General features: G+C 41.4%; 1 protein-coding gene across 1 annotated transcript; it reads right to left on the bottom strand.

The window, feature by feature from the left end:
• Window positions 1–8,611: 8,611 nt before the first annotated feature.
• HERC1 (HECT and RLD domain containing E3 ubiquitin protein ligase family member 1) lies at window positions 8,612–169,708 on the bottom strand (the record flags this gene model as incomplete). The annotated part of the gene is made up of 77 exons (XM_080690546.1): window positions 8,612–8,797; window positions 12,352–12,657; window positions 15,540–15,692; window positions 16,113–16,365; window positions 17,441–17,517; window positions 18,587–18,752; window positions 19,443–19,612; window positions 21,993–22,162; window positions 24,748–24,886; window positions 27,153–27,322; window positions 29,177–29,279; window positions 30,585–30,707; window positions 31,848–32,003; window positions 33,581–33,762; window positions 34,987–35,125; window positions 35,945–36,070; window positions 36,241–36,306; window positions 37,834–38,127; window positions 40,665–40,838; window positions 42,840–42,941; window positions 43,912–44,058; window positions 45,312–45,417; window positions 45,614–45,813; window positions 47,031–47,161; window positions 49,358–49,558; window positions 50,352–50,479; window positions 51,693–51,820; window positions 52,743–52,948; window positions 54,593–54,806; window positions 54,939–55,209; window positions 58,895–59,069; window positions 59,822–60,022; window positions 60,732–60,784; window positions 61,485–61,753; window positions 62,704–62,924; window positions 64,487–64,611; window positions 67,028–67,259; window positions 67,684–67,800; window positions 70,629–70,789; window positions 71,272–71,470; window positions 77,111–77,886; window positions 82,184–82,704; window positions 85,392–85,475; window positions 86,313–86,552; window positions 86,832–87,008; window positions 91,218–91,328; window positions 92,340–92,446; window positions 93,164–93,319; window positions 100,074–100,270; window positions 100,630–100,867; window positions 101,134–101,254; window positions 101,954–102,169; window positions 104,704–104,972; window positions 115,715–115,766; window positions 122,836–122,956; window positions 123,389–123,701; window positions 127,399–127,570; window positions 129,560–129,673; window positions 129,765–129,883; window positions 132,052–132,225; window positions 134,350–134,571; window positions 135,786–135,977; window positions 136,563–136,695; window positions 136,823–136,975; window positions 138,459–138,680; window positions 140,033–140,158; window positions 147,417–147,582; window positions 148,101–148,235; window positions 150,902–151,073; window positions 151,175–151,319; window positions 155,178–155,305; window positions 158,228–158,371; window positions 159,110–159,206; window positions 161,299–161,610; window positions 162,585–162,779; window positions 164,888–164,983; window positions 168,779–169,708. The coding sequence occupies 77 exons, from the start codon at window positions 169,706–169,708 to the stop codon at window positions 8,612–8,614; spliced, it is 14,586 nt and encodes a 4,861-aa protein (XP_080546672.1).
• Window positions 169,709–288,196: the final 118,488 nt, after the last annotated feature.

The following is a 288,196-nucleotide window of genomic DNA, read 5'->3' on the forward strand; positions in this document are numbered from 1 at the left end:
TTTGATCAGCTACATGCTGTAGATGGTATCTGGTGATAAAAATCACAGCTTCTGTTTTACCTTTCTGAACCACGTCTTACTCATCCCTTTAATTGTAGCACTGGGTATAACTCATGTCTGCTTGAGACATTCTTCTTGCCCACCTAAGGTTGAGGAGTGAACATCCAGAGTCTTCTGTGACCATCACCTACACTTCAGGTTTCACTGTGGGGTCTGCTTTCACAGAAGGAAGTTGGCGTCACCACTACTCTGGGTTTTCACAACTTTCCGTGGCCTTTCCCAAGAGCAGAGCAGAGTGGAGTGGGTTGAAAATATTCTCACCTTGAAAAAGAATTTGTATTCTTAAACTCAGCAGTCTTCGTTTTAAAATTGTCAATAAAAGCCGGGCGTGGTGGCGCACGCTTGTAATCCCTGCGCTTGGGAGGCTGAGACGGGAGGATCGCGCTGGTTCAAAGCCAGCCTCAGCTACTTAGTGAGGCTCTCAGCAACTTAGTGAGACCCTGTTTCCAAATAAAATATAAAATAGGTCTGGGAGTGTAGCCCGGAGGTAGAAAGCCTCTGGGTTCCACCTCCAGTACCACCAAAAAAAATAAAAAATAAAAAATAAAATTGTCAATAAAAATAGGTAAAAGCACTTAGATTGGACTCAAATTGAAATTTGGCCCCAGAGTCTCATTTAGAGAAGGCAGTTGTGATGGCAGCTGGTTGCAGGGTGGCTGTGGCATCACTTGCAGGTTATTTAGAGAGAGTAGGAACTGAGTGTGGGCCTTAGGTGTAGAGTCCTGCATGGTTCTCATGCTCGTGTCTTGTCCCATTTCTTCCTTTTCCAACTCTCTTCGAGGGACAAATTCATTTCATGTTAAGCCAGCCAAACAAACTTTTTGATCTTGTTTTTTCTATTAAAAGGAAAAAATTGTGAAGACTTAAGTATATGAACACAAAGTCTGATGACTTTCTGCCCAGGTAAGTTGTTTACGTGCAGGATAGAGGTGTCTTCATTTCCATTTCATTGTAGCTGGGTTAACCCATGTTCTCTCAAAACAGAATGCATTTGCTGGATAAACGTTCTAAAATGGCGAGGAGCAAACTGCATTATGTCTAAGCTTGTGTCCCCAGCACAGTGGCATCATGCTGCCACTTAAATTAACTCAGCTTCTCAGTCACTGTCTCCATCTCAGAGCCCGCCATGGCAGGGCACTGCAGGTCTGGGTATGCCACAGGAGGAGCGTTCTCCTGGAAACACTGGTCTGTCTTCACTCCAAAGAATAAAGCTGTGCCATCATATTTAGGTCTTACAGCTTCAAATGAGAAGTTAAAATACCTTAGAAGATAGTTAAAATAGTTGACAGTGCTAAATTCTATTAGGTTGAACTATATAAAAATGTGATATTTGATTGATCTTGATCTACAGAAAATTTCACATGATTTGATTTAACTGTATCAATTAGTATTGCCACATCTAACTGAACCTGAAATGTGAGTTTCTTCTGACTTCGCTCAGTGTCTCTTCGGCGTAGGAGGTAGACAGCTGTTTCTCCTAACATCACACGAGGACTTAAACAGGAGGCTTTGGCAGAGTTGATGCTGTTGAAGAAAAGTTCCATTTCATACCAGATGGAACTTAGCAGCAGACTTGACTTCACTGGGAAAAGTCGTCCTCAGACAGGGAGCGCTGTTGGCCTTTGAGAGAAACGTGGTTCCTCTTTGAATTTTTGTAGTGTTTTTTATTGCTGGTTTTACTTAAGCAGAAATGATGAGTGCTATCATGAAGACCCTTTGAAAGAAGCAGTTGGATTCATTTGAATGGTGCATCTGAACACCATGATGTAAGTGAGCCTGTGTGTTTTCAGTCTGTAACTGTATACCTTATCACACCTTTGCTAGAGCTCTTTCTGTACCCTTCAGGGCATCTCCGTGCCACACTGTCTCTAGCCCACATGTGGCTTCGTGCTCAGAGCTAAGTCTGAGGCAGGGCCTCATACCGTGCCACGTGGCCCCATGGAATAGGAAGCTCGAAGTCCTCCACACGGTGGGGATAGAGATAGTTTGTGGCAACACAGATTTTTCTCCATGGTGGAGAAACCTTTGCTTAGCACTGTATTCTACTCAGTGTATAGTGATGAAAATGGAATAGAATTAAACTGGTCGATCGCGCTGGCCTGGTCAGGTGTTGACTGTGTATCTTGCCTGTGGAACCTACTTGGCAGCATGGTTTCTGGGGTGGGGCCTGTTTCTTAAAGCCAGATCTCCACTGATTTAGTGCACATACGTTTATTTGGACATACTTGCCCATTATAACCTCCACCGCCCCCTCAGCGCTCTCATGCACCTCTGGGAAGGCCATGCAAGGCCTGTTGCTGCAGCCAGGGCCCGGGAACAATGGCCGTAGCACAGGCAGGGTGTTGAGCAGTGTCCGTGGCCCAGGCCCCTGCAGCTTGTCACTGGTGTGGGACCTTCCTGCGTGCAAGGGGTGAGGCCTACATTAATGTCGGTTGTGTGGGGACATCAGTTTGCCATTAGAACCTAGTTTGTATGATGCCAAGAAGATTAATTGTGCAGGTGACCAGTTCGTCCAAGTTGTAATCACATCCCTTTTCTGCTTCACCAGCCTGAACTGTGGGAAGTATCATTAAAGATCATTCTCTTTCTTCCGACTGTTCTTTCTGAACCAGTGGAGCCGGTGAGTGACTGACTGCTGACTCCAGCTCTGGGCCTTGTCAGCAGCAGCAGCAGCAGCAGCAACAGCAGCAGCAGCAGCAGTTCTCAGAGGAGCCTCAGGACCTCGGGCTGCTGCTGTGCATGTTGGGATGAAGCCCGGGCCGTGAGGAGCCCCCGCAGTGGCTGCAGTTAGACGCCAGGCCACTCGCTGGCCTAATGAAATCCTACCAGTGTCCTTGCGACTACTGATGTTACAGAAATGAGGCCCTTTCAGCCAGCCGTGGTGGTGCACGCTTGCATCACAGGACTTGGGAGGCTGAGATGGGAGGATTGTGATTCACAGCCAGACTCAGCTACTTAGTGAGGCCCTCCGCAACTTAGACCCTGTTTCAAAATAAAGAATAAAAAATAGGTCTAGGGGTGCAGCTTGGAGGTAGGAATATCTGTGGGTTTCATCCCCAAAACTGCAAAAAAGAAAAGGCTCTTTCCCTTCCTTGGAGCCAGCTGCTAGCATGAGGAACCAGTTTGAGGGTTCTGAGCAAAGCTTACTGATTAGCTTTTAAAGTAGGCAAATAAATGCTGTTGGTAAAATATTCTGCTTGACCCCCACACTGACTCTACCCACGCCTCTTGCAAACAGGAACCACCCTGTTTCAACACCCACAGCTTTTCTGCTGTATTTGTTTGTCTGTCTTTAAATCTGAGGTGCCTACAGCTCAGACTGTCCTCCTGCTCGTGCGTCTGGTGAGACAGTCCCTTTGGAGGCTGTGCCACTGCTGGCGCTAAGAAACCACCAGACAAGCCCGTGGGGCAGAGCTGCACTTGCTGCCCTCTGCCACCCCTGGGCGCGGCACTGAAGGTTCAAGACTGCGCACCCCAACCTGCTGGCAGAGCCATGAAGAACCACAAGGCCATACGCGATTCTGCCTGCGAAGGGAGCTGGTGTGAGGAGGGCGGGGGGGGGGGGAGGCGCTCATGCTGCTTCCCAGTGCCCCGCCTGTGACAGCCCAACAGCTCAGATGTCTGCAGAAAAGCCCATGTGTGCTGGGGTGATGAAGGCTCAGGAGAACCCGCAAGACTGGCCTCTTGAGGGAAAGGTGCTGGTTTCCTCCGTTGCTTCTGCTTGGACAGGCAGAGGCTGCCAGGCCTGGGCCAGCCCTAGGTCCAGGAAGGTCCCGCAGAGCCACCCCCTTGTGTGTCCCTCAGCTCCAGTTCACTGGGGAGCGTGAACCAAGGTGTTCCTGGGCAGCAGAGGGGAGCCCCCGGATAACTCGGCAGCTGCACTGCCTCTGTCCAGAGCCAGCCATCCACAGCGCCGGTGGCCGGCTTACTGGAGGTGGAGGCCTCGGGCGCTTTGAGATGGGCAAACTCAAGGGTGCTGCCTCTGGGCCGCTGGCCTGGAAGTGTGTGGGTGACAGGGCTGGGGGACGCCCTCTGAGGGAACCAAGGGCACTCACCAGAGTTGCTGTGGCTGCCTTAAACAGCAAAGCCGGGCATGGTGCACGCTTGTAATCCCAACATCCAGGAGGCTGAGACCAGAGGATCATAGTTCACGGACATCCTCAGCTACTTAGTGAGGACCTCTGCAACTTAGACCCTGTTTCAAAATAGGGCAGGGTTGTAGCTCAGAGGTCGAATGCCCCTGGGTTCCATCCCCAGATCCACAAAAAATAGTTTCACCCAGTGTTGAGCTACCTCATCTGTCCTGTTCTATTTTTGGAAATAGAAGCTAGAAGTAGGAAATATATGAAAAAAATATATAAAGCTAAGTAAACTTAGCTTATAGTATAGATGCATGCACTCACAAAGGCCTTAGATAAAACTACTTCAGTTTTTTTTTTTTTTTTTTTTTTTTTGCTTAGTGGTACCAGGGATTGAACCCAGTGGCGTCTACCTCCAAGCTTCACCCTACACCCTAGCTCTTTTTATTTTGAAACAGGATCTTACTAGATTGCTGAGAGTCTTGCTAAATCGCTATGCTTGTCCTCAAACCTGTGATTCTTAACCTCCTAAGTACTGAGATTACAGGTGTGGGCTAGTTAAATCTTATGAATCAACTCAGGGTAATGATGGAGCCATTTGGCAGGCCAGGGAAGTCCTGTTGATGGAGGGCGGCAGGATCAGAAGGTCGCTCAGCTGCGTCTGTAAACCATCAGTCTACAGAGCAAAACAACAGCATGACCTCAGGGTTCTGCTCACAGCTCTGAATGCACCGCGGCTCCTAATAAGGATGGAGCAAGCGGCCCGCACTGTTGTCCTACAAAGCCAGTTAACACAGTCCCCACCACGGAGTAGAGACTGCAGGCCCAGCAGAGCCGGTGTGGCCAGCCATCTCCACGAAAACGCCTCGGGAAGAGCTGAAAGGGCTCTCAGCTAAGAGGAGACCCCTTCTAAGGGAACCATTTAACTTCAACAGGCTGCTTTTCTGCCAGGTTTTTCAATCCTTCTGAACATCGGCTGAACGTGGACTGCTGCATGTATGCCTAGATCCTGGCTTTTCTTACGCCACCCTCAGGGCTTCAGCACCAGTTGTTAGCCAGAAATAAATACCATTCCTCAACCGTCTATGTCCACTGGTGCTGAGCTGGGAGGAGTTGCAGGAGGCAGGTCAGTCCCTGGCTGGGCACACTCGTGTGGCGCTCACCATGCACATGACCCTCGGCCAGGGGTGCCCGCGGCCTCTTCTCCTTCCTGTACTAGGACAGCAGGAAGAGCTCGGCCAGACCGCTCCCAGCTGCTCCCAGCTTCCAGATGTGATGAGGACCCTGCACTCTGGCCCCTGGTGCACTTCCATTCCCTGCAGGGCTCAGGAAGGGCGACTTCCCGCTGGGGCCGGCCGGCGCAGGTGTGCAGCGCTGAGGACTGGCTCGAGCGCGCCCCGCACAGGAGCGTCTGCAGGCGGCAGGACAGCCTGGTCAGTGACCTCCTCCAGGTGTGCAGCAGCTAGGCCAGCTTGCCCCTGAGCCGAGCTGGCTCCAGGACACAGGGATGCACTACCAGGATCAAGATGACCCCGCTTTGAGGCAGCTACCCGGGCCCTGACCGGCGTAGATAACCCTCCTGCCCCCGCTGCTGCGGAGGCCCCGGGGTAGGGCTGACCCCGCTCTGGGCGCAGCCGCCCAACTAGTGCCAGATCCAGCTGGGCAGAACTGCTCCCAGCCGTAGCCTCGGGCGCGCCCCGTGCCTGCCCTGGCGAGCAGCTCCACTGAGCGCCGGGCAGCGACAAATGACACCTCCTCCTCCTCCGAGGAGCAGGATCTGAGAACCCCGCGGAGCGCCCCGGGGGACGAGTTCAGCTTCGCCTTACCGAGGACTAAGGTGGTGTGATCTGCCCAGTCTAGGTTGCCAGATTTTAGCAAATATAGGCCACTCAACCAAATCCGAGTCTCAGATAAATAGTAGTTTCTGGCATGCTCCCCCAATCCTGCGTGGGGTCGTTCGCCCCGTCCACCTGAGCCGAGCCGCCATGCCGGGCCTCGCTCTCACGCCGGGGTCAGGGCTCCCACAGGCACGCAGGGCTCGAGCGGCCGCCCCGGGGCCACCCGGCCCTCCCCAGCCGGCGGCTGCTCACGGGGGCTGGGCTGAGCGCAGGCGAGGAGCCCGGGCGGAGGCCGGAGGGCCGGGGACCAGGGCGCCAGCCGCGGGGTCCCACCAACCTAGCGAGACCTGGCTTCGAAATTAAAAATAACGGGGCCCGGGGGCGTGGCTCGGAGGCAGACCGCCCGGGTTCAAGGCCCTGTTCTGAAAGCCCCGAGAAGACCCCGGGCTCTCGCTGCCCGGCCCCGGCCACGCCCCCGACGGCTGCCCGGCGCGCGTGCGCGATGCGCCGGGCGCGCGCGTCCCCGCCGCACGCAGAGCCGCAGGGCGCGCGCAGAGGAACGTCACTTCCGCCGCCCGCCCCGCGCAGCCCGCCTGGTCCTTCCTGCTGCAGTGACCGGTGTTTTCCACCCTCCTCACATCATCAGGGGAAAATGTGTCGTTTGAGGAAAAAGCAAAGCTAAAGATCTTAAGTAAAAGCAGTAGCCCTGGCTAAGAATTGTAACGTAACCATTATAAGCAGATACAGAACTAGGTGTTTGTTTTTCTGGTACTGGGGATTGAACTCGGCCATTCTGCCTCTGAGCCACATCCAGCCCTATTTTATTTTTTACTTTGAAACAGGGTCTGGCCAAGTTGCTGAGGCTGGCCTCAAACGTGCGGTCCTCCTGTCTTAGCCTCCCAAGTACTGCGGTTACCGGCTTGCACCACCATGCACGACGCCACACGCACACGGGGCCTCCCCCCCCCCCCCCCCCCCGGCTAGATTTAGCCGCGGGTACAGCCTGGACCGCCAGTTTCAGCTTTTAGTCGCTGCTGTCCCGCCTTAGCGAGGGCTCTCAGCCACCAGCAGCCTCCGTTCCGAGCACGGGGGACAGGCAGTCTCCGGAGAGCGAGCTGCGCGCTGCCCGCCCGGTGGCCAGGCGCTTCGTCCATCAGAGCCCGTTTCTTCTCTGCCGCACGGTGGGCTGACCCCGTTCAGCGGGTCCCGTGGTGGTCACCTGCGGGCCACAGCAAGCAGAGGCCGCTCTGTTCTCAGAGCTTCATGCCAGTGCTCAGCTGTGAGTGGGCGGGAGCCCTGGGGGCCGCAGGCGAGGCAGTGGGGGCTCCCAGGGGGGCCGGGAGGCACGAGGAGACCCGAGGCACCCAGCCGGCCCCGTGGAAGATACTCCAGGCGAGAAAGGCCGGTCCGTGTGGCTGGAGCCAGTGGGGAGAAACCAGAGAAGGAGGGAGAGCCAGGAGCCCGGCCCACGGGGGCAGTGGGCTGAGCTCCTACCCCGAGGGGCCGGGGCTCCAAGCACAAATGCTACTCACACGAAGCCCCAGAAATCCAGGCACGTGTGGGCAGAAAGCAGCTCCCGCCCCCCACACTGCGGGTGTCTCCTGCTGCCCCTGGCTGGGCCAGCTGCTCACCCCAGAAGCAGGGCCGCACACCAGCCTTGGCCTGGCACGATCCCCTCGTGTGTGGGCACAGCCAGCCATGTGGCGGGCTAAGCAGGAGACCCTGCCTCCCCTGCGGTTCCCAGCCCCCCACTGCTGGGCTCAGGGTCTCGCAGGGACCCGTGCCACCGTAGTGACGACGTGAGAGCGTGTGGAGTGTAGAACAGCCACAGAAACCCAGGGCTTTGCTTCCATCATCCCAATAAGCCTCAAGTCCACACTGAGTGCCTCTGCCACTGCCACTGGCCGCTCGCTCTGGTGAAGCAGTGGGTGGGGGCTGTGCTGCTCTCTAGCCCCCGTGCTCATTCTGTCTTCTCCAGCTCTTCACAGGCAGGGCCAGCAGCTGCTGTCCTCCTGGCATCCAATGCGCTGGGCTGTCCTAGGCGAGCAACAGAACGAGTGAAATGCCAGGATGACACCGAGGCCTCCTGCGGGGCCTCCCTGGGAGCCGCCTCATGTGAGGGAGGCTCAGAGCCAACACAGACGCCCAGCGCCAACGCTCCAGGCCACCCTGCGCTGCTGGGCTGCAGCTCCGCCAGAAGCAAGACAGCCAGGCCCATTCCTGAATCTGCTTTATTTCTCTGCATAAGGAACCCTGCACAGGCAATTCAAATTAAAACAAAATAAATATATGAATATTCATGTAAAACTGTCCTTTCTAATGAACAATTATACACAATGTACAATTTCATGTTCACTGGGTGGGTTTACAAAAATGTATCATTCCCAACTAAAAATGCACCAAAATGGTTCCATGCAAACTTATCAAAAGTGACCAAAAATATGGAGGGGAAACCTGACTGAGAGCACTTTGCTTTTTTGTTTTTGTACAATCACAGAAAAATAAAAACATCTAGTTTGTTACATTTAGAGTAACTAAACGTGGCCACGCTTTATAACGCTGACTTCATTCCTAAACATCTATGTAGTTACCAGGAGAGTGGTCAACAGTGAGCTGCGGGGCGGCAGCACCGGGTCAGTAGTCGGTGTCGGAGCCCTCGGTGTTGTCCACGTTCCTCGAGAGCATGTAGTTGTCCATGTCGATGGAGCGGCAGTTGTTGATGGCGTAGCGCAGGCGCTCGGCCATGACCAGCTGGCTGGAGTAGGGCGGCAGCCGCAGCTGGAAGAAGCAGGTCTGTGAGGTGGGCAGACTGTCGTAAGGCTGTGGAGAGAGACCAGAGCGGTGAGCGCGGGCAGCACGGCCAGGAAAGCGCGGGAAAGCTCGACTCGGGATGGCCGCCTGGAGGGGCGGCAGAGCACAGCCTTGGTGACAAGGCGCCCTTCCTCTTCTCACCCCCTGGCCTGGACTGCGGGGAGGACACGCTTCACAGGGCCCGGCACAGCCGAGTACTGTGCAGTGACTGTCACGGACAGTGAGCGGACTTGAGCCAGCCGCGGCCCCACCGTGCATAGGACACGGCACAGCCCCGCACAGCCCAGAGGAGGAAGGCAATCCCAGGACAAGACGCTGACCACAGGTGGCACATCCCTGTCATCCCAGTACTGGGGAGGCTGAGACAGGAGGATCACAGGTCCTTGGCCGGCCACGGCAACCTATGAGGCCCTCCACAACTTAGTGAGACTCCGTAAATGAACAATGAGTAGGAAGAATTACACAGAGCTGAAAATGGCTAGCTACATGGAATTATGTATGTTCTCTGCCTTCCCTGCAAACAACCATTTTGCAAACTATTTGTCATGATAGGAATGATGCTATACTGTTTTTAATATATATATATATATATATATATATTTTTTTTTTTTTCCCAGTACCGGGGCATTTTTTTTTTTCCAGTACCCAGGGGCATTCTAGCTCTAAGCCACACCCCCAGCCCTATTTTTTGTTCTTTATTTTGAAACAGGGTCTCACTGGATGAGGGCCTAAGTAGCTGAGGTTGTCCATAAACCGGAATCCTCCTGTCTCGACCTTTCAAAGGCTGGGATTACAAGTATGTGCCGCCATGCCTGGCTGTTTTTAATATTTCTAAAGCATGATTAAGAAAAATGCTCAACATCACTGGCAATCAGAGAGATGCAAATCAAAACTACCCTGAGATTTCACCTAACTCCAACTAGAATGGCAATCATTCAAAACACAAACAACAACAGATGCTGGCGAGAATGTGGAGGTGGGAACTCTAAGACATTGTTGGTGGGATTGCAAATTAGTGCAACCACTTTGGAAAACAGTATGGAGAATCCTCAGAAGAATGGGAACAAATCTATCATTTGATCCAGCAATACCACTTCTGGGTATCTACCAAAAAGATAGGAAGCCAAACTACCAAACTAATGCATGTGTATCTATGCTCATAGCTGCACAATTCACCAGAGCCTAACTATGGAACCAGCCAAGATGTCCATCAACAGATGAATGGATTACAAACTGTGGGATAGGTACACAATGGAATTTTACTCAGCCATTAAAAAAAAAATATGCTAAGTGAATTATGCTAAGTGAATTCAGTCAGTCACAAAAAATAAGAAATCAGATGCTTTCCCTAATATGTGAGTTAGGGAGGAACTCTAGATGAAAAAGGAAATCCTATAGAGGAGCAAACAAGACAACCTAAAGGAGGAGAAAGAAGTGGGGAAGAGGAAAATCTCTAAAACACTCAATGTACTTAAACATATCAAAGTCAACCACTAAGCTGAGCAAGGGAGGGAGGGACAGGGAGGGAATGGGGTGGGAATTGGGTAGGGGTTAAATCAGTGATGTGTGCATGTCTGTACACACGTTTTTTACCCCAATATGATGTATGAATATAATGCACCAATAAAAAATTAAAAAAAAAGAAAGAGCCTGCCTTTCTTCCTGCTGGGCTCCTGTTGATACAGGTCCTCAGAGCCCTGCCACACGGGTTGCATCTCAACATGGTGGGGTCTGGGGGCGTCTAAGTGCAGCAGGACAGAGATGACAGAGCTTGAGCACAGAACTGAAAGCAGCAAGGGAGGGAACACCACCAGATGGCTCTGGCTACACAAGTGTGGATACTGCAGGCTGACCTAAACCACAAAGGCAACGCCGCCAGGAGCCAGCTTTCTGAGGCCAACAGCCCCAGGCAAGGATTAGTGATGGACAGCGATGGACCAGCTCCTGCCCTGGCAGGGGCTAACCCATCAGGTGGGGTTGTTTCCAGAGCTGAACAGAAGGGAGCCGTTTCCTCCTCCCAGCCTTGCTCTAAGCAACAAAACAGATCCACAACTTATAGTTTCTGGTTAGTCATGCAGAAAATGTATGGAAAGGCTCTTTTCATAACCCTCCCTGCGCATGGCTGTGGCCTCTCCAGGGAGCCCAGCCCAGGAGGGGGCACAGGCCTGCAGCCTCTGCAGCAGCAGGGAGAGGGAGGGCTTTGACTTACAGCGACCGCCAGGAACAGCCGTGGGAAACACCAGAAAGGTGGATGCCGAGACTGAGGCGATCCGGCCTCCTACCCCTGCTGACCAAATGCCACAGGCCCTGCTCAGAGGGCTGCCCGTTCCTATGGGAGAGGCTGCTTGAGAAGAGTGGTGCAGATGGAGGGCCACTGCCAGCTTAGGGCAGTGCTGGGCTCCAGGAGGAGCGGTAGCCAGGCGTTTACCTTCAGGCATGGGCAGGGGCACAGGAAAGCACCCAGAAGGGCTTCCTGGAAGAGAAGTACTGGCACTGTGCTTAAATAAGAGCATGCCTGGCCCAAATGAGAGGGACGCGAAGGAGAGCTTACTAAAGCAGAGAGAGCAGCCTGCACAAGGGCAAGAAGTTTCACAACAGCTCGGCCTGCTGGGGAGAAAGGCCCATTATGCCAGACAGTGCGAGTGGAGAGGTGACGGCAGGAGGTGGGGCAGAGCCAGGCGTGGAAGGAAGGCAGCCAAGGCTGCTCCACGCACCCTGGACTTCACGGGAGCTGACAGGTCTGAGAGGAGGAGCGCGACATGGCTATTTGGGAGCCTGAGAAAGATGACTGACAGCAGCACTTCAGAGTCTAAGCCGTTTTATTCCTGAGCCATGGGTCAGAACTGTAGCCCGGCGGGGCCTTGCGCCAGGCCTCAGAGCAGCAGCAGGGTGGGCCCCACACCATACACGGAGGCGTGGGGCCCGAGGGCGCTGTGCCCCTCATGCTCAGGGACCTTCTGGGGCACATGTACCAGCTGATGGTCAACATCTTCAGAACAAACACGGTGTATCCTGGTATACATCAGATGACGAAAAGCACAGGACACACAGGGCAGAGGCAGCGGGGGACCCTTCTGCCAAAATCACTCTAACTTGGAAGACGCTGGGAGGGCCAGGCGAGCTGTAGGATCCAGTGCACTCCACATCCACTCACAACTTCCTTCACTAAGCTAAGTGATAGTTCTGAACAAGTTTTACTACTTGATTTTATTTATTTATTTATTTATTTTTTGGTGGTACTGGGGTTCCTGGAAACCCTCTATCCGGGCTGCACTCCCAGACCTATTTATATATTTTCTTTATTTGGAAACAGGGTCTCTTAAGCCAGCGAGGCTGGCTTCGAACCTGCGCGATCCTCCTGTCTCCGCCTCCCAAGCGCGGGGGTTACAAGCGTGCGCCACCACGCCCGGCAAGTTTTACTACTTGATTTTTAAAGAATCTAGGTATTCCTAGGACTAAAGCCTGGATGAGTAGGCCTAATCGAGGGTCACAGTTTGGTTTGCACAGTGACCAGAAAGAAATAAAGACAGACACTGCCAAGGAAGCAAAGACGACCCACTCACCCTGTCAACCTTCATGATTTGAAACCTTTGAGAAATGTCGGCGGTGTTGGCCGGGAGCCGGGAGCGACCGGACACGAAGCGCATGAACAGCACCCGCTCCTCGTTGGAGAACTCCTCCAGCGTGCGCCAGAACCACTGCACCAGCTGCTGCTGCTCATCCACCTCCCGATAGCGCACCACCTTCTTCAGGACCTCCACCGAGATCTCCGGCATCCCGCACACCATCTGCTCCAGCTGCTTGGCCGTGAGGAGGGACAGCAGCGGCACAGGGACGATCCAGGACATTCCTTCTCGGACCGCAGCCACCTGCTCGGGAGAGGTGGTTCATTTTAACACGTGCGTGGGTAAGTAGCTGGGTGCACACGCTGCCCACCTGGGCTGGGCTCCTGTGGCTGCCTGCGCGTCTGTCCCGTACCTGCCCTGGGGCTCTCAGGCTCCTGGCCCTAGTGCAAGTCCAGTTTAGGGCCATCTCTCTCCACAAAATCCTCGCCCCTGGAGCACTTCCCAGTGGACACCCACTTACTCAGCTTCTTAGCCACACACAGCCACTACGCTGTGTCTGCACCGCATCGCACCAGTGGAAGAAGCTCTCGGAGAACTCATGTAGCCGTCTACTATTTGTTTTATATATATTTTAAAAGCTCCTCCACTCCCCCACCTGAGTACTGAAGTTTGAACCCAGAGCCTTGCGCATACTAGGCAAGTGCTCTACCACTGGGCCACGTCTCTGGCTGTGTGTGTGTGTGTGTGTGTGTGTGTGTGTGTGTGTGTGTGTGATACTGGGAGTAGAACCCAAGGTCTTTTCTACCTCCGAAGTATACTCCCAGCCTTATTTTTTATTTTATTTGGAAACAGGGTCTCACTAAGTTGCTGAGAGCATAAGTAGCTGAGGCTGGCTTCGAGCCTGTGTGATCCTCCTGTTTCAGCCTCCCAAGCACAGGGATTACAAGTGTGTGCCACCACGCCCGGCTCGTCTCTGGCTTTTTAAATTTTATTTTGGGACAGAGGCTTGCTAAGATGCCCAAGCTGGCCTCAACTTTTCCCACCACACCCAGCTATATTTGGAAATATAGTTATATTCTTGCAAAAAATATATTTTTTTTAAAAACTGAAAAGCACAAAAAGAAAGTAAAAATAAGTCAGTAAATACAAAGAATTTAGTCAGGAGTACTGACTAATTCTTTTTTTTTTTTTTTTTTTTTTTTGGTGGTACTGGGGGCGGAACTCAAAGGCTTTCTACCTCCGGGCTATACTCCCAGACCTATTTTTTTATATTTTATTTGGAAACAGGGTCTAAGTAGCTGAGGCTGGCTTCGAACCTGTAGGATCCTCCTGTCTCAGCCTCCCAAGCACGGGGATTACAAGTGTGCGCCACCACACCTGGCAGGTGTATTGAATTCTAAAACCAGATTCAGCACTATTATTAGCTCTGTCGCTTTAATTCTGTCATCTGAAAAGTGAGGCAAACACTGCTGCCGCGTGGCTCTGAGGGTTTCACGTAGTCACGTGGAGTCTTGTGGTCTGCACGGCTGCTCATATAGCCACAGTTCTGCTCTCAGCAGTGCTGAGCCTCAGCGGGCTGATGCAGGGCAGGGGAGGGGCCTGTTTTCTTCCACGTCTCCTGGAAGGCTGTACAGTAGTGGGCTCTGCACAGACACGTCACTGTTCAAGATCTGTTTCATAAATGCTTCTCTTGGCCACCTCAAAGCCATCCCTCATAAGCAACAAATCAAGTCTGAGAATGGGAACAGCAGCCGTCTGGGGAGGGCCTGGGGTTATGACTGGCAGTAAGGCGGTCGCTCCCACAGCAACTGGCAGTGAGGGACTCCACAGGCAGTAACAGAGCTAAAGTCCACCAAAACCAAGCAGTCACTCCTAGTATAATACAAAATGGAGGCTGTCTGGAAAAAAGTCATACTGAGGAATGGGGCTGGCTGTTTGGAGATAGCAGGGGGCAATTGGGACAGTTATGGGAAAACAGTCAGTTCTAAGAGATGAAGAGGAAACGAAAGAAGAAGAGTCCTCGTCCCTTGGCGGGGGAGAGAGCGGCCATCTGACACTCAGGACACAGACACTGGTGAGGTGGTCAGTGAGCCTGGCTCTGCTGTGGACACTCGGTCCTTTCATCTGGAGGCAGTGCTTCTTTCTGTGAAACGATGACTACATCCTTACCTCACAGAGTGACCAAGGGAAGGACTGCACGTGCATCTCTGGCACCAGCCCTCACATGCAGAAGATGACAGGATACATTTCTAGTCTCTGAGGCTTAAAACTACTCACGAGCTGGAGGTACACCCTGAACCGTGGCTGTGTAAATACTGTCACCTTCGCTAAGCCAAGAGAAACAGTTTTATGACTAGACTTGGCCAAAGTCAAAGAAAGACTCAGGAATGGAGGGTGTGGATTATGTACACTTCATATTACTAAACTTCCACAGCCCCAGAGTTTGGGTCTAGTTCCCAAGAAGACCCCAACATATTCTGAAAATAAAGTGTTATTGAAATGGCTATTAATGATTATATTACTGAAAGAACCATTTTGAGTTCTTTTTTTTTTCCCTGTTCACTCAAATTCCCATCATTTATTAGATGCTTGTGTAGCACAGAAAAAAAGATAAGCCAAATGAAAAAGAAAATACGTTCTTCCTTCAAGCTCTTATTGGTTAACCAAAAAATAAGACCCAAATACTAGGGTACACTATATAGAATTACATGATATGTCTTAAGGAATTTTAAAGTAAGGAACAAAGGTCTCTAAGGTTAGGGACCTAGGGGAAAGTTCGTCTGTGAAGGAGAGACATTCCTAGCTGGGGCTTGAAGGACTTCAGCAGGGAAGGAAAAGACACTAGTAACAGCATTTCAGGGCTGGCTGACCAGCTGGAATGGGAACTCTGGATTGGGAAGACATGTTGGCAAGCAGGACTGAGGAGGAGTGAAAAGACAGGGCCTGAAGGCCAAGGACAGAGCCGGGCCTCAGTCCAGCCAATGACCAATTCAGAGCTGACTTATGGCCCTGAGTAAGGAGACAGGAGATGCCAAGATGTGACCTGAGAAGTCTCTGAGTAGGGTCTGAAGTAATGATACAAGAGAGTCAACACAATAAATACCTAAGTCAGGATGTGGTAGTAATCAGTCAGCTCTGGAGGGAGACAAGACATACATGCAGTGTACCCGCTCCAGTTATCTCACCTGCCGGTCCATCTCATGAAGTCGATACTCAATGGCCCTCTCCACATACTCCTTCCGATTGGAAAACGTGAGTGGGATACTATTTCCACCAGGGATTATGGGAACCATTTTGCCATCAGCACTCTGGCCAACAAAGGAGTCAAGAGGAATCATCTAAAGCAGAAAGATAAAAAGAACTTTATTACATGGCAGAAATAACAACAAAAATATGTCACATACACCCGATAGCATGACAGTAACAAAGTCAAGATTTTTAGGATACAAATAAGGCAAATAAGAAAGGTATAACTGGCCAGGTTACTTGATCAGCAACAACACAGGTAATCTGGCTGGAGGTAAAAAAAAAAAAAAAAAAAGGGGGGGGGGCAAATCTGCCTGTGCGCAAGCCAGGCTAGCCGAGAGCGGAAGGAGCAGAAAGCAGCGCTGGCGCCAGCTCCACTCAAGGCCGCTTGGCGCTGGGTCCGGCTGCCGAGCAGCTGTGGCACAGATGGGCACGGGCGGCCTGGGAACAGGGCTAAATGGTCTGTGCACACAAGAGGTCAGCACCAGCAGAGAGAGGACAGAAGGATGTACCTCATGGAAACTCTCCTCGGTAATGCCACTGTCTTCAATGTGAAGAATGCTGTTGAGGGTCTGCACATAGAGCAGGTCCACCTCCTCCAGGTCCTCCAGTGTGAGCGGCACGCAGCACAGCTGCTTCCACACCAGAGGGGCCAAGTGGAGGTCCAGAGGCTTCTTTGTACGAATAGCAACTCCCATTAAAATTCCCAAGAACTTGAACTGCATTAAGTGTTCATCAAGGCAGGCAGAGGGGTTAAAAAGGAACCTACAGGAGAAAAGAAACATTTCAAACAAAATTTTCATTTCTATTCAAAATTGGTTATCCAGCGGCCACAGCATTAGGTTAGACCTATGCTGTTGAAAACAGTAGCCATTAACTACATGTGGCTAAATGAATTAAATAAAATTTAAATTCCAGTTCTTTAGCTACCCTAACCACATTCTCAGTGTTCAACAGCTACGCATGACCTACAAGCCACTGTTTTGGACAGTACAGGGACCATATTTTATTTTCTATTTTTATTTTTTCAGTAGTGGGGATGGAACCCAGGGGCATTCTACCTCCGAGCTACATCTCCAGCCCTATTTTTTATTCTTTATTTTGAAACAGGGTCTTGCTGAGTTGCAAAGGGCCTCACTAAGTAGCTGAGGCTGGCCTTGAACCGCGATCTTCCTGTCTCAGCCTCCCAAATGCTAGGATGACAAGCGTGCACCACCATGCAAAGCTAATTGGAGCTGTGTGTGTGTGTGGGGGGGGGGGAATGGGGACGGAATCCAGGGGCATGTGACCTCCGAGCTACATCCCCAGCCCTATTTTTTATTCTTTATTTTAAAATAGGGTGTCACTAAGTTGCAGAGGGCCTAAGTAGCTGAGGCTGTCCACAAACTGCAATCCTCCTACTTCAGCCTTTTGAATGCTAGGATTACAAGTGTGCGCCATCATAGCCAGCTCTTCTAAAATTATTTTTAGGAGAAACATAAAAGGGCAAGGAGATAGTCTATTTAAAAGCTTTTTAACAAATTATGGTGCAGAGAATTCCCTACAGGGAGCCCATGTGGGCCTCCAGAAACACAAAGTAAGTCAGGCCCCATAATCCCAGCTGAGTGTCCTCTCCCCTCTATCACCACTGAGTTAGTCCCATCAACAATCCTGAGTAACAGTGGAAGTGCCTGCTCCTCATCCGAGATGAGGGGACAACGACAGCATCTGCTCCTAGGACCCTCAGAGGGCTGGTCCACATGAAACAGAACAGCGCCTGGTACACAGGAAGCTCTCAGTAAATGTGAGCTCCTGCTCTATTACTGCTACTAAAGATGCTGATAAACACTTGCGGCCTTACCTGTCTCTATTGTAACCCACTTCTGCAGTGGCATTAGGAGAGGGTATAAGAAGGTCAACTACACCAGTTTCAAGTTCCTATAGAAGAAAGAAAAATACTTTGCTGAGAAATTACAATCAATGTGCATCAAGAGAACAAACCAATTACATTAAAGATTATACTGAAAACAAAATATTCTGAGGAATTTATAGTTCTATGTGATAGCTAGCCATCTCTATGTTTTAATTATTTTTGTAGTTTTTATTTAAAATTGAAATAAGGAAGTCTTCCATGTGGAAAATATCCTGCAGTATGGAGAACCAGCATGAGAAAGTCCATTTGGTGACAGGTTGGGCATCTGTGAATAGGGCATGGTGAAATTTTAAACACAATAAATAATGGCCAAGCCTTATTCTAGTCACAGTGTCTGTCAGAAACATCCCAATATTAGGCAAAATTGGATGGGACAAAGCTGACCTGGAATAATCAAAGCTGTTAATGTGGCTCTTCAAATTAAAACTGGCAGAGAGAGAGAGAGAGAGAGAGAGAGAGAGAGAGAGAGTGTGTGTGTGTGTGTGTGTGTGTGTGTGTGTGTGTATTTTATACTGGGGATTGAACCCAGAGGTATTCTACCTCCAAGCTACACCCCAGATTGGTTTTACTTCTTATTTAGAGACAGGACCTCACTAGTTTGCTGAATCCTCACTAAATTGCTGAGGCTGGACTCAAAACCTTGTGATCCTCCTGTCTCAGCCTCCCAAGTACTGGAATTACCTACTTAGGCCACCACACCCAGCTATACTGAAACTCTTTCACTTATTTTTCCTAAGTCCCCTGGAGCCTCTGGAAGTCCCACCTTGTTTTAAAAGCACCAAAATAAATCAGAGAGCACATGGATGGTACCTGATTTTTCAGCTCCTGAATGTGCCATTACTGTTTCCTTGCCACTGTTATAGTGTAACAGTGAGTCAGGAGTAGGTGGCGAAACGCTGACATTTATGTAGTGAATATCTTCACAAAGCATTCCCACTCACTCTAATTCACTCACACAGCACTGACAGCACTCCTTGCTACATTTAATAAGATGTGCCTGACAGAGTTGTCACTGCAGAGTAACAGGAGCACTAACTGAATGGACACTCAGCAGGGACACCTGCAAGGCTGTACCTGGCACATCTCTGTAATGGTGTCATCAAACACTCCTCCAGCATCATCAGCCCCTTCTCCCACCAACTTCACCTTCCAGGCCCGGGAGGGCAGGCGGAGGTCTGACGCATTCAGCTTGACCACTTGCCTCGCTATCTGAACGAAGATGGGCTTACATTTCCGTCCTCTTAAAAAAAAAAAGGCAGAAGGGAATGAAAAACAACTCACCAACCTCCCCAAATCACCACAAAGATCTCTGATATTATCTCCCCATTAATGAATTAACACACCAGCTTGATACCAGTGGAACACTGTGTTGTGACACCTGGGTACTAATGTAAATACTATTACTATCCTTTTTTTGTGTGTGTATATGGTGAAGATTGAACTCAAGGCATTCGACCTCTAAGCTACACCCCAACTATATTTTATTTTTTAATTTTGAAACAAGGTCTAAGTTGCTGTGGGCCTTGCTAAGTTGCTGAGGCTGGCTACGAACCTGCGATCCTCCTGGCTCAGCTTTCCAAATACTGGGATTACAGGCATGCACCGCCACAGCCAGTTATTACTATCCTTTATAAGTAAGCAAAAATAAATCTCACAGAGATGAATTAGTAGGCCGGGTGTGGTGGCATACACTTGTAATCCCAGTTCGTGGCCAACCTCAGCTGCTTAGTGAGGTCCTCTGCAACTTAGTGAGACCTTGTTTCAAAAATAAAGAACTAGGGCTGGGGGTGTAGCTTGGAGGTAGAATGGCCCTGGGTTCAATCCTCGGTGCCACAAAAAAAAAAAGAAAAAAATAGAGATGAGTTAGTAGTAATATTCACCTAAAAAAAATTCTAGCTAGTTAGTGAAACACACACACACATATGCCAACCTGGTTGATATTCTCTTCACAGTAATTTGAGGTCCATAGTTTTTGCCTTGAACCATGGTTTTTCCTATGGAGCGCACCATCGGGAGAGTGTAGACTCTTGGGGCCAACAAGGGCCGCAGCTGTCCCTGCACAATTCCCCAGGTTCCAGCATTATAATGAGATGTGCTGTTCTGTAACAGAAAGTAAGATTATCAGTAATGGTAAAATATAACGATTAAATGACACTTCTCACTTTTAGAATAAAAATTCTTTTTGGAATGCAGTTCAAAAGTGTAAATCTGAGCCAGGTATGATGGTGCACACTTGTAATTCCAGTATCTGGGAGGCTAAGACAGGACGATCACAGGTTCAAGACAAACCTCAGCAACTTGTGAGCCGTTCTGCAATTTATTGAGATTCTGTTTCAAAATAAATAAAATAGGACTGGAGGTAGAATGCCCCTGGGTTGAATTCCTAGTACTACATACAAAAAAAGTATAAATCTGGGTATCAGTAACTGTCAATAACTGTGTGTGTGTGTGTGTGTGTGTGTGTGTGTGTGTGTGTGTGTTTTGCTAGGGACTGAACCTAAGGCATTCTACCGCCAAGCAACACCCCCGCCCTATTCTGTTTTTTATTTGGAAATGGAGTCTCACTAAGTTGCTGAAAGCCTTGTTAAACTGTTGAGGTTGGCTTCGGACCTGCAATCTTCCTGTCTTATCCACCCAACTACTGGGATTATAGGACTATACCTGGCCTATTAGTACCTTTAAAAAATATGTATTTTTTGAAGATTTAAAAAAGTTTATTAAAAAGATAGAAATAGCCAGGCGTGGTGGCGCACACTTGTAATCCCCGCGCTTGGGAGGCAGAGACAGGAGGATCGTGCAGGTTCGAAGTCAGCCACGCTGGCTTAAGAGACCCTGTTTCCAAATAAAAATGTAAAAATAGGTCTGGGAGTGTAGCCCGGAGGTAGAAGGGCTTCCAGGAACCCCAGTACCACACACACACACACACACACACACACACACACACACACACACACACACACACACACAGATAGAAATACAGAAAATAGAAATACAGCCCCATGCCAAAATGGCACGGGGGGGGGTGACTCGAAATGAATACACCCTAAAAAATATTTTTCTGATAAATTATATGATTACTCAGCCGAGCATGGTAGTGCACGCTTGTAATCCCAGTACTTGGGAGGCTGAGACAAGAGGATCTCGGTTCATAGGCAGCCTCAGCTACTTAGTGAAGACATCTGCAACGTAGTGAGACCTTGTTTCAAAATAAGAAATAAGAAAATAGGGCTGGGGGTGTTAACTCTGAGGTAGGATGCCCCTGGGTTTCACCCTTAGTACCACACAAAAAATTTTACTATTTTTGAAAACTTTGAAAATACAGAAAAGCACACATACATATATGTGTATGAAATCATAAGGCTACCATACAGAGACAGTCTACTGACAGGCTCTCTTTCCAGTGATTTTCCATGTATGCATACATCCACTTTCCACGTTGTTGAGGTCTCCTGGCTCATATAATCTTGGCAGCTTTCCTCACTCTGTACCAAGCAGCAGCGTACCCTGCTATGCGGCTGACCATCTACTTCCAACAGTGGTTTGTCAAAGGTCTCACGTGCTTGGACACTGGTGACACAAGGCTTTTGACTGGTATTTTTACAAACCGATACACATTTTGGCAAATATGCTTACATATTAATCAGCTGGCTTTCTTTCTAAATTACTGGATGGACAAAATCAGCCAAATTTATTTTATTTCCCCATTTGCCCTTCACAAGATCCAGAATGCTTATTTGTAAGGAAGAAAAGGAAAACTCTAGTTGATAATGGTGGTTTACACCTATAATCCCAGTACTTTGGAGGCTGCAACAGGAGGGTTGCAGATTCAGAGCCAGCCTCAGCAAATTAGCAAGACCGTATTTAAAAATAAAAAATAAAAAGGGCTGAGAGTTAGAGCTCAGAGGTAGAATGCCCCTGTGTTTAACCCCCAGTACCGAGAGAGAATTTCTAAATTTCTCAGATTGATTTATATAACAACCTTGACTATGGTCCTAGTAGCTTTGTGTGTTCTATTTGTGGAAAATATGTAACATTCTTTTTTTAACTTTTTTTCCCCCTGGTACTGGTGATGGAATCTAGGGGCATTCTACCTCCAAGCTACACCCCCTAACCCTACATATATATTTTTAAACAGGGTCTCACTGAGTTGTAAAGGGCCTCACTAAGTAGCTGAGGCTGTCTGCGAACCACGATCCTCCTGTCTCAGCCTCCCAAATGCTGGGATTATAAATGTGCGCCACCACGCCTGGCCATAACATTCTTAACTATTTACTCTTCCTCAAGTTTTGGACAAACCAAAACATAGAAGGCAGGCTACTTTGTAACCAATAACACAATCACCAATATCTGAACTGTCCCTAAGCCAGCAATAAAACTGTCATCTTTTCTGCTTCTTTGGAGTCAAAGAGTAAAAACGTTTCCAAAGGCCGAGGGGCCTCGCAAGCATGTTGTGGCACTGCTTACCGATCCGGCACGTTACCTGGTTGTTTGGGCTGAGGTTCAGCAGCCTCCACGATGAGTACATGAGGTCGGAGAAGTGGTACAGCAGCCGGAGTCTGGCCCGCACGGTGTGAACGCTCACCTCTCTCAGCGCTCCATACTGCGGGGGCACAGCATCAGGCAGGCCCAGCTGCAGCGGGACCGACACGCCTGCGTGGAAGCCACAGGCGCACTTGTGAAGGAGCACGAATGCTTTAATTTTCAGCATTTTGAAAAAATTCAAACACACTGAGAACTTGCAATAACTATACCATGGACGCCCATTTCCATCACCTGAATTCTGTAATTAATATTTTGCTACATTGATCTTTCACACATGTATCTACTCCTCTATCTATCAACTCATCTTTTTGTCCATTTGTGAAAGGCTTTTAAATTTAGTATTATGGAAACCTGGTCTTTTCTGTTTTTTTTTGTTTTGTTTTGTGTTTGTTTTTCAGAACTGGGGATTAAACCCAGGGGCATTCTACCTCTGAACTACACTCTGAGCCCTATTTTTTATACTTTTTTTTTTTTTTCCAAACAGATCTCACTAAGCTGCAGGGGGCTACGCTAAGTAGCAGAGGCTGGCTGCGAACCTGTGATCCTTCTGTCTCAGCCTCCCAAGTTTCCAAAGGCTGTGGGACCTGGCAAGCATGTTGTGGCACTGCTTACCGCGGCATGAACCACCATGTTCCGTTCTTTTCTCTTTTATTTTCCCATTGAACAATGGTACTTTACATAGCTCCAAAAAAGAAAGGAAGAATGAAAAGAGAGGAGGGAAAGGAGAAAAAAAGCCCAATTCTTCATCTCCAGTAACTGTCATCTTCATAATGCAAGGTACAAGTAAGGACCATAGAGGCAGTTCTATGAAATGAAAATGGGCAACTTAGCAGAGCCACCTTTCATGGTCACTAGAAGTCTGACAGAGCAGCTCTGACAGAATGAAAGACAAGTTCATTATTCACAAAGGCTTTTTATTGCAAGAAGTAGACTGTCCTAGATATTAAGATCTATACAACTCAATTCCCAGAAGTATTATTACACCTCTTAATAAAAACTAATGTTGCCAAGCATGGTGGTACAATATTGTAATCCCAGTAATTGGGAAACTGAGTCAGGAGGATCGCAGGTTCGAGGACAGCCTCCACAAGTAGTGAGACTTGCATCAACCTAGCGAGACCGTTTCCAAATAAGAAATAAAATCAGGCTGGGGGTGTACCTTGGAGGTAGAATGCCTCAGGGGTCCATCCCTAGTAACACATACACACACACACACACACACACACACACACACACACACACACACACACACAATAACAAAAAACAAGACAAAACAAAACACTAATGTTTACTGAGTACTTTGTACGTGCCTGGCAATATTCTCAGAACTTAACATGAATTGGATTATTTAATCCTGAGCTCTTTGCTATTATTACTCTCATTTTTTGGACAAGAAAACAGTATTAAGATCACTGGCATAGCCGGGCATGGTGGCGCATGCTTGTAATCCCAACATTTGGGAGGCTGAGACCTGGAGGATAGCAGTTCATGGACAGCGTCAGCTACATAGTGAGGCCCTCTGCAACTCAGTGAGACCCGGTTTCAAAATAAATAATAAAAAAATAGGGCAGGGGGTGTAGCTCAGAGGTCAAATACCCCTGGGTTCCATCCCCAGACCCGCAAAAAAAAAAAAAAAAAAAAAAAAAATCATTGGCATAACATGTGGAAGAGCAGGATTTGTCCCTGCCGTGTGGGCAGAGTCTGAAGATTTAACTACCACACTGTGTAGCCTCAGTCCTGAAGGAGGAGAGGAGGAGTTAAAGCTCTGGACACAGAAGCCACCGCGGCCCCGAAACCATCGACACACAGGCAGCAAAGCTCACCGTGGAGGCCAGCACTCAGACCGCCTCCTGCTTGCCTGGAATCTATCTCACCCTCCTTCTCTGAAGGCATTTAAGGGAAAGCAATCTTTACGGGGAGCCTTCCCAGGACGTGTGGTTGAGAAGTAGAGAGGCTGGCGAGAAGGGGAGGTTGTTTTAGGATTCCAGTGCCTTAGACATCTGAAGCCGAGAGAAACGAAGGCTCGAGGGTCTGAGAAGCAGCAGCCCGAATGCAAAGAGCTGCTTAAGAACGACAGATGCCACTTCAGGAGTGGCTGTCTTCATGGGGCTGGTGCGATGAGCAAGTCCACAGCTGGTTAAGTATACAAGTACGCACGTACCTTTTAAGCCCTTTTGTACATTTATAAAGATTTCACAATAAGCTAAAGTAAAATAAATAACCCCAAACTAGAAGCAGCTCACTAGTCCTACCATGCAGGCTGGAGTTGAATGGCCGCAAGTGGATTTGCTATGCCAACCCCCAGACATCAGGCTTCAAACAGTTAACTGGGGTGCGGAATATGACAAATGTTATTCCTAATGGTGAGCTTTAGGAAGCTATCTGTCACTCGTTTTATATATAAAAAAAGTTCTTAGCTGCTGTTCTGAAACCAGAACTCTTTGCTGGCCTATGTGATGTATTTTCCTCTTCTAGGGCTGCAGAGAGGACTGCTTCATCCTGTAGTCAGCAGGAGGAACACCTCCTGTGAAGCACACTGCATGGTGCCGAGGGCGTGAGAATACCCTGGGTGCGTGGGGAAGGCAGGGCGGTTTCAGACAGAAGCTGGCTGTAGCCTGGAACGGGCAAGCAGACAGTACAGTGGGGCACTTCTGAAAAGGCACTTTCAGAAGCTCGGGCATGCCGTCCTTCACCTGGTGCTCTTGGTGGGACAGGCGGTGCTGTCCATGCAGCACTGTGACAACGGCCCGCCGAGATCTGCCGAATGTTTTTCCCTTGTAGAACTGTAACCAGGGTTGGTTCTCGAACATGGTTGGTGTGGCCTAGGCCAAGCTGAGAATAAATAATACACAGACATTCAATTAGAAAGGGGGAGAGTAGAAGTCAAGATAATGAAATGTTACTATCTGTGCCAAGCACTGACATCAATAATGAAATAAATTCTTTTTTTTTTTTTTTTTTTTTGGTGGTACTGGGGTTCCTGGAAGCCCTTCTAACCTCCAGGCTACACTCCCAGACCTACTTTTACATTTTTTATTTGGAAACAGGATATCCTAAGCCAGCGCACACGGCTGGCTTCGAACCTACGTGATCGTCCTGTCTCTGCCTCCCAAGCACGGGGATTACAAGCATGCGCCACCATGCCTGGCTTAATAATGAAATAAATTCTGATTTCTTTTGATCACAATGGTCTTCACAGCTCAGAATGCCTACGAAAAATTAAGGTACAACAAAGCCATCCCAAATCTTGCAGGTGTGTGTGTGTGTGTGTGTGTGTGTGTTACTGGGGATGGAACACAGGGTCATTCTACCTCTAAGCAACACCCCCAGCCTGACTTTTTAATTCTTTATTTTGAAACGGTCTCACTGAGTTGCAGAGTGCCTCGCTAAGTAGTTGAGGCTGTCCACGAACCACGATCCTCCTGTCTCAGCCTCCCAAATGCTGAGATTACAAGTGTGCACCACCACGCCTGGCTGCAGACTAGTTTAAATGACTGAATACATTCTTGGATTCCACTTCTGGAAAGGGAATAACTCTGGATTTCTGTTTTTAGGAGAATACTGAGACATCAGTGTCACTGCAGCTAAAAAACTCAGTATCATAGGAAGGATCATGTCAAGGCCTGGCTGGGGAATTCCCAAAGGCATCTTCAACATTAACTCTCTTCTCAGGAAGACAGTCTGCAAGCACAGTGATGGGCGGCTTCCTTATCTGCTAGAGATGAGGAGACCATAGGAGCCTAATTAAGGTGACTAGGAAGAACACATGATCTTGAACCTCAAGTCCCTGGCTCTAAGGACAACCAGATCCAAGGAGAATTTATGCACAGAAATGGCTCTGTACACTGGGTGAAAACCACTGTTGTAGCAGGCACCTGACATCTCCCACCAAGATCTCTTTCTATCCATATACAAAGGGCACTGAGCGTATCAATTTCGAGTCTTTTCTCAATCTCTGAGAGCTTCAGTTTACTTCTGTGAATAATAATGGGGTTGGATAAGACTCTTGTCCAAATGAAAATATACTTTATATACTGTTATTTCATTCTTTCCTTTTTCTGGTGGTGGTAGTGACAGTAGCAAACACTTATATACTGCTGTACACTACATGGCAGACACCTAATGCATACACAGTTAATTCCCATCACTTACTCCATAATACTGCCAATTTTTTTTTTCTTGTGGTGAGGGTGGAACCGAGGGGCTTTTCTACCTCCAGGCTATACTCCCAGACCTATTTTAATCTTTTATTTGGAAAGAGAATCTCAGTAAGTTGCTGAGAGCCTCACTAAGTAGCTGAAGCTGGCTTTTTTTTTTTTTTTTTTGGTGGTGTTGGGGTTCCTGGAAACCCTTCTACCTCCGGGCTACACTTCAGACCTGTTTTATATTTTTTAAATAAAAAATGGAAACAGGGTCTGTTAAGCCAGTGGAGGCTGGCTTCAAACCTGCATCATCCTCCTGTCTCTGTCTCCCAAGCGCAGGGATTACAAGCATGTGCCACCACGCCCGGCTTGAAGCTGGCTTTGAACCTGAGCTATCCTCCTGTCTCAGCCTCCCAAGCACTGGTATTACAAGTGTGCGCCACCACGTCTGGCTGCCAATTTCTTTTTAAACTATGATATAACACTTTCATTGCCACAATCAAGATAGAAAAGGCCAGGCATGGTGGCGCATGCTTGTAATCCCAGCATCTGGGAGGCTGAGACAGGAGGATCACAGTTCTCAGACAGCCTCAACTACTTAGTGAGACTCTTCGCAAATCAGTGAGACCATGTTTTCAAATAATAAAAAATAGAGCTGGGGATGTAAGCTCGGAGGTAGAATGTCCCCAGGCTCCATCCCCAATACCATGAGAGAGAGACAGAGATAGAGATAGAGATAGAGGTAGAGATAGAGGTAGAGATAGAGAGACAGAGAGAGAGAGATAGAGAGAGAGATAGAGAGAGATGCAAAATTAGACTCATAAAATGATCAGTTCCATGACACACATGTGCATGGACACTGAGGCAGAGATTATGAATTTTTACCTTATCCTTTTCTCAAATGAAGAACACTGTCAGATTTCTAGACTACAAAGACCAAGAAGCAAGATATTTACCTGCCCTTCTGAATTGCTCCCCCAGGCATATACATCTCCGGTCGATGTTAGAGCAAGTGTGTGTTCAGCCCCAACTGCCACATCTTCGATGACCACTCCAGCCAGGACAGGGATTTGCTGTGGCCGGTTGTGATTGCGAGCACGCCCCTCAGGCAAGCCTATCAAGCGATCTGCAAAACCAGCGAGAGGCAAAGCTATGGAGGCCACTGGGGCCCTTCCCCGCTCCATTCAGTCACTGTCTGTGGCAGAATGGCAATGACATGTGACTCAATGGGGCAGCAGCTGCTGGTATGACAAGTACAGCAGCTTTTAGTGAATCAAGTCTTTTTTGGTACTGAAGATGGAACCCAGGAACATTCTACCTCTGAGCTGTACTCCAGCCCTATTTTTATTCTTAATTTTGAAACAGGGTCTCACTGAGTTGCAGAGGGCCTCACTGAGTTGCTGCGGCTGGCCGTGAACTGCGATCCTCCATCTCAGCCTCCCTAGAGTTGGGATTTCAAGCGTGCCCACCACGCCTGCTCTCACTCTTCTTTTCAAAGCCAACTTTCCATGCCCTCAGCCTGTCCTCACCTGCCTTTCACTCACACTCCCCCATTCCACTCTTATTTTTCATTCTACACTCTCTCCCTGCATTTCCTAGATCCTATTAATATGGCTTTAATTACTTTATTTACTTTAATTTAATTACTTTAATTACTACTATGTAATTAACACCCCCAACCTACAACTCTATAATCTCTCTGGAGTTCTAGATCTAAATTCTCAATAGCCTGATGGACATTTCCATACATATACCTAAGACTCCATTTGACATTATTAAAATCGATCTCCCTACAAACCTCCTCATCCCTCAGTCAGTAAAAGCAATGTTCTCCCAGGACTAGAAATTTAAGTTGCAGTTCATTTTTTCCTCTTCCTCACAACTGCCTTGCATACCCTTCAGTCTCTACAACTTAACAAACAAGTTCCATTTAAGAAAGTGAGCTTAGAGCCAACGAGTCCCTCTGTGAATGCTTGGGTTAGGAATCTAGGCAAGATTTTAAGCCTATCTGTCTATGAGTTCCCCCAGTACATCACATCTGTAGCCCGAATTTCTGGAAGGGATGGAATGAGATAGGACATCGAGAGGCCCTGGTGGTCTGGACATTACCACTGAGGTACACCTTTAGTCCTATTTCATATTTATTTTGAAACAGGGTCTTGCTATGTTGATGAGAGTCTCACTATTTCCTGAGGCTGTCCTCAAATTTTCAACCCTCTGTCCCAGCCTCCCAAGTACTGAGATTACAGGCATGCTCCACCATACCCAGCTGGATACTATTTATGGCAGCAGGGCAGAAACAGTAGAAAGGAGGAGAGGAGAGGAGAGACTAGAGCAGGACTCTTCTAGTAAGAGTAAAGGCTCTGGCTTGAGGAACTTACATGGGAGAGGAGTTTGTTCTTAAAGAAAAAGTTAAAACAGGAACAGAAAATAGTCAGTGAATGAGGAACATGATGACTACTCACCTCCCAGAACAAAAATGTTTCTATAATACACATGTATACAAAACAAGTAATATAAGCTATGTGTCTGTGCATGTGTGTGTGTTTTATTGAACCCAGGGGCATTCTGTCTCTGAGCTATACCCTCAACCCTATTTTATTTATTTATTTATTTATTTATTTATTTATTTATTTATTTATTTATTTATTTATTTTGTGGTTCTGGGGGTGGAACCCAGGGGCTTTTCTACCTTCAGGCTATACTCCCAGACTTATTTTATACTTTCTTTGGAAACAGGGTCTCACTAAGTTGCTGAGAGCCTCACTAAGTAGCTGAGGCTGGCTTCCAACCTGTGCAATTCTCCTGTCTCAGCCTCCCAAGTGCTGGGATTACAAGCGTGTGCCACCATGCCTGGCTATTTCTTATTTTTTAAGTAGGATTTCACTAAGTTGCAGGAGAACTGCTAAGCTGCTGCGTCAGCCTCAAACCTACAATCCTTCTGTCTCAGCCTTCTGGCATGGCTTGGAAAACATCTTACCTTGACCAAAGGTATACACATGACCATCCTTGGTCAAAGCAACAGAAAACTGAGTTCCACAAGCAACTTTTTTTATTCCAATTCCACAAAGGACATCAACTTTCTGCAAAACAAAAGTACAGGACACACATTTTAGGAAGAGAAGAAACATTCTTGAACATGTCTGCTGGCACATGCAACGTCCAGGACTGCCTTCCAGTGAAGTTACTCCCGTCAGCTGCCTTTCCACCCAGTCCACACTCCTAAGTGCTATTTTCTCCCACTGCTTTATGAACTAACTGAATTGTTTTGGGGGGAGTGCAGGGGCAGGTATAGTTTGTCTAAAATCTCCAGGATCTCATGTGAAGCATTCTTCTGAGCAACAGAAACCAAAAAGAATGCCATGACCTTCTAACAAACACTGCAGGATAAGTAGGGCCGCAGGCTTCTCCCTGTTGGTTTGACTTTTTTAGCTTTCAGAGGTGACAACAGTTGCCTTCTATGTTCCCCAGTGAGGGTTTTCGGCCTCTCTGCACCTAGAGATGACTATTCACTAATCTAGCTATTGTGAAGTCACACACTACATGTGATGGTAAATCTGAAGCTAAACATAAACTGAGTATTTGGAAATTGCATTGCTTGTTAAATGTGTCAACCCACATAAAATAACTGCATAGAAAGTCTTCTGCAATGCCATGAAACCTTCTAAAATGTGAATAATAGCTCCTAATTTATTTCTGTGTGCATGCAGATATATATATATTTATATATATTATTTATTTATTTATTTATTTATTTATTTATTTATTTATTTATTGGTGGTACTGGGGTTCCTGGAAACCCGTCTACCTTTGGGCTACACTTCCAGACCTATTTTATATTTTTTTCAAAATTTGGAAACATGGTCTCTTAAGCCAGCGTGGCTGGCTTCGAACCTGCATGATCCTCCCGTCTCTGCCTCCCAAGCGCGGGGATTACAAGCATGCGCCACCATGCCCGGCTTATTTATATTGTTTTTTAAAAAGGAGATGCACACATATATATTTCATATTTCAGTGGTAATGAGCTGAAATAGCACTTATAAGCAGAGAGCTATAAAAATTGCCCATGGTTCTCTCCAAAAGAGAACTTGGAAATATGTTTCTAACTATTTCTTCTCTGTATGAGACAGCCCTATAGTGTTCAGCTTATCTATAGAGACAGAGGTTTATCCTTGAAGAATATTTACATTTAGTTTACCTACTAATGGCTTATTTAAAAATCAAGATCTAGAATGCTGAACATTCAAGAATAATCAACAGAAACTTCTAATCTTCATTATGAATTACCAAAAATGTGAAAAGTAAATTACTTCCAACTAAAAAGAGGTACTGACAGATAAAAACTAATCTTTGTTGTCTGAAACTTTTGATTAAAGGCAACAACTGACCTGAGGTGAAGATTTTGCAGTGGAATTTCCTAGGCCTAGTTTCCCATAGTCTCCATCTCCAAAAGCCCACACCATGGAGCCGTCTGTTGACACTGCCAACGTGTGGTTTAACCCACAGGCCACCTGAAGAAATCACAGGGTATTTAGTAAGGCAAATCATAAGACTCAGACACATAATCATGTTTCTGGGACCCCTTTTCTCTACTTCATTGGAAAAGCTGGATATACTTCTACAGATTTTTATTAACTTTAGCACCTACTGTAAATGTGAACCAAAATGGACCACCTAGAAAAAAATCCTAATGTCCACAAACATAACTTTCCTCTTCAAAGTGAAATCTTTCAAATATCTGTAGCTAAAAATAAAAAAGTACAAAAGATAGGGGGCAATATATATAACTCAAAAATACTCATGCACAACAGTTTGTCTAAGAATGATACAGAAAAAAGAAAATTTAAGCTAGGTGTGGTGGCTACTTAGCGAGGACCTTGTAATTCAGTAAGACCCTGTTTCAAAATAAAGAATAAAAAATAGGGCTGGGAGGGTCACTTGGAGGTAGAATGCCCCTGGATTCCATCCTCAGTACCACAAAAAAAAAAAAAGAAAAGAAAAGAAAAAGAAAATTTATATCTCATTGTTGAGAGATACTCTCAATGTATACAGCAGAGAGAAATACTGCTTAAGAGCAGCAGCTACCAATAATACTGCAATTTAGCCGTGAAATGCAAGGCTATCAGGACACAAAAATCTGGACCATTCAAAGGTTTTATAGCAAGTTGTATTAGCACTTTATGAGATTTTTAAACTATTCACACATTGGCCGGGTGAGGTGGCGCATGCTTGTAATCCCAGCATTTGGGAGGCTAAGACAGGAGGATCACAGTATGTGGACAGCCTCAGCTACTACTTAGTGAGGCCCTTTGCAACTCAGTGAGACTCTGTTTCAAAAATAAAGAATAAAAAAATAGGGCTGGTGAGGTAGCTCAGAGGTAGAAAGCCCCTGAGTTCCATCCCAGTACTATCCTCCCCCTAAAAAAAATTCACACATTGAAATAAGGGCATCATTTATTTGTCACGTAAAAAAATTGGTCTAAAATTTTCACCCTGGGAAAGTCATGAAAAATCATCAGCTATATCAAACAAAATGTACAGAGTTTAAGTATCTGGTGAAACTGGTCCTCCCGAAAGGAGAAAGCCTAAGTGCATATGGAAGAGACAAGATATTACTATCAGCTAAAACACTGTATTGGCTTATTCCATGCCTGTCCAATCTGGTATCCCTCCAATGCAGTAACTCTCTCTGGAAGTTTTTTGTTAGAGGTGTTTCCAAGACCCAGACGACCGTAGTCACCGTTACCAAAGGTAAACAGTTTGCCATCTGAAGTTACCACTGCTGAGTGTTTGAAGCCACAAGACATCTAGAATAGAATTAAGAAGAAAAAAAAAAAGATTTTAAGAGGAGACAGTAATAAATAAATAAATCAGATCTTTTGGTTATTTATTTTTATTTTTTGTGGTACCAAGGATGGAACCCAGGGGCCTTCTACTTCCGGGCTATACCTCCAGACCTATTTTATATTTTTATTTGGAAACAGGGTCTCACAAAGTTGTTGAGAGCCTCACTAAGCTGCTGAAACAGGGTCTCACAAGGTTGTTGAGAGCCTCACTAAGCTGCTGAGGCTAACTCTGAACTTGTGATTCTCCTGTCTCAGCCTCCCAAACACTGGGATTACAAGTCTGTGCCACCACACCCAGCTCTGTTCAAACTTCTAACAAACTCAAGAATGAATCTGTATGTTCAGTGTGGTGGCAAATGACTATAATCTAAATACTTGGGGGCAGAGACAGAAAAATTGTGGGTTTCAGGCCAGCCTCCACAATTTAATGAGGCCCTCACCAACTTAGTGAGATCCCATTTCAAAATTAAAAACAAGTCAGCCAGGTATGGTGGCGCACGCTTGTAATCCCAGCATTCGGGAGGCTGAGACGGGAGGAAGACAGTTTACGAACAGCCTCGGCTACATAGTGAGGCCCTCTACAACTTAATGAGACCCTGTTTCAAAATAAAAAATAAGGCAGGGGATGTAGCTCAAAGATCAAAAGCCTCTGGGTTCCATCCCCAGACCCGCAATAAACAAACAAACAAACAAACAAATAAATAAAATAATAAAAACAAATCAAGGCTGAGCCTGGTGGCACATACATGTAATCCCAGCATTTGGGAGGCTGAGACAAGAGGATCTGGGTTTGCGGACAGCTTCAGCTACTTAGGCCCTTTACAACTTAAGTGAGACCCTGTTTCAAAATAAAGAATTAAAAAAAAAATAAGGCTGGGGGTGTAGCTCAGAGGTAGAATGCCCCTGGGTTCCATTCCAGTACTACAAAATAAAAACGAAAACAAAAAATAGGGCTGAGGTAGATGTCCCTGGGTTCAATACCTAGTACCACACATACACAAAAATCTACACAATCTACAAAATTCTTGTTACCTAAATTTAAGAATGCTTTCAATGTTATTCAACCAGTATATTTACTTTTTTTTTTTTTTTGGTACTAGGGATTGAAACCAGGGGCATTCTACCACTGAGCTTCAGACACAGCCCCCTTTTCTTTTTGGTGGTACTGGGGTTCCTGGAAACCTTTCTACCTCCTGGGTTACACTCCCAGACCTATTTTATACTTTTTTTTATTTGTAAACAGGATCTCTTAAGCCAGCGTGGCTGGCTTTGAACCAGCGCAATCCTCCTGTCTCTGCCTCCCAAGTGCAGGGATTACAAGACTGCGCGACCACTCCCGGCAGCCCCATTTTTTTTTTATTCTTTATTTTGAAACAGGGTCTCACTAAGTAGCAGAGGGCCTCACTAAGTAGTTGAGGCTGGCTGCAAACCTGCGATCCTCCTGTCTCAGCTTCCCAAGTACTGGGAGTACAAGTGTGAGCCACTACACCCGGCTTATATTTACATTTAATGGCCAACTTATCTATGTCTTTCCTGACCTGCACCACTTCTTCTCCTTGTAAGGCCTCGATCTGCCTTGGCCGTCGCTGCCTGTCACTGTTCCCATGGCCAAGTTTACCATAGTCACCATCTCCCCAGCTAAAGACTTCACCACTTTCCGTCAGGGCCATTGAGTGCCCATCAGAACCACAGGAAGTCACCAGCTGCGTCACCACAAAGCCTGGAACGGAGCACAAACCCAACAGGCATCACTGGATGTTAAGACACCTGTCTTTACTTGCAGAAGCTACAAAATGCCCTTAGAATTGAAAAACTCCAAAACAGTATTAGGAAAACAAAAATAATTTGATTTTAAATCAAATTTGTAGCCATAACCTGGCAAAGCTGAAAGTAGTCACATAAAACGAGGATGGCAGCAACATCCAGCCACTCCTACAAATGCTTTCCGTGGACTATCTCATTTCCTATTTTCACACAGAACCTAAGAGGCAGGTAGTAACACCCCCATTTTTACAACTGTGGAAACGGAGTCACAAAGAGATCTAGTAAGTCTGTGAAAGGTCCAAAAGCTAGGGACAAAAGGACCAGACAGAAACAAAGCCCATGTAAGCTTCAGAGGTATTCTTTCTCCAAGTCCCATAGAACTCTGCCAGAGAAGCCCTCTAAAGTCTTTAGTACACTTGCATATTTCCATATAAACTGATTTTTTTTTTGGCGGCAGTGGGGATAGAACCCCGGGACATTCTACCTTCAAGCTATACCCCCCAGCCCTATTTCTTATTTTTTATTTTGAAACAGGGTCTGAGTTGCAAAGGGCCTCATTAAGTAGCTGAGGCTGTCCTTGAACCACGATCCTCCTGTCTTAGTCTCCCAAATGCTGGGATTACAAGCATGTGCCACTACGTCCAGCTTAAACTGGTTTTTTGTTGTTGTTGTTGTTGTTTTTTTGTGGTACTGGGGTTTCTGGAAACCCTTTTACCTCCGGGCTACACTCCCAGACCTATTTTTATACTTTAAATTTGGAAACAGGGTCTCTTAAGCCAGCATGGCTGGCTTCGAACCTGCGTGATCCTCCTGTCTCTGCCTCCCCAAGCACGAGGATTACAAGCGTGCGTTACCACGCCCTGCTTAAACTGATTTTTAATTTATTTAATGAATCACATAAATGCTTATTACTATTATCAATAGTTTCTTAATTATACTTTTGTGGAATCTATAATCTTTAATGATTTCAAAAAATTATTTACAAATCACTGAATTCTAGCCTTGCTATTATAAATAACTGAAAAAATAATATAGCTTAAAATATGTATATTAAAGCTGTACACACCTAGACAAGAATTCAAATATAAACGGAACCCTGTGATTTCATTTAACAAAGGATAAGAGATCTAACACAAGCAAGCATAGTTTCTGGCCCCTTTTAAACTGAGGACAGTTTTACCTTGTAAGGCTGAAATAACCGTGAGCACATGGAGGTCATCTGAGTTTCCTTGTCCTAATCGGCCGTAACTTCCTTCCCCACAAGCCAGCACCGTGCCATTGGCCTGTATGACAAAGGTGCAATTCTGACCACATATGACCTAGGACAGAAACACATAACTGAAAATACTATCCTTTATTACTTAGCTTCAACATGTAAACATCTGAATAGTTAAGTGCATTCCAAGACCTTTACCAGTTATTCTGTCATTGTAACTAAAGGGGATAGGTTGACATTAAGTATGATTTTCCTGTTTTGTCTTGATTACTATAAAACTAATTACTCAAACAAAAAAAGTCTGAGGCCCATCTAAGATAGTTTAGAACCATGCTATTTACAGGAATTTTAGCAAATTATATGGTTAAAATGGTAAACATTAATCAAAAAAAAAAAAAGAGAGAGAAAGAAAGGAAGGAAGGAAGAAGGAAAGAGGAGAGTATGGAAGGTATGTATTATACAGGGAATAGCAGTACACTCTGGAATAGCTGTGGTAGAAAAAAAACAAGAGAAAGCAGTGGCCTCCAGAAAGGTGTGGAAATAGAGTACCACCATTATTACAAGAGAGGAGTGGTATTACTGAAATCTGACTCAGGATCCTAGGAAAATTTATGGATCTCAAACCAGAACCACTTATAAGTACTCTCTCAATTTCCATAAATACACAAGGCGCAGGCTTAATGCATCATGCTGTTAATTCATTATACTTGGAAACAAGAAAAATTTAGAAACTTTTAAACAAAATATCTTTTGTGTCTATTAAAAACTTAGCAAATGTTTATTGGGAGACAATTCATCATGATTTTCCTTAATGACTAAATGACTAAATAGAAAAGCTTTATCCCACAATAAGCTACCAAGAGCAAAGGAACTGGAATTGCCAATTCCCAAGGTTTTTTCCCATATTTACCCTGTTGTTTACCTGCTGGGCCTGTGAGAATGAGGGAGCCGAGGCAGGTACCATTACATTTCTTCCAGCTTCTGCCAGCTGTCCATGCCTGCCGGCACCCCACAGGTACACGTCACACTTGCCTCCCAGGTGCCAGTCCTAGAAAACCACAATCACCTAAAAATTAGATTGATCTGTTTGTTCAAACAAGCATGTACTGAGTGCCAAGCAAGTGCCAGCCTCTCTGAGAGATGCCAGGACACAAAGCACATACATTTAGAATCAAAAGATTGACTAAGAACTACCATATGGTTTTTATCTTTACTGACCTCAGGTCTAGAAGTTGCCCAAGACATAATTTGTTCATCCATGCCATTGATCCATTTACTATTATCCTGCAAGACAGTGACCACATCATGATCAATCTTGGTTAATCATAATTTATCTGTTCTCTCTCTTTTTTTTTTTTTTTTTTGTGGGTCTGGGGATGGAACCCAGGGGCATCTGACCTCTGAGCTACACCACCTGCCCTATGTTTTTATTCTTTATTTTGAAACAGGGTCTCACTAAGTTGCAGAGGGCCTCACTAAGTAGTAGCTGAGGTTGTCCGTGAACCGCAATTCTCCGGTCTCAGCCTCCCGAATGCTGGGATTACAAGCATGCACCAACACGCCTGGCTAATATATCTGTTCTTAACTAACAAATCTTCTAAGCCAGGCGTGGTGGTGCATACTTATAATCCCAGAGCTTGGAAGGCTGAGAGAGGAGGATCGCACAGGTTCAAAGCCAGCCTCAGCTACTTAGTGAGGCTCTCAGCAACTTAGTAAGATCCTGTTTCCAAATAAAATATAAAAATAGGTCTAGGGGTATAGTCTGGAGGTAGAAAGCCCCTGGGTTCCATCCCCAGTACTACAAAATAAATAAATAAATAATAAAAAGCACCTATGGAAAAACAGGGCGTAGTGGCGCACGCTTGTAATCCCAACATTTGGGAGGCTGAGACAAGAGGATCGCAGTTCTTGGACAGCCTCAGCTACTTAGTGAGGCCCTTTACAACTCAGTGAGACCCTGTTTCCAAATAAAGAATAAGCTGGCTGTGGTGGCGCACGCTTGTAATCCCCACACTTGGGAGGAGGAGACAGGAGGATCACGCAGGTTTGAAGCCAGCCGCGCTGGAGTAAGAGATCCTGTTTCCAAATAAAAATATAAAATAGGAAAAAAAACACCTAAAGATTTTCTTCATAAAATTAAACATTCCACATGCTGTAAACATGTGTAAAATTATGAATAAGACATGGTTAACCTGGACAACCATTGGTGGGAGGGGGGAAGGGAAAATGGGGGTGGGAGGTAGAGGGCACCAAATATAGTTTAAATGTATACTATTTATGTTCAATAAAAAAATTGTTAAAAATATTTTCAATCTGACATAATAAAAATAATAAAATACAAAATTTAAAATATGAAAATATATATATATATATAAAATAGGTCTGGGAATTTAGCCCAGAGGTAAAAGGGTTTCCAGGAACCCCAGTACCACACACACACACAAAAAGAATAAAAAATAGGGCTGGGGGTGTCGCTCGGAGGTAGAATGCTCCTGGGTTCCATTCTCAGTACCGCAAAAATTAAAAAAGAAAAAAAAGCACCTATGGAAAAAGAAAATGAAAAAAATATGGGACATGTCATTGAGAGCCAGCAGGTTTACACAAACTCCACAGCTCTCATATAATCAGTTTCTGTTACCACAGAGGCCTGATATCATGCAGAAAATGACCATCTGAAAGAAGTATTTATCAAAGGGTGTATTTGTAGCTATTGCTATTCATGCTAGCAAAAACATATCATGGGTCTGCTCCATACCAAACACCTATGATATAATCTCAACTACAAATAATAGCAGCTCGTGTTACATTTACCATTAGGAAGACAAGCTCATCTTCTGGAACAGGCTCTAGATCTGGAACGGTAAAAGACTCTGGAAATTGTGCTCCATTGGTCAGGGCTTCAGCAGCTTTAATGGTGGTTGAGAAACATTCTAGCCAGGCCCACTCGTTAGGATTCCAGGATGCAGGGTCAGGGAGGCAGTTCTGGTGGTGTGGTGGCACTGGAGGGCTACACAACAGCTGATCCAGATGAAGTCCCACAGCAAGAGAAGCCAGACATTGCATATAGGGGCTATGAACAAGCTGGTCACCACAGACCACATGAGGCTAAAAGAAAACACAAGGATATCATGTTGAGGATATGCCAAATATTTCAAATTAACTTACTATATTCTGAAAGCCCATAATCATATTTTTACTTTTGTTTTTTTGAGCTTTTTCTTTTTCTTTCTTTTTTTTTTTTTTTAGTACTGGGAATGGAACCCAGAGACATTCTACCTCTAAGCTACATTCCCAGCCCTATTTTTTTTTTTAAATTTATTTTGAAACAGGAACTCGCTGAGTTTCAGAGGGCCTCACTAAGTAGCTGAGGCTGTCTATGAACTGCGATCCTCCTGTCTCAGTGTCCCAAATGCTGGGATTATAAGCGTGCACCACCGCACCCAACTGAGCTTATTATTTCTGAGCTTTTTACTTTCAAATAATTTTAATAGAACTACAGAGATAATACACAGAATTCCAATATGTTCTTCACTTAAATTTCTTTAATGCTTCGGGGCGTGGTGGTGCAGTCTTATAATCCCAGCATTCAGGGGGCTGAGCCCTAAGTATCATGGTTTGCAGCCAGCCTCAGCTACTTAGTGAGGTCCTCTGCAACTTAGTGTGACCCTGTTTCAAAATAAAGAATAAAAAGTAGGGCAGGGGGTGTAGCTCAGAGGTTGAATGCCCGAGTTCCAACTCCAGACTCTCAAAAAAAAAAAAAAATATTTAATGTTAACATCTTACATAACCATGGTACTTTCAAACCATGGTACTTTCAAAACTAAGAAACTAATGTTGGTTCAATACTAACAAAACCACAGAACTTTATTCAGTTTTCCTATTAATTTCCCTTTTCTTTATCCTGCTCCAAGATCCAATCTAAGATATCACATTAACATTTACTATGTTTTCATTATGTGTTTTTTCCTGAGTAAAAAAAAAGGAAAACAGATAATTAAATCACAGAGACCTAGTCCCTCTCACATTTCTTCCTTTAAAAAGAGTACCTTGGTAATTATCAAAAGAAAACCCCTCCCTCTATGGTACCTCCTAGTAATAGCAGAGCAACTGTTTGAGAAACCAAGGGGTTCAGAAAAGAAAACTTGGGCAAATACCTCAGTGAATTAACTGGGCGCATTTGTAGCAGCTGATTATATCAATATAGCTTGGCAAAAAAAAAAAAAAAAAAAAAGGAGGGGCAACACACTGTGGCTACTTGAGGATCACTGCCCATACTAAATTAGACCACTGTCATCTATTCCACAGCTCCTCATTTTAGCATTTGATGATCTTACTCGGCTGAGCTTTAGCTGTTCTAAACGTTCCACAAAGATTCAACTGGTACGTGGAGAGGGTGAGCACTCTGACAGCCACACCCATTCCTACTCCCCAATTCAGGAATGCAAAGCCACACAAAAATAGATATATGGATCAGAAAAGGGAAGATCAGCCAGGCATGGTGGTGCACACTTGTGTGCACTCCCAGTACTTGGGAGGCTGAGACAGGAGGATCACAAGTTCAAAGCCAGCCTTGGCAACTTAGATTAGAGAGGCCCTTAGCAACCTAGTGAGACCGTTTCCAAATAAGAAATAAAAAGCCAGGCGTGGTGGTGCACACTTGTTATCCCAGCATTCAGGAGGCTGAGACCAGAGGATAATAGTTCGCGGACAGCCCCAGCTACTTAGTGAAGTCCTCTGCAAATCAGTTGATACCTGGTTTTAAAATAAAGAAAAAAAAAAATAGAGCAGGGGGTATAGCTTGGAGGTCGAATGCCCCTGGGTTCCATCCCCAGACCTGCAGCAAAAAAAAAAAAAAAAAAAAAGAAACAAACAAACAAACCAGGCTGGGGGTGTAGCTTGTAGCTTGGAGGCAGAATGTTTCTGGGTTCCATCCCTAGTGATACAAAAAAAAAAAAAAAAAAAAGGAAGATCACCTGGGCATGGTGACACATTTATAATCCCAGTACTTGGGAGATAGAGACAGGAGGATGACAGGTTCACAGCCAGCCTCAGCAATATTGTGAGGCCCTCCACAATTTGGTGAGACTCTGCTTCAAAATTAAGAATAAAAAGCTGGGTGTGGCAGTGCACGCTTGTAATCCCAGAGTTTTGAAGGCTGAGATAAGAGAATATGGTTCTTGAACAGCCTAAACTACTTAGTGATGCCCTTTACAACTCAGTGAGACCCTGTTCCGAAATTAAAAAAAAACAAACAACAACAAAAAAAAAAAACTAGGGCTGAGAGTGTAGCTTGGTGGTAGAATGCCCCTGGGTTCAATCCTCAGCACTGCAAAAAATAAAAAATATAAAAATTAAAAACAAATAAAAAATATAAAACAGACATTTTAAGAAGCTTTGGAGTGAATATGAGTCATGTGCAAGAAAATGACAAAAAACCTACATATCTGGGAGTATGTTTTATTTTACTCGGGGAAATAAAGAACAGATGTAGGAACACTGTTTTCAGCACAACTGATTTAATTTGATGCTGCCCAAACAGCCACAAACTTTCCTCAAACTTCATGCTCTTAAAGAGTTAAATTCAAAGTTGTAATTAAAGCACCAAGGATCTATGAATCTACTGAAGTGAGTGCATGAGGTACCTTTTCATACGCATACTGCTCCTGAAGCATCATGGGTAGCCGCTCCAGAAATGCTCTCATGCAGGGAGCCGTGTTTAATCCCAGAACGCCCTGTTGTTTCAGTGCTGTCCTACAGGTTGCTAAAACGTGATTGGCAGCAGCCCATTCTGCTGTACAATTCACAACCAAAACATCCTGGTTGAAAATAAATGATGCCACATGATGAAAATTTTAATATAAAGGATAATGTTATCACCATTCAAAAGTAAAAAACTATCTTCTAGTAATTCTATTAAATACTTTTGCTTTTCAGACATTTTATACCCCAAAAGGCTTTACTTTTAATATCTATGAATCATTAAAACATCCTAAATTTTGTCTAAGTAAAAACAAGAAATAATCATAAATTTTATTTACTTATTTATTTTGTAGGTCTGGGGATGGAACCCAGGGGCATTTGACCTCCGAGCTACACCCCCTGTCCTTTTTTTTTTTTTAACTCTTTTAATTTGAAACAGGGTCTCACTAAGTTGCAGAAGGCCTCACTAAGTAGCTGAGGCTGTCTACAAACTGGGATCCTCCCATCCTCCCAAATGCTGGAATAACAAGCGTGAGCCACCATGCCCAATTAATCATACAATTTATAAACAACCATAGCTTAGCTGATTCTCTAGGGAAACAATGTCAGTTTTTTGCTATTTCACAGGAGTTCTAGAATAGGGCATATAGTATATTTCAGAAGTCTGACATAAACACTGGGATACTAGAGGAAATAATTCTTTGTCTACCAAGAAACACATCTTAAAAAGCAGAAGAACTGCTCTACTCTGACTCTATGGTTTATTTACATAGGCCACTGCTGCCTAGGTATACATAAAATATTCCATATATTATAAATTACTACACAAAAAGTATTCCTAGAATTGGTTAATTTTCTTATTTTACTTCTTTTGTGTGTGTGGTCCTGGGGAATGAGCCCAGGGCATTCTACCTCTGAGCGACACCCCCAGCCTTTTTATTTTGAAATAGGATCTTGCTAGGTTGCTGAAAGTCTCACTAAACTGCTGAGGCTGGCCTTGAACCTTTGATACTCTTGTCTCAGCCTCCCAAGTACTGAATTACAAGGGTGTGCCATCAAGCCCCGCTTCATATTTTACTTTTTTATTGTTTGTTTGTTTGTTTTGCGGTACTAGATGGAACCCAAGGCAGTCTATCTCCAAGCTACACCCTCAGCCCTATTTTTTATTCTTTATTTTGAAACAGGGTCTCACTGAGTTGCAAAGGGTCTCACTAAGTAGCTGAGGCTGTCCACAAACTATGATCCTCCAGTCTTAGCCTCCCAAATGCTAGGATTACAAGCACACACCACCACGCCTGGCTTATGTTTTACTTGTAATGGGACTATTCATGAAGGTTTATAGCTTATTTTAATATAATTCAATCACATGGAATGTAAATCGAAGCAGTGCAATTAGCTTTTTAAAAGTATGAAAAACAGCTGGGCATGGTGGCCCACAAATTTGTAATCCCAGCATTTGGGAGGCTGAGACAAGAGGATCACAGGTTCAAAGCTATTCTTGGCAACTTAGCAAGGCTCTCAGCAACTTAGCAAGACCCTGTTCCCAAATTAAAAAAAAAAAAAAAAAAAGGCTGGGAGTGTAGTGCAAAGGTAGAACCCCTGGGCTCCATCCCCAGCACCACACACACACAAAAAAGTATGAGAAACAATTACTGTAGGGAATATTGTATCACAGAACTACTCCAACAGCAGGGCAACTAGCATTTTTACTAGAACCTAAAATTTGAAAGCCAAGATATATTTTGCATAGTTGAGTTCAATGTCTTCAAAATGGTTCTTTTCAGAGAAAGTTCTTTAGAGAGAGTTTATCACTATCTTTAAATATCTCTAAATTGCTCAATACCTCTGTCAAAAATTATGGCAGAAAGTAAAAATCCACTTTCTATTTCTCAGAGGTCATGAAATCAATCCTGAGGAATAGAAGAAACAGTACTAGATAATAATCAGAAGACATGGGTTTAATTCTCCTTCTACCACAAAATCATTGCCTTATCTTGGGTAAGTAAAGATCCCTCTGGATATCAGGTTTCTCCTCCATCAAGTGAGGTTCTTGGCCTCAGATTTCTAAAAACCCTTATAGGCTAATATCTTATGACTTGATGTAACTACAGTATTACCTTTGATCTATTTGAGCAAGCAGCCACTCCAACTTCTGGAATCCATACTGTGGTCTGAATAGCTCCAGAGCCTATCACTACAGTTTGCAAGACAGACCCATCCTAAAATGAGAAAAACATCAATATTCATTACTTAACTTAGGTATTATTGATATTTAAACTCCATATTTAGGCCAGGTGTGGTGGCACATGCTTTTAATACCAGCATTTGGGAGGTGGAGACAGGAGGTTCACAGACAGCCTCAACTACTTAGTGAGACACTTTGCAACTCAGTGAGACCCTGTTTCAAAATGAAGAATAAAAAAATAGGGCTGGGGAGTATAGCTTGGAGGTAGAATGCCCCTGGGTTTCACCCCCAGTACTGCAGGGGGTGAAAAAAATCTGTATTTTGCATTTATAAAAGCATATTCTTTTTTATTTAGTAGTACTGGGTAAACCAGGGGGGATTCTACCTCCAAGCTACAACACAAGCCCTACTTTTTATTCTTTATTTTAAACAGGGTCTCACTAAGTTGCAGAGGGCCTAAGTAGCTGAACCTGGCCACAAACCTGCATACCTCCTGTCTCAACCTCCCAAGTACTAGGATGACAAGCGTGCACCACCACACACTGCTCTATAAAAATATATTCTAAAATCTGTACTTTAGCTGAGTTCAATAATGTGCAATTGCTTACCTATTACCCAATTTTCTTTTGCATGCATGTGAGTGCATGTGTGTGTGTTTGTGTTACTAGGGATTGTACCCAGGGGGCTTCTCCCTCCAAGCTACACCCTGAGCCCTTTATTATTTTTTATTTTGAAACAAGGTCTTGCTAGGTTGCTGCGAGTCTCACTAAAATGCCAAGTCTGGTCTCGAACCTGCACCCTCCTGTCTCAACCTCCCAAATACTAGAATTATAAGTGTGTATCACCACACCCAGCTACTACCCAATTTTCCAGTACTTAGATGACTTTAAAGAGCAAAATTTTAGATATTATTATAGAAAATATGCCTAGGACTGGGTAATTTTTATCATACATTTAAGTTAATGAAAAAATATTCAACATAAAAATAAAATCTGTGCTCTTACCCTTAACGACCAAATGTTCATGAGCCCACCAAGTCCACCAGACACCAGGGCCAGGCCATCAGAACTAAAGGCGACAGTCCGGACAGGAGTGATGTGTCCCCGCAACTGGTAAACACACCTGGCTCCTGCTGACTTCCTGTATCCATCCTGCAAGTCATTATTTTTTAACATATATTCAAATTAAAACAATTTATGGGTTCAAGACTTGCAATTCATTCTTGGAAATTTAACACTTCAGTATAAAACTGGGGTTTGGCAGGGACAGACATCTTCGCTCTCAAAGGCTAACCTGACTGAATAAATAATAAAATATCAACCTGGTTTTCCTTTGCTGAAGTTGAATTTCACCTCTCTGCTACATTTCTAAGCTTGTTTTCTACTTTAAAAATTTTTTATTATTTTGGTGCTGAGGATTGAACCCAGGGCATATATCACCTCCAAGCTATACCCCAGCCCCATTTTTTATTCTTTATTTTGAAATAGGGTCTCACTAAGTTGTGAAGGGCCTCATTAAGTAGCTGAGGCTGTCCGCGAACCACAATCCTCCTGTCTCAGCCTCCCGAAGGCTGAGGTTACAAGTGTGCGCCACCATGCCCGGCTTGAGAAAGAATTACTTTGATGACATATACTATGTATATGTCATCAGCCTCCCAAGTAATGGGATTACAAGCATCCGCCAACATACCTGGTTTTTACTCTTTAAATTAGCAGAAATGGCTACATTTCAAACTTGAATTATCCTCCAGACCTAAAAAAATTATAACCTCTACTTCTTAGCCAGTGGTTCAACTTTTAAATTTTATATTAATGAGGTTTTTATTTTTATGAATGATATTCTGGATGGGGTTGTTCTTAAAGTGTTCCTACTTCACTGTACAAAGATTTAACTTTGGATCTATCTGAAGAATCAATTCTATTCATCACCATTATAATGTCACTACTCAATATGTGTTAAATATGTCACCTTAACACAATTATGGTGTCTTTCATAAAATATTAAGCAAATTACAAGAGCAAACAAAGTATGACAATTATTTACATTTCCTTAATGGGTCGTACCTTTATGGTATCATGCTAAGTACCTTACCGAGGAAGAATTATTATTATTATTTTTTTATTTTTTTATTTTTTGCGGGTCTGGGGATGAAACCCAGGGGAATTATTCCTCTGAGCTATACCCCCTGCCCTGATTTTTATTCTTTATTTTGAAGCAGGGTCTCACTGACTTGCAGAGGGCCTATTAGCTGAGGTTGTCCACGAACAGCAATCCTCCTGTCTCAGCCTCCCGAATGCTGGGATTACAAGTGTGCGCCACCATGCCCGGCTTGAGGAAAAATTACTTTGATGACATATATTATGTATGATTTCAAATAAGGTCTTCCAAAACACTAGAACATTACCTGGCAATTTGATTCCTGGTCCCACCATCCTTCTGAACTAGTCACACTTGTCTGTGTGTGATCTTGTGGAATACACCAAACACATACCAAACCATTCTGACAGCCACTTAAAAAAAAAATTGATGACATAAGAAAATTACTAAGTTTCACACTGGAAAACTTATTCCTTTGAGCTTAAGGCATTAAACATGATATCTATAGTAACTGGCAAAAAAGGTTTTAAACTAGAGAAGTCACATTTAGCGCAAACAACAGTCTGTATTAATATAAAAATTAAGACACCACACAAGTTTGTAACATACGTAGCCATTAGTAACTGCAACTTGGATCCTTTCCCTGGAAGGCTGCACCAGGCAATGCCATTTACAATAGACGGATGGCAAATTGAATGCAGACAGCACCAGCATCCAGAAATAGGTCCCCAGAGCTTCACGTTTTCTTCTTTGGCACATGTCATAAGAATATGGCCTGTTGGGTCCCATTTCATACTAACAAGAGTCTCCTTAAAATGGCAGGGAGAAAAAAATAGAGAATGCTTTTTCCACAAACATTCAAATTCAATAATTTCTGACCTATATTTTTATAAGGCAATTATTCTGAAGTAAACATTTTATGCACACCAGACACTGCTACATCATTCCCGATCACTAACTCAACTCACTCTTGAATATAGCCATGTCACGTGTACTTGTTGCAGTCAGAGCTCAACAGATGTTAAGCAGAATGAAAGGGTATATTACATTTCATTTGCATGTGCATTTACTGAGTGATAATCATTACAATGTGAAACTGAAAAAAATTTAAAAAATAAGCACCCCTCACATGAAATAAGAAAAACACTTATGAAAATCTGGGACATGCTTCGTGTCTATATGGTTGTGATTATTGTTCTCTTCTGATGTTTTTTAACTCTCCTTCCATATCTTTCAACTTCTGGTTTGTTACTTGCCTAGCTGGCCCTGTAAATGTCGAAATTGACAACTTCTGCCTAAGGTAAAGGAATCTTCTTCGTGAAGGGAACTTCTGGCATTAATGGGAGGCACTTTGTTTTTTTTTTTTTTTTTTTGGTGGTACTGGGGTTCCTGGAAGCCCTTCTACCTCCAGGCTACACTCCCAGACCTATTTTTATATTTTTATTTGGAAACAGGGTCTCCTAAGCCAGTGCGGCTGGCTTTTGAACCTGTGCGGTCCTCCTGTCTCCGCCTCCCAAGCGTGGGGATTACAAGCGTGCGCCACCATGCCCGGCAATGGGAGGCACTTTGAACAGGGGCATTCCCAGGAGAGTCCAATTTCACTGTTTTGGTTTTACTTTTTTCATGGCTTGATAATTTTTTGTTGTTGCTGTTGCAGTACTGGAGATGGAACCCAGGGGCATTCTACCTCTGAGCTGCACCTCCAGCCCTATTTTTTATTCTTTATTTTGAAACCGGGTCTCACTGAGTTGCAAAGGGCCTCACTAAGTAGCTGAGGCTGTCCGTGAACCGTGATCCTCTAGTCTCAGCCTCCCGAATGCTGGGATTACAAGCGTGTGCCACCACGCCCGGCTGATAATTTTTCTTACATAGACTTTTCCATGTATATATATATGAACAGAAGGCTTCATGTAACAATTGAATATTAAATCTTAAGTGATGTAAAAAAAAGTTAAAAGCAGCTAGTATCAACCAATTTTGTAATAAAAAGCAAGAGTGAAGACTCTTCTGATAAAGACTCATTTACCTTGTGTGCATCAATTACAACAATGCCTCCTTTCTCAAGTGGCTCCTTTGTTCCCAGTAACAATTTTCCATCAAAATATCCCACTGCAAATGGTCTATCTTCACTGAACCAAGCAATGCAAGTAACAGACACTAACATAAAAACAACAGAAAATGAAAGAGAATAAGAGACTTGTCATTATCTGATTTAAAAGACAGAGACTGTGAAGGCTGAGTGTGGTGGCGCACGCTTGTAATTCCAGCATTCGGGAGGCTGAGACAGGAGGATCATAGTTTGCAGACAGCCTCAACTACTTAGCGAGGCCCTTTGCAACCCAGACCTTGCTTCAAAATAAAGAATAAAAAATAGGGCTGAGGGTGTGGCTCAGATGTAGAATGCCCTTGGGTTTCATCCCCAGTACCGGGGGAAAAAACAAACAAAATAAAAGACAGAGACTTTGAAAGAAATATATACTACTGCAACCTCCGTATGTTTACAAACAGCTTTTTAATGCATTAGACAAAATGTAAGCCTTACAAGAGAGATTTCTTTATTTTTGTTTGTTACTTATGGTACTGGGGATTGAACCCAGGGGCATTCTACCTCTGAGCTACACCTCAGCCCTATTTTTTATTTTTGAAACGGTATATTGCTAAGGGCCTCTTGAAGTTTCTGAGGTTGACCTCAAACCTGCAATCTTTTGGTCTCAGCCTCCCAAGTACCAAGATTACAGGTATGTACCACCACACCTGGCTCATGTAACCTACTATTTATCTGTGTATATGTTTATATATTTGTTTCTTCTTAATTCTTTGGTACTGGGGATGGAACCCAGGGACATTCTACCTCTAACCTACATCCCCCTGGCCCTATTTTTTATTCTTTATTTTGAAACAGGGTCTCACTGAGTTGCAAAGGACTTAAGTAGCTGAGGTTGTCCAACGAACCATGATCCTCTTGTCTCAGCCTCCCAAATGCAGGGATTACAAGCATGTACCACCACACCCAGCTCCCTATGTTTTATTCTTTATTTTTGAAGCAGGGTCTCACTACGTTGTGAAGAGTCTCACTAAGTAGCTGAGGCTGGCCATGAACCTTCAATCCTCCTGTCTCAGCCTCCCAAGTACTAGGATTACAAGGGTGTGCCACCAAAACCCACTAAAACTTTTTAATTTTTGGAATCTGTAAAGGTCAAAAGATCACTATCTATTTTTAACCCCCTCACAATTTCTTCAATTCTGTTAATAGAGTGCCATGTAAGCAGGTACTATGACTAAAAAAACTACTAAGATACAGAGCCAGGCATGGTGGCGCATACTTATAATCTCCTCAGTACTTGAGAGGCTGAGACAAGAGGATCATGTAAGTTTGAAGCCAGCCTCAGCTACTTAGTGAGGCTCTCAGCAACTTAGTGAGAACCTGTTTCCAAATAAAATATAAAATAGGTCTGGGAATATAGCCCAAAGGTAGAAAGCCCCTGGGTTCCATCCCCAGTACCATACACACACACAAAAAAAAAAACCCTACAAAGATACATACCTATTCACATAATTTCAATTTCAACGATTTGTCAAAAATTTTATTTTTACCAATGACTATTATCTTTCTTGGACAGTATTAACATTCAAGAGAGATTTGGAACCTACTATAAATGTTAAGGCCCTTACACAAAGTATGAATAAGTAATATTTTGTAATACTACTAAATCACATTTTGGTACAGAGGTTGGGAGAGAAAGATCTTTCAATTCAGTAACTATAATGAAACATCAAGTGGATAAATTTTTTGGGGGGGTGGGTCTGGGGATGGAACTCAAGGGTATTAGACCTCCGAGCTACACCCCCTGCCCTATTTTGTATTCTTTATTTTGAAACAGGGTCTCACTAAGTTGCAGAGGGCCTAAGTTGCTGAAGCTATCCACGTACTGTGATCCTCCAGTCTCAGCCTCCTGAATGCTGGGATTATAAGCATGCGCCACCACGCATGGCTCCAAGTGGATAATTTAGAAAACAAAGCTCAAAGTAATATTCACTCAGCTTGCTTGCTTTATTTATTTATTTATTTATTTATTTATTTTGGTGGTACTGGGGTTCCTGGAAACCCTTCTACCTCCGGGCTACACTCCCAGACCTATCTTTACATTTTTATTTGGAAACAAGGTCTCCTAAGCCAGCGTGTGTGGCTGGCTTCAAATCTGCGCGATCTTCCTGTCTCTACCTCCCAAGCGCGGGGATTACAAGTGTGCGCCACCACGCCCGGCTCACTCAGCATTTTTAAAAGCAACAATCAAAAAACTAAGTCTAATTGGTTTTGGGAAAAACTTTTCAACTAGACACAAGTGCATTTACCATCCTTTCGATAGCAATGCTCCAGTTCTCGACGGTGCATGGTGGACACATCAACAACTTCGATAAGTCCTAGAGATCCATCCATCCGTCCCACCAACAGTAATTCCGGAGACTCTCCTGACCATGCTGTAGCTGGACCTTCTTCTGGCCAAGCCAGAGCAGATACCCAATGAGGCTGAATATCTACTAACCCTTTTCCTCCTATTGAGGGAAAAATTGTTAACAAGTTGTTATTTAATTCCTTTTAAAAACAAGAACAGAAAATGCTATTTATTAATATGCTCACTGGAGTCACAAATTTCATAATAGCCCACAAAAATAAATCTGTGAAAACAAGACTATTTGTTTACATACTTATATCATTATCAAATTAATAGGCTTTTCTGTAACTATTAACAGGACAAAAATGGTAGCTTTACAGAAGAGAGAAGGAAGAAAAATACTTAGTGGTAAATATCAAAGTCTTTCCCTAATAATTACTAAAAACAAATCATCATAAGTAATTTACCTAGAGTTAGTGCTAGTTATTCCATAACTGAAAAAGAACAGCCATTCCTCAAATGTATAAAAGTGGAGAAAAATACTAATAAGCCTGAAATTTTAAGAAATTTCTATTTTTCACAGGGGTATAAAAAATCAATAAGTTTGTATCTGTGAAACAAATATAAACAACAGAAATATTTCAAGTGATTCAAATGATTATACAGTTTAAAATCCAGAGACCACTACTTCTCAAATCCTCCATAATGACACAGTAAAAGATACAGTTTATAACTACTAGGTTAGTTGAAACTCCCAGAAAGAAAAGTCAGAAAATGAGCATTTCCTCTCTAATTTAAATCACACCGAGCATTTTCACAGTTGTTGAAATTTTGTGAATTTCCAGGTAAAGAGAGGCCACTATGTGGACTCGGATGGCTAAGAGAAACAGAAGGCTAAGAGAAAGGCATAAAGAGTACCTTAGGTAGTTTACTAGTATTTTCATGACTCTTACCATTAACTTGCCAAATATTCACCATCTTTTCCAAAGCCCCAGCTAGGTATTTGCCACTGATACTCCAAGAAACAGGTGAGAAGCTTGGATCACTTGGTGACCCAAGGCTTTCGTCAGCATCCCCTTCCCTAGAATATAAGAGACTATATGGAATTCGAATCCACATTATCCAAAAGTAAATGAAATCCCAAACCTTCAGAGTTTCATACAGACTAAAATACATCATAGCAGAATGAAGCCTATCCTATTCCTCATCTAATTAGTACATAATTTATCAGCAAAGAAATAAAGATTCTGTATGGGTTACACACACAGTTATTATACAGAATACAATGATTTTTGTTTGCCTAATCTCTAGGGAAAATAATATAGAAAAGAAATATCTACAGCTGGTAGTAGCATTGTAAAAAAAATGCTACATTCCAATACATACTCTAATTATTTTATTTATTTATCTATCTATTTGTTTATTTATTTTTTGTGATACTGGGAATTGAACCCAGGGGCATCCTATCTCTGAGCTCCATTCCCAGATGTACTTTGTATTCTTTTCTTTTTTGTGAGGTACTGGGTAAAGCCCAAGGGCATTCTACCTCTAAGAATGCATCACAACGCCTGGCTATTCTTTATTTTTGAAATAGAGTCTCACTAAGTTGTGGAGGGCCTACGTAGCTGAGGCTGGCTATGAATCTGGATTTCTCCTGTCTCAGCCTCCCAAACACTGGGATTACAAGCCAGTGCTACCATGCCTGGCCTAATTCTTATATAATACCAGAAGACTAAGGAAAAATTAAATCAGGGTCCATCAGCAAATAAATGTTCAGCATAAGTTGGGTGTGGTGGCGCATGCTTTTATCCCAGTACTTGGGAGGCTGAGACAGAAGGATCACACAGGTTCGAAGCCAGCCTCAGCTACTTAGTGAGGCTCTCAGCAGCTTAGTGAGACCCTGTTTGAAAATAAAATATAAAAGAGGTCTGGGAGTATAGCCTGGAGGTAGAAAGCCCCTGGTTTCATTCCCAGTACCACACACAAAAAATAAATAAATAAAAAATAAATATTCAACAAAAATAAGTATATCAATATATCTACATTGAAATTAATAAATAAATGATGTTCAATATTTACGTGCTAATGGACTGTGATTTAATTTTGATTAAGTCCAAATACAAATTTTTATTTTCTGAATTATTACCCTGAAAAGTTAAAAAATAATATTGGAGATTTAATAATACTATTATAAAAGATTATAAAAGTATAGTGACAGTTTGATTAGATTAACAGCCTATATGAAGAATGTTTAGGATTTTCTTAAATGTTACACAAGTCATGTTAGCACTCACAATCTGTTAAACACACAAGTCTGTTGCAGTGAATATTGCTTCTTAGTAACATTCCACACCCGAATGGTACCATCATTGCCACTTGTAGCCAAGAGACCTTTTTTATTACACCAAACACATGTCATTACCTAGAAAAGTTGAAAAAGATAAGTCTAGCAATATTCAAGCAACTTTTGATTCAAATAATTTTATAATTTGAAACCTATCAAATTAAAACAATGTATCATGAAGCCATAACAGAAAAGTGTCCGTGCTATAATTCAATATGCATGATATCATTTTTTCGAAATGGCTTACAAATATATATGTACTGAACTATAATTTTAAAGTACTATACTCAAACTCACTTGGACTGTCTGAGAACTATTAAAAACTTGACTAAATGCATATTTAATTCAATAAAAACTAAATGTTTTAATATATACATATACATATATATGTAGTATTGGGGGTTGAACTCAGGTGATTCTACCTCTGACCTACATCCCCAGACCTTTCTGTTATTTGTTATTTTTAAACAAGGTCTTGCTAAATTGCAGAGGTTGGCCTCAACCTTGCTATCTTCCTGTCTCAGCCTCCCAAGTACCAGGGATTTGAGGCATGCACCACTCTGCCCAGCATATTTTAACATACTTATATTTATTTGTTATATAAAATAAAAACACAGATTAAGAAGTGGTTTTAAAATTGTTTAAGAAATGCAGTTGAGTCTTCATTTCCTAAACACACTGGTCACTGTTCAGAACCCACTGGGTTAAATAAAAATAGGCCAGTTTCTTTTCTTCTTATAATTAAGCCTTCATCTTCTTTTGTGAATCTATTTCTTTCTTTTTTCTTCCTCATCTCCCATCTAATTTTCCCTTTTGTATACTATTATACCAACCTAACATAGAGAGAAAGTTGGTAACTATCAGGCAAATTTTGGTAATTATGTGTCTGCATATGTATGAGAGAGACAGAGACATGAGAAACTGAGACCCAAACTGAGCTGATCAGCGATACTTTATCTTACATAGGTGATTGACACATTTTATAGCTAAAAATACATACTCTGTTCTGATGAGCCTCCAACTTGATAAAGGAGCACTTTCTAAGATCTCCTCCCATATCGGCAAGTGTCTGTGGAGTGGTCTGGTTGTCACGGTCATGTGCAGCCAGAGTACAAACGAGCTGCTGGGCAGCCCATTGCCTGTGCTGTGAGGACAGCCTGGAGGAGAGGCAGCAGGCCGCCAGGGCGTTAGCCAGCTCCAGAGGGCCTACAGCAGAAGGATCATAGGAAGGATGGGCATACAATTGGGCACATAAACCTGCTTAGACAAAACAACGAAATGATGCCTGGGTGAGAGCTGGTGGTGATGAACAAATAAAAATGGGCTAACCCATTTCTTTTAACAATTAGCATTTTTGAAAAAAATTATTTCACTAAGATATACATACAAGATATAAAACATTTATCTCAATCAAATTCTATAATAAATCTGATTTATTACATACAAATATTTTACTATACATCAATAAACAGTCCTTGTTCTAAGGTCTAAGTATACTGGGAATGCATATGAAATCTTTTTTTTTTTTTTTTTTTTTTTTGGTGGTACTGGAGTTCCTGGAAGCCCTTCTACCTCCAGGCTACACTCCCAGACCTATTTTTACATTTTTATTTGGAAACAGGGTCTCCTAAGCCAGCGCGCGCGGCTGGCTTTGAACCTGCGCGATCCTCCTGTCTCTGCCTCCCAAGCGCGGGGATTACAAGCGTGCGCCACCATGCCCGACTAGAAGAAATCATTTTAAGGCCCAGGCAGAGGTAGCTTGTCTTTATGAATATGGTTTTAACTACTCAGAGACAATCTTAGGTTTGAAAGTGTAACAATGGTAGAGCACGTGCTTAGCATGCACAAGCCCTGGGTTCAATCCTCAGCACCAAAAAAAGATTAAGAAGAGGATGTAAGTAGCAAGTCAGAGCCAGGCATGGTGGCACACGCTTATAATCCCAGCATTTGGGAGGCTGAGACTGGGAATCGTGGTTCGTGGACGGCCTCAGCTACTTAGGCCCTCTGCAACTCAGTGAGACCCTGTTTCAAAATAAAGACTAAAATATCGGGCAGGGGCTGTAGCTCAGAGGTCAAATGCCTCTGGGTTCCATCCCCAGACCTGCAAAAATAAAATTAGCAAGTCAGTTAAAAATACCATAACTGGACTGATGGATCCAGGAGCTCATACTTTGGCTAAATGGTGCTGATAAAGAAGGGTAGGTAGCAGTGATTAAGCGGTCCTTTCAAAATGTTATCATTTTACAAGATTGCCTTTACCTAAATTTTATTAAAGAAACCTACTAGGATTTTTATCTAAGGTGACACAAATCATAATCTTTTACTATTCAGAGCTCAGTGTGTTAGATTAAAACAGGCCAATCTCTTTTCCTCTTATATAGATAAGCCTTCATCTTTTTGTGATCCTATTTCTTTCTTTTTCTTTTTCTTTTTCTTTTTTATTTAATTATTTATTTATTTTTTTGGTGGTACTGGGGTTCCTCGAAACCCTTCTAACTCTGGGCAACACACCCAGACCTATTTTATATTTTTATTTGGAAACAGAGTGTCATGAGACTGGCTTCAAACCTGTGCGATCCTCCTGTCTCCACCTCCCAAGCGCTTTTCCCTCATCTGTTTTCCCCCTTGTATACTATTGTATCCACTGACATACAGAGAATGTATGAAATAATATATTTTCTAATATTTTGTTTCCATACACAGTGAAAAATACCTGTGTACTATTTTATGAGCTACACCTTAAGAAACTCATATTACGTAATTTACCACATACAACAATGCAAAAACACATCTTTTAAACATGATTCAAGTTGACTAAAAGATTGGATATTTAAATAACATAAAACCTACCTTTCTTTTCAATTTCTGACTTATCATAGTTAGGTCTCAGTTTGGCCCCTTTGTCGGCTAGTAATGCCACAAGGGCCTGAGTTACAACAAAGTTTGGGGAGGTTACAAGCTTATTCTCTTCAGCAATTCCTCGGAGAAAGCTGGGTAGAAACTTTCTCTGAATTGGATCATCGACTGTGGTTAAATTTACACCTGTTGCAGCAGAAATCAAGTTCTGCAGAGGCAATTGGAACAAACAAGATTTAATTTTTATGTACAATTTTGGAACAAAAAGACTTCATTTCAAACCATTCTTCAAGAATCAGTGGAAAGTAATCAATGCAGAACAGCACCGAGGCTAACTTACCTGTGTGCACAGCTGCACAAGCAGTTTTGCAGCACTAGGAGTGTTTGATGCCAGACATCCCACTGCTGTGCTCAAATAGGCCAGGCAAGAGATGGGCTTGTTGGCCTTGCTGTGACTGCCTCGTGAGCGTTCTGAGGTGCTCGCCGTGGCAGAAGGGCTGGTAGAGAGGCCAGCTCTTCCTGCGGCAGCCAAGCACATTAATCGAACCAGTGTTCGGATATCTGTTAGCCCCAGAGACTCAAGACCAGCAGCCAGGCTACAACTGGAACCACTGTCAGGAAAGGAGAACACTTCAGATAGATAAAATAGATTCCTTAAGGGACATACCATCCACTGAAATAACAACCAGAATAAAATGGAAGCTGCTATATGACTAGTCGTACACATCTTAATAGATGTCAAAAATATTATGTAGGCTGGAAACTTATCTAAATTTTCTCTCATTTTAATAAATGCTAGAGTACACACAAATTACCAGAGTATAACATAGGAATGTTCACAGAGCATAAATTTTCATAATCTAAATAACCCCATGTTACTGCCCTCCAGATCAAGAAACACAACACTAGTGACACCTCAGAAGCTAGCTTTGGGCTCTTACTCAAGTAACCACACTCTTACTTCTAAAGTCATAAATTAGTTTTTTTTTTGTGTGTGTGTGTGTGTGTTACTGAGGATTGAACCCAAAGGTATTCTACCTCCAAGCTATACTCCCAGCCCTGTTTTTTATTCTATTTATCTATCTATCTATCTATCTATCTATCTATCTATTTATTTATTTATTTTGGTGGTACTAGGGTTCCTGGAAACCCTTCTACCTCCAGGCTACACTCCCAGACGTATTTTTATACTTTTTTATTTGGAAACAGGGTCTCTTAAGCCAGCGCACGTGGCTGGCTTCGAACCTGCGCGATCCTCCTGTCTCTGCTTCCCAAGCACGGGGATTACAAGCGTGCGCCACCACGCCCGACTTATTCTTTATTTTTAAACAGAGTTTCACTAAGTTGCAGAGGGCCTAAGTAGCTGAGGCTGTCCACAGACCTTAATCCTCCTGTCTCAGCCTCCAAAGTACAGGGATTACAAGTTTTGTTTGTTTTTGAACTTTAAGGTAAAGTATGTATTCTTTTGTGCCTTTTTTTTTTTTTTTGTGTGTGTGTAGTACTGGAGATGGAACCCAGGAGCATTCTATCTCCAAGCTACACCCCCAGCCCTATTTTCTTTTTTATTCTTTATTTTGAAACAGGGTCTCACTGAGTTGCAAAGGGCCTCACTAAGTAGCTGAGGCTGTCCACAAACCTTAATCCTCCTGTCTCAGCCTCTCAAATGCTGGGATTAGAAGTGTGTGCCACCACATCTGGCTGTGCCCGACTTCTTTGTTCAACATTATGTTTGTAAGATTCATCCATGTGGTTGAATTATTGCAGTTTATTATTTTCTGTTAACATATAAATTAGCTCTACCACAGTCCCTTTACCTACACAGGTAATGATCAGGTGATTTCCATTATGAGGCTGCTGTGTCACGAATGTTCTTATATATGTCCTTGGTACACCTATATAAGCATTTCTGTATGGTATATACCAAGAAATCGGTTTCTGATCATAAAGTGTGTTCATGTTCAGCTTTAGTTGGGATACTGAACATCTTCCAAAGTAGTTGTATCAATTTCTTTTGTCAACAGCAGTGTATGATTTTTTAGGTGTTTCAGAGACTTAAGTCTGCCCCTAACCCCGCCAATCTTAAATTTTAGCCCTCTTGGTGGATATATAGTAGTATATCATTGAGTTATTTTGTTTTTGTGGTACTGGGGGTGGAACCCATGGGCCTTATACCCCCAGGTTACACACCCAGACCTATTTTTTTATTTGGAAACAGGGTCTCACTAAGTTGCTGAGGGCCTCACTAAGTAGCTGAGGCTGGCTTCAAACCTGCAATCCTGTCTCATTGTCTCAAGCACTGGGATTACAAGCATGTGCCACCACACCTAGCATAATTCATTGTGTTTAATGTTCATTTAAGACTAATGAGGCTGAACACCTTTTCATGTTTACTGGCCATTTGGAGATCGTCTTGTGAAGCACTCCTTAAAATATATTTTGCCCATTTTTCTCTCAGTTGTCCTTATTTCAACAGAGAGCCAACAGAATGGAAAAAGATTTTTGCCAGCTACTCCTCTGATAGAGGAATCCTTCATATATTACTAAGTTATATGCACTGCTAATATCTTGTCCCATTCTGTGGCTTGCTTCTTTACTTTCTTAATGACTTTACTAAAAAAAGCAGTTTTCTATTTAGTGCAATTTATCAATATTTTTCTTTATAGTGGATGCATTTTGTGACTTAAGAAATCTCTGCCTGCCCCAAGATCCAGAATAAATTCTTCTATGCTACTTCTAGAAACTTTATTGACATATCTTCCATATTTAGATCTAGGAGCAACTTTGGAGTTGTTTTATACTGTGAGTTTGGGGCCAAGATTCTTTTTCCTCTTCCTATAAACCACCAGACCTGGTTACTAAAATGACCAACTTTTAACCACTGCTTTACAGTGTAAAGCACTGGCACAAATCAAAGTATAAACCAAGCATTTATCTATATGTGTGGCATGTGTGGGTTTGTTTCTGAATTCTGGTCTTCTCTACTAACTTGTCTGTTATCCTGAAGCTAATACCACACACTCCTACCTAAGTTTTGAGTATTTTTTTTCCAGGATTCTTCTGCCTCCACTGACTTTTGGTATTAAATACTTCTACTTAATTATTTTATTTATTTATTTATTTACTTATTTATTTTTGTTGTGGAGCTGAGGATGGAACCCAGGGGTATTCTACCTCTGAGCTACACCCCCAGCCCTATTTTTTTATTTTGAAACAGGGTCTCACTACGTTACGGAGAGCCTCATTAAGTAGCTGAGGCTGGCTGCGAATGTGTGATCCTCCTGTCTCAGCCTCCCAAGTACTGGGACTACAAGCATGTGTCACCACACAGCTTTACTTAATTTTTTTTTTTTTTTTTTTGGTGGTACTGGGAGTGGCTTCAAACCTGTGCGATCCTCCTGTCTCAGCCTCCCAAGTGGAGATGGGGCAGGAGGGGGGGGCAAGGGAGGGGCAGGGGGGATTACAAGCATGCGCCATCACACCCGGTGTACTTAATTATTTCTTAAATGGATATCCTTTATGTATTCTTGTTTCTCTTTCTTTTTTGTATTTTACTTCACAGTATGAATCTGGCAAGAGTTTCCATGGTAGAATTTGCCAGCAATTTAACTATACAGTTGGTCAATTCTACAGAAACATACATTCAATTATAATTTTTTTTTGTGGGTGTGGTACTGAGGGTGGAACTCAGGGGCTTTTCTACCTCCGGGCTATACTCCAAGACCTACTTTTATGCTTTATTTCGAAACAGTCTCACTAAGTTGCTGAGAGCCTCACTCAGTAGCTGAGGCTGGCTTTGAACCTATGTGAACCTATGTGATCCTCCTGTCTCAGCCTCCCAAGCACGGGGATTACAAGTGTGCGCCACCACGCCTGGCTCTATTCAGTTACTTATAATGGCATTATTTTCTATGTAAGAAGAGCTAAGTATTAAATGAATAACATTGAATTAATAAATGATAATAATTAGAATATCTATCATTTTTCAAATATCAGTATGTATTCAAGTTTCAAAAATTCTGAGCCGGAGTATAGCTCAGTTGTAGAGCACTCAGCACACAGCAGGCCCTGAGTTCAGACCTCCAGTATTAAGAAGCAGAAAAGAAAGTAAGCACACCATGCTATGACTCACGCCTATAATCCCGGTTACTTGGGAGGCGGAGGCAGAGTTCCAAGACAGGCTAGGCCACATAGTGAGACCATATCTCAAATAAAAAAATATTTTCTATTTCATCCTCCCAAATAACATGAGATTCCTATTTAATACACACCAGAGCTAACACACTAAGTAATACTTACCTGACTGAGAGAAGAGACAGAGCTCTCATCACCATGGTTCTAGCCAGAAGCACCTGAGCAGCAGCGGTCACCCTCCTTAAGGCCACTACCCGGTCATGAGGGCTTGCAAGGGCTGCTGCCTGCTCGCCTAATGTTATTCTCCCAGAGGAACTCTTTTCTACAGAGCCATGGCAACCTGAAAAACCAGATTTTGTTTAGTTCCTAATGAGGTTAAAAAAAAAAAGGTATATGGACTGCTTGAATACTGTTTCTATGTTCCCTGGTATCAAAAAGAAAAGAAAAAAATCCTTAAGAAAAATTTAGATATTTCTAGGTTAACAATCTACTATAGGAGAATTTTTAAATTAATACAATTCTGTCTTAATTTATTTCGTTTTATGTAGCACTTCTCATATTAACAAATATAGAAAAGAGAGAGAGAGAGAGAGAGAGAGAGAGAGAGAGAGAGAGTGTGTGTGTGTGTGTGTGTGTGTGTGTGTGTGTGTGTTACTGGGTATTGAAGCCAGGGGGCATTTTACCTCTGAACTACACCACCAGCCACTAAGTTGCAGAGGACCTCACTAGGTAGCTGAGGCTGGTCGCAAACTTGCAAGTCTCCAGTCTCAGCCTCCCAAGTACTGGGATTACAAGCATACGCCACCATGCCCAGCTTGGAAGGATAGTTTTAAACATATGCTTGGAGTACACATCAAGAATTATGTCACCAATACTGTTTTGATTCTTTATTTTGTATCCCCTATAATAAAAACTTACAATATTTTCTCTTTCTTTCTCATTCACACACACAAAATAAAAACAAAAATCCTGCACAAAAACTTTTAGTCAATTAAAGAATTCTCTTATTACAAAAACCATATTCTTACTATTTACCTAAGAAACAAATTAAAATAGGCAAGACAATTAATGCAAACCAGTCCTTCAGTTTACCTATTTGCATCAGAGTCTCCTCCATACTATTGGTCGCTGTGACCATTGCCACCGATGCTCCCAGGGGGTCACTGTCAGGGAACTGAACTGGCTCTGGTACAATCCGCCGGTCATTTAAACCAAGTGGTCCAGCAAGCAATTCAAATTCTTCCTCACCGGTTAACTTTTCATCCTCATCAACATCTAACATGTCCCAGTCTTCTGGAATGTAAGTAAAAAAATGTATGGTATCTAGATATAAACCATGACAGAGCTCCTCTGGCAATGATTACTGTAGGTAATATATGTATGTAGCTGCATCTAAAATGCAGCTGGATCAAAAGTCTACTGCCCATTAAATGAACTATGGCACCATTTCCCGACGACCTGACCAAACTACACTACTGAGGTTCAGAGTGAGACTAGACTAAGGGAAAAAGACCTAGTGTAGTGGAATCCACAAAAAGCAATTGTAAATGTTTCAGCTACTCATGGAGGTTTCAATTAATAAAAAAAAGCATTGTTGGTGCAAACATAAAGTCCTTAATTCTGTCCATAATTATGAGGAAAGAGTTACTTCAAGTAAATGAGTGCTCCAGAAAAACTGATAATCATCTTGATTTTTTATTTTTTACTTTCCACAACTAGGATAGAAATTCAAATAAACTACATCTTTTTACAACTTTGAAAAAATACATGCCAAACAGAAATTTACATTCTGTGATAAAGCTAATATTAGAAATTAGGTCCTTTTTCCTTTCACTTTCATACTAGTATTGCTGCTATTAAACTAGCCTGAGATTTTAGGGAAAGCTCAAGTTAATGTGTACATAAAAACAAACATAGTCCACGATATTTTAGTAACATGTTAAGCAAGGAGAATATATAAAAATATATGTAAAATAAAAAAGCTCTCAAAACAAACGACTACCTTCATACACACTGTCCTGCTTGCCAATTAGATCTGGAGCTTGTCCCTTGTACCTGCACCAAACATGAAGAACATTGTGTTTTTATATAAAATAGTTAGTACTCAAATATGCAAATTAATCATTAGAATATTTTAAGAGGTCATTAATAAAGCAGCACAAAATTAAAAAGTATTTTATGTTATGGTATAATGTATTAAAAACTGCTGGGATATGTGTTCACATGTGCTTATAAATCAATGGCTGTTTTACTAAACAACTGAAGAGATTTCTGGTCACCTACAACAATCCTTTTAATCAAAGCCTTCCAGAAAACCTTAAAGACTTAAGGGTAAAACCCTATACTAGAAAGTAAGGATATAAAGAGATAATGTTTTTATGGAAGCTCATTTAAAGAGAATAATCTATTTTTTTCATCAAGATCTTAAGATGCTAGAAATAAGGTAGAAAAACTACTGAAAGAGTTGACTACATGGCTTCTGAGGGCTAAGAGAGGTACTGATCACAACTTGCCAAAAAGTCTAAGATCGACAGAGTTAAACTCCCATAAAGGACCTGCTGTCATGCTACTATTTCTGGACTTCCAGGAGAATCTCTGGATCTCCTAAGCAACTGAACTCTTCAATCTTTTCTATGTTTTCTTCCCCCAATTCAGTCATCATGGGAATTCAAGGAAGGTCACAAATAATTCCTCACATGAAAAATCTACAATTCCTATCTCAAAGGGTCTGGATATCTATGCAATTTCAGGGTACCTCTCAGAACTTGTTGTCTTGGATTTGGTCTTCAGGGCTAGGTACTTCTCCCTGCAGCTGCCACACAGCAGGTAGTATGGGTTTCCACTCCCACATTCACCACCAAACCAGCCATCCACGTAAGAGCCATTGCTGCGATAGCCCTGGCGGTTTGCACTGCGCCCACAGCCTGGGTGGTTCCTCTTCATGTGCTGATTGAAGCTGACAACGCTGCATTCACACAGTTCACACACCACCACTTCTTCCCTGTCTTCAGACTCACAAACATGCTGCACAAAATGATTTCATACCAAATTATTAGAGTCAATTTAACATAAAACTAAGAAGCAGATTATGGCATTAACTACATTATCTAGATACTTCAGAATACTTACAAGATGTTTAATAATGCTACACAAAACATTTCTTTCGAATCAGGACTCAGACCATACAATCTGGAGATGTTCTCTGTTCTCTCCTCCCTCGCTATAAATTATGATATGAGTAACTGATTATCTGACTAAGAGTTAAGAACATGAAAATCTGCCCTACCTCAAAATGTTTTTTTAAACTCTCTTTTGAAAATAATAATTTTTTAAAATCTGGCTATAAAATGCATACCTATTTTCTGAATTTCTGAGAAAAGCCGTTAAACTCATATATCTTACTGAATTAACATGGTATATTCTCTTTCCTGTAAGACTTGAATCTATGAACTTTTAAGTCCCCTCACTATTCATATATAATCCTAAACAATGTATACATACAAACCCACATGTACCCTGTCCCTGGATGGAGATGTTTACAAGATATGGATGGGCACTGGTTCCCAGAATGAGGTATTATGGTGATTAAATGGAACCCATGAAGGAGAAGAGCATGCATTCATATACAAATGTGAGCGCAGCAGCCATGTTATATAAGTCAGCAGCATTCACTGAGCCTGGTGTCTGTTTTGTAATTCATCTTTGATATCATAATCAAATATTACTATAATAAGGCTCTACTCATCTAGTCTGGGGAGAGGAGCAATAAAATCAGACAGAAAAAGCAAAAGAGAAACATTTTCATTATATTAGTTTGTAGGTATGGAAGCAATCTCACGCATTCAATCCCCAAACCTCAGGAAAAGACGTAAGGCTTTTTAGAGATCTCAACTCTAGGCAAGGCTGCTATTAGTAAGCTGTATGAACAGGACAGGAAAGTAAGTCAGAGCAGCCCCCGCTGCAGTCACACACACCCAGGTAGGCCAGTCCAGTACCTCTGGGATCCACATTCCCAGAATATCATTGTCACTGGTCAGGTCTTGTCCAAACATAGCTTCCATTGCTTCATCATCAAGATCAATTTCCAACTCCTCATCTAAATTAAAGTCATACAATGCTCCTGGATCTTGCTGCAAAGATATTCCTTCTCTTCGACTTTGGTTCCTGTGGGCCTGCACAGAGCGGTATAACCCCGCTCAGAAAAAAACAAAAAAGGCATTTTATTTGAATGAATAAAATAATGCCAAATATATTGTCAGTTATTAACTGTCACACGTGCAGGTGAGAGCCTACCACAGCTGGCTTATTAGAACCCAAACCACAAAGCTCAAATTATGTGTAGTTCTCTCCTGTAAAATGGGGAGAATAATAGCTCTCATACTTCACAGGGGTGTTGACAAGTTTAAATAAGATAACTCATGAAAAATTCTTTATAGAATTAGTTACATAGAAAAATACTCAGTAAGTGTTAGCTGTTATTATTCTTTCAGGTTTATTTTTTTAAAAACCAGTCCCTTGTTATTTTATAGTAAATATATATACTGTATTTTTTAGAATAGTCTAATTTCTCTCACTACTCCCCAAAATAATTGTACTAATTCTTTATGTTCTAATACTTCAATGATCAAATTCTGTTTTTCTTTTTTCTTTTTCTTTCTTTTTTTTTTTTTTTGGGTACTGGGGATTGAACGCAGGGGTATTCTACCTCTGAGCTACACCCCTAGCCCTATTTTTTATTCTTTATTTTGAAACAAGGTCTCACTAAGTTGTAAAAACCCCTCACTAAGTATCTGAGGCTGGCCTTGAACCTGTGATTCTTTTGTCTCAGTCTCCCCAAGTACTGGGATTACACACATGTGCCATCATGCCCAGCTCTAATTCTGTTTTGATAAATCCTATATTTGGTTTGGAAAATATATTCCCTATAATGTATACTTTACATGCCCCAAATATAATCCTAGAATAATTTACTAATGTATTGAGGAAAATCGTGTCTGCTTATCTAAGGACTCATCAGTAGATAAATCTCTAAGTTTCACAGAGTATATTAGAAAAGCCAGTGCCTGCTTTTGTTGGCCAATTATCTTTCTAGCTCCTTCTCACCGGTGATGTTAAACATTAAATATGTATCATCACTTCTTTCTTTTTGGTACTAGGGATTGTATGGGGACATTCTACCTCCAAGCTACACTTCCTTTTTATTTTTTATTTAGAAGCAGGGTCTTGCTAAGTTGGTGAGGCTGCCCCCTTGAACCTGCAATTCTCCTGTCTTCACCTTCCAAATACTGGGATTATAGCACATCTGGACTACTGAGAGTAGGGGGAGTATTTTTCAAAATCTACAAACTGTCAACATAGACTTATACACCCAGAGGGAACTTCAAAATAAATATATGAATATATGCTGTGATTTCAATTAAGCAAAATCATGTAAATGTGCAGAAAACACTATGCAAATAGTTCTGTTAACAAGAAGAAATGAAACACTTGGGATCATCAGGTTACATCTTCTTTGGTTTTTTTTGGGGGGTTTTTTTTTTTTGGTACTGGGACTAGAACTCAAGGACATTCTACCTTCAAGCCGCATTCCCAGTTGTATTTTATTTTTTATTTTAAAACAAGGTCTCAGCCTCCTCAGTACTGGGATTATAGGCATATGCCACCAGGCCCAGCTATCATACATCTTTTTTAATGTTGCTTTTATATTGATTTTACAGTAAGATCTTTCACCAAAAGAAGGATGTAAAACATAAATACCTGCTCTTGCTAGCAACGTGCGAGCTGCTAAGTCAAACTTATGCCTTCTTGTCACTGCTGAACGACCTCTAGCTGGTGGTCCACTTCCAGAAGCTGCATTCTCTGTATGATCTAGAGTATCAGGGCTACAAGTACAAGTTTGAAAGCAACACAAACTTTTAAAAGCCATCATGAAAAGAAAGCAAAGATACAAGATTGCTTTGGTACTATAATTTTCTCCAAATAACATTGAGAATAAAATTCATTGTTAAGAAGATGGTTTTGAGCCAGGTGTGGTGGCACATGCTTGTAATCCCAGCATTTGGGAGGCTGAGACTGGAGGATCGTGGTTCGCGGACAGCCTCAGCTACTTAGTGAGGGCCTTTGCATCTCAGTGAGACTCTATTTCAGAATAAAAAATAAAAAATAGGGCTGGGAGTGTAGCTCAGAGGTAAAATGCCCCCTGGGTTCAATCCCCAGTACCGGGGGGGGGGGGAGCTTTTTTGTTTGGTACTGGAGACAAACCCAGGGGGCATTCTACCTCCACTATGGACCCCATCCAACCCCCAGCTCTTTTTATTTTGTTTTGAAATAGGATCTTGCTAAGTTGAGGTTGGCATCAAACTTGAAATCCTCCTGTCTCAGCTTCCCAAGAACTCAGATTACAGGCATGTGCCACCATGCACAGCTGTTTTGTTTTGTTCTATTGGTGCTGGGGATTGAACCTTGACCCTTGTGCAGAGCCCTTTCTCTGCCACTGAGCTCTGAGCCTACCTATAATGAAACTTTGAAGCATATGTTTTGTCCTTTGCAAAGCTCCTAAGTTATAATGTAATATACTGTGCAATAGTTTTATCTAATTTAAATTCCAACAACAGTTACTTAATTCATCTTCAAATTCCAGCAGGATCAGAACTGGGGATATGGCTCAGTGATAGTGTGCTTGCCTTAGGTCTATTCCCTATCACTAAAGGAAAAAAAAAGAAGGAAAAATTTAAAAATGGCCTTTGCTGGGCATGGATGGTGGTGCATGTGGATCACAGGTTTGTGGCCAACCTCAGCTGCTTAGTGAGGCCCCTGCAACTTAGTAAGACCCTGTTTCAAAATAAAGAATAAAAAATAGGACTGGGGGTGTAGCTCAGAGATAGAATGCCCCTGGGTTCAATGCCCAGCACCACTTGGTGGCATATGCCTCAGCTACTTAGTGAGGCCCTTTGCAACTCAGTGAGACCCTGTTTCAAAATAAAGAATAAAAAATAGAGCTGTAGAATGCCCCTGGGTTTCATCCCCAGTACCACAAAAAAGAAAAAGAAAAAATAAAGAAAAAGCAAAAAAAACTGTTGAAGGAGAAAAGATTTTAGAAGAAATCTAGAATATATTATTATACCTCATTTTAGGATAGATATTATCACAGAATTGTTATCTCTCTCTTTCTTTCACAGCACTGGGGCTAGAACCCAGGGACATTCTACCTCCAAGCTATACCCCCAGCCCTATTTTTTATTCTTTATTTTTGAAACAGGGTCTCATTAAGTTGAGGAGAGCCTCACTACTTAAGTAGCTAAGGCTGGCCACAAACCTGCGATCCTCCTGTCTCAGCCTCCCAAGTACTAAGATTTCAAGCGTGTGCCAACACACTCCGCTACAGAATTCTTTTTATAACACAAAAGAGAAACATATACTGGATACTAAAAGCCTAAAAAAAAAATTAAATCAAATTCCTAAGCCGGGTATACTGGCACACATTTGTAATCCTAGTACTTGGGGTGCTGAGATAAGAGGATAGTAGGTTCACGGCCAGGCACAGCACTTAGTGAGGCCCTCTACAACTTAGTGAGACTCTATTTCATAGTAAATCAAAGAATAAAAAATATAGAGCTGAGGGCATAGCTTAGAGGTAGACTGTCCCTGGATTTCATCCCCAGCACTAAAAAAAAAAAAAATCTATCAAATGCATTAATTAAATCAATTTGATAGTAAAATGAACAGTTTTTTTTTTTTAATATATTCTTTCCTGTGGTACTGAAACCCAGGGGCTTTTCTACCTCCGGGCTATACTCCCAGACCTATTTTATATTTTATTTGGAAACAGGGTCTCACTTAGTTGCTGAGAGCCTCACTAAGTAGCTGAGGCTGGCTTCGAACCTGTGTGATCCTCCTGTCTCAGCCTCCCAAGCGCGGGGATTACAAGCGTGCGCCACCACGCCCAGCTTTGAACATTGTTTTATTATTATAGAATAAAATCCCCAGACCTGCAAAAAAAAGTTTATCAGTATGTTTATTTTACATCAAAATAAACTTGTTTTAATTTTTAGTTTCTTGTTTTCAGCTAATTTTTACATAAAAACTTATAAATGTTCTTCCCATGAAAATCCATTCAAATAAAAATTTGTCATTTTTACTCATCATAGAAACAAAGGCTTATAATTATAATGCCCAAAATTGATATGCCCACTATCATATGGGCAAAGTTAGTAATAGTTATCAACTTTACTGAGGGAAATAAATGGGATTTTGGCTATACCATATAACACATGGAACAGAAATGAACTGGAATTTCACCTTTCACTAAAGCCTTCCTCCATTTCGGCAGCATCAGCTGATGGTATGTCTCCGGGTGACTGCAAGTAACAGGGATCATTTGACTTCCCACCACTGCCTAGGACTGCTGTTCCATGCCTGGGGTCAGCTGTGCTGCCTGGCTGGGGCTCTTCTCCATCCTCATGCCCGGGGTGCTCTATCATCCACATGGCAAGGACAGTGATATTTTGGGCATCAGCTTCTCCTCGGGCACCTGTACAGGTGGAAAAGCATGATTCTGAATTTGAAAAAATTAGTTTTTCAATCATTTTTAAAGTATTTGCTCATGTAACTGATCTGATAGTAAAAATCCTACCAGAATTATGATCTCTTAAGAAATTTGTTGTTTCATTAAGAGAGAACTTCTCATATATACAATCACTGATATATAAAAACTTATCCTAGCCAGGAGTGGTAATGTATGCCTATAATCCCAGTACTCGAGAGGCTGAGACAAGAGGCGCGCAGATTCAAAGTCAGCCTCAGCAAATTGGTGAGGCTCTAGCAATTTAGTGAGACCCTATTTACAAATGATAAATAAAATAGGGTTGGGGGTGTAGTTTAGAGACAGAATGCCCCTGGGTTCAATTCCCAGCACCACAAAAAAAGAAAAAGAAAAAGAAAACAACTTATCCTACCTGTAGCTTCCATGGCTTTGGCAATCTGTCGGAGAGAGAACCCCATTTCTAGCAAGGGGACTGCAATTGCTGGAGGAGGAGGAGATGTTGAAAGTCTACTGCTTGGGTCTGACAGGGCTAAGGCAAAAGAAAGAGAAGGCCTTTATGTCACTATATACCATGAACAAAATGTTTTATCATGGGAACAGTAAGTCTCCAATTTCTTGGTACTGTACAAATTTAGTAATATCTTACTCTACTAAGTGAGTAAGTTCTCACTTATGCAAATTTCAAACATAGAAATTTTCAAGAATAGTACAAAGAACTCTTCTCTTGTGGATCATTGCAGAATAGGTAGCAGACTTGATGCTCCATCTCCCCTGAGTATGTAACTCCTAGGGCATTCACCGGCATAACCAGAACACAGCCATTAGAATTAGGGAATTAACAGTTAGTGTCATCAGCTAATACTGTCCTTTACAGAAAAGGACCCTCATGATTCTCTTTGCATTTTATTCAGTTGTCAAGTTTCTTTGGTCTATTTTAACCACTTTGATACTCTGAAGATTATAGGCCAGTTATTTTGTATAATGTGCCCCAATTTGGATTTGTCTGATGTTCCCTATGTTTAGATTCAGGTTATGCTTTTTGGTAGGAGTAGTACAAAAGTGATGCTGCTGTCTTATATCTATTTATGTTTAATGGTTGAATTAATTGTAGTGATGATGGTTCACAAATGATGGTTTTCTAATTTCATCATTCTTTTCAGATGCTTAAGTCTTCTACTCTAAGGCAAGGCTTCTCCTTTCATAGTAGGAGAGAAGAAATATGGACTTACAAATTGTATTTATGGGATATGATCTGTTATAATGATTACTTATCCTGATACCTCAAATATCTCAGATTTGGCGGCGGAAGCCCCTTCATTCCAGTTCTATATACTTTTAGGCATGTGCCTATCATTCTCTGAGAACTTATTAGTTATAAAGTACACAAGTCTAAGTTCATCTCATACTCAGCCCTGAAATCAGTCATTTCTCCCACAATGTCTGGGCTCCTATTCATAGAGAATAGTATTTAGACAAGATCTAAGCACTAAGTGTGCCTTTTGCAAATGAAGCATCACTGCTCCCATACCTTCTAACTGCACAGTGCTAGTGGATAACTCTTAACGCTCCTTGTCTTTGGCACTTGGTACTAGGGTCATATCTCACATACAAGAAGCCCGCCTTGTTCCAATCTGGCTTTGACACTCATATTAGGCTACTCTTAGGGTTTGAATAAAATGTCCCCTGGAAAAGTTCATGTGTTAACAATACAAAATGTTCAGAGGTGAAATAATTTTAAAATGGGGGTTCTAATATCATCAGTAGATGAATCTATTGATGGGTTAATGGACTTATTGGGTGGTAAGGCAGGCAGGTAGGGTGTAGCTAGAGGAGGGAGGTCACTAGGGGTGTGGCTCTGAGGACTATATGTATGCCTTGTCCCCCAACACTTCTCACAGCCATGCCCTGAGTTCCACAAACATGACCTAGCCTAACACTGACTGAAGACTCTGAAGTCTCCAGAATTGTGAGCAAATAGTTCTTCTTTCTTCTCTGTCATGGCCATCACATATTTAGGGTCAGAGTAGTGAGAATGCTGACTGAAAGAGCCATCATGTCACTCATCAAACCTTGCTGACAAGAATATCTACCTACCTTGGCCACAACTAACAGTGAAGAGGGAAAAGGAAGCAAGGTCAGAGAGGGTTCTCATTCTTTATTTAAAAATATCACTACCAGCCAGGTATAGTAGTACATCTGTAAACTCAGAGACTGGGGAGGCTGAGGCAGGAGAATAATGAGTTCGAGATCAGCCTCAGCAACTTAGCAAGACCCCACGTCAAATTGAAAAATAAAAAGGGCTAGTTGGGTGTGGTGGCACACGCTTGTAATCTCAGTACCTGGGAGCCTGAGGAGCATCACAGGTTCGTGGCCAGCCTTAGCTACTTAGGCCCTCTGCAACTTAGTGAGACCCTGTTTCAAAATAAAGAATAAAAAATAGGGTTGGGATATGTAGCTCAGAGGTAGAATGCCCCTAGGTTAAATCCCCAGTACTGCATAAATAAATAAATAAATAAAGGCTGAGGATGTGGTTCACTGGTAGAGTATGTCTGAGTTCAATCTTCAGTAGCAAAATAATCACCACATTAAAAAAATAATAATAACATGGAGCCAGGAATGGTGGCACACGCTTGTAATCCAACATTTGGGAACTGAGACAGGAGGATTGCGGTTCAAGGACAGCCTCATCTACTTAGTGAGGTTCTGCAACTCAGTGAGACCCTGTTTCAAAATAAAGAATAAAGAATACAGCCAGGGGAGGGATAGCTCAAAGGTAAAATGCCTTTGGGTTTCATCCCCAGTACTGCAAAAAAAAAAAAAAATCACTATTGCTATGTGATGATTCTGATATAACTGATGGACTTCTACTTCTGGTTATAATGGGGGAGAAAAACAGAGAAAATATGTTAAACAATAATCTTCAGACAATGTACCACAGGCAGTGTAAAATAAAAGTCCCTAACATACTTAAAACCCAAACATACTTCTAAATAACTCAGAAGTGAAGAAAAGCTCTCAAAGGTATATTAGAAAGTACTTTAACCTAAATGAAAATGGAAACATAGCATTTCTAAATGTGTTAAGTTGCAGGTAAAGCCATAGAGGGAAATTGATAATAAAAGTGGCCTGTATTAGGAGTAAAGAAAGGACGATGCTACTGGTATGCTACTTCTCTTCCAAACAGCCATGATTCAGTCTACAGTCTCAAGTGGAAGACACCCAGTTTGATGGATGCATCCCCTTCATTAAAATCATTACTTCCCCTTCGGTGAAGACAAAACATGATACTGACAGCAGATTCCATCCCTCTGGAGTGCCAGGAGGTTTGGGGGTCACAGTACCTGACAGCACACGCACCTGTGCGGTTAGCTGGCCTTGCTGACTGGGAGTCAGGAGAAGTTAAACTCTGCCTCCTTCCTACTTCATCAGAAGGAGAGGTCGGTAATGATGATATTGGAGGAGTCTGTGCACGACGTGTGGGAAGTACAGTGGTGGTTGGGTAACTAGAGAACATTTGCCTTTAAGAAAATAACAATGGTTAGCATAAAATCTAATTAGAAGATAATACATCTTTTTTGGTGCTGGGAATTAAACCCAAGGCATTCTACCTCTGAGCTACATAAGCCCTTTTTATTTTATTTTACTATATTTTTCTGAAACAGAGTCTCACTAAAGTTGCAAGGGGCCTCACAAGGTAGCTAATGCTGGTGGCGAACCTACAACCCTCCTGTCTCAGCCTCCCAAGTACTGGGATTATAAGCATGTGCTACCACGCCCGGTTGGGCTACCACTTCACTAACTAGCTGTGAGACTCTGGGATAAATTAGTAAGCTCTGAGGGACATTTGCAATTTCAGTTAAATGGCTTTTACTACATGATCTCAGGTTCCTCTACCTCTAGAACACCAGGATTCAGTTAGGCCTACCAGTCATAAAAGAATAACCATGCCTTCAGAACCAAAGACAGCAGCACAAAAGACACTGAAGGTCAATTTTTCTACCTGAGAAGACTAAGTGGCATCACTCCTGGGGATTCAGACGCAGGCACTGTTTCTGTGTCGGTGACGGGAGTAGTGGCAGTTGTGGTGTCCTCAAGGGAGCTGCTCATAAAGGAAGTGGTGCTTGAGGCTGACGGGCTAGTGGTAACTGGCGTCTGTGCCTGTTGAGCTTGGTCAGTTTCTTCAGCTTGTTGATCAATTTCTATGAATCAAGATAAAGTTTAAGAAAGCAGTAAGGATTTATTTTACAAAAGTAACAGTGGAAATGGAAAACTTTAAATTTTAAGTTTTTAAATATGTTTTCTGACTTATAGGAAAAGTTCTTACATATGTATAACCTTGTTTTCACTATTGTACTCATTATTCTAGACTCTACAGACAGTACTATAAAAATGGTCTTGTAATTCTTCATTTCTGTTTTTTGAGATCATTTTAAAAACAAAAAAGGTCTCACTTTTGGTTTTAAGATTTGATAAGAGGTTCTATAAAGATATCCAAATATTAAACTGTTTCCTTAATGTTATGTGAAATACAAATGTATCACTATAAGGATCTCACTATCATATATAATTACAGTGCATCAATAAAAAATTATTTTAAAAAAATTATGCTTGCCGGGCGTGGTGCTGCACACTTATAATTTCTGGATTTGGGAGGCTGAGACAGGAGGATCTGGGTTCATGGACAGCCTCAGCTACTTAGCGAGGCCCTTTGCAACTCAATGAGACCCTGTTTCAAAATAAAGAATAAAAACTAGGGCTGGAGATATCACTCGGAGGTATGCCTCTGAGTTCCATCCCCAGAACCACACACACACACACACACAAAAATTATGTTTCTCATTTAGGTCTTGTTTCAAAATAAAAAAATAAAATAGTGCTGGGGGTGTAGCTCAGAGATAGAACACCCTTATATTCAATCCCAAATACCACCACACACACATTGGATTTCCTTACCATTTTTATTTTGATGCCTATCTTCAGTCTATATATAGGCAAAGATAAAGCCATGCTTAAAAAAAAAAAAAAAAAAAAAAACTAGACAGAAACTCCATGCTTTAAAAAAGGCAATGATTAGCTGGGCATGGTGGCACACACAATCCCAGTACTTGGGAGGTTGAGACAGAAGACCTAAGTTTGCAGCAAGCCTCAGCTACTTAGTGAGGCCCTCCACAACTTAGTAAGATGCTATTTTTAATGGAAAAAAAATTAAAAACAGGGCTGGGGGTATAGCATAGAATGTCCTTGGGTTCAATCCCCAGCACTGCAAAATAAAATAACTAAAATAAGTAGCAATTAAAATAAAATAAAAAAGATAGCAATTACAATAAAAAAGATTCCAAATACTTGGGAAACTGAGACAGGAGGATCGCAGGGTTGAGGACAGCCTCAGCAAGTAGTGAAATTCTCATCAACCTAGTGAGACCATGTTTACAAATACGAAATAAAATAATCAGTCTGGGAGTATAGCTCAGAGCTAGAATGACTCTGGGTTCAATTCTCAGTGCCAAAAAAAAAAAAAAAGCCGGGCATGGTGGCACATGCAGGATTCAGCTACTTAGGGCTGTGGGGAGGTAGCTCGGAGATAGAATGCGCCTGGGTTCAATCCCCAGCACCACACACACAAAAAAGGAAATGATTATAAGAGTGTGTGTGTGTGTGTGTGTGTGTGTGTGTGTGTGTGTGTGTTTAAAGGGTATGAATTGGAGGTGGTAGCACATGCTTGAAATCCCAGCATTTGGGAGCTGAGACGGGAGAACTGGAGTTCTCAGACAGCCTCACCTACTTAGTGAGGGCGTTTGCAATTCAGTGAGACCCTGTTTCAAAATAAAGAATAAAAAATAGGTCTGGAACTGTAGCTCAGAGGTAGAGTGGCCCCTGGGTTCTATTCCCAATACCACACACACACAAAAATGTATAAAAATGTATAAAAATGTATAAAAATTTACAGTATTTATTTATTTATATGTTTTTTCCTTTATCTTGTAAGGGGGCCTACAAATAAACATAATCAAAACAGAAGTTGCTAAAAGACAGCTTATTCTATAACAGCATTCTTATTTTATGGACAGCCTATTCTTGGTTTGCTAGATGGCCACTTTCTTTCATAATCAGCATGACCTTAACACTTCTACTTATATGTACCATACATTCTCTATTTACTGTCTAAGCTAAGACAGGAAGGAGTAAGGGCAAAGGAAAGGAAGGGAACGGGAGGTGAGGTGAGGAGAGGAGAGGAGAGAAGGAAAGAACCTATGTTTCATAAAGCCAAGAGACATTGTTTTGTCCACTGCTGCATTCCCAGAACTAGAAAATACCTGGTATGTAGCAGTTACCGAATAAACATTTCCTGATAAACCTCCTTTTTGTTTCAGAATTTGTAGTATTTCCAAAGGTAAAGATATAAATGAGTTTGGTGGGGTTTTTTAGCACACATACTATATAATCTATAAAAGTAATAGGCTTTAAAATGTCTTTGAAATATCTCTAAAAATTATTAGAATATTATATATTTTGAATCAGAGCAATAAATATTTAAGTACCTTTCGCAGCATTAAATTTCAGTTTTAAGACTTCCGGGAAGATGGCGACCGAGAAAAGCGGGGCTTAAGAGCCCCGCTAACAACCAATCTCCATTACCACAAAATCAGCGCCTTTCATAGCCAGAAAACACCATCACCAGTGAAACAAAAAATCACCAGGCTCCAGAGAGAAAGCGGACTGAGAACAGAGCCACAGAGGAGATAACCGGCCTCACGCCCGAGGACGCGGCAGACGCGGCAGCAGCGCCATACTGCCGGCGGCACCGGCGAATTCACGGGACGGCTACAGCAAGCCGAGGTGAGCCACTGCGGAACAGCCAGGCGGGATTTCTCCACGCAGAGAGCATCTAAAGCTCCCAGTGGCCGAGCTCAGCACACGCTGCAGGGATTCAGAGTGGAAATCAAAACCAAGAAGAAAAACACCAGCCCCACAGCCGAGGGCGTAGCAGCGGCGCCATATTGCCACCGGTGGCAGCAGCACTGAATTCAGCGAGGCCAGTACAGCTACATCTGCGTGCTCAAGAACAGTGAGTCAAATTGCGGGCCACAGAGGAGAAATCCCAGTACTGTACTCCCTGGGACTTGACCCAGTGGGGGAGGGGCGGTGGCAGAGATATCACATCATAGGAGAACGTGCAACCTGGCACCCCCCACAGTCTAAAGCAGCCTCTATCGACTCTCTGGGTCGGAGACTCTGTGATACAACACAGTAAAGGAGTAGTGGGGTCTGAGATACTACTGACTCGAGATCCAGAACACCTTAAGTGAAGTCATAGTGACCCAAGGGAAGAACCCAGAGAAGGCACAAACATCCGAAATCATGGGAAAGAGGAATAATACTGGAGTAATAAATGCCCACAACCACACAACATCAGAACCCGATAAAACTGAAAATCAGAGATTTCTAGAAGATCAAATCAGGAAAATAACTATAGAAATAATAGAGGTGCTTCGAAAAGAACTCAGAGAGAGCCAAAAAGAGATAAAGGATGCAATTAATGAAGTAAAGGCCTCAATTCAAAGCACAAACAACCGATTAGAACACATGGAGAACAGAATCTCGCTCTTAGAAGATGATCATTCCAAAAATGAACGCATAGTTTCTAGAAAAAAATATCCGACAGCAGGAATCTGATATTGAAGAAATATGGGTCCATTTTAAGAGAGCTAACCTAAGAATAATTGGAATAGAGGAGGGAAAAGAAAGTGAAACCAAAGGGATCAACAATCTCTTCAAGGAAGTAATAGCAGAAAATTTTCCAGACATAGAGCAAGAGGTCGATACACAGGTCCAGGAAACTTATAGAACTCCCTTCAGACAGGATCGGAGAAGAGGATCCCCACGCCACATAACTGTCAAAATGACCAATGTGGAAGCCAAGCAGAGAATCTTAAAGGCAACAAAAGCAAAGGGCCAAGTGACATTCAGAGGCAAACCAATTAGAATCAGTCCAGACTTCCCAAACCAAGTCATGAGAGGCAGAAGGGCTTGGAGTAACATATCCCAAACTCTGAAAGAAAACAACTTCCAGCCAAAAATTTCCTACCCAGCAAAACTTTCTATCAAATTAGATGGAGAAATAAGAAGCTTCCATGACAAACAGAAACTGAAGGAATTTATGTCTTCAAAACCAGCGCTAGAGAAAATACTCAAAGAGATTAACTACAAAGAAGAAATAGGTAACACACTCCAGAACTAGAGAAACAAGATTTTCCATCCAACAGACAACTAAGATTGGTTATCTGTGGAGATTCATTATTTATGTTAGTCTTTTACCTATCTCTAAAGGGTATTGTTTGTCTTTATTGTTGTTAATTTTAGGATTTCTAGTTGGAATATTAATATACCTTCAGATATAGCATTTGGAAATATTTTATCCCATTCTATTAGTAACTGTTAACTCTGTTTACATTGTCTTTGGATATACAATTTTTTTTTATTTTTTAGGGAGTTTGTATACTCCTCTGTTGCCTGTGCCATTGAAATCATAACCAAGAAACCACTGCCAATTTCAATGTTGTGAGGTTTAATGACCCAGATTTTCTCCTAAAAGTTTATAGTCTTAAGATTTATATTTAGGTCTATTATCTATTTTGAGTTAATATTTGTATATGGGATTAGGTAAGGGTCCAATTTTATTCTTTTCCATGTAATTATTATTTTTTAACAATATTTAGTTAAAAGATTAATATTTCCACCACCAAATGTTCGTGGAATCCTTGTCAAAAATAACTTGACAATATAGGGAAGAATTTAGCTCTAGGCTTTTATTTAACTCCAATGGTTTATATATCTGCCTTTAGAATAGTACTACACTATTTCAATTATTGTAGCTTTATATGGTTTGAAATCAGAAAATATATATCCTCTAGCTTTGTTCTTTTTCAAGATCATTTTGGGTACCTAGAGTCCATATTCCATATTAGGATAGATTTTTTTCTGAAAAATAAATATATAAATATATGATAGTTTCACCTAAAAAATAGAAAAAAAATATTCTCTGGTAAGAAAGAAAGCAAAAAGAAATATTGAAATGTTATCTTTAAGTCATCAAAAGCTTGGTATCAGACAAATGAAACTGTTATGTGAGATTATCATTTTTAATTTTAGATAAATTGCCATAATACTAGATGTCAACTACTAAGCCAAGCATGGGAGGGAGGGATAGGGAGAGAATGGGGTGGGGATTGGGTGGGGGCTGACTGGGAAAAGTGTGCATGTATGTCTACAAAAGTATGTATCCTACTATGATGTATGAATACAGTGCACCAATAAAAATAAATAAATAAATTTAAAGAAAAAGAAGTCAAAAAACAACAACAAAAAAAATTTTTCAGTTTTACAGAAATGAATAATAATTATCAAGTTCTAATGCTTATAATTAAGTAGGTTTTAAATAAAAAACTATAGGTAGAATAATATAAGAGTAAAAAATAACTGCATTTTTTTCTTTCTTTTTTGGTGGTACTGGGGGTAGAACCCAGAGGTTTTCTACCTCTGGGCTATACTCCCAGACCTTTTATTTTTTATATTTTATTTGGAAACAGGGTCTCACTGAGTTGCTGAGAGCCTCACTAGGTAGCTGAGGTTGGCTTCGAACCTGTGTGATCCTCCTGTCTTGGCCTTCCAAGCACAGGGATTACAAGCGTGTGCTACCACGCCCGGCTTAGGACTGCATTTCTTACAAAGGAAAAAAATTAAAATTACTCTGGCAAAATACAACAGCACGTATCACTTCACAGTAATTAATATAATTTAAGTAGTACAATGGCAAAAAAAAAAAAGATCAGATAACATACCTTGCTTAATTTTGCCCCCAAACTGGTCTTCCAAAAGTCCATGGACCACTAGTTTATAAATCATGGCTTGAGCTCGCTCCAAATCAGCTAGTCCCAAGGCTCGCTTTATGGGCGACCGCATGACTGCCCGCTTCACCATGTGCCGCATCAGGAACTGCAGGGCTGCACGCATCTCCACGTCTTCGTGAACAACTGGAGAGCTTGCACAGTCTGAGTTGTGGCCATTTTCAGCCAGAACTTTTGGTATCAGCAAGAGCTCAGCATATTTACTACAGCCAAGAAGAGCACTAAGTGATTTCATAGCACCGAGGTAGAGATAGGACAGCTGTACTGCTCTGATTTCTGACTGGGCTATGTCATGGTTTTTGGACATGTGGTCATGATTTTTTCTTTTTCCTTCTGTTAATTGATGCTGAGATTCCACACCTGGCAGTGCTGGATCTAAAGAAAATGAAGCTACTTCATTTTCTGATTTGGAGATTATGGTACCCTGACTTTTTACATCATCAGATGATAAGCCAGTTCGCACATCTAAAGCAGATTCGTTCTCAAGTTTCTGTTCCACCTCCCCTTTTTCCTCAGACTCATGTCGGTGTTTCTTCTCATGTCGCTTGGTGCTCTGTTTCCCCGTATCTTCATGAATGCCTGTTAGATACGTTAGGTCCAGCAGCACCGAAGCTGTCAGGCCTCGGAATCGCGCCACGTCAAACGGAAGTGGTTCACAGGGTTCCAGATTATACAGTGGAGTATCACTAGGCGACCAAAAAGTTGGGAAGCTTTAATAAAGATCAGAATGACACAGGAAAAAGCAAGTGAGGGAAAGACAAGAGGAAAGTACAGAAAATAATGTAGACAAAACAAGAAGCATCATGTATACAATACAGAGAATAATTTACACAAACTGGGGACGTCATTAAAAGAGAAAAACGAGTCAATTATGAGAAAATGGAGAGATGTGATGCTACATGCAAATGCAATGAGATGTATATATGCTTTCATATGAGAATACTATAATGTAAGCCAGAATTTGGCAGACTTTCCATAAAGAGCCAGCCCCTAAATATTTTAGACCTTGTAAGGCACACAGTTTCTATCGCCACCACTCAACTGTGCCATCACAATGCAAAAGCAGCCACTGACACATCTAAACATATGAGTGTGGCTATGTAACAGTACTTACAAAAACATGAAGGGGCCAGGTGAAATGGGATGCAAGCTATGTGAAAATCTTGTATAATAAATCTAGTTTATTGGGTGAGTAATGACTCTTTAAAACCCACTTAATGGAAGACTTTATTTCAATAAAAAATTAACTTTGTAGTCTTCAATTACTGTTTCTAATTAATTGTTTAGACAAAAGTATGGTTATATATTTCATAATATTTAAGAAGAAATTCCTCATTAAGAGTGTTATAGCTGGGCATGGTGGCGTACGTTTGTAATCCCAGCATTTGGGAAGCTGAGACTGAAGGATCACGGTTCACAGCCAGCCTCAGCTACTTAGTGAGGCCCTTCACAACTCAGTGAGACCCTGTTTCAAAAATAAAAAGACTTAAAAATAGGGCTGGGGGTGTAGCTTGGAGGTATAATGCCCCTGGGTTCCATCCCCAGTACTGCAAAAAAAAAAAAAAAACTATTATAATTAGATAAACTGTAATAAAAAGTCTTAGCAAGTATATAAGGTTTTGTTGTACTGATCTAAGTTTTGGTTCTATATTATCTTCCTTATTTTCCATTCACCTAATTTTTATTTGTGTGTGTGTGTGTGTGTGTGTGTGTGTGTGTGTGTGTGACAAAGAATTTAATCTAGAGGCATTCTACTTCTAAGGTACCACCAGTCCAATTTTTTATTTATTTTGAAACAGGGTCTCACTAAGTGCTGAGGCTGGCCATGAACCTGCAATCCTCCTGTCTGAGCTTCCCAAGTACTAAAATTACAAGTGTGTGTCACCATACCCAGCTTATTTTATTTTTGCGGCACTGGGGATCGAACCCAGAGGAATTCTACCTCTGAGCTGCACCTTTAGCCCTTTTTATATTTTTGAAACAGAATCTTGCAATGGCTTCAAATCTGCAATTTTCCTGTCCTATAATCACAAGTATTGGAATTATAGGCATACGCTCCTGCATCTAGCTTATTCATTTAATTTATTAATTTACTTATTTTACTATTACTGTGTGCATATTGGCAAAGCATCATAAATCCTTTCTGAAGCAAGGCAAGAATAAAAGAAAATGTAGACACTTTCATGTGACTTTTAAAACTATCATCAGTATCTGAGCTTAGTAAAGTGGGAAAAAGTACAGTCTACTGACTCCTGAAATTGTGTAAAATTTATATATGTATATTTTTTAAGTAACATTTACTAGGTTCTAAAATCCTAAAATGAAGCTGAGTGTGGTGTACACACTTGTAATCACAGTACTTGGGAAGCTGAGACAGAAGAATCGCATGTTCAAAGCCAGCCTTGGCAATGTAGCAAAGCTCTCAGACCCTGTTTCCAAATAAAGAAATAAAATCGGGCTGGGGGCATAGCTTGGAGGTTGAGTACCTCTAGGTCCAATCCCCAGTACCAAAATAAATACATACATACATACATACATACATACATACATCCCTAAAATGAAACACTAAAAAATCATTGTTTTACATACTGTTTTATGTCATTTTAACATATAACTTTATAGAAATCACATTAGACAGCATAATAGTCAATAGTATAAATAAATCCATTCTTTTCACATGATCTAATTATGTAGACTCATCAGATAAGTGAGTTCCCTTTCATATAAAGATACCTTAAAAAAATATATGTGAGAGCAGGGCATGGTGTCGCACAACTGTAATCTCAATATTTAGAAGCCTGAGACAGGAGGATCACAGGTTCAAGGTCAAGCTCAGAAAGCAGTGAGATTTATATATCAACCTAATGAAACCCTGTTTGTTTCTTCCTTCCTTTTCTTTTCTTTCTTTTTTTTTTTTTTTTTGCAGTACTGAGAATGAAACCCAGGGATATTCTACCTCAGAACTACACCCCCAAGACCCTGTTTCTAAATAAAATAGGGCTGGAAGCCGGGCGTAGCGGCACAAGTTTGTAATCCCAGTACTTGGGAGGCTGAGACAGAAGGATCATAGGTTTGCAGCCAGCCTCAGCTACATAATGAAGTCCTCTGCAACTTAGTAAGATCTGTTTGAAAAAAAAAAAAAAAAAGAATTAAAAAATTGGGCTGGGGGTGTAGCTCGAAGGTAGAATGCATAGCTCAAAGGTAGCATGCCTCTAGATTTAATCCCCAGTACCACAAAGTGTGTGTGTGTGTGTGTGTGTGTGTGTGCGTGCGTGCACGCTCGAAATTTCTATTTTAAATCTTATAAATCTTATGTAAATGCAAACACATCTAAATGATGTAAAATAATGTAATTTTTATATCTATTCAAAATATACACATTGAAAAAATAAAACATATCCTTTTTAAAAAAGAACATTAATCACAGATAATCCAAAACCTAATTTTGTCACGCAAATGTTCCAATCCTAATAAAATATAATCAATAAGCCAGGCGTGGTGGTGCACGCTTGTAATTCCAGTACTCAGGAGGCTGAAATAAGAGGAGCGCAGTTCGCGGACAGCCTCAGCTACTTAAGGAGGTCCTCTACAACTTAGTGAGATCGTGTTTCAAAATAAAGAATAAAAAATGGGCAGGGGGTGTAGCTCAGAGGTAGAATGTCCCTGGATTCCATCCCCACACCCACAAAATAAATAACTAAATTAAATAAATAAATAAATAAAATAAAGAATTGAGAAGGTGTAGCTCGGTGATACAATGCCCCTGGGTTCAATTCCCAAAAAGTACACACACACACACATACACACACACACACACAGAGAGAAATAATCAATATAATCAATCCTAACACAATATAATCAATAGATTAGGTAGCTGGCTTTTTTATCATCCTGGTATATAATGGAAATGATCTCAAAGAGGAAAACTGATTTTAAAAAAAGCAGCTACAAAGTCGGGCATGCTAGCGCATGCTTATAATCCCAACATTTGGGAGTCTGAGACAGAAGGATCGTGGTTCATGAACAGCCTCAGCTACTTGGTGAGGCCCTTTGCAACTCAGTGAGACCCTGTTTCAAAATAAAGAATTAAAAAAAAAAAAAACCACAGAAATGGGGGTATAGCTCAGAGGTAGAATACTCCTGGGATCCATCCCCAAGACTTTAGAAGAAAAAAAAAGCAGCTACAAACCAGGTATGGTAGTGCACACCCATAATCCCAGTACATGGGAGGCTGTGACAGAAGGATCATAGGTTTAAGACTTGCTCCAAACTGAGCGTTGTGGCTCATGCTTGTAATCCCAGCACTTGGGAGTCTGAGACAGGAGGATCACACAGGTTTAAAGCCAGCCTCAGATACTTAGTAAGGCTCTCAGCAACTTAGTGAGACCCTGTTTCCAAATAAAGAATAAAATAGATATGGAAGTAGAGCCTGGAGGTAGAAAAGCCCCTGGGTTCCACCCCCAGTACCAAAAAAAAAAAAAAAAAAGAAACTTGCCCCAGAAATGTATCGAAACTCTCAGCCCTCCCTATTTCAAAACAAAAAAATACAAAAAGTTGGTGTGTAGCTTAGAGGTAGAATGCCCCTGGGTTCAAACCGCAGTGTCATAAAAAAACAAACAAAAAAACAGAACACCAGAATGCAGCTCAACATAAGGCTCCAAGTTTCATTCCTAACACTCTGTCCACCCTTTCCCCCCAAAAGCAGGATACCAACTGAAAAATGGAAGGTATTCCTGTTAAACCTAAACTAGGGAGTTTACCATTTTACTACCACACAAAACAAAAAACTATGTATTTTACAAATTACTAGTATTTCAAGAAACATGGGTTTGGGAAATACTCCTGTATAAAATTATAGTACCAAAACCTAGCTATCTGAAGAAAAAATTATTTAAGAAAGTTTAATCGCAGCTCACCTAAATTACACAACTACTCACTGTCCATGGGCCATGGCCCATTTCATCATTAAATACTCATTTGCTAAAAGTGAAACTCAACAGATCATACCTGATGGTAATTTCTGCTTCATCCCATTGGACCTTGGCAGACGTGCTGCCCTCTTTGACCACTCCCAGCAGCGTGGCATGGCGCCCAGTTTGCTTGTGAACACACCGACCTCCAACTCTAAGACCAGCATCAACTCCTCCTATCACTGCCAGAACCGGCCACACCTCTATGCAAAGAGTCCTGAGCTGTGGCTCTGAGAGGTCAGCAAGGCCATGCCTATTATGTTTACCTTTCTCTTCCTCTTTGCTCTCCTTCTCCTCTCTCATTTCATTTTCCTCTCGGCTCTGAACCGAGCGGCTTTTCTTTAGCTTCTGACCTGACTCTTTAATACATATCTTAATTTTATGTAGTCTTTCCATCATTTTTTTGTTAATGCAGTAAGTCCAACGGTCTGTTCGGTGAAGGATACGGATTAGCTGGATAGTGGCCTCTGCTAGCACTGCTGCAACTGGACTACAAATGGGATCTCCTGGAAGTAAGTCCCGTGGTGTGCCTCGCATCTGCATATCACAAATTTTCACCTATAAAAAAGAAAAGAATGGAACATGTTTGATATCAATAAGTCATCTTTACTACTAATCACTATATATTCTAGCATATGGACTCCCATGATGAACTACTGTTTAGTCTAATACATGTGTATCATATCATCTGGCCCCCTAAAGGACTGAGGAAATGTTAGAGACCTATTGAAGTTACTAGCAATATGTTCCTTTGGAATAAGCTGCCCTGTCGTGTAAACCTTTTATAGCCTATGAGAGCTGTTAGGACCTCTCAATAGATGGACAAACACACACACACACACACACACACACACACACACCAAGGTAGATGAGGCTGGCTTACTTTAGTCCAAAAAGGAATATTCTCAAAACAAATAATAATGTGTCCTGAAACCATCTTATATCATTCAAGGGGAACAAAAGTAAAATTATAAATCTACAAAATTAGCACAGTTCCAATCTGGACATACTCTGCAAATTGGGCATAGAAGTTAGGAGAGGTAGCCAGGAGTGGTGGCACAGGCTTGTAATCCTAGTACCTGGGAAGATAAGACAGAGGATCGTGGGTTCATGGCCAGTCTCTGCAACTTAGTGAGACCCTGTTTCAAAATAAAGAACTGGAGGTATAGCTTGGAGGTAGAATACCCCTGAGTTAATCCCCAGTACTCAAAAAAAAAAAAAAAAAAAAGTACAAGAGAGAAGCAAGACTTGGGTTCAAACCTTATCTCTACATAATCTTAAGTAATTATGTAATCTCGTTAAGCCTTAAACTTTTCAACTAAAAAATGGTGCTATTAATACTATTGAACTCCTACAGTTATTTTAAAACTTAAATGTGCTTATTAGTATAGTGCCAGGTAAACTATAAATGATAAAAAAGGCAAACTATTTTTCTCTGAGATTCTGTTTTTCTCAGAGATTCTGAAGTTTATTAGAAAAGCCTTCCAGATAGAATAAATTGTTACATAATCAAAAGCTGGATGAATTTCTTCATGGTTCATAGGTGTTGGAAATCACCATGCCACTACTCTTTCCAGAACATTCCAGAACCTATTTTAGGTTACAATAATATTACCAGGGCAAAGGATAGTATTAGGCACTGGGACAGCCTCTTTATCTTCAGTTCAGTTTTTATCACCTAGCTGTTCAAGATGTAGTTCCCACTGGGAGGCTAAGACACGAGGATCACAGGTTCATAACCAGCCTTAGCAATTTAGCTAGGCTCTCAACAACTTAGGAGACCATTTCCAAACCAAAAAAAAAAAAAAAAAAAAATAGGGCTGGGAGTATAACTCAAGAGTTCCTGTTTCATGAACAGCATAAAAAAAATTCTGTTAAGATTTACTAAGTCTAATACTTTTATACTTTTACTATGTGAAAATTATATATGATCTAATGTGAAAACTTCTGCTATAAAATAAGTAGAAGCTTTTTGGTTTGTTTGTTTGTTTGTGCCGTACTGGGAATGGAACCAGGGGCATTCTACCTCCAAGCTACACCCCCAGCCCTATTTTTTTTCTTTATTTTGCAACTCACTGAGTTGCAAAGGGCCTCACTAAGTAGTAGCTGAGGCTGTCCTCCTGTCTCAGCCTCCCAGATGCTGGGATTACAAGCCTGTGCTACCACCTAGCAGGCTAATTCTTGAGAGTAGTTCTATGCCATACTATATTCTACAGTGAAAATATGGCATGAGAAAAAAATATAAAAATAAAATCTACCCACCAGCAAAGGGAGACCAAAGAGAAGTTCGTCTCTGCCTGGGTTTTTGTTTTTATTTTTTCTTAAATATGCTTTTATTGGTGCATTATAGTTCTACATCATAATGTAAATCATGTTAACAGTGATATACATGCACACAGAACGTGGTGACCTCCTCAATCCCTCATTTCCACCCTTCCTTCCCCATATAAGGTACTAGGATTGACATAGGTATTTTCACAGATTTACACAAAGCCATTGATAGTAATTCCTTCACTGATCCTAACTTTACCCCTTTTCTTTCCCCTAAAACACCTCCCTGGCTCCCCTGAGGTTTCTCCTCCATTATCTGGAGTCCCTCTGATATTCCAATTGCTCCCTAGCTTCTGAATATTAAACAAAACATATGACCTTCCATATTCTGTGACTGGCTAATCTCACTTAACATGATGTTCTCTAGGTCCTTCCATTTTCCTGCAAATGACATAATTTTGTTCTTTATTGTTGAGTAGAATTCCACTGTGTAGATATCCCATAATTAATTATCCCCTTAATATTGTTCTCATGTGGTTCAAATTTATACCATCTCCAAGTTCTGAGAACTTCCCCAACTGAATGAATGGAAGTTAGTTTCACCATCATAACTGGAACTACCATTACTCAGCTAATGGCATCTATTTATATTTAAGATTATTTCCAGATGTCTCTCTAATGACCACAATTACCAATGTATCACAGTATTCCTAATCTAGTTCCTGTAATTCCCATCACTGTACATTTCTGAAAGTTGATTCACTTATTTAAATTACCAGAATATCAGTAGTGCCTAATGTAGAAAAGATAATTGCTGAAAGTATTTAACCTTGGAGAAGAATAAATTACATGGGCTATATGCTTTTAATGGTGAAAATAGTTTATTATAGTTATAAATTCTATCTGATGTTAAATATTAGTGATAGTATTAAATATTCTTTGTGCTTAAGTATAAAGGGTTGAGGCTTTATTACCTTTTCACCTGGGTTGCTACTATAGAACATTACACATGGGTATAACTCAGCTGCATCCACATCTTCAAAAGCTAATTTGGGTTCCTAGAATGTGCAAGAGGTAAGGAAAAGGAAAACAAAACAGTATTTTTTTTAATAGATCTCTAACCACATTAAATTTTTAAAAATTAATATTTACCCACATTAAAATTCAAAGCCCTTATGAGAAAAAACAAAAGTTACTAAAGCAAATCTCAACCCTGTTAACCAAGAAAATTCCACATGTAAAAAGTGATTCTAGCTGGGCATGGTGGCATATGCTTGTAATCCCAGCACTTGGGAGGCTGAGACAGGAGGACTGCACAGGTTCGAAGCCAGCCTCAGCTACTTAGTGAGGTTCTCAGCAATTTAGTGAGACCCTGTTTCCAAATAAAATATAAAATAGGTCTAGAAGTATAGCCCAGAGGTAGAAAAGCCCCTGGGTTCCACCCCCAGTACCACAAAAAAAAAAAAAAAAAAAAAAGATTCTAACACCAGGCGTGATGGTGCACACTTGTAATCCCAGCATCCGGGAGGCAGAGACAAGAGGATCCCTGTTCAAGGACAGCCCTCAGCTACTTAGCGAGGCCTTCTGCAACTCAGTGAGACCCTATTTCAATAAATAAAAAAGACTAAAATAATAGAACTGGGTGTGTGGCTCGGAGGTAGAATGCCCCTGGGTTCCATCCCCAGTCCCACCAAAAAAAAAAAAAAAAGATTCTAATCTGTGCACTTGTTTTAAAAATCTCACTAGGACTTTATCATCTTTCTGATAAATATTATAAGAGCCAGCAAACATTAAAGAAAAGGAGAAGGACAAGAGATTATCAATAGACTGCATAACTCTTAACTTGAATAACTGTAACTTTGGGGGAAAAAATATTTATGCACGGGTTTCAGTACCTCTCCATTCTTCCCAAAGGAAATGGTCCTGGCTTCCATGTCTAATACACAGGTAATGAAATCTCCTTGAGTAAAGCTGGACAGTGTCAGAGTTTGTTCGCCATTATGGTAGAGGTTACCACTGTAAGCTCTATAAAGCCACATATCCGAGGTGGTGCGGTGGTTAAAGTCATGTACCGGCCATCGAGAAACTCCAACACACGTGCCTTCATTACCTCTGTTTTCCTTCACGATGTAAAACTAAAATAAATGCCATAGTGTTCAATGTTATTAACTGCATTGACTATTACAAGGGAATGTGTTTATAAATATTTATGCACTTATGGCATTACAAAAATAGTACAGACTTAATGTAAATCCTTCACCCAATTTCCATTTATAATAATGTCTTACATAATTATAGAACATCATTTATATATAATAATTTAAGAGTATTTCTTTCCGCAGATATTTTTTTTTAATCCCAGAGAAAAGGAAATAAAAGTAAAAATGGTAAAAACTACTTAGAATTCTACGCACCTTCCACTGATAACACCCAGAAGTTACCCCAGTTGACGCCAATCCATATCCTTTTCCTCCACTGCCATGAGTTAAAATCTGTCCATTTTCAACAAGACAACACTGAGCTTTCTCTGGATCAAAAGATACTTCTTGAATAGGAAGATTCTCATCTTCTTCCTCCAATTCTCCTTGCTTCTACCAAAAAAGAAGCTGGGTCATTATTCTGGAGTAAACAAGACCTCGAATATATTCTGAGGCTCTTTGATTTCCTCTAATTAGAGGACAGAGATATAAATGATATTATAGTAAGAAAATACTAGCTGTGCATGGTGGCGCATGCTTGTAATCCCAGCATTTGGGAGGCTGAGACAGGAGGATCGTAGTTTGCAGACAGCCTCAGCTACTACCTAGTAAGGCCCTTTGCAACTCAGTGAGACCCTGTTTCAAATAAAGAATAAAGTCAGGTATGGTGGCTCACACTTGTAATCCCTGTGCTTGGGAGGCTGAGACAGGAGGGTTGCACAGGTTCGAAGCCAGCCTCAGCTACTTAGTGAGGCTCTCAGCAACTCAGTGAGACCCTGTTTCCAAATAAAATATAAAACAGGTCTGGGAGTATAGCCCAGATGTAGAAAGCCCCTGGGTTCCACCCCCATAGCCACCAAAAATAAATAAATTTAAAATAATTTTAAAATAAAGAATAAAATCGGGCGTGGTGGCGCACGCTTGTAATCCCCGCACTTGGGAGGCTGAGACAGGAAGATTGCATGGGTTCGAAGCCAGCCTCAGCTACTTAGTGAGGTTTTCAGTAACCTAGTGAGACCCTGTTTCAAAAAAATATATAAAAAAAAGGTCTGGGAGTATAGACCGGAGGTAGAAAGCCTCTGGGTTCTACCCCCAGTACCACCAAAAAAATAAAAAAAATAAAAAATAAAAAATAAAAATAAAGAATAAAAAAACAGGGTGGGGGGGTATGTGGCTCGGAGGTAGAGTGCCCCTGGGTTCCATCCCCAGTACCTCAAAAAAGAAAAAGAAAAAGAAAAACCTAAAAGTTATATGATCTGTACAGGAGAAACAAAAAAGATGTATAATCATGCTTGAGAAGGACAAAGTAAGCATTCAAAAGAGAGTAGCTGCTAAATCGGCCCTGAATGATGAAAAGGCACTAAACAAGACTTAAAGCAGTGTGTGCATGTGCCAAGTCAGGGAGGGATGAAAAAAAAAAGTTGATGTGACAAAGGTATGTAACAACTAATCTGGAATGAGTAGGCAGGATTCTCTAAAGAAGTACTAATCACAGTTGAGACCTGATTAATAAGGAGTTTCTGAAACAATATAGAGGGAATATCTGATTTAAAGAGTCGGGTGTGAAGCTGGGCGTGGTGGCGCATGCTTGTAATCCCCGCGCTTGGGAGGATGACACAGGAGGATCACACAGGTTCGAAGCCAGCCTCAGCTACTTAGTGAGGCTCTCAGCAACTTAGTGAGACCCTGTTTCCAAATAAAATATAAAATAGGTCTGGGAGTATAGCCCAGAGGTAGAAAGCCTCTGGGTTCCACCCCTAGTACCACAAAAAAAAAAAAAAAAAAAAAAAAAGAGTCGGGTGTGGTGGAGCACACAATGTAATCCCAGGACTTAGAAGGCTAAGACAAGAGAATTTCAGGTTCCAGCCCAACCTCAGCAACTTAGTGGGTCTCTCAGCAAACTAGTGAGACTTTGTTTCAAAACATAAAATAAAAACGGGGCTAAGAATGAATCTTGGAGGTAGAAAACCCCTGGGTTTAATACCTGGAACCACAAAGAAGAAGAAAAAAGAAAAACAAAATCCTCAAGGAAGGAAGAAGGTTAGTGTGTTCATAATAAAGGAAGAAGGAAAGTTATTCACTGAGTAAAGGGAAAGGTCTAGATTTTATCCCAAGAATGATTAGCACTGGTACATTTTAAGAAGGGGAGTAATATGTTCTGATTTACAGTTTTAAAAGATAATTCCAGCTTGGTGTAGTGGCCCATGCCTGGAATCCCTGTACTTGGGAGGCTAAGTCAGGAGGGTCACAAGTTCAAGGACAGCATAAGCAAGTAGTGAGACTCTTATCAACCTAGCAAGACTCTGTTTCCAAATAATAAAATCAGGCTGGTAGTGTAGTTTGAAGGTAGAGCCTCTGGGTTCAACCCCCCGTATCCAAAAAAAAAAAAAAAAAAAAAAATCATTCTAGATCCTGTATAAAGAACACACTATATAAAGAAACAATGGAAGCAGACCAGTTAGGAAGCTATTGCACAGTCCAGGCTACAGGTGCCATTGCCTTGAAACAGGGTAATTACAGGAAATGAGGAGGTGGTCAAGTTCAAATTATATTTTAAAGTGGAACCAAGAGAAGAGCCTGAAGATTGTATGGATACAGGGAAGTTGGAAAGAAAAGTAACAGGAGTCAAGAATGACCCTACAATTTTTTTTTTTTTTTTTTTTTTTTTTTGGTGGTTCTGGGGTTCCTAGAAGCCCTTCTACCTCTGGGCTACACTCCCAGACCTATTTTTTATATTTTTATTTCGAAACAGGGTCTCTTAAGCCAGCACAGCTGGCTTCAAACCTGCACGATCCTCTTGTCTCTCCCTCCCAAATGCGGGGATTACAAGTGTGCACCACCACGCCCGGCCAGACCCTACATTTTTTAATTGAGTCATTAACTAGGAGGCTGGAGGAACCCAAGAAAACAGGATGTGCTGGAACTAAGGGTGCTAATTGTGACATACTGAGCATGTCAAATCTTATTAGATTATCATTCAAGTGGTATTATCATTCAAGTAGAAGATGGGTATATAAGTTTAGAAGGCAGGAAAAACGCCAAAACTGGAATTAAAAATGTATCATATGTGTCTGAATACAGAAAAAGGAATAAGTATGATGGTTGAGAAAAGAAAGGGTCACAACCAATAGGCCTTGGGATACTACATTTAGATTAAACAGAAGAAGAAAAACAAATAAAGGAGAGTAAGAGGCCATTGTATTGAGGTAAAAGGAACAGCAGAAAATTTGTAGAATCATCAAAACTAAGAACTTAGATGTCAGGATTCCATAGCTATTTAGAAGGTAATATCAGTGGAGCATAGGGGCTTTATGGATAAGGACATCAGAAGCATCTAGAACTTCCAGGAATTGAGATTCTGAAAGCTAGGGGAATAATGCCACTACCACTCAAAACTGTCAGGGAAGAGATCTCAGGGGAGATGCTGGGCGAACACTTCAGTTTGGAGGGTACTACATGTAGGTAATGGTCGTGCATATCGGTGAGACTGCTGCTAAAGCTAAGGACAGAATTCTGAGGACACCAACACTGACATGGAGACAAGATGAAAGTGACACCAAAGAAGACTTGCTTCCAGAGGGAACCAAGGACTGGCAGAAGGGATATGGAGATAGAGGGAAAACAGTGCTTGGAAAACAAAAGGGCTTGGAAAGAAGGTGAAGTGAGATGTGTATAAAAGAGCAAATGGCAGGCCCTCTATATCCCAGGTTTTAATTACTTATTTTTCTGTTGTACTGGGGGTGGAACCCAGGGGCTTTTTACCTCTGGGCTATGCGCCCAGACCTATTTTATACTTTATTTGGAAACAGGGTCTCACTAAGTTGCTGAGAGCCTCACTAAGTAGCTGAGGCTGGCTTCGAACCTGTGTGATCCTCCTGTCTCAGCCTCCCAAGTGCAGGGATTAAAAGTGTGCACCACCACACCCCGCTTATCCCAGGTTTTATATCTGGAAATTCAACCAGCCACAGATTGAAAATATTTTTGAAGAGAAATTGCATCTGTACTGAATACAGACAGGCTTCTTTACTTGTCTTTCCAAATATTTACATAGCATTTACACTGTATTAGGTATTCTAACTATTAGAAAGGTAATTTAGAGTACATAGGAGGACACAGGCTATATTCAAATACTACATTATTTGAAATAAGTATGAGAGCATCTACTGATTTTGGCATCATTGAGAGGGACCTAGAACCAATTATATGTGGATACTGAGAAAGAACTTTATACTAAGAAACAACTTTACACTGCATATAGCAACTAACTTTGCCTTTGTCATTTAATTTCTATACCTAGATGGAAGATAAACATTAGGGATGAGATGAGAAATTAGGAAATGACAGACATGTATAGACTACTTTTCTGACAGCTTAGTACTAAAAATAAGAGACAAGATAAAAAAGATTTCATGAATAAAAATGTGATTTGGGAGAGTGGGAATGAGAGACAGTATGGTTATGAACTGAAGAAGGAAGCAGCAGAGACACAGAATGCAGAAAGAGGAAATGGGGTACCCTGATAGAGCAAGGACCCTGCATGCAGAGAGAGGTGACAGGACACTCACATGTGGTCTAACAACACCTTCTGAAAGAACCGATTACCTGTAATTTTATTTCTTGTTCTTTTTCCTTTATCTGAATAGCATGTTTGGCCTGAGCAATGGGAGTTTCCCACATACAATCCGATAGAAGGGAAAATAAGCGTTCAACAACCTGTTTACAGAAGGAAAAAAGATGATGAATTTTATTTATAAAGAGTATTTAAATATTTTTAGAAAATAAACATCACATAACTATGATATTAAGTTATATGTGAATTTTGACTATACCAACATCTATCAGCTATCTTTGGTAGTTTTATTTATTTATTTATTTATTTATTTATTTAGATTGTGTGTGTGTGTGTGTGTGTGTGTGTGTGTGTGTGTGTGTGTGTGATACCCAGGGGCTTTCAACCTCCAGGCTATACTCCCAGACCTATTTTATACTTTATTTGAAAACAGGGTCTCACTAAGTTGCTGAGAGCCTCACTAAGTAGCTGAGGCTGGCTTCGAACCTGTGCTATCCTCCTGTCTCGGCCTCCCAAGCGCTGAGCTTACAAGTGTGTGCCACCATTCCCAGCCCTTACTGGTGGTTTAAAAAAATTTTTTTTGAAAAATCATTCACCCTTGCCAGGCGTGGTGGCGCACGCTTGTAATCCCCGCGCTTGGGAGGCAGAGATAGGAGGATCATGCTGGTTCGAAGCCAGCAGCTCTGGCTTAAGAGACCCTGTTTCCAAATAAAAATACAAAAATAGGTCTGGGAGTGTAGCCCGGAGGTAGAAGGACTTCCAGGAACCCCAGTACCACCAAAAAAACAAAACAACAACAACAACAAAAATCATTCACCCAGTAGGAAGTGGGTTCCATTGCTCTTATGGTATCTTAGTGTATATGAACCTCTAATTAGATTGTACAACTTTGCAATTTACTTTCTTTAGAGGCCCAAACCTAGTAAACTCCACAAGCTATCCTTTCCTTTTGGACTTGTAAGTACTCTCTATCCCTCTGCTTCTCGCACCCCATAATTTAATTCCTCTTTCTGCTTCTTTGAAAAGAAATCTTAGAAATTACGCAATGAATAAAACACACATTTACATCTGAAAAAACTGCATATACGTTTAGATTTTGGGTAAGTGACATTACAGATATAGAAATATCTTCCAGTAACTTTAAAAATAGGAACCTGGGCCATTTGATCATCTTCTACACCAGATTCACAAGCTGGCAGCACAGCTTCAAGGACGTGAAGTGCAAGGAGCCTTGTTCTTAAGTTACCAACTAGAGGAATACCTAGGGGGGAAAGACATTTCCTTGTTATCAATGTGACTTAAATTCAAAATTAAAATGAACTTCTTGAAAAAAAATCCCCAAGGCTTCTAGGTACTTATAAAGGGAATGAACTTCATTCATTTCATCTCTTTATCTCTCTCTCCATATATATGTATGTGTGTGTACAGTCAAAAAAGTAAATTTTGTGTTGTGTACATTTTATCATAATTTTAAAAAGTCTAGGAAAATACTACCAGAAATCCATGTAGATAGATAAGACTTTAAGGCTAAGAATCAGGAATTCACTTATTGTCTAGGACTGTTAAAGATATCATACAATCAGAAGTCAGTCACAATCAAGGCAAATGAAATCATCTCATGATAGGAAAAAATGAATAAATATGCATCTTGACAGTCCAAGAAGTTCAGAACCTGTACCAAATTATCATATTGAGCAGATGTTCTCCTCTCATTTTTAGTATGTATTATAATTTAAACAAATAGAAACAAGTTTTCTAGATTAAATCCACATTGACCTCCAGTATCACTCTATTATTTATAAATTTTTACACTTGAAACTCCAGTTTTTTTGGGGTTTTTTTGTTTTTTACTAAATAGTTAGAAAATAAGAAAGAAAAGCTTTGAACTCAAAATCACTGTTGTTAAAGTCTGGCATTACCTTAATAAAATATGTGTGATATATCAAAATACTGTAGAACAGAATCAAAGGGCAGATACCTGCAGAACACTTCTGGGATGCTATATTTAGAAGCACCTCTGTCCACTTTGGAGAAGCCATTTTTGATTGAATTGCTTTTGAAGACACAACTCTGCGAAGAAACACTAAAAAATCCCCTAGATGGAGTTCAGCTGCATGTTGTTTCCGAAGAGCAGCTAAGGAGTGAAGGGACAAGTTTACACTCTGACCAAAAGCCAACAGGAAATAATATTTACAAATCTAATTGACAATTTAGATTTTCTGTAAGTCACTGGCTTTTGAAAATGTACAGAACAGAATGGGAAAAGGAAAGAGGCGGAGGCAGGAGGATTCAGGTTTGCAGCCATCCTTAGCCACTTGGTGAGACCCTGATTTGAAAAAAATAATAGGGCCAGGCCTGGTGGCGCACACTTGTAATCCGCGCGTTGGGAGGCTGAGACAGGAGGATCACGCAGGTTCGAAGCCAGCCTCAGCTACTTAGTGAGGCTCTCCGCAACTTAGTGAGACCCTATTTCCAAATAAAATATAAAATAGGTCTGGGAGTGTAGCCCGGAGGTAGAAAGCCTCTGGGTTCCACCCCCAGTACCACCAATAAATAAATAAATAAATAAATAAATAAATAAATAATAGGACTGGGGTATAACTCGGAAGTAGAATGTTCCTGGGTTCAATTCCCAGTAAAACACACACACACACACACACACACACACACACACACACACACACGGGAGAGGGGCAAATGAAATATTTTTATATCAGCACACAAAAAGAGCATATTAGAATGTATATATACTTGTTTGCTCCTCCCCTTTTTGTGGTACTGGGGACTGAACCCAGGGTGCAGTAGACCTCTAAAGCTATACCCCCAAACATATTTTATTTATTTTGAAATAGGGCCTCACTAAGTTGCTGAGGCTGGCCTTGACCCTGTGATCCTCCTGTCTCAGCCTCCCAAGTATCAGGATTACAGGCAGGTGCCACCACACCCAGTTGTCCATTTTTTTAAAAACTGCTATTCTAAAAAGCAATGCTTCCCTACCAAAGTCCAGTTATAGCAGACAGAATTTCGAGGATGGTCTGTGAACTCCTATAAAAAAGTCTACATGTGTGCATATTTGATTAGGAAGAAAATTTATGCTTTTTACACTTTCAAAAGAAAAGTTCCTAATACCTTCCTCTGACCAAATTAGGTATCACATATCCAAAAAAGATTTTGTGTTCTCAGATTCTACAAAGAAACACATTTCTAGACCCAAGTCTGGTTTGTCTGCGGGCGCACAATCTTGCCCTGACAACTCCTCTTCTTGGTTTCCCATCAGCATCAGCCCGAGCCTCTCCCTCATCATCCTCTCACTGTTTCTCCACCTTAAGCCCCACACAGAACTACCTGTTCTTCCTATAACATCCACCTTCCCTTATCACACATCTCTTTTCACTTCCTTAGCCTGGCAAAGTTCCATGCAGAGCCAGGACCAGAAGTCTGTCAGTGATGCATCTCCCTAGCATGTCAATCCCCAGAAAGAAATGTAATAAAACATAGAAAATTAAGCCAGGCATGGTGGTACACAGCTATAGTTCCAGTACGTGGGAGTCTGAGACAGGAGAATTACAGGTTCTAGAACAGCCTCAACAACATAGTGAGATTCTCAGCAACCTAGCAAGATCCTGTTTGAAAACAAAATATAAAAAGGGGCTAGGGATGTAGCTTGGAGGTAGAATGCCCTGGGATGCAAAAAAAAAAAAAAAAAAAAAAAGTGGGGGGGAGAATTGGAAGGAAAAATTAATTGTAATAAGAAGATAAGTACAGACTTCCGGGAAGATGGCGACCGAGAAAAGCGGGGCTTAAGAGCCCCGCTAACAACAAACCTCCATTACCACAAAATCAGCGCCTTTCATAGCCAGAAAACACCATCACCAGTGAAACAAAAAATCACCAGGCTCCAGAGAGAAAGCGGACTGAGAACAGAGCCACAGAGGAGATACACCGGCCTCGCGCCCGAGGACGCGGCAGACGCGGCAGCAGCGCCATACTGCTGGAGGAACCGGCGAATTCACAGGACGGCTACAGCAAGCCGAGGTGAGCCACTGCGGAACAGCTAGGCGGGATTTCTCCGCGCAGAGAGCATCTAAAGCTCCCAGTGGCCGAGCTCAGCACACGCTGCAGGGATTCAGAGTAGAAATCAAAATCAAGAAGAAAAACGCCAGCCCCATAGCCGAGGGCGTAGCAGCGGCGCCATATTGCTACCGGCGGCAGCAGCAGCGAATTCAGCGAGGCCAGTACAGCTACATCTGCGTACTCAAGAACAGTGAGTCAAATTGCGGGCCCCAGACGAGAAGTCCCAGTACTGTACTCCCTGGGACTTGACCCAGTGGGGGAGGGGCGGTGGCAGAGATATCACACCATAGGAGAACGTGCAACCTGGCACCCCCCACAGTCTAAAGCAGCCTCTATCGACTCTCTGGGTCGAAGACTCTGTGATAAAACCCAGTAAAGGAGTAGTGGGGTCCGAGATACTACTGACTCGAGATCCAGAACACCTTAAGGGAAGTCATAGTGACCCAAGGGAAGAACCCAGAGAAGGCACAAACTTCCGAAATCATGGGAAAGAGGAATAATACTGGAGCAATGAATGCCCACAACCCCACAACATCAGAACCCGATAAAACAGAAAATCAGAGATTTCTAGAAGATCAAATCAGGAAAATAACTGTAGAAATAATAGAGGTGCTTCGAAAAGAACTCAGAGAGAGCCAAAAAGAGATAAAGGATGCAATTAATGAAGTAAAGGCCTCAATTCAAAGCACAAACAACCGATTAGAACACATGGAGAACAGAATCTCACTCTTAGAAGATGAGCAATCCAAAAATGAACTCATAGTTTCTAATCTAGAAAAAAATATCCAACAGCAGGAATCTGATATTGAAGAAATATGGGCCCATTTTAAGAGAGCTAACCTAAGAATAATTGGAATAGAGGAGGGAAAAGAAAGTGAAACCAAAGGGATCAACAATCTCTTCAAAGAAGTAATAGCAGAAAATTTTCCAGACATAGAGCAAGAGGTTGATACAAAGGTCCAGGAAACTTATAGAACTCCCTTTAGACAGGATCGGAGAAGAGGATTCCCACGCCACATAATTGTCAAAATGACCAATGTGGAAGCCAAGCAGAGAATCTTAAAGGCAACAAAAACAAAGGGCCAAGTGACATTCAGAGGCAAACCAATTAGAATCAGTCCAGACTTCCCAAACCAAGTCATGAGAGCCAGAAGGGCTTGGAGTAACATATTCCCAATTTTGAAAGAAAACAACTTCCAGCCAAAAATTTCCTACCCAGCAAAACTTTCTATCAAATTAGATGGAAAAATAAGAAGCTTCCATGACAAACAGAAACTGAAGGAATTTATGTCTTCAAAACCAGCGCTACAGAAAATACTCAAAGAGATTAACTACAAAGAAGAAATAGGTAACACACACCAGAACCAGAGAAACAAGAGTTTCCATCCAACAGACAATTAAGATTGGTTATCTGTGGAGATTCATTATTTATGTTAGTCTGTTACCTATCTCTAAATGGTATTGTTTGCCTTTATTGTTGTTAATTTTTAGGATTTCTAGTTGGAATATTAATATACCTTCAGATATAGCAATTGGAAATATTTTATCCCATTCTATTAGTAACTGTTAACTCTGTTTACATTGTCTTTGGATATACAATTTTTTTTATTTTTTTATTTTTTAGGGAGTCTGTATACTCCTCTGTTGCCTGTGTCATTGAAATCATAACCAAGAAATCACTGTCAATTTCAATGTCGTGAGGTTTTATGACCCAGATTTTCTCCTAAAAGTTTATAGTCTTAAGATTTGTATTTAGGTCTATTATCTATTTTGAGTTAATATTTGTATATGGGATTAGGTAAGGGTCCAATTTTATTCTTTTCCATGTAATTATTATTTTAACAATATTTAGTTAAAAGATTATCATTTCCACCACCAAATGTTCGTGGAAACCTTGTCAAAAATAACTTGACAATATAGGGAAGAATTTAGCTCTAGGCTTTTATTTAACTCCAAGGGTTTATATATCTGCCTTTAGAATAGTACTACACTGTTTCAATTATTGTAGCTTTATATGGTTTGAAATCAGAAAATATATATCTTCTAGCTTTGTTCTTTTTCAAGATCATTTTTGGTACCTAGAGTCTATATTCCATATTAGGATAGATTTTTTTCTGAAAAATAAATATATAAATATATGATATTTTCACCTAAAAAATAGAAAAAAATATTCTCTGGTAAGAAAGAAAGCAAAAAGAAATATTGAAATGTTACATTGTCTTTGGATATACAATATTTTTTATTTTTTTAGGGAGTTTGTATACTCTTCTGTTGCCTGTGCCATTGAAATCATATCCAAGAAATCACTGCCAATTTCAATGTTGTGAGGTTTTATGACCCAGATTTTCTTCTAAAAGTGTATAGTCTTAACATTTATATTTAGGTCTTTTATCTATTTTGAGTTAATATTTGTATATGGGATTAGGTAAGGGTCCAATTTTATTCTTTTCCATGTAATTATTATTTTTCAACAATATTTAGTTAAAAGATTATTATTTCCACCACCAAATGTTAATGGAAACCTTGTCAAAAATAACTTGACAATATAGGGAAGAATTTAGCTCTAGGCTTTTATTTAACTCCAATGGTTTATATATCTGCCTTTAGAACAGTACTACACTGTTTCAATTATTGTAGCTTTATATGGTTTGAAATCAGAAAATATATATCTTCTAGCTTTGTTCTTTTTCAAGATCGTTTTGGGTATCTAGAGTCCATATTCCATATTAGGATAGATTTTTTTCTGAAAATTAAATATATAAATATAGGATAGTTTCACCTAAAAAAAATAGAAAAGAAATATTCTCTGGTAAGAAAGAAAGCAAAAAGAAATATTGAAATGTTATCTTTAAGTCATCAAAAGCTTGGTATCAGACAAATGAAACTGTTATGTGAAATTATCATTTTTAATTTTGGATAAATTGCTATAATACTAGATGTCAACCACTAAGCCAAGCATGGGAAGGAGGGATGGGGAGGGAACGGGGTGGGGATCAGGTGGGGGCTGACTGGGCGATGTGTGCATGTATGTCTACAAAAGTTTGTATCCCACTGTGATATATGAATACAGTGCACCAATAAAAATAAATAAATAAATTTAAAAAATAAAAAAAAAAAAATAAAAAAAAAAAAAAAGAAGATAAGTACATACAATGCTAACTTTCAAGGAGATTCTGGCATGCAGAATTAAGAAATACAGAGACAAGTCACTTGTGATAAATGGGAGACCCCTGCCAAAGAATAAGCTGTGGTGACAATATAAAGAACCACCTTCATAGGAAAGTGTATCCAGCTAACAGGAGAACTTTATTTCACTGAGATGGGTATGAAAGTTAGTAACAAAACTAAATTACAAGCTGGTAAGGTGGCACAGGCTTGTAATCCCAGTACTTGGGAGGCTAAACAGAAGGCACTGGGTTCACAGCCAGCCTCAGTTACTTAGTGAGACCCTGTTTCAAAAATAAAGAAACTGAAAAATAGCGCTGAGTCTGTAGCTCAGAGGTACACAATGCCCCTTGTTTCCATCCCCAGTACCCCCCACAAACACACAAAAAATTGGGGTCAGAGTTATGTAAGCTCGGAGGTAGAATGCCCCTGATTCAATCCCAGTAAAACACACACAGGCACACACACATACACACAGTAATGAGACTCTGAACCTAACAAGATCCTGTTTCAAAAAAAAAAAACATTAAATTACTGGGGGCAAATAAAGGACAATGAAACTAGAAATCCCTCCATATTTTCTTCACAGAACATCCTGCCTCTGCCTCTTCTTTATTTAATGCTTAGCAAGTATTTTTATGACATTAATTCGAAGAATACAAAAAGTACTAGCTGGGCCTGGGTACCCAACTATCTTACTTCGAACTTATCCCTACAACTATATCTCTTTTGAGATTCAGTTCAAAAGCCAGCCCTTCTATGCAACCTTCTCTCTTGATAGAGGTCCCTGGGGAAATCCCTCCTTCACCCTCCGCAACTTAATGAGACCAGGTTTCAAAAATAAAGAATAAAAAACAGGGCTGGGGGTGTAGCTTGGAGGCAGAATGCCCCTGGGTTCCACCCCCCCCACAATAATAATAATAAAAAAAAGAATAAAAGAATAAAAAACAGGGCTGGGGTTGTAGCTCAGAGGTAGAATGCCCCTGGGGTCTATCCCCAGTACCGCAAAATAAACAAACAAATGAATAAATAAAAATAAATAATGCATATTTGGAAAGAAAAGGGGTTTTAAAATGAACAAATAAAAATCCTTTGAGCCTCACAATGGAAAGAAGCCTACATTCTTTTTTCAGTACTGGGGACGGAACCCAGGGGCATTCTTCCTCCAAGCTACACCCTCAGCCCTATTTTTTATTATTTATTTTGACACAGGGTCTCACTAGGTTACGGAGAGGCTCACAAATTGCTGAGGTTGGCCGCAAATCTGCAATCCTTCTGTCTCATCCTTCAAAGTACACGGATTATAGTTGTGCACCATCCTTCCTGGCTCAAATAGTGGTTTTTTTTTTTTTTTTTTTTTTTTTTTCCCAGTACTGGGAATAGAACCCAGGGGCAGATTTCCCCCCAAGCTATATCCCCAGCCCTATTTTTTTTATTCTTTATTTTGAAACAAGGTCTCACTGAGTTGCAAAGGACCTCACTAAGTAGTAGCTGCAAACCGTGATCCTCCTGTCTCAGCCTCCCAAATGCTGGGATTACAAACATGTGCTACCACGCCCAGCTAGAAGTCTACATTCTTATCACACACACATATAAAGAGGATTCAACAGCTGTTTATAAGTAATGATAGGGAAAAGGGCTTATGATACCTCTGAAATCTTTCTTCTCAGTTTCTCCACTGGAGTCAACTTTTTTTCCTTCTTCTTCGTCACCTTCTTCTCTTTCTCCTTCTCCAAAAGAGGCCATAAGTAGCACACCAGTTTGGGACAATAAATTCTTCAACTGACTACAAAGTAGATCCAACAAGGATTGAACTACTTTGGGGCTCAGTTTATCAGCGTAGGTTCTATGTGAAAGAAAAGGAAGAAAAATAAGTGGTAAGAACAGAGACAAGAGCTGGGTATGGTGGCACATGCCTATAATTCCAGTACTTGGTTTGGTGAGACAGGAGGAGGATGGCAGGTTCAAAGCCAGTTTCAGAAACGTAGCAAGGCCCTCAGTAACATAGTGAGAATTTGTTTCAAGATAAAAAATAAAAATGGGCTGGAGTATAGATCAGAGTTAGAATGTTCCTAGGTTCAACCTCCAGTACAAAACAAAACACACAGCACAACACACACACGCACGCACACACGAATGAACACTATGGAAAATGTGTAAAGACCAGGCCCCAGAGAGTTCTATCAAAACATATATGACACTTACCCTGTAGTGATAGCTAGAATCTGGAGCAACCTCGTACTGGCCACTTTCAAAGCTGTACTCAGCTGGGAAACACCTGTCTTTGGCAACAACTGCAGGGGCTGTCCTAACATGGTGTCTGTGCCACATAACTGTGACAATACATTTAGCAGACCAGTGGAAATTGCCAAAGAAACATCCACTGGTTGATAATGAACACTCAGGGCAAAAACTGTAACCAAAAGGAGACGCTGCTGGGCTTCTAAAAAAAAAGAGAGAGAGAGAAAGAGAGAGAGAGGAGGAGAGAGGGAGAGAAGAATTGAGAATCTTCCTTGAAGTAAACAAACAAAACATTTAATAAATGAGTTTTTCTAAGACATAAATAGTAGGATGAAATATTATTACATTTTCAAGTACTGATTTTAATGTCACTCTATAATGTTAAATATAAAATATAAAACATAACTACCTACAATAATCTCAGGCCAAAATATCCTGCATCTTGTATTTGCAGAAACAGTTACTCACCAATGTGATGCTTATTTGCTTGCAAGGCTCTTTCCAGTGTAGCAGACAACTGTTGATAAATCTTATGTACAGCAACCTGGATTTCAATCTGAATATTTCTCTTAGCTGCTCTGATCCCATCCTGAATTATAGACCAAGATTTACTTTTTTATACTTGCAACAATATTTCTTTACAACAACAAGTTAACACTTTAACCCTATTTTATACTAGAACCCTGAAGTAGTTTTATTTGCTCTATTTCAGTATATAAAAGATTTGTAATAAATCTAATTTTAAATGCTTGATTCCGCGCATGTGCGTGTGTGTGTGCGTGTGTGTGTGTGAGAGAGAGAGAGAGAAAGAGAACTGAACACAGGGACACTCTACCAATGAGCTGTATTCCTACCACCACACCTGGCTTTATAATTCTTTATTCTGTATATTCCTCTCCTTTCTCACAAAACAATGTTTCCCTTCTAAATACGGACACAAAAGATAATACTCTTAATAAATTATTAAAGAAATGAGAGAAACTAGGTAATATAATTCAATCTAGGATGAAAACTTTTAAAACCCGTCTTCCCAAACTCCAATCTCTATCTCAACTTAGATCTAGCTTTACTGGATCCGGATAAGAATTTTTAAAAACTGAGTACTTTTTGAAGAATCCAAAAGTACTATAGTATTTATTATGTGTCATTTAATCCCAACTATACTACTTAGAAAACTTAACCAATGAGATATTTAAATCTCAACCATAAATACCACAAAGTTTCACATGACTAAATTGGCTTCGTGAGAAGAGAGTTAAAATCTGATGTAGTACAAGATGTCACCTACCTGATAGTGGTGCAATCGGCCACTCTCTCCTTTGGCTCCTGTGTGTCCAACAGTGCCCAAACCAAAACACCCTGCTAAAAACTGCAATCTCACAGACGTGAGCAGTGTGGAAGACTGAAAACTCGAGCTCGATCTGCTTCCTACCAGGGAGACGCTGCTTTTTTCCTCCATCCCAGACAACAGAACGAGGATCTGGTGAAGTGCCTCCAAACGAAGCTTGGGGAGAGAGACATACTTCAGAGACCTTCACTGACTCAGACATAACAGAATTCTGTTTGCAACAGACGACATGTTATCTAGCACAAAGAAAATTCTGACATTTCCTAGGTATCTATTATGTTAAACATTTGTTTAATTATTCTTACTCGTTTTTAATCAGGATATTGCTAAAGAAAAAAAAAAACTTTAAGCATCCTTCACCGTATAAAAGAGGCTACACAGTACAGTACGAAGAATAAGAGATTTGGGGTTTTTCTTATTGTTTGTGTTTTGGTCCTTGGGAGTTAGACACAGGGGTTTGCCCAAGCCTGTGCCCTACCTCTGAGCTACACCACCAACCCCTAAAGTAGTAGAGTTCAATGTAGGAGACACGGTATTAAGGCCCCTCTCTTCTGTGTAGAGAAGATTTGGGGAAGTCACTTCATTTTTTGAGTCCTAGCTTCTTCAAGTGTAAAATGAGACTAACAAGAACCCTATTTAATCTACTCGCAGAGTTACTGTGAAGCTCATATGGAGACGTGAAGAGTTCAAATTTATCAGGCAGTATTATTTTAAGTACAGAAAGTAATGACAAGGTTATACAGACTGTATATTCTTTACCTCAATACTCAGAAGTACTTCTGAATGGTTTCTCTGTGGTCCTCTTGAACTTCTGCCTTTACCTTCCCTACCCACAACTGCATAACAATCATAGCAGTTGACCAGACTATCCCTTCTTCTTTAAAAAAGAAAAAGTTCTATTTTAAGATAATTTTAGGTTTTCTGAAGAGTTATAAGGGTGGTAAGGACAGTTCCTGGATACCCTTCTCCTTGCCTCCCCTAATTCTAACACCCTATATAACCACTGTACATTTATCAAAACTAAAAAATTAATATTGGCACAAATATATTAGCTAAGCCACAGTCTTTATTTAGATTTCAGTTTCCCCATAAAGTCCCCTTTCTGTTCCAGAATATCACATTGCACTTAAGTTTTTGCATCATCTTATGACTCCATTAGTCTGTGACCCCCATTAGTCAGTCTTATTTTCATGAATATGACACTTTGGAAGTGCTGTTCATGTGTCTTACAGAATGGCCCTTAGCTGGGTGTGGTGGCATATACTTGTAATCCCAGTATTTGGGAGGCTGAGAAAGGAGGATAACCGGTTCACAGCCAGCCTCAGCTACTTATGAGGCCCTCCACAACTTAGTGAGAACCTGTTTCAAAACAGAGAAAAAAAATAGGGCTAGGGGTATAGCTTGGAGGTAGAATGCCCCTGAGTTCAATCCCCAGTTCTGGGAAAAAAAAAAAGGCCCTAAAATTAGGTTTCTCAGATTTTTTTTTCCGTCGTTATTAGAATGGAGTTAGGGGTTTGGGGATTAAAGTGTTCTTATATTATATTAAAAGTATATGATATCAGCATGACTTATTAATAGCTATATTAATTTTGATTACTTAGTTGATAGCTGTCAGGTTTCTACAATATAAAATTACTTTTTTCTTCCTTCACCATACTCTTTTAGAAGAAAGGCACTAAATCAAGCCCACCCTCAAAGCAGTAGAGGGAGGACAGAATTAATCTCTATCTACTTGATGGAGAAATATCAAAGAATTTGTAGATAAGTTAAAACCACAATATTAATAAATATTTGGGGGATTCTTTATGGCTATGCAAACATTCTATGTCTCAAAATTTTGCTCACTAATTTTACCACCTATCAGTGGGTCATGACTGTAGCAATTATTACTATGAGGTTATAAATCTAAATATCTAGTTTTTTTTTTTTTTTAATTCACAGTACTGGGGATGAAACCCAGGGGCATTCTACCTCCCCAGCCCTATTTTTTATTCTTTATTTTGAAACAGGGTCTCACTAAGTTGCATTCACATGAGTTGCAGAGGGCCTCACTAAGTAGCTGAGGCTGTCTGCAAACCCGCAATCCTGCCGTCTCAGCCTCCCGAATGCTGGGATTACAAGCGTGCGCCACCATACCTGGCTTAAATATTTGGTTTCAATTGAAACAAGTAAAAAATGGAGGCTTTGAGTAGTAGATTCTTAAGGCCACTAGCCAAGTTAACCCTAGTTTCTAAGAGACCAAGGAAGACTTATGATTAGAGTATCTTGCTGTATAAGAAAACAATTAAAAATATACCTTTGTCCTATTCAAACAAAATACTGGCTATTTTAGTTAAGAAAAGAATGTCTGCCGGGCGTGGTGGCGCACGCTTGTAATCCCCGCGCTTGGGAGGCAGAGACAGGAGGATCGCGCAGGTTCGAAGCTAGCCGCGCGCGCTGGCTTAGGAGACCCTATTTCCAAATAAAAATGTAAAAATAGGTCTGGGAGTGTAGCCCGGAGATAGAAGGGCTTCCAGGAACCCCAGTACCACCAAAAAAAAAAAAAAAAAAAAAAGAAAAGAATGTCTAAAAGCTCAGGTGAATGAATGAGACAGGCAAGAAATAGAAGGAAAAATTTCCTAGAAATATACATTCAGAGGTTCAGTTTAAGTTTCTAGACTCTCTCTGAAGAATAAGTATCAAAGACTTACTTCTGCCCTTAACTGCTGCTGTTCCATTGCAATGATGGACGCCTGGGGACTTGTAGACATACTTTCCTCTGGCTCTTTAAAACCCGGGGCATTCCCCACATCTCCACTCACAAAGCTTACAACATTTTCAATCAATGTGTGAACTCCCAAAGATTTGGTAAGGTCAAAATCAGACTCAAAGGAGTAAGAGGAGTTGTGTAACCAGTCTCTGCTATGCTTCAGGCGAGCCCAAGAATCACTCAGCAATTCCAATTGACTATGCACAGGACCTATAAACAAACAGAACAAATAGGCATAAATGGCAGTTAAGTAGAACATACATTCTGAAACTAAATGAGGGCTGAACACTGCTACCATACCAACTGGTGAGAAATGCATACTCATGTTTGAATACATGCATGCATTAAGTGAATCTGAGCAAAATGCTTTGATAAAAAATAAACAAAAATGAGAGCAATGTAAGAAAATAAAGAGAAAGCCCTGTTGATGGACCAGTGTCTCTGAAAGCCATTTAGCAACACACTGCCACAAGAAAAAGAAAGGCAGAAACTGCTCTCAAAATGCTGAACTTAAAAGCTCTGCAGTATTAAACCACATCATTATTTATGAACAAAAAGGAACTAGGCACTGCTGATGAGGTCTATTCAAAACAGGGTTTTGTCTAATTAACATTGTCATTGCAAAAGGTAAGTTAAGACTGCATAAAAGTCTACATATCTGCAATGGAACACTGAATATAGAAGGGCAAGTAAACTTACACAAAAAGGAAACATAAACATCACCCTTTGGATTTTTAAGGAACTCTCTCACTGACTGTTCATGTGCCTATCTACTACGGACTGTGAAACTCCTCTGCAGGAAGCAAAGTTTCACAAACAAGAATATGCGAGATTTACTATAAAATTACCAAGTGGCATCATAGTTGCTAAATATAATAATATCATGAGCTTTGCCAATGAGTATTTTGTGTGTGTGAGGCTGGGGATTGAACCCAGGGATATTCTATCTCAGAGATAAATCCTCAACCCTTTTTATTTATTTATTTTTTATTTGAAACAGGATCTCCCTTGGTCATGAGAATCTTGCTACATTACTGGGACTGACTTTGAACCTGCGATCCTCCCGACTCAGCATCTGAAGCAATGAGATGATAGGCATGCCCACCATTCCCAGAGCCAGGATCTTTACATTAGACATTAGAATGCTAACATGTTTGAATACAAGAGAAACTGCCCAAGTCATATGACAAGATTAGCTTTAAGAAAACTAGTAAGCAAATAAATGTGTGTATGCATACCCAATTATTGCCACTTGTGTCTTTAATCAATCTCAGATACATAAATTTAATTAATAATAATCCTTGGTTAATGATATACTCTCATCGTGTCCATGCATGATCCACGTGTGTGTGTGTGTGTGTGTGTGTGTGTGTGTGTGTGTGTGTGAAGAATATAAACTAGAAAACTAATGTGTATCTGATTTTCTTCTAATCCATCTCTTCCCATCTCCTTCTACCTAAGGTTTTATTATTTAAAGCCTAGATTTATCATTCTCTTGAGTTTATTGTTGTTGAGTTTTATTCTATATGTACTCCTAAGGCGGATAATGCTTAATTTCAGTTGCCTTTTACTTTATATTGAGACAATCATGTTATGTAAATCTTTTGGAGGTATACTTTTTCATTAAATATAATGTTGCTAACAGTCCTCTAAATTACTATAGTCATCTTTCATTTATTTAACTGCTAATATAATACCCTCTCATGCATATACTAAATTTCTCCATTAGGAATGCATTTTAAGCACAGAGCAAAATATGCATGACAAAAATTGTATTTGTTACCACAGAAATGCTAGGAAAGGTGACTACTTAAACACTAATGCCCACAGGGGAAAAAAAACCTAACAAAATATTTAACATTTAATCTTATTTTTAAATTATTCTATTGTATCAGTTAAATTTTAAGACTTTGAAAAAAAGGCACAAAACTTCCTAGCAGGAAGCTAATATTTACAAGGTAACTATTAAAGCTGGGTATGGTGGCAAACACTTGTAATCCCAGCATTTGGGAGGCTGAAACAGGAAGATCACAGACAGCCTCAGCTACTTAGTGAGGCTCTTGGCAACTCAATGAGACCATTTCAAAATAAAGAATAAAAAATAAGGCTGGGGGTATAGCTCAGAGGTAGAATACCCTTGGGTTCCATCCCAGTACTGCAAAAAAAAAAAAAAGTAAATATATATATATATTTATATAATAATTTAGAATGGCAAAGAACATTTGGTTAACTGCCTTCCATGTTTTAGCAAAAATTCTTATATTAAACTGTTTAATTTTCAGTTTTACTAAACATAAAAAATAACAACCAATCTGAAATTTTTCTCAAATTATATGTACAGGTAAGTAATCTTTTGCATAACATAGAAAATAAAATCCAAAATTAATGTCACAGATGAATATATTAAATTAAAAACTAGTTTAAAAAGCCAGAGTTAGTAAAAAAAAATAGAATATTCATTTTTCATTTCCTTAAGCATCCCAAATTCAGAAGATATATTTAGCCTTAATTTACAAATGACAGTTTTTGGCTCTTTACATTGAACTTGCTTTGTTCAATAAGAAACTGCAGAATAAAAGGTTATTTTGTTTTCTGGTATTTATAAGTTACTTTATAAAATAAAGTGCAATGAGCTAGTATTAGAAACACAAAAGGAAAAGAAACCTTAAAGATTATCTAATCCAATTTCATCAGTTAAAGAAACTCAGGCTCAGACAAACTTATCTGTCAAATTAATAACACCAGAGAGTGTGAGTGAGTGAGTGAGTGAGTGAGTGTATGTGTGTGTGTTTTGTACTGGTTGAACACAGGGGAATCTTACCTCAGAGGTACACACTCAGCCCTATTTTATTTTTTATTTTGAAAAAGGGTTTTGCTTAGGCTGGCTGCAAACCTGTGATCCTCATCTCTCAGCCTCCCAAGTACTAGGGTTACAGGCACATACTACCATGCCCAGCTTAATTTCTTAATTTTACAGAAGATAGTTTAATATACTTTTGATATTGATCAACTCACAAATAAATGATCCATGAAATTTCAATTGATTGGATACATAGTTTCAATAAATCAACCAACCAATAGTGAATTGCCTTCCTGTACACCAAACTATTTTATGTAAGAGCTGGCCGTACCCAAAGCTAAATACCCTCTGAAATTTAAAGCAGGGCTCAGCAAACTTCTTCTTTAAAGGGTCAAATAGTAAATATTTTAGGCTTTGTGGGCCATAAAATCTCTGCCATAACCATTCAACTCTCCTGCTGGTGTGTGAAAGCAGTCACAGATTTAAATAAACACATGAGTATGGTGGCTCTGTTCCTGTTTTGCAAAAATAAATGGAAGGCCAGACCTGGCCTACTAGATGCCTCTTGCCAACCCTTAATTCAGTGGATAAATTGATCTAATGTATGACTCTAGTAAAATTTCTATGAATAAAATAGAAGAAACAACAGGAAAGACACCATAGAAAAACAGAAGGATAACAAAAATAATTTTCACTAAAATATGTCTCACATAAATACTCTGAAATACAAAAACTTAAAAGTATAAAAATGGGAAATAATTTTAATTTAAAAATTGTAACAATATGGTAACTTTGCTTTATTCTGTATTGTTTTTTTCTGAATATAAGAAACATTACATCTGGAAAGCATATCAAAAGCATCTCTACAGTAATCTAGACTAGGCCAAATTCTTACTTAATATTAATTCACATAATATATGAAGAAAACATGAATTCCAACAAGAATTTTTTAATTGTTTACTTGTCCTTTTACTTTGACTCTAAAATGGAATTTTCAAAATGAACATGGCAGAGCTACAATACATACTTTATAAACCATAAAATATGTAGGCAAGCTAAAAGGGGAAAAAAATTAAACATGCCATCATGTACTTGCTTGAAGCTCTTCTTTTTTCTGGGGCTCAACTGGCCAAAAAGGAGTAAATACACTACCACACGGAAATCAGAAGACAAAAGGAGAAATTTCATACAGGAGACAACATTTACATTTGCTCTTCTTTATATATTCTGATTTGAAATGCCTAAATAAAAATAGCACTTCACCTATAAATGTTAAAACTTTGAAACACATGTTGACAAATGTTCAAAATATCATTTAGAAATAAAACTTTACTATTAAGGAAGGGGATTCAGCCCTTAGTCCCCTTAATCTAAGATTAAGTACTTAGGGCTTCCTGAGAGTGCTTCTTACACTGTTACTTTAGTAGCCCACCATTTCTCACTTCACAGCTTCAGCTTAACTATGAAAACTAAAACTGCATACAATTGTTGTCTTTCTGTGAAGATACTTTCTGCACTACAGGAAACGTTTCAAGTATTTATTAAAGTATCAAGATACCACCATATTTTGTCAAGAATTTTCATAGGCTTTTATGAAAAATAAGTACATTTTTCACTGTGTGTGGGGGGTAGTGGTGGAGATCGAACTCAGGGCTTTCTACCACCGAGCTAAACTCCCAGCCCTTTTTATTCTGAAACAGGGTCTCACTAATTTACTGAGGCTGGCCTCAAACCTGTAATTCTTCTGTCTCGGCCTCCCAAGTACTAGGATTCCAGGCATTCACTGCCTTGTCGGTTGAGTTCATACTTTTTTGGGGTGGAAGGGTACTGAAGATTGAACCCAGGTGCATTCTACTTTAGTGCTACATCCCAACCCTTTTTTATTTTGAAACAGGGTCTGAGTTGCTGAGACTGCTCTCAAACCTGCACTCCTCCTGTCTCAGCCTCTCAAGTCCTGGGATTACAGGTATATGCAACAATGCCTGGCTGAGTTCATACTTTTGTTATAACAACACCTGACATATAAGAAGTAATTTTCACAGCCGGGAGTGTGGTGCACGCTTGCAATCCCAACATTCTGGAGGCTGAGACAGGAAGAGTGCGGTTCACGGACAGCCTTGGCTATTTCTTAGTGAGGCCCTTTGCAACTCAGCAAGACCCTTTTGCAAAATAAAGAATAAAAAATAGAGCTGGGGGTGTAGCTCAAGAGGTAAGAATGCCTCTGGGTTCCATCCCCAGTACCGTAAAATAAATTTAAAAAAAGTAATTTTCACCTTAAATTTGAAATTTAAAGATTGCCTTTGAGATGTAAAGTAACACTTGTTTAATCTTTTTTTTTTTTTTTTTTTTTTTTGTGGTGCTGAGGATGGAACCCAGGAGCATTCTACCTCCAACCTATACCCCCCCCCCAGCCCTGTTTTTCTTTTATTCTTTATTTTGAAACTCTCACTGAGTTGCAAAGGACCTCACTAAATAGTAGCTGAGGCTGTCATCGAACTGCAATCCTGTCTCAGCCTCCCAAATGCTGGGATTACAAGTGTGCGCCACCACGCTCGACAATCTGTTTTTAACATAATTTATGGCATATATTTAGATTTGCCCCCCCCCCCCGCCATGGTTCTTGCTACATTGCCATGCTGGCCTGGAATTCCTGAGCTCAAATCACCCTCCTGTCTCAACCAGGAGGATGATTCCTGTCCCTCTGTAACTGGGACTATAGGTCCCCGTCCTAGAATTTAACGTTGAAGCCAGTGTGGTGGTACACACCTGTATTTCCAGTCCTTGGGCGGCTGAGACAGGAGAATCATAGTTCAGGCCAGGCCTCAACAACTTAATGAGAGCCTCTGCAACTTAGCAAGACTTCATTTCAAAATAAAATATAAAACAAAACTGAGGTATAGCTCTGAGATAGAATTCCCCTGGGTTCAATCCCCAGTACAAAAAATATGTATATAAATATGTAATAAATATGTATAAAAATATGTATATTTTTTGTATTGATGCCCCTAAAAAGTTGAACAAGGCAATCAAGCTAAAAGCACTTGTTTGTAGTGCTCTGCCCTTTGCTACCATATTTTACGTTCTTAGACAAAGGACTTGGACCAACTCACACAGTAGCTGAAGTGAGAGGAAAAAAATTAGCAATCATAGTTTAATAGCAGGAATCTTAGTGTCCTGATGCAAAGACCAAGATTAAAAGAAAAAAGTCCTTTTAAGGAGTCTTTAGAGGCATGATAAGAGCTGTTGAAACATGTAATCAAGTATTAATTATAATTTATATACCCATTTAATTTCAATAAACAAGATATAACTAAATCTTGTTATCTTTCTCTTGTTCTTTCAGTAAATCAGAATCACAGATTAATAAATACAAAAAGGTAGATGAGGGGAAAAACTTAAGATCTCCTCCTTCTGGAGCAGAATTCTCTCTTGGTCAGACACTTGTTTGTTCTTCATGGCTCAAGAAAGAATCAAAACATCTAAACAGTTTGGCCCCAAACAGTTCATCAACTTGGCTGGTTCATCCTCCAATATGGAGCATATGGTGTATGCTCCATATTGACAATAAATAATATTAGGGTGGCTTATTTTACCATCAGTTATGAAAAAAAAAACCCACAATGGCCAAAAGGGTAATCACCATATACACAAAGATTTTCAAATATTCCTTTTAAAATATAATTTTCTAAATGTATTTTATTTATTTGTTTGTTTGTTTATTACTGGGGATTGAATTCATTCTACCTCCAAGCTACACCTCCAGCCCGATTTTTTATTTCTCATTTAGAAACAGGGTCTCTCTAGGTTGCTGAGGCTAGCTTTGAACCTGCAACCTTCCGATCTCAGCCTCCCGAGTAAAGGAATCACAGGCATGTGCCACATGCCTTACTTAAACATATTTTCAGTGCTAATTTTTAAAAAGACATCCATTATAAGAAAATGAAAGTTATAAAGTGTGCATTTTCATTGTTCAATCTATAAACTCTAGAATCCTGTAAAATGAGAAGTAACTATTGCTACTAACCTTCCAAAATTTTTCTGTGGGGAGATCAAACTTAGGTTAATATAATAAATTGGTACCACATTAAGTAATACAGTGAAAAGTTACATAACTAGCTTATTTCCCTATTATAACTTCCTAAAGGGGTAATTAAAAAATAAATGTTTTGCATGAGCTCTTTTATCTGCTTTCCTGTTTTCAATAAAATAAAATTAAATTCCAACAAGCTATTTTCTTTTCCTTTTGCAGTATTAGGGATCAAATCCAGGGGCATTCTACCACTGAGCTATATCCTAAGCCTTCTTTAGTTTTTATTTTGAGACAGGGTCTCACTAAGTCACCCAGGTGATCCTCCCACCTCAACCTCCCTAGTCACTGGCATTATAGGCATGCACCATCGTACCTACTACCTATTAACCTAAAATAAGTTAACAGGTATAACAGGTACAGGCACATCCTTGAGCCTTTTTTTTTTTTTTTTTTTTTTTTGGTGGTACTGGGGATGGAACCCAGGGGCCTTCTATCTCCGGGCTACACTCCCAGACATATTTTATATTTTTTATTTAGAAACAGGGACTCTTAAGGCAGCTGAGGCTGGCTTCAAACCCGCACGATCCTCCTGTCTCAGCCTCCCAAGCACAGATATTACAAGCGTGCACCACCATGCCCAGCTAAGCTTGTTTTTTGTTTTTGTTTTTTTTGGTGGTACTGGGGTTCCTGGAAGTCCTTCTACCTCCGGGCTACACTCCCAGACCTATTTTATATTTTTGAAACAGGGTCTCTTACGCCAGCGCAGCTGGCTTCAAACCCTCCCAAGCGCAGGGATTACAAGCGTGCGCCACCACGCCTGGCTAAGCTTGTTCTTTTTTGTTGTTTTTTATGTTTTGCCTTACTGAGGACGGAACCCTAAGGCATTCTATCTCCAAGCCACACCCCCAGCCCTATTTTTTATTCTTTATTTTGAAATAAGAGTCTCATTAAATTGCAGAGGACCTCACTTAAACAGTTGAGGCTGGCAGCGAACCTGTGATCCTCCTGTCTCAGCCTTCCCAGTACTGGGATCTCAAGAGTGTGCCACCATGCCCGGCTCCAACCTTGAGCTTTCTAAGGAGAGTTTGTCCAAGCTGAGCATGGTAGCACAAGCTTGTAATCCCAGTATTTGGGAGGCTGAGACAGGAGGATCATGGTTTTTGAGGACAGCCTCAGCTACTTAGTGAGGCCCTTTGCAACTCAGTGAGAACCTGTTTCAAAATAAAGAATACAAAATAGGGCTGGGGGTGTAGCTTGGAGGTAGAATGCCCCTGGGTTCCATCCCCAGTACCGGAAAAAAAAAGTTTATCCATAAACAAATATTTAAAACTAAACATATAGAAAATTTATATCTAGTATTAGGATAATTATTTGAAAGAATGAATAGGCAGCAACTCTAGGACAGGAGTTTAAACATGTTATATTCAAGCTGGGTGTGGTGGTGCTTGTAATCCCAGTACTTGGGAGGCTGAGACAGGAAGGTTCAAGGACAGCCTCAGCTACTTAGTGAAGCCAGGCAACTTAGTGAGACTTTGTTTCAAAATAAAAAATAAAATAGGGCTGGGGGTGTAGCTCAGAGGTAGAATGCCCCTCTGTTCAATCTCCAGTATATTAAAAAAAGTTATATTCATTCCTCCTAAGTAATTCACATTCACATTACATGATACTTTTAATTCAAGATAAAGATGCTAATTTGCCTATTTAAAGATTATTACTTTGCTATCTGCTAATATGGGTAACAGGCCTTAGGTCTCATATTTCTAAAAGCACTATAAAGATTTGAGAGAAAATAATAATTTTAGCCAATAGACTATTGCTTGTAAATATAAATAAAATTATTATAGTAGGAAGCTCTTAATTTATAGGTTGGATCCACTATGATACTTAATAAGTCTGTAGCCATTTTCTCTAGCATCAAACGATGTACTTATTAACATAAATGAAACTTTTGGGGGAAAAAAGTCACCTAAGTTGAACAAAATCACGAAAATAAGTTTGTTCCCAATTTTTTTTTTTTTTTTTTGGGGGGGTGGTACTGGGGTTCCTGGAAGCCCTTCTACCTCCGGGCTATGCTCCCAGACCTATTTTATATTTTTGAAACAGGGTCTCTTACGCCAGCGCGGCTGGCTTTGAACCTGCGCGATCCTCCTGTCTCCGCCTCCCAAGCGCGGGGATTACAAGCGTGCGCCACCACGCCCGGCTGTTCCCAAAATTTAAATCCTAAATTTGATAAACTGCCAATTTTGAAATAATTATAAACACAAATGTATATTACACATTATATTAATATGATTTAATTTCTGTTATCGCAAATAACTTGTCTTTTTTTAAAGAAACACAGTAGCTTTGCTATATTACAATCTCAAAAGATAGCCAGGCATGTGGAATATGCTTGTAATTCCAGTACTTGGAGGCTGAGACATTAAGATCGTAGGTTCAAGAACAGCTTTAGGAAGTAGCAACGCTCTCTCAGTAACCTAGCAAGACCTGTTTCAAAATAAAAATAAAACAGGGCTAGCGGTGTAGCTCAGAGGTAGAATACCCCTGGGTTCAATCCCCAGTGGCCCCCTCCACACGACTTTTGATAAAGTAAGTACCAGCCCTGGTCCTTATTATTCCTGACATTTCAGAAAAATCGTTCTCTGCATTCTAGCTAAATTAAAAGATAAAATACTGCAAAATATTCTTCAGAAATAACATTTCAGCCAGGCCTGGTGGTACACACCTATAATCTCAGTACTTGGAAGGCTGAGAAAGGAAGATCACAGGTTCGTGGCCAGACTCAGTAACTTAATGAACCTCTCAGCAACTTAGCCAGACTGTTCCCAAATAAAAAATAAAATAGTATTGGGGTGTAGCTTGGAGATAGAAGGACCTCGTGTTCCATCTGTAGTTCAAAAAAAAAAAAAAAAAAAAAAAAGATGCAACAGTTCTATGGAGGAAAACCTAACATTCTGCCAAAGAAGCTCTGAAGAGAAGGGTTTTATTCTGAATACAAAAGATTTAAAATCATGGAACTTGTCTTTCTCACAAGCTTCAAAAACTGCTACTACATCCGAAAGCAGTGGTGCATCCCTGTAGTATCAGTACTTGGGAGGCTGAGACAGGAAGGATCACAGGTTTGAGGCCAACCCCAATAAGTAGGTCAGAGGTAATATCCTTGGGTAAAATCCCAGGAAGGAAGGCAGGCAGGCAGGCAGGCACGCACGCACTAGTGGCATGTGGTAAAATTTCTCATTTTCACAAGCACGTTATAAATAAATGGTTTTAATAAATTTAAGTGCACACATAACCACAGGTTTGCAGCCAGCCTTAGCTACTTAGTAAGGCCCTTTACAACTTAGTGAGACTCTGTTTCAAAATAAAAAATAAAATAGGGCTGGAGGTATAATTCATAGGTAGAATGCCCCTGGATTCAATCCCCAGTACCTCTCCAAACATATCAAAAAATATAAATATATATGTATATGTGCTAGTTAAAAGAGAATAATACTTAAAAGAATTTTTAGTTATCTAGATTTACATTACTTAACACAGTTCTTTTCCTCTATTTGCATATCTGAGTTAACTATGCCATTCATTCAGAAAGAGCTTCTAACAAAAAGACTCTTGATAACACTAAAACGTTATTCCTCATGGAAAAAGAGTTTTATAAATTAATCAGTTCATCTATTACATACTTTATATTAAGAAACCAAAAGGGAAAAAACTGTCTCTTTCAAAATGATTGCATGTATGTATGGGAAATGGATGGAGCAAAGAGAAGTCTTTCCTATAGTACTAGTTTAACTACACCAAGTCTATCAGAGAGCTAAAACACAGGAAATGATGTACAGAATCCCCCAACAGTGGAATGCACTATTTCAGAAATTCTACAGGAATTTTTCAAAGAGCATTTTTGCAAAACACATGAAAATAAGAAACAGAATGATTATTAACTCCTAAATATCTCCATATTTTAAAAGGGTATATAAAGGAAGTAACCTTCCTTTTAATTCTCCTGATAAAATGACTCTAGCTTATTTTTTGAAACTTACATTTCAACAACAGTGGGATCTAAATATATCAGGTACAAAAACTGCTACTTTAATTTAACCAGGTATTTAGTATTTTAATACTTACCTCTCTTCCTATGAGATGATGCTAAGTCCAAGTCAACATTTCGTCTGCCACTCTATTAAAAATAAATAAACTTTAGTTCTGGAAAGTATTGTAAGATTAAGATTTAATAAAATATTAGAAGAAAAATAATCTATTTAGCTGCAGCAATGTCAAATTATTCACTAATCAAGCCAGAATAACAACAGAAGGTCTCTAAATACCACTGAAAACAGCTATAAAAAAAGCACATGCACATAACATCTGAGATATTAACTCAAAAAGTTTAGGTATAACTATTAACACAGTAGAGGACACTTTTCTCTGTTGTTACCTTTTCCTTTTTGAAATACGTGTCTTTCCTGCTCACAGTATGATCATATTAATACTCTCTAAAGCCTAAAGAGTATTAATACTCTCTAAAGCCCCTGCAGCAAAGTGTCATTTTCCAAAATTAGTACTCTTTTCTCTATCTTTACTTCCTTTTCAAAATTTGCACTAGCTGGGGCGATGTGTTTAAAAAAGGTAACCTGATGAAACCATACTAAGAAAAACAATCCTAACTATCTGATAGTATTTTAAAAGATTTTAAAATGTTTTTTAAAACCCGTTAAAAAAAGAGAAATCTCAAATTGGTAAAACTGCATAAAATTTAATAAAATAGTGAAGGCTTTCAGGAAAAGGCATATTTCTGTGTGTGTATGGTGGTAGAGAGGGTAAACAACTGACTACTGTGCCCATATGTATGGCTAATCATATAGACACCATATATGACTTAGCTAGTATTTGGACATTATGGTCTTAACAACTTCAGCTATATTCTATCATCACAATCATTAAATTGGTGTCAAAGAATTAAGGCAACAGACATGACAAAACAGATCTACCTGGGAAACATCACTGTAGAATATCCTCACCTATCATACATGTAGACACATGTACCCATGTGCAGATAAATGCATTTTTGTTTTATTACTTACTAGCCCAAACATACATCAATAGAAATAAGTATATTCTCAGGTCTCATTGTCTTGAATAAAACAAAGAGCTCAACCAATAGCTCCTAAAGGCATCCTCCTGTCTTAAAATGAGGTATTTTCATTACATAGAACCATTGCTGGTGGAAGAAATTAATCTTAGGCTTCAAAACCAGAAATAACTGTTTCTCCTTAAGCAGTGGATTGTTCTTTATCTTACTTTTCCTGTTGGTGGTCCATCTCTAGCAGAACATCACAAAAGTGTGTGTGTATGTGTGTATCGGTGTGTGTGTGTGTGTGTGTGTGTGTGTGTGTGTGTGTGTGTGTGTGTGACTAGGAATTGAACTCGGGGCATTCTACCTCTGAACTATATCTCTAGGTCTATTTCATTTTTTATTTTGAAACAGGGTATCACTAAGTTGCAGAGGGCCCTGCTAAATTGCTGAGGCTGTCTTAAAATCTGCGATAGAATTCATGATCCTCCAGTCTCAGCCTCCCAAGTACTGAATTAAAGGTATGCGACATCAAGCCCAAATGAAAAGTATTTTTTAAATGCTAACTCTAATCCTTTGAGACATGAGGAGGCTGGGAATAGATTAGAAAGGTAAAGTAAGAAATATTGAATGACTACCAATCAAACAAGGCTTGATATTTTTATTTACTAAGATACAAGCAGACAATTCTTCATGTAATACACTTTATGAAAGAGGCTTAAAACAAAGATTTAACATTGAGCTGGTTAATTCAAGCCTTTTTTTTTTTTTTTTGGTGGTGGTACTAGGGGTGGAACCCAGAGGCTTTCTACTTCCGAGCTATACTCCCAGGCCTTTTTTATATTTTATTTGGAAACAGGGTCTCACTAGGTTGCTGAGAGCCTCACTAAGTAGCTGAGGCTGGCTTCGAACCCATGCGATCCTCCTGTCTCAGCCCCCCAAGAGCAGGGATTACAAGCGTGCACCACCATGCCCGGCAATTCAAGCCTTTTTTAAAAAGCCTTTCATTCATTAACAATTCAGAGTATATGAGGCACTAGTGGATACCAAAGATATGAATGAAAATCTAAAACAATCTCATGCAGCATAGAAAGGTAATGTATAGGCTGGGCGTGGTGGCGCACGCTTGTAATCCCCGCGCTTGGGAGGCAGAGACAGGAGGATCGCGCAGGTTCGAAGTCAGCAGCGCGCGCTGGCTTAGGAGACCCTGTTTCCAAATAAAAATGTAAAAATAGGTCTGGGAGTATAGCCCGGAGGTAGAAGGGCTTCCAGGAACCCCAGTACCACCAAAAAAAAAAAAAAAAGAAAGAAAGGTAATGTATATTTCAGCTTAAAAAACTCATATCCCTCAATTTTTGCTCATCTTCCTTAGGCTCTCTGAAGCTGAATGTTCTGCTCAGACCTCCCTTTATCTGCAATGCAATCTGCTCTCCTTCAAGTTCTTGTCTTTCCATCTTTTTTTAGGTATTTTGTATAAAAAATGATCAAAGCCAGGCGTGGTGGCACACACTTGTACTCCCCATGCTTGGGAGGCAGAGACAGGAGGATCGTGCAGGTTCAAACCAGCCTCGCTGGCTTAAGAGACCCCGTTTCCAAATTTTAAAAAATTATTAAAAAAATATGCCGGGCATGGTGGCGCACAGTTGTAATCCCCGCGCTTAGGAGGCGGAGACAGGAGGATCGCGCAGGTTCGAAGCCAGCCACGCTGGCTTACGAGACCCTGTTTCAAAATATAAAAAAAAAAATAGGTCTGGGAGTGTAGCCCGGAGGTAGAAGGGCTTCCAGGAACCCCAGTACCACCAAAAAAAAAAAGAAAAAAATAGATGCAGCCAGACGTGGTGGCCCACGCTTGTAATCCCCACGCTTGGGAGGCGGAGACAGGAGGATCACGCTGGTTTGGAGCCAGCCTCGCTGGCTTAAGAGACCCTGTTTCCACATAAAAAAGTTAAAAAAAATAGGTCTGGGAGTGTAGCCCATGGGAGTGTATCTCGGAGGTAGAAGGGCTTCCAGGAACCCCCGTACCACCAAAAAAAAAAACAAAAACAGATGTCTGGGAGTATAGCCCAGAGGTAGAAGGGTTTCCAGGAACCCCAGTACCACCAAAAAAAGAAAAAAGAAAAAATAAATAAAAACCAATCTTTACAAAAGATATCATTTTGTAAATCTAAATGAACAACTAAAAAACATAAATGGACAATCATAGCAATTAAAGGTAGGCTAAATTCTTCTTCATTGATGCACCCTCTCCATTTATAATTTTCAAAATACTTTAAGTTGTATTACTGAGCTGGCTCTCCACAACAACACAGCTGAGTCAAGTATAATAATAATCCCCCTTTTAAAGCTAAAGAAACTGGGGCTCAATAGGTTAAATGTCTTACCTAGATCAATGTCCATAAAGAGTCTCAAGTCTATTCTAAGTCATATTTCATTGTCTATTTCCAAAAAAATATGTCACTCTTTTCTGTCTGTCTGTCTGTCTCTGTCTTTTTTTTTTTTTTTTTTTTTTTTTTTTTGCGGTGCTAGGGATTGAACCCAGGGACATTCTACACATGGGCTACAAACCCAGCCTAATGTTTTTTTTTTTTCTTTATTTTGAAACAGGGTCTCACTAAGTTGCAGAAAGCCTCACTAACTAGCTGAGGCTTGATGGGAACCTGTGATCCTCCTGTCTCAGCCTTCCAAGTACTGAGATTAAAAGTGTACATCACCACGTCCGGCTAAAAAGTATACCATTTTAACTACACCCATCCTTATTTTTTATCTTTTCATTATAGCCAAAGTAAATAACAATCATTAACAATTATATATGTAAAGCACTGTGCTGGAATCATCACAGTATTTAGAAAAATATTTAGATTTCCAGGTTTATTGTGAAGATATACTAATAATACATAAATAATTCCAACATAAGACAAATTGTTAGTGATTTACTAGAGGTCCTAACAAATTGTCATAGGAGTAAGAGGAAATCACTTTGAGTATAGTGATCTGGGAAAAGCTTTCTGGAAGAGGTGATCTTTTAGCCAACCCTTAAGAAAGAGATAAAACTTCAGCAAAGAAGCCGAGAAAGACATTTCAAGCAATGCTTGAGCATAAGCTAAGGAGGTATGTTTGGGGTATGACAGATGGAATGTTATGAATTACTGCTCTGTAGATTACTACAGGGGAAAACTACTTCAAAAGCAGGCATGGTGGTGCATACCTATAATTCTAGTACTTAGGAGGCTGAGACTGGAGGATCAAAAGTTAATGGCCAACCTCAGCAACCTAGCAAGACTCTGCTTCAAAACAAAAAGTAAAAAGGTCTGGAGGTGTAGCTCAGAGGTAGAATGCCCCTGGTTCGACCCCTAGTACCACAAAAGAAAAAAGAAAAAAGAGAGAAAAGAAAAGAAGAAGAGAAAGAAGGCAGACAGGCAGGTATGGTGGGACATGCCTATAATCCCAGTACTTGGAAGACTGAGACAGGAGGACCACAGGTTTGAGGCCAGCCTCAGCAACTCAGCAAGACCCCATATCCCAATTCAAAATAAAAAATAATAAACAGACCTGCCCCTCGGTTCAATCCCCAGTACCAAAAACAAACAAACAAAAACAGCAGGCAGGTGGCATTTTCTAGAATCTCTCATTTCTAGATAGGCAATACAGACACAATGAGATTTTTGAGTAAGACAGTACAATCAGCCAGCGTTTTGTTGTTCTTGTTGCTAGTGGTACATGTGTTTTTAAGATCTTTAACTTAATGGACACAGAAATTTTGCCAAAATAGATTAGATTGCCATTCATAAATTCAAACACTAATTCCTAACTCCCAACTATGTGTTAGCTCTATTACAGGTAGTTGGGATTCAGCAATAAATAATACTACAAAAAAAAAAAATCCTGTCCTTAAAGAAGTTATATTCTGTTGTAGGCTAAATGATGTAATCAATGAATATGGAAATGAGTAAATTATAGGCTCTAAGGAAATAACAGCAAGGAAAAGGGGGGCAAAGAATGAATATGTGGAAGGAAGGGAAACTGCCATTTAAATAATGTAGTCAGGGTAAGCTTTATTGAGGAAGCAAAATGAAGAAAGCAAGGGAATTGGCCACACAGACAACAGTACTCGAGCCAGAAGAAAAAGCCGCATAAAGGCATGAAGGGGAATGTATGAAGTATGTTCATGAAGTGGTCAGGATCTAAGACGGCCAAAGGAGTCATAGGAAGAGTGGACAAAGGGAGGATGAGAGGAAGTGAGCAGGGCCAGAAGCCACTGAGTCTTGAAGGCCCCTATAAAGACTTAAGCTTTGACTCTGAGGAAAAGTGAAGTCACAGCAGGATCCTGAGGAAAGAAGTGGCATGATTATGTTTAAAATAATCACAAGGTTGGGAGACTAGATAACCAGACTGACCAGATTAGAAAAATAAGAGAATAGAGAAAGAATCTCACTGGACTGCACAACTGGTAGCACAGTGGGTACCTGTTGTGATAGAGAGACATAATATATAGAGAGAGATACAAAGGGGATACAGATAAAGAAAAATAACATCACAAAATGAAACTTGCTTGAAGATACTATTGGAATGCTCTTAGATAAGGAATCTTTTATACTTTGGAGTGTGTGTGTGTGTGTGGGGGGGGGGGGGTAATGGGGTTCCTGGAAACCCTTTTTACCTCCGGGCTACACTCTCAGACACCTATTTGTTATATTTTTATTTGAAAACAGGGTCTCTTAAGCCAGCAAGGCTGGCTTCAAACCTGCGCGATCCTCCTGTCTCCACCTCCCAAGTGTGGGGCTTACAAGCGTGCGCCACCACGCCCGGGCTACTTTGGATTTTTTTTTTTTTTTATTTGAAGAAGTTTATTAGAAAGATAGAAATACAGAAAATAGAAATACAGCTCCATACCAGACTGGCATGGAGGGGTGACTCGAAATGAATACACCCCTACTTTGGATTTTTTAAAACAATAACTTTGGTGAGATCCTATTTAAAATATAGGGCCAGGGATGTAGCTCAGAGGTAGAATGCCCCTGGGTTCCATCAAAATAAAAAATTTTATTTTTCAAAATAAAAAAAACCAATAACTTTGTGTATATGTAGCACTTTACACTTTCCAAAAATATTTTCATATCCCTTATCTCAATTTATATAATAGAGAAACTTTAGAAAAAGGGAGTGTATAGATCACTCAGTCAAAAAAAAATAAGAGTTTCTATTAGAGCTATCACTTCCCATAGCTCTTTAGCAGTAAAATAAAAACCAGAAGCCAAGTCTAAGCATTGTCATATATATATCACACACGCCAAAATCCAGAAAGGTCACACAACACAGAAAATCACATAGAAGGCAAAGGAACAGACAAAATGAAAACCCAGCTATCAACTCAGAGTGCAAAGCTCCTTAAATTATGCAATCTTTAGTTTTCACCCTATAACCTATTTTGCTAATCATATCACACCTTTACCTTACTTCCTACTTTTTATAAAAATTGGCATTTTACTTGATCAATTCTTATCCTAAATGCCTGCAGTCCATATACTGAGGCTTTTCTGATAGGTAACTATTAAAAGATTATAATTACAGAAGGTGAAAACAGGTTTTTTAGATATATTCTAGTGAAATGTGTAAGACGGGCACAAGACAAGAGGCAGGCAACCAGTGTAGAAGCTTCTCCCAGTGTCCATGGAAAAGAGAACGTTTGAGGCAGAACAGTGGTCGGAGAGATAGAATATTATGAGAAATATAAGACTGGAGTAACTGGATTGAGGAGGAGACAAAGAACCAAGAAAGAAGGAGAGGGGAAAAAAAGCAAGGATAATCCCAGGTTTCCAGCCTAAGTAATAATAGTGTCAACTGGTAAACTAGGGAACATGAGAGAAGCAGTTTTGAGTGAAAGATGAATTCACTTTTGGATAGGGTAAGATTGGGGCAGCCTGATACATGCAGTGGAACGTCTATCAAGGAGTCAGATATGTGATTTGGACTACAGAAGAAGTCAAGACTGAAGACAAAACTCAATAATATATAATAGGAAGTAAATATGTATGCAATATAGTTATCTCATTTCTTTTAAAGTTATTTTTTTAAAAGTTTTTATATGTCTAATACAAACATAATTACTCTAACCAAAGCCTTATGTACCTATACCTTGAAAACAAAATCCTTCTTTACTCAATCTAAGTATACCTACCAGTGCGTAACCCTCTTCATCTGATTCAGGCTGAGACAAATCAGATTCACTCCTCGATTTGATCAGTCTATAATTTGGACTTGCGTGGACTAGGCGGCTCTCTGCAGTAAGACTTTCACTTCTGTCTCGCATGCACAAAGAAAAGTTTTTTGATTTGGGATTGTTAGTAAACATAAAACTGAAAGAAACTAGTAGCATACAGATAATACACACACAATGAGAAGTAACTGTGTTTGTGGATGGGAAATCCTGACTTAGATACAAGCAAAAGGCGCTTTTCAATTACACCAAGATAATTTGCATGCCAATAGAGATACAAATAACTTTATATGTTTTCCAAATGTATGCAAAACTCTGCCTCCTCATTTAATCAGAAATTTATATTCCATGCTGAATTAGTATCACTGTTATTTTAAATTCATCCTAGACAATCTGTATTTTTTCCTCCATGTTTTTAATTTCAGAAAACACTCTAACGTTGAGAATAAACCATTTCAATGCATAGAGTAATGAAGGAAAGAGGGTAATGCTTTCGATTTCTAGTCAGTCCCACCTGGTCATAAGTCCACCCCCTTCAGAGGCACTTGTGGAAGGCTGCTGCAACTGTCCTTCTTCCCTTCGCTTCTGAAGCTCATCGATGACAGGACTTACTCCTAATATTAACAGGGCACACCGGTGGATCACGGAGTTGCAGGCAGCAGTGTACACATCCTGACCCTCAGGAAGGTCTGTGCTGACCCTTCGCTCCTGCTGAGGCTGAGGAGGTGGCTCATCAACTCGAGTCCCAGACCCTGCCCCACTGTTCATTCTATCTCGGTCTCTGCTACGAGCTACTTCACGGGCTGAGAGGAAACACTGAAAGATTTCTGTAACATGCAACACAAAAACAAGGTCTTAACACATGGGGAGACAAGAGCAAAGAAAATAACGATAAAAATAGTCAAAAAGTTTGGACCAAAAACATACTGAAAAAGGGAAAAAATGTTTTTTAGACATTAAATACAACATAAATTTAAAGCTATATTAAAACATTATACTTTTCATAAAAATTACAATGGGAAATACTCATATACTTCATACAATTTTTTTTGGGGGGGGTGGTACTGGGGTTCCTAGAAGCCCTTCTACCTCTGGGCTACACTCCCAGACCTATTTTTATACTTTTTATTTGGAAACAGGGTCTCTTAAGCCAGCGTCTCTGGCTTCAAACCTGCATGATCCTCCTGTGTCCGCCTCCCAAGTACAGGGATTACAAGCGTGTGCCACCACGCCCGGCTTACTTCATACAATTTAGATTTGGATGATTCTATTTTGAAAGAGTTAAGGATATGCAAACTTAATATATGCCCATTTGGTATATTGATTATTAAAACTGAAATTACTTAAGGAGCTATAACTTCAGAAAAGGCCATTTGACCTGTCTTTTCCTACATGCAGCAAGCTATGTAATTTTTCTAGAAGAGCAGTCCTTCATATACCAAGGCCAGAAAATAGCCATTATAACAAGAGGCTGGTAATGAGGGTGGCAATTAATCTGTATAAGAAAACTCTCTGAAGAAAACCTTATTTTCTGCCAACTTCTAAACCCTCCCCCAATATATCACTTAATAACGTCCCTAGAATATACTTCCCTAGTCCAGACGCCATCTGTTCTGTCAATCCTTCATAAATTTACTCTTCTTTGTTTAAAAAGTATAAAAGCATCATGCTTCAGTCATTTCTTCAAAGTTCACTGTTTTGTTTTTTATTTTTATTTTTTGGTGGTACTGGGGTTCCTGGAACCTCTTCTACCTCCGGGCTACACTCCCAGACCTATTTTATATTTTTATTTGGAAACAGGGTCTCTTAAGCCAGCGAGGCTGGCTTCGAACCAGCATGATACTCCTGTTTCTGCCTCCCAAGCGCGGGGATTACAAGTGTGCGCCACCACGCCCGGCTTGAGTTCACTGTTTTGGAACATCCCCATGTTCACATAAAATTAATAAAACTTGTATGGCTTTCTCATGTTGGTGTGTGTGCGCACGTGTGTGTGTGTGTGTGTGTGTGTGTGTGTGTGTGTGTGTGTGTGTCTGCATGCGCACACATGCTACTGGAGTTGAACCCAGAGGCATTCATCTCCAAGCTACGCCCCCATTCCTATTCTATTTTTTACAATGAAACAGGGTCTCGCTGAGATGCTGAGGTTGGTCTTCAATCTGTGACCCTCCTATCTCAGCCTCCCAAGTACTGATATTATAGGTATGCACCACCATGATCAGCTATCAATCAGCTCTTATTAACTTGATTCCTAGATCCAGGCAAAAGAGCCCACATAAGAACTAATTAGTGCTACAATTTCAAATCTTAGTAATTAATTAGATCAGTGGCTTTCAAAGTATAGTCCCAGATCAACAGCGTCTGCATCTGAGCATTGCATTGTTAGAAATGCAAATTATCAGTACACCTCATACTTTCTAAATCAAAGCCCTAGTAGTAGAGCCCAGCAATCTATGTTATAATAAGCCCTCCAGCTCACTGTAAAGTCCATTACAGCATGTAAAACACTAGGTTAAATAATACTTATTTCTGAAATGTTCATAATCTTGGTGTAAAAAAAAATGTCAGGTTACAAAGGAAATGGACAAACTTTCTTCTCCAATTTCTAACATCTACACTTTGCTATATCTTAAACACATTAAATAAGTGCAAGCACTACATGTCTTTGCTAAACAGAATCTAGTCATGACCCATGGGCAGACTGCCCCCAGAGTCGGATGGCATCACCAGGAAGATCTACCTGATGCCAGCCCTTTCCCAATTCACAAGTGTAAAATGCTGGTGGTAATTAACAAGGTTCTTAGGCGGTGATAAATATTTCACAATAGTTAAAGAATTTTTTTACTCAAATTTAGAGTAAAGGGACTAAGCATAAGGAGGAAACACAACAGAAAAGTTGGTAAAATACTAGATTCATTTGTTAATATGGAACCACAAACTTTAAAAATTGACCTGTATATTTATAGAACTATTTTTACAATGTTTCTCTCTATGCTTTTTTGGGGGGGAGTGGGGGACAGGTTCTTGATGATACTAGGTATTGAACTCTGGGGCATTCTACCTCTGAGCTACATTTACCCCAGCCCTTTTTTATTCTTTATTTTGAGACTGGGTCTCTCTAAGTTGCAGAGTCTCACCAAGTTGCCAGAGCTGGTCTCGAACCTGCACTCCTCCTGTCTCAGCCTCCCAAGTACTGGGATTACAAGTGTGCACCACCACACACGCTTTTCTTTATGCTGTTGAAAGTCCCTTACTTCTACAGAAATCAAAGCAACAAACTATCTCAGAGTCTAGAGCTAGAAATTAGTGAAATTAGTTAAGTGAAGAGTCACTAAGTCTTCAGCAGACCTGGTTCTAGTTCCAAATGCTACTTACTAACTGTGAACCTAGGAACATAATTTTTCATCTTTAAACTTTAGTTCACCCACCTTTAGAATGAAATAATACTAGAACCTCATAATACTGTTGTTAGGATTAGGACCCAGTGCTCAAAAATGATAGCTAGTTCATAAATTATTCCTCAGATGACTATTATACTTTCTTTTTATTAACTGTGGGTTATATTTTGTCACCATGTTTTTCCTCTTTGGCCTTTGCTTCTAGGAATTTCTAAACTAAGTTTTAAGTTCAACTGCAAATGTTCCCTCAGCCTTGGTTTTTAAAAATATAATTGTTTTCCCTTCCCATCTCCAAACTTCTTTTCTCCATTTAGACCACTTCTTTTTTTCCTCTTGTTTAAATGGTTTTTAGTCTGGTTTTTAAAACATTTCAAAATAATTTTTAGAAGTATGTAGAATAGTAATAAACTGACAATAAAGTGTCAAGTTGATTGATACATACAACCTCAATACCAAATGCATAGTTGGCTATAATGTTTTAGGTTATGGGTTGAAAACATACTTTAACCTGAAATAGCCAAATCACTTAAAAGATACTAATAAATATTTGACCGTTCTCTTTAAAAATATAATTGCCTTTATAGACTACCTGTAACTTTGAAATATAAAAATATGAAAAGTTTCATTGACCTATCTAATGGTATTCTTATATGTACTTTTGTTCTCTATTGAAGCTGAAATGTAGTTGAAACTTATCATTTTAAAAGTTCTATACATAGAAAACAATTTGGCTCTCCTAACAGGCATAGAAAAAAGCTCTGTTCCTCACCACACAGAGGTCTCCCAGGCTGATAACAAAGTGGAACCCCAGAGAACATATACTGAATGACCTTATTCAATGTCTCACAGGTGTCATTTCACGTATGAGGCTCAGTGGAACAGACACTGACATGCCTGCTTCCAGAGTTTTGAACCCTGAACATGCAACCCCAAAGCATTAATTAGGATAACACTAGCATAGTTGTAAGTGCCCCTGTGAAGTGTTAGCTAATGCTAATATAGATCACCAGTTAGACTATGAGATCCTTTTAGAAAAGTAACAGAAGAACTTTGCTTTTTATCACTCAAGTCAGCTTTCCTATGAAAAAGAATATCATGGTATTTATTGATGTAAGAAAGATGTACTCACTGCCAGCCGTCATCACTTCATGCTCCCGCTCTTCCTCCTCATCCTCTGGCTCCGGGTGCCCCTCTTCCCGGTCCCTCTCAGCCTGCTCTTCCATTTCAGCTTCTTCATCAATGGTCCGGGTAAATGAATGTTCCTGAGGATCAACATCTGCAGAGTCTTGGTTGTCTGAGATCTTAAAGAAATCATCAGAAATTATACTGAATATATTTTTTAAAGCTTTTAAAATTTTCATAAAACCTTAACTTTTTTATAATGAAAAATACTGCTGCTATCAAAATAACACATTAAATTTACAAGAAAAGCCCATACTAAATAAACCTTAAAGATTCAAAAGAATGTAGGCATACAAAATATATACAGACATATATGTGCTTTTTTATCAGCATTTTAGTTAAAATATCATGCAATAAAAATAAATTCACATTTATATTGCTATTCAGCTCCAAAACTATAGAGCTACAAATTAAAAAATAACTGAAGAAGCTGGGTATGGTGGTGCAAGCCTGTACTACCAGTACTCAGGAGGATGAAACAGGAAGATGGCAGGTTCACAGCGAGCCTCAGCTACTTAGTGAGGTTCTACAACTTAGGGAGACCCTGTTTCAAAACAAAGAATAAAAAATAGGGTTGGGGATGTATAGCTCAGAGGTAGAACACCTCTGAGTTGAATCCCCAGTATCGCAAAAAAAGGTAACTGAGGAGCATGATTTTGGTCCCACTGTTTCCTTCAAGTTGTATATGTTATTACTCTGTATAAATAATGTTTAATAATTCTAAACTGTTTTTTTTTTTTTGGTGGTACTGGGGGTGGAACCCAGAGGCTTTCTACCTCTGAGCTATATTCCCAGGCCTTTTTTATATTTTATTTGGAAACAGGGTCTCACTAGGTTGCTGAGAGCCTCACTAAGTAGCTGAGGCTGGCTTCGAACCCATGCGATCCTCCTGTCTCAGCCTCCCAAGTGCGGGGATCACAAGCGTGTACCACCACACCCAGCCAAATAATTCTAAACTTAAAGTAGCATTTTGTCTTTATCTTTGCCCCTGAAAAAAACCAAAATTTGGAAGTATAGTAAAAATAATGCTAACTCTATTTCCCACATGGTCATGCTACCTAGCAGTCATCTAGGAGGAAACAGTCCTTCTTCTAACAGGTACTCAAAGAGTTACAAATACCATAACAGTAGATAAATTCTCTCACAAATTTCAGTAACAAGGCACAAATGAAAAATTTTAGTTATATCCTCAGATCTATAACAAAAATTATTTTGTGATTCATGACCAATAAATAATTTAGGAATTTCAAAGATGAAGATACTGAGCAGTCAAACTCAAACAGTTTGTAATTCGTTTGTCCCAATACTATACAAATTTCAAATTTGAACATCAACAAAATAAATTTTATGAATTTTATAAAGTCACTTTTTTAAACAGCTAAACCTACAAATATTAAATCAGTACATGCCAAAAAGTCTATATACTATAAATGTAGAGACAATTTAGTCCTTTAAAATCTGAGAAATAAAGAATGTAGTTCCAAGTAATCACTACTGAAGATGTGATCCCAGGCTTGCATTTACAATCACAGAATTATGTTACCAGGATTACCATGCGCTTTAAAAGCCATCTCTTTTTTGCTGTCAGGATCATTTCAACAAATGGTTTCAATCTTCATATTCAGTGGAGAACACAAATCATAAGGCCTATTATCAGGTGATGACCTCGCCTTTTATATTCACTTCTCTAGGTTCAACCATTTTTAATTTTTCAGTACTTAGAGGAGTTTGGGACCTCTTATCAATCTGAGATATTTGGTAATGTCCCTAAAATTTCTGACATACCCAAGTAAAAAAGGATAATTTGAATGTGGTCTGATCATTATAAAAAAGAGGAATAATATTTATTATGATTTGAACAATTGAATTTGTTAATGCTATTTATGTTGGCTAAAACTATACATCCTTTCTTGGCAGTCCTATCCCACTAGAAAGAGTGAGGTTAAGTAAGCCCCAAATAATTCACTCTTCCATCTTTTTTCCTAGAATGAACTATTTAACATTTATTGAACATCTGTAACAATAATGGCATATATTTTCCCACATGAACTAATATGGCTATCTAAAAGCTTGTAAAAAATATAGAAATTAATTAATTACAACTTTACCCATCTGTCTCGTGATGAGGACCTGGTTTGAATAAGTTCAAGGTTCTTGCAAGCAAGTAAACGACTTCGAACTTTGTATACACAACGGTACACTTCTGATAAGCTCTTACCAGGCTGGTATCTAAATAAAAAACCAAAATAGAAAAGTTACCTAATTTCTAATATCATGAGAGCAAATATTTGTCTGAAGATAGTTTTAAGTTACTTGCCGGCTTTCTCCACATGCTTGGCCAAGTAAATTTGTATGTTTCAGAAGCGCTGCAAGAACAAATCTAGACACAGTGTCCAAGAGTGACTCATTACTTAAAGTTGCACTGTCCCAATCTGAAAATAAAAATGATGAATTGACATTTAAAGGGGCTCAGAAGACGGTTCAGAGTAACTTTAATAGCTTTAGTATTAAATTTTTATTATTAATAGTGTTAGTATTAATAGTTTTTGTATTAACACCTAAATTCTATCATCTTTCCAAAGAGTTGCTTAATATAAATGATTCAAGGTGCTGGAGATATAGAAGGGAACAAAACTAAGTCTCTGATCCCATGGAACTTATATTCTTGGTGAGGAGTAGAGGGGTGGGAAATGGAATAGAAGTTTTATGGGAAAAACTAAAGCAGGGTTTGGAGAATAGGAGTGCTATACTATATATGGGTTTTTTAATTTTCTTTTCTCTCTCTTTTTTTTTTTTTTTTTTTTTTTTTTTTTTTGTGTGTGTGTGTGTGTGGTACTAGGGATTGAACCCAGGGCATTCTACCTCTGAGCTATACCCCCAGCCCTATTTTTCATTCTTTATTTTGAAAAAGGGTCTCACTAGTTTCAGAAGGCCTAAGTAGCTGAGGCTGGCTGTGAACCTGCAATCCTCCTGTCTCAGCTTCCCGCATATTGGGATTGCAAGCGTGCCACACCCAGTCCTGATTATTATTATTATTTTTTTTTTTTTTTTTTTTTTGGTGGTACTGGGGTTCCTGGAAGCCCTTCTACCTCCGGGCTACACTCCCAGACCTATTTTTTATATTTTTGAAACAGGGTCTCTTACGCCAGCGTGGCTGGCTTCGAACCTGCGCGATCCTCCTGTCTCCGCCTCCCAAGCGCAGGGATTACAAGCGTGCGCCACCACGCCCGGCTTCTTGATTATTATTTTCTATGGGGTGATCTGAGAAAGTTTCTGATAAGACTACATTTGAGCTGTCATCTAAATAAAGTATAAAAAGGCAGGTAAACAGTAACCCCCTCAGAAGAAAGCAAGTACAGAGAGGATAGTCAGGGGACTTAAGGAGGACAGTGGCTGGAGCACAGTGACATGCACACACTAGTTAGAAGATGCTAGAGAGCTGGCCAGGATCAGATCACAATGGTCCTGCAGGCTAATGCACATTCACCAGGTTTTACTTACAGGAAACAATCAGCAGCAAGTACTGGGATTACAAGTGTGTGCTACCACACCCAGCTAAGATTACACTTTTTATTTGCTTTGTTTATCTAGAGTTTTTGTTGTTTGTTTGTTTTGGGGGTACTTGGGATTGATCCCAGGGGCATTTTATCTTTGAGCTACACACTCCCAATACTGCCCTAATAACTGTGATCCTTCTGTCTCAGCCTACCAAGTACTGGAATTACAGATGTGCGACATCCTACTGGGCCAAGATTACACTTTCAAAGGTATTTCCTCACTGGCGTTTTAAACATCTGAATATATGTATCTCATTTCATTTTATTTAGAAAAAAAAAACAATGAAAAGTGAAAACATACTTTTAGTATTTTATCATAGAAGGAAGAAAATCCAAAGAAATGGAAGAAAACTAAAGATGATACTTTTTTTTTTTTTTTTTGCAGTACTGGAGATTGAACCCAAGGGCTTTCTACCACTGAGCTACATCCCCAGCCCTATTTTTTATTCTTTATTTTCAAAGAGAGTCTCACACTGAGTTGCAAAGGGCCTAAGTAGCTGAGGCTGCCCGCGAACCGCAATCCTCCTATCTCAGCCTACCAAATGCTGGGATTACAACAGTGCGCCACCACGCCCGTCAAGATAATACATTTTTCTTTTCTTTTTCTTCTTCTCTTCTTCTTCTTCTTTTTTTTTTTTTTTTTTTTTTTTTGGTGGTACTGGGGTTCCTGGAAGCCCTTCTACCTCCGGGCTACACTCCCAGACCTATTTTTACATTTTTATTTGGAAACAGGGCCTCCTAAGCCAGCGCACGTGGCTGGCTTCGAACCTGCGCAATCCTCCTGTCTCTGCCTCCCAAGCGCAGGGATTACAAGCGTGTGCTACCACGCCCGGCAAGATGATACATTTTCTAAATCTCAATTTTCATAGTAAAATTTCTTTAAGCAGGATACATGTATATAAAAATACCTAGAGTATTTTCCACTAAAGGAAAAATAAACTGTTTACAAATGTTATTTATAAAATGCCATGGACACAGATAATTACATATAGTCAACATTATAAGCTAATTATATTATTAATTTCCTTGACCTTCTATCTTACCTTTACTAACAGCGTAATCCTGCATGCTGATCCAAAGGCTTCGGGCAGGCTCTTTAGAACAACCCAATGCCAAGTCTACATAGACAGCAATTTCTGGCCGCAATTTGTAATCAAAAGGCTTCTGTTCTTCATTTCCTGAAAGAGCTACTTCTAATAGGCAACTCATACACTTATCTAAAAAAGAAAAATCAAATTACTAATTAATCATCATAAATTTTGTTGCGACAAATAAAATCTTACTTCATTTATTTAATACAAAAATGAAATTATATACTTCAAACTATTTTAAGAAGATGCTACAAAGGTAAAGTCCCTTAATGTTTTTCAGTTGGATGTGGCATTACTCCTTTTCCTCCCTTTAGAAGGCTATGACACCCAGAAGGAGTTCTGGCTTACTGGCAGGCAGAGGCCAAGTGCAATATATCTTACATGTGCAGCATAGGCTTGTACAGCAAGAAATTGTTGTAAAAATAGGATGATACCCTCTTTGAGACACATGCATGAGACCATGTGGAAAGAGATAAAAAAAAAGATATAAAAATAAAATGTTTGGGTCATTTTGTTTTTATTGCTTCTATTCTAGACTTAAAGGAAAATAATAAGTTAAGAACAAAGATAGACCAAAGCTGCCATGAACAAGTTCTCAATAACTGTTAAGTCTGTTATCAAACTTGTGATCCCCCTGTCTCATCCTCCCAAGTACTGGGATTACAAGCATGCACCACCACATTGCTATCTCACATTTTAAAAACAAATAAAACAATGTTCTAAATGATGGTCAGATCTTGTGGCAAATATCAAAAGTCAGTTTAACTTGTAACATGATTAAATAAATATTTATGTTACATAAGATACCTTTTTCTTTATATAAGTACATTGAACATTTAATAATTTCATTATTTCATCATTTAAGAACTAAAGTAACTTTAAAACTAATATTGATTTATTCATATTTAAGTCCCGTAACTGAAAAAGGTAAATACAAAAGAAATATAAGGAAGGTAAAGATATACTTTTTTTTCTCAGGAGAACATTTGGGATTGTCAAAACATAAACACTGTATTCCTTGAAGTATTCCTTGAAGAATCTGTAATTTTACTTTGATTCAAATATATCATAAACACTAATCTAGCATTTATCAGCCATTGCAAAAAAAAATTACTTTCTGGTTCATAAATGAAATTATAAATGTATACTCTTACTTGAAAAATGAGAAAAATCTTCAACTGCTTCCCTCACTCCTATTCTCCAAATTTCCAACTCCCCAAACAAAATCTTTCTCATTTTGTCTTGATTTCTTTTCTTCTTCCTTCCTCCTCTTCCTCTTCCTCCTTACCTTTTCCCTTTCCCTCCTCTTTCCCTTTCACCCTCCTTCTTGTCCTTCCTTCTTCTCTTCCTCCCTTCCTTTTTTGTGGTGCTAGAGATTGAACCCAGGGGCCTTCTACCTCTGACCTACACCCCTAGACCAATTTTATTTTTTATTTGCTAAATTGCTCAGCCTCACTAAAGTGCTAAGGCTGGTCTCAAATCTGCAATCCTCCTGTCTTAGCCTTCCAAGTACTTGGATTATAGGTGTGCACCACTACACTCAGCTTCTATCCTTTCTTTAGATTTTCCTTGTGGATACTCTCTGAGTTTTATTCTCTAAACAGAGAAATAATGAATTTTAGATCTAATAAGACTATAGAGGCTATCTCATCCACCTCAATATTAAAGAGAATCAAAATTAGAGACCTAGAGAGATCAATCCTTTATTTATTTGTTTAGAAAGAACATGTAGATCATCTACTGAAGTACTAGATGAATCTTCATGTTTAATCTGACAGCTGGCCTGCCAGCCAAGTAGAGAAGTGGAGATTAGGCAGGAAAAAAGGAAATCCTATAAATGGGAAAGGGGGAAAAAATGACTGCCACTCACATGCAAGGGGTGTCTGGAAACAGCACTGGGAAGTCGTGAGAGGTACTCTGACAGTGCTTCACATTTCATGGAGCAGTTCTAAGCCCTGAACTTCAAACAATTTCTCGATTCTTATGAATTAGATGACTTGCTTTAAAATGAGTGATAATTTTCCTAGTTCAGGGGCTTTTTGCACTATAGCATGCTGCAGGATTTAACTGCTTTATTTTTCCCTGTGGGTTCCAAATTTTAGTCTCAGATCCCCTATGAGGCTAATGTTACTTATAAAGCTAAAGTTAGAACTGTCTACCAATTCTCTGTTCAGAAAACTCAGAACGAAAGAAACCTCCAACAGAGGTACAAAGAAGCATGTATTTAAGTGTTGCAGAGAAGCACATTACCTAACTGAGGAGTGTCCATTTCTACGCCATCACTGAAAAGTGGTGTTTTCATCCAGTATGCAGTGTCCTGCTCCTCTGGAGACACAGGGGAGCCCTGAAGCATGCCACCAAGACATCGCCCAATAAGGAGAGCAATTGTTCTTTCCAGATCCACAAGCCACACCCAAGACTGAGCTGGCTGAGGCAATGGCACACCCGCAGGATCAATTACTTCCATCCCTCCTAAAGACAAAATCATTAATGACTGTCTTTATCTGTTACTTTTAAGACTCAAAAGCTTTCTCATGATGTCTAATCTACTGTACTATGTTAAGATATTAAAGCAAAATAATTTTACAATGAAAACATGTTATAATACTTCCTCTCTATATATTATATTCTCATATACCAGAATAATTTAAAATATACTCAAAGAAGTTATACTATCAAATATGATTTTCCTTTTTAAAGTCACTAACTTTAAAATAAACATTACAACAATATATGAAAAATCATCCCAATGGATTCTATTTCCATTATCTGAATCAAATTTTAACATCACTAGAGTTTTGAGTTTATTCCTCCAAAATCAACACAAGAGTAGAACCATTAAAGTACTAGTAATAACTAATGCTTTAAGGGTTTTAATTCAGAATTGAATTGAATTGAAAAACATACCCACACTTTCTTATTGTACTAGGATTACAAGTGTGCGCCACCACGACCATCTTAAACTATATCAAAAAAAAATTTTTTTTTTTTTTGGTGGTACTGGGGGTGAAACCCAGGGGCTTTCTACCACCGGGCTATACCCCCAGACCTATTTTATATTTTATTTCGGAACAGGGTCTCACTAAGTTGCTGAAAGCCTTAGCTGAGGCTGGCTTCAAACCTGTGCAATCTTCCTGTCTCAGCCTCCCAAGTACAGGGATTAAAAACATGTGCCACCACGCCCGGCTTAACTATATCAAATTTTGAAGAAAAAAAATTGTAGAACCAATGTAATACAGTATTCAAACCCAATGACAATAAAAACACTTTCTGGGTGTGGTGGCATACGCTTGTAATCCCAGCATTTGGGAGGCTAAGATCGGGGAATTGCTATTCTCAGACAGCCTCAGCTGCTTAATGAGGACCCATGAAACTCAGTGAGACACTGTTTCAAAATAAAGAATAAAAAATAGGGCTGGGGGTGCAGCTCAGAGGTAGAATACACCTGGATTCCATCTCCAGTCCAACACACACACACACACACACACACACACACACACACACACACACATTTTCCGTGGCTCTCACATACAAGCAACTTTAGTTGCCCATTTTACATGGTAAGTTCCTAGAAGATAATCTCATATTTCTGATTACACAAAACACCCACATATGACTTTAACAGATATATGCAAAAGGAATGACTTTTCTTACAAGTATTACTTACTCTTACTATCTTTACTTACCATGAAGAGGCCACTGTAACTCTTGATCTTCTAAAAGAGCGGCAGCTGGTAGCAGTCTATTAAGGCAATCAAGAGGTGGCAAGAGATCCAGGAGGTAACTTAATAAAGGACGAGCCACTGACACCGGGAGTAACAGTAGGGAGTTAACAATCTGGCAGAGCATACTGCCTGCAGCTGAGACATATATTACATCTACGAAGGGCAAGAAATGTAGTGTTAATGATTGTTTCAAACAAACCTAAAATCAAAAAAGAACCTAGTTTGAAACAGAGTAGACTAATTCAATAATGTATGTGTGGGGAGGGGGATAGTGGGGATAAAAGAGATCTCAAAACAAAATTCAGAGGATCCCCGACATTAAAGGGCATGTCCAAGGAAGAAGAAACAACAGAAGAACAGTAGGCAGAGACAGATGAGAAGTAGGACTGTGACTACACAAAAGACTATGGGAGTATTTGAAGGAACATTTTTGAAGAGGAACATTGGCAAATACTGGAAAAGGATGGTAGGTAAAATAATCTCACTTTATCTTATTTAAAATTAATTTTTTAGTTCATATCATTCAATACTTTTAAACTAGACTTCTGCATACCAATTAGAAGTTGAGATCAGTGCTACCATCACTCCTAAACCAAGATCAAAGGAATCTTCAATAGAATGGAGATACAAGATGATTCCTCTTCCACTCAGACTTCAGGCCCCCCTAAGTCTTTGGAAAGGCTAATGACTTTTTCGTTTTAACCACCAGTTAAATGTGAAATTCAATGCCAAACTCACCTCTTAATTTTTCTCCAACACTGCCATTCCAAGGACTTTCTTTGAGTAAATTTGCAGAACGTGAATAAATATCTGTAGCATGAGGCAACAAGAGCTGAAGATGTTTATGAAGCAATGCCACACTGCTTGAATTCTGAGGAGAAAAAAGTTCTGAAATTACTACTCTGAAAAGACCAAGGTGCAAAAATATTATGGCATACCCGAAATCTGAGTTTTCAAGGTCCTTAATCAGCCACAGTAAAAGGCAAGGGATCACGTACCTCACTAATGTTGTTAATATGACAAAATGCCAGCAGCTGTTTCTGTAGTGAACACAGCAGTTCATGAAGATGGGCAGGCTGACTGTTCTCTGATGACGATGTTCCAAGTAGAAACTTGTCACTATTTTTTTCTAGCTCTCCAAATGCTTGGTCCTAAAATGCACAAAATTAAATGTTTTAAAATGACATAATGCCCTACCATAAATGATTCTTTCAAGAAAGGATGTTTCCATTCTCCCACTGACAATTTTTTTTATTTTTTTTTTTACTGGTGCATTATATTCATACAACTTATTGGGGTAAAAAACTTGTGTGTACAAACATGTACTTATCGCTGATTTAACCCCTACCCAAATCCCACCCCATTCCCTCCCCGTCCCTCCCTCCCCTGCTTGGCTTTCCCACTGACAATTTTTAAATTTTGTTATAATACTTATGTTATTAGCTATTAGACAGTAAAACGCATCAAGCAAGTTAAATTTTCCCTTCCATTTTTTAAATAGTATGTACTTCACTACAGAAAATTTGAAAATATAGAAAATAAGAAAGAGTATTACTTAAAGACAGTATGTAAACATTTTTATGATACTTTTCAGATCTTCTGTGTAAAGTTCTTATTTTTACATGCCTGTGGATTTCTAAGAACATAATTCTTAGAAATTAAAATCTTTCTGAAGAAGTAAATGAACTAAGAAGCCATTAAAACTAAATACAATGTGTGAGTTCAGACAAGATACTAAATTGGGAGAAAAAATGCTTCAGCGAAGATAACTGGGACAGCTATAGAAATTTAAATAATGGTCTATACATTAGATAGTTGTTCTATATCAATGTCAAATTACCTGAATCCAATAATTATTCTGTTGTTATATATTAAAAAAATAACTTTGTTATTAAGTTATATATGTTTAAGAAAAAAGGATGAATAGATAGATAGAAAGATAAATAATCAAACTGGTTGAAGAGTACAGGAGAATTCTTTGAATGAGTCTTGTAACTTATATAATATTATTTCAGCCAGGTGTGGTGATACACACCTATATTCCCAGTACTAGGGAGGCTGAGACAGGAAGGTCACAGATTTGAGGTCAGATTCAGTAACTGACACCCTTCCTTATTTTGAACCAAAAACTAGAAAGGGCTGGGGGTATAGCTGGGAAGTAGAAAGCCCTTAGGTTTAATCCTTAGTAACAAAAAAGAATTATTTCAAGTTAAAAATATTTCTCAAAAAAGGAATGCTCAGTGTGAAAATATAGACAGAGTAAGAATTAATGGCACCCTAATAAAAGCTATAGGGCCACTGTCTTCTCTCCCACTGACTAGCCTATTCTTAGTACCAATTACATTGTTTAATTATAAGATTTTACCTAAATAAGGTCCCTTGCTTATTATTCTCTTTAATTTTTTAATATTTTGCCTGTTTATTCTTCTTGTAACACAAGTCTCTTTCTAATTCTCAATTCCATGGCATTTGGACCTCATGATATTTTAGATCTGACAAGTTTCCCTCTTTGGGGAGGGAGGTCTAAAGTTTCACTAATATCCTAAATGTTCAAATGTCAAAATACCTTGTCCTAAGAAAATTCCCTACTCTTTAATTTTTGTTTTCTTAACTATGATGAAAAAAGCAACTTACTGTATAAAATCCTAAATTTCTTAAGAGGGTCTTCATCAAAATTTCAGCCAAATGAGTGTCAGGATGGCAGCTCTGAGTGCCATAAGGTGGATCTGACAAATTCCCATAGCTAGCGCACACAGAAGAGAGCTCAGCTGCATCAGAAGGTGAGCTATAGCCAAGTAGGGAGGCTACATGGGTGTGATCCTGCAAACTCGTCAAAATGATATCCAGTTGCATTCTCTAAAGAATAATGAAACAGGAACACATATTAGCTTAAAATGTACTAGAAGAGACAAAAATAAAGAAAAAAAGGCCCCTAGGGAAGTGGGGTACAGGACCCCGTGAAGAGAGGAGGGTATAGGATGGGCAGGGATAATACTACTGATGCTAACTAATTCACTTAATAAACATGAAGTATATAAAAAAACTAACCAACTAATACCATTCAGAAAAGACAACTTAAAAAGTTTATATTGCATTCTTCATTATAGTACCTAAAACTTTAACCTAGCTGACATACTATGCGTAATAATTTAAGCTTTACTTATTACCACTGACAACTCTGATGTTTAAAATAAATTACTTGAAATCTAAGCCAATACAAAATACTCACTGAAAAGTATCTATGGATATTATATTCCCAGTAATTACTATTTCTCTCTCAAATCTATAGCTCTACAATTTATTTTTCTAGTTAGTTCAGCAAAGTATACTTATTTTAATATACTTAATATAACAAAATTGAAAAGAATAAGCCTACTTATATCCTCAACTGCATTTCTAAATGGTTATTTTTTAGATAAATAATTGAAGACAAAGATCTGGACATGGGACTAACAGTAATAATTCAGACCTTTGATTTTGGCTCAGCACACTACAAATAAATCAAAGAATCTCTGGTTTGACACCATGATCAACACTAAAAAAAACTGAGAAAAGCTGGGCGTAATGGCACATGCTTGTAATCCCAGCATTTGGTAGGCTGAGACAGGAGGATCATGGTTCGAGGACAACCTAAGCTCAGTGAGACTCTGTTTCAAAATAAAGAATAAAAAATAGATCTGGGGGTGTCACCCAGAGATAGAATGCCCCTGAGTTCCATCCCCAGTACTGCAAAAACAAGAGAGAAATTATTTTAATAACTAGCCCTAAATAATTTAATGATTCACCACTAGCTTCCCCCGAAGTAACTAAACACCTGGGAATTTTTCTAACGTATAACATTAAATATCTCAGAAGTGGAGAAGGGTGGTGCATGTTTGTAATCCCAGTACTTGAGAGGCTGAGACAGGAGGATTGGAGAATAAGAGGATTACAGGTTCGCAGCCAGTCTCAGCAGCTTGTGAGGCCCTCTGCAACTTAGGGAGACCCTGTTTCAAAATAAAGAATAAAACAGGGTGGGGGTACAGCTTGGAGGAAGAATGTGCCTGGGTTCAATTCCCAGTACCGCAAATAAATAAATAAATATACCAGACCCATCAAGTACTACTCTGTGAACACATGGCAGTTGATTAAGCATTTCCCTCTCAGGCTAATTTTTTTGTTGTTGTTGTTTTTATATTACTAGCTTAGATTACCATGCAAAGGCTCACCTGTCCTTTAGATAAGCTTTCCCATCTATCAGGTCCTTGGGGTAAAAGAGAATGAAGCAATTCCATCCGTTCTCGTAATGGAGGTAATAGCATGGTTGCTCCCACAGACAGAGTCTCAATTACCACCTAATATAAAGACAGAAAAGTAGATTGATTGGCCCAGTTCTTATTTTTTTTTTATAAAAACAAATGAGAAATGACTCCATTAACTATTAGGATCATGACAGTCTAAAGAAGGTGGCATGTGAAAAAAAGAAAGTATAAAAGTCCTTTAGATAGCGTTTTTATGTTGTTGGTTTTTTTTTTTCCGGGTCTGGGGATGGAACCCAGGGGCACTCAACCTCCTAGCTACACTCACTGCCCTATTTTTTATTCTTTATTTTGAAACAGGGTCTCACTAAGTTGCGGAGAGCCTAAGTAGCTGAGGCTGTCCACGAACTGCGATCCTTCTGTCTCAGCCTCCCAAATGCTGAGATTACAAGCGTGCACCGCCACGCCCGTCCTGAAAGATTTAAATAACATGATATATAAGTTTCCTTCAAAATAAAGACCAAGCCAGGCGTGGTGGTGCACCCTTGTAATCCCCGCGCTTGGGAGGCGGAGACAGGAGGATCACGCAGGTTCGAAGCCAGCCGTGCTGGCTTAAGAGACCCTGTTTCCAAATTTTAAAAAAGTATAAAAATAGGTCTGGGAGTGTAGCCCGGAGACAGGAGGGTTTCCAGGAACCCCAGTACCACCAAAAATAAATAAACTAAATATTAATTAAATAAAATAGGAAGGGGGATGTAACTCAGAGCTACAAAGTACCTGGGTTCAATTCCCAGTACCATAAAAATAAATTAGTAACATCAGAATTGTTGTCTTTATTGTTGAGTTATAAGGATTCTTGGTAGAGTCTAAAATCTAGAACCTTTATCAGATATCTGACTTTAAAATATTTCTCTCATTCTGTGAGCCTTTTATTTTTTTTTTTTTTAATTTTATTTTATTGGTGCACTGTATTCATACATCATAGTGGGATACAAACTTTTGTAGACATACATGCACACATCGCCCAGTCAGCCCCCACCCGATCCCCACCCCATTCTCTCCCCATCCCTCCTTCCCATGCTTGGCTTAGTGGTTGACATCTAGTATTATAGCAATTTATCCAAAATTAAAAATGATAATCTCACATAACAGTTTCATTTGTCTGATACCAAGCGTTTGATGATTTAAAGATAGCATTTCAATATTTCTTTTTGCTTTCTTTCTTACTAGAGCATATTTTTTTCTGTTTTTTTAGGTGAAACTATCATATATTTATATATTTATTTTTCAGAAAAAAATCTATCCTAATATGGAGTATGAATTCTAGATACCCAAAACGATCTTGAAAAAGAACAAAGCTAGCAGATATATATTTTCTGATTTCAAACCATATAAAGCTACAATAATTGAAACAGTGTAGTACTGTTCTAAAGGCAGATATATAGACCATTGGAGTTAAATACAAGCCTAGAGCTAAATTCTTCCCTATATTGTCAAGTTATTTTTGACAAGGTTTCCACGAACATTTGGTGGTGGAAATAATAATCTTTTAACTAAATATTGTTGAAAAATAATAATTACATGGAAAAGAATAAAATTGGACCTTTACCTAATCCCACATACAAGTATTAACTCAAAATAGATAAAAGACCTAAATATAAATCTTAAGACTATAAACTTTTAGGAGAAAATCTGGGTCATAAAACCTCACAACACTGAAATTGGCAGTGATTTCTTGGATATGATTTCAATGGCACAGGCAACAGAAGAATATACAAACTCCCTAAAAAATAAAAAAAATATTGTATATCCAAAGACAATGTAAACGGAGTTAAAAGTTACTAATAGAATTGGATAAAATATTTCCAAATGCTATATCTGAAGGTATATTAATATTCCAACTAGAAATCCTAAAAATTAACAACAATAAAGGCAAACAATACAACTTAGAGATAGGTAAAAGACTAACATAAATAATGAATCTCCACAGATAACCAATCTTAGTTGTCTGTTGGATGGAAACTCTTGTTTCTCTGGTTCTGGTGAGTGTTACCTATTTCTTCTTTGTAGTTAATCTCTTTGAGTATTTTCTCTAGCGCTGGTTTTGAAGACATAAATTCCTTCAGTTTCTCTTTGTCATGGAAGCTTCTTATTTCTCCATCTACTTTGATAGAAAGTTTTGCTGGATAGGAAATTTTTGGCTGGAAGTTGTTTTCTTTCAGAGTTTGGAATATGTTACTCCAAGCCCTTCTGGCTCTCATGACTTGGTTTGGGAAGTCTGGAGTGATTCTAATTGGTTTGCCTCTGAATGTCAGTTGGCCCTTTGTTTTTGTTGCCTTTAAGATTCTCTGCTTGGCTTCCACATTGGTCATTTTGACAATTATGTGGCGTGGGGATCCTCTGCTCCGATCCTGTCTAAAGGGAGTTCTATAAGTTTCCTGGATCTGTGTATCAACCTCTTGCTCTATATTTGGAAAATTTTCTGCTATTACTTCCTTGAAGAGATTGTTGATCCCTTTGGTATCACTTTCTTTTCCCTCCTCTAGTCCAATTATTCTTAGGTTAGCTCTCTTAAGATGGGCCCATATTTCTTCAATATCAGATTCCTGCTGTTGGAAATTTTTTTCTAGATTAGAAACTATGCATTCATTTTTGGATTGCTCATCTTCTAAGAGCGAGATTCTGTTCTCCATGTGGTCTAATCTGTTGTTTGTGCTTTGAATTGAGGCCTTTACTTTATTAATTGCATCCTTTATCTCCTTTTGGCTCTCTCTGAGTTCTTTTCGAAGCACCTCTATTATTTCTACAGTTATTTTCCTGATTTGATCTTCTAGAAATCTCTGATTTTCTGTTTTATCAGGTTCTGATGTTGTGGGGTTGTGCACATTCATTACTCCAGTGTTATTCCTCTTTCCCATGATTTCGGAGGTTTGTGCCTTCTCTGGGTTCTTCCCTTGGGTCACTATGGCTTCACTTAAGGTGCTCTGGATCTCGAGTCTGTATTATCTCAGACCCCACTACTTCTTTACTGTGTTGTATCACAGAGTCTCCGACCCAGAGAGTCGATAGAGGCTGCTTTAAACTATGGGGGGTGCCAGGTTGCACGTTCTCCTATGGTGTGATATCTCTGCCACCACCACTCCCTCACTGGGTCAAGTCCCAGGAGGCACAATACTGCGATTTCTCCTCTGTGGCCCGCAATTTGACTCACTGTTCTTGAGTACGCAGATGTAGCTGTACTGGACTCAGTGAATTCACTGCTGCTGCCGCCGCCGCTGGTGGCAATATGGCGCCTCTGCCACGCCCTCGGCCATGAGGCTGGCGTATTTTTTCTTCTCTGGTTTTGTTTTCCACTCTGAATCCCTGCAGCGTGTGCTGAGCTCAGCCACTGGGAGCTTTAAATGCTGTCTGCGCCGAAAGATCCCGCCTGGCTGTTCCGCAGCGGCTCACCTGGCTTGCTATAGCCGTCCGTTGAGTTCGCCGCTGCCGCCGGCAGTATGGCGCTGCTGCCGCGTCCTCGGGCGCGTGTGTCTCCTCTGTGGCCCTGAGCTCTGTTATCAGTCCGCTTTCTCTCTGGAGCCTGGTGGTTTTTTTTGTTTTTCTGGTGATGGTGTTTTCTGGCTATGAAAGGCGCTCTTTTTGTGGTAATGGAGATTGGTTGTTAGCGGGACTCTTAAGCCCCGCTTTTCTCGGTCGCCATCTTCCCGGAAGTCCTGTGAGCCTTTTAATACAAATGTTTTCAAAAAAATTTTTTTTCTAGTACTGGAGATTGAATCCAAATAAAGTACAAAATAGCCCAGAAGTAGAATGCCCCTGGGTTCCACCCCCAGTACCACCAAAAAAAAAAAAAAAAAAGAAGAAAAAAATTGCTTCTTCCTTTCTAATCTACATATCTTTTACTTTTTTTTTTTTTTTTTTTTTTTTTTTTGGTGGTACTGGGGGTGGAACCCAGAGGCTTTTTTACCTCCGGGCTATACATATTTTATTTGGAAACAGGGTCTCACTAGGTTGCTGAGAGCCTCACTAAATAGCTGAGGCTGGCTTCAAACCCGTGCGATCCTACTGTCTCAGCCTCCCAAGCGTGGGGATTACAAGCGTGTGCCACCACGCCCGGCTCTTTTACTTTTTTTTATCTTGCATAATTGCCCTGGTTGAACAGAAATGGCATGAAAATCTATTGTCCTGTTCATATATATATATATATATATATATATATATATATTTTTTTTTTTTTTTTTTGGTGGTACTAGGGGTAGAACCCAGAGGCTCTTCTACCTCCAGGCTATACTCCCAGACCTATTTTATATTTTATTTGGAAACAGGGTCTCACTAAGTTGCTGAGAGCCTCACTAAGTAGCTGAGGTTAACTTTGAACCCGTGCGATCCTCCTGTCTCAGCCTCCCAAGCTCAGGGATTACAAGTGTTTGCCACCACGCCCAGCTGTCCTGTTCATATTCTTGGGGACAATTTTTCAAGGTCTTTCTCCACTAAGATGATATTAGCCATGAATTTTTCACAGATGTTCTTAACATGTTAAGTTCCTTCTACTCCTAGTTTAATAAATACTTTTGCCCTGAAAAGATGTTGAATTGTAAGTGCTTTTTCTGCATCTATTGAGATGATCACATTTTTCTTCATTGCTGTGGCTGGACTCTAACTTGTAACCCTTGTGCCTCAGTCTCTCAAGTACTGGGAATGCAGGCAGGAACCACCAAGCTTGGCTTTTTATTGGTTTTAAGATGGATTCTCATGTTGACCAGGCTGGTCTTCAGCTAATGATTCTTCCATCTAATTTTCATATATATGTGTACTCATATATATACATAACACATACTTGTGGTGGGGTACTGGGAATTTAACCTAGGGCCTAACTCTGAGATATACTCTCACTCCTATTTTCTTTTTATATTTTTGTTTATATATATGGCACACAAATATATGTTCACATAATATATATGCATATATATATATATATATACATATAATTTTTTTTCTTTTTTTTTTTTTTGCAGTACTAGAGATGGAACCCAGGAGCATCCTACCTCTAAACTACACCCCAACCCTATTTTTTTATTTTGAGACAGGGCCTCACTGAGTTGCAAAGGGCCTCACTAAGTAGCTGAGACTTTCAGCAAACTGCAATCCTCCTGTTCCAGCCACCCAAATGCTGGGAACACAAGCATGTGCCACCACACCTGGCTTATTTTTTGGTTTTTGAAACAGTCTCACTAAGTTGTGGAGGGCCTCACTAACTTGCTGAGGCTGGCTGCAAAACCATGCTCTTCCTGTTTTTAGTCTCTCAAGTATTAGGATTACAGGTGTGCTCCACCGTACCTGGCTAATTTTCATAATTTGAGTCAACCTAGCATTCCTAGGATATGTCTCATTTGGTCCTAATGTATAATCTTTTAAAGAATTTTCTGGATTTGATTTCCTAATAATTTGAGGGTTTTTACATCTATATTCAAAATGGAAGCTGGGCATGGTAGCACACATCTATAATCCCAGTCCCTGGAAGACTGAAACAGGAGGATCATATAGGTTTCAGGCCAGCCTCACTAACTTCATGCGACCCTTAGCAGCTAAGGGAGGCTCTGCTTCAAAAATTTTTTTAAATTTTTTGTAAAGGCCTGGAGCTCAAAGGTAGAATTCCCCTGGAGCCAACCTCTACATATGCATACATATACATACATATACATACATATACATACATACATACATACACACACACACACACACACACACACACACACACACACACATATATACTGATCTATAGTTTTCTTTTCTTTGGCTGGGCACAGTGGCACATGCCTATAATTCCAGTACTTAGGAGGCTGAGACAGGAGGCTCACAGGTTCAAGGCTAGCATGTGTTAACTCAGCGAAACTCTCTTTGAAAATAAAATAAAACAGCATTCCAGGTATAGAGCAGATAGCTCAGAGATAGAAAATCTCTGGTTTCAATCCCTAGTACCACATACATGCAAAAAAAGTGCATGTTTTTGGTATCACAATAATATCTGCCTCATAGAATATGAAAAAAATATTCATTTCTCTTCCATATTTGAAGAGTTTGTGAAGGGTTGGTGTAACTCCTTCTTTAAATATTTAGTGAGTGCACCAATAAAACTATCTGGTCTTTATGGGATTTTTACAAATATTCATACTATAAACTCAATCTCTACACTCATTACAGGTTAATTCAGATTTTCCATTTCTTGAGTTATTTTAGTAATATATGTTTGCCTCAGATTTTGTCCGTTTCACCTAGGTTATCTAATTTGTTGACACGCAACTATTCATGGTATTCTCTTATAATCCTCTTTTATTTCTGTAGGCTTTCTGATTTGAGTAATTTAACTCTACTCTCCTTTTTTGTTAGTCAAGCTAGAGGTTTATCAATTTTATTAATCTTTGCAAAGAACTGATATTTGATTTCACTGATTTTTCAAAGTGTTCTCTTATCCTTTATTTCTTTAATTTCCCTCTAATCTATATTATTTCCCTTTTTTTACTTATCTTGGGTTTATTTGACTCTACTTTTTTCTAATTTCTTAAGGTAAAAGGTTAAATTATTGGCTTGAGATGTATACTACTTTTAAACATAGGCATTCACAGCTATAAATTTTCCTACTAGACACAGATTTCATTATGTTTTTATTTTCATTTAATTCAAAGTATGTCTTAATATTCACTGTGATCTTTTCTTTGGCCCATTGGTTATTTAGGAATGTACTGTCTAGCTAGACATGGTGGCACATGTTTGTAATCTCAGTACTTGGGAGGCTGAGACAGGAGGATCGCAAGTTCATGGCCAGCCCCAGCTACTAAGAGAGAACCTCTGCAACTTAGTGAGACTCTACTTTAAACTAAAATAGGGCTGGGGGTATAGCTCAGAGGCAGAACACGCCTGGGTTCAACCCCCAGCACCAAAACAAAACAAAAAAAAGAAAAAAGACAGCACACACACACACACACACACACACACACACACACACACACACAAACACCTGGGTTTTTACTCTCAGAAATCTACCATCCAGTGAAAAGGAGAAATGCATTTATAGAGGCAGCTACACTACAATGTGATGCAATGAGAACATATGTGAGAGAAACCCAAACTCGTCAGAGATAAAAAACCAAGGGATTTCTCAGAGATAGCAATTTGGTTTGTGTTAAAGGATGAGTTAACTAAAAACACCTATTCCCATTAAAAAAAAAAAAAAATAGGAGTAAGAACAAGAACATGCAACTGAATGGTCCAGTGTATACTTGCATACATCACATACCTAAAATTTCAGGAAAAGTTGCGGCCCGAGGCACAGAGTCACACACAGCTCCTATTCTCTTACCTCTTGGATTTCATCTGGAACCGTTGAGTCCATCAGCCTAAAGAGCAAATTTCGAAGTGGACCTGCCTGCCTCCCAAGAATGCTGGTGGCTACCCCTCCTGCAAGTGCAAGAGCAAGGTGATTTGAAAGCAGCTTCAGGCACAGCTTGAGGAAATTGTGGTGTTCCCTGAAACCAAATAAATGGCTGTCAGTTTTTAGAAAATAAAAGTCTATTTGCTATCCAGTTTGGGTAACATTTTTTTCTCTGTGTAAATTTTGTCATAATGACCAACAGTAATTTTTAAATGTGATTTGTGAGCTGGGCATGATAGAACACACTTGTAATCCCGGTACTTGGGAGGCTGAGACAGGATAATCAAAGGTTCTCAGCCAGCCTCAGCTAAGGAGTGAGACCTCTGCAATTTAGTGAAACCCTGTTTCAAAATAAAAAATAAAAATAGGGCTAGGGTTGTAGATCAGAGGTAGAATGCCCCTGGATTCAATCCCCAGGACCGAAAAAAAAAAAATGCAATTTGTAAAATTATGGATAACTTTTAATTTAAAAGTTATTAACTATATTAAGTTTAACTCCTTTCTAACAATTAGAAGTTCCATAGATTTGGGGGGAAAAAATAGTCAAATTTCAAAACGTAATACACATTCATACACAAACATACACAACACACATATATATCTACAACATACCTTGATGAAGGGAAAGGGAGTGGGGGAATCTCACTATTTATTTTATCACAGTATCGCTCAAGAAAAGAACGCAGGTGTGAGAAGGTACTCTCTTCAAGATCTACACAGTAAGGCCGATGCCATGCAACAACTTGCCTAGAAAGAAATATAAGAAAATCATGAAAAAGCCTTAAAATGAAATTTCCATACATGATCAAAAACAAAAAATGAAAATGGTAAAGCTGAGAGATTTAAACAAGACACATGGGAAACCTTCTGATTATAAAGGTGATAAAAATCCTTCATTTTAACAACCATAGAAAACCAATAATTTGCCATCAAGATGAAAATATTACCACTGCCTGCACTGAAAGGTTTGGATACCCATTCATCTGAAAGCAGAGGGTTTAGCCACATGATCTACTAAATTCTGGTTCTTAGTGTCTATAAAATATGCATTTCAAAATAAGAAAATTAGCCTAACACTATAGAATGACATACTAAATTTGTGTGTGTGTGTGTGTGTGTGTGTGTGTGTGTGTGTGTGTGTGATAATGGGAATTGAACCCAGAGGTATTCAACATCCAAAGTATACTCTCAACCCTTTCTGTTTTATTTATTTATTTATTCTTTTTGGTGGTACTGGGGGTGGAACCCACGGGGCTTTCTACCTCCAGGCTATACTCTCAGACCCATTTTATATATTATTTGGAAACAGGGTCTCACTAAGTTGCTGAGAGCCTAAGTAGCTGAGGCTGGCTTCGAACCTGCGCGATCCTCCTGTCTCAGCCTCCCAAGTGCGGGGATTACAAGCGTGCGCCACCACACCCTGCTACCCTCAACCCTTTTTGATTTTTGCTTTGAACCTCAGTAGATTGCAGGTTGCTGACAGTCCTACTCCATTGCTGAGGCTATCCTCAAACCTTGATTCTCCCTATCTCAGCTTCCCAAGTACTGGATTACAAAAGTAAGTCACCAAGCCCAGCTTGAAACCTATTTTCTTTTTAAAGAATTCTGAAGTCAGTCAGATGGTGCATGCTTGTAATCCCAGTACTTGGGAAGCTGAGACAGAAGGATCACATGTTCCTAGCTAGCCTCAGCAACTTAGCAAGGCCCTCTGCAACTTAGTAAGACCTTGTTTCAAAATTTAAAAAGAAAAAAAAAAAAATATGCTGTAGCTCAGGAGTAGAATGCCCCTGGGTTCAAACCTCAGTACCACCAAAAAAAAATTTTGAAGGAAGATTTCCAAGCTCTTAGAAGACAACTACATACATGATACATATGAAGTTGAAGTTAAATATTTAATACTAAGAGCAAATTATATATAGTCAACTTTTCTGGGTTTTGTTTGGGAGGATATAATTATCTATAAATACTTTTAATTGGTTAGAATATCATAATAAGCCCCTTCAGAATTTATAGTCTTAAGTTATAAATCATTCAGTATATATCCATAAGTATCTGAAATAAAATTAATATTGCTTAAATTCAATATCCTACTACTAATTTTAAAAAATCATCAACTAATTAGTTTAGAAGATACAGCCGGGCATGGTGGCATACACTTGTAAAATCCCAGCACTTGGGAAGATGAGACAAGGAGGATCACATGTTCGAGGTCAGTCTCAGCTATTTAGTGAGGTACTCTAAAACTTAGTGAGACCCTGTTTCAAAAATAAAGAAAATAGCCAGGCATGGTGACGCACGCTTGTAATCCCAGAATTCAGAAGGCTGAGACCGGAGGAATTGCGGTTCGTGGTCAGCCTCAGCTACTACTTAGTGAGGCCCTCCACAATTCAGTAAGACCCTGTTTCAAAATAAAGAATAAGAAATAGGGCAGAGGGTGTAGCTCAGAGGTCGAATGCCCCTGGATTCCATCTCCAGACCCGCAAAAAAAAATAAAGAAAAAATAAGTAAAGAAAGCGCTAAGTGTGGTGGCACACGCTTGTATTCCCAGCATTTGGGAGGCTGAGATAGGAGAATCGGGGTTTGAGGACAGCCTCAGCTACTTAGTGAGGCCCTTTGCAATTCAGTGATACCCTGTTTCAAAATAAAGAATAAATAATAGGGCTGGGAATGTGGCACAGAGGTAGAATGCCCCAGGATTGTATCCCCATTACTGCAAGAAAAAAAAAGAAAAAGAAAAAATAAAAAATAGGGCTGGAAGTAGAGCTTGGAGGTAGAATGCCTCTGGGTTTATTTATTTTGGTAAATAAATATATAAAAAGATATGACTATCATTTTATGAAAAGGCTGAGGGTGGGGTGCTGGGGTGTGTGTGTGTGTGTGTGTGTGTGTGTGTGTGTGTGTGTGTGTTGCTACCTAAAAAAAAAAAAAGACCAGATAAAGGATACTGAATCTAAAAAACTATTGTAAATCAATAAGGCCTAGTTCTGGCTTTAATTAGTTCATTCCTTTTTGATATCCAGACATATCATTTTTAAAATCATTACCAAGAGAGAGAATTCAAAATGTTTAGAAGAAGCTGGGCATGGTGGTGCATGCTTGTAACTCAGTATTTGGGAGGCCAAGGACAAGAACAGGAGATCACACAGGTTCAAAGCCAGCCTCAGCTAATTAGTGAGGCTCTCAACAACTTAATGAGACCCTGTTTCCAAATAAAATATAAAATTGGTCTGGGAGTATAGCCCAGAGGTTCCATCACCATTATCACAAAAAAATAAAAATGCTTAAAAGACAATTAAATTGAGTGGGACAGTACATACTTGTAATCCCAGCCATTTTATACACAAAATACTTATTTCTGTTTTTACTGGTGTTTGTTAGTAAAACACAAAAATTTCTAACACAGCCACCTTTACCTGTCCCTAGGGAGAGCAGTCCATGCCAGACTATGTGATGTTCCAGCTGAGATCTGCTGAATTGCTATGCCATCTAAGCCACTCACTTTCTTTGGTTTAGTAATAGGACCTGTGGAATTTCCTTGGCCACACTGCCCCATTGAGTTATTGCCCCAGGCATAAACTTCATTATCTAAAAATAAAACAAAGTACAAAAGAAAAGTCAAATTTAAATGTAATATATTTAAGAAAATAATAAAAATAAAAACATTTTTTTTAAACAAATGAGTTTACCATGAGAAAGAGCCAAACAATGACTGTCTCCAATAGAAATATCAACTATTCTTGTGGCTGCCAGTTCTTCAATCAGCTTGGGTCTCAAAGCAGTTGCTTCTGAAGAACCACAACCTAGACAAGCCCCACAGCCCCAAGCATAGACCTGAAAAAGCAGAAATAATCTACAAGTAAGTCAAATTGTCTAGGAATAAATATCATCCATCAAACAACAGTACAACGAGATACTAAATAACTTTCTGAGGTCAAAATAAATGTACAGTGTCAATCATTTTAAAGATGGTCACAGCTGGGCATGGTGGCTCATGTTTGTAATCCCAATGCTTGGGAGGCTGAGACCGGAGGATCACACAGGTTCAAAGCCAGCCTCAGCTACTTAATAAGGCTCAAAACTTGTGAGGCCCTGTTTTCAAATAAAGTATAAAATTGGTCTGGGAGTATAGCCCACAGATAGAAAACCCCCTGGGTTCCACCCCCAGTACCACCAAAAAAAAAAAAAAAGATATGGTCACAGTGATTTATTGTGGGTGTGTGTGGGTGTTACTGGCAATTGAACCCAGGGACATTCTACCTCTGAACTCTATACCCCCAGCCCTATTTTTTATTCTTTATTTTGAAGCAGGACCTAAGTAGTGATGCCTGCCTCAAATATGCGTTTCTCCTGTCTCAGCCTCCGGAGCAGTGGGACTGCAAACACGCACCACCACATATGGCTTATTGTGCTATTTTCAAACATTCATTGTGCAGGCAGACAAGCAGCTGGACTGTCAAAAATACGGTCACAGAAAAAAATAAAAAGATCTAAGATTCTGCTAAAGCTACTATGTATAGGCTTACATTTGCCCAATCTTAGAACTGGAAGATTTAGCTTTAGAAATAACATCTTAATACTTCTTCTCACATGTTTCTGAATCTGCAGATGAGACTAAGATTAGACTAAGGTGTGATCATATAAATCACAAAACTCAGGTTCAGGATTTAGTTTAAAAACTAAGCTTTGACAGCATTTGAGAGGCTGAGCTAGGAGGATCATGGTTTGCGGACAGCCTCAGCTACTTAGTGAGGCCCTCTACAACTTAGTGAAACCCTGTTTCAAAATGAAAAATAAAAAATAGGACGCTTGTAATCCCAGCATTTGGGAGGCTGAGACAAGAGGATCGCGGTTCACGGACAGCCTCAGCTACTTAGTGAGACCCTTTCCAACTCAGTGAGACCCAGTTTCAAAATAAAGAATTAAAAAAAAAAAAATAGAGCTAGGGGTGCAGTGCAGCTCAGAGGTAGAATGCCCCTGGGTTCCATCCCCAGTACTGCAAAAGAAAAAAAAAAGAAAAAATAGGGCTTGGCTGTGTAGCTCAGAGATAGTACCGGAAAACACAACAACAATAACAACTATTCTTTGAGCCAGGAAATGATGGTGCACAACTCTAATCCATGTACTTCAGAGGCTAAGGCAGGAGGACTGCAGGTTCACGGCTAGCCTCAGCAATTTGTGAGGCCCTCTGCAACTTATTGAGACCCTGTTTCAAAATAAACAATAAAAAGTAGGGTTGGGGGTGTAACTCAAAGGTAGAATGTCCCTGGGTTCCATCCCTAGTTCTGCAAAAAAAAATTAATTAATTAATTAAAATAAGGCTAAGGATACAACTCAGTAGTCTTCTGAGTTCAATCCCCAGTAAAACACACACACACACACACACACACACACACACACACACACACACACTCTGTATGTCTTTATTTAAAATAATGTGAATTTTTTAAAGGAAGGGCATATGAAGTAGTAGTCAATAGTTTCTCTCAAACATCTTCATTTATTCTAATTAATATCAAAATAATCACTAAATGACTTAAGATGATTGGAGAGAAGTTTCCATGAAGAAAGATAAAGGCATGATTAATTGCCAATTTGGCAACCCAAAATGAACAAAACCAAACAGTTAGTAAACCGAATACATGTTTCCCTTCGATGGATTTTGATAAGATCATATAAAGCTGGGCATGGTAGTACATACTTGTAATCCCAGCACTTGGGAGGCTGTTGCGATCACAGGTTCAAGACTAGCTATATGTGATATAGCTATATTACATATAACTTTATAATAATACAAGCATGAGAATTATATTAACTAATACAAGCTCTCGATTACGATTTGCAACCTATTTTAATATATCTTTGTCATTTTTATTGGGATATTTGCAGGACTAAAGATTTGACACTTAATGGGCTGAAACAAGTATAGCATGCAATAAAATTCCAGTACAGTAAAAGACTATTTTAGGAGAAGTTAGGAACTAATGACAAATAAAAATAACCACCGAGAATAGAAATCACTCATAAAGTATAACAGTGTCACTCAGAAAGGCCCTCATATCTGGAGTTTTCCCTTACAGTGCTCTTTGAGTTGAGCACCAAAAAAAAAAAAAAAAAAAAAAAAAGAAATACTTGTGCCAGGCATGGTGACACACGCTTGTAATCCTTGCGCTTGGGAGGCGGAGACAGGAGGATCGCCAGGTTCAGAGCCAGCCTCGGCTGGCATAAGAGAGCTTATTTCCAAATAAAAAAATATAAAATAGGTCTGGGAGTGTAGCCCAGAGGTAGAAGGGCTTCCAGGAACTCCAGTACCACCAAAAAAAAAAAGAATACTTGTCCTGAATTTAGGGATCAGATCACACTGTATAAAAAAAAAAAAAAAAGTCCTGTCTTAAAACATAAGAATTACCATTAGTATTCCAGGAAGATAAGCAATGATAAAGGCCTAATGGGACTGAAGTAAAAGCAAATGTTGATCTTCACCTCATGCTCAACAAGTATAATAGTAAAAAGAACCACTCATCAGTTTAAAGTATTTCTTGCTCCCTTGCTTTATTTTCTCCCAAACATATATATTTAATTTCACTTAATATACTCATGATAAAACTATTCTATGTAGCAAGTAATTTATGACACATTGGAATTCAATACACTGGATTTACTTTTCATTATTTACCACTATCAGTAAAATTATACTTGATACTTTATAGAAACTTTCAATTAAAATAATTGTTACATGATCATTTGTAAGCAAAGGAGAAATTATTTCCTCTCCCATTAAAAAAAAAAAAAAAAAAAAGCATATGATGTCCAATGGTGGTCTGTGGTTTGTCTGTGGTTATATATCAAATAAGTGATTTTCTGACTTCAATTCATGGATTTTTACTACAAAGCCCATAAAAAGAATTATGTAAAAGAGGGATTTTTAATGTAGGAAATTACTGTCATGAAATACAAGGTGGTGAATAATTTGAGTTAGATTTTTTTAAGACACAGGCATTCCTCTCTCTCAAAAAAAAAAATTACATAAAAATTACAGTTTTGCTGCTCACCTGCCTTGTGGGTTAGAAAACATTTTTATATCATTGCCCAGCACATAATGGGTTCTTATATGTGAGAAAATAGTGGTTGGCTCATTTTCTCACTGCTGTAACTGATGGACACAAGGGCACAAATATTATCAGTCTATCATATCTAGCCTCTCAACAAATAGGGAACAGTCAGTACGCACATTTAAAAGTTCAAAAACTTTAAAGATCCTGATGATCCTAGGCCTGACTAACCCTATTCCTAAGGAATAATCCCTCAGGTTATTTTCCATATGAAGTGTTCTGTTGATTTCTTTTTTAATCACCTTTCTGCCTTTTTAGTTCATATCACATCAAGATCTAGTCTTGCAATCCCCAATTACCCATGACTCTAAGGTAGACTTAAGGGGTGCTGAATACTAAACAATTTTATAAAATCATCTAAATACGAAGAACAGAGAACTGGAGGAAAATGTATCTGGGTCACACAGGGCAGATTAGAAAACCTTGGTTCCCTCTCAAGTATACTATAAGCAAGAGAAAATATTTCATTTCGGTATGTTGTTAAAAAATGTATTTCTTTTAATTTCAAATTTTAATTACAATGATTTTAGTTCCCTAGTCCTCTGAAATACTTTCTTTTATGTTCATCCCTTACTCCTACCTGCCCTGTTGATGTCAAAGCAAGTGAAGATTGGCTCCCAGCACAAACTTTGCGAATGAACATTCCTTGTAAAGCTTCAATAACTTTAGGTTTATACACTCTGTTGGTATCACCATGGCCAAGTTTGCCTATAAAAGCAAACACATTCAAGTTAAACAATTTTTTTTCTTTTCCGTGTGTGTGGTACTGAGGATTGAACCTATGGGCATTCTACCTCTGAGCTACACCCCCAGCCCTATTTTTTTAATTCTTTATTTTGAAACAAGGTCTCGCTAAGTTGCAAAGGGCCTTACTAATTAGCTGAGGGGAGCTGTGAACCTGTGATCCTCCTGTCTCAGCTTCCCAAGTACTGGGATTACAAGCATGTGCCACTAAGCCTGGTTCCATTTACTTGTCTTAATGAATCTCTAATCTTTCCATCACTAACCTGACATTTAGAAAGCTATAAGTTTCTGATAGCAGAGAATGTTAACAAATTATATTTTGGGGAGTGGGGCAGGTCTGGGGATGGAACCCAGGGGCATTCTACCTCCGAGCTACACCCCCCTAACCTACTTTTTATTCTTTATTTTGAAACAGGGTCTAAGTTGCAGAGAGCCTCACTAAGTAGCTGAGGCTATCCTCGAACCGCAATACTCAGGTCTCAGCCTCCAGGATGCTGGGATTATAAATGTGCGCCACCACACCCAGCTTAACCTTTTGTATTTTAATCTCAAGCAACAAAAGTCACTTTGAAGACACATGAGGAATTTCTTTCTTTCTCCCATTTAAATGGTGTGTGGGGGAGGGGAAGAGACTGGGGATAGAACCCAGGGACTTTCTACCTCTGGGGTATACTTGAGACCTGTTTTATATTTTATTTGGAAACAGGGTCTCACCAAGCTTCTGAGAGCCTCACTAAGTAGCTATGGCTGGCTTCAAACCCGCACGATCCTCCTACCTCAGCCTCCCAAGTACTGGGATTACAAGTGTGTGCCACCATCCCTAGCTAAATGGTCATATTTCTAACATCAAATGTGCTGGCATAATAACAAGTTCTAGACAAGAATGTATATTCATGTAATTGTTTTAAAACTTAAAAAATAGTCAAGAACCTAGTCCCGAGAGAGCAAGGTCGCAATCCAAGGATGGCCTTCCACTAGCCTTCCAGTCTCCAGTCTTTTAGTCAAGATGGGTGAGAAGCCAGACTTATCAGAAGTGGAGAAGTCTGACAGATCAAAACTAAAGAAAACTAATACTGAAGAAAAAAATAACCTCCCCTCCAAGGAAACTATCCAACAGGAGAGTGTGTTCAAACATCATAATATGGGATCTCCTCCCAAGAACAAATTCCAACATTGCCAACAGTCTTGGTGGTAGGCTTGTTTCTTTAAACTTATATGTTTGTAGAGATTTTAAGAACCTTATGGATTCTCACCTGTATTTCCTAAGAGGTCAACAGTAGTCAACATCCCCTTAAACTCACTTTAAACTTCCCTAAAGATACACAAACTTAAAAATACAGATACTGTCAGTAAAAAAAAAAAAAAAAAAAAAAAATAGCCCAGCTGGAGTAGTGGTGCATGGAGCACTTGGGGAGCTGAAACAGGTGGATCCAGGTTCAAGGTCTATCTGAACAACTTAGCAGGATTCTATTTCACAATCAAAAGTAACCAGGCGTGGTGCTGTACATGTGTAATCCCAGTACTTGGGAGGCTGAGACAGGAGGATCGTAGGTTCATGGCCAGCCTCAGCTACTTAGTGAGGCCCTCCACAACTTAATGAGACCCTGTTTCAAAATAAAAAAAAATTAAATAGGGATGGATGTATGGCTTGGAGATCGAATGCCCCTGGGTTCCATTCCCAGTAGTACAAAAAAATAAAAATAATAAAAAATAATAAAGACTATGATACAGTTTAGAGATCGAATTCCCCTTGGTTCAACACCGGTAACAACAAAAAAGTTAAAAGCTCATAAAATAAAAAACTTGACAATACAACTTACATGGCCAACATATAAATGCAACCTCACTAGAAATCAAGGAAATACAAATTAAATAATACCATTTTCAGCCAGGCATGGCTTGTAATCCCAGTGCTTGGGAGGCTGAGACAAGAGGATCACGCAGGTTCAAAGCCAGCCTCAGCTACTCAGTGAGACTCTCAGTAACTTAATGAGACCCTGTTTCCAAATAAAATATAAAAAATAGGGCTGGGGGTGTAACCTGGAGGTAGAAGGCCCCTGGGTTCCATCCCCAGTACCACAAAAAAAAAAAGGAAAAAAATACCATTTTCAATACTGAATTACTTTTAAAGTTAAAGTGAACAAATATTTAGTCATTTATTCAAGTGTTTTTAAATATTGAAAAATTTGGAAACCATTTAGGTACTTAACAATGAGAAACTGTTTTATAAATTGTACTACATACGCATGAAAAAATACTTTGAACCTTTTTAAAAATGATATAGTCACATTGATACAGGAAAGAGAATAAAATATTGTTAGATTAAAACCAGCAGGCTATAATTTCTATGAAATATACGATCTATTTTGTTGTTTGTTTCTTTTTATGGTACAAAGAATTAAACCTTGGAGCATTCTACCTCTGAGCTATACCCCCAGCCCTTTTTTATTTTGAAAGAGTCTAAGTTGCTAAGAGCCTGGCTACTTTGCTGAGGTTGTCCTTCAACCTGCAACCCTCCTCCTCTCTCAGTCTCTCAAATGCTAGGATTACAGGCATGTACCATCATGTCCAGTTTACTTTAGATTTTAAAAGACATTTACAGAAATGTAAATATTTGTAAAAATGCTTATATAAATATATATATATATATATATATAAATTTAGAAGTCAGTGTGTGTGTGTGTGTGTGTGTGTGTGTGTGTGTGTGTAAATATATTCAGAAGTCTAACCAAAGTGTTAGCAATGGTTAAAGCAACACTGGTAGAAGCACAGTTTAACTTTAACTAATCTGCACTATGGGCTTTTCTATAATAGGTATGTATGAGAGGAAAATAATTTTAAACTACAGAAAAAAAGCCAAAGCCACCAATAAATAATTTTACATACCATTGTCTCCTCCTCCAAAAGACCATACAGTTCTCCCATCTTTAGATAAAGCAATAGTATGTGAACTGCCACAGGAAACTTCTCCTACATTGCTAATGTCTTTCACTAATGTTGGAATATTACGGCTATTACTGTCACCGTGACCTTGAATAAAACACACACAACAACAAAGAAACAATGTTAACTCTTTCTCCAGGTTATCACTTCAGAAGCAAAATTAAAATACAAGTTTTGGGGGGACTTTGGGGGGTTTTTTTGTTGGGTTTTTTTGTGTGTGATGGTACTGGGAGTGGAACCCAGAGGTTTTTCTACCTCCAGGCTATACTCCCAGACCTATTTTATATACTTTATTTGGAAACAGGGTCTCACTAAGTTGCTGAGAGCCTCACTAAGTAGCTGAGGCTGGCTTCAAACCTGTGCGATCCTACTGTCTCAGCCTCCATAAGTTATTTTTTAAGTGCAATTAAATAGGAAAAAGAGAATCCTTTATAATGTCTTCTCAACTGGTCTTTTAAGCTGCCTCCAAAACTGGGGCATCCAGGGCCTTAAATGAGGCATCCCAACATTTCTTTCATGCCTCCGTCACAGTAATTGTATCATGCCCATATAAACTAGTTTTTACTTCAGGATCATGATGGTCTGTTTTTTATCCCAGAAGCCCTACAGAGCCAGGCCATGATCAGCACTTGGTAAATACTTGATAGATTTAATTACATCTTAAATATCAACACCAGAATCTAAGAATTAGCTAAACAAAATTATCTTCCTTTGAGCTTAAAACTAACAAAATAAATGAACTATTAAATCTACTCCTATGGCTTCTCAGTAACCATAATCATTCTACTTTTTATGAGTATAACTTCAATTTTTAAAAAATCTTACCCAATCTTCCAAAGTCTCCTTCACCCCAGGTATATAATTCACCATCTTCTGTGACAGCAGCACTATGTCTGTATCCAGCTGACACACAAACAACCACCTGTGTTGCATGCAAGTGAAAATGATCAGCACACAGATGCTAAAACTGTCTGCATTTTATCCTATACACAGAAACTTTGGAGCTATTAATATTCACAACTCTTCTAATAATTGCCATCCACAGATATGGAAGTTATACTCAGAACAGGGGCAAGTAAGTGCCTATACTCTACTTGCCAAGCCATGAAGCCTCATTTCAACCCAAAGACAAGGACAATTTTTCTCAATTCACCCAGTCATTATAAAGGCTAGGACGGCCTTTATAACGACATTATAAAGACATTAGTCTAATCACATGCAGACATTAGTCTAATCAAGTCTACTCAAAGAGAGAGAGCATAACACCTATGGAACAAAGACAATTTTTAAAATACAAAACCTCAAGTTCTGGTGGATCAAGAAAAAGTCATTAATGATAAGAATAACTCTCAAAAAGATATTAACTATTAACAATACAGAAATATCTAAAACAATATAAAAATGTATATTAATTAAATTCCTGGCATACCTCTTTGCCCTCAAGTAGCTATACAATTGAGGAGAAGAATCAGGAGATAAAGATATACAGCAATATGATTTAGGTATAATTTATACCTTCTAACACTAATCAAAATTACTGGCTACCATGGTTTCAAAGTTAAATGTGCTTTGGAGTTCATGAGTAAGTTAAAATATTGCAAGCTGTAACAGTAAAATTCATTTGATAGCAAACTCTGTCAGAAAACTTCTCATTAAGGAAAAGCACTCCTTTTATACTTTGAATATAAAATTAAAGATTTATAAAGAGTGTTACTTAAGAAAATGTTGATGGAAAGAATGTAATCTTAAAATGGAGAAACCCATAACTGTATATAATTTTGCTTGTCTTCTTTAAAGAAGTAATAAGTTCACCTCTACAAAGATAGAAGCTGGGCATGGTGGCACACACTTGTAATCCCAGCATTTGGGAGGCTAAGGCAGGAGGATCGCAGTTCCCAGACAGCCTCAGCTACTTAGGCCCTTTGCAACTCAGTGAGACCCTGTTTCAAAATAAAGAATAAAAAATAGGGCAGGATGTGTAGGTCAGAGGTAGAGTGCCCCGGGTTCTATCACCAGTACCACAAAAAAAAAAAAAAGTAAAACAGTAGAAATTAGCCGGGCATGGTGGTGCATGCTTGTAATCCCAGCATTTGGAAGGCTGAGACAGGAAGATAGCGGTTCGCATCCAGCCTCAGCTACTTAGGCCCTTTACAACTCAGTGAGACCCTGTTTTCAAAATAAAGAATAAAAAATCAGGCTGTGGGTGTAGCTCAGAAGTAGAATGTCCCTGGGTTCCATCCCCAGTACCGCATTAATAATAATAATAATAATAATAATAATAATAATAATAATAGAAATTAAAAGAAGAGATTTAGGTTCAATTTCTAATTTGCTAATTTTTTGTGAGAACCCAAAGCAATGACTTAGTCACTCTACATGCTTTATCACTCAGGCCTATTAAAATGCCATCTCTTCCAAAACTGTCCACTGATACCATTTACTAACATCATGTCCAGCCCAAGTTAGTCTCTATTATACTATTCAATATTTTTAACACTGCCTGAAATTATTTTATGTTTCTTTACTTATCTCTACTATGAAAATTAAGCGTTATGAGAGCAGAGATCTATGGGTCATACTCACTGCTATATATCTAATGCCTGCAACACTGCCTAACACTGGGAAGATACTAAGTATTTTGAATCTGTTTCCTTATCTGTGAAATAGAGGAAACTACCTCATAAGAGTAAGTATTATTCTTATGAGAATATAAGAATTAAAACCGAGCCGGGTGCAGTGGCACAGGCCTGTGGTCCCAGCTAAACAGGAGGATGTCTTGAGTCCAGGAATTCAAGGTCAGCCTGGGCAACATAGCAAGAACTCATCTCAAAATACTATAAATAAGCATTTATAAAGAATTAAAAGTGAACAAATCATGTGAAAGTGTTCTGTAAACTATAAAAGAAGACAAAAATTAAACCAAATGTGGGAGGTGGCACAAACTGCATAAATATACTATTCATTATAACACCACTCTATCTAATTACTTTCAAATCCAAAAAGAAAGCACAAACCTTTCCTTGCAGAGGGCCCTGAATAAGCTTGGGATATTTTTGCGTTGAACTATTTCCATGTCCCAGTTTCCCATAATCACCATCTCCCCAACTGAAGACTTCTCCTTCTGTCGTAAAAGCTAAAGTGTGACCATCAGATCCTTTAGAAGACGAAACCTTCTTAATGGACCTGTGAGGCTCAAATGTTAACTTTTTTAAAGTAGACTGATTATTGGAATCTCCAAGGCCCAGTCTCCCATAGCTGCCTTTACCACAAGCTCTGACAGAACCATCCGTAGAAATAACAAAAGTGCAGTATTGTCCAGCTTCAATCTATAAACAAACAGAATCATAAATATATTTCTGTAAGAATCACTGTATAATATTTAAGACCAGTTTACCAGAGAGGTTTAAAGGAAGTCTTTTAAAGCACATGCCACAGAGATAGAGGAGTAACTAGAAAATTAAATGGAATTCTCATGCTGACTTCAACACTGAGCTCAAATCCATGTATATATTATCTCTTCAAAGTTATCTAGTAAGTTATGATTGAATGAAAGAACAAAGTAAAAATTATTAGCTTCCTTATAATAAGAAAGGAAAAGAAATAAAATTTCCCCCCAAACTCTTTAGGGTCCATTCTGGTAAGAATAGTAGAAATACTCTACACCCATTTGGAAAAATACATTTTAATGAAAATAATAATATAGAAGGTTCTCTAGCATGGGCTACCAAAGTAATCATAATAAGAAAATGAAATTCCAATATGGGAAAGAAAAAAATTCCAGGTTTTACTTAGTCTATTTTCCATTTGTACTGAATATAATAGTAACAGTCTACTGCTACCACTAAGGCTTTTTTTTTCAAATCCACATTCCTTTATAGTTTTATTAAACTTTCAAATGTTATCAGGGATATATGGGACTAACAATTCATTTTTCTAACTAAAATAAAAAACTGATGCCATATAAAAAAGAAATATAAATAAGAAACAAGAATTTTCACTCATTTAAAAAATACTCGTGTCTACAATCCCAGTAGTGGGATTCCAGGAGGATCACAAGTTCATGGCCAACTTAGTAAGTTGCTGTTTCCAAATAAAAAATAAAATTGGTCTGGTGGTGTAGGTCAGAGGTAAAATACCCCTGGGGTTCAATCCTTAGTAATACACACACACACACACACACACACACACACACACACACACACACTCACAAATAAAAAATACTCTTAATATTATCTAAAACAAATCAGTATGAATATACCACTCATTATCTACCAATTTGCAAGTTATATACAAAACTTACAGTCTGAGCGTCAGAGAAACTAGGAGCCAGTTTGGGCTGCAGTATTTTCTCCTGTGTGCCTTCTACCAACTGATGGCTGCTGTTGCTCCCCCAAACATAAACTTCACAGGTTTCGGAGACAATGGGAGCATCGCCAGTCTGAATGCTATCTGGGCTAGCACACGTTCTTGAGTAATCAGAAGCCATTCTACAAACCTATTAAAATTTAAAAATATGCAAAAAATAATCAAGCCATTTTTAGTCTAGATATGAATATACATCCTCTGAAATTCCTCTAATACTCTCAATTACTCGAATCAAAGAAAATATCTAGTATTTAATATAGATAGCTAGAATATTTACTTGTACTGAATAAATCACTAGAAGATATTCATAGAAGCAAAAATGGGAAGGGGAGACACAAGCCTTTTTGAAGAAAATTTTATTATTGCATAATAAAAACATAAAATATAAAAAGCACTTTTGATAATTTTATCACCTTATTACAACAAATATCTTTCTCATATACGTGTTCTGTAACACAGTCAGTACAGTAGTTATGTAAAAGCGAGGCCCGGCAAAGGATCTGGAAACAGAAGGGATTAAGAAAAGCCACATGCATAGGCTTCTGTGAGGTGGAGGAGGCAAGAGACCAGTGGGCGCCAAGAGATGAGGGCTCACCTGCCCACAAGATAACAATTCAAGTTACGGACTGAAATTGTGCAAAAGACATTGGTTCCTCAAAACCCAATTCTGACCAATCATAAAAGAGCAGATGAGGAACCTTAGGAAGGTTTAAAAGCCCAACTCCAAAAAACTAAGGTGATTACTTTCTTTCAGGATCCCAGAGGTGCGGGAGCTACCTTTTTCCTCTATCTTTCCCTGACTTAAACTTTCATATTTCTATACCCTTCACTGTTCCTTGGACTTCATTTGTCAAAATCCACTGGCAAGAAAGAGACACCTCCATTTCAAAAGTAACAAATGATACAAAAGAATCATGCAAAAATTTTCATTTCTACCTCATCTTTGTAAAGGATAAGATAATATTCTACCTTTTTTTTTTTTTTTTTTTTTTTGGTGGTACTGGGGATGGAACCCAGAGGCTTTTCTATTCCAGGCTATACTCCCAGACCTATTTTATACTTTATTTGTATAAACAGGGTCTCAATAAGTTGCCGAGAGCCTCACTAAGTAGCTAAGGCTGGCTTCCAACCTATGTGATCCTCCTGTCTCAGCCTCCCAAGCGCTGGGATTACAAGTGTGCGCCACCACTCCTGGCTCTCTACCTAGTTTTTTAAAATTTACTTAACAACGTGTGTGTGTGTGTGTGTGTGTGTGTGTGTGTGTGTGTGTGTGTGTGCTGGGGATTGAGCCCAGGAGCATTCTACCACCAAGCTATACCCCTAGCACTATTGTAAATTTATTTTGAGACAGAATCTCACTAGGCTGATGAGTCTCACTACAGGCAGAGGCTGCCCTCCATCCTGTGATCCTCTTATCTCAGCCTCCCAAGTCCTAGGATTATAGGTGTGCTTCACCCCAGGCTTGGCGACAGTGTGACTACCAATCTAACTTTTGTCAGGAGGAAGAGTGGGGAGCAGAGTGAGATGTGGAAAGAAGTACACAAAAAGCTATGCTGAGCCTCGCTATGATGTATACTTGCAATGTACCAATAAATAAATTTCAATTAAGGAAAAAAAGCACAGGATCCAAGGTGGCCATCCTAGTTGCCTAACCAAGGAATGGGTCTACATGCATGTACTGATCTTACTACATCCATACCAATAATGGGTATTAAGCTTTTTTACCCCTGCAAAATTAAGTGGGGGAGAAAGGAAGGATGCCATTATTTTAACTTCATATTTCCTTATTATCAGAGCTAACATTTTCCCATCGATTTGTTTAGCTCATTTTGTGAAGAAAACTGTTTCCTCGTACCCTTGCCCTAACAACCCAGCTCCACTCTTTAAAGACAACCAATGGTGCAGCTTTCTTTTGGAGCCTTGGCAAAGACATAAAAAAGAACTGCTTTTACACCAGGCGTGGTGGCGCACACTTGTAATCCCAGTGCTTGGGAGGCTGAAAGAGGAGGATCGCACAGGTTCAAAGCCAGCCTCAGCTACTTAGTGAGGCTCTCAGCAACTTAGTGAGACCCTATTTCCAAATAAAGTATATAAAATAGGTCTGGGAGTGTAGCCCGGAGGTAGAAAGCCTCCCCCAGTAACACACACAAAAAAAAATTTGTTTTTAAAGGATAAATATATGCTATAGCATTTTAACACAAAGCAATTTTTAATTCAAAAGCCATGATGATTACATACCTCTTCAAAGAGACATAATGCTGCCTCGTAGAGTGAGCATAAGCCATCAGAGGTTCTGGTTGGTTCTCTCCACTGACTACGATCAGCAGATGAACCCTATAATTAAACATTATGGGATACAGTATAGAAAGAAATGAGACATGTGTGTTAAAATCACTTACATAGTCTACAAAACATCTATCTGAAGAACTGTTTATAAGAGATCATATGCAATGAGAACAAATCCTAACAGGAGGTCATGGAACAAACTTTTACACACCAGTGTTATAAAGACCTGGCTATTGAATCAGCAGGTAAAGTAAGCTTTAACCCCCCTCGTTACTTAATAAAATAGCAAATTGCTCCTCCAAGAGTCACAAGGCTCCAGATATGGTCAAGGAGGAATTTTGTCAGTCATACATTCTTTGTGCAATCAATATCCAGTAAATAAGGTCCTAAGATATACTCTACTGCCCCAGGGTTGCCTTACCCACCCGTCCCCAAAGACACAGGCAAGCAGATTACAGCCAGGTTGAGTAGTGACCCTGCCAGAGTGATAAAAAGTCTTGCTTTCCCTCTCAGTCTCAGCACAATCAAGGTCCCAGTAGTCAGTTCATGTAGCTACCTGTCTACACTAACAAGAAGGCATTTTTTTTCCTATCATAGGTAAAGAATCACATCACTTCTCTGGGAATTAATGTCTACTCTCCCAATAAGGTCCAATGAGAGAAATCATTACTTTAATGAAAAATGATAAATCAAGAGTTAACTCAAAGCCGGGCATGTTAGTACATGCCTGTAATTCCAGTGCTTAGAAAGCTGGAATAGGATGATCATAGGTTTAGGTCCAGCCTCAGTAATTTAGCTAGACTCTCAGCAACCTAGTGAGACTCCGTTTCAAAACAAAAAATAAGTGCTGGGTGTAGTAGTGCACCCTTGTAATCCCAATACTTGGGAAGCTAAAACAGAAGGATTGCAGGTTTGAAGCCAGCCTCAGTGCAGCTATCAGTAACTTAGTGAGACACTGTTTCTAAATAATAAAATAAAAAAGGGCTGAGGGTGCAGCTTAGAGGTAGAATGCCCTTGAGTTCAATACACACACAAACACACACACACACACACACACACACACACACACACAGACACACACACACACACACAAACTCACATGCAAAAAAAAAAAAAAAGCCAGGCCCATATTTTTAAATCATAGGGCTGGCTCAGGAAATTCCTGAGGCGATTAAAACCTAAGAGAGAGCTACACCTTTTATCTGCCTCCAGGGAAATCCCCAGAAAAGATTGCAATTTTTGTTAAAAGAGCCCCACACCCTGGCAGTCCTGGCCTCCTGTCTCTACTCTCAAGGAGCCCTGTCCCAAAAGGAATTCTTTCACCTTTTGTGAACCAGAAAGCTTTAAAGAGAAGAGGCTGCCTTCCCATGTGCCCTGGCCACCCCCTCTCTAGTAAGCCCTATAAGAAAAGTATAGCTCTGAACAGCTCTTTACCACTTGGGGCCATCTCGGGGGCAGCTTATGCAGTTCTTGCCCCTCTCTCCCCGCACCACTCTCATGTTTTCGGGAGATGGCTAGCATTTCCCCTGGACGTGTATCTTCACTTTACTTGAATTAAAACCTCTGTCTTTATCTCTGACTGGTGCATGTTGAAATTCTTTTCTCCATGGAAGACAAGAACCCAAAGAAGTTATCATGTTGCCCATGACACTTATCAATGAAAAAATTGAAAATTTTTGTAAAAAAAAAAAATAGTATTTACAGTTCAGTTCACAAATGCAGAATGTAAGTTTTAAATGCTCCTATTTTGAAAATAAATTTTTAAAAAATTAAAATTTTTTTAAAAAAAGAAAATAAATTCAACATAATTGTTTATTGTTGTTTATTGTTTTTGGTTGCACTAGGGATTGAACCCAGGGGAACTCTACCTCCAAACTACACCCTGAGATAGGATAGAAGAGATAAAATATTAGGTAGAAAGTAGACAAATTGGGAAGGAAATAATAATATAGTTTTAAATTTCTACAGGGTGTGTTCTGTCCTAGGCAGAAGCCTCAATGAGCAACATCCTTAATCACAATGACCCCTCTCCCCACCTGAGATGCTTAGTTTAAAAAAAAAAAAAAAAAAAAAGCCGGGCGTGGTGGCGCACTGCAAGCTTATAATTCCTGCGCTTGGGAGGCAGAGACAGGAGGATCGCGCAGGTTTGAAGCCAGCTGCACGAGCTGGCTTGAGACCCTGTTTCCAAATAAAAATATAAAAATAGGTCTGGGAGTGTAACCCGGAGGTAGAAGAACCTCAGTACCACCAAAAAAAAAAAAAAAAAAAAAAAAAAAGTTCTCTTGCTTGGTTGCTCTCCCCCTCTTAAGATGGCCTGCCTTCCCCCTGGAATCCCTCTTTCCTAAATAAAACCTCTGTCTTTTCTCTGACCAGTGTGTGCTGAAATTCTTTTCTTCCAGGTAAGCCAAGAACCCTAAGGAATTGTTTTTCCCATGACACACTCACAGATCCTTTTTTTAAGTTGTTTTATTTTGACACAGGATCTTTCTAAATTGCTGAGAACCTTTCTAAATTGCTGAGTATGGCCTCAAAGCTGCAATCCTCATCTCAGCCTCCCAAGTACTGGTATTTCAGGTATGCTACACTTTTTGGCTAACATAATTGTTTTTTATGAAACATTCCTGTTAATCCTAAAGTTTTAAAATGCACATGCTGGGAGGGAGAAAAAAATGATGTAAAATATGTACATATGATCTACAAGTAGCATTTTTGTTCTTTTTAACTAAGTAAATTTATTATAGTTAATAGTAATAAAGAACACCAAAAAGAATGATCAATTCCAGTACTTGGGAGGGTAAAAAGGTGGATCACAGGTGTTTTGTGGTACTGGGGATTAAACCCAGGAACATTCTACCTCTGAGCTACACCCTCAGCCCTATTTTTTATTTTGAAACAGGGTCTCACTAAGTTACAAAGGACCTCACTAAGCAGCTAAAGCTGGCTGTGAACCAGTGATTCTCCTGTTTCGGCCTCCCAAGTACTAGAATTACAAGTGTGCAACTACATGCCTGACTAGGATTGCAGGTTTGAAGGAGACCCTGTTTCAAAATATAAATTTATTATAACAATATCAATTTAAGGAGACCCTGTTTCAAAATTTTAAAAAAGTCCAGACATGGTGATGTATGCCTGTAATCCCAGTAGCTGAGAGGCTGAGACTAGAGGCTTGCAAGTTTGAGTGAGACTTTCAGCAACCTAGTGAGACCTTGTTTCAAAACAAAAACATAAAGCCGGGCGTGGTGGCGCACGCTTGTAATCCCAGCACTTGGGAGGCTGAGACAGAGGACCTAAGCCAGCCTCAGATATTAGTGAGGCTCTCAGAAATTTAGTGAGACTGTTTCCAAATAAAATATAAAAAATAAACATTTTTATTAAATCCAAATAAAATGAAGTCATAAAAACAAAACTACAAAGCTGACTCCTGATCCAGTGGTCTTAACACTATACCACTGACTTGTCCCTATTAATATATATAAGAAGTTTCTTCACAAGAAGTACATGTACAACTAGGGTCTGAACCCTGAGGCATCCTACCTCTGAGCTATGCCCAAATCCTTTTTATTTTTTATTTTGAAACAGGGTCTCCCTAAACTGCTAAAGCTGATCTCAAAACTTCAATCTCCTCGGCCTCCCAGGTTGTGCTACCATGCCCAGCTAAATTTTTTAATTAAATTTACTTATTTAAATTAATTTTAAAATTAAACAATTTAATTAAAATTTTTAATTAACCTACAAATACCAGAAGAACTCTCAAATCATTCACTAGTACTGTTAATACATTAAAAGCTGTATTGAGTTTTCAAAAAAATTACAAAATTTTAAGTTGATATTTATAGTACATACCAAAGAACGCCTCATTTGCATTAATATAGTCATAAAGCAGTCAAAGCTGATCATTCCTTCCTGGCTTGATAGTAGTTTGCTTTTGTCCATGGTATTTACAACCGCTGAAGCCCCCAAAGCCATTTCTATCCATTCAAGAAGATACCGCAAAGAGCCTCGCTGAGCTGCTAACCCAAGCAGTAACTCAGAAGCTAATCTACGACCTAAAGTGTCTGCTCCAGAATTGGGAATAGTTACTCCCTTGAGAAATGTTGTTACTTGTGATAAGCAGTCCAAACCCATAGGAGGAATCTTGCTTTCATTTGCTAAAGATAATGGTGGCAAAGAGCTCACAACTTCAATTGCAGTATGAATAACATCGTTGCAAAGACTGAGGCCAGATCCCGACACAGGCATCATCCAACTTTGTCTCAGAAGTGCAAATAATAAACTTAGACCAGTTCGAACACCCATTTCTATAAGTGCATCAGTGCTTGAGCGGGGACGTTCACTAACAGAATGGACATCCGCTGAGCCAGAGCTGCTCTCCGGAGAATGCTGCTGCTGCTTCACTTTGCCTTTGTCATGGTATTTGTTAGAAAGTGCATAAAAGACACGCTGGAGTACAAGCAGTCGTTTTCGAAGTGCCCCAGCAAATGGAGAATCAGAACACACCATCTTTGCTAGTGCTAGTTGGCTGCTGAGAAGGGCATCCAAATAATGGTCCTGCTCATCACTTGAAAGAGACTCACGTTCAAAGTCTGGCAACTGTGGTCCTTTGAGGCATAAAACTTGTTGAGGCAAAGGTACTACTTCTTTATTGTTGACCAGTTTAGAATAGAGGACAGCAACTCCCTCTCTTGTAGCAATAGATTCACTGTCCTCTGTAATCCAGGAGCTGTTCAGGTGTTCGAGCCACTTTAGTTTTACTGGTGGAACCATAGTTGCCATGTTGATTTATTCTTCAGCCATTAGTTCTATAAAGGGAAAAGAAAAAAAGTTAAAAATCATACATACTATTCATAAATTTTTTTTAAATAACCATCTTATCGTGATTTCAAACTGGTAAAATGCAAATGAAGCCTGGATTTCATGATACTGGATCAATGTTAGTATTTTAGCTTTGTCAAATGTACCATGGTGCTATAAGCCATTAACATGAGCTTGTGATTTGAATCTGGAATGTCTCCCAAAGGCTCATGTGTTGAGGGCTTGGTCCCCAGCTGGTGGCACTACTGGGAGATGCTGAAAACTTTAGGAGGTAGGTGACTAGGGATGTGCCTTGAGGGGTCTGTTTTGTCCCTGGACCTTTCCTTTCTCTCTTTCTGCTTCTCAGCTATCTGAGGTGAGCAGCTTTGCTTAGTCACACACTTCAGCCATTATATCCTGCTTTGCCAGAGGCCAGGAAACCACAGAGTCAGCTAACCATGGACTGAAACCTTTGAAACCATTGGCAAAATAAGTTGATTTTCTCAAGTATTTTTTTCACAGCAACAAAAAGCTGGCTAATATGGCCGGGCGTGGTGGCACACGCTTGTAATCCCTGCGCTTGGGAGGCAGAGACAGGAGGATCGCGCATGTTTGAAGCCAGCCGCGCTGGCGTAAGAGACCCTATTTCAAAAATATAAAAAATAGGTCTGGGAGTGTAGCCTAGAGTTAGAAGGGCTTCCAGGAACCCCAGTACCACGAAAGAAAGAAAGAAAGAAAGAAAGAAAGAAAGAAAGAAAGAAAGAAAGAAAGAAAGAAAGAAAGAAAGAAAGAAAGAAAGAAAGAAAGGGAGGGAAAGAAAGGAAGGAAGGAAGGAAGGAAGGAAGGAAGGAAGGAAGGAAGGAAGGAAGGAAGAAAGAAAGAAAGAAAGAAAGAAAGAAAGAAAGAAAGAAAGAAAGAAAGAAGCTGGCTAATATAAGGGAAAATGGATAAAGGAGTATGGGAACTCTGTACTATCTTTGTAACTTTTCTATAATATAAAATTCCAAAATTAAAAATTTAAAGCCAGAGTGGGGGCACACATTTGTAATCCCAGCATTCAAGAGGCTGAGACAGGAAGATTGCAATTCTCAGACAGCCTCAGCTACTTAGTGAGGCCCTTTGCAACTCAGTGAGACTCTGTTTCAAAATAAAGAATAAAAAATAGGGCTGGGGTTGTAACTGGGAGGTAGAATGCCCCTGGGTTCCACCCCCAGTACCAAAAAAAAAAAAAAATTTATTTTAAAAAGTAGTGATTTCTTCTAGGTATGGTGATACATGCCTAATATCCCAGTACTTGAGAGGCTGAGACTGGAGGATCACAAGTTCAAGGGTAGCCTCAGCAACTCAGTGAGGCTTGCATGAACTTAGTGAGTCGCTGTGTCCAAATAAAATAGGGCTGGGGTGTAGCTCAAAGACAGATCACCCCTGGGTTCAATCCTCAGCACCATACACACACACACACAAAAAAAAAAAAAAAAATTAATGATTTCTTTAGATGTACCTTTAAGTTATATTATGACTGTAAGTACAACAGTAAATTCTATATACTGATGACTTCCAGATTTTAATCTCCAATGCAGACCTCTTTCCTGAATTCATACATACAATTGCCTTCTCCTCACCATCTGGGTATCTGACCAAAAGGTTGTATGTATGTATGTATGTATGTATGTATGTATGTATTATGGTCCTGGGGATAGAACCCAGGCATCTCTACCTCCTGGCTACACTCTCGACGTATTTTATACTTTATTTTGAAACAGGGTCTCACTAAGTTGCTGAGAGCCTCACTAAGTAGCTGAGGCTGGCTTTGAAACTGTGCGTTCCTCCTGTCTCATCCTACCAAATACTGGGATTACAAGCGTGAGCCACCACACCCAGCTACAAAAAGGTGTTTTAAACTCTACATCCAAACCTGAACTCCTAATCTACCAATATTACCACCACTCACATGTTTCTCCTATAGACTTCTTCAACTCAATAAATAGCACCTCTATCCTAAGTTCTTACGCCAAAAAACTTAAAAGTCTTTACTGATTCCTCCTTTTCTTATACTTCAAATTCAAAGCTGTGGCCTCTATTTTAAAAATATATCCAAAATCTAACCAGTTCTCCCCTTCCACTGCTACCACACTGGTCCAAGCCATCTTATGGTTCACTGAAAGGGTCTCCTACTGGTTTCCCTGACTTAACCTTAATTCCACCAAAATCTATTCCAATAAAATAGGTAGATGGAGCTTTTAAAATTTAAGTGATACACCTCTTCTGAGTAGGATGGTGTAGCTTTGGGACAGCCCAATACTCTTGCCAAAAATAACTACAAAGGACAGATCATTTCTGTAATCTGTTTAAAGGCATTGGAGAATCTCTAAAGTAACCAGGGCAACTGAAATCAAGACTCCAGGGAGGAAGAAACTGCAGGAGTAAGCTGACATTCTATGCTTTTACTGTGGGGATGTCTGCCAATTCCAAGCACAGGGAAGAAGCGGAGAGTCAGGATTTTCCTGTGCAGAAGGTCACTGCCTAAAGTCAGAGAAACCAGCAAAGCTTGTGGCTGTACTGAGGAGCTAACAAGACAATAATTAGGAATTTGAGAATCTAAGATTAGAACTTGAAGGTAGACAGGGAATTATCCCCTTTAATACAAACAGGCAAAGTCAAAGGTAATTCAGATTTTAAAAAAGGCAGCAGATAACTTTAATATCATTACAATGAACATTTCCCAAAAGAGATATTGGAAAAAGCAGTTGAAAAGATGAAAATTTTCACTACAGAACTGTAAAAATATAAAAATGAAAATAAAATGAATACTGTAGAACTAAAAAATACAATAACAGAAATGAATATATTCAAGAAATCATTTCTTTCACTCTGCTTAAAAACCTTCAAAGGCTTCCTCTCCATTATTAAAAGGGTCAACCCTTAAAAATAACCAATAAGAAGCCGAGCGTGGTGACACACACTTGTAATCCCCGCGCTTGGGAGGCTGAAAGAGGAGGATCGCACAGGTTCAAAGCCAGCCTCAGCTACTTAGTGAGGCTCTCAGCAACCTAGTGAGACCCTGTTTCTAAATAAAAATATAAAATAGGTCTGGGAGTATAGCCCAGAGGTAGAAGGCCTCGGTTCCATCCCCAGTGCCACAAAAAAAAAAAAAAAAAAAAAAGCCAATAAGGCTATATACACAACTTGCACGATTCACTACCTCTCTACCCTCATTTCCTGCTTCTCTACTGTTTACTTGGCTCCAGACATGCTGGTCTCCCTGTTTACTGGACATATAGAATACATGAAATTTTTCAGGCTAGAAATCTCTTTCCCAGGATATCAGCATTGTTTACTCCTTCACCTGCTTATATCTATGCTCAAATATCACTTTCCAAGCAAGATCTGTCTAGATGCCTTATTAAAAAGTACACCACCAGCCACGCGTGGTGGCTCATGCTTGTAATTGCAGCATACAGAAGGATCGCAATTCACAGACAGCCTCAGCTACTTAGTGAGGCCCTTTGCAACTCAGTGAGACGCTGTTTCAAAATAAAAAATAAAAAATAAAAAATAGGGCTAAGGCTGAGCGTGGTGGCGCACGCTTGTAATCCCCACGCTTGGAATGATCATTCTCTTATTTATTTTTTCCCCTCAAACTCCTGAAGGAAAGGAGAGTGGGGAGGGAGGACTCTTAGTTTTCCAGGATAATAGTGTAGTGTCCTCTTTTAGAGTTTTCATTTTAGTAGATGGTAGGTAGAATGAAACATTATTATATATTGAACCACACCATGTAGTATTCAGAAAAAAATCAAAATTGTAGAAGTTTAAATTAATTTCTTGCTTATGAACCCCAAACTCATTACCAGGAGTTGATTATCCTTTGCACATATTGATTCCCCTTTGCTGATAGGCTGTATCTGGGAAGAGGTTTAAGTCAGCAATATCTTCTGTACTTGAGGTTATTAATGTCCTTTTTGTATTCTCCAGAAGTAGGTACAAAGTAGTGAGATCTGTTGAGGATGTTATTGAACACTGGGCTTTATTTTTAAAGTAAAGTTTCATTTTAGAACTGGAAGGGGCTTTGAAGATTATTTTACTCAAATCCCTTATTTTTTAGATGAGGCCAAGAGTAAATGATCTTATCTGAGGCAATTTTTTTTTTTTTTAGCTATTAGAAGCTTAATTTTCTGACTCCATTCTAGTTCTTTTGAATCATGCTGATGTCCCTGTAGCTAAGCTAAGGGATTGATAAACTTGGTTTAAGAACAGTAAGGTGTGAAAGTTGATCTACTGAATGTAAAACTATAAACTTGTGAACTATTAGAGATTTAGGAAAAAATGAATCTGGGTGAGGTGGCACATGCTTGTAATCCCAGTACTTGGGAGGCTGAGACAGGAGGATTGAGGTTATCTCAGCTACTTAGTGAGGCCCTCTGCAACTCAGTGAGACCTTGTTTTAAAATAAAGAATATTTTAAAATAGAGCTGGGTGTGTAGCTCAGAGGTAGAATGCCCCTGGGTTCCATACCCAGTACCACAAAAAATAAGTAAATAAATAAAAATATTTAGAAAAAATGACTAAGACAGGAGGATCCAGATTCAAGGCCAGCCTCAGCTACTTAATGAGTCATATATGCAATATGCAATTTTCTCCCTGGTACTGAACCCTGGGCCTTGTGCACTCAGCTACATCCCCAGCCCATTTTATAAGTTTAAATTTTTTGACAAGGTAAAACCAGGCTAACCTCAAACAAAAATTCTCACGCTTCAGCTTCAGGCATACCATATATGCAATTTTTAATGAATTTGTTTCATTTAATACTGATGTAAATAAGAGTACTTAATTGTGACTAAATCCAGTAGTTTGTTTTTAACTAGGAATGGAATACAGGGGTGTTCCACCATTTAGCTACACCCAGAGCCCTATTTTATTTTTTTAGTTTGAAACAGGGTCTAACTTGCTAAGGCTGAACCTGCAACCCTCCTGTCTGAGCCTCCCAAATACTGAAATTGCAGGCATGCACCACCACAGAGGGCTAAACTCAGTAGTTTCTAATGTAATTGTGTGTGTGTGTGTGTGTGGGGGGGGGTGTGTGTGTGTGTGTGTGTGTATCTGGGGAATGAAACCCAGGGGCATTCTACCTCCAAGCTACACCCCCTGCCCTATTTTTTATTCTTTATTTTGAAACAGGGTCTAAGTTGCAGAGAGCCTCACTAAGTAGCTGAAGCTGTCCATGAACTGCGATCCTCTTGTCTCACCTTCCGGCATGCTGGGATTATGATTACAAGCATGTGCCACCACATCCAGCATTCTAATGTAATTTTTTCTTTTTTCTTTTGGTACTGGGGATTGGAACCAGGGCCTGCCTCTATAACTGGCCTATATCCCCAGCCTTTTTTGTTTTGTTGTTGTTTTAATTGCGCTAGAATTTTAAACTTAAATTCATAAACTTTGCTGGGCACCTACTAGATTTCAGATACTTCCAACTTAATCAGCATAAAAATTCCAAGAAAGCCAGGTGACTGGACAGGACAGAACTATAGCCCCAGCTACTTAGAGACAAAGGAGGAGGATGGCTTGAGACCAGGAACTGGAGGCCAGTCTAAGAAACATAGAAAGATGACATCTCAAAAGAAGAAAAAAAAAAAAAAAAAGGGAAATCTATATGGTAGCAAATAACATGAAGCAAACTTTTAAAACTTAATTTGACAAGATAACACAAATGGTGAATAGTAGTGTTATAATTTGAAATATAAGTCTCCAGCCGGGCATGGTGGTGCACGTTTGTAGTCCCTGCACTTGGGAGGCGGAAATAGGAGGATCACGCTGGTTCAGAGCCATCCTCAGTGGCTTAAAAGACTGTTTCCAAATAAAAATATAAAATAGGTCTGGGAGTGTAGCCCAGAGGCAGAAGGGTTTCCAGGAACCCAGCACCACCAAATATGTGTGTGTGTGTGTGTATCCAGATTCCAACATCCAATCTTATTTTCACTGCCTTTTAATAGAAAAATAAATTCTAAATGTAGGGTAGATATAAGAATCAAGTATTAGAATTTGACAAAATAATGCAGCCCCCCAATTCCACCTTAAAAATCAGCAATTAAGATATATTTCCAACCAAGTATGGTGGTGTACACTTGTAATCCCAGTACTTGGGAGGCTGAGACAGGAGGGTCACAAGTTTGAGGTCAGCCTCAGCTTCTTGTGAGGCCCTCTGCAACATAATTTAACCCTATTTCAAATAAAAAAATGGGGCTGGGGTGTAGCTCAGAGGTAGAATGCCCCTGAGTTCAATCCCAAGAAAGAAAGAAAGAAAGAAGGAAGGAAGGAAGGAAAGAAAGAAAGAAAGAAAGAAAGAAAGAAAGAAAGAAAGAAAGAAAGAAAGATAGATTCCCAATTCATCTTCTTCCACCTTCTCCCATAATAAGCCAAACAATTTCTTACAAGTTCTTAAAAACACCAGATCCTTCCAAGGCTTCAGACTACTGTTTCTAATTTCTTTTCCTTCAATTAGTTAAGTTCTTTCTCCTTTTCAAGTTTTAGAATAACAAAGTTCTTTCTTCATTCTTCAAATTTTACTTCAAAAACCTTGCAGAGACTTTCAGAACTTGAAAACTAGAGCTCTCTAATTTTGTAACAGATTACCTCTCACTCTGAACTATAATTATTTAGGACTTTTAATTCCCTAAAAGATAACACACTCCTCACTAATAGCGAGTCTTACTCAATTTTAATTCCCTAATATGCAGCCTAGAACACAGTGTTTGTTAAGTTACAAATTAGTTGAAACTACTTCCAACAATTAAGTAGTTTGGGCTACCAAAAGTATAATTTGGTATATTAATGTCAGTTTTTCTAAGCCCTAAGCACTTAGTGGTTATGTACTTCTTACTTCTTCTTTTTTTTTTTTTTTTTCTTGTGGAACTGGGGATGGAACCCAGGGGCTTTCCACCTCTAGGCTACACTCCCAGACCTATTTTATATTTTATTTGGAAACAGCATCTCACTTGAGTTGCTGAGAGCCTAAGTAGCTGAGACTGGCTTCAAACCTGTGCAATCCTCCAGTCCCAGCCTCTCAAGTAGTGAAATCCAGGGGCTTTTCTACTTCTGGGCTATACTCCCATACCTATTTTATGTTTTATTTGGAAACAGGGTCTCACTAAGTTGCTGAGAGCCTCACTAAGTAGCTGAGGCTGGCTTTGAACCTGTGCAATCCTCCTGTCTCAGCCTCCCAAGCGCTGGGATTACAAGTGTGTGCCACCAGGCCCAGCTCTGACAGGTTAACTTTAAATCTGTGGGCACTGTAAGGTTTGGCCATGAGGTCATGCTGGTGGAGGACCGAGAACAAAGGAACAAAGAAAAACACCCCCTGACCACTGCCTTGCAACAAGATGACCTGGCCATTAGCACACCAACCAGTGGCTTACAGAACTACTCCTGTGCCCCTCACCTCCTTGCCTCCCAAAAATACCTCTAACCTATAAGGCGGTGTTTCTGACTCTCTTGGATTGTACATCCTCCCCATGCCTCCTTCCAGGGTTTAGTCCTACATAAAGCCATAAAGCCTGTTCCATACTGTCAGGCCATGGGGCCATGTTTTCTTCACCCCTTCCATATACCCCAAAAAATCAGTGAATGGAATAAAATTGTACAACAAAATTATAACTTCTATAATTTAGCAGACAGCCTTCTCTTCCTCAGTTCAGTTCTGATAGCTATTATCAACATTAGTAGAAATTCCCCCAACCAAATAGTTACCATTCATATAACATCTGTGCCCACCCACAAACTAAGCTGCAGAATACTGAACTTCTACAAGTGTACAGAAGACAAGTGTATACAATTCTCCCCCCACCACCCCCCGGTACTGGGAGTTGAACCCAGGGAGCATTCTACCTCCGAGCTATAATCCCCAGCCCTATCATCATCATCATCATCATCATCTTCTTCTTCTTCCTTTTTTTTTTTTTTTGGTGGTACTGGGGTTCCTGGAAACCTTTCTACTTCCGGGCTACACTCTACCCTTTTTATTTGGAAACAGGGTCTGACTTCCACGATGGCCCACAGAGATCTCAACGTTGTACCAGGGATTTTTTGGATCATTGCTTCCTTTGGACATTTGTACTTAAAATTTGTATACACTTAAGCCAGGCATGGTGGTACATGCTTATCATTCCAGTACTTAGGAGGCCTCAGCAACTTATGAGGCCCTCCACAACTCAATGAGACCTTGTTTCAAAATGAAGAATAAAGCCGGGTGTGGTGGCAGTCGCATGTAATCCCAGCATTTGGGAGGCTGAGAAAGGAGGATGGCAGTTCAAGGACAGCCTCAGCTACTTAGTGAAGTCCTTTGCAACTCAGTGAGACCCTGTTTCAAAAATAAAGAATAGTGCTCGCTTCAACAGTACATATACTAAAATTGGAACAATACAGAGAAGATTAGCATGGCCCCTGCGCAAGGACGACACGCAAATTCGTGAAGCGTTCCATATTTAAAAAAAAAAAAAGAAAAGAAAAAAAAGAAAGAATAAAAAAAAGGGCTGGGAGTGTGGCTCAGAGTAGAATGTCCCTGGGTTCCATCCCTAGTACCACAAAAATAATAGTAATAAAAATGATAAGCATTTCAATTAACAAAACAACTACAAGCAAAACTAAAAGTATAGAGTGGCCAGAAGAAGTCAGAGAATTTGTCGGCAGGTTTCAGGGGCCATTCCTAAATCAGGCTCAAGAAACTATAAAATCAAGGCACAAATATTTTGCCAAAAAATCTGCTTCACACTAAGAGAAAAGTTGCTCAGCACTGGCCTGGGTATATAAGCCTTTAGGATATAGAAATAAGGAATGCCAATAATAAAAAGAAGCCAAGGATTCCAGGAGGACCTGACCATCCCAAGTTTAGGAAACCAAAATATAGAAAAAAACTTCTGATGAGTACTATAGTCAGTTAACACTTGTTGAGTTAAAAATCATCAAAAAAAGCCGGGCGTGGTGACACACGCTTGTAATCCCCGCGCTTGGGAGGCGGAGACAGGAGGATGGCGCTGGCTTAAGAGACCCTGTTTCTAATTAAAAATTATAAAATGGGTCTGGAAGTGTAGCCCAGAGGTAGAAGGGTTTCCAGGAACCCCAGTACCACCAAAAAAAAAAAAAAAATTACCTCAAAAAAAAAAAGAACACAAGAGGCAACAAAAGTGGAAGGGAGCACAAATGAAAGAGAAATGGCCATAAACTGAAGCTGAAACAGGGTATGGGGAGAAATTCTATTCATTTATGCATACATTTAAAGTTTTTCTATTATAAAAAGAATACAAGTCCATTTGAAGGAGGGAAACGAGTTAAATTTTTTTTCAGAAGCTGTGCAGTAGTCTACTGGCAAGAACAAACTCTCCTCTAGCCATGGTGGCCAACAACGGATCTCTCCCTCTTACTCTCCCTTCTGTGGCTACATTGAGATCCTCCATTCCTGAAAGGCACCATGATCCTTTTTATTTCAGGACCTTTACAAGTGCAGTTCCCTCTACTTAGAGCCTGACTTCACCCAATTCATATTAATTTAGGTAATTATAAAGTGAATTATGCTGGGCGTGGTGTCACACGCTTGTAATCCCAGCATTCGGGAGGCTGAGACCGGAGGATCATGGTTCCCAGACAGCATCAGCTACTTAGTGAGGTCCTCTGCAACTTAGTGAGACCCTGTTTCAAAATAAAGAATAAAAAATAGGGCACGGGATGTAGCTCGGAGGTCGAATACCCCTGGGTTCCATCCCCAGATCCTAAAAAAAAAAAATTTTTAATAAAAAATAAAGTGAATTATGTGTCCCTTCCTCAGAGAAACTATCCCTTACTTGCACCCAGATGAGATCAGGTCCTCTTTTAAAATGTTCATACAGAAAGCCGGGTATGGTGGCACATGCTTATAACCTCAGTACTTGGGAGGCTGAGACAGGAGGATTACAGGTTCGAGAACAGCCTCAACAAGCAATGAGACTCTCACCAACCTTGTGAAATCTGTTTCCAAACAAGAATAAGATAGGGCTGGGGTGTAGCTCAGAGGTAGAATGTATCTGGGTTCAATGCCCAGTGCCACAGAGAGAGAGGGGGCAGAAAATGATCACACAGCAGCTACTACTTTACCTTTATGGCACTTTGTGCCATTTGTAATTATGTACTGCTTGTGTGGTCACTTTTTAAGTATCATTTGTGGCACAATAAGAGAAATATATTTAATTTTTATCCCGAGTTCCTTGTAAGAGTTTCTAAAACCCTGGGAATTTTCTGAGTGACGGGGATAATACAAGCATCTTTTGCATTCATAACAAGCCCCTTTCAAACACACCTGAGATTACACTAATGTGGTGACCCTTAGATAGCTTCTAGATGGAGCCTGGTTGCCAAAGGACCTCAACAAATGATTAAAGGGATGGAATTTTCAACACCTGCATCAGACCTTCAGGGAAGGTGAGGGGCGGGAGACTGAGCTAATAACCAATGGATAAGAGTTTAATCAGTCAAACTTGCATAATAAAACCTCCACAAAAACCCCTACAAAGAACCTGAGAGCTTCTTGGTTGGTGAATGTATTGAAGTACTAGAAGGGGACATGCCAGAAGGCAGAGAAACCACATACCCCATCCCCCAATAAGCCCCATTCCCCAAACTTGCCCTATGCTTCTCTTCTGTTTGGCTGTTCTGTGTTGCATCCTTTATAATAAACTGGTAATAGAAAGTAAGCTGTTTTCCTGAGTTCTGTGAGCCATTCCAGCAGATAACTGAACAGTGGGAAGGTACCCAGAGGAACTCTCAACTTATAGCCAAGTTGTATTAGACAGGAGTATGGGTAACCTAAAGACCCAATACATATGACTGGCATCTAAAGTGAGAGCAGTCTTGTGGGACTAAACCCTTAAAGCTATGGAGTCTGATTCCAACTCTGGGTAATTAGTATCAGAAATGAATTAAGTTGTAGATACGCAACTGGTCTCTGGAAAGTTGGAGAAATGTTTGATGTGACAGGGGAAAAAATCCCTCACATTTGACATCAGAAGTGCTATAAATATAAGCAGTGTAGGTTAGCTCTCACACTAATCTATAAAGTACATGAGGACAAAGTGTTGATTTCTCTTATATCCATAGTGCTTACTGGGTAAAGCACATAGAAGCTCAATAAATATTTGCTGAATAAAGCTGAGCTGAATATTAATACATTAATACCTGTCAAATTAAATTGGCTCTACATAGTTCATTATTCGTATTATATACTTTAAACCCAGATATTATATTGCTTCGAACTGATATAATAGGAGCAAGATCCAATATGGTGGTACCACAGTAGACATACCGCAGGGATTCTACTTTCACTCCATTTCTGTCTCCTCCTTTGAATATCCACTGCTAACATGATATACCCACTCAAATGTACCAAAGGATCCCAAATTCGAAATGTTTAAAACTGAACCTATCATCTACAACCCCATCACCCCACACACATGCACACAGATATAGTGCTTAGAGTTCACTAACAACAGCAACAAAAAAGATATCAATAGGGTATTTTTCAAGGGCATTTCTCTAAGTGCAGAAGAGAGGGCCCACTGGCACGGTTCTGCAATTAAACACAGTGAGGGTACACTATGGTCCAGGTCTCCCCATTCTGAAGCCTCCAGCATTGGTGATATAGTGGTGAGCAGAGCTGCTTTCCAAAATGAAGCTGCCAAAGCTAAAGTTTCTATCACCAGGGCAAAACCAAGCTAACCTTCCAATAAATGAGGAGAAAGAATAGCCAAATCCTCAAACTAGCCTGTTTTAGCTAAATGAGAGGAAGCCACCCCCCTCCATTTAACCTTCACAAAGAATAAATTTGAAAAGACTATTATGCTTTTTGTTATTGGTTTCTGCTTTCTTCAGTCTTTTTCTGTTTATAAAACCAATCTCCTCTGCTCAGCTTACTGAAACATTCATTCTATTTTATAGAATGAATAAGGTATTGTCCCATTCATGAAATAAAATATAAAAGTCATTAGATACATAGATTTGTTGTCTTTTGACAAAATTATCAACGTTCAGCTGCATAAAATTAAACATTTAATTTTTATTATCACTATTTAGAAAGAAAATACACTTCAAGTGGGAAAAGACTTGCTGAGTTTGCTGGCAAATTGTTTTGCTACATCAATAATGAGAATTGTTCAAATAAGGCAGGAAGCAAATTGCTTATACAGCAAGTGAAGAACTATACAAAAAAAATCAAACTAATGGGTTTTCACTTGTATTCTAGAACTTGTATTCACAATTCTGAGGAACCAGCTAAATACTAGCAAAGAGCCAGGCATAGTAAAACAAGCCTGTAATCCTAGTACTTGGGAGTCTGAGACAGGAGGATTGTAGATTCAAGGCTAGCCTCAGCAACTTAGTGAGATCCTCAGCAATTTAGGAACACTTGTTTCAAAATAAATAAAATAAAATAGGGTTGGGGTGTAGCTCAAAAGTAGAATGCACCTGAGTTCAATCCCTAGTACCAAAAAAAAACTATCAAAGAAAACAAGGTGTGGTTTTATACAGTAATAACTTATGCTACTATAAGCCAATGCTGTTTTCCCCTCCCCATCCAATGTACGAACCCAAATTTAATGACATATATAAATTACTAAATTCACCAACAAAAAGTACAGCTAGAAAAACTACCAAAGGACTGGGAGAAGGGGACCAATTAGCACTAAAATTACATCTTAAAGCTGAAGTCAATGAGATAGGCTAAAAGATCAGAGCACAGGGTTCCTACGAGTCCATAAAAAAGGCCTACATGTGATTTTACCCAATTCTAAAGTTTTCGCCAGGCTTGATGATGCACGCTTGTAATCCTAACATTTAGGAGGCTGAGATCAAAGGATCGCAGTTCACGGACAGTCTCAGCTACTTTGTGAGGCCCTCCACAAATTAGCAAGACCCTGTTTCAAAATAAAGAATAAAAAAATAGGGCAGGGGGTGTAGCTCACAGGTCAAATGTCCCTGGGTTCCATCCCATACCCGCAAAAAAAATAAAAAAATAAAAAAATCGAAAGCTTTCTCACATTCTTTAGATGAACAAAGCAATAACAGCTGCTAACATTGAGCACTTTCAATGTGGCAGCAATTGCTATTTTATCTTCAAGGAAAAAAAAAAACTACAAAATAGGCACTCTTATTATCCTCATTTGCCAGGAAAAGAAACAGAAGCAGGGCATGGGGGGCACCAAGAGCATTTGCATGTATGTCATTGTCAACATGATTTACATTATGATGTGAGACTAAAATGCACCAATAAAAGCACACGCACGCAGACACGTGCACACACACAGAGGCAGGTCTCAATGCCAGTAAGTGAATATTACTTGAGGAAGAAAAAAAAATTCAAAAGCTTATCTGAGCCAAGTATGGTGTCACATACTTGTAATCCCCAGTACTTGGAAGGCTAAGACAGGAAGATTGCAAGTTTAAAGCCAGGCTCTCAGCAACCTAGTGAGACCCTGTTTCCAAACAAAAGAGAAGGAAAAAATATAGTGGAGCAAAGGAGGGAGACAGAATTTTATGGCCCACTACTGGCTTCAAAGTTAACTTTTAATTTCTTCATCCAAAAAAAAAAAAAAAAAAAAAAAAAACCACAGGGATGAGCCAGATGTGGTGGCACATGCCTATAATCCCAGGACTTGGGAGGCTGAGACAGGAGTATCACACAGGTTCAAAGCCAGCCTCAGCTACTTAGTGAGGCTCTCAGCAACTTAGCAAGACCTTGTTTCCAAATAAAATAGAAAATAGGTCTGGGAGTATAGCCTGGATGTAGAAGAACCTCTGGGTTCCACTCCCAGTACCACAAACAAAAAAAAAAAGGTATGAAACCTTTTGATATGCTATTTACTAACCAACTATTAACTATTAAACTATGAACTACTAACTCAGTACTATTTCAACATTTTAAAATCTGTAATTTTATCTTAATTTTAATAAAAGTATTCTGACTTATTAAAACTAAAAACTTGATGTGAATGTACAAATTTTATCCATAGTAGGAAGGCTAATTACATACAAAGCATAGTGCTCAAAAAAGAGACCCTTGCTTCCAAATAAAAAAGTATAAAATAGGTCTGGGAGTGTAGCCCAGAGGTAGAAGGGTTTCCAGGAACCCCAGTACCACCAAAAAATAAAAAAAATAAAAAAAGATTCAAATCATAAAAGGGAGTCTGGGGATATTGCCTCAGTGCTAGCAGAGTCTTACCAAGAATAGGCAATTCAATTCCCAGCACTTCCAAAAAGAGAAAGGGAAAACAAAACAGAAACAGAAAGGGATAAGGACATGTAAACCATTATAAAGTTTACAAAACTGAAACTATGGTTAACACTACTGGAATGAAGAGAAAGACAGAATAGCCAAGATACAAGGGACTAGTCCTGGGGCACTGCAAAAACTGAGATGAGTAAATTAGTGCCTAAATTAAAAACAATAACATACTGGGCTTTGAAGAGATGAAGTTTAAGGAGTTTTAGAAAGTATGCTCAATTGGAAAAGGCTCAACCAACATTTTCATATTGCAGTTTTAAAGAAGAAATAAGGTATCACTTAAACTAAGAAATATCCTATTCAATAAACGCAGCTTGAGTCAGGTGTGGTGGCGCACACTTGTAACCCCAGCATTCGGGAGGCTGAGACCAGAGGATCAAGCTGAGGCTTACTTAGTGAGGCCCTTTGCAACTAACTCAGTGAGACTGATTTCAAAATAAAGAATAAAAAATAGGGCTGGAGGTACAGCTCAGAGGTAGAATGCCTCTGGGTTCCATCTCCAGTGCCACTAAATAAATAAATAAATAAATAAACAAACAAACAAACGCATGCAGCTTGTTTAGAAGAGTAAAAACAAATAAAAAATTTAAAAGGGGAAAGCTATCTAAATTCTACCAATAAGAAACTGTAAGCCATACATATATAGTGGAAATCAAGGCAATCAATAATATGAATAAGGAAGATCTATAATTATCTGGAATGTATTACACTAAAATAATAACCTTTATATACTGAGTTAAAGTAAATTAAGAGTTGGATATGGTGCCACAAGCCTGTAATTCCAGTACTTGGGAGGCTGAGAAAGGAGGATCACAGATTCAAGGGCAGTCTCAGCACATGGTGAGATTCTTATCAACCTAGAGAGACCACGTTTCAAAATAAAAATAAAGTAAAGCTGTGAATGTAGCTTGGAGATAGAATGTCTCTGGGTTCAATCTCCAGTACCAAATAGTAATAATAAGCCAGGCACCGTGGCACACACTTGTAATCCCAGTACCTGGTAGGCTGAGAGAGGAGGATCACAGGTTCACAGCCAGCCTCAGCTACTTAGTGAGGCCCTTCACAACTTAGTGAGACCCTTTTTCAAAATAAAGAATAAAAACTAGGGCTGGAGATATAGCTCGGAGGTAGAATGCCCTGTGTTCCATCCCCAGTACTGCAAAAAACATAATAATAATAATAATTATTATTATTATTATTAATTAAAATGCCAGACATGGTAGTACACACCTGTAATTCCAGTACTTGGAAGACTGAGACAGAAGGATCATAGGTTGAAAACCAGCCTCACTAACTTGGCAAGGTGCTCAGCAACTTAGTGAGACCCTGTTTGAAAACAAATAAAATAGGGCTGAGCATGTAGAAAGCCCCTGGATTCATTCCCTAGTATCACAAAAATAAAAAATAAAAAATAATTTAAATGGCTAGGCAGCTGGGTGTGATGGTATACACCTGTAATCCTAGTACTAGGAAGGCTGAGACAGGAAGATTCCAAGTTTGAGGCCAGCATGATTCCAAGTTTGAGGCCAGCATTGGCAACTCAAGGCTACCCTCAGCAATTAGCAAGACCCTATTTCAAAATAAAAAGATAGTGATCACAGTATAGTTGAGAGGTAGAATGTCTCTGGGTTCACTCACATATACATGGCCAGGCATGGAAGCACATGCCTCTAATCTTAACTAGTTGGAAGGCTAAGGTAAGAAGATAGTAAGCTCAAGGCCAGCCTGGGCAACTTAGCAAGAATCTGTCTCAAAATAAAAAATAAGCTGGGCACAGTGGCTCACATCTGTAATTACAGCACTTGGGAGCTTGAGACAGGAATATCACAGGTTCAAGACAAGTGTGCAGTAACTTAGTGAGATCCTATTGCAAAATAAAACATTAAATAGGGCTGGGTGTGTGGCTCAGATGCAAAACATCCCTTGGTTCAATCCTCAGTACCACAATTAATTAATTAATGTAATTTAGTGGTATGGTGCTCCTGAGTTTAATCCCTAGTAGTACCAGAAAAAAATTTAAGATATACACCAAGCAATTAACCCAGTATATATCCAAAAGAACTGAAAGCAGAAATTTTAAAAGATATTTGTACACCAATGTTCATAGCAGCATTATTCACGACAGCTAAAAAGCAGAAACAACCCAACTATCCATCAATAGCTGATGGAAGAATAGACAAAGTGAAGTGTATGTATGTGCATATATACATATACATATATCTATATAAAATGCTAGAATATTACACAAAAATTTTGGCCAGGGGTGGTGGCGCACACTTATAATCCCAGCATTAGGGAGGCTGAGATTAGAGGATCAAGGTTCATGGACAGCCTCAGCTACTTAGTGAGGACTCAGTGAGACCCTGTTTCAAAAATAGACTAAAAGCCGGGTGTGGTGGCACACGTTTGTAATCCCCGCGTTTAGGAGGCGGAAACAGGAGGATCGCGCAGGTCCGAAGCCAGCCGCACTGACTTAAGAGACCCTGTTTCCAAAAATAAAAAGTATAAAATAGGTCTGAGAGTGTAGCCCAGAGGTAGAAGGGCTTCCAGGAACCCCAGTACCACAAAAAATAAAAAATAGATTAAAAAATAAGGCCAGGGGTGTACCTCAAAGAGGTAAAATGCCCCTGGATTTCATCCCAAGTATCTCAAAAAAAAAAAAATCTTTTTTGACATATACTACAACACAGACGGACCCTGAAAGCACTGTGCTTTGTGAAATAGGCACTTTATAAAAAATAAAAATTAAAATTAAAAAAAAGGTACCCGGGTATGGTGGCGCACCCTTGTAATCCCCGCACATGGGAGGCGGAGACAGGAGGATCGCGCTGGTTCAAAGCCAGCCTCACTGGCTTAAGAGACCCTGTTTCCAAAAATATATATAAAATAGGTCTGGGAGTGTAGCCCAGAGGTAGAATGGTTTCCAGGAACCCCAGTACCACCAAAAAATAAAAATAAAAAAAGTTTTTAAAAAGGAGGAAATATGAGACAGGCATGGTGGTGCATGCTTGTAATTCCAACATTCGGGAGGCTGAGACCAGAGGATCGCGGTTCTCAGACAGTCTCAGCTACTTAGTAAGGCCCTCCACAACTTAATGAAACCCTATTTCAAAATAAAGAATAAAAAATAGTGCAGAGGGTGTAGCTCGGAGGTCAAATGCCCTTGGGTTCCATCCCCAAACCCACAAAAAAAAAAAAAGAGGAAACATAGAACAGGAGAGAGAAGAAGTAAGAAAGGAGGGAGGGATACAGTTGAATGTGAAAGAATAAGAAAATAAAAACATGAAATAAGACATATCTTTTGCTGTAACTCCCTTTATTCTTTGTGTGTGTGTCTGTGTGTGTGTGTGTATTGCTTTTTTTTTTTTTTTTTTTTTGGTGGTACAAAGGGTGGAACCCAGAGGCTTTTCTACCTCCAGGCTATACTCCCAGACCTATTTTCTATTTTATTTGGATCTCACTAAGTTGCTGAGAGCCTCACTAAGTAGCTAAGGCTGGCTTGGAACCTGCGCGATCCTCCTGTCTCAGCCTCCCAAATGCTGGGGTTACAAGTGTGAGCCACCACGCCCGCTGTTTAAATATTTTTATACTTTAAAAAGGAAAAGAATTATTCAGACAAGTATAATCTTGCACTGATACTAAAACCATTGGGAAAAGATTACAAGCAAGACCAAACAATCTCAAAATACCATACTTTAAATTTACTAGTTTCAAAGAGGGGGAAGTATACATTTACCGTGAAGTGATCTGGCAATCGTCATCACTTTATTTTGTTTTTAATACTTATTGGTGCATTATATTCATACATCATATTGGTAAAAAGTAAAAAACTTGTGTGTATATACATGGATACATCACTGATTTAACCCCTACCAATTCCCACCCCATTCCTTTCCCATCCCTAACTCAATTGCTTGGCTTAGTGGTTGATTTTGATATGTTTAAGTACATTGTGTATTTTAGAGATTTTCCTTCTTCCCCTCTTTCTCCTCCTTTAGGTTGCCTTGTTTGCTCCTCTATAGAATTTCCTTTTTCATCTAGAGTTTCTCCTATGACCAATTTCTCCTTAGCTTTCACATATTAGGGAAAGCATCTGATTTCTTATTTTTTTGTGATTGACTAATCTCACTTAGCATAATATCCTCCAGTCCATCCATTTCCCTGAAAATGATGTAATTGAGGGTTTTTTTAATAGATGAGTAAAATTCCATTGTGTACATATCCCACAGTTTTGTAATCCATTCATCTGTTGATGGACATCTTGGTTGGTTCCATAGTTTGGCTATGGTAAATTGTGCAGCTATGAACATAGATACACATGCATTAATTTGGTAGTTTGGTTTACTTTCTTTTGGGTAGATACCAAGAAGTGTATTGGTGGATCAAATGGTAGATTTGTTCCCATTCTTCTGAGGATTCTCCATACTGTTTTCCAAAGTGGTAGCACTAATTTGCAATCCAACCAACAATGTTTTAGAGTTCCCACTTCTCCACATCCTCGCCAGCATGTGTTGTTGTGTTTTGAATGATTGCCATTCTAGTTGGAGTTAGGTGAAATCTCAGGGTAGTCTTGATTTGCATCTCTCTGGTAAATTGTGCAGCTATGAACATAGATACACATGCATTAATTTGGTAGTTTGGTTTACTTTCTTTTGGGTAGATACCAAGAAGTGTATTGGTGGATCAAATGGTAGATTTGTTCCCATTCTTCTGAGGATTCTCCATACTGTTTTCCAAAGTGGTAGCACTAATTTGCAATCCAACCAACAATGTTTTAGAGTTCCCACTTCTCCACATCCTCGCCAGCATGTGTTGTTGTGTTTTGAATGATTGCCATTCTAGTTGGAGTTAGGTGAAATCTCAGGGTAGTCTTGATTTGCATCTCTCTGATTGCCAAGGACATTGAGCATTTTTTCATGCATTTATTGGCCATTTGAATTTCTTCTTTGGTGAAGCATCTATGTAGTTTGATTGCCTATTTTGTTAATGGATGCTTTGTTTTCTTAGTGTTGAGTTTCTTGAGTTCTCTGTATATTCTAGATATTAGTCCTCTATCGGAGGTATAGGTGGCAAAAAATCTCCCATTCTGTTGGCTCTCGATTAAGGTTCTTTTTTTTTTTTTTTTTTTTTGGCAGATCTGGGGATGGAACCCAGGGCCATTCAACCTCCGAGCTACACCCCCTGCCCTATTTTTTATTCTTTATTTTGAAACCAGGTCTCACTGAGTTGCAGAGGGCCTCACTAAGTAGCTGAGGCTGCCCGCAAACTGCAATCCTCCGGTCTCAGCCTCCCCAATGCTGGGATTACAAGCGTGCACCACCACACCCAGCTTTCAATTAAGGTTCTTGACAGTTTCCTTTGCTGAAGAGAAGCTCTTCAGTTTCATGCAATCCCACATATTGATTCGCCTTTTAATTTGTTGTGCCTTTGGGGTCTTGCTGAGAAAGTGCTTATCTGTGCCTATGTGTTGCAGTATTGGACCTATGCCCTCTTCAAGGAGCTTCAAGGTCTCTTGTTTGATTTCCAAGTCTTTGATCAATCTTGAATTGACTCTTGTGCAGGGTAAAAAAGTGGGATTAATTTCCAATTTTCTGCATATGGTTAACCAGTTTTGCCAACACTGTTTGTTGTTGAACAGATTTTTTTCCAGTGTATGTTTTTGGCCCCTTTGTCAAAAATCAATTGGCTAAAAGTGTGTCGACTTGTTTCTGAGTCTTCTATTCTGCTGTATTGGTCTATGTATCTGTTTTTGTGCCAGTACCATGCTGTTTTTTATTACAGTGGCTTTGTAGTATAGTTTAAAGTCAGGTACTGTGATTCCTCCTGCATGGTTTTTGTTGCTGAGAACTACTTTGGCAATTCTGGGCTTTTTGTCATTCCAAATAAAATTAAGGACTGATTTTTCTATGTCTGTGAGGTATGATCGTGGTAGTTTAATGGGCATTGAGTTAAATCTGTAGATCACTTTTGGAAGGATGGCCATTTTAATGATATTTATTCTGCCAATCCATGAACATGGAAGATCTTTCCATCTTCTAAGATGTTCAATTTCTTTTTCAATGTTTTATAATTTTCTTTGGAGAGATCTTTTACCTCCTTGGTTAAGTTTATTCCTAAGTATTTTAATTTTTTGTGGGAGATCCTGAGTGGAAGTGTTTTCTGAATTTTTCAGTGGATTTATGGTTGGTGTACAGGAAAGCTTCTGATTTTTTCAGATTGATTTTATATCCAGACACTTTGCTGAATTTGTTGATCAGTTCTATAAGCCTTCTGGTTGAGTTTGTTGGGTTTTCTAAATATAGTATCATATCATCTGCAAATAGTGAAAGTTTGAGTTCTTCTTTTCCTACTTGTACTCCTTTGTTTTCCTTTTCTTGCCTTATTGCTCTGGCTAGAGTCTCTAGTACTACATTGAAGAGAAGTGGTGATAATGGACATCCTTGTCTCATTCCTGTTTTTAGGGGAAATTCTTGAAGTTTTTCGCCATTTAATATGATGTTGGCAGTGGGCTTATTGTAGATTGTCTTTATGATGTTGAGATATGTTCCTTCTATTCCAATTCTCTGTAGTGTTTTTATCATAAATGGATGTTAGATTTTATCAAATGCTTTATCAACGTCTATTGAAATGATCATGTGATTTTTGTCTTTGATTCTGTTTATATGGTGAATTACATGGATTGATTTTCGTATGTTGAACCAGCCTTGCATCCCTGGGATGAACCCTACCTGGTCGTGGTGTATGATTTCCTTTATGTGTTTTGGTGTTTTTTTTTGTTGTTGTTGTTTTTTGTTTGTTTGTTTTGGTTTTTTTTTGGTGGTACTGGGGTTTCTGGAAGCCCTTCTACCTCCGGGCTACACTCCCAGATCTATTTTATTTTTGGAAACAGGGTCTCTTAAGCCAGCATGGCTGGCTTCGAACCTGCGCAATCCTCCTGTCTCCGCCTCCCAAGCGCGGGGATTACAAGCATGCGCCACCACGCCCAACTCTTTATGTGGTTTTGAATGTTTGTTGCTAGTATTTTGTTTAATAGTTTTGCATGCAAGTTCATCAGAGTTATAGGCCTGTAGTTTTTCTTCTTTGAACTGTCTTTATTCAGTTTGGATATTAGTGTGATGTTGGCTTCATAGAATGTATTTGGGAGGGTCCTGTTTTTTTCTATATCATGAATTAGTTTGAGGAGTACTGGGGTTAGCTCTTCTATAAAGGTTTTATAGAATTCACTTGGGAAACCACCTGTTCCTGGGCTTTTCTTTGATGGTAAGCTCTTCATTGCTGTTTCAATCTCTTTGATTGTTATTGGTTGGATTAAGTGTTCCATATCTTCTTGACTCAACTTTAGGAAGCTTGTATTTATCTAGGAAGTTGTCAATTTCCTCCAGATTTTCCATTTTGTTGTAGTATACTTTTTCAAAGTAATTTCTGATAATCCTCTGGACTTCTACACTGTCAGTAGCGATGTCTCCTTTTTCATCTCTTATCTTCATAATTTGGGTTGATTCTCTTTTTTTTAAAGTTAGGTTGGCTAGTGGTTTATCTATCTTGTTAATTCTTTCAAGGAACTAGCTTTTGGTTTTGTTGATTTTCTGTATTTTTTTTATTCTCTATTTTGTTCATTTATGCTCTAATTTTAATAATTTCCTGTCTTCTACTGGCTTTGGGGTTAGATTGTTCCTGCTATTCAAGGGCTTTGAGGTGTGTCATTAGGTTATTTGAAGATTTTCTGTTTTTCTTATGTGAGCACTCAGTGCTATAAATTTTCCTCTTAATACTGCCTTCAAAGTGTCCCAGAGGTTTTGATATGTTGTATCTTTATTTTCATTTGTTTCTAGAAATTTCTTGATTTCACCTCTTAAATCTTCTATGACCCATTCTTCATTCAGAAGTGTGGTGTTCAGTCTCCACGTGTTTATGTTGTTTCTCTGGGTCTTCTTATAGTTGATTTCTAGTTTCATTCCATTATGGTCTGAAATGACACAGGGAAGTATGTAACATTTTTTAAATTTGCTAGTGCTCATTTTGTGTCCCAGGATGTGATCTATTTTGGAGAAGGTTCCGTGAGCAGCTGAGAAAAATATAAACTCCTCTGTTGTTGGGTGAAATATTCTGTATGTGTCCAACAGGTCCATTTGATTAATGGTGTTCTTTATTTCTGAGGCATCTTTACTGACCCTTTGTCTGGAAAATTTGTCTAATGTTGTGAGAGGTGTGTTGAAGTCTCTCAGTATTATTGTATTGGGATTTATGGGTGACTTCATGTCACAAAAATTTTGATTTATGAAAGTAGCTGCACCTATGCTTGGGACATAGATGTTGATTATTGTTATTTCCTCTTGCTGGATTATTCCTTTTACCAATAAAATATTACCTTCTTTGTCTCTTCTAATAAGTTTGGGTTTGAAGTCTAACTTGTCTGATATCACAGTTGCTACTCCTGTTTGCCTCCGAGTTCCGTTAGCATGGATTACTTTGCTCCAGCCCTTTATCTTGAGTTTATTCCTATCTTTACTTGTAAGGTGTGTTTCTTGTAAGCAGCAGATGGATGGATTCTGGTTTTTAATCCATTTTGCCACTTTATGTCTTTTTATTGGGGAGTTGAGGCCATTTACATTCAGTGTGATTATTGAGAGATAAATTTTAATTCCTAACATGTTGAGATTTTATTTCTGTTTGAAACACTGTTTATTCTTCTTTGCTTAGTTGTCTGCTGGATGGGAAATCTTGTTTCTTTGGTTCTGGTGTGTATTACCTATTTCTTCTTTGCAGTTAATCTCCTTGAGTATTTTCTCTAGCGCTGGTTTTGAAGACATAAATTCCTTCAGTTTCTGTTTGTCGTGGAAGCTTCTTATTTCCCCATTTAATTTGATAGATAGTTGTGCTGAGTAGGAAATTTTTGGCTGGAAGTTGTTTTCTTTCAGAGTTTGGAATATGTTACTCCAAGCCCTTCTGGCTTTCATTACTTGGTTTGGGAAGTCTGGAGTGATTCTAATTGGTTTGCCTCTGAATGTCACTTGGCCTTTTGTTTTTGTTGCCTTTAAAATTCTCTCCTTGGCTTCCACATTAGTCATTTTGACAATTATGTGGCATGGGGAACCTCTTCTCTGATCTGTCTAAAGGAAGTTCTATAAGTTTCCTGGACCTGTGTATCGACCTCTTGCTCTATGTTTGGAAAAATTTCTATTACTTCCTTGAAGAGATTATTGATCCCTTTGGTTTCACCTTCTTTTCCTTCCGCTATTCCAATTATTCTTAGGTTAGCTCTCTTAAAATGGGCCCATATTTCTTTAATTTCAAATTCCTGCTGTCAGATATTTTTTTTCTAAATTATAAACTATGTGTTCATTTTTGGAGTTATCATCTTCTAGGAGCGAGATTCTATTCTCCATGTGGTCTAATCGATTGTTTATACTTTGAATGGAGGCCTTTACTTCAATGATTGCATCCTTTATTACTTTTAGACTCTCTCTGAATTCTTTTCAAAGGTCCTGTATTATTTCTACAGTTATTTTCCTGATTTGATCTTCTAGAGATCTCTGAATTTCTGTGTTTTCAGGTTCTGATGTTGTGGGGTTGTGGGCATTCATTGCTCCATTGTTATTCCTCTTTCCCATAATTTCAGAAGTTTGTGCCTTCTCTGGGTTCTTCCCTGGGTCACTACGACTTCACTTAGGGTTCTCAGGATCTCGAGTCTGTGGTAATCTCAGTCACCACTATTTCTTTACTGGGTTGTATCACTAAGTCTCAGACCCAGAGAGTTAATCGAGGCTGCATGAGACCATGGGGGTGTCAGGCTTGGTGTTTTCCCACGGGGAGCTGCGACAAGGGTGTGGTATCTCTGCCACTTCTACTCCTTCACTGAGTTGGACTGCAAAATCTCAGACCCAAGGAAATTATCAAAGCTGCACAAGTCCGGGGGTGTAGTACTGGGATTTCTCCTTTATGGGCTGCAATTTGACTCACAGTTGTTGAATGTGCTGATCTGTAGTTGTTGCAGACTTGGTGAACTTGCTGCCGCCACCGCTGGCAATATGGCACCACTGCTACGCCCACGGCCATGAGACTGGCGTATTTCTTTTCTGGTTTTGAGCTCCACTCTGAGTCCCTGAGGGGCGTGCTGAGCCCAGCCCCTGGGAGCTTTAGACACTCCTTCTGCCGAAAAAACTGCTGAATTACACCCAGTTGTTCCGCAGCTGCTCACTTCAGCTCCCTGTTCACCCCTCCTCTCTGGAGCCTGGTGCATTTTTGAGTGTGCTGATCTGGAGCCGTCCGATGAACTCGCCCTCACAGCAGCCATATCTCCTCTCTGGTTTTGAGCTCCGTTCTGAGTTCCCCCTCCTCTCTGGAGCCCAGTGCTGCGAGGGAAGATGGCACAGGTGTGGCTCCACCCCGGCAATGCGGGCTAGTTTCTTTTCTGGTGTCTGGTTGTTCTTCTAGCCTTCTTTTTCTCTGTCCCTAGTATTTACAGTTTTTATTTCTCTGCTGATGGTGTTTTCTGGCTATGAAAAGCACTGATTTTGTGGTAATACAGATCCATTGTTAGCGGGACTCATAAACGCCACTTTTCTCAGTCGCCATCTTCCCAGAATTTCAATTGTCATCACTTTAAACATGTAATCAAACTCAGCATTTGGAAGAAAACAACCTCCTGAGGTGATGCATGGAATACATATCATCTTTACAGTTTTAGTGCAGTAAATGTTTAATCTGAGTATATAATTTTTAAAGGAGCAAATTCAGATTACAGAACATCATATAAAATAATTGGCCTAGATTCTTCAACAAAATTAGTCATTTTCTTATTAGGCTAAATTTAAATAACATACAAACCAAAAGCAATATATGAACGTGATTACATAGTGTATCAGATAAAAACTGTAAAAGATATGTGAGGAAAAGAAAAATTTTAACAGAAACATTGTATATTAGGTGATAATAAATTACTGTTTTCCTTAGGCATGATAAAGGTATTGTGGTTATGACAGAAAGTATCTATTTTTAGGAGACCCATGTCAAAGTCTTAGGGGATGACTTTTGATGATAGCAGCTTGCTTTGACTTAAAGATAGATAGATAGACAGACAGACAGACAGACAGATAGATAGATATAGATATAGATATAGATATATACAGGGACTTAAAAAGCCAATTTGCTCAAAGCACTGACTCTTCACTTAGGCCACAGACATCCTATGGGTAACTAAAAACAGGAGAAAGTTTGGAGTATCTACTTTCATTTTTTTTATCTGTTTACCTTATTGCTAAGCTTCCAGGCTTGCTCAGCTCTGCATGTAAACATGTTAATCACTTAAGAAGAGTTCATCTAAAAAACAAGCAATACAATGTTTATCAGCCCTAAATTTATCTAAACTATCTCATCCTTCTTCAAGACTGGGACAAGATGTGCAGCATTCTGTTTCAAACCCCTCGAGTGGCACCTAGAAGTATTCAGTTGCTGACGTACACCTTCCAGAAACAACAGGCAGCAAGTATATCACCCTGCTACTAAGCAGGAGCAATCATCTCATGGGCACTGAACTGCCCCCTTCCAGGATCACAGTCCTAACAGATAAACATCCTGCTCCTGCAAAACCCTCTCAAGCAATGAAGATTTCTCTAAAGCCACCTCACAAAACCAGAACTAAGCTAAGCCACAGTTTGACCAAGTCTGCTGAATCATACACACATCATATCCCCTGCCCTAATTCTTTCTCTATCTAAACCTATAGGTCATATCAATGACCAGATGTCAAGGCAATGAAGCTGGATCTCCCTCTACCTTCCCAATATGGCCAAACTGATTAGTTTCCTCTCCTGATTTTTACCATTACCTTTTCTGCTTGGTTTTGGGGACAAGTGGTCAGAACTGATTTCTTGGAACTCCAAGAGTCAAGTTTCTGGCCCAAGACTCCAGTAATATGTATCTGGAGAAAAGGAAAAGGTAATTGCAGCAAAGCATCATAACTTGTGAATCTAAGTGAAATGTGTATGGCTGTTCATCAACTCTTCTATAATCTGAGAAACTTTTTAAATCAAAGTTTGGAGAAAAGGATAGAAATAGCCGGATCAGGCTCATCTGGGCCCCAATGATATAAAGAAGAGGGGATTATCTTTTTCAATGAAAATACACATAGGAATTAAACAATAAGTATGGTTTTTCCATTATTAGTCACATTCTTCCTGATGGAATATGTGTAATAAACTTATTTATTCCTAGAGTATTCTATACTAAGCAAATCTTATTTTTAATTTCCTTGCAATATAAGCATTTTCCTTTAAGTAGTTAAAATGATACCATCTCTATAAATTCAGAGCTAGATTTGTAACTCTAATTTAAAATAATAATAATAATAAAATAATTAATAAAAATAATAATAATAATAAGCCGGGCGTGGTGGTGCTCACTTGTAATCCCAGCATTTGAGAGGCTGAGACCGGAGGATCGTGGTTTGCGGACAGCCTCAGCTACTTAGTGAGGCCCTCTACAACTTAGTGAGACCCTGTTTCAAAAAAAAGAATAAAGCCGGGTGTGGTGGTGCATGCTTGTATTCCCCGCGCTTGGGAGGCAGAGACAGGAGAATCATGCAGGTTCAAAGCCAGCCTCACTGGCTTAAGAGACCCTGTTTCCAAATAAAATATAAAATAGGTCTGGGAGTGTAGCCCAGAGATAGAAGGGTTCCATCCCCAGTATGGTCAAAAATAAAATAAAATAAAAAATAAAGAATAAAAAACAGGGCAGGGGGTGTAGCTAGAGGTTGAATACCCTTGGGTTCCATCCCCAGACCCACAATAAATAAATAAATAAATAAATAAATAAATAAATAAATAAATAAATAAATAAAACATAGCTGACAAGGGTGTGGTAGCACTCTTGCCTGGCATGTGGAAGGCCCTGGGTTTGATTTTTTTAGCACTGCCAAAAAAATATTTTTAAATGAGCTGACAAAGCCAGGTGTGATGGCACACACTGGTAATCCCAGTACTCGGGAGGCCAAGACAGGAGGATTTCAGGTTCATTGTCAGTCTCAGCTACTTAGTGAGGTTCTCTGCAACTCAGTGAGACCTCGTTTCAAAAAAAAAGAATAAAGCTGGGCGTGGTGGCACACGCTTGGAATCCCCACGCTTGGAATCCCCACGCTTGGGAGGCGGAGACAGGAGGATCGCGTAGGTTCGAAGCCAGCCACCCTGGCTTATGAGACCGTTTCAAAATATAAAAAAATAGGTCTGGGAGTGTAGCCCGGAGGTAGAAGGGCTTCCAGGAACCCCAGTACCACCAAAAAAAGAAAGAAAGAAAAAGAATAAAAAATAGGACCAGGGGTATAGCTCAGAGGTAGAATGCCCCTGGATTCCATCTCCAGTACCACAATAAATTATATATATATATATGCTGACTGAAAAATACTTTGTTCCCATAAACATGAATAAGTTGCCTATTCTTCCCACATATAAGAATAAAGCCAGACAGCAAGATGACACATTTGCTCAAGCTTGTACTTTGTACAAACTACACAGAAGAAAGCTAAAGGGCAAGAAATGGTTTGGTTCCTCAAAAATGATGGAAAGGTAGAACTTTCCATCTCTTCAATTTTCAACCCACATCATCACTTTTTTAAAAAAGGATAAATTCCTATTTGAGAACTATTTAGTCAAATCTCTATTGTAATATGGTTTGGAGGTAAGTTATAGCAGGGAAAATATAAATGGCAAAACTGTAAGTACATTTATGTACTATACAAACATTTCTAAGAATGTTTATTATTCTTTGATAAAGTTTTTCAAACTTTGTGGGGGTTGGGGACTAAGGATAGAACCCAGGGTCATTCTACCTCAAGCTACACGCCCAGCCCTATTTTATTCTTTATTTTGAAACAGGGTCTCACTGAGTTGCAGAGGGACTCACAAGTGCTGAGGCTGGCTGCAAACCTTCAATCCTCTTTTCTCAACCTCCCAAGTACTAGGATTACAAGCATGCACCACCATGCCCAACTTTTCAAATATTTTTAATGAAACAAATACCTACATACAAATTTAGCAAAACATATACATATGCTGAAAATTACAAAACACTAATGAAAAAAATCAAACATAATCCAAATAAGTAGAAATAGCCAGCTGTGGTGGCGCACGCTTGTAATCCCAGCACTTGGGAGGCTGTGACAGGAGGGATAGCACAGGTTCAAAGCCAGCCTCAGCTACTTAGTGAGGCACACAGCAACTTAGTGAGACTCTGTTTCCAAATAAAGTATAAAACAGGTCTAGGATTATAGCCTGGAGGTAGAAAAGCCCCTAGGTTCCACCCCCAATACCACTAAATAAATAAAGTAGAAATATATGCCATATTCCTAAACTGGAAGCCTAAATATTATAAAAAATGGTAATCCCCCCAAATTGATCTATTGATTTTTATCTACTACCCATCAAAATCCCAGAAAGAGCTGAGCATGGTGGCGCACACTTGTAATCCCTGCGCTTGGAAGGCAGAGACAGGAGGATAGCACATGTTTGAAGCCAGCCTTCTGGCTTAAGAGAACTTGTTTCCAAATAAAAATATAAAAAATAGGTGTCTGGGAGTGTAGCCTGGAGGTAGAAGGGTTTTCCAGGAACCTCAGTACCACCAATAAATAAATAAATAAAAATCCCATGCTGGGCATGGTGGCACACGCTTGTAATCCCCGCGCTTGGGAGGCAGAGACAGGAAGATCGCGCAGGTTCGAAGCCAGACGCGCTGGCTTAAGAGACCCTGTTTCCAAATTTTTAAAAAAAGTATAAAATAGGTCTGGGAGTGTAGCCCGGAGGTAGAAGGGCTTCCACGAACCCCAGTACCACCAAAAAATTAAAAAGTAAAAATCCCAGAAAGAGATTTCATAGTTATAAACAAGCTTACTTTAAAATTTATTGGAAAGGCAAAGGGTGTTGCTTAGTGGTAAAGTGCCTGCTTGGCATGCATGATGAGGTCCTGAGTTCAATCCCCAATACAACTAAATAAATATCATGTGCATTCATTAACATGAAAAGCTCTTTATGACACTGCTAAGTGGAAAAGGGTGGGTTACAAATCAATGGTAAAATCCCTGCGTGACAGTTATGCTTTTGTTTGCAAAACAAATAATGGAAGAGAAGCATATAAAATCTATCTGGATGGACAAAGGAACTAGAACACAGCTAAATATATATATATATATAAGCCTTACCATTCAGAGAATCACTAAGAAATCTTAAGATATATAAATAAGATAAAATCAACTTTTTTTTTTTTTTTTTTTTGGTGGTACTGGGGTTCGTGGGAGCCCTTCTACCTCCGGGCTACACTCCCAGACCTATTTTATATTTTTGAAACAGGGTCTCTTACGCCAGCGCAGCTGGCTTCGAACCTGCGCGATCCTCCTGTCTCCGCCTCCCAAGCGCGGGGATTACAAGCGTGCGCCACCACGCCCGGCACAATCAAATTCTCAAAAAGAAAAATATTTTTTAAATAAGATCAAAGCAACAGGGCATTATGGCATACCCTTGTAATCCCAGGGCTTGAGGCAAAAACAAGAGGATCATACATTCATGGCCAGCCTCAGCAACTTAATGAGATCCTCCAAACTTAGTGAGGCCCTGTTTCAAAATTAGAAAAAAAAAGAATAAAACAAGGGTGGGGCTATAGCTCAGAGGTAGAAATGTCGGTGGGTTCCACTCCCAGTACTACACACCCCCCCCAAAAAAAAAATCACAAAAATCTACTTAGAGAAAACAATTTGGGGGGGGGGGGTACTGGGGTTCCTGGAAGCCCTTCTACCTCTGGGCTACACTCCCAGACCTATTTTTACATTTTTTTTTTTATTTGGAAACAGGGTCTCCTAAGCCAGCGCGCATGGCTGGCTTCGAATCTGCGCGATCCTCCTGTCTCTGCCTCCCAAGCGCGGGGATTACAAGCGTGCGCCACCACGCCCAGCCTTAGAGAAAACAATTTAAAAAGCAGATTATGAGATGTCGTCAAAAAATCAGGGAGCAATATTAGATAAAGAATATATAGATGATTCCTTAGGAAAGTGGGTTTTTTTTTTTTTTTTTTTTTCTTTTCGTGGTACTAGGGGTAGAACCCAGAAGCTTTCGACCTCCGGGCTATACTCCCAGACCTATTTTATATTTTATTTGGAAATAGGGTCTTACTAAGTTGCTGAGAGCCTAAGTAGCTGAGACTGGCTTCCAACCTGTGCAATCCTCCTGTCTCAGCCTCAAGTGCTGGGATTACAAGTGTGCACCACCACGCCTGGCTGGGAAAGTATTTTAACACACAAAAATCCACTTCCCAAAACAGCAGGCTCTTCCCCTCCTCCCATTCCAAAGGTACTGATAATCAGAGATGTTTACATACACACTAAATTAAAAGAGCACATATAAAGCATGCTCCCAAGCCAGGCTGGTGGCACATGCTTGTAATCCCAGCATTTGGAAGGCTGAGACTGGAGGATCGCAGTTTGTGGACAGTACCAGCTACTTCAGTGAGGACCTCCATAACTTAGTGAGACCCTGTTTCAAAATAAAGAATAAAAAGTAGGGCAGGGAGTGTAGCTCGGAGGTCGAATGCCCCCTGGGTTCCATTCCCAGACCCGAGGGGAAAAAAAAAAAGGGTGCTATGTTTATTTTAAAATGTCTGAGTCACTTTTCTTCTAATCTAGTGTGAAAAGGGTTCATTTTCTTATCAAACTACAAAACAATCAATAATCCCAAAGTCTATAAAAAAAAGTAAAAGAAAGCCTTATACTACTAATTGCTTCATCTTTATTTTACCTAGTCACCTGGCCTTTACTAATAGGTCAGTTGTTAATATGTGAGGAAGAAGGAGAAGAATTACAAATCCCAATTTTCTCAAGATAGTATCACATTTTATACCCGTTGTCCCTGCATGTACATTTTTACTTTGGTAGAAACAAAAGACCAAATACCTATCAATGTCCTCACTAAAGAAGACACCATTTCAAAGCCTAGAAATGTAGCTCAGTGGTTGAGTGCTTAACTAACATTCATTCACCAGGCATTGGGTTCAATCCTCTACAGAGAGAGAAAGAGAGAGAGAATGACTATAAATGTGTTTTGGCTATAAATTTATTATGGCTAGATTATAAAAGAGAAATTCTTAGCAATACTGAAATAACTGAAATGTATAAATTACATGTCGGGGTCGGGGGGGGGGGGTGCGTGCATACTGCGTGTGCTGCTAGGAATTGAATCCAGGGGCATTCTACTTCCATGTTACATCACCAGTCCTATTTTTTCATTTGTTTGTTTTTATTTAGAAACAGGGTCTCACTAAGTTGCTGACAACTTACGTTGCTGAGTCTGACTTTGAACTTGCCAAAGGTTCAAAACAGGGTCTAAGTTGCTGAAAGTCTTACTAAGTTGTTGAGGATGACTTCCAACCTTTAATTCTCCTGTCAGACTCCCACAAACTAGAAACTGCAAGCATGTACCACCATATGGGCAAGCTGATAACTTTTAAAGCTCTATGTTCAGTACATGAGAGCTCTTTATGCTACCTTTTGTACCTTTATATTGATAAATGTTTAAAATGTTCCATAATAAAAGTAAAAATGTTGCCTGAGAATTTAATTACCTGCTTAGACCTTCATAAAATCTATACATATTCCCTTAACAGAAGAATCCATAGTCAGGCACAAGTAACTCTAAATTTACTACTATCAAATTGTATTTATTGAGCCAGGTGTGGTAGCGCATGCTTGTAATCCCTGCATTTGAGAGGCTGAGACAGGAGGATTACAGTTTGCGGACAGCCTCAGCTACTTAAAGAGGCCCTTTGGAACTCAGTGAGACCCTGTTTCAAAATAAAGAATAAAAATAGAGCTAGGGGTGTAGCTCAGAAGACTGGTGATGTAACATGGAAGTAGAATGCCCCTGGGTTTCATCTCCAGACCCAAAAAAAAAAAAAAATTGTATTTACACAGTATTGTAAGAAATCACTTGAAGCGCTGGGAGTATAGTTCAGTAGTAGAGTACTTGCCTACCACATGCAAGGCCCTGGGTTCAATCCTCAGCACTTCACAAAGAAAAAAAATATATATTTGACATGAATTTCACTAGCAATCCACATACTAAATTTCCCTATATAATTTCTCAATTTTACAAGATTAAAAGTATCTAAACAATAGTTTTCTGTGAAAAAATAAGGTATTTAAGTGGGGTTTTTAAAATTTTTATTTATTAAACAAAGCAACAGTCACATAAAAAACTTGTGGACAATATTGCATAGCTGTCACTATCTTTCTAGTCCTATAAGCCTTTGGTACTTCTGGAATTTATCATCAGCAGACTTACTGCATAAGCACTCCTGCTCACTGAGTAGACAGAACTAGTTTTATCTTGTGTGCAAAACTTTTCCTGGCTACCTACTCTGAAACAAGGACACAAACCAACAGATGGCAGATGAAGAAGGAAGGAGTGGTGATAAGGAGGCAGTACAAGAGAACATCAAAATACCACTGAGAGAAATGAAAGATGTCTTAAATATTAGTTTAAGAATACAAAATATCCAGAAAATCCTTAGATTTTTGCAAAACAAAGTCACTTACTGTCAATCATCAATTACTTTGAAGCTAAGTGATACTAGGAATTTGCATCTGACCTTATTCCTTTATATAGCATATATTAAAGAGTTCTGAAAAGCTGTTAATATCTCAGATCCATTTAACCAAAGCAATTCAAACTTCTAAGTAAATAAAAGAAAGGGGACATACCAAATTTTTATACCATTTTACTACTATTCTACCTTATATCTGCCTTCTCAGAAGCTATCACACTATCATTTTTACTTAAAAATGTAAAGCTCACAACTTCTGTACTCATCTAAAGCACAGTTAAAACCACCTCAATATTACTGTAGCCTAACTAGTAGAATTTTTTATTAGAATATTGGTGTGTATGATATATCACTTTTACTATTAGAATATGGTTCTAATCTAAACCACATGTCTAAGGGTTAGGCTACAGAAGTAGCTCAGTAGAGTGCTTGCCTACCATGTATGAATCCCTAGGCTCAATTCCCAGCAACACACACACAGACACACATACACACACACACACACACACACACACACACACACACACACAGCCACACAGGAGGCTGAGGCAAGAGGATTGCAAAATCAAGTACAACCAAGGCAATTTAGGGCGACCCTGTCTGAAAATGGAAAATTAAAAAGGGTTGGAGAGCTGGGCGTGGTGGCACACACTTGTAATCCCAGTATTTGGGAGGCTGAGACAGGAGGATCATGCAGGTTCAAAGCCAGCCTCAGCAGCTTAGTGAGGCTATCAGTAACTTAATGAGACCCAGATTCCAAATAAAATATAAAATAGGTCTGGGAGTGTGGTCTGGAGGTAGAAAGCCCCTATGTTCCATCCCCAGTACCACACACACAAAAAAAGGGTCGGAGATGTAACTAAGTGCCCCTGGATTCAATCCCCAATACAGGAGAGAAAAATAATTCTAGCTATAAAATAGATAATAGCCTGCCTATAGGTAAAGTGAGAAAGCAGGAAAATCACTTGAGAGACCATCTACTGTAATTACCCAAATTAAGATGATGGTAGTTTATACTGGTACAATAAGGCAGAGATTATGAAATGTGATCAGATTGGAAATATAAGGGTTGGGGATATAGCTCAGTGACACAGATCAGTGGCACAGTACTTACCTAGCATGAGGTCCTGAGTTCCATCCCCAAAGTGTGTGTGTGTGTTTTCATAAGACAGAGTCAAGAGGATAAGATTTACAGATGTTCTGGTTATAGGGTATAAAGAAAATAAAGTATCATACATAACATTTAGAACTGACTGGTTTAAGAGTTCTATTATTTACTAAGAGCAGATTCAGAAGAAATGATAAAGACAGGAATCCTACCACCATTGTACATATTTATTTAAGAAATCAATTTGACAGCCAAATGAGATGCAGAATAAGCAGATGAATCAGGACAATGGATCTCAGGGAGGGCTCTGGGCTGAAGACAAAAATGTAAGAGGCAGTGAGCACACAGACAGTATTGAAAGCCATGAAAGAAATAAACAATTTCATTTTCTTAATTGATTCCTACGTCAATTCTATGAAATCAAAACTATAAATTATTCTCATTTTATAAATCAGAAAACTAAGACTATGAGATTAATATTTGCCTAACATTATTAATAAGAATTAGAAAGAAGACAAGTCAAGTAATCCCAGTACTTGGAAGGCTGAGACAGGAGGATCACATGTTTAAAGCCAGACTCAGCAACTTAGGCCAGCAACTTAAGCTAGAGCCTGTTTCAAAAAAAAAGGGGGGGGGGAATAAAGATACAGCTCAGAGATAGATGTAGCTCAGAGGTAGAATACCCCTGGGTTTAATCCCCAACACCACAAAAGGAAAAGAAAAGGAAGAAAGAAAGGAAGAAAGAAGAGGGGGGAAAATATATGACTACAATGCCCATGACCTTCTCAAATGGAGCTAATCATCTGAAACAGAGACAATATTTGGAGTAAATATTTTCTCAATTCTCCCAAGGACGGTACATAACTAGTGCCTTTCTAAGTGTATTTGAGAATTTTTTTAACTTCTTTTTGTGGTGGGGAGGGGAGTACTAGGGATTGACCCAGGAGCATCTTACCTCCAAGCTACAATTCCAACTTCTTTAATTTTTATTATTTTAAAATAGAGTCTCATTAAGTTGCTGAGGGTCTCACAATAAATTGCTGAGGCTGGCCTCAAATCTGGAATCTTCCCATCTTGACATCTCAAGCCAAGTACTAGGACTATAGGCATATACTACCACACCCAGCTAAATTATCCAATATTCTCTGAGGGGGGCACTGGGAGTTGAACCCAGGAGCATTCTACCTCCGCCAGCCCTATTTTATATTTTATTTTGAAAATAAAAACATGGTCTCACTATGTTGCAGAGGGCCTAGCTAAATTGCTGAGGCTGACAGTAAAATTGTGATCCTCCTGTCTCACTCTTCTAAGTGCCAATATTCTTATTTTGGTTTTGGTACTGAAGATGGATCACAGGCACATTCTATCTCCAAGCCACACTCCCAGTCCTTTTTATGTTTTAACTTTGAAACAGGATCTCACTAAGTTGCTAAGAGTCTCGCTAAGTTGCTGAGGCTGACTTCAAACCCACAATCTTCCTGTGTCAGCCTCCCAATTATTGGTATTACAGGCATGTGCTACCATGCCCAGCTAGCCAAGAAGTTAATTCTTTACATAAAGAGATATTGAAATGACTTATATTATTAGGGTTTAATTCTCTCATGGAACCCCAATTGAAAAAAACTGTATTACTACTATATTATTATTATATTACTACTGATACTACTAGGAATTACTTAAAATGAGAACAATTTCTGCACAGCAAAGGAAACAATCAACGAAAGGAAAAGGCAGCCAATGGATTGCAAAAAAAAATAAAAACCTCTGTCAACTACACATCTGATAATGGGTTAATATCCAAATTAATATAAGGAATTCATGTAACTCAATAAATAGCAAAACAGAGAATAACCCAATTAAAAACTGGGCATTAAGAACTGATCACCTGCCGGGCATGGTGGCACACGCTTGTAATCCCCGTGCTTGGGAGGCTGAGACAGGAGGATCACACAGGTTCGAAGCCAGCTGAGGCTGGCTTAAGAGACTCTGTTTCCAAATAAAATATAAATAGGTCTAGGAGTGTAGCCCGGAGGTAGAAGCCCCTGGTTCCATCCCCAGCCAGTACCACCAAAAAATAACAATAATTTTTTAAAAAATAACTGAACTGATTACCTGTTTCTTAAAAAAAAAAAAAATGGCCATCAGGCACGTGAAAAGGTGTTTAACATCACTCACCACCAGGAAAACACAAATCAAAACCACAGTGAGATATCGCCTCCATCTTGTCACAGTGGCTCATGCTTATAATCCCAGTATTTGAAAAACTGAGACAGGAGGATCACCAGTTCAAGGCCAGCCTCAACAATTTAGGAAGACCCTGTTTCAAAATAAAAGCCCAAGCTTGGGGTGGTGGCACACACTTGTAATCCCAGCATTCAGGAGGCTGAGACCAAAGGATCGCAGTTCATGGACAGCCTCTGCAACACAGTGAAACCTGGTTTCAAAATAAAAAATAAAAAATAGGGCAGGGGGTGTACCTCGGAGGTCAAATGCCCCTGGGTTCCATCCCCAGTACCACAAAATAATTAATCAATTAATTAATAAAAAGCCAGACATGGTGGCACACTACTATATCAGTACTTGGGAGGCTGAAACAGGAAGATCACAACCAGCCTTAGCAATGTAGCAAGACTCTGAGCAACCTAGCAAGACCATTTCAAGACAAAATAAAACAAAAGGGTTGGGGGTGCAGCTTGGAAGTAAAAGGCCTCTGGGTTCCATCACCAGTACCACAAATAAAAATAAAGTTTTTTTAAAAAAAAGATCTGGATAACCGGGCATGGTAGTAGACAACCACTTGTAATCCCAGTACTTGGAATACTGACAGGTTAGAGATCAGTCTCCGCACCATAGCAAGACCCTTAGCAACTAGTGAGGCTTTGTTTAAAAATGAAATAAAACTGGACTAGGGGTCTAGCTAAGTAGTAGAGTAATCCTGGGTTCAATCCCAAAAATAAAAAAGGGGCTGGGAACAGAGATGAAGGGTATAGCACCACAGCACCCCTGGGTTCAATCTCCAGTACACACACACACACACACACACACACACACACACACACACACGAAGATCAGGGATATCACCTTACACCTGCTAGGATAGCTACTTATCAAAAAGAAAAAAAAGAGTTTTGTTCAACAGTAAACACACACTTAAAAAGACAAGAGATAAGCCGGGCGTGGTGGCGCACAGCTTGTAATCCCCGCGCTTGGGAGGCAGAGACAGGAGGATCGCGCAGGTTCGAAGCCAGCTGCGCGCACGCTGGCTTAGGAGACCCTGTTTCCAAATATAAAATGTAAAAATAGGTCTGGGAGTGTAGCCCGGAGGTAGAAGGGCTTCCAGGAACCCCAGTACCACCAAAAAAAAAAAAAAAAGACAAGAGATAACAAGTAACGAAGAGAATGTAGAGAAAAGGGAATAGCTGTATATTATTGGTAAAAATGCAAAATGAGACAGTCATTATTGAAAACAGTATGGAGGCTGGGCGTGGTGGCACACGCTTGTAATCCCCGTGCTTGGGAGGCGGAGACAGGAGGATCACGCTGGTTCAGAGCCAGCCTTGCTGGCTTAAGAGACTCTGTTTCCACATAAAAATGTTAAAAATAGGTCTAGGAGTGTAGCCCGTGGGAGTGTATCCCAGAGGTAGAAGGGCTTCCAGGAAGCCCAGTACCACCAAAAAAAAAAAAAAAAAAACAGTATGGAGGCTCCTCAAAATAAATTAAAAATATGCTGGGCATGGTGGCACATGCTTGTAATTCCAGAATTCGGGAGGCTAAAACAGGAGAATCACAGTTCGCAGCCAGCCTCAGCTACTTAGTGAGGCCTTTTGCAACTCAGTGAGATCCTGTTTCAAAATAAAGAATTAAAAAAACAGGGCTGGGGGTGTAGCTCGGAGGTAGAATGCCCCTGGATTCCATCCTCAGTGCAGAAAAAAAATTAATAATAATAAAACAGGTGTGGTGGTATACACCGATAATTTCAGCAATTCAAGAGGCTAAAGCAAGAGTATGGAAATTTTGAGACCAGCCTGTGCAACTTCACAATACCCTTACTGAAAATTAAAAATAAAGCTGGGTGTGGTGGCACACACCTGTAATCCCAGTACTTGTGAGGCTGAGAAAGGAGGATGGCAGGTTCACAGCCACCCTCAGCAACTCTGTGAAACCCTCCGAAAAATAGTGAGACCTAATTCCAAAATAAAGAATAAAAAATAGAGCTGGGGGGTGAAGTTTGGAGGTACAATGCCCCTGAATGTCATCCCTAGTACCACAAAAAAAAAATAAAAAATGAAAAGGGCTAAGAATGTAGCTCAGAGTTAGAATTCCCCCAGGTTCAATCCCCGGGGGGAACAAAAAGGAAGAAAATATTGAAACAATCTAAATGTCTGTCAACAGACAAACATATAAAGAAATTGTGAACACACATACACATACTATTCAGCTTTAAGAAAGGAGAGCCTAGCCGGGCGTGGTGGCGCACGCTTGTAATCCCAGCATTTGGGAGGCTGAGACTGGAGGAGCGCAGTTCATGGACAGCCTCAGCTACTTAGTGAGGCTCTCCGCAACTGAGACCCTGTTTCAAAAAATAAAGAATAAAAAAATAGGGCAGGGGATGTAGCTCGAAGGTCAAATGCCCCTGGGTTCCATCCCCAGATCCGCAAAAAAAGAAAAAAGAAAGAAAGAAAAAGGAGAGCCTGCTGCATGTGGTAACACCTATGTATAATTCCAGTACTTGGGAGGCTGAGACAAGAAGATTACAGGTTTGAGACAAGCCTCAGCAATTTAGTGAGACTCAACAACCTATGCGGACCGTATTTCAAAAATGAAATAAAACAAAAGGGCTGGGGGCTTGGCTTGGAGGTAGAATGCATCTGGGTTCAATCACTAGTAGCATGTGGAAAAAAAAAAATCCTTCCATTTACTATAACATGGATGATTTCTTTTATGTTAAATCATTTTTTAAAAAGTCAGTAGAAGGCCGGATGTGATGGTGCACGCTTGTAATCCCCACGCTTGGGAGACAGAGAGAGACAGGAGGATCACACAGGTTCGAAGCCAGCGCTGGCTTTGGAGACCCTGTTTCCAAATAAAAATGTAAAAATAGGTCTGGGAGTGTAGCCCGTAGGTAGAAGGGCTTCCGGGAACCCCAGTACCACCAAAAAAAAAAGTCAGTAGAAGACATAGAAACAGAGACTAGAAGGGGAGGGGTGTGGGTTAAAACACACACACACATACACACACACACACACACACACACACACACACACAAACACACACACGAGCTGGGGACAGTGTCCATGCCTGTAATCACAGCAATTCAGGAGACCAAGGCAGGAAAATCACAAATTCAAGGCTAGCTTGGACAACTTAGCAACACCCTGTCTCAAAATTTTTTAAAAAAGCCAGGCATGGTGGCGCACGCTTGTAATCCCAGTACTTGGAAGGCTGAGACAGAAGGATTACAGGTTCACAGCCAGCCTGAGCAACATGTGAAGCCCTTGGCAACTTAGTGAGACCCTACTTCAAAATAAAGAATAAAGTCGGGTGTGGTGGTGCACGCTTGTAATCCCAGCGCTTGGGAGGCTGAGACAGAAGGATCACAAAGGTTCGAAGCTAGCCTCAGCAACTTAGTGAGACCCTGTTTCCAAATAAATTATAAAGAAAATAGGGCTGGGGTGTAGCCTGGAGGTAGAAAGCCCCTGGGTTCCACCCCCAATACCACGAAAGAAAGAAAGAAAGAAAGAAAGAAAGAAAGAAAGAAAGAAAGAAAGAAAGAAAGAAAGAAGTGAATGAATGAAAGAAAGAAATAGGGCTGAGGGTGTAGCTTGGAGGTAGAATGCCCCTGGGTTCAATGACCAGTACCATTAAAAAAAATTTTTTTTAAGAAAAAGAGCTAGGCCGGGCGTGGTGGCGCACGCTTGTAATCCCCATGCTTGGGAGGCGGAGACAGGAGGATAGGATCGAGCAGGTTCAAAGCCAGCCACGCTGGCAAAAGAGACCCTGTTTCAAAAAAAAAAAAAAAAAAATAGGTTTGGGAGTGTAGCCCAGAGGTAGAAGGGCTTCCAAGAACCCCAGTACCACCAAAAAAAAAAAAAAAAGAAAGAAAAGAAAAGAAAAGAAAAGAAAGAAAAAAAGAAAGAGCTAGAAGCCGGGCGTGGTGGCACACGCTTGTAATCCCAGCATTCGGGAGGCTGAGACCAGAGGATCGTGGTTCGAGGACAGCCTCAGCTACTTAGTGAGGCCCTCTCCAACTCAGTGAGACTCAGTTTCAAAATAAAGAATAAGCCAGGCGTGGTGGCGCACGCTTGTAATCCCAGCATTCGGGAGGCTGAGACCAGAGGATCATGGTTCCAGGACAGCCTCAGCTACTTAGTGAGGCCCTTTGCAACTCAGTGAGACCTGGTTTCAAAGTAAAGAATAAAAAAATAGGGCAGGGGCTGTAGCTCAGAGGTTGAATGTCCCTGGGTTCTATCCCCAACCCGCGAAAGAAAGAAAGAAAGAAAGAAAGAAAGAAAGAAAGAAAGAAAGAAAGAAAGAAAGAAAGAAAATAGGGCAGGGGCTGTAGCTCGGAGGTTGAATGCCCCTGGGTTCCATCCCTAGACCCACGAAAGAAAGAAAGAAAGAAAGAAAGAAAGAAAGAAAGAAAGAAAGAAAGAAAGAAAGAAAGAAAGGCAGGCAGAGAGTGTAGCTCAGAGGTAGAATGCCCCTGGGTTCCATCTCCAGACCTGCAAAAAAAAAAAAAAAAAAAAAAAAGAAAAGAAAAGAAAAAGGGCTAGAAATACAACTCAATAGAAAACTTCTGGGTTCAAATCCCAGTAGTGGGGGAAAAAATCTCTTCAAAGAATGAACTGGACAGGTGTGATGGCACATGCCTATGATCCCAATACTTGGGAGGCTGAGACAGGAGGATCATAGGTTTGAGGCCAGGCTCAGCAACTCAAGGAGACCTTCAGCAACATAGAGGCACTGCTTTCAAAGTAAAATATAAAGGGCTGAAGTGTAGCTCGAAGGTAGAATAACTCTTGGCTCAATCTCCAGTACAAAAAAAAAAAAAAAAAGCTCACAATAGCCAAAGCTGGGACACTTTGAGCAACAAAATAAAGTAGTATTCAATTATAACCTCTAAGATAAAATATATACCCATAAGAACATACTGAGATATATGTACACACACACACACACACACACACACACACACACATATACATATATATATATATATATATATATATATATGTAAATAACTGAAGCTGGGCATGATAGCACACACAACTGTAATTCTAGTACTTAGGAGGCTGCAACAGGAGAACACAGATTCAAGGCCAGCCTCAGCAATGTAGTGAAGCTCTTGGCAAACTAGCAAGATTCTGTTTCAAAATTAAAAATATAAAAGGTTAGGGGTGTTGCTCAGAGGCAGAACACCCCTAGGTTAAATTACTAGAACAATAAATAAATGAATGAATGAATGAATGAATGAATGAATGAAGCAAGCCAGGTGTGGTGGTATGCGCTTGTAATCCCAGTGCTTGGAAGGCTGAGACAGGAGGATTGCAGGCATGAGGACAGCCTCAGAAAGCAGTGAGACTCTCATCAATCTAGTGAGGTCTTCTTTCAAAATGAAAATGAAACAGGGCTGGGAGTATAACACTCAGAGGCAGAATGTCCCTGAGTTCAATCTCCTGTACTACAAAAATAAAATAAATACGATAATGCCGGGCGTGGCGGCACACGCTTGTATTCCCAGCATTCGGGAGGCAGAGACTGGAGGATTGTGGTTCTTGGACAGCCTTAGCTACTTAGCAAGGCCCTTCGCAACTCAGTGAGACCTGTTTCAATAAATAAAAAAAGATTAAAAAATAGGACCAGGAGTGTAGCTTGGAGGTAGAATGCTCCTGGGTTCCATCCCTAGTAACAACAAATAAATAAAAATAAAAATAGAAAGAAAGGGCATCTCTTCCTTATAGAAGAATTCCAATTAATAATATAAATAATGAGATAAATACAAAATCACCGTTAGACAAACACCACAGTTACAAATGCTACAGCCAAGATCTACCAACGGAAAAATCAATGAGAGAGGGCTAGAACTGTAGCTCAGTGGTAACAAGTACACTTGCCTAGCACGCAAGAGGTCCTAGGTATGTAACCTAAGTATGAAACCTAGGTATAAAATCCCAGTACTAAAAATAAATAAACAAAATCAATGAGAAAAAAATTGTTAAAACAGTATCTCTTCAATTTCAAGATCAAAGCTTGGAGGTAGAATGCCCCTTGGGTTCAAATCCCTAGTACCACAAGGAAAAAAAAAAAAAAAACAACTATCAACACTTTTACACTTTTTTTTTTTTTTTTTTTTTTTTTGTAGTACTGGAGATAGAACCCAGGGGCATTCTACCTCCGAGTGACACCCCCTGCCCTATTTTTTATTCTTTATTTTGAAACAGGTTCTCACTGAGTTGCAAAGGGCCTCACTAAGTAGCTGAGGCTGGCTTCAAACCTGCGCAATCCTCCTGTCTCAACCTCCCAAATGCTATGATTACAAGCATGCACCACCATGTCCAGCTCTATCAACACCTCTAACATGATGCAATGAAAAGGATACAACTGGCCTTGTGGGGCATGCCTATAATCCCAGTACATGAGAGGCTGAGACAGGAGGATCCCAGGTTCAACACAGCATGCCAGTAACTTAATAAGACCCTGTTTTTCTCTCCTCGTCCCTTTGGGACTGGGGATTAAACTCAAAGGCATTCTACCTCTAAGATATACCCTCATCCCTATTTTATTTTTATTTGGAAACAGGGTCTTGCTAAGTTGCTGAGGGCCTAAATTGCTGAGGTTGGCCTTAAACTTGCGATCCTCCTGTCTCAACCTCCCAAGAACTGAGGTTATAGACATACTCTACCATGCCCAGCTGAGGCCCTGTTTTTCAAAATAAAAAATAAAATGTATAGTCGGGTGTGGTGGTGCACGCTTGTAATCCCAGCACTTGGGAGGCTGAGACGGGAGGATCACACAAGTTCAAAGCCAGCCTCAGCTGCTTAGTGAGGCTCTCAGCAACTTAGTGAGATCCTGTTTCCAAAAAAATTATAAAATAGGTCTGGGAGTATAGCTGGAGGTAGAAAGCCTCTGGGTCCCACCCCCAGTACCACAAAAAATAAAAAATAAAAAATAATTAATTAATTAAATGGGGCTGGGGGTATAGTTCGGAGGTAGAGCACCTCTGTTTTCATTCCCAGTGCCAAAGAAAAGGAAAGGGGGGCAGGGAGGGGACAAAACATCACTTCTGCAAAACATGCATAACCTCAATCTAATCATAAAAAAGTCAAGCAAACCCATAATAAGAGATATTCTACAAAATAACTAGCCAGTACTCATAAAAAGTATCAAGGTCAGGAAAAACAAAGAAGCTATCAGAGGCTGAAGGAGACTAAGAAGAGAGAACTAAATGCAATATGTGATCCTTAATTAGATCCTAGAACTTAAAAAAGAATTAAGGGAAAACTGGTAAAATCAGTATTACACCAATCCTAATTCTCTGGTTTTGGTAAATTTTACTATGGTTATGTAAACTGTTGACATTAGGAAATGCGCAGTGAAGAGTTCCTAAGAACTCTGTACTACTCTTTGCAACTTTTCTGTAAGTCTGACGTTATTTCCAAAAATACCATTAAAAAAATATAAAACATAACAATTGATATCTGATTCAACTGGTGTACTTCCTTGGTCAGGAATATCATCCAGAATTTTGTGTGTGTGTTGTACGGGAGAGTGGGACCAGGGGAATTCTACCTCTGAGCTAAACTCCCAGCCCTTTTGATTTTTTATTTTGAAACATGATCTCAATAGGTTGCTGAGAGTCTTACTATGTTGTTGAGGCTGTCCTCAAACCTAACATGCTCCTGTCTTAGCCTCCCAAGTACTAGGATTATGGAACACACCATCACTCCAAGTTTCATATGGAATTTAATATTCAAATTAATTTAGAGGGCCCAGTAAACAACAGAACCTAAAAATCATAAAAATTAGATCTGGCATCTAATAAACATTATCTATTTTATGCTCTTACTATACTTTCTTCACTAAAGAAAAAAGAGCCAAATCTTGTGACTTTGTAGGCTTTGCAAATTCCTTCTTAAATAACTTAGCCAATATATTATGGTGAACATGATGATCTGCAGAATGGGTTCATGAAAACCCATTTCATATGTCTGTTAAGTCAAAGTTTGTTTTTGTTTTGTGTATGTGTCTGTGTGTGGTGCTAGGAATTGAACTCAGGGGCATTCTACCTCTGAGCTTCATCCCCAGCCCAATTTTTTATTCTTTATTTTGAAACAGGGTCTCACTAAGTGGCACAGTGCCTAAGTACCTGAGGCTGGCCACAAACCTGGATACTTCTGTCTCAGCCTCCCAAGTACTGGGATTACAAGAGTGCACCACCAGCCCAGGCTAAGTTCAAGTTGTATTTACAATAACAAATTACCTTCAATAAAGTTTGTTACTTATATAGTTATCCAACTATAAACTTCAAGTTTTGTTTTACAACACAAACTTCTCCCCACATTCCAAACCACAATGTTATCATTACTGTCATTTCTAAATTCTAAAAATCTGAATTTTTTTCCAAGTGTGTGGTACTGGACAGAAGGCCTTGAGTATACTTGGGCAAGCATCCTACCAAGGAGCTACATCTCCTAGCCCCCAAATCTGAATTTTAAAATATCAGCTATTCAATGTATTCAGTTCCTTTTATTTCTACTTAAAATATTAAGGGGTAGTCATACTCTTTTGGGGAAAATGATTGGGATTAGAATTGTATTAATATTTCTTATGTATATCATATACTAATTAATCCAGCCCAATCAACAATGCATTATCTGAATTTCCTTTAACTCAAATGGGATTGATTTTCAGGAGATGAATATATTAATGAGCAGATAAAGTGTGATGATGCATTTACATTTGCTTTCTACTCCACACACCACCAGAATGTCTGCATTGGGAGTGAAATACATGACCAACAAACAAATGGATAAGTGTCACATGCAAACATCATGATTGGAAATTTAAGAAGCAAAGTGGTAAGAACCTTAGGGAAAGCAAAATCCCTAAAAGTTTAGAATTTCAAGAGGCCTTAATAGGCCATTTAATCCACTCCAATGACAACAACCCCAGACAGATGACAATCTATCCTATTTTTAAAAGCTTCCAGATTTCCAACCTCCCCAGATATTTCATTCTGCCATATAATCCCATCATGTGATTTGGGGTTAATGTTATGACTGTTCTTTGCACTACGTAATGCTGTCTTTTCTTAAATAATATAATCGTACATTTTAACTCATTTCCAAGACATACAAACACATACAGGTACAGATAACATGAGTGTACATGTACACAAATATGCACAGCACAGGTACCTAGGATATTTACTTTTGCTGGTAGAAACACAAGCTATGAAGACATTCACAATCAAAGGCACATTTCCACTGCACTTTAATCACAGAAGCACAATTCACGTAATTTTGGTCTAAAAATAATCAATGAAAACCAATTTTTTAAAACCTTAAGGCAAATAAGTTTCTTCCCGCTATGACTAATCATAGTTTCTTTGCTTTCCACAAACACTGCCCCCCCCCTTTTTTTTTTTTGGTGGTACTGGGGTTCCTGGAAGCCCTTCTACCTCCGGGCTACACTCCCAGACCTATTTTTACATTTTATATTTGGAAACAGGGTCTCCTAAGCCAGCGCGCACGGCTGGCTTCGAACCTGCGCGATCCTCCTGTCTCTGCCTCCCAAGCGCGGGGATTACAAGCGTGCGCCACCACGCCCGGCCGAACTGCCCCCTTTTTAAGCACTCACCACAAGTAGAACTGTAAAAATACAATGCACTAGATCGGAATTTTTAAAAATTAACGTTTGATTTTTTTAAAACCATTTGAGCCTTGTAATCCCAGCATTTAGGAGGCTGAGACACACCTTAGGTTCTCAGACAGCCTCAGCTACTTAGTGAGGCCCTTTACAACTCAGTGAGACCCTGTTTCAAAATAAAGAATAAAAAATAGGGCTGGGGGTGTAGCTCGAAAGTAGAATGCCTCTGGGTTCCATCCTCAGTACCGCAAAAATAAATAAATAAAACCATTTGATTAGCTGGGCGTGGCGGTGCATTCCTGTAGTCCTAATACTTGGGATAATAAAACAGAAGGATTGCAGGTTCAAGGCCAGCTTCAGCAATTTATTGTGGCCCTAAGCAACTTTGAGACCTTATTTCAAAATGAAAAATAAAATAGGGCTGGAGGTATAGCTTGAGGTATTTTAACTCGAGTTCAGCCTTAGTACCACAAAAGATAAATAAATAAATATAAAACCATCTGGCTAACAATCCTGTGGGAAGCAGGCCCAATGTGAGATACAGTGATGACAATCAATGATCATGAACAAGTAGCCAGTTTTAGTCAAGCAGGCCAAAGAAATGATCCAAATAAAACACACTTCGGGGGGAACCTATATAGAATGGGAAAATCCCATGAAAGGATGAGCCAAGTACTATTGAAAAAGCAGAAACAAAACACAGTTAAGTGTCTGTTAGGAAACACACCAAAATATTAACAATGAAATGTTACCTCTGGAGATGGATTGGTTCGTTCGGATTTGTTATTCCTCTATTTGGTTACCCATATTCTCAAAGTACTATAGGCATTTTGTTTTTTACATGGCAAATTCTGTTCCGTGTTTCACAGCTAAGATAGACAGCATATCTTTTACATAACCTCCTGAGAGAGGTAGTACCAGCTCCTGTCCTCCTCCTGTCTCAGAGGAATCTGCCACCCATCACAGAAGATATTTCACCATGTTCCCTGGGACAGCTCCTACCACCATTATCATCAGCCTCGCCTCACCCTAGAGACTGCACAATGAGCCTCGTCTCCCCTCCTGACAGTGAAGGCGTCAAAATAATCATTTCATCGGGGCGGGAGATTTGGAGAAAGGTGTACTAGATGATGCGCTGTCCCCACCCAAAGGCAGAGGCGAAGAGAAAGACACAGCGTCCCAACCTCCACCCTTTAAAAGTCGGCCGGCGACGAGAGCATCGTGGTCCAGCTCTCCCGGCATCCCCGGAGAGTCGGGGCGCCGCGCCGGGCGGGCCCGAGCCCCGACCCGGGGAGAGGCGCTGGCCCGCGGGTAGGAGGGTGGAGAGGAAGGTCAGAGCCGTGACCCCGGGGCAGGTACCGGGCGGCCCAAGGGGCGGGTCCCCGGCCTCCGCGGCGGCGGCTGCTGCTAACGCGGCGCGCGGGGCCGGGCGGCGGGGCGGCGGGCGGGGGTCCGCGGCGCGCACCGAGGGCTCCCGCCGCCCACCCGGACGCGGCAGCCCGGCTCGGCGCCGGCCCCGAACGGCCCGCGGTCGGCCCGGCCGGCCGGCGAGCCACGCACGGGCGGCCGGGAGCTAGGAGGAGGCGTTACCGTGCGCGGCTCCGGGGCTGGCGGGGCGGGGCGGCTCCGGGACCCGCGCCCGGGCGGCGGCGGCGGCGGCGGCGGCGGCGGCCGCGTCCTTTATTTTTGCTGCAGCGGCGGCGACTTGTCAAAGGGAAAGACGCAAGAGGCGGCGGCGGCGGCGGCAGCGGCGGCGGGCGAGTCTCGCGGGATTTGGGGGAAGTCTCGCGCGGCCTGGCCCTCGCCCCGCCCCCGGAGCAGAGGCTGGCGGGAGCGCGGGCTGCGGGGCCGGGAAGGGGCCCGGGAGGCGGGGAGAGCCGCCCGGGTGTCAGGTGGGCGCCGCTCGCCGCCGCCGCGCTCACCTTGGAGCCCGTCGCCCGCGTCCGTCCGCCCGCGGGAGCCGGGCTCTGCTGATGAGGCACAATTGGGAGCGTTTCACAAAGGGCGGCGAGGCGTGGCGCGCCCAGTGTCCCCGCGGTCGGCGAGGAGCCCCCAGCGCGGGCCGCCGGGCCGGGGCACTCGGGAGCGCCGGCGGCGCGGCGGGGCGGCCACACCCCTTTATCTCGGCCGCGCGCCGCGCCAGCGCCCTTTATCTCCCATCACAGCCGGCCCGGGCCGGCCAAGTTCAATGCTGGAAGAGCGGTTCACTTGACCTACTTCTGTCTTCGTGTTTTCACGCGCTGCAGGACTGCCAGACCCCTGTAGTAACCGGGGGCTTTTCTGATGAGGAACTTTGAAGTAATAAAATGCCCTGAGTGATTTACATCCTTGGACGCGACTTGGAACTGTACAATGGAGCCCCCTGAGGGGAAGGACGCCACTGGCTTGCTCTTCGTATCCACCGCGCCCAACATAGGTCCAGCTTGTCGCTAAATTGTTGAGTGAATACCCCTTTTACTCCTGGCCTCGCATCAACTGATTGTAATCGATCGCGAGGTGTGGGGACAAAGACAATGGCGTTGGTCTCTGCCCTCTAGAGAGGCAAAGGAAGAGTACACAAGCAATGTATGTGACAGGAATATTAAGGATTACAGCATAGGCAAAAGAAGGCGCACTTATCCGTGGTTAAATAGGATATATGTGCATGTCATTGAGGCAGTTTAGCCCAAGAATTCAGTCATGTGGTTCTCTGTCAGACACCACTGAGAATTCTGGAATCCCACCGAGGGCTTGGCAAATTGCTTGACCACTCTGAACCTTATTTCCATATATATCAGTTCATGGTATTCTCATCCCAATAGGGTTCCTCTGAGGAGTAAAATATAATATTAAGCATTCATTAAGAGGGAGCTCTTATGTATGGAACTATAAAGTTTTTACATAAAATGTGTATCTATTTCTGGTAACCTAGATGTGAGGGAGCAGGTACATGTGGAGTGATGTCATTGTTACTAGTGCTTTATGATCTTGGTGTTGTGTGTGAAGCTGACTCAAAACCAACAACTTCTGATGTTATCCTCAATTTCTCTTGTGAACCAAGGACCTTGCACATGCTCAGCACTGACTCGACCCTTGAGCCAAACCCCCAGGACCTTTTAACTTCTTGGGGAGAAGGCTATTAGGCATTGAATCCAGGGGCATTCTACTTCGAAAGTACACCCCCAGCTCTTTTTGTTGTTTGGTTTGAAACAGGGCCTCACTAGGTTGCTAAGAGTCTCACTATGTTGCTGAGGCTGGCCTCAAACCTACAAACAATCCTCCTTTCAAGTACTGGGATTACCCCATTCCCTGTTCCTTTTAACTCTGTGTGTGTGTGGGGGGGGGGGGTGCTGGGGATTGAACCCAGAAGCATTCTACCTACCTCTGAGCTAAACACCCAGCCCTGGTTTTTTTTGAGGGGGGGTGATACTGGGGGTCCTGGAAGCCCTTCTACCTCCGGGCTACACTTCCAGACCTATTTTATATTTTTATTTGGAAACAGGGTCTCTTAAGCCAGCTGAGGTTGACTTCAAACCAGCGCGATCCTCCTGTCTCCGCCTCCCAAGCTCGGGGATTACAGGCATGTGCCACCACGCCCAGCGTTTATTTTTTATTTTAAAACAGAGCTTCAGCCGGGCATGGTGGCGCACACTTGTAATCCCCGCACTTGGGAGGCTGAGACAGGAGGATCGCACAGGTTCGAAGCCAGCCTCAGCTACTTAGTGAGGCTCTCAGCAACTTAGTGAGACCCTGTTTCCAAATAAAATATAAAATGGGTTTGGGAGTATAGCCCAGAGGTAGAAAGCCTCTGGGTTCCACCCCCAGTACCAAAAAAAAAAAAAAAAGAGAGCTTCACTAAGTTGCAAGGCCTCAAACCTGCAATCCTGTTTCAGCCTTCCAACTGGGATTACAGGCATGCCTTAATGCACCTGGCTTATGCTTCATTCTATCCAGATCTCCATAAAGAAAAATGTTAGAGATAGGCAACGCATATAGAGGGATATCAAGGTCAAGGCCTCAATATCACAAACCCTTGCCTTCATAGTCGTCTGAGCAGCAATTTCTGGCCATACCCATCAGCCACCTCTTCCCTTCACATCCAGCGTTCATCCCAATCTCCTGCCACATTCCAAAGTCTCACACCACAAGGATATCCCAAGCAGAAGAACTGGAAAATCAACAGAATGTGTTTTTAATCTTTCATCTGCATTATAGGACAAAATGACTCCTCAATAAGAATGATTGGCAGCTTGGAATTAAAAGGATCCACAGAAAAGTAGACGCAGAACAGGGAGGAGTTAAAAGAACCCTGGGGAAATTTTTGTTTTGCCCTATCTCTTGGCTAAGGAAACAAACAGCTCTGAAAACAAAAACAGTTCCAGATCAGGAATCCACAAACAGGAGTTCTGTTGTCTCCTAAAATTGCAGCCTATTTATTCTTAGGTTACACAGCTTTTCTTAGTCTAGTCTCACACCTTTAATAAAAGTGATAAATGGATTTCCTGCTTGCCTCAAGAGAACCAGGAGAAGCCAGGCATGGTGGTTTATTCTAGAATCCCAGGATTTAGGAGGTTGAAACAGGAGAATAGCGGATGATACTAAGCAACTTAGCAAGACTCTGTTTCAAAATTAAACAATACATAGTGCTGGGGGTAGCTCCGAGGTAGAGACCCTAGATTCAATCTCCAATACTAAAAATAAAGAGTATTAACACAAAAAAAAACTTCGTTGTTTTCTGCAGCACAAGGGATTGAGCCCAAAGGAGCTGGCACTACCAATGAGCTACATCCTCATCCCTTTATGGTTTTTATTTTGGAACAGGGTCTCAAAAAGCTACTCAAGCTGTCTCCAAATTTATAAGATCCTCCTGCTTCAGTCCCCTAAGTCACTGTGATTATAGGAGTATCACACCCAGCTAAGAAAGTACTTTGTACAGTTAAAGCACTATATAAATATGAGGCATGATCATTCATTCATTTAGGAGACCTTTCTTGAATGTCTTATCAGCCAGGCACTGTGCAAAGCACTGAATATACTACTGAAGAAGCTGTGTGTGTATATGTATGTGTATGGGGGTTTACTGGGGATGAAACCCTAGGATATTCTACTCCCCAGCTGTATTTTATTTTTATTTATTTATTTATATGTTTATGTATTGTGTAGTACTGGGCATACCACCTCCAAGCTACACCCCCAGCCCTATTTTTTTATTCTTTATTTTGAAACAGGGTCTAAGATGCTGAGAGCCTCAGAAGCTGCTGAGTCTGGCTGCGAACCTATGATTCTCCCGTCTCAGCCTCCCAACTGGGATTACAGGCTTGTGCCACCATGTCTGGCTTGAACAAGCTTTAATACCTGCCATCAGGGACTTGTGGTCTAATGGAAAGAAATAGATAAGAAAATAGATAACTAAAATACCATGTCAGGAGACTAAACAGTAAGTGTACAGGGTAGGCAGCTGGTAAGAGGAAGGGAAAAGAGCTGAAGGCCTCATGGAGGAGGAGCTTAGAAAGATATCACATAATGAGGGTCCAGCCGGCTTCATGAAAAGTGATTCCTACATCATCCCAAGAACTTTAACAAATTGCTCTGTCATGGGTTGTGAATTCTCCTTTGTTCTAATTAAACACACATCTAAACAACTAGAAAAAGAGTCTTTGATGTGGAGTCATTATATACACCCATTAGCTTTGAAACAAAATGGGATTAATGGAGGGAAAAATCAGTAGTGTCTTAATTAGAAACATTTTGTTCTCACAGCTTGAGTTTACATGCCAGAAAAAGAGAATGCATTCCACCTCACATTCCTGCTCACTATCCCAAATAGTTCTTTTCAGCCAGTCTTTCTGATCCAGGTGATGTTGCAGATCAGAGCCCAAGACAAATTTCCAATATTTAATAACTTATGTTGTTTATTTCTGGTTTCTTTATGCTCATTTACAAAAAGATGGGGATTTTGCATTCTAAAGCACTCTGCTATTGAGCTATAGACCCAAAAGTTTGGCTTTTTTATTTATTTATTTATTTATTTATTGGTGGTACTGGGGTTCCTGGAAGCCCTTCTATCTCCGGGCTACACTCCCAGACCTATTTTTACATTTTTATTTGGAAACAGGGTTTCCTAAGCCAGCGCACGCGGCTGGCTTCGAACCTGCGTGATCCTCCTGTCTCTGCCTCCCAAGCACGGGGATTACAAGCGTGCGCCACCACGCCCGGCAAGTTTGGCTTTTTATTTTATTTTTTTTTTACATTATATATACTCATATATATATATATATATTTATATATATATACACACACATATGAATTAGAACATCCCCTACCACACACACATATATACAGCTTGCCCTTCTTAAATGTGAGCTCTGCATCTATTGGTTCCAGAGTATAACAAATATTTACATAGCATTTGCATTACATTAGATATTATACAGAATCCAGAGATTATTTAAAATATACAAGAGAATGTGCATAGGTTTATGTTCAAATATTAACATTACTATAATATTATAGCTTTTTTTTCAATACTGAAGATTGAATCCAGGGGCATTCTACCTCTGAGCTACACTCTCAGCCCTATTTTATTTTTTATTTTAGAATAGGGTCTTACTAAGTTGAAAGGCCTCACTAAATAGCTGGGGCTCCCCACCAATGTGCAATCTTCCTGTCTCAGTCTTCCAAGTACTGGGATTACAAGCATGTTCCACCACACCTGGCTTATTATAGCATTTTTCTACTGGGACTTGAGCATCTATGAATTTGGGTTATCTGTGTGGGATTCTGGAACCAATCCTTTGTGGATAATGAGGGATGACTATTTATGCAAACACACATACAAATCAGGTATGATTTACTTTTTTATTTGTGGAATAGTATTATGTAAAATGATATTTTAGAGAAATAGCTATGATTTTCTTTTTTTTATTTTTTATTTATTTTTTTATTTATTTTTTATTGGTGCAATGTATTCATACATCATAGTGGTATAAAGAAAATACTTTTGTAGACATACATGCACATCTTGCCCAGTTAGCCCCTACCACGATCCCCACCCCATTCCCTCCCCATCCCTCCTTCCCACGCTTGGCTTACTGGTTGACATCTAGTATTATAGCAATTTATACAATATTAACATTGATAATCTCACATAACAGTTTCATTTGTCTGGTACCAAACTTTTGATGACTTAAAGATAACATTTCAATATTTCTTTTTGCTTTCTTTCTTACCAGAGAATATTTTTTTCTTTTTTTTTTTTAGGTGAAACTATCATACATTTATTTATTTTTCAGAAAAAATCTATCCTGATATGGAATATGGACTCTAGATACCCAAAACAGTCTCAAAGAAGAACAGAGCTAGAAGATGTATATTTTCTGATTTCAAACCATATAAAGCTACAATAATTGAAACAGTGTAGTACTGTTCTAAAGGCAGATATATAAACCATTGGAGCTAAATAAAAGCCTAGAGATAAATTCTTCCATACATTGTCAAGTTATTTTTGACAAGGTTTCCATGAACTTTTGGTGGAGGAAATACTAGTCTTTTAACTAAATATTGTTGAAAAATAATAATAAATGAAAAAGAATAAAATTGGACCCTTACCTAACACATATACAAATATTAACTCAAAGGTTTGGCTTTTTAAAAGTTACTTATTTTTGTGGTACTGGGGATTGAACCCAAGGCATCACACATAGTACCCTACCACTGAGCTACATCCCCAGCCTAAGACAGCTATTAATACTTTATTCATTATCATGTTCCATACAAAGGAACTCCAAAAGAGTAGAGTAAAACATTTTTCACATTTATTGAATGCCTATTCTGTTAATATATTATGCTAGAACTACAGGCTATACAAAGTATGTCCAGGCCAGTTAGGGGTCTAAAAACTAAAGATATAGATAAATATCCATGAAAAGAGCTAAATAATTTTATCCCCATAGTAAATTCTATCCCTCTTATATTTGTTCTGTTTGATTTTGTGGTGCTAGGGATGGATCCAGGGGCATTCTACCTCTAAGCTATACCTCCAGCCCTATTTGTTATTCTTTATTTTGAAATGAGGTTGTGGAGGGTCTCACTAAGTAGCTGAGGCTAGTCGTGGGTCTCACTAAGTAGGTGAGGCTAGTCGTGAACCTTTGTTCTCCTGTCTTACCCTCCCAAGTGCTTGGATTACAAGTGTGCGCCACCACTCCCAGCTCTCTTACATTTGTTATTGGTTGTATGAGCAATATTATATAGTTAGGTGCCCAGCTTTTAAAACTTGTTTGAACTACTGCTCCTTCAGAGAAGTAGAATATTTACTAGAACTTGATATTTATAGATTTATGATTGAGAATTTATTAGTCCCTCCTGAATGAATTACCCTTTAAACTAAGTACAAACATTAGTTTTCTTTGGATAAAGGTAATATTTGAGATTGGCCATGCCTGTAGAATTAAAATTAATAGTAGAAGCAAAGACTTGCTCCCAAAATGGCCATCAATATACAACAACACAATACAAACTAAAAGAAGGTATAGAAAAAAAATCCCAGAATTAGCAAGGATAAGAGATGGACAAAATTCATCAAGGTGTTAGAATTGGGGAGCTGAGCGTCAAATACAAAAAGTTACACATTCAGATAATAATGTATTCTCAAAATACCAACCACAAGGCCAAAAAAGTTGACTAGAATTTTTGCTAAATGTATCTATAAATGAGAATACACTCATTACCTCCTTTTTCATGAAGGGATAATTGATGTGCCAAACAGGTTTGAAGGAAAGCAGAATTACTTAAAATAGGACCACAAGCCTGGCAAGTAATTCTTTTGAAAACAGACTTCTTTCCTGCTAAATGCAAACCTTACAGGGCTCCTATTTGGAATCTGTATCCTCAGTATCACATATCAAGACAACCCACCATCTAAACAATGTTAAATTTTTTTCTTTGTTAGCTATCTCTTAAGTATTCAATGAATGCAATAACTATTTATTTATTTATTTATTTATTTATTATTTTACTGGGAAATGAACCCAGGTATACTCTACCTCTGAGCTATACCCTAGCTTTATTTATTTATTTCTTTATAATTTTTTTTGCGGGTCTGGGGATGGAACCCAGGGGCATTTGACCTCTGAGCTACACCCTCTGCCCTATTTTTTATTCTTTATTTTGAAACAGGGTCTCACTAAGTTGTAGAGGGCCTCACTAAGTAGCTGAGGCTGTCCGTGAACTGTGATCCTCCTGTCTTAGCCTCCCAAATGCTGGGATTACAAGCGTGTGCCACCACACCCAGCTTATTATTTTTGATAATGGATGTTGAACCCAGAGGCATTCTACCCCTGAGCTACACCCCGAACTCTATTTTATTTTAATTTTTAGAACAGGGTCTCACTAAGTTGCTGAGGGACCTTGTTAAATTGCTGACATTGGTCTCGCGCCTGCAATTCTCTTGATCAGCCTCCCAAGTACTGGTATTACAAGTGTGTGCCACCATACCTGGCTTTATTTATTTTTGAAACAGGGTCTTTCTGAATTACCATGTGCTAACCTCAAATTTTGGATCCTCTTATCTTAGCCTCTCAAGTACTAGGATTATAGGCATGTGACATAACCATTTTTAGATAAATTATTTTTTCTTTTGTGGTGCTGGGAATTGAACTGAGGGACATTCTACCTCTGAGTAAAAAACACATTGTGATCAGTGATGCAGGCCTGTCTGTCCCTGTGAAGATCAACAAAGAAGGCTAACAGAAAAGGCTTACACAAGCCGGGCGTGGTGGCGCACGCTTGTAATCCCAGCATTTGGGAGGCTGAGACAGAAGGATTACGGTTTGCGGACAGCCTCAGCTACTTAGGCCCTCCACAACTCAGTGAGACCTGGTTTCAAAATGAAGAATAAAAAATAGGGCAGGGGGTGCAGCTCGGAGGTCAAATGCCCTTGGTTCCAGACCCGGAAAAAAAAAAAAAAAAAAAAAAAAGGCTTACACAGCAGAGACAACTGGTGGGCTATACCTGATTTTGGTGGGAAAAGAGGACTATTGGCTAAGCAGGATGGGAAAAAGGAGATAATGGATTCTTATAAAAAATTTTATGTGTTCAAAGACATCAGTGTCTTACTTTCAAAGCACACCACTGTGTCACCTCTGATGTAGTGCTTTAATTGCTCTGTCTCCCTTTCTTCCCTTCTTTTTTAAAATCTTTCTTTTATCTTTTTTATTTATTTATTTATTGCAGTATCGGGGATGGAACCCAGGGGCATTGTACCTCTGAGCTACACCCCAGCCCCATTTTTTCAGTCTTTTTTTTTTGTGTGTGTGTGTGTGTGGTACTGGGGGTGGAACCCAGAGGCTTTCTACCTCCAGGCTATACTCCCAGACCATATATATATATATATATTTTTTTTTTTTGTGGTACTGGGGTTCCTGGAAGCCCTTCTACCTCCGGGCTACACTCCCAGACCTATTTTTTACATTTTTATTTGGAAACAGGGTCTCCTAAGCCAGCGCGCGCGGCTGACTTCGAACCTGCGCGATCCTCCTGTCCTTGCCTCCCAAGCGCGTGCCACCACGCCCAGCTCAGTCTTTTTATTTTTGAAACAGGGTCTCTCACTGAGTTGCGAAGAGCCTTGCTAAGTAGCTGTGGCTATCCATGAACTGAGATCCTCCTGAATGCTGGGATTACAAGCGTGCACCACCATGCCCAGCACTCTGTCCCCCTTTCTGTAATAATAAAACTTTGCTTAATCTTGCAGCAATGCAGTTCTGCTATTTTTTCTAAACTTGCTAAGAAAAAGAACCCCTGGCAACATCCCAACCTGTTACAGACAGAAACCCAACTTGAGCTTGCTTAAGCAAAAGTGAAGAATATTTAGCTCAAGAAATCAAAAAAGAGCACCAAACAGTCAAACTAGAGTGAGACCATAAATCGAGGCTTTAGGAACTTCACCACCAGAACTCTTGCTTGAATGCTTGTCTGGCTGTGGTTGTGTTTCGTTTCTCTCACCACAGACTTGCCTCCTTCTCGTTACTAGGAACATGGCACCTCCACGTTTTACACTTTACTTCTTCCCTTCCTAGAAAGGGATTAATACTTTCACTTTAAGTTTGAACAATCCTGGGGGGAAAACGATGCCGATTGGTCAGGCTTAGATCAATGTCCATCCTTACACCTTACACCAATCCCAGGAAGCCCAAGGGAGGTGCAAGGCACAACACAGACAGAATCATAATATATGAGAAAAAATGGGAGATGGATCTTTGGTCTGGGAATGGGTGAAGACTGAAGGAAGGAAGGAAGAAGAAAAAAAGGAAGAAAATAGGGGGTTGGGCTTCAGGGAGTGGTAGAGACACAGTCATGGGAAGAAAATGCATGATGAGTATAGTTGGTCTTTTTATGCAAGTAAAATGTCTCTTAGATAATAGAAGTTGTCTGAAGCAGCCCTTTTCCTGTTTCAGTTTTGTTTTTTAAGGTACTGAGAATTAAACCCAGGGGCGTTCTACCACTGAATCCATCCCCAGCCCTTTTTATTTGGTTTTATTTTAGGACAGGGTCTCACTGGGTTGCCCAGTCTGGCTTTGAATTTGAGCTCCTCCTGCCTAAGTTTCCCTTTTAGCTGGGATTACAGACTTGTTCCATGCATTGAATTTCTGTTCCAATTGCTTTTACTTTTAAATTTTCTTTATAGATATAAATTTTACAAAGGGAAGCTTTTCAGAACCACTCCTGTGTCTGAAGTTTCTCAGAAGAATCTCAGAACCTGCTTGAAATATGTCCAAATAATTTTATTTTAGAGTTGCTTATCTGGCCTTCTTTTTGAGTGTGTGTGTGTGGTACTGGGGGTAGAACCCAGGGGCATTCTACCTCCTAGTTATACCCCAGCCCTATTTTTTATTCTTTATTTTGAAACAGAGTCTCACTGAGTTGTAGAGGGCCTTGCTAAGTAGCTGAGGCTGTCCATGAACCGCGATCCTCCTGTCTCAGCCTCCCAAATGCTGGGATTACAAGCTTGCCTCAGTGTGCCCCATCCTTAAATTAACCACGCCGGGCTTATTGGCTTTTATCAGAGAGCTGATATCCTTGGCTGAATAAATTGTTTGGCAACATTCAGGTCAAAGAGAAGAGAAACTTCAAACGGTCCTTTAGATTGTGTGTGTGTGTGTGTGTGTGTGTGTGTGTGTGTGTGTGTGTTTTGTGGTACTAAGGATTGAACCTTGAACCCAGGGGCATTCTACCTAAGAGATACACCCGCAGCCCTATTTTTTATTCTTTATTTTGAAACAGAGTCTCACTGAGTTGCAGAGGGCCTCGCTAAGTAGTTGAGGCTGGCCTAGAACCTGTGATCTTCCTGTCTCCACTGCCTCAGTACTGGGATTACAAGTGTGAGCCGTCATGCCAGGTTCTAGGTCAGTTTTATAGATAGGCTTCTTTTTGGAAGTTCTATTCTAATAGAAAAGGGAATAAAGAACCTAGCCAATTCTCATTAATTTAACATTCACAACCACATTTCTCAATTTTCTACTTCATATTTATTTTGTAGTATGGAACCCAGGGGCCTTTTACTTCTGGGCTATACTCCTAGACCTATTTTATATTTTATTTGGAAATAGGAACTCACTAAGTAGCTGAGGCTGGCTTCGAACCTGCCCTATTTGTTGATTGTAGCTCAGGCTGCTGTGTGAGCTGCACTGTATGGCCTTTCTCGTCCTTTGTTCAACTCCTGTGTATACGCATGTAATTAAACTTGGGTTTTCTTCTGCCAATCTATTTTACATTGGTTTTAGTTTGTAACCCAGGCCAAGAACCCAGGAAGTATGAAACTGAAGTTCTCTGAAGAAGCCCCACCTTGTGTCAAATATCCTAAAGACTGTTTTGTCACCAGGATGACAGTACAGAAGATGTCTCCACAAAGGAGAAAGACCTCGACTCAGGCCGTGAGAATCCGTGAAGTCATCACAGAAAGGAATTTAAGAGCTGGAAATGGTGGCACATGACAGTATTTAGGAGGCTGAGACAGGAGGATTATAGGTTCTCATCCAGCCTCAGCAACTTAGTGAGGTCCTCCACAACTAAGATCCTGTTTCCAAATTGAAAAAAATAATAGGGCTTGGGGTGTAGCTTGTGGTAGAATGCCTCTGAATTCAATCTTTCAATCTCCAGTGCCCCCCCCCAAAAAAAGCCAGGCATAGTGGCATAGTAGTACATGTCTATAATGCCAGTACTTTGGGAGGCTGAGACAAGAAGATTTCAGGTTTAAGGCCAGCCTCCAGCCTCAGCAACTTATAGGGAGGCCTTCTACAAATTAGTGAGATTCTGTTTCAAAATAAGAAATAATAAGGGCTGGGGGTGTAGCTCAGAGGTAGAATACCTTTGAGTTCAATCCCCAGTACCAAAAAAAGTGGGAATTTAAGGATGGGGCACACTGAGGCACAGATCAATTTTATAGAGAGGGAAAGAGGCACACACTTGGAGGAACAGGGCCGAGTGTGGGCGCTGGAGAGGACTGTGCCAGCTACAACTCACCTAGGTATATTTGTACATGTAAAACCTACTGTATACGGGCATGACCTACAATGGCATTTTTAATTCTCCTTTGTGTTGGAGACTGGTTGTTTTCTTCTTGAAAACAAAACAGAAAACCATTAATAGAGCCAGGCATGGTGGCGCACACTTTTAATCCCAGCCTTTGGGAGGCTGAGACAGGAAGATCATGGTTTGCAGTTCGCAGCCATCCTCAGCTACTTGGTGAGGCCCTCTGCAACTCAGTAAGACCATGTTTCAAAATAAAGAATAAAAAATAGGGCTGGGGTGTAGCTCGGAGGTAAAATGTCCCTGGGTTCAATCCCCAGTACAGAGAAAAAGAAAAAAAATAATAATTTCCCCATAGGGGACTCGTTGTTCTGCTCTGTGAATTTAAACAGTACCACACTGATGTCACATTGAGGGTTTGGTTACAAGTGTAACACGGAGGAAGTAGGTAATCGGGTGGCCTATGAGCAGGTCTAATCATAGATTTAATTGTGCTGTTTGTGACCAGTGTGTGTGTAGATGAACTCTGGACCTGGACTTTTATTCGTGGCCACTCTCGTTTCTTCCCCCCTGGCTCCTTTCTACCTATCCAAAAGCTGCCTTGGTTTGACCTCGGCTGCGTGGAACATGGTGATTATGGAGTGTTGACGTATTACAGGTAGAAAGCCAAAATTATCCTGGGCTATGTTAGTCCCTTGAATAGGTGTTTACCTTCAACCTCTGTATCTGGCCTGACATTCTCTTGACTATTGGGTAAAACTTTTGGGTTGTTTCACTAAGTTTAGCATCTGAAACCTTTAGAAAAGATTTCCTTCCTTTGCTGAAACCTGCCCATCTAAAGCTCCCACCAATATATTTGATAAGTGTATTGTGTTTTATGACCTCCTTTGTTCTGTGACTGTAAAAGTTCATGTAATCGAATCCACAGCAGAACATGTCATTCAGGGTAATTGAATCCATGTTTCTGGGCACGGCCACTCATATTTGGCTATTTTCTATTCTTTTTGGGGGAGGGGGTATTAGGGCTTGAACCCAGAGGTATTCTACCTCCAAGATACACTCACAGCCCCCCCTTTTTTTTTAAGTTTTTGTTTTGAAACAAGGTCTCACTAGATTTCTGAGAGCCTGGCTAAGCTGCTGAGGCTGGTCTTGAACCTGCGATCCTTCTGTCTCAGCCCCCCAAGGACTGTGATCACAGACTTGCGCCACCACATCTGGCTTGCCGAGATGATTTTCTTATTTCCTTAAACAAACTGTTATTTTTCATCCACAAAAAGTAGAAGGAAGCCATTTTATTCCACCACTCCCCCGCGTTCTCCTGATTGTGAATTCCCCAAGAGCTACAAATGAAGCTGTCATATTCAGTGTCTAGAAATCAGTAAAAATGGCCCAAATAAGTGAGCGAAACCTGAAGTACATGACTGCCCTTTACATCTCCTGGCCTCAGAGTAGCTCAACAAATATGCCCACTACCCCACCCAAAAGATTTGTATCTATTTGTATTTTATTTTATTTTATTTGCAGGTCTGGGGATGGAACCCAGGGGCATTCGACCTCCGAGCTACACCCCCTGCCCTATTTTTTATTCTTTTTTATTTTTGAAACAGGGTCTCACTGAGTTGCAGAGGGCCTCACTAAGTAGCTAAGGCTGTACACGAACCACGATCCTCCAGTCTCAGCCTCCTGAGTGATGGGATTACAAGTGTGCGCCACCACGCCCTTTTGTACAACACTTTTTACTATCCCCTCCTCAATGAGCCCTGCTGAGCCTCCAACAAGGTCAGAAAGAACCAAAGAATAACAACAAACCCCATCATTAGGAAAAGCTAGCAAGGACACCAAGAGAATGAAGATAAACAGGTTTGCCCATGTGTGGTGGGGAAAGTGAGTTACTAAGGGCAGTCAGAGCCATCACTGCAAACAGCAAAGCCACAGTCCCTGGGGGAACGTTGACCAGGCTTTGGGGGATAAAAGATGTGTGGATAGACTCTGGTTTTCAAACCAAAGCAGTAAAGTAAAAGGAGACTTTGATGGTTCATCTAACTGAGCATTTCTTGGATATAGCAAGCTTCAGAAATGGCTGGACATTGCAGGACACAGTGATGCCTGCCAGTAATCCTAGTGACTTTGGAGGCTGAGGCAGGAAGATGGCAAGTTTGAGACCAGCCTTGACAACTTAGCAAGACCCTGTCTCAAAATAAAAAGGAGCCAGGTGTGGTAGCCCACGCGTGTAATCCCAGCATTTGGGAGGCTGAAACAGGAGGACTGTGGTTCGTGGACAACCTCAGCTACTTAGCGAGGCCCTTTGCAACTCAGTGAGACCCTGTTTCAAAATAAAGAATAAAAAATAGGGCTGGGGGTGTATCTCGGAGGTAGAATGTCCCTGGGCTCCATCCCCAGTACCACAAAAAATAAAATAAAATAAAATAAAAAGGGATGGGTTCAAGCCCCAGTATTAAAGGAAGAAAAGGAGGAAGGAAGTGGCCAGACACAGATGGTCAAACAGATCCTCATGGATGTTATGCCTCAACTTGCGTGCCTGCATCCTTGTGTTCCTCTGGGATTGTTCCCAAGCAACGTTCTGCACATAGAAGAAATCATGATTTAAAAAAAAAAAAAAAGGAGTCAGGGCAACTAGCAGCCCCAGGTTTATGTCATTCTTAGATCTGTGTGTGTGTGTGGTGGGGGTATTGGGTATTGAACCCAGGGGTATTCTACCTCCAAGCTATATACCCAGCCCTATTTTTATTTTTTTTTATTTTTTTTATTTTTTTGGTGGTACTGGGGATGGAACCCTTCTACCTCCAGGCTACAATCCCAGACCTATTTTTATATTTTTTATTTGGAAACAGGGTCTCTTAAGCCAACCTGCGCGATCCTCCTGTCTCCACCTCCCAAGCGTGTGGATTACAAGCGTGCGCCACCACGCCTGGCTCATTTTTCTTTTTGAAACAGGGTCTTGCTGGGTTGGTGAGAGTCTTATTACTTGCTGAGGCTGTTCTTGAACCTTCAATCCTCCTGTCTCAGCCTCTACAGTACTTGGATTCCAGACTTGCACCACCACACCCAGCTCTAAGAATCTTTTTTGAAAACAATAAAACTAAACACAAATATTTGAAACACACAGCAGAAACCAAATACTTCAATCTAAGGTAATCACTACTCATCACTACCAAGTTAGAAATGAAATCTTTCCACTCTCCCCAGAAGCTACATCCATGGGCCCCTTCCCACTCACAACCTTTCCAGAAATCTTTAGAATTATCATCCAAATATGTGTCCCATACTCTAAGCTGATATGTCCCTAAGTCTCTTTCAACCTGTCTTCCCTCTTTATACCTTTACTTTCCATAACCTGTTGAAGAATCCTTTTGATTTGAACACCTTTCTGTAGTCTAGATTTTTCTAACTGCATACTTACCTTTACATGAAGTTAAAAGCCAACGATACATAATACCCATACCTTTTAATTTTTTGAGTGTTGTTGAATGATGATATTCTAATTCCTGGGTTGCAAACTAGGACATGTGGACCAAGCCCTCTGTTTCTGTAAATAAAATTTCATTGTCAGGAAGCTAGCTAAGCATAGAAATCCAGGATCTAAGGTTCAGTCTCCCTAGAGGGACCAGAAGACCTTCCATCTTCCTGCACTAGACAGATTAGGCTAAAGGTCCTCAAGAGTCACATTCTCTATCGACTTTTATTCCCTCCAGCTCAAGGACTCTGTCTTCAGTACCACTGCTTTTACCTGCCCTACCCTAGGACACGTAAGCTCTTCTTCTTATCCCCTAAAAAGTCTTGAGGAGCTCAGACTTTTGGAAACCAAACCCAGGATAGCAGGCCGCTATAAATGACCTCTCCTGTCAGCCTTACAGTTCAAACTTCTCCTCTGGGAAAAGCCCCTCTACTCTGCTTCCCAATATAAGTGGCTGTTATTCTTTATCCTTCTTCAACAATAAGCAAAAGCAGCGCATAACATCTCAGTTTTCCTGCTATACCTTACTGGCTTTCACATACAAAAGAAATGGTTGTTCTGTAGGACTCTATCTTTGTGATGTCTGCCTTTATTGCAAATAAAAAATAATTCGTATAGCTGAAGGAAAATGGGGAATCTATTTTTAAAAAGGATGAAAGTGTAGCCTCACTCATGGAGAATGAAAGCTGGGACTGGGACAGATCTCTGAACACCCTGGGACCTCATGGGTTTGCCTCTTTTGCTTTGAAGCTCTTCCATTCTCTTTACTTCTCCTGTTTCTCTGTTACTATGGCAGGAAGCAGCCATCCCTATGGCTCCTGGTTCTATGTCTTCTCAGTTCAAGAAACCAATGGATAGTCAGATATTAATCTCTCAGGACCAGAATTTCCAGAGGAACATGTCTCCATCCCTGGAAGTGGCAGACATCCCTTCCACTCACATCCCATTGGTCAGAACTCATCCACATGGCTGTACCTGATTGCTGAGAGGCTGGGTTGTATGGTTTCTGACTTGGTGGTACTAGACTCTGTAGGACGTGTTACAAGAGGGAAGAAAGGCAAGGTGGCCCCAGGAGGAAGCTGCCTCTGCAGGTATCCATATCAGATGCTTAGTTGCTTAAGAAAGATAAGTCTGGCTTCTCCTGGAGATAAGCCAGAGACACATGAGAGGCCTAACTCAAGCAGGGAGCTATGATCTGTAAACAAAGAGAAACTGACACCAACAGGAAACAGAACTGAGACCTCCTTTTTCTAGGACAGATTCATAAGGATGGGATTCTCAGATCAGGGGTTATGTTTTTCACATTTTAATTTGTGTGACCAGATGACAGTCCCACAAGGTGGTAATAATTCCCATCTCTATTAGCAGAGTGCAAGTGTGTCTGTTGGCCCATACAGGCTTTATAATAAAAAGAATGAAAAAAGGGCATCTCACTGTTCTACCAGGTAGTTCCCTAACTGTAAGACAGTTTGTATTTTATCTCAGTTTATAGTAGGGGAAGTATCTTTCCTGCTTGTTGCTTTGTTCGTGGCCTCAAGACACACCAATTTGTGGCAGCCTTTCAACGCACCTCAGTTTGCAAGGCCTGATAGAACTGCACGATTCCCCTCTCGGCCCCGGCAGCTGCACCACGCCCTGCACGCTGGTAGAGCCCTTCTGGAAAACAACTTGCCAAAATGAATCACTGTTCTCCCTCTAATTTAATAACCCCGCTGTGGTGTGTGTGTGTGTGTGTGTGTGTGTGTGTGTGTGTGTGACTCTAACATTGAGCCACATCCTCGGCCCCTTTTCAAAAATTTTTGTTGGGGAGTGGTGAGTTGGCCCGGGCCACCCTTCCCCCTCATGCCATTTTGGCATGGGGCTGTAACTATTTTCTGTATTTCTATCTTTTTAATAAACTTCTTTAAATCTTAAAAAAATTTTTTTGTTTACTTTTACAGTATTGGGAATTGAACCCAGGGGCACTGTACCTTTGAGTTATACCCCCAAGCCCTTTTTTAGTTCAAAAGAGTATCTTGCTAATTGCCAAGGCTGGCCTCAACCCTGCGATTCTCCTATTGCAGCCTCCCAAGTACTGAGTTACAGGTATGTGCCAAGGTGCCCAGCTTCAAATTTTATTTTGAAACAGGGTCTCACTCTGCAACTTAGTGAAACCTGTTTCAAAATAAAGAATAAAAATAAGACAGGGAGTGTAGCTCAGAGGTCAAAACCCCTGGGTTCCATCCTCAGACCCGCCCACCACCAAATAAATAAAATAAAAAATAAAAATAAAAAAATAAGCCAGGCATAGTGGCACACACTTGTAATCCCAGTACTTGGGAGGCTGAGAAAGGAGGATTACAGGTTTACGAAAACCTCAGCTGCTTAGTGAGGCCCTCTGCAACTTAGTGAGACCCTGTTTAAAAACAAAAAATAAAGCCAGCCATGGTCACACACGCTTGTAACCCCAGCATTTGGGAGGCTGAAACCAGAGGATTGTGGTTCAAGGACAGCCTCATCTACTTAGTGAGGCCCATTGCAACTCAGTGAGACCCTGTTTTAAAATAAAAGAATAAAAAATCGAGCTGAGGGTGTAGTTCGGAGGTAGAATGCACCGGGTTTCATACTTAGTACTGAAATAAATAAATAAATAAATAAATAAATAAAAGAATAAAAATAGGGCTGGGAGTGTAGCTTGGAGGTAGAATGCCCCTGGGTTCCATCCCCAGTACAAAAAATAAATAAATAAAAATAAGGCAGGGATGTACCTCAGGGGTAGAGCACCTCTGTATTCAATCTCCAGCACCATAAAAGCATATAGGTTTATTAATATGCAAAAAAAGAAAATTCACAGCATGGGGACAAAATCATAGGAGTGTAGTAACCCACCAGGTCAACAAAATTGAGAATTTTTTTTTTTTTTTTTGGTGGTTCTGGGGGCAGAACCCAGGGGCTTTCTACCTCCAGGCTATACTCCCAGATGTATTTTATATTTTTATTTGGAAACAGGGTCTCACTATGTTGCTGAGAGCCTCACTAACTAAGTAGCTGAGGCTGGCTTCGAACCTGTGTGATCCTCCTGTCTCAGCCTCCCAAGCACGGGGATTACAAGCGTGCGCCACCACGCCCGGCTTAAAATTGAGAAATTTATATTCCCCTTTTCTGTAGGAGAGAGAGAACAATGAAGAGCATAGACAATTTTTTAGAGGAAGTTTTTAGAAGAGATTTTTAGAGGAAGTCAATAGGCTGGGAAAATATACAAGGGCTTTGGATAACATCCACTGAGCCCATAGAACAATTAATTGCAATTGATTCTCTAGGGACCAAATGGAGGGTGAGGGCATGTGACAAAAGTCTACCCAGGTGGGTTGGTATACTTCAATATTTTTTTTCCATGATGAGCTTAGTGTTTTTTTTTTCAGTAGGAAGACTGAAAGCAATTATCTTCCTCTTCTGGTGGAGCCCATCAGGTAGATCAGGTAAAAGAACAAGAAAACGGCAGAGACACTGTGATTCTGAGATTTCTTTCTCTCTTTCTTTCTTTCTTTCTTTCTTCCTATCTTCCTTCCTTCTTTTACTTTTTTTCTTTGGTGCTGGGGATGGTATCTACCTAGAAGGATGGCCTTCTACCTTGGACTACACCCCTAGCCCTGTTTTATTTCATTTGGAAACAGAGCCTAAGTTGCTGAGTCTGGTTTTGAACCTATGATCCTTCTGTTTCAGCCTCTCAAGTCCTGAAATTACAGGCATGCACCACCAAGCCTCATTCGCAGCATGTGAAAGCTTCAGTCTTTGGGGTATCATTTTCTGAACCCCAACATCACAAAGCTATTTCCTACAGAATTACTTATAATAGGAGAACTTTTTGTGTGTGTGGTACCAGGGATGGAACCCAGGGGCATTCTATCTTCAAGCTACATTCCCAGCCCTATATTTTATCCTTTATTTTGAAACAGAGACTCACTAAGTTGTGGAGGGCCTCACTAAGTAGCTGAGGCTGGCCAGGAACCTGCAATCCTCTTGTTTCAGCCTCCCAAGTACTGGGATTACAAGCATGAGTCACCACACCTGGCCTATACTAGGAGAACTTTATAAACAATTTAAGTAGCTAACAATATTTAACAAGGTTTAGCCAAGCTGTGGTATGATGCAATCCTAAATCCATTAAAATGGTAATGATGAAGACTATGGAGAGAATCATGACATAAAATATAAGGCAGATATGTGAGGTAAGACATATCTTAACTAGATCAATTCCATAATATATACATGTATTGGGAATTGAACCCAGGGCTTTCTACCTCCAAGCTACACCCCTGCCCCTTTTTATTTATTTATGTATATTTATTTATTTAATGGTACTAGTGATTGAACCCAGGGGCATTCTTCCTCTGAGTTATAGCCCCAGTGCTATTTCATTTTTTATTTTGAAACATGGTCTTACTAAGTTGTGGAGGTCCTCGCTAAGTTGCTGAGGGTGGCCATGGACCTACAATCCTCTTGTCTCAAACTCCTAAGTACTGGTTATACAGGTGTGCACCACAATTTCAGGCTATTTATTTTTAAATTTCGAAACAAGGTCCTGCTAAGTGGCTGAAGGTCTTGCTAAATTACTGAGGCTGGCCTTGAACCTGTAATCCTCCTGTCTCAGCCTCCCAAGTACTGAAATTACAGGTTTGTGCCACTGTGCCCAGTTTAATAATAATAATATTAATAATAATAATAATAATAATAACAACAATAATAATGTGTGTGTTTGTTTGTGTGCATGCACACGTGTGTATTGCTGGGGACTGAACTAAGAGGCATTCTACCTCTGAGCTATACTCCAAGATCTATTTTACAACAGGGTCTCACTAAGTTGTTGAGGACCTAAGTTGCAGAGGCTGACTTTGAACCTGCAATTCTCCTGTCTTGACCTTCCAAGTACTAGGATTACAGGTGTGTGTCATTATGCCTGGCTAAAAAACAAATACATTTAAAAAAATTAATCAAGCCAGGCATGGTGGTGCACGCTTGTAATCACCGCACTTGGGAGGCGGAGATAGGAGGATCGTGCAGGTTCGAAGCCAGCCTCGTTGACTTAAGAGACTCTGTTTCCAAATATATGTGTACACACACACACACACACACACACACACACACACACACACACATATATATGTAAAATAGGTCTGGGAGTGTAGCCTGGAGGTAGAAGGGTTTCCAGGAACCCCAGTATCACACACAAAAAAATCAATTAAATTAAATATGGATAGAGGATGATTCTTATTTTTGCACATCAAACACCCTTTTATTCTACTTTTTATTTTTTTACTTTTATTTGCAGTGCTGGGGATTGAACCCAGGGCCTTGCACATGCTGGTAAGTGCTCTAGCACTGGGTCTACTCCTAACTCCTTCATTTGGAAGGGTCTGCTCACCTCCAGGTTATATGGCAATCACACTGCTCCTCCAGCCCCTGCCTGCAGGAGTGTGCATGAGATACTCTTTTCTCCCACCCAACACTGGTTTGTCCAAGTGCAGGTGTATGACCCATGGAGGGCCAATGGGAACCTAAACATGGTATTTGGTGTCAGTTCTTTGTCTTCACCATGCTGTCAGCTGTTCTTTCCACCACACTAGGAGAGCAGCTAATGAAGCCACACAGAGGAGAGCAGAACCAGCACATGGAAAGACACAAAGTCCTAGCACTATCTTTTGAGCATGCTGTTTGAATATAGCTGTTTCAAAAGTCATGCCGGGCGTGGTGGCACACGCTTGTAATCCCCGTGCTTGGGAGGCTGAGCCAGGAGGATCGCGCAGGTTCAAAGCCAGCCGCTCTGGTTTAAGAGACCCTGTTTCCAAATTAAAAAATATAAAATAGGTCTGGGAGTGTAGCCCGGAAGTAGAAGGGTTTCCAGGAACCCCAGTACCACCACACACACACACACAAAAAAAAAAAGTCAGTGTACTTCCCGGCTAATCGAGCAACATATTTTTTCAGTTAAGCTACTTTGAGTTGGGTTTGAGTTACTTGCAACTATAAGTCCTTACTAATGCAATATCCATATGAAAAAAACTTGGAAGGAAACATATTTTCTTGCTGGGATAAAGAAATTATGGAATTTTTTCTTCTGCATTTTTCTTCTGTTTGCAATCTTACATTGTTTTCTTTTAATTTCAAAGACTTAATACTTAAGAGAAATAAGACCCTTTTAAGAGCTCTCTTTGGGTAAAAATTATCTTGTTTCAGGGTCCATATCTATAAAGATTTGAGAACCAGATAAATTTTATAGATAGTCAACAACTGAGGAACTAGGCTGCAAACTCAGATCTGGCTCCTGCAAGCCAATGATACAAATCAATCCTCTTCCTCATCCAAAAGAAAAAGTTCTTGACCAGGGCTCTGGCTTGGTGGTGGAGTGCTTGCCTGGCATGTTTGAGGCTCTGAGTTCCATCCCTAGCACCACCAAAGGAAGAATAAAGAAAAATAAAGAAAATATATAACCAATTTATTGTATTTGAATTGTTCTAATAGCTGTTCTAATACACTATTCTAATAGCTGGTAATTTTTTTTTCTTTTTTTGTAGTACTGGGGATGAAACCCAGGGGCATTCTACCTCTAAGCTCTACCCCCAGCCCGATTTTTTATTCTTTATTTTGAAACAGGGCCTCGCCGAGTTGCAAAGGGCCTCACTAAATAGTAACCGAGGCTGACTGCGAACTGCGATCCTCCTGTTTCAGCCTCCCAAATGCTGGGATTACAAGCGTGTGCCACCATGCTCAGCTTAGCTGGAACTTTAGAAACTAATTTTTATTCCAGGTGTGATGTCATATGCCTGTAATTCTGGCATTTGGGAGGCTAAGATAGGAGGGTCCCAGGTTTGTAGTCAGCCTCGGCAACTTCGTGAGAACTTCAACAACTTGGCATGATTCTGTTTCAAATAAAAAATAAAATAGGGTTGTGGGCGTAGCTCAGAGTTAGAAGGCCCCTGGGTTTGATCCCCTGTACTAAAACAACAATAAATCCCAATTTTATTTTAATCATTTCAGTTTTATTATACATTTTATATTCATCTTTCTAATGTGGCTGTAACAAATTACCATAAACTTAGAAGTTTAAAACAACACAAACTAGGGACTAGAGCTGTAGCTCAGTGGTAGAATGCTTCCTTAGTATGCCCAAGACCCTGGATTTGATCCCTAGCACTAGAAAAAAAACAAAAAACAAAAAACCCCACAAACTTATCTTAGTCAGAAACTCAAAATGGGTCTCAGCTACCTGTGTTTCTTGGCTCATGGCCCCCTTTTCCAACTTCAAAGCCAGCTGTAGAGCATTTTGCAATCTCCTACCCTGACCCTCCTGGCTGCCTTTTATAAGGACTTTGTGATTACACTGGGCCCTCCTGGGTAACCCAGGAGAATCTTCCATCTCTGACGATGATGATGATGATGGTGATGATGATGATGATGATGGTGATGATGATGATATTTGTGGTGCTGGGGATGGAACCCAGAATGCCTTCTACCTCCGGGCTACACTCCCAGACCTATTTTATATTTTATTTGGAAATAAGATCTCGCTAAATTGCTGAGAGCCTAAGTAGCTGAGGCTGGCTTAGAACCTGTGGGATCCTCCTGTCTTAGCCTCCCATGTACTGGGATTACAAGTGTGCGCCACCACGCCTGGGGTTCATGATTCTCAATTACATCTGCAAGGTCCCTTTTGCCATGTAAGATAACATACTCCCAGGCTCCAGGTATTAGGATGTAGAGATCTTTAAGAGGTTATTATTCAAAAACTTATATAATTATAAAATTAAAAACTCAGAATATGTACAAAAATGTTACTCATAGAAGATGGAGATGTAGCTCAGTGGTAGAATGCTTGCCTAGCATGCGCAAGACCTTGGGCTCTATCTCCAGCACTGTGGGGAGGGGAGGGGAAGTTACACGTAATTCCTTCATCACCAAATTGCAGTCACTAATAAAATATTTCTTAACTTTAAATTGTTAATGATAGCCGGGCGTGATGGGTCACACTTATAATCCCTGCCCTTGGGAGGCAGAGACAGGAGGATCGCGCAGGTTCGAAGCCAGCCTTGCTGGCTTAAGAGACCCTGTTTCCAAATAAAAATATAAGATAGGTCTGGGAGTGTAGCCCGGAGGTAGAACAGTTTCCAGGAACCTCAGTACAACCAAAAAAAAAAGTAATTATTATTTTAATATCTTCTTAAACATTATGTGTTTGTGTATATGTGTGTGTGTATAGTACTAGGGATTAAACCCAGGGGCATTCTACCTCTGAAGTTATACCCCTAGCCCTTTTTATTTTTTATTTGAAAACAGGGTCTTGCTACATTGTTGAGGGCTTGACTAAACTGCTAAGGCGGGCCTCCTATCTCAGCCTTTCAAGTACTAGAATTACAAGCATGTGCTACTACTCCCAGGCTCTTTCTTAACTTTCCAATCTTTTTTTTCCTATTCATAGTTTTTATATAGTCAAATTTACCCCATTTCTAATTTTTCACTTGCTATTTTCATAAGCTTTTATTTTTCTTTCTTTCTTTCCTTTTTTTTTTTTTTTGCAGTACTGGGGATGGAACCCAGGGGCTTTCTACCCTCAGCCCTATTTTTTATTCTTTATTTTGAAACAGGGTATCACAGAGTTGCAAAGGGCCTCACTAAGTAGCTGAGGCTGTTCGCAAACCACAATCCTCCTACCTCAGCTTCCCGAATGCTGGGATTACAAGCGCGCGCCACCACGCCTGCTCCACAAGCCTTTCCTTATGGTGCCACGTGGTCCCCGTGAGCTCATTAGAAGGGCTGCGTGCTATTTCACTGAGTGGATATGCTGTTGTTTATTTAACCAGCTCCCAGTTGGTAGATCAATGAGGCAATAAGTAAGTATGCTCTTTCTAATACAGCTCTTTCTAAATTTGTAGATTATGTCTTTAGGATCTTCTCAGAGGTAGAATTGCCAAGTCTAAAGAAATAAGCACTTTGACACAAGTAGGCAAATTATATTCTGAAAGGCTACAGTAATTCCATCGCCACATGCAATGAAGAATGCTTATTTTACTGCACCCCAGCAATTGCTGTTCCCCAGGGGGAGTGAATCCAAAGCCCTTGTGAAATGTTTTGTTTTGTTTCTTTTGGTACTGGGGATTGAAACCAGAGGCATTCTATCTCTGAGCCACACCCTCACCCCTATCATCATCATCATCATCATCATCATCATCATTATTATTATTATTATTATTATTATTATTATTTTGAAATGGAGTCTTGCTAAGTTGTTAAAGGCCTAAGTTGCTGAGGCTGGCTTTGAACCTGTAATCCTCCTGTCTCATCCTCTTGAGTACTGGGTCACAGGCATGTATCACCACATCTAACATCTAATGATTCTTATTTCATTTTTATTTTTATTGTTAGTAGGACAGACAGCACCCATTCCCAATACAACAGCTGTGGAATACATCTGAAACATGTGCACATATGTTCCTTGTCTCTTTCAGCAATCCCCTGCTGAACCCGCCGGGGGATCCTCAGGATGCCCATCTTTCTGGACTTGAGGGGACAAAGGTGGACCTCCCAGTCCTCAGGCTGGTCTCAGGCTGCTATGACAACACAGAGAGGTAAAGCCATGTTGGCATCTAGACTCTGTGCTGCCTCTGGTCCTAAACTGTGTTCTGAAACTGATGACATCACAACTATACTATACAGTGTTAGGTCAGAGGTCTCTAGTCTCTCGGACTGCACCGATCACCTTATGCAAACAATAACCAGCACCTGTTGATGGATGCTAACATTTAGACAGTGTACTGACTACTACATATGAGTCAGCTCACTTCTCCTTACAAGATCCCTAGAAGGTATCTGCTATTATTTGTTTGTTTGTTTATTTGTTTGTTTCTTTTACAGTACTAGGGATGGAACCCAGGGGCATTCTACCTCTGAGCTACACCCTCAGCCCTATTTTTTATTCTTTATTTTGAAACAGGGTCTCACTGAGTTGCAAAGGGTCACACTAAGTAGCTGAGGCTGGCTACAAACCATGATCCTCCTGTCTTGCCCTTCCAAATGCTGGGATTATAAGCCTGTGCCACCATGCCTGGCTAGGTATCGGCTATTAACATATTAAACATAATGAAATTGAGTTGCTGGGAATAGTGGTACATGCTTGTAATCCCAGTACTTGAGAAGCTGAAACAGAAAGATCACAGGTCCAAAACTAGCCGCAGCAATTTAGTGAAGATTCTGAAAAGTCTAGGAAGACCATGTTTCAAAAACAAAAAATACAGCCAGACGTGGTGGCACATGCCTGTAATCACAGTGTTTGGGAGGCTGAGACAGGAGGATAGCAAGTTTAAAGCCAGCTTTAGCAACTTAGCAAGACTTTATTTCCAAATTAAAAAAAAAAATAGGGCCAGGGATAGAACTTGGAGGTAGAATGCTCCTGGGTTCTCCCCAATATCAGTAGTAGTTGTAGTGATGATGATGATGGTGGTGGTGATGATGATGATGATGATGGTGGTGGTGATGATGATGATGGTGGTGGTTGATGATGAAATTGAGGCTCAGAGAAGTTAAGGAACTTGCTCAAGGCCACATGACTAGAGGCAAAGCCAAGACTTGAGGTCAGATTGTATCTGACTCTAGAGGAAGATTCTTAACCACCATGTTGGGTAGTATTTTGTGCTAAATATATCTAATAATATACTGTCTCAAAATACAGTGTCTTAAGTAAAAGCATTTTGGTGCCTTTCTTGCTGTTCAAAGAAAACAAGGTTCCTGAACAATGGAGCCTTGGAAGGGGTCTTGAAAGAGAATCACATAAAAGTAGTGTTTGTACCTAACCCATGCATTTTTCTTTTATTTTTTTTCTTTTCTTTCTTTCTTTTTTTTTTTGCACTGAGGATTGACCCTAGAGGTAGTCTACCTCCAACCTACACTCCCAGCCCAATTTTATTTCTTTATTTAGAAATAGGGTCTCACTAAGTTACAAAGGGCCTCACTAAGTAGCTGAGGCTGGCTGCGAAACTATGATCCTCCTGCCTCAGCCTCTCAAGTACTGGGATGACAAGCGTGCACCACCACACCCGGCCCCACACATTCTTTTGCTATTGACTTGTTCAACTGGAAAATACGATGAGGAAATGGCTATGTAACTGGACTTGGGATTCTGACTCGTCTCCTGGAGCAGAAGGTCAGCACCTGAATTCTGGCTTCGGCCATAGCTCTGCATTGCCCATCAACCTTTGAGCTTCAGGCCTGGCCCAAGGGCACTGGGCTGGACAGAAGCACAGTTTAAAGGTCTTGGCTGGAGGATCTGGGTCTCTCAGCCAGGAGGCTGCACCCAGAATAGACACTCCAGCAGAAATAGATGCTGGGTGGCTGGATGCAAATATCAACCTCCCAGCCCAGGGGACTTCGCAGCAGGCTTCAGATTCAAATAGCAATCCCAAAGAGAAGCCTTAGTTGTGACTTCTGCTTCGGACCCTTTCTCCCTCCCTTCCTCCTTCCCTTCCTCACACTCTGGGGACTGAACCCAGGGCCACTCTATACCCTTAGCCCTTTTTCTTTTTTCTTTTGAGATCATAGCTCATTAAATTGCTCAGGCTGGCCTTGAACTTGGTATCCTCTTGTCTCAATATCCCAAGTGGCCACCTCTGACCCTTTTTCTTTTTCATTCTTTCTTTGTCTTTCTTTATTTTTCTTTTCTTTTCTTTTTTTTTTTTTTTTTTTGCGGTGCTGGGGATTGAACCCAGGGGCATTCTACCTCTGAGCCACACCCCAGCCCTATACTTTATTCTTTATTTTGAAACAGGGTCTCACTGATTGCAAAGGACCTCACTCAGTAGAAGCTGAGGCTGTCCGCAAACCACGATCCTCCTGTCTCAGCCTCTCAAATGCGTGCGCCACCACGCCCGGCTCCCTCTGACCCTTTCTAATGCAGTTCTCTCCCATTGCTGTTGCTGTCTCTGTCAATCCTTCCTTTGGAGCCTACTCTGCCATAGGTGTTGCTGCTACTAAGTGTAGCAGTGGTGGTAGCAGCAACTGTAGGACTGTTGGAGTAACAGCAGTTAGTAGTCACACTCATGGTAGCACAAGTGATAGCGGAGATGGTGGTGATAGGAATAAGAATAACTACCACACTATCTATTGAGCCCTTCCTATTTTCCAGGTGCTATGCCTTGGGCTTTTTTTTTTCTTTGTTCTTTTCTTTTCTTTTGGTGCTGGGAATTGAACTCAGGACCTTCTACATGCTAAGCACATACTCTACTACTGAGCTACATCCCCAGTTCCTATCTGCACATCATCATTATTATTATTGTGTGTGTGAGTGTGTGTGTGTGTGTTGTGGTATTGGGATGGAAGCCAGGAGCATCCTACCTCTGAGCTACACCACACAGCCCTATTTTATTTTATTTTATTTATTTTTATTTTTATGCGGGTCTGGGGATGGAACCCAGGGGCATTTGACCTCCAAGCTATACCCCCTGCCCTATTTTTTATTCTTTATTTTGAAACCAGGTCTCACTGAGTTGCAAAGGGCCTCACTAAGTAGCTGAGGTTGTCCGCGAACCGTGATCCTCCGGTCTCAGCCTCCCGAATGCTGGGATTACAAGTGTGCGCCACCACGCCCGGCTTCTATTTTATTTTATTTTGAAACAGGATCTCACCTGATTGAAGAGAGTCTCACAATTTGCTGAGGCTGTCTTCGAATCTGCAATCCTCATGTCTCAGCCTCCCAAGTACTGGAATTACAGCTGTGTGCCACCACGCCCAGCTCCTACCTGTATTATTTTAATTAATCTTTACCTCTCTGGGCAAAGTAGGTGCATTACTCCCATTTTGCAGATGGTGAAATGAAATTCCTAGCAAAGTCGAGATTTGAATCAAGTCTGTCCATCTTCAAGGCCCATGCCTTTAACTGCCACCTTTACTCCCTTCCTCTTTATGATGTTTTGTTTTGTTGTTTTAGTGCTAGGGATTGAATCCAGAGCCTCATGCATGCTAGACAAGCCTTCTACTTCTGAGTTATTTCCCAGCCCCTTGGGTTTTTTTTTTTTTTTTTTTGCCAATTATCAGGCTATGGTTGTCATAGAAATTGAGCATAACTCATCCATATTATTTCTCTATTTTGATAACAAATTACCACAAATTTAGCAGTTTAAAATGACACACATTTAATACTTGGAAGGCTAAGACAGGAGTACCAAAGATTTGAGGCCAGCCTCAGCAACTTAGTAGGACTCTATTTCAAAATAAAGTAGGGTTCACCAGGCATGGTGGCACATACTTATAATCCCAGCATTCGGGAGGCTGAGACAGAAAGATCCAGGTTCATAGATAGCCTCAGGTAATTAGTGAAGCCCTTTGCAACTCAGTGAGACCCTGTTTCAAAATAAAGAATAGAAAATAGGGCTTGGGGTATAGCTCAGAGGTATAATGCCCCTGGGTTCCATCATCCCCAGTACCAGCAACAACAACAAAAAAACAACATAAGGCTTGGGGTGCAGCTCAAAGGTAGAGCACCCCGGGTTCAATCCCAAAATACTAGAAAAATAAATAAATAATAAGTAAATTTAAAAGGCTGGAGTATATAGAAGCCCAATGGGTTCAGTCTCCATTACTAAAACCAAAACAAAACAAAAGAAAAACTTCCCTGTATTATATTAGGTTTTTAGAGGCCAGAAGCTTGAAAATAGGTCTCATTGGGGTCAAAATCAAGGTGCTAGCAGGGCTACATTCTGGAAGCTCTAGGAGAATCCATTTCTTTGTCTTTTCCGGCTTCCTGGAGCTGCCTTCATCCTTTGGCTCATGGTTGCTCGTCCATCTTTACCAAGCATATCACTCCAAACTTTGCTCCCCTTATCGCTGGCCCTGAAGCCTTTCTCAGGTAAGGACTTTTGTGATACTGTGGAGCCCACCTGAATAATCCAGGACAATCTCCCCATCTCAGGAACCTTACCCTCATTACATCTTCAAGGTCCCATCCACCTTGTAAGGTAATATATTTGTAGGTTGAGAGATTAGGATGCAGACATCTAGCCAGGCATGGTGACACACACCTGTAATCCCAGCACTTGGGAGGTGACAGAAGAGGATCGCAGGTTCCAGGACAGCCCTCAGCAGTGGAGCCGTCTCAGTAACCCAGAAAGACCTTGTTTCAAAACAAAACAAAAAAATAACAAAAAGGACTAGGAGTGTAACTTGGAGGTAGATAGAGTGCCCCTCTGGGTTCAATTCCCAGTAACACACACACACACACACACACACACACACACCATATATCATTATTCTGTCTAACCCACACACCAAGGGCCAGTTTCCTTAACCCTAAAGCCAGTCTATGAGTTGGTAGAGTGGTGAGGAATGAGGAAGGAAGGGAATGCTCGTTGGATGGCGTGTGCCTACCCTGCCCGCCAATGCTCCCTCCCTGGGCTATGGAACTTGGAGCATGGGGTTGGTCTGTAGAAGAGTGTCAAGAAGAGAGGAATAGGATAAAAGGAGCTGGTTTGAGCAGAATTAGAAGAGGAGAAAGCATTCTGTCTAGTTTATCACTGTAGACTTCTTTCCCATAGATTGTGTGATCGTGTGTGTGTGTGTGTGTGTGTGTGTGTGTGTGTGTCCTACTGGGGATTGAACCCAAGGAAATTCTACCCCTGAGCTACACCTCTTTTTCCCCATTTTTATTATTTTTTATTTTTTGTGGTGGTATTGGGGTTCCTGGAAACCCTTCTACCTCCAGGCTACACTCCCAGACCTATTTTATACTTTTTATATGGAAACAGGGTCTCTTAAACCAGTTGAGGCTGGCTTTGAACCTGTGCGATCCTCTTGTCTTCTCCTCCCAAGTGCAAGGATTACAAGTGTGCGCCACCACGCCCGGCTTTTTCCCCATTTTTAAATAGAGCCTTATTACTGAGTTGCCAAGGCTGGCCTCGAACCTGTGATCCTCCTGGCTCAGCTTCCTCCCAAGTACTGGGATTACAGGCATGGGACACAGTGCTTGACCTCCTCTGACTGTGTGTGAGTGTGTGTAGCACACACTTGTAGCATGGGCATTCATGTTCCATGCCACAGCCCCAGCCTTTTTTTTAGATTTCTATTTTGAAACAGAATCTCCCCAAGTTGCTGAGGGTCTTGCTAAACTGCTAAGGCTGACCTCAAACCTACAATCCTCTTGTCTCAGCCTCTTAAGCATTAGGATTACAGGCATATGCCACAGCTCCCAGATGTCAATGACATTCTTTTTTTTTTTTTTTTTTTTTGTACTGGGGATGGAACCCAGGGTCATTCTACCTCTGAGCTACACCCCCAGCCCTTTTTTTATTATTTATTTTGAAACAGGGTCTCACTGAGTTGCAAAGGGCCTCACTAAGTAGCTGAGGCTGTCCACAAACTATGATCCTCCTGTCTCAGCCTTCCAAATGTTGGGATTACAAATGTGCACCACCATGCCCAGCCTATTTTTTATTCTTTATTTTGAAAAAGGGTCTCACTGAGTTGCAAAGGACCTCACTAAGTAGCTGAAGCTGGCTGTGAACCGTGATCCTCCTATCTTCAGTCTCCTGAGATTACAGCTGGGATTACAAGTGTGTGCCACCACGCCCGGCTCCCTGTGACATTCTTGACACAACTTTGCTAGAATATCTCCTGGAGCAGAAAGCTCGCTCCTTCATTAGACAGCAGCTCACTACTGGCAGCTCCAGTTGTAAACCTTGGTAAACCTCCTCAAAATGCACCCATTGGTCCTAGCTCTACTGAGGCTGACCAAGCCCCTCCCACTTCCAGAGGCAAAGCTTCAAGTGTAATGAAGACTCTGCAGAATGCTTCTGCTAAATCAAAGACACCTGTGTTGGCGAGGTGTCTGTGTCCATAGACACAGTAACAGTGGATATGCTGGGTCCTCTCAGAGTCCCATGTGTCTGTGGACGGTGCTACTCTGGTGCCTGCCACATACAAGGGGTCTTGAAGATACTGCCCTGGACAGGTGTCAAACAGCAGAACTCATACAGCCTTAAAAGAGAAGGGCAGAGAAGATGTGGAAACCCAGCCAGCAACCCCAGGCTCCTCTCTTTTTAGTAGCTGCCTGAATTGAGAGAGTGATTTAAAAAAAAAAAACAAAAACAAAAACCTTCTTGATGCCCCTGGTCCCTGTGCCCTGGAGCCTTCTCCCACTGGCCCTCTGGCCTAGGGGAGGAAAGTGGCTTCCTGTGGCTCCTAATCTCTGAGCTGCATCACACTTGCCAGCGGTTTCTTGGTTCTTCCAGCACTTGTGTGGTATTTATCAGCATCTCTGTAGGAGGGGAAAGGTTGCTTCTCTCTCTCTGGTACTGGGGATTGAACCCAGGGGCATTCTACTTCCAATATATACCCCAACTCCCCTTTTTTTTTGGTGGTACTGGGGTTCCTGGAAACCCTTCTACCTCAGGGCTACACCCCCCAGACCTATTTTATATTTTATTTGGAAACAGGGTCATCCTCCTGTCTCCGTCTCCCAAGCGTGGGGATTACAAGCATGTGCCACCACGCCCAGCACCCCAACCCCTTTAAAAAAAATTTTTTTTGAAACAGAAGCTGGGGGTGGTGGCGCATGCTTGTAATCCCAGCATTTGGGAGGCTGAGAAAGGAGGATCCCAGTTTGCGGACAGCCTCCGCTACTTAGTGAGGCCCTCTGCAATTCAGTGCAACCCTATTTCAAAGTAAAGAATTAAAAACAGGGCTGAGGTGTAGCTCAGAGATAGAATGCCCCTGGGTTCCATCTCCGGTAACTGACAAAAAAAAAATTTTTTTTTTTTGAAACAGGGTCTTGCTAAGTTTCTGAGGCTGGCCTAGAACCTGTGATCCTCCTGTCTTAGCCTCCCAGATGCTGGGATTTTAAGCATGTGTCACTGTGCTCCACTTCTGCTTTAAAAACTCAGAATGGCATTTGTTTCCAGACTAGACATTACCCCCATAGGCTGTTATGTACGTCTCGTTCTCTCTGTCTGTTGCTGTTCAGCATTATGCTTCAAGCACCCACTGGGGTCTAGAAGTCCTCAATTCTCTCTGAAACGAGGTACTGACTTTCCATTCCAACAGCCTTGGTAACTAATTTAGAAAGCTCCCTTCTCACCCATAGAATCTCTGAAAAGGAAGATGTAGGTCTGTGAGCTCCACAAAAGTTAAGAGTGGGGTCCAGTTCCATCCAATTCAGTAAGTACAGTCTGAGGACTTATCTCAGCGGCAGAGTGCTTGCCTAACATTTGCAAGGGCCTGGGTTCAGTTCCTAGTACCACACCACCACCACAACAAAAGACAATAAAGCCATTAATATTTACTTGGTCCCCAGCATTCATTCCTTCGGTCATTCAATAAATACTGGCTGAGTCCTACTACTTTCTAGGCACTGTTGTGGGACCAGGGGATAGAGTAGTCAATAAGAACATCTTTGCCTTTGTGGAATTTGTATTCTAGTGGGAACAGACAAATAAACAAATAAAACTATAGTACATCAAATTGTGGGAAGAGCTCTGAGAAGATACAAAGCTGAGTGAAGGGAAAGTGCTCAGGAAGACATTGATATTTCATGGAGGGGGCAGGAAAGCCCTTCTGGGGAGGCGACGCTGGAGCAGAGTAAGGGAGTGAGCCTGTGATCGCTGGGGACAGCCCCAGAGAGGGAGGAAGCAGAGGAATATGAATGTTTTAGCAGCAGAATAGACAGGCCCTGGGGGTGGCTGGGGTATATAAGGAGACAACAAGAGTTCATTCAACAGATTTCTTCATTAGTTTGCTTTGGTACCAGGGACTGAGCCCGTGGGGGTTACCATTGAGCTATGCCTCCATCCCCTTTTATTTACTTTCAAACAGGGGTCTTGCTAAGTTGCTGAGGCTGGCCTTTAACCTGACACCTCTTGTCTCAGCCCCTCAAGTGCTGGGATTGCAGGCATGCACCACCACACCTGGCTGCTCAACAGATAGATGGGCACCTCCTTAGCCAGACACAGTTCCAGGTGTTTGAAATGGGCTAAAACCAACCAACCAACCAACCAACCAAACACATCCCTGCCCTGGTGGGGTGACACCCAGGTTCTGGCTTCTGGTGACTGGGTGGTGCATGTGGGAGGGGAAGCTGCTTGGAGGGACAGAGAGGCTGAGTCCCATTAGCATGTTTGAGGCACCTGGGTATATAGCTCAGAGGTAGAATGTCCCTGGGTTCAATCCCTGGTATTTTTTTTTTTTTTTTTTTTTTTTTTTGGTGGTACTGGGGTTCCTGGAAGCCCTTCTACCTCCGGGCTACACTCCCAGACCTATTTTTTACATTTTCATTTTTGGAAACAGGGTCTCCTAAGCCAGCGCGCGCGGCTGGCTTCGAACCTGCGCGATCCTCCTGTCTCTGCCTCCCAAGCGCGGGGATTACAAGCGTGCGCCACCACGCCCGGCAATCCCTGGTATTAAAAAAAAAAAAAGCTACTAGAGAGCCAAGAACACTCTGCAGTTTCCGGGCTCTGACAGCCTCCTTCCAGCTCCTGCAGGCTGCTCACTCACAGGAACCTCTGCTTTGTAGGAGGCAACGCAGTGCACCAGGAAGCACCCCACTTTGAGGGTTGACGGGTTTAGATTTGAAATGCTACTTGGCTGCTTCCTAGTTGAGTAGCAACAGGACTGATAAATTCATTCATCTCAGCCTCAATTTTCTCAAATAAAAGGACTAAAAAATAGGGCTGGGGGTGTAGCTCGAAGGTAAAATGGCCCTGGGTTTCATCCCCAGTACTGGGGAAAAAAAACAAAACAAAAAAAAACCAAAAAAACCTTGTGAATATAATTAATGCCACCAAATTGTCCACGTTTATCTTTGTGTGTGTGTGTGTGTGTGTGTGTGTGTGTGTGTGTGTGTGTGTGTGTGTGTCTGAGGATGGAATGCAGGGGCATTCTCTGAGCTACACGCCCTGCCCAATGTTTTATTATTTATTTGAAATAGGGTCTCACTAAGTTGCAGAGGGCCTCACTAAGTAGCTGGGGCTGTCCTCGAACCACGATTCTCGTGTCTCAGCCTCCCGAGTGCTGGGATTACAAGCATGCACCACCATGCCCGGCTAAATTGTCCACATTTAAGTGGTTAAAATGGCATATTTATATTATATATTTCATTCCAATTTTTAAAATTAACAATATGATATAACAAAAATCATTGAATACTTTCTTCTTTCTTTCTCCCTTCCTTCTCCTTCCTTTCCTTTTCTTTCTTTTTCCCTTCCTTCTTTCTTTCCTTCCTTTTTTCTTTCTTTCTTTCCTTCTACCTCTGAACTACAACCCCAGCCCTATTTTATTTTTTATTTTTAAACAGAGTCTCACTAGGTTGCTGACAGTCTCATTAAGTTGCTTCAAACCTTTAATACTCTTGACTCAGCCTTTAAAGTACTGGGATTACAGGTGTGTGCCACTATGCCTGGCCTGAATCACACACTTTAAAATGTGTATATTATATGGTAGGTAAGTTATATCTCAATATAGGTATTAAAATGTTAATGGGGAGCTGATGGGATAGCTCAATGGAGGAGCACGTTTGGCCTGTTTGGAGTCCTGGGTTCAGTCTACAGCAACACGCACACACATACACATACACACATATACATAGTCACAGTGGGCATATTGAATTATTTAAAAATAGATACGACTGGCCAGGCGAGATGGCACACTCTTGTAACCTCAGCATTTGGGAGGCTGAAACCGGAGGATCACGGTTCACAGGCAGCCTCAGCTACTAAGCGAGGTCTTTCACAACTGAGTGATAAATTGTTTCAAAATTAGAAAGAATAAAAAAAAATAGGACTAGAGGTGTCACTCAGAGGTAGAATGCCCCTGGGTTCCATCCTCGGTACTGCAAAAAAAAAAAAAAAAAAAGATACTACTGAACCAGGTGTGGTGGTGGGAGGCTGAGACAGGAGGATCGCAGGTTTGAAGCCAGCCTCAGCAACTTAGCAAGGCCCTCTGCAAAGTGGCCTCTGGCTTCTTTTTTCTTTTTTCTTTTTATTTTACGGTAACGGGAAGAAACCCAGGGGCATTCTACCTCTGAGCTATACCCCCAGACCTATTTTTTATTCTTTTGAAACAGTGTCTCATTGAGTTGCAAAGGGCCTCACTAACTAGCAGAGGCTGGCTGTGAACCGCGATCCTCCTGTCTCAGCCTCCCAAATGCTGGGATTACAAGCATACACCACCACGCCTGGCTTGGCTTCTTTCTGACAACATTTTTTTTGTTTATTTTATCTTATTTCTGGGAACTGAACTCAGGGACATTCTACCTCCAAGCTATACCCCCAGCCCTATTTTTATTATTTATTTGGAAACAGGGTCTCACTAAGTTGAAGATGGCCTCATTAAGTAGCTGTGGCTGGCTGCGAACCTGCGATCCTCCTATCTTAGCCTCTTAAGTACTAGGACTATAAGCATGTAACAATATGCCTGGCTTTTTTTTTTTTAACCAGGCTCTCATAAAGTTGCTGAGATTGGCCTTGGGCCTGCAATCCTCCTGTCTCGGCCCTAACAATAATGCTGGGCTGGAACGAAGGCAGGTATTAGGACAGCTGTTCCTATAAACAAAATAGAACCCTTTGTGGCTTGCCTAGGGTTGGGTAACCCTCATCTAATCTGAGTCACAGATAATAATCAGTGCTTCACTGGGGGTGGACATGAGGTGGATTGAGGAGGTGAGAGTGCCGTCTCCAGCATGCGGGAGACGCTGGACGAGGAGCTCTTGGTGGGTAAACAAACAGAAGGGTGACCAGCTAAAAGTGTACAATATAAAATCTGCTTAAAGAAAAGTGCCATTTTAAAACATTTCATGTGCCAGGCATGGTGGCACACACTTGTAATCCCCGTGCTTGGGAGGCTAAGACAGGAGGATCGCACAGGTTTGAAGCCAGCCTCAGCTACTTAGTGAGGCTCTCAGCAACTTAGTGAGACCCTGTTTCCAAATAAAATATAAAAAAGGTTTGGGAGTATAGCCCGGAGGTAGAAAGGCTCTGGGTTCCACCCTCAGTACCACAAAAATAAATAAATAAATAAATAAATAAATAAATAAATAAAACATTTCATGCGGTGCCTGGTTGTTTTTTGTTTTTGTTTTTTTGTCCCTGTAAATGGCATTAGGTAATAAGATGAGGTATCTCTAATGAAGAAAATATGGCTCACATTAGAAATGCCAACCTAAGAACCAATTGCTGGACCCAGCACCAAAGACACAATGAAGGATTTGAAAAAAAAATCCCCATAGTCTAGGATGTGACCAAAATGTTATTTGTGGGGTTGAGCTCTTGATTGCTAATATGATTCTGAACATTTAACATTCACAGTAGAAAAATATCCTTTCCATGGGATCAAGTGAGTATCCTGTAGCCTATATCTACGTTAGGGTCAATTAAGACATCAGGATCGGAATGATTTTGGTGAACTTGGCCCTAAAAGATTGTAGGTAGACACCCACAGCTGCAGTCCCTAAGCTCTTTGGCTAAGGGGCCAGAGTCAACCCAGACTCCCCTACTCTCCTCAAAAGCCTAGGAGCTGCTGGTGTCTACAGAAGGAGCTCCCCTTCTCCTGTAAGCCAACCTCTCAGGAAGGCCAGCTCCCAGGGGCTGAGCTTTCCCAGCCCGAGGTGCTGTCCAGATGCTGAGAGTTGAGCCTCAGAAATAGCACAGGAGCTGTCCAGCCTGGGACACCAGAGCTGAGAACTGGAGCTGGACAGGACCAGGGAGCCCAGATCCAGAGCCTTGGAGCCAAGCTAGCATTGCCAGGGGGCCCTTGGGCACCATGCCTGACTTACAAAGGAGGAATCTGAGGCCGAGGGAAGACAAGGGTTGGCTCAGCCCTGCAGCAGCAGACCCTGAGTCCAGCACTCCACGCCTACCACCTGGTATAGCATACTCTCGGGCCAGTATCTGTTAGACACACACCTACCATTGACCAGAATGCTTGCTCACACAGCCCTTTAAAGGCACTTTTATCATTACCTAGTTAATTCTCCCCATGTACTGTGATTAGCTATGGTCACACGATCGCCACCCTCCCCACATCCCAGAGACAGAGACCGAGGCACAGGAGGTGGGTGGCACACCTAGGGGCCTGGAGCCGGCAGTGTGGGCAGTGGGCCAAGGAAGGCTGTCCAGGGGAGGGACGTACCAGTGGCGTGGGAACAAGGCATTCGAAAGGAAGGGGAAGGACATTGTGGGAGAGGGGCCAGCAGGAACAAAGCCTAGGTTTATGAGGTAGGGGAGGGAGACAGGGATTGGAAAAAGAATGGCACTGCAGGAGAGCACAGGGCCATGGAGAATAGCAGAGTGAGTCAGGGGTGTCCTGGACCTCAGCTCAAAGTATTTAGAAGCAGAGCCTGCCTTGGAGTTCTTCGTGGGTGTGTGCATGCATCCCTCCAACCAGGCTCCGCGTTTCCCAAGTAAAAATGCTACCTATCTCTCTGGAGTCTGCCTCTTCTCTGCCCAGAGCTGGAGCTTCATGTTCTCTGTGATAAAGGCTCGAGGGCTGGCTACCAAAGCGCAAGCCCTCAGGCCTGGCCATCGGGGCGCACACATCTGCCTCCTTTTGTGTTTGGCTGGTGGATGGAAGGTCATGTCAACTGCTGAACTTTCCTCAGGAGGGTACAAGAGAGCGAGGAGAATTTGTGTTCACTGAGCATTTACTGGGCGCTTAACCCTATTCCACTTTATTATTTATTTATTTACGTTGGCACTGGGGACTGAAACAAAGGGCATTCTACCTGTGAACTATACCCCCAGCCCTATTTTATGGTTTATTTTGAAACAGGGTCTCACTAAGTTGCAGAGGGCCTCGATAAGTTGCTGAGGCTGGTTTTGAACCTGCGATTCTGTCTCAGCCTCCCAAGTGCTAGTGTCACAGACGTGTGCCACCATGTCCAGCTTATTCCACACACCTTAAATAGGCCATTTTATTTAATTCTTCAAACAACATTCACTTTACAGTTGAGGAAGCTGAGGCTCATAGATGAGATAATTTATCTGAGGTGTTTGTGTTGGTTGCTTCCAGTGAGGATGCTAAGACAGACTGAACATCAGGGGACTCCTCTACAGCGAAGCTCTGGCTCAAGAACCCTGTTGACCTTTTTTAAAGCTGCAGTGAAGTAGGGTATGGTGGCCCATGCCTGAAATCTTAGTACTAGTGAGGCTTAGACAGAGTATTGTGGGCTCAAGGGCAGCCTCAGCAACTTAGTGAGACCCGGCCTCAAAACAAAAGAAAAAAGAAAAATGAAAAAAGAAAAAGAAAAGAAAAGAAAAGGGCTGGGCCTAGTGGTACACACCTATCATCCCAGTACTTGGAAGGCTGAAACAGGAGGACTGCAGGTTCATAGCTGCCTCAGCAACTTAGTGAGGCCCTCTGCAACTTAATAAGACCCTGTTTCAGAATAAAAAATAAGAAGGGCAGGGGGTGTAACTCAGAGATAGTATGTCCCTGAGTTCTATCCTTAGTAACACACACACACACACACACACACGAAAAGGTTGAGTGGCATAGCTCTCTGGTTTTAATACCAGTACCACACCCCCACACACATATGCACACAAACCTCCACTGCAGTGTGAGCTGCATTCGCCTAACCTTTCTTCTCTCCCACTCTTCCTCACATGGGTCAAGATTGCACAGAGGGCCGAGGTTTCCCAGCCTTCCTCACTCCATCCCTATTTTGGCATATGGGCTTTTGCCTAATAACCCTCTGCCCATCTAATCTGGCCTCCAAGTCTGCTCCTCCGTGGACCTGAGCTAACAGTTGCAAGGCAGGTGGAGGCGGGCTGGACGGGGGCCACCCTGCTCCCTCCTGCACACCACGGGCCACCTGCCGTGGCCAGTTGGAAGCATCTGTGGCGAAACTTGGAGCTGGCGGCCTGGTTTTCTCTAACATGCACATGGCGGAGCTCCTTTACCCTCCTTCCTTCCAGAGGCCGTGGCTGGCTGGCTCTGGAGCTGCAGAGAGCTCCCCACGCCTGCCGGCTGCTTCTCGCTTCTCCCTGGACGCCAGCGGGAAGATAGTCTATGTGGGTTTACTTCTCCCTCCCCGTGAATGCCAACTCTCTTACATCCGCCTCTCAGATAAGTTTTTATTCTGCCTCAGGTCTGAACAATTCTGTCTATAGCGACAACATTCAAAGTCTCCCGAGCGCTGCACGGTGCTCATCTTACAGATGGTATAGACGCCCCCAGATGGGAGAGAGAGCACATTTCCTGAAGAGCTGTATAAAAAAGACTCATTCTACAAATGGAATTAAGCTTCCTAAAAGGAATCCTGAAGCCACGGCTTTCTCTCCCTTTTGTTCTCCAGATCCAGACTGTACACGATGGTACTAGATAAATATTTTTAGTGTGAAGAAAATGATTGTTTTTGATGAAGTCATCTTGTAAGTTCAGAGTTCCTCATGACTGGTTTCTGGAAAGCAGAATATTATTAGTCATCACATCCACACATAAAAAATTGAACCATCATTCTTCTGCTTTCAGAAATCTATTAAAAGACCACAGAGTTCATACCTCAGAACTAACAAATTCTAAATAGCTATGGCTGCTGTCTCAGCTCCAGGCCGAGGAAATGAATGTGGCCTGTTTTGTGTGTGTGGTACTGGGGGTTGAACCCAGGGTATTCTGCCTCTGAGCTACACATCTGACCCTATTTTATTTTTTATTTGAAACAGGATCTTGATAAGTTACTGTGTACTGGCTTCAAATATGTGAACTTCCTGTCTCAGTTTCCCAAGTATTACAGGTGTGCTCCACCATGCCCAGCTCAAACATGACCTTTTTAAAGATTTCTGAGTTAGGAGATAAGAGGATACTTGGACTATGAGAGTACTGAACTTGGTCATTCTGATGCCAGTCTCCATAGTTTGTATACTCTGTCATAAACACCTGCCATTTATTTATTTATTTTTGTGGTACTGGGAACTGAACCCAGGGGCATTCCATTTCCAAGCTATACCCAGACTTATTTATTTGTTTATTTATTTTTGGTACTGGGGATGGAATCCAGGGGCGTTCTACCTCTGAGCTACACCCCAGTCCTATTTTTTATTCTTTATTTTGAAACAGTCTCACTGAGTTGCAAAGGGCCTCACTAAGTAGCTGAGGCTGTCTGCAAACCACGATTCTCCTGTCTCAGCCTTCCAAATGCTGGATTATAAGCATGTGTCACCACACCTGGCACTCCAAACTTATTTTTAAATTTTATTTTGAAACAAGGTCTCACTAGGTTGATGAAAGTCTCACTTGTCAAGGCTGAACCTGCGATCCTCCTGTCTCAGCCTCCCAAGTACTGGAATTATAGGCATGTGCCATCATACCTGACTCAGAGCCATCTATTTTGACCTTAGTCAGAAAATGTCTGCCCTTGATCGCCTGGGCAAATTGTGGACTGCTAAGGAAGCCAGCTGTGGCCCAGAGGTGACAGGGGTCATGGGGTAGCTGGCTGTTACAAGACTACTGATACCTTGGAAAGGAGACGACACCAGGTTCAAATAATGAATGCCCAGAATTATAGGGTAGGGTTCCAGAATGCAAGCACCCAGGCCCAGGCTCTGCTACCCCAGTCCCTATCTTTATTTTCTCTTTTTTTGGGGTTGGAGGGCAATGCTGGGAATCCAACCCAGAGTCTCACACATGCTCAGAAGTGCTCTACCACAGAGCCTCATTCTTAGCACCCCTATTTTTCTTTTCTATCTAAATCTAATCCATCCATGAAAGCCAGCTCAAGTTTTGCCTCCTTCAAGAAGCCTTCTCTAGCTACTTTCTACAATGATATATAGTTCTATCTCTATTTTCCCAGGGTTCTTTTCTGTATAATAAGCACTTATGGTAATCAGTCTCCCTTTGTGACCTTTGCCTCTGCATCTGGATTGCAAGTTTCTAGAAAGCAACAGCTATGACCTTTATGTTCTTAATTCCAGGAAGACAGTAACTGAGCACTTGTTGGTTTGGATGTACAGTAAGCACTCAATAAATAACTATTGGCTTGACTTCTAATAGATGCTTAATAAATGTCCACTGGTTTTGTTCACAGAAGGTACATGACAAATACCTGCTACTTTGGTATACGATAGGAACTTAAAAAGTGGCTGGCTTGATCTAATAGGATTTCTGGGCTTCTGCTTTGTTGAAGACTAGCTAGGACAGGAGAGCTCCCCAAGGCAGGCCAAAGAAGGGAGGAAGTGGGTGGGAAAACCTAAGCCAAATTGCTGAGTGAGACTCAGAGTTAAGGTCTGGCGAGCCCAGATTTAAATGTCAGTTCCCAAGAGACACCTTCCCCAAATTTCCAACAGCATCTCTTCAGGGGAGTCCTCCCTAACCTCACCATCCAAAGCAGCCATCCCTTGACCTACCTACATGGTATGCTACCCTGTTAATTCACTTCTTAGCTTTCACATTAATTTAGTCCTTCTAGCTCACTAGCATTTCCTTCCACACCCAGCACACCCCACTTCCTCACTGGAATGTAATCCCTATGAAAAAAAGTCTTCCTTGTTCACTGACACAATAAAGCCCATGACTAGAAGAGTGCCAACACTTATTAGGTGTTCAGTAAACATATCTTGACTGACTGAACTGAGAAACCAAGAAAGAAAGTCATCAGGAAGTGACTGGAACTAGTCACTCAATGCCAACCAATAAGGGTCTAGCCTTTAGCCATAATTGCCAATGAGTTTATGTTGATTCCCCCCCCCTTCCTTTGTGAAACTGTAGGAGCCATAAATGGAGCTGTCTTGTTATGTTAAAGGGTTAGGGAAGAGGAAGGAAGAGGCGGGTGTTAGCCTATTCCTTTAATATTAGCTCTATCCTATAGCAAAATTATATGGCTCCAACTGTCTTGTTCTTGGGGAACCCTGCAGGACATCCACTAGTGGATAATTCACTAATGGATATGTTAGAAAGCACGATATCTTTTATTTAATCATTTGTTCATTCATTCATTCATTTATTCATTCATTTATTCATGGTACTGGAGATTGAACCCAGGGGCATATCTACCCCTGAATTACACTCCCAGCCCTATTCTTTATTTTTCATTTTGAAACAGGGGTCTCACTAAGTTGCAGAGGGCTTCATTAAGTTGACGAGGCTGGCCATGAACCTGTGATCGTCTTGTCTCAGCCTCCCAAATACTGTGGTTTCAAGCATGCACTACCAAGCCCAGCATGTTTGTTTTATTACACAAGTAATAAGTAGTATGTTGGGTTAGTAATTAACATATATTCACTCCCCTACCACTCCCACTGTGAGTAGCAAACACTTTCCTGGCCCACTGATGGTGGTGTGGCCACTGTGACCTGTGTTAGCCAATGAGATATTATTGAACTGAGGTAAGCAGAGGCTTTATATGTGCTTGGATAGTCTGGCTTATCTCTTAAACTAGTCATCTGGAAGGAGAAACAAACTCTAGATTACTGAAGATACATGCAGCCTATGGTATAGTGAGGAGCCAGGCTCAGTACACCTGCAGTCTGAGGCAGAACAGGTCCTGCAGTATTTTAATGACCAACCTAGATTAGCCAAACTACAGCTGACCTGCAAATCTTTGGGTTTGAGAATAAATCTGTGTGTTTGTTTGTTTGTTTGTGGTGCTAGGAATGGAACCCAGGGACATTCTACCTCTGAGCTATACCCCATTCCTATTTTTTATTCTTTATTTTTGAAACAGAGTCTCACTAAGTTGCAAGGGCCTCACCAAGTAGCTGAGGCTGTCTGGGAACCTAGATAGATCCTCCTGTCTCAGCCTCTCAAGTATGGGATTACAAGCACACACCACCATGCCTGGCTAATCTTTGTGTTTTGATCTACTGAGCTTTTGAGCTGATCTATTATGCAGCATTATGTAGCAATAGTTGACAAACACTAACATAGATGTAGAAAAAAGTAGAAAATATAGCCGGGCATGGTGGCGCACGCTTGTAATCCCCGCGCTTGGGAGGCAGAGACAGGAGGATCGAGCATGTTAGAAGCCAGCCTCGCGCACTGGTTTAGGAGACCCTGTTTCCAAATTTTAAAAAAATGTAAAAATAGGTCTGGGAGTGTAGCCCGGAGATAGAAGGGCTTCCAGGAACCCCAGTACCACCAAAAAAACAAAACAAAACAAAAAAAAAAAAACCCAGAAAATATAGATAGGCAAAAGAGGAAAACAATAGTACATCCACGTTCCCATTACCCAGAATAAGCACTATTAGCACTATGTAATGCCTCTCAGCTATTTTTCTGTATCTCACAGTAGAGGACCCCTAATCTACATACCTCTTTGTAACCCTGATTTTCATATCAATATATCGTATCTTTCTAGAGCTACAGGGAGGCTCAGAGAGGCAACCACTTGGCTGAAGGTCACCCCTCTGGGAATAGACAGAGCCCTCTATGACTCTCAGTTTAGGTCTCTTACCACCAGCCAGTTCTCTCCTGGGTCCTGATTAGCATTTTTGTCACCTGCCAAAGCCTGCTCCTTCCTCAACAAAGTGAAAGCATTTTCTTATCTGGAGGGAGAACAGCCAGTGTTTGGTTTCCCTGATTCAGCTGATCCCAAGCCCAGAGACAAAGCCCTGGCACTAGGGCTCTGCTCCAACCTCCTGCCTCCCGGCTATAAGCATACTGGGATATTGTCATTTCTGCCTTGGGGAACAAGTGGTTAAGAAGTATTTTCTCTTTTTTCCTTCCTTCCTTCTTTCCTTCCTTCCTTCTCTCCTTCCTTCCTTTTTGCCTTCCTTCCTCCCTTCTTCCTTCCTTTCTTTCTATATTCTTTCTTTCTTTCTTTCTTTCTTCTTTCTTCTCTTCTGAGGTACTGGGGATTGAATCCAGAGGAATGCTACCTCCGAGCTACACCTCCAGCCCTATTTTTTATTTTTTATTTTGAAACAGGGTCTCACTGAGTTGCAAAAGGCTTCATTAAATAGCTGAGGCTGGCCATGAACCTCAGTCCTCCTGTCTCAGCCTCCCAAATGCTGGGTTTACAAGCCTGCACCACTATGCCTGGTTCTTTCTTTCCTTTCTTTCTTTCTTTCTTTCTTTCTTTCTTTCTTTCTTTCTTTCTTTCTTGGAATTGAGCCCAGGGTAGGCAAGCTTTCTACTACTGAGCTACACCCCCAGTTCAGGAAGTATTTTTTTTACTTAATCTCTTTAGCAGTATACATATTTAGCTATATATTTGTGCACTATAGTTTCATATCATAATGTAGATCATGTTGACAATGGCATATATTTACAATTTATCTTTGACAAAAGGGGCCAAATCCATACACTGGAGAAAAGATAGCCTTTTCAACAAATAGTGCTGGGAGGAAGTATTTTCTGATGCCCAGATATTTCCAGTATCATCTGGGAGCATTCTCATCAGCAGAAATGGAGAGCAGAAACCCTGCAGAAAAGCTGGCCTGAGAGCTTCTTGCAGTAACCCTGGAAACCCATGGGGCCAGCACACCTAATCCAGACAGCATCAGCAAGAGAAGCCACTGGAGGTTGGAGATAGGGGCACGGCATGACAGACTGCAGCTGCAGTTTTGTAGACAAAGGGTCAGACTCGGAGATGGACAGTCTGCCTCCCAGTAGTCATATGGCCTCAGTTTCCTCATCTGTCAAGGCCTTGAAATAATGTGCCCACTGAACCCTCTCCCACCACAACAATGTGGGGGAATCCTGAGCAGAAAGCAGCTAGGGAAGGACTCTGTGTGCCCTTGGAGTCCTGGCCAAGCAGAGGGACAGACGGGGCGTGCTGGTCCCCAAGACCCAAGCCAGAGGGCTGCAGTGTGGAGAAGGACGCTGGCTCCAGGAGCTTCTGGGAGAAAAGGCCAACCCTACAGAATCCAGGAAGTGTTCAGGAACAGCTCCGCTCATGGCTTCTGCTCCTGTGCTTCTGCTCTTGTGTTTTCTTCCTTAAGGTGATTTTGTAGTCCCAGCTGGTGAGAAAGAGAGGAGAGAGAGGGAGGGAATGAAAGAGAAAGAAAGTGCATGAAAGCAAGAGAGAGAGAGAGAGAGAGAGAGAGAGAGAGAGAGAGAGAGAGAGAGAGAGAGAGAGAGAGAGAAACAAGAGAAACAGCCTACACTGTTTGTGTGTGGTTTGGGGGTCCAACTCAAGGAGGGAGTACCTGAGGGCACCTGAAGGAGCCTCTCTGGAGCTAAACCCTAGGAACTGAAGCCTCAGTGCCATCCTAGTCATGAGTCTAGAGGGGAAGATGCCAGCCCAGTGGCTCTGATGGCAGAGACAGTAAGCCCCAGGTGGGTGCAGGGCCCAGCTGGACTTGTCTGGCTGAAGGGCTTCCTTCTGCCTTGTCCCTGTAGCGAGTGGAGCCTGTTAAAGGAGGAGGGGAGATGCGAGGTCAGGACACAGAGGCCATGGAGTTAGAAAAAGCACCTGCTTTTGGAGCCAGAGACTGGGACTGACATTCCAGTTGTGTGACCTTGGGCAACTTAGGGAGCCTCTCCAAGCCTCAATTTCCTTACCTCTAAAAGACAGAAAGTACTTTTTTAAAAAAAAGTATGTGAAAGCTGGGCGTGGTGGCACACACTTGTAATCCTGGTACTTGGGAGGCTGAGACAGGAGGATCGCAAGTTTGCAGTCAGCCTCAGCTACTTAGTGAGGCTTTCCACAACTTAGTGAAACACTGTTTCAAAATAAAGAATAAAAAATAGGGCTGGGGGTATGGCTCAGAGGTGGAATGCCTCTGGGTTCAATCCCCAGTATCACACACACAAAAGTCTGTGAAATACTTTTGCACGGTATCTGGCACCCAGTAGGGGACAAGTGTTTCCAAGTTTGCCCAGAGAGTTGATGGTAGAGCGGCACTCAGGTCTCCAGGCTCCACGCACTAGACCTACGACTCATTGCACCAGGGAGAAGCTGGTGCCCTAACTAACCCCTGGCGGTGAGGACACTTGTAGGCGAGTCTACAGGGAGCTGTTAGGCGCATCCTCGCTCCCTTGGGGTTCCAGTTGCCAAAGCTGCCTCGTGCCAAAGCCCATGACAGTGTGTTCCCTCTCCTCTGGGCCAGGAGCAGCCCTCCACAGGCAGGATAGGCTCAAGAGAGCTGTGGAGAATACACCAACAAAAGGCCGGGCGTGGTGGCGCACGCTTGTAATCCCCGTGCTTGGGAGGCAGAGACAGGAGGATCGTGCAGGTTCGAAGCCAGCCGCGCCCGCTGGCTTAGGAGACCCTGTTTCCAAATAATAATGTAAAAATAGGTCTGGGAGTGTAGCCTGGAGATAGAAGGGCTTCCAGGAACCCCAGTACAATAAAAAAAAAAAAAGAATACACCAACAAAAACCCTGCCTAAAGGCTGCTCCCCAACCCAGGATCTCCTCCCACCCCAGGACCCAGGTCTACACAGTTCTGCTTCCAGCAGGGAAGAGGAGTCCTCTTTAGGAATTATTCTTGTGGGGCTTGAGACCCCACAGCCTCAAAGATTGGAAAGGACAGTGGGGGGACCCTAGTTATAGACTATATGGGTCTACTGCCAAACTGCAAAGACTCGCTCTAGATTTTCCCCTCCTGTATACAATTCCTTCATCTCTATATACAACCAGCCCCTTAAAGGCCCTTGTAATTCATTTGCCCAACCCCTTGAAGGTGGCCATCCCAGTTTCTCCATCACAATCCCCAGTACCTACCACAGAGCCAAACTACAGGGTATTTGGTAAATGGATGTTGAGTTGAGAGGAAAGAAATGAAGGTAGGCCCTTTGGGAGTTCTCAAAGGGACTTATGAGTTCATAGGACCAGCAAAGGAAATGTTGAGAGACATTTGAGCTCTTTAATCTACACTGTGATCCCCTGCTGATACAGATTTTAGTACTTTAGAGAAAAGAGTAACATTGATATAAGTGTGGTACTGAAGATGGAACCCAGAGACCTCTGGGCTATATCACCATCCCTATTTTATTTTTCATTTTTTGGAAACAGGGTCTCGCTAAGTTGCTGAGGCTAGCTTTGAACCTGCAGTCTTCTTGTCTCAGTCTCCCAAGTAGTGGGATTAAAGGAATGTGCCTCCACGCCTAGCTACCATTGAATCAATTCCTAAACCAGGGGATGTGTATTGTTCAATATCTGTTTTCTCATTATAAATATAAATATGATATAAATATAATGCATATTTGTTGGAAAACATATCAATATATAAAAAGGTAATAAAGTTCTGTACACACACATACACAGATTGAACAGACTAATCTGAAGATTAGAAATCCAAAATGTTCCAAAATCTGAAACTCTTTGAGCACTGACATGACCCACAATGGAGAATTCTACACTTGACCTGATATGACCTGTTGCAGTCAAATGCAGGAGTGCTAACAATAGTATATAATGTCACCTTCAGCCAGGGATATAAGGTGCAAGTGAGGTATAAATGAATGTTGTGTTTTAGACTTTGGGCCCAATTCCCATGATAGCTAATGTAGCTGCAAATATTCCAAAACCTGGGGAAAAAACAACCAAAGTCTGAAACACTCTGGTGTCAAGCAGTTTGGATAAGAAATACTTAACCTGTGTATATGAATTTTGTTTGTTTGTTTGCTGTACTTGGGATTGAACTCAGGGGCGCTCTACCACTGAACCACATTCCCAGTCCTTTTTACTTTTTATTTATTTTTATTTATATATTTTTTGTGGATCTGGGGATGGAACCCAGGGACATTTGACCTCTGAGCTCTACCCCCTGTCCTGTTTTGTAGTCTTTATTTTGAAACAGGGTCTCACTGAGTTGCAGAGGGCCTCACTAAGTAGCTGAGGCTGTCCACGAACCGTGATCCTCCTGTCTCAGCTTCCCAAATGCTGGGATTACAAGCATGCACCACTATGCCCCGCTTTTACTTTTTATTTTGAGATAGGGTCTCATTAAGTTGCCCAGGCTGGCCTCTAACTTGAGATCCTCCTGCCTCAGTCTCTTGAGTAGCTAGGATTACAAGCCTGTGCCATCACACCTATTTATTTTAGTGCACACTTGAATTTATACCTCAATCTGAAGTGAGCACTCTCTCAGCCATCCTGTAGCTCTTTTAACAGTATGCCTCCCAAGTCAAACACAGGCAGAAGGCAAGTTCTCCAATTGTAATCCAGGCCCCTTTGGGATGCAAACTTCAGATGGGTTTGTGGCTGGGAGCAGAAGACAGGGGATATCTAGACTCATGCATGAAAGGGACACGTGGGGAAAGTGACCTCCCAGAAGTGTGGGGAAGGGATTCACTAGTTATTTAACACCTACTGTGCTCTAGGCCAGAGGTGGTTAACTGGTCACACCTGTGTGTCCCCTTCCTCTTTTCACCGGGTGGAGACAGTTGGTCGTCCCGTCACTCTTTGCCACTGGCTTTCCCAGCACACTGCTCTGGGCAGACACTGCCAGCTACCTCAGTTGCTAACTGGGTTGTTAGATTTTCAGTTTCTTGCCTCTTTCGGTTCTCATGGCTGCCCCCCCCCCCGGCTTTTTTCCCTTGATACTAGAGACTGAACCCTTGGAAGATGAGCTGGGGACAGGAAAACAGACTCCTAAGCCTCAGTACTAGCATCCTTGTCTTGACCCTTAGCCTGCCTGGAGCCCACCAGGCAAGGGGCATAGGGGAGTAGGCTCTTGTGGACTCTTAAGTGGAACTGAAGGAAAATGCCTCAGTTTTGGGGAAATTTTCTAAAAGGATTAGTTCAATTAAGCTACTTGCTATGGCCTGGGGAAAAGAGAAGTATGGGGAAGAAAAAAAGACCAATAATAAAATTTTCTTTAAATAGAGGCTGTTCTCAGGATATGAGGTTTTATGATTCAATCAGTGGCCTTTACTCCCCCTTCCCCCAAAGTAGTTTCAGAGAAGTTTCAGCCAGAGCCTGCAGCGGGCCGGGCTGTGGAGTTCCTCGTGGCCATAGTCTGCTTTTGGCAGGCAGGGGATGGTGGACCTTTAGTGGACATTTGATGAGAATCTGCTGCCAACTGTTGGTTTTTCTTCAAAGACCTGGCTGTATAGCTAAGTGCAATCCCAGTACTTGGGAGGCTGAGCCAGGAGGGTCACGGGTTTACAGCCAGCTTCAGCAACTTAGTGACACCCTGTCTTTAAAAAAATAGGGCTGTGGGTATAGCTCAGAGGCAGGATGCTTTTGTGTTCAAGCCCCAGTACCACCACACACACGATGAGAGAGAGAGAGAGAGAGAGAGAGAGAGAGAGAGAGAGAGACAGACAGACAGACAGACAGGCACCTGGCTATGAGGCCACCAGCTGGAGACCTGCCAACCACACTCAGACGCCCTCCTCATGGCTGCAGGACATGCTCCTCCATTTCCACCAGGGCTGGGACCCCATTAGCACCTGAAGTGGGCTCCGGGTTCTCCTAGTGTGATGCCTATGACTTGAGAAGGGGATGGGAGGGGCCCCGCTTCTTGGAAACGTGTCGTAAGTCCTGCCCATCACCCAGGCCTAATTCTAGTCCTTTTTTTCAGCCTTTCCATCTCCTCTAGACTTTCTCTACTCCAATTTCCATTCTCCAATAACTCCTGTTCTAACTCTTCCCAGTGACCCTCACTCTACATGGAAATATCTCTCTTTTAAACAGCTTTATTGAGATATAATTTACATGCCATAAAATTCACCCACTTAAAGTGTACAGTTGCCGGGCGTGGTGGCGCACGCTTGTAATTCCCGCACTTGGGAGGCGGAGACAGGAGGATTGCGCAGGTTCGAAGCCAGCCTCACTGGCTTAAGAGACCCTGTTTCCAAATAAAAATATAAAAAATAGGTCTGGGAGTGTAGCCCGGAGGTAGAAGGGTTTCCAGGAACCTCAGTACCACCAAAAAAATAAAAATAAAAATAAAGTGTACAGTTGAGCCAGGCATGGTGGCATTCATCAGTAATCCCAGTACTCAGGAGGCAGAGACAGGAGGATTGCAGGTTCAAAGCCAGCTTCAGCAACTTAGTGAGACTTAGCAACCTAATGAGACCCTGTTTCCAAACAAAAAATAAAAAAATAAACAGGGCTGGGGATGTAGCTCACAGATAGACTGCCTCTGACTCCAAATTCCAGTACCAATAAATAGATAATAAAAAAGTGCACAATGCAGTAGATTTTAGTATATTCAGTGATATACGTACCCATTACCACAATTATAGAACATATTCATAGCCAGAAAGAGAAATCCTTTAGCCATCATTTCCTGTTCCCGCTCCCCAAGCCCCTCCTTCCTAACCTCCCTGCTCTGTGTCTGTCTCCATGGGTTCATCTCTTCTGGACACGTCATAGACATGGAACCATAGAACACGTGCTCTTTGTATCTGGCTCTCTTCACTCAGAGCACTTTTGAGGCTCATGCACGTTGTGGGGATCTCTTCATGCATGTGAATGTGTCTTCTTTCTCTGCCTGGGCCTCACAAGCCAGGCTGCACCAACCACTCCGGTTTCCCAAAGCTCACCGCCCTTTCCTTTCTCGTTTTGACCCTTGCTCTCACTTCCTTCCTTTGGCAGGCTTCCTCCCCTTCGGGTCAGGCTCGGGCTGACCCTCCTGTCAGCACCTCCTCTAGGGGCCAGGCCCAGGGCCTGAGGCCTGGAGAGCTGCCCCGGCTGCTCGTTCACGTGGACCGGGCCTGGGGGCTCTGCTTTGAGCGTGGGGCGTGGGGGCCGGAGGACGAGGCCTCTGGGCACAGCATCAAGTCCTGCTCTGGGCTCAGCTCGATGCACCTGTGCACACTCAGAAACCAGGACTAAGGCCACCAGTGGAGACCCGTCTCAGACTGCCGAAAACCCCAGAATGTTATCATGTAGGCATGGTCATGTTTTGTTATCGATTTTTCACTTCCAAAATTCGTTTATCCAGTGTTTCTTTCTCAAAGAGAATGCAGTCGGGCATTAATCAAGTTGTGCATCCATGCTAGGCAGGCCAGGCAGTGCTGTGTGCAGAGTGGCCTGGGGCTGACATTTTCCCTAATCCTGCCTCTGCTGAGCCAGGCTCTGGGACAGCTGTCCTGTGTGGCTGGATCTCATGGGACCCGCTATAGTTCACTGACCTCCAGTGTGTTCTAAGGTCATTTGTCCAGATTGTCCCCAGGGCTGACTGAGTGGACAGAGCAGGCCCCTCTGGATCAGTCTCTATGGGATGGAGAATGTTCCAGAATATCAGCCCCATTCACAGCAAATGGTCATCTTCCTGTAGGTTAAGCATCATCCTCGCCCTACAGGGCCTCATCAGAACGCGCCTCTCTCAGATGGATGAATTTACTGCATTCTCTATCCCTTAAAGCAGGAAGATGCTGAGAAGAACTTGGGCATGACAAGCCCTAGAAAATGGGGATGAAGGTATAGCAAGAGGGACCTGGAAGTCAGGCACTTATAATCCCAGTACTCGGGAGGCTAAGGCAGTGGGATTGCATGTTCTGAGCTACACCTCATCCCTTTACATGTTATATTTTAATTATTTATTTTATTTTGCAGCACTGGAGATACAACCCAGGGGCCTTCTACCTCTGAGCTACACCCCCAGCACTTTTAAAAAAAAATTTTCTTTTGAAACAGGGTCTCACTGAGTTGCAAAGGGCCTAAGTAGCTGAGGCTGTGCACGAACCGCGATCCTCAGCCTCCCAAATACTGAGATCTACAAGCGTGCACCACCACACCTAGCCCTTAAATAAAATTTTTTTGTGTGTGTGGTACTGGGGGTAGAACCCAGGGGCTTTCTACCCTGGGGCTATACTCCCAGACCTATTTTCATATTTTATTTGGAAACAGGGTCTCACTAAGTTGCCAAGAGCCTCAGTAAGTAGCTGAAGCCGGCTTTGAACCCGTGTGATCCTCCTGTCTCAGCCTCCCAAGCATGGGGATTACAAGTGTCCACCACCATGCCTGGCTTCTTAAACAAATTTGAATCATGTGACTATTTTACCAATTCAGAAAATTAGCACACTTTTAAAATAATGACAGATTCCCACATAACCATATGCAGAAGAAAAAACCAGACTCCCAGGGGTCGGCCCTTTATTTTTAAAAAGTTCCCCAGGAACTCTAAGGGGAGTTCTGCCCTGTCATAGACATCCCTAGGAAAGAATCATTGCACCTTATATCAAGGAGTCCAGGTCCCAGTCCTTGCACCGCCACCTGGTGGCCATAGTCAGACAAGGCTCCAAGCATCCCTCTGAAAAATCTGTTGATACCAACAGACGCTGACCAGGACAGGGACTGTGCCCCTGGGCTGGATGGGGTTGGCCCTGGAGGGCACAGTGGTCACCAGGCTGCCTATGTGGATAGACTGAGAATGAGGTACATCTCCTAGAGCCCCAAGAAGCCCCCCAGAGGCGCCTACCGGAGTGCAGCACAGGGGCTTTGGAGTTACATCTGGGCTCCAACCCTGGCTCCCCCATCTATTAGTCTTATCTCCTGCAGCTTACATTCTCAGGGACTCAAATGAGAATAACGTATAACTCAGAGAAAGTCTACACACAAATCCAGAACAATGCCTCCCTATAACAAGTTTGATAAATACCAATTATCTCCCTTTTTATTACTCCTGATAGGTTTACTCCCCTGGCCCTGTCTCCTGACAGCTTCCTGTGGCCTGGGATGGCTTCAGCATTGGAAAGACAAGAAAGAAGACATCTATATATTTCTGATATTTCTCTTCTTTCTTTTTTCTGGGGGGAGGGGTGCCATACTGGGGATTGAACCCAGGGGTGTTCTGCCTCTAAGCTACACCCCCCAGCCCTGTTTTATTTTATTTATTATTTATTTATTTATTTATTTTTGGTGGTACTGGGGATGGATCCCAGGGGCCTTCTACCTCTAGGCTATGCTCCCAGACCTATTTTATATTTTATTTGGAACAGGGTCTCTTAAACCAGCTGAGGCTGGCTTTGAACCTGCGTGAGCCTCCTCTCTCAGCCTCCCAAGTGCAGGGATTACAAGCATGTGCCACCACGCCCGGCTGCCCTGTTTTAGTTTTATTTTTGAAACAGCATCTCACTAGGTTGATGAGAGTCTCACTGCTTGCTGAGGCTGTCCTCCAATTGATTCCTCCTGTCTCAGCCTCCCAAGCACTGGGATTACAGGTGTGCACCACCGCACTGGCCTGGTGGTATTTCTACTCCCTCTCCTTGCCTCCTTCTACCATCTTGTTTCTTCTTTAGCTACCAAGGAGTAAATTCCAGGCCTGGCTTAAGTAGGAAGGGAGCCCAAAAAGTGTCTGCAGATCCCACAGCCGGGCAGATAGGCCCCAGCGTTCCATCCAGCTTCTTCTGCCCGGTCCTCGCCCCCAGGGAACACCCAGTTCTGAGGGAGGCCAAATAAAGCAAAAATCACTATTAATGTGGGAAGGGGGGGGGACTCGGAGAAGCACTGAGGATGTTACTAAGCGAGCCGTCAGCTCTTTAAGGTTAGGACACTGTTTCTAGACACTCCTGGTAAAATGAAAACTAGGAGCCCACTAGTCAGTCCCCCACCTCTTGCTTCAGGTTAGCATTTTAGCTTCCTTTCTAAGTCTTCTCAGAGATGGCAGAAACCAAGGGGTAGGTGTTAGGCAGCTTTCTGTCACTGTGACAAAAAGCCTGAGGTGACCAACTTAGTAGAAGGGAAGGTTTATTCTGGCTCAGTGATTTGGAGGTCAGCCCATGGTTGCTCTGCCCTGTTGCTTCTGGGCCTGCGGTGAGGCAGTACATCATGGTGGGAGTACGCGGCAGGGGAAACCACTCCCCTCATGGTGGCCAGGAAGCAAAAAGAGAGAGGAGGAGGAGGTGCCAGGGACCCAATATCCCCTTCAAAAGCATGTCCCAGTGACCTAAATTCCTTCTCCCAGGCCCCACAGCCTCCCAGTAGCACCACAAGCTGGTAACCAAGTCTTCAGCCTGTGGGCCTTTGGGGGATACTCAAGATCCAGATGATAGCAGAAGATAAGACATTACTTTTTTTTTTTTTTGGTGGTGGTACTGGAGGTGGAACCCAGGGGCTTTCTACCTCTGGGCTATATTCCCAGACCTATTTTTATATTTTATTTGGAAACAGGGTCTCACTAAGTTGCTGAGGCTGGCTTTGAACCTGTGCGATCCTCTTGTCTCAGCCTCTGAAGTGAGGGGATTACAAGCATGTGCCACCACACCCAGTTGGATTCTAATTTTTTATCTGAGATGGTGTGTGTGTGTGTGTGTGTGTGTGTGTGTGTGTGTGTGTGTTGTTCAGAGGACAGAGCAAAACACTCCAGGGAAGGGTGACAACTCGGTTCAAGGCTCCCTGGGAGAAGAAGACACCAGCTGTCCAGAGGACAGGCCTCACAGGAGGGACTGGGAAACACTAGGATCACCTGGGTCACAGCTCTGCCCTTTGTACTCACAGCAGCAGAGGACTTGCGGGAGGTCAGATCCCACCTGGTTCCTAAGCATCACCTGGATCACAGGTGAGGACTCTGAGGACCAGCAGGGGAGATGGTTGCCCTGGTCCCACCTGAGTTATGACCTGGACCTTGAGTCTTCTGAGCCCCATCATATGGTAGAAGCTCTTAGACTTTGGATTTGAACCCGATTCTCCCATTACATTGCCAGCTGTGCAGTCTGAGCAAAGGCATTTATTTCTCTGAGCCTCAGTGTCCTCATTAAAACAGAGACAGGAAGCTGGGCATGGTGGTGCATGCCTGTAATCCCAGTACTTGGGAAGACAGGAGGAGCGCAGGTTCAAAGCCAGCCTCAGCAATATAGCGACACACCCCGTTTCAAAATAAGAAATAAGGCTAGGGGTGCTGCTCAGAGATAGAGTACCTCTGGGTACCACACACAAAACAAAAACAAAAAAGACAGTAGCTCTTTCTCAGGGTTGTTGTGAGAACTAAAGACAGTCTGTACAAACTACCTGCGGCGTGGCAGGTGCATGGCAGGACCCTAGTGTGGCTTCTCCTAGGCAAACCACATGGGCCACGGGGCAGGCAGAGGGCCGGCTCTGCAGTTCTCACGCCTGGCTGCCTGCCCTTGGTGGTCAGGGTGGGGACGTGGGGTGCTGGCTGAAGGGGCTAGGTGGGAAACATACCTGGTGGCTGGGCAGGGAGGTTTCCTAACCAGCCACCGCTCAGGCAGTGTGTAGGGCACTCAGCCCCAGCCCCAGCCCCAGCCCCAGCCCCAGCCCCCAAGAGGAAAGGCAAGAGGTGTGGCCCGCATGCTGGTCCCAGGCTTTGCAGGCACCAGGGCAGAAGCATTTCAGGGACTGTCTGGTCCCTGAAAGCCCTTCTACCTCCGGGCTACACTCCCAGACCTATTTTTACATTTTTATTTGGAAACAGGGTCTCCGAAGCCAGCGCGCAGCTGGTTTCGAACCTGCGCGATCCTCCTGTCTGTGCCTCCCAAGCGCGGGGATTACAAGCATGGCCACCACGCCTGGCCTTATTTTAATCCTTTCATTGTATCTTGTCAATAAACATAGCTGTGGGCTGGGGATATCGCTCAGTGCAGCACTTGTATAGCATGTGTGAAGCTCTGGGTTCAATCCCAGCACTGAATTATTATTTTGTGTGTGTGTGGGGAACCCAGGGGCTTTCTACCTCCGGGCTATACTCCCAGACCTATTTTATGTTTTATTTGGAAATAGGGTCTCACTAAGTTGCTGAGAGCCTCACTAAGTAGCTGAGGTTGGCTTTGAACCTGCGCGATCCTCCTGTCTCATCCTCCTAAGTACTGGGATTACAAGCGTATACCACCACACCCAGCTTGAAAAAAACTTTTACCCTGGAGGAAAGGAGGGAGGCCATGGGGTCCTGAAATTCCCCCACACAGGTCCCTGGCTAAAATAGCAAGAGCCCAGTGGAGACATAATAGCTGTTCCTGACTCTTGGCCCAGAGGAGCCACCCCGGCGGCCCGGCCAGGGATTGGGTATTTTCAGCCTTCAGCAGCATCAGCAAGGTCTGAGGCATCAGCCATATTGTATTTCACATAACTGAGGCAGGAGGCCAGCGACATGGCCAGGGCCGAGCCTGTGCCCTTGCCCCTGGCCCGGCCCGCTTCCCTTTCTGCCATTTCTAGAGGCCACAGCCGAGGCATGAGGGAGGGGGCTCGGCCAGGTCCATGGGCATCAGAAAAAAGCAGCCAGAGGGAGGACCAACCTTGCTGCCACCGAAATGCTGGAGATCAGGCTTTGGGCCCCACAGCAACTCTGGTCTCATGCGTTCCCTCCATGAACTCTTGGGCAGCGCTTCCTTCTGAGCACTAGGTCGGGGTAGAGTGACCAACCGTCCAGTTGTGCTCTGGACTCTCCTGGTTAGCACTGAAAGTTCCATGTCCCGTGATACGTCTCAGTCCCAAGCAAGCTGGCGACATTTCCCACCACCCTTCCTGTGATTCCTCTTGGAAGATGCAACAACCAAGCTCCAGGCAAGACAAACACCTTGCCTGTGTGCAGGAGGCTAGCAGGCCATGGGGCAGCACGGGGACCCAAGTCTGGCTGGCTGTTCTGCCCCCTCCCCAGGTCAGGCCTTGTCTACTTCACCTAGGTAGCTTGTCCTTGTTAGATTAATTAAGTTCTTACTTCAGAACCCATCCCCCATATGAGTTTAGTTTCCTGAAAGGCCCTGGTGTGACCGGTTGAGTTACCATCCCCCTCTGACCGCACCTGGTCACTTACCTGGGAGACCTGCCCCCTCCTGGTGCTCCTTGGCCAATCAGTGAAAGGGACATTCCCCGCTGAACTCAAGCTAATTACCTGGCCGCACGGCCCCCTCCCATGGGACTCTAGCCAATTAGTTCAAAGGGCATTTCTCCTAGCCTATTAGCCCCCAGTCTGTAACCCCAAGCCCCTATATAACACTGATCCCAGCATGCACTCTCTCTGTCTTCCTTTATTCTTCTCTCCCCCCTCTTTCTTTCTCTCTCTTTCTTTGTTTCTTCCTTTCATACTGGCCCCTCCAATAAATCTCTTGGCTATGAGGTGATCTCTGGTGTGGTCAAACTTTGTCCTTTCAGTCCTCAGGCTCTGCCTTCCAGACTGCTCCACCCCCTATACCTCCGGTCTGCTCTGGGTTGTTTTTTTACTAAAGCAGAACATCAGAATCATCTGGCATTAGAATCACCTGGCCAGATTACTAAGCCTCAACAGAATATCTGATGCAGAAAGTCTGGAGTGGGCTGGAGAAGTTCCCAGGTGATGCTGATGTTGCTTGCCAGGGACCACACTTTGAGAACTGCAGATCAAAACCATAGCTTTGACAGTCTTCCAAACCTCTGGACCTTCCCATAATTCACTGAGTAGAGGCCTGAGCCTGGACTCTAGCTCTTCGGTCGTCCAGCCCCATCAGCTCCATAGCATCCCCACCACCAGAACCCCTATCAATCACCCCACATCCTCAGGAGATGTCTTGATCTTGGTTACCTCTGTGTCTGTGCATAAGCCAGCCCCGGACTGGACTCCACGGCCCCTCCACACACACAGAGCTTCTTATTCTTTTTTTTTTTTTTTATGGTACTGGGAATGAAATCCAGAGGCATTCTACCTCTGATTTACACCCAACCTTATATTATTTTATTTTGAAACAGGGCCTCCCGAGGTTGCTGAGGCTGGCTACAAACCTGTGATCCTCCTGTCTCAGCCTCCCAAGGACTGGGATTACAAGCATGCGGCCCACGCCCAACTCCTCTTATTCTTTTTTGGTGGTACTGGGGATGGTGGAACCCTTCGACCTCCAGGCTACACTCCCAGACCTAATTTTTATGTTTTATTTGGAAACAGGGTCCCTTAAGCCAGCAAGGCTGGCTTTGAACCTGTGATCCTCCTGTCTCAGCCTCCCAAGAGCGGGGATGACAAGCGTGCGCCCCACGCCCAGCTCATCTTATTCTTTAAGCCTGTTTCAGTGCGGTCTCTGGCTGCCTGTCTGGGCCCATCTAATGAAGGGCTCCTTCCCCGGCTCCTGGACGAGCTCCTAGTTCATTCACTGGATTGTGGATTCCCACAGGACTGTTTTTCCATTCTGATCTACATATTTGTTAAGTGGCTTTGACCCCGAAGGACAGAACCAGAGGATTGGAGGAGTCTTTGGGGAGACAGACTTGAGCTCATCCTGAGAAAGAATGTGTAATAAGGCAAACAGTTTGATGGCGGCTCCTGAGAGTCCTGCCTGGAGACTGCGAGCTCCCGTCGCCCCTTGGCATCTTCACTGGGGTCAGCTGAGCATCTACAAAGTCCCTGAGGTCAAGTACTGGTTAGGCCAAGTACCATCCAGCCCAGCCTCCCTCTCAGGTCCCTCTCTCCCCAGGAGAAAGGGACCCCCATGTCCACTGCCCCTCATTCCAGAACTCCAGGCCCCCATGGGCTGCTGGACCTTACTAGAAGCAAGTGACCAGAGGTAAGCAGGACACTTGAAGCCTTCACTATCTGAAAACAAGGAGTGACTACTGGAGGTCACCCTGCCGCTCCAGGCAGCCTCCCTACCCTCCCCCGCCGCCAGCTCCCCAGAAGGACCAAGCCACTGTGTGGCACTCATGCCACCATCTCTTACCTCTCTCCCACCTCCCGAGGCTGGGGGAAGCAGCTTCTTTATGGGGGAGCCGAGGGCCTACCGCCGTGCCCCAGCCTGGGCTCCTTGAGAACAGGACTACTCCCCTCTGTAGCCCAGTCTGGCACCATGACAGGCACATGTAAATGTGGAGGTGTGTGTACCCCCATGCCTGCTCAGACCCTCTATTTGTCCACGGTGCTATACTAGGTAGGTGCAAAGCAGCAGGTGAATTTCCTCCTGTCCTTTTCCATCTGCACTTGGGAAGAAACCTATGGAATACATCCCAGCCAAGGAGCCTGAGGCTTCCTGCCCCTGCCACTCCTGGGGGAAACTGTATTGTTGAATCAGACAAGCTGGGAAGCTCCGGCATCGTGGCGAAGCCGGCCATACGCGATGCTGTTTATTTGTTGGTTGACTGATTTGGAGAGGGAAGAGAAGGATTTTCCAGTCTGGCTTGGCGGGGGCTTTCTGGTCAGCACTGATCCTAGAGTTTGATGAAGTCTGCAGTTTGGACCAGTCAAGACCATGTGCGCTGGCCTCCTCCCACACCAGGCAGTGTCCCGCCAGTTGCAAAGCCTGCCGCTTTTATTGGGAAGGCCTGGGAAAGCCATGACCCTGGGACCAGCTGGGAAGCACCGGCTCTCAATTTGGCTTCTGCCAAGCTTTGAGTCTCATGAGCGTTCCTGTTTCCGCTCCTTCTCAGGGCTAGCTGAGATCACGACCTTCTGAAAGAACACAGGGTCAGCCAGCCCGGCTGAAATTTCCTCTCCGCGTGTGTGAAAGGAGATATGTCCAACTGTGAGCACCCGGGGCCCACATCCTTATGACTCAGCAGACGCGGCTGTCCTCAGCCTCATCTTCTGGCATGTAGACAGCCTCAGAAGGTCTGATGGCATCACAACAGTTGCTGGGGTCTGAGTCCCCAGGCATTTTCTCTGTGAGTCCTTTTGGACAACACTCGGACACAGAGACACCCAGTCGGATGCACAAATACCCAGACACGGTTGGATGTGTACATACACAGTAGACACGCATACTCAGAAATACTCAGACACATCCAGTGAGACAACCCCGCACACTTCCAAATCTACCCACAAAGTCCTGGCCTGGAGGTGTTGGGGGTACAGTGCTGAGTATAGTTGCTCTCTGAATACACCCACACAGATTTATACAACATACCCAGGTATACACAGGAATACAAAGACATAGGCACTCAGATACAACCAGACACACACACACAGACAGACAGACACACACACACACACACACACACACACTACTCCAAAGGACTCAGAGCAAGATCTGTCTGACGGCGCCTGGCTCTCTGAAGCCCATCAGAGAGGCACTGGCTCTTTGGCAGGCCCTTGGGGGCTCTGACCCAGTAGCAGGGGCACAGTGGTTTGAGAAGAGGAAAATGGTAGACCTGCACATTCATCGTGGTGTGGTTAATCCCCAGAAAAGCATGTTCATGTCAGCATTTATTTGGTAGCTTTCCAAAGTCCAGCCATGGGAAGGAAGGACAAGCAATCAGAACACTGGCTTGTGTCTTCTTTTCCCTTCTCAGCAAAAGCTTACCCATCCTTTAAGGCAAAGGTTAATGGCACTCGTTCACACAGTCCTGTACATTCCCCTAGCAGCTTCTCCCGTGCATCCATAGAACGTACTTCTCTAGATCTAATTTCTAGTTATTTTTCCTTCCTTATCCATCCATAGATTATAAGCATCCCATCCTCCATGCGCCCAGTCAAAAGTCTGGCTATAATTAGCCTTCAAGAGCCAGGCGTGGTGGCGCACACTTGTAATCTCAGTACTTGGGAGGCTGAGACAGGAGGATCTGGGTTCCCAGCCAGCCTCAGCCACTTAGTGAAGCCCTCTGCAACTTATTGAGACCCTGTTTCAAAATAAAGAATAAATAATAAGACTGGAGGTGTAGCTCAGAGGTAGACTACCCCTGGGCTCAATCCTCAGTGCCACACACACACACACACACACACACACACACACACACACACAATAAGCCTTCAGTACTTATATGTATTGAACTGAGTGCATCTGTGAAGGAGGGCGTGCTAGGAGGGGGTGGCTGCCCAGACCCTGGTTCCAGGCATTCTGTTTTGGTGTCTTGCCAGCCGGAGGTTCGGTAGTTTTCCTCGCCACTTAAATCCAACCAATGAGAGACAATTCATTCATCAACTTATCTTACAAATACATACTGAGTATCCCCAGGCATTACACAGAAAACAGCAAGCAGAGAGACATAATTCTGCCCCCATGGACCTTATAGTCTAATAGAGGAGACAAATATAAAAATCTCAAGATTAGTGAGCATGGTGGCACACGCTTGTAATCCCTGCGCTTGGGAGGCTGAGACAGGAGCATTACAGTTTCAAGGACAGCCTCAGCAAACAGCGAGACTCTCATTAACCTAGTGAGACCCTGATATAAAAGAGGTCTGGGGATGTAGCTTAAAGGTAAAATGCCCCTGGGTTCAATCCCCAGTGACACACACACACACACACACACACACACACACACACACACGCAGCCTGTATAAGATTAGCTAGGTGTGGTAGTACACACTTGTAATCCCAATACTTGGGAAGCTTAGACAGGAGGATTGCAGGTTCATGGCCAGTCTCAGCAACTTAGTGAGGTCCTTGGCAAGTTAGAATTTTTTTCAAAATATAAAATAAAACTGGGCATGGTGGCGCACGCTTGTAATCTCAATACTTGGGAGGCTGAGACAGGAGGATGGGGGTTCACAGACAGCCTCAGCTATTTAGTGAAGCCTTCTGCAACTTAGTGAGACCTTGTTTCAAAATAAAGAATAAAAAATATACCTGGGGTGTAGCTTATAGGTAGAATGTCCCTGAGTTCCATTCTTCCCCCCAACAAACATATATATAGTAATATATATAATATATATTAAAATAGGATTGGGGCACAGCTCAGAGGTAGAACATTCCTGGATTCAATACCTAGTAGCACAAAGATAAATTAATAAAACCTCAAGATTTAATTTTTGGTACTGTGGATTGACCCCAGGGCAATGCACATGCTAGACAAGTGCTGTATCACTGAGCTACATGCTCAGCTCTTTTATTTTATTTGGAAACAGGGTCTTGATACATTGCCCAAGCTGACCTTGAACTTGGGATCCTCCTGCTTCAGCTCCTGAGTCATTGGGATTATAGGTATGTAGAATTCCTAGACCCGGCTGGAAATCCTTCCCACCCAGGGCTGAGGATTAAACCCAAGGCCTTGCTTACGCCAAGCAAGTTCTCTGCCACTGAACTAAATCTCCAACACTCTGGCTAGAAAATTTTAAGTATCTGTTTTGGAACTATGTCCACCACCTTCCAAGTTTATATGTTGAAGTCCTAACGCCTAGTACCTCACAATGTGACTGTATTTAGAGAGCTTTTACAGGGTTAGTTAAGGTGAAATGAGGTCTCGCTGTGGGCCCTAATCCATTATGACTGGCGGCCTTATAAGAAGAAAGAGGGACACGGGCACAGAGGGCAAAGCAGGCGACGGCCAGGAAGAAACCAGTCATCCGTGAGCCGAGGAGAGAGGCTCGAAAGGAAGCAGCCCTGCGGTAACTTGATCTTGGGCTTCCAGCATCCAGATTTGAAACTATAAATTTCCATTGCTTAAGCCATCCAGTCTGTGGTATTTTGTTACAGCATTCCTTAAAAATGAATACCACACTAAAAACAACAAGGGAAAACAGGAAGGGGCAGATAATCCAAGCCTCACATTTTCTCCTTCTTCTCCTCCTCCTCCTCCTTCTTCTTCTTCTTCCTCCTCCTCTTCCTCCTCCTCCTCTTCCTCCTCCTCTTTCTCCTCCTCCTCCTCCTCCTCCTCCTCCTCTTCTTCTTCTTCTTCTTCTTCTTCTTCTTCTTCTTCTTCTTCTTCTTCTTCTTCTCCTTCTTCTTCTTTTCTTCTTCTTCTTCCTCCTCCTCCTCCTCCTCTTCCTCCTCCTCCTCCTCCTCCTCCTCTTCTTCTTCTTCTTCTTCTCCTCCTCCTCCTCCTCCTCCTCTTCCTCCTCCTCCCTCTTCTCATGGTACTGAGATCAAATCCAGGGACATTTTACCTCTAAGCTATATTCATAGCCCTCTTCTCTTTTTTCTTTATTTTCTATCCCTTTTTTTATGTGTGTGTAGTTTTGGGGATTGAACCCAGGGGCATTCTACCTCCAACCTACACCCTCAGCACTATTCTATTTTTATTTTGAAACAGGGTCTTTCTAGGTTGATGAGAGTCTCACTACTTGCTGAGGCTGTTCTCGAATCTGCACTCCTCCTGTCTCAGCCTCCCCAATCCTGGGATTATAAGTGTGGGCCACCATGTCTGGCTTCCCTTTTTTTGAAAGAGCGTCCTGCTAAATTACTATGTTAGCCTTGAACCTGCTATCCTCCTGACTCGGTCTTTCTCTCAAGTACTAGGATTACAGGTGTGTGCCTGGCTCTGCATTTTCTTCTTTATAAAGTTGCTACATCTTTGAAGTCTGAATGGGAAGATAAAGCAGTGGAAAGCTGTTCTCTTGCACCCCAGCTCTTCCAGGGCTCTCTTTGCCTGGCTTCCCTGGCAGGCCCTCGAGGATTGGGAAGAAGACCACCAGCTGAGGGTCCCAGGTGAGCGCCTCCAGCATCAGTGTGGTGGAAGATGTGCTTTCTTGTGTACTGCATGAGCCATCACTGGTCAGCATCATATAGGTGTGTCTGAGAGAAAGAGGTAGAAGGCACACCTGGTCCCCAGGAGCATTCCACCCAGTCTAGGGGATCAGTGTGAGTCCCACTATTGGCCCTACTTGGCCAATTTCTACATACCTCAGAGTTGATGTTTATTCTTATGATCTCAGAGTGTAATTAAATCATGTGAATAATAAATGTTTGCCAAGTCCTTCAGAGTTGACCAAGCTCCTTTACAAATCTGATTTCAATGAGGCACTCATGGTGGGTAACATTGGTATTATCATCCCCATTTCACAGATGAGAAAACTGAGGCTCAGAATGGTTAGCTGAAAAGGCCAGGTCTCAACAGAGAGTCCCAGATGAAAAGTGGCAGATTTGGCCCAGGGTTTGTGGCTCTGAGTGGCAGAGTATAATAAGGACTGTAAAGAACTAGAAAGGAGAGCTCCTTGGCTCAGTTCCCAAATGAGGCACACCCAAGTGCAAAGCCTCCTAGAAGCAGGGGCACGGCTCAGAAGACTTTTACACTCTAGTCTCTGGCTCCCAATCCAGAGACAGTAAGACACCTAGAGCACGAGTTGACGACTCAGCTTGGCTGGCTTCAAAGTTGTCCTCAGACCCACGTCCTTCAGCAAGCTCCGAGGGGAAGTGGAGGCTGGGGGGGCAGGGATAGTTCCCACCCTTTCTCTTTATTTTTATTTTTTGTGTGTGGGTCTGGGGATGGAACCCAGGGGCATTTGACCTCTGAGCTACACCCTCTGCCCAATTTTTTATTCTTTATTTAAAACCGGGTCTCACTGAGTTGCGGAGGGCCCCTCTAAGTAGCTGAGGCTGTCCGTGAACCGTGATCCTCTGGTCTTAGCCTCCAGAATGCTGGGCTCACAAGTGTGAGCCACCACGCCCGGCTACCCTTTCTCTTTAAAGTGGAATAATGATCTTGGCCCAGGGATTCCCTCAGGGTGGTGAGTTGGCCTTTGATCAAGGTACCAGCAGAGGGACACAGAAGACGCCCATTGTGGAGTCAAGAAGGAAGAGCAGACTAGGGGCGCTCACTGTGTAGCTGCCGTGTCCTGTCCCAACAGAGGCCACTGGAACTGATGACCACCAGGGCTGACTGTTTACCTTACTCTTTACCTTTATGGTTTTTGTTTGTTTTGTGGTACTGGAGATTGGGCCCAGGGACACTCTACCATTTAGCTACACCTCCAGCCCTTTTCAGTTTTTATTTATTTATTTATTTATTTATTTATTTATTATTATTTTGGTGGTACTGGGGATGGAGCCCTTCTACCTCCGGGCTACAATCCCAGACCTATTTTATATATTTTTTTATTTGGAAACAGGGTCTCTTAAGCCAATGCGGCTGGCTTCGAACCTCCTGTCTCCACCTCCCAAGCGCGGGGATTACAAGTGTGCACTACCACACCGGCTCAGTTTTTATTTTGAAACAGGGTCTCGCTAGGTTACTGTGTGCTAGTCTTGAACCTAGGATTAATAGGCATGTGTCACCACACCCGGCTTTATTATTTTATTAATTTATTATTAATTAATGAATTTATTTCTCATGGGGATTGAACCAAGGGGATTCTATCTCTGAGCTATACCCTCAGCACTTTTTAATTTTTTGTTTTAAAAAGGGGTCTTGCTGGGTTGCTGAGAGTCTCACTAATTTTCTGAGGCTGGTCTTGAACCTGTGATCCTCCTGTCTTAGCCTCCCAAGTACTGGGATTACAGGCGTGCACCGCCACACTTAGCTCCCTTGTTATTTTTAATATAATATCTGATACATGCAAATATATGGACAACTAATGTAAGGTAGAAAGCATAATAACAAAATGAACTCCTATGAGTCTACCATGAACTTGGCGTACGCCAAAACCCTTGTTCTCCTCCCTATCTCTGCTGCCCTGATGTGTTTCACCATAAATTTTGAGAGAGCAGTCATTTTCTTGCTTCTAAAGCACAATGTTATCACATTTGCATGTATCTCTAAACATATGGTATAGATTTTTAGCTTTAAAAAAAAATAGCCTCATACTGTATGTGATCCTCCAGGATTCTTTTTTCATCCATCAACTGTGTTTTTCCAGGAAAAGTGGAGAAGAATGCGGATGGGGGTGGGGGTAGGTAAGCCGGGCTGGAACCCGGATTCCAGGTACTCCAGCCAGGACTGCATGCAAGTTTCTTAACCCCGCTGAGTCTCCATTTCATCATCTGCATAAATGGGGCTCTCATTCCCCTTAAAAGGCTAGGAAGAGGACTGCAAGAAATGTGTGGAGTGTTTTATTGCGGAGCAGGGTTTTTAAAAATTATTATGAGCTTCTTTTTTTTCTTTCACTTTTCCTTTTGCACATGGGTGGAAGATCACTGATCCACAGGGGAAAAATACAGAATGATTTCTCCCTAGAAAATTTCAGCTTAAGAACTGGGAACATTAATTTTACTCAGTAAGTAAAGAAAAAGTAAAGAAACGACTTAAACATATGCTTAGCTATATGTTGTAAGTTGCTAATAGACGGAGAGGGAGAGCAAAAGAAAACAGTGGGAGGGAAGGAAAAAGCAAGAAGAGAGGACCGTCAACGGGAGCTCGCTGACTGGGCTTCTACTTTTTGAAATGTCATCCATTGTTCACCGCGCGTCAACATTCCCATCCCTAAGCCTATTACAGGTTGCTTAGAATGGGATCTTCTCAGCAGACCACCAACGGAGATATTCTTTGGGGGCACCAGGGAATTCAACAACATCAGGATGACATCAAGCTGGGGGCCAGAGGGAAAGAAGGTTCTACAAGGCTGTGCCAGCCAGACACAGTGCCTTTCAACACCCCCGTCTTCCAGCTAGCTCTCTCCACATGGACTTACTTTGTCCACGGAACACTGGGCTTGACTTTTCTTTCAGAGATTTCATGGTTCACCTCTTATGGTCCGGCCTTCATCTGCTTCCAAAACAAGGTTTTGGGCAAATAAATAAGCCAGTGAAAAAGGCAAATACAATCGAAGAGCCAGAGTCAGGAAAGCTGGTGAGATTGACATTCAAACACAGCACACACTAAAATATTTATGTACATGCTTGTGAAAGATTAATGCAGCCTCCTGCAGACACACAGGCAGGCACTCCAGGGCGGGGCACCCCTGGACCTCTTCAAAGAACTGCATTTTAACTGAGCACAGTTTTCATCCCTGGAAATGTCCCATTTGCCTCAGAGCACAGCGTGGCCTTTCTTTCTCAGGCCTTAGAGAGTCAGCTGGTCAACACCTCCTTCTCGGGAGCCGACAGAGCCTGGTTCCCTGGCCCGGCTGATCAACTCATCCATCTGCTAGCAGAGGTTACAGGACCAGGGCCGTGGCTTCTGGCCCTCAAAGGCATTCTTAGTGGATGTGCATCCTCAAACCTTCCCTCTGCCCACTGCCTGGCCCTGTGCCTCTCAAGGGATTCTGGGAAACCCAGAAGATGCCACCAAACACCAGGGAGCTGGACTAAAGGGATTCAGTTGGCGGGTTTTCTATAACCCGGGCAGGTGGGCCAGGAGAGTTCATCTGTAGCTGTGATGAAGCAGACCCCTTTAAGGGCAGGGCCTGTGCCTTTCCTTTTCCTGACTTAACCCCAGCATCTAGAACAATGCCAAGCACAAATAAGAGCCTGGTAAATATTAGTTCCCTGTCTGCCTTGCAGCTCTGGGGGTTGGCTGCCAAGCAGTCCCCATGCAGGGAAGGTGTCCTTTTACTGTAAAAAGATGGGCAGAAGCTGGGCATGGGTGGTACACACCTGTAATCCCAGTGTTTGGGAGCCTGAGACAGAGGATCACAGGTTTGGGGCCAGCCTCAGCAACTTAGCAAGACCCTGTTTCAAAATAAAACATTTAAGGGAGGTTGGGTGGGGCTTAGAGGTAGAATGCCCTCCAGTTTAAACTCCAATAATAATAAAAAAAAATGGGCAGAAACAAGTATGACAGTTTCTCCTATTTCTAGGATGAAGAGCAAGGTAGGCAGCGGCGAAGGGCAGATGAGACCTTGTTGAAAATGAAGTAAATCTAACCAAGCATGTGGCACATGCCTACAATCCCAGGACTTGGGAGGCTGAGACAGGAAGATCGCAGGTTTGAGGCCAGGCTCAGCAACTAGTGAGGCCCTGTTTCAAAAACAAAAAATAAAATGGATGAAAAGAAGGAAAGAAGGAAGGAAGGAAGGAGAAAATAAATTAGGTGAACATAACAGTCTACCTATTGTTTGACAGGTCCACTGCAGTTTATCAAGCTGAAGAAATGAGCACTGGACTAGGAGTCAGGAAGTCTGGTCTTTCAGTGACATTTCACAAGTTTGCTGTGTGAGGCAGAAGTAGCCACTTCCTCTCTGGGCTTCTGTTTCCTCTTCAGCAAGATGTAGGTCTGAGTAGACAAGTTCTAAAAGGCTAGGCTCTGATCACCACCAGAAGTGCAAGCCTGGAAGCAGCCCAATGGACTTCCTAGGAGCGGTCAGTGAGCCCCTGTCCCAGAACATTCCTTGCTAATGTATGTCACCAGGCACAATCAAGAGCCCGTCACAGCTCCAGGGCCCTGAGCGCAGTGGGCAGTTCTCAGCCTCAGCTGTCCTCCCAAGATGAAGTTTCTGCCTGAAACTTGAAGATGAAGTTTCTGCCTGAAGCCCAAGACCTGCAGGCCCCCTCCATTTTTCTGGGAGCTTTGCTGAAATTGAGTTGCCTTTATTATTATTATAATTTTTTTTTTTTTTTGCAGTACTAGGGATGGAGCCCAGGGGCATTCTACCTCTGAGCTATACTCCCAGGCCTATTTTTTTATTCTTTGTTTTTTAAACAGGGTCTCACTGAGTTGCCAAGGGCCTCACTAAGTAGCTGAGGCTGTCTGCGAACCGAGATCCTCCTGTCTCAGCCTCCCAAATGCTGGGATTACAAGCGTGTGCCACCATGAGGGCCCGGCTCGCCTTTCTGTTCTTGAGGGGCTGTTTTGCTCTGGATCCTCCTACAGGACAAGGCAACTCCACCCAGTCTCACACAAGCCTGCAATGTGACAAAACCGGCCTTGGTACTGGCTGTAATCCCAGAACTCGGGAGGCTGAGAGAGGAGGCTGGCAGGTCTGAGGCCAGCGCATGGCATTTAGCAAAAGCCTGTTTCAAACTAAATGAAATGGGCAGGGAGTCAGAGGTAGAACCCTCCTGGGCTCAATCATAAGTGTCACAGAAACAAGATGGCTGCAGACAAAGGGGACGGGTACCCCAGCCACGGCCCTTGCCTTTCTCCCTTTGTACCTACCCCCTAACTCCCAGCTCAGCTCCCTCACTCAGGCACCACACCTCTCTCCTCTTCTTTTCCATGCATTTGTCCAGTTCCAGGGCCTCGCTGACGCTGTCACTTCTGATTTCCATGGCAACGCCATTCTTTTGGCCTGGGAAGAGGGCTGGATTTCTGTGCCAGTGAGGCTCCCCGGCCGTAGTTCCATTCCCTTGCCTTGTTTTTCCCTCTCCTCCTCCTGTGGGTCCTCCGTGCCCTCGTCTGGCCACACTGCTTACAGTCCCCATCCTTCTCTTGGCCACAGCTGGCAGGTGTACAGCTAGCTAGGGCTGACGTGACAAAGTTCCACAGGCTGGGTGGCTTAAACAACAGAAATGTATTTGCCCACAGTTCTGGAGGCTAGAAATCAGGTGCTCACAGAGCTGCTCTCTTCTGAGGCCTTGCTCCATAGCTTCGAGATGGCCACGTTTTCCCTGTGTCTTCGTGCGATCCTCCCTGGTCCTCCTGCTCCTCCTCTGTAAGAGATGGGGTCTTCCTATGTCACTCGGGCTGGCCTCCAACTCCTGGGCTCACGTGATCCTCCTGCTTCAGCCTCCCTAGTAGCTGAGTCAAAATGACCTGGTACTGTGCCCAGGAACTCCCCTTTCCTCACTGTTTTTGAGGCACTAGGATTGAACCCAGGGGTGCTTGACCACTGAGTTACATACCTAGCCCTTTTCACTTTTTGTTCTGAGATAGGGTCTTGCTAAGTTCCCAAGGCTGGCCTTGAACTTGAGTCTTCCTGCCTCAGTCTCCTGAGTAATTGGGATTACAGGTGTGTGTCACCACCTCTGGCTGAGCAATCTCCCCTTCCTTTTCTTCTTCTTTCCTTTTTTTTTTTTTTTTGTGGTATGGGGGATTGAACTCAGAGACATTCTACTCCAAGCTACACCCATAGCACAATTTTATTTCTTATTTGGAAACAGGTTCTTACTAGATTGATGAGAACCTCACTACTTGCTGAGGTTGTCCTCGAACCTACAATCCTCCTGTCTCAGCCTCCCAAGTACTGGTAGTTGATTACCACGCCCAACTAAATCTCCCTTTCTTATAAGGCCACTAATCATATAGGATTAAGGCTCACCTCAGTGACCTCATTTAAATTAATTACCTGCGCCGGGCGTGGTGGTGCACGCTTGTAATCCCCGCGCTTGGGAGGCAGAGACAGGAGGATCGCGCAGGTTCGAAGCCAGCCGCGCGCGCTGGTTTAGGAGACCCTGTTTCCAAAATGAAAATGTAAAAAATAGGTCTGGGAGTGTAGCCCGGAGGTAGAAGGGCTTCCAGGAACCCCAGTACCACCAAAAAAAAAAAAAAAAAAATTAATTAATTACCTGCTTAAAGACCTCATCTCCTGGGGGTACACACTCTAATCCCAGTTCTTAGGAGGCTGAGACAGGAAGAACACAGGTTTGAGCACGGAAAATTAGTGAGACTCTGTTTCAAAATAAAAATAAGTAAAAAGGGTTAGGGGTACAGCTTGGAGGTAGAATGTCCCTGGGCTCAATCCCTAGTCTGAGAACAAAACAAAAGGGCCTAGTTACAAATATCCTGATATTCAGAGGTGGTGAGTGTTAGGGCTTCAACATAAATTTGGGGGAGATAGCCGGGTGTGGTGGCACACGCTTGTAATCCACACGCTTGGGAGGCGGAGACAGGAGGATCACGCTGGTTCGGAGCCAGCCTCGCTGGCTTAAGAGACCCTGTTTCCAAATAAAAAATATAAAATAGGTCTGGGAGTGTAGACCGGAGATAGAAGGGCTTCCAGGAACCCCAGTACCACCACCAAAAAAAAAAAAAAAAACCTTTGGGGGAGATACAACTCAGCTCATCCCATAATAGCAGGGGGTGCTGGCAGAGCAAGGCGGGCGGCCTTCTCTGCTGGTCACCCCTAGGCAAGGATGCAGAAGGCCGCCACCCTGCAGGCAAGAACCAATGGTTCAGAATTGCCCTCCGAGATGCCATCCCAGCACCCACCTCTGGGTGAGCCCCAGAGTCACAGGCACTTGGGGCGCAGCAAATCAGAGGTGGGCAGCTCTATAAGAAGCCAAGCTTCGAGTAAACCAGAAGTTTAATAAAAATGAAAAAAGTTACAGCACAGTGGTTGGCGATTGGCTGCTGTAGAAGGGCCGGCAAGTTGGTCCATCTGACATCCTGACTGTGGGCTCCAGGTCCCGAGAGCAGTCTCTCATACGCCGACATTCTCTCCGCTCACTCGCCCTGCTTCACAGGGGAAGAAGGCCTCCGTCTTCCTGGTGTG

This window comes from Muscardinus avellanarius (genome assembly GCF_963383645.1).
Source record: "Muscardinus avellanarius genome assembly, chromosome: 3".
Lineage (NCBI taxonomy): Eukaryota > Metazoa > Chordata > Mammalia > Rodentia > Gliridae > Muscardinus > Muscardinus avellanarius.